This window comes from Rhea pennata, chromosome 2 (assembly GCF_028389875.1).
Source record: "Rhea pennata isolate bPtePen1 chromosome 2, bPtePen1.pri, whole genome shotgun sequence".
Taxonomy (NCBI): domain Eukaryota; kingdom Metazoa; phylum Chordata; class Aves; order Rheiformes; family Rheidae; genus Rhea; species Rhea pennata.
The window spans coordinates 129309884-129598241 of NC_084664.1; the positions used below are offsets into that span (position 1 = coordinate 129309884).

The window sequence follows — 288358 nt, forward strand, 5'->3', positions numbered from 1 at the left end:
TTGTATCCTGGTGAGTCTAAGCTTCAACAGAATTATTCTGTACAGAAAAGAAAGAGAAATAAGGTTAATGAAACTGCATCTGACACTATGGCTAAGTAAAACACATCTCTGACTGGAGTGCTGAACAGTATTTGGGATATTCATGAGCTATTCTGTAGATGCTATGGCTCACATTAGCATGTATAATACTGAATCATCCTGTCAAAGAACCCTTTTTCCGCTCAACAGTATAACAAGGCATTGATTGTGATTGTTGGATTATAGAGTCTATCTATTGAGATTTGTGCAAGAGGTTAAAATGACACAAAAGGCCATATTCTGAAATAGCATCCAGAAATGCAGTGTTTCATAAAACTGTTGTTCCAGAAATATAAGTAAAGACTGCATTTCGTAACTGACTTTCAGCATGCTTTGGTATTTTGTAGTATATTGCTATTTTGATTTCATAGTATTGAACTTTTCAGTTCCACCTAAGAGATACTTGTCTAAAAATAATTCACAGAAAATATATTGATTTCCTCCTGGATAAAGTCTCATTTTGTCACTCGAAGTCAGATTGAGAGATATGCTGAAATCAATGTGATTATTTGAGAGGTAAGCAACTACTTTTCAGCTAAAGATGAGACAAAGTTAATGAATATTTTTATTTGTCTGCTATACATGGTGTGGACTGTTGAAGTGCACTTTGTATTAATAAACAAGGAAGGGCTGGTTGGAGATACGAAGGCTGGGGGCAGCCTAGGCTTCAGTGACCATGAGATGGCGGAGCTCAGGATTCTGTGAGGAGGAAGCGAGGCAAAAAGTATGATCTTGGATTGCAGGCTGACCATGAGCCAGCAATGTACCCTTGGGGCTAAGAAGGCCGGTGGTATCCTGGGTTGCATTCAGGAAGAGCATTGCCAGCAGGTCAAGGGAGGTGATCCTCGCCTTTTACTCAGCCCTGGTGAGGCCACATCTAGAGTATTGTGTCCAGTTCTGGGCTCCCCAGGACAAGAGAGATGAGGCGCTACAGGAGTGAGTCCAGTGGAGGGCTACTAAGATGATTAAGGGACTGGAGCATCTCTCATATGAGGAAAGGCTGCAAGACCTGGGCCTGTTCAGCCTGGAGAAGAGAAGACTGAGGGGGGATCTTATCAGTGCGTATGAGTATCTGAAGGGAGGGCTTAGAGTGGATGGGGCCAGACTTTTTTTTCAGTGGTGCCCAGCAATAGGACGAGAAGCAATGGGCACAAACTAAAACACAAGACATTCCATCTGAACATGAGGAAAAACTTTACTGTGTGAGTAATAGAGTACTGGAACAGGTTGCCCAGAGAGGTTGTGGAGTATTCTTCCTTGGAGATATTCAAAACCTGCCTGGACGCAATTCTCAACAATGTGCTGTAGGTGACCCTGCTGAGCAGAGAGGTTGGACTAGATGATCCCCAGAGGTCCCTTCCAACCTCAACCATTCCGTGATTCTGTGACTTCAGCACTAACACATCTTGATTATTGGCACTATTGGATATTGAATCTTTCCCTTGCATTGTGTAATACAGCTCTACAACTGATACAACAGGATTTAGTAACTATCTCTTGGCCTATATTGAACCTCTCATCCCCTGTTACACTGTTATCAACCATTTTTACTGTGGAAAAGTTTAACATTTATTATAGTCGCTTGAAACCTTTATTCTAGAGTTAGTTCAATAATAATATATACACAGGCTGTGATATGGTACACAGGTGAGGTTCATGCTCTGGTCTTAGCATTGTACTGCCATGTGCATCAGCACATGCAGTCATTCTGAGCATGACACAAGAATAATCTCATACATTTTCTTCAAGGTCAGCTCCAAGGTCACAACCTTGCAAACGCTGCAGTGAGGCCATCACACCGAGAGCCACTGTGACTGTCAAGCCCAGCTGCAGATTTATAGGAGAAGGACATGCTGAAAGGGCTTTTACTCCCATTAGTGCCAACCGACATGCCACACATCTTTCTCCATGTGTAGTGTGTGAGCAGATAAGTGATTACGTGGCCCTGCTGCCAGAACAGGGCGTACATCTGAATGAATAGAAGAGGTTGCTCCCTCCAGCTAGCCACTAGCGCATGTTCTTCTCTTCCCAGATGGTGTCTGGGGCTTCCAGACCAAGACTGTGGTAGAGGTGCTCCACTGCGCAATTGAAAAGGAGCAGCACTGCCTATTTCTGGTCACAGATAAGAATTTTCTGTTTCTTTGGAAATATCAACACTTACAAAGAAAATTTGTGTTCTGAATGAAATATAGGGGCATTCTGGCAAGAGCCAAATAGTGAATGCTTGATCCCTAGATGTGTGGGCAGAGGAGGCCGTCACCTACTGAGCAGGAGAATTGCTAGCTGGTGTTACTGAATGTCTGAATTCCACACAAGTCAATGGATTGGCCCAGAGACATGCAAACGTACAAGGAAGGGTAAAAAAGAAAGCTAATAATTATAAGTGTGGTAGATAGGATGTGGGGAGAGGTGGAGAGATAGTCTTGTGACTTTAAAGAGGCCAATATGTCCCCAAGAGAGCCTCAAAAACTCAAGAAGTGGATCTGAGAACAGCTGAACTTATGCTCATTTCTGCAAATAGCATATCTGATGCCAAGGAAATTTCTGAAATAAGTTATGAGCACATTAACAATTTTCTTTCCCTTAGTGTGCATCTTGAAGGTTGTATTATGATACAATTTGGAGGTGGATATGTCTGCTGAAAGAAAGTAGAATTTTCTAAACCATTGGTCACAGACACAAAAATGACCTAAAATGAAAATGGAATGATGTTGCAATGCAATATATAAGAAATCAACTTAAAAGCGATATAAAATCTTATTTTGAGGAAATTCTAATAGGTATTTGTTTTAATTAGACAAAAACTGGCTAAGGAAATGATTTGCATTTAGCACTGTGGAATGCAGTGAATTAATTTATACATGACACATTAATATTTCTGTTCAAACCAGCATAGACTATTCTTAATTTGCTCTGCTAATCAAAATATACAAGTGTAATAAATTTGGAGATGGAAGGAAATTACCAAGTTCCAGAAGGCTGTTTCACAGCGTGTTTTACCAAACAGAAATTTGGGCAGAGCATTTAGAGAATCTGAAATACCAGTTCTCTTTATTAACAATAAAGCTAAGTGTATTACTTCATTAACTTTAGATTCAGCAAGTAAGATGAGTAGGACAAAGTTATGGCTGGATAAATGTAACATATGGAAAGAAGAGAAAAACAACTCTAATTAAAAAGAATATAGACCCCAAGACACTACAGTTATTAAAAGCGTGGGTCCATAAAAGTATTTAGGTGCCTACCTCACATGAAACCAGGAGGAGATAGATACCTTTTAGAGACACCTCTGATACTTTTGTGGCTCTATGACTTAGTGATGAATATGCTTAATATACCTTTTGCTGATTTTAGCATTTCATTTTACAAATGCATTTGAACAGATGGGGGGGAAATTCTCTTGATAAGAAACGTATCTATGCAGAAGAGAAGTATCTGAGAAACAGATAAGATTGTGCAATATATGCATCACTTAGAAGATTCTACTCTAATTAAAAGAATTAATCCTAGACAAGTTTATGTAAGAAGGAAAGAAATCATGGAAGCTCAGTGTGTTTTTGTGCAAGGATAATTTTATTAGACTTTAATGCCTCTGTCCAGATTGGATATGTCGCTTTTAGAATACAAAATAAGGTTAAAAAGTGCTGTGCAGCTGCCTCACCACTTTGTTCTGAGTAAGTTACAAGTATGGTTCCCACCAGACTTCAAAAGACCAATGCTAAGTGGTTTAAAGGTACAAAAGTCTGGAACTGTTTAAATACTCCCAAACTGTTAAAATAAAATGTTTAAATCTACTTTTATATAATCTACAAGTATTCCACTAAATAAACAGATGCCCTCAGAGTGATGGAGAACATACAGAAAACAAGTTTCCCTTGAAGGGAAGGCTTTTGCAGAAAGCTGGCATTTGTGTTAAAATTGCTGTTTAATTCAGACTGCAGCATTCTGACAAGCCTCACAACACAGTATAAGCAACTGCTTATTGAACAGGGAAAATGTCAAAAAGCAGCATGATTTATTTGCCAGAAATATGGGAAAAGCATTCAAGATAACAACAGACTTGACCTAAGGCCCTTTATATTTAATGAGATAATTTTATAGGTCCTAAGCAATTACACCTTCAGGAAATGGTGGGGAGGAACAAGTCGCTTTATCATCCTCTCCTGGTTAAGCTGTTGCGTTGGTGTTGTTTTGCTTATTGTTTTCTCTCTCATCTCCAGATGGTGCTGGTAGTAGCCAAACGCTGATATTCTCATTTGCTTTTTGGCTTGAGCAAAATGGGCAGTTATACAGCCCCATAACCTCCTGTTACTCACGACAGCACTGGCAATGGTGTTAGACTTATCGGTGCTCTGTACAAGCAGTAGGCAAAACACTGCATCCATGTACTACAGCAATCAAGATGGACCAGCTGAAGTAGTCTCACCTAGCTATGCTCCAAAGAATAACTTGAGGGCACAACTTTATGCTATGGGCAAGAGCGCTTTGGGAAGGGGAAGGATTCTAGGTTTTCCTCTGTGTGGTGAGAGTTTGTTAAAAGGAGAAGGCAAGCTCAGGACATTGCTAAGGGATGTGGGGCTCTTCCTTTGAGTAGGTGCCCATATACAGCAGAGACATGCAGAAGTGTTTTTTTGTTGTGTTTTGTTGCTGGTGCTGGTGGTATTTTTTCTCCTCAACAACAGAGGCTGGAGCTTTTCTCTGAGGCAATGGGAACTAGTGGAGCTGAAGCAAATAGGAAGGTGCCAGCGAGAAAATCCAAAGAACTGCCAAATCTAGGGGTCTGGTTAGGATGATCCTCCATGTTGTTATCTGGGCTATCACTGGTGCTACACTCAAAAAAAAGGATATGTCTGGATGATGTACAGTGGCTGGCATTTTCTAAGCGTCAAGGGATTTTGGATCTAATATCTTTCAAACTCTCAGCAGCAGGCCTGATTCCCCCAGCTGCCTTTGAAAATCCCAGCCACTGTAGATGTATATTATTTTTGGAAAAGGATATAAATGTCCTGCCTACACTATAAATGTTAGTTTTGAAAACAATACAATGAAACCTTTGAGATGGTCCAATCCTGTCAGCTGCAGTGGTTGGATTCCAATTTGAGGCCTCCTGCAATGTTTTGTGTTGATGTAACACTAAGTGTCGAGCTATGCAAATGCATATGGAGAAGAAATGCCTGTAGTCTCACTTTTTCCTGTGTACATACAGTACTAAACAGTTCTCTTGCATAAATACTTGGGCTGTAAGTTCTTGGTCTAAAAGTCTTCCCTATGTTTCCTTTGTGAGATGTGGTAGACCAGATGGGTTTATCCCATGAAGCACCACATGAGCCCTGCTGCTATAAATTATCATTCTGATATATATCACTTGAGTTATTTTTATTTTTGTAAGTAGTATTCTACAAGACAGATTTCTATTGCATTATCTCTGAGCCTAGAGTCAGGGTAGGATTGAACCTCCAATTTTAGCAATATTTTATTTTACAAACTTAAGGCTAAGTTTGGTAATTTTTATTACACTAAAAATGTGATCAAGAGAATGAGTAACTTTTTTTTGCCTCTTTTTCCCTTAAATATTTATATCTAGATTCATCAAAGGCAGCAAATTCTTAAAAGCCTATACAACAGTCTATTCTACTCTGTTCCAAGAATATGTCAAGTGGTTACATACTGAACAGGGCTGCATGCAATAGAGCAGACTTAGCTGAGACAACTGGAGAAAATGTTATCGCTAGGTCTGTGGGCAAACAACATAAGGAGACAGAAAACACTTGTGGCAGTCAGCGTGATTAAATCACAACTTACTGGTCACGATCACGTCATGTCATGTCCAAAAATATCAGTGCAATTAGTGAAGACAAAACTAATAAAGGGTGCAAGTGCAACATCTCTAAGGGGGAGAAAATATCAGACTTATCCCCTCATTCTTTATCTGCAGGCTAAGAGAGAAAGACGTTTTGTTAAAGGAAATGATATCATGAGATATTTCAAGGCAACATTCACTGTACAGCATAGAAATTCAACAGTAGAAATTAATCAAAATGTCAAGTAGATAGGGTTAAAAAGTCTCACTTTCTCAAAAGATTCCTCATGATTTCTGTTCTTCTTAACCAACAGAAATGGTCCTCATATAACAGTCTCTAGCAGCTGTGGCAAATTTCAGCACTTCAATCACTGTGGGTGATACCAGTTTAATCTCCCTAACATAGAAGCTTAGTGTATGTCTGTAAAATGAAACAGTATAGGGCCCGGAGCAGAGAAGCCAGAGCTGGCAGTATGTGGGCCACGAATGCGCAGGGTGCCAGTCAGTGCCATGCGACGTATCACCTTAGGTCTAGATGAAGTCTCACTGTGCGGCATCAGCTCTGCCAACCGACGCAGCATTTGGAGCCAGACTGATAAAATCCATGTTGTTTTGGGCTGCAGTGCATGCATGTAGTCGCTCAGGCCCTCAGGCTCCTGTTAGTCTAGGGATTTGTGCAAGGACTCCGTTTTCTTGTGTAGGTACGCTGGGTTATATGTAGCCTGGTAAATTAAAGAGGACCTAGCCTCGAGTGATGCTGTTTTGCTTGCATCCACAGTGCTTAGTATTTGGCTCCTCTAGAACAGATTTGTCCTGGAGACATCTCACTGAAACAGTCCCAATCAGAGCAGGCTGACAATTAAGTAATGTGGACACCTTGGATTCTAGCATCTAAACTCACTTCTATGCCCTTTTTTTGCTTCACAGCATAGTCCTGCCCATAAAGTACAAAGTAATTCAATTATTTTATCCCAGTCTGCATAAGCTGCTACTTTATTCTAGTTTAGTGTCCTAGTGTTGTTTATATAGTGATGTGTATGCTATTGTTGCTTGAAAGCAATAAATAAAAATGGACACATTCCTCACTGCACTGCATATATTATTTAAAATATTTATATGTGTTCCCAGGTAGTGAATATTATTTTTACATTTTCTAGAATGTAAACAGATGCAAAGTATATCTACTTATGAACCTTACCAATTGTCAGATGAAATACATACATACATACATACATATATATATATATATATATATATATAGGTTATAAAGTGAAAATTTGGAGAATCTGAATAAGTTATCAGGCAATGCTTTAAAATGTCCCCATTAGTAGTGATAAGACTTTAAATTCTTTCTACTACCATACAATGAAATGAGCTGTACTGGAGTAAATGTAATAGACTCCAGAGATACATTAGGCATTGTACACTCTTACAAAACAAGGAGATGGTTTCCTTAGCAATGAAAATGATGCCAGAAAAGTACCCTTTCTCTTTTCTTGGTTTCTTTTTAGTAAATTCTCATGTTTACTGGCTTGCATGCAGAATCAGATATCTAATGTCCACCTTCACCTGACATGAACAGGTGCAAAATGGACAAACTATTCATACTGATTGAACTGTAATAAATTCTGCTAGTTCAACCTCTCATTAAGCTTGCAGATATTAATGATTTTAATGTTAGTGTAGGCTTCCTGCTTGATGCTAGGGGAAAATATTTGTATTAAATAATTAGCATGACATTTGAAATGATGAACGTGCATTTATCCTATAGACTTGATTTCAATTCTTATACCATCAGGTCATATGAATGCACTTCAAGCTTAAATGAAATTTCAAATTTTTTATTTGGGGGAATTGGTAAGAAATAATTAATTCTCTCTGCCTTCTCTAATAGCCATTAAGACATCAATATCTTTCAGGTACTTACTCATTTCTCCTCTTTATCCATGTCAAATTTCTAAATACCTAATTCTCATAGGATGTAATTCTCATTTACATTGATTCCCAAACACTGTTCTGGCAACAGGAAAGAACTTTAAAACGTATGCAGTTTATTCTGCAGATGTGAGGAAAACTGACTTGCTTATTCCTGAACACAAATGATGTATGTTCTTTGTATACATAATGTATCAGTCTATACTATAGATATTTTTAAAAAATAAAAGGAGATTTAATGTTAGACAGATAGGAAGTTAAACATTTTGCATTGCTCTTCTGGAGCAAAATAAACAAAAACAATGCTCTCCCTTCATGTCTCTGAGCTAAGACTTGTTTTGATTCAGTTATGAACCTCCGAGAACTGTGTTGCAGGATGTACAATACATTTTTCAATGTATTTTAATTTTTTAATAATCATAAAACATTTTCAGAAAGGTATAGTGGGCAGAGCACATACCCATATTGAATTGAAATTATATTCAAAATTGCATAGGTACTATTCTGAAAGAATTTGTACTTTTGGGGGTAACTGGACAAGGGTCTAAAGAAGACATAGCTGATAGCAGATCCTGCACAGAGCAGAGGGAAAATCACACTGAATTGTAATTCTGCAGGTAGTCTGCAACCCTGGTGGTCAAGAAGGCCGTTTTTGCTTCCACCCTGAATGAATGCAAGGGTAGTCTGACTGATGTATTAAAAACACTTAATGGGGGAGACTTAAGAGTATGACTTACTTAAAAGTACATGTCACGCTGCCCAGCGCTTTAACACCTGCCATAAATGCACACCACAGTATGAACCAAAAGTCACCACAATTCAATAAACCTGCCAATCTCTGCTTCCAGTTTTTCTGAAATGTTTACCATGGCTGAAAATATATTGAATCTTTAAGAGCTTTACATTATTATGTTCTCATTCTTCCTATAACATGGCTGCATGTGGTTGAAAGACAGTTCTTTAATGACTCCTTGGGCAATGGATTGGATGGCAAACACGTAAAGCACATTGGCCCCTGAGTTAATTCCTGAGATGCTTCTTAGGAAACAGTTCTGCTTTTGTGATACGCAGTATAGATGAGGTTGATTTGAAAAGAGCTTTCCCATGAAAATCTGAGCCCCCAAAATCCTAAGGGAAAAGATAGATGACTCTTCGCTCCCAAATATTATCACTATCAATTTCCTCTTTTCCTGTGTGCTCTGTCTTCCAAATCAGCTTGGAGCAGGCTCCCAAGTTTGATAAATTCACATGAAGTCATCAGTCTCAAAAGAGCGGGATACTAGACCCTAGGCTGGTGGTGTTATTGTGTGGCATTTGAAAGGGTGAAGCTGAAAACAGCTGAGACATGTTTCGGGGGCAGTAAATATCAAAGATTATGGAAAGACTACTCCTCTGCCACAGAGGTCTTTGTCAGGTCTTTGCAGAGAGCAAAGAAGTGGAGGACAGGGAACAACATGTTAAGGTGCTATTTAGACTTCTCTGGTGCCTAAGCAAGCATAACACTGCTGAATCTCACACCTGATTTGTGATCTTGCACAAAGCTTGCTTTTGTCTATCTCAAACTATTCCCAGTGTCACGGAAAAAAAGCTTAAAGGTAGTATTAGGCATTACCGGCAGTGAAAAACAGTACTTAGATTGAGTAAGTGGTATTTCCAGTTTTTCAGATGAAAGTATAAATATCACAACTGGTAGCACTTCTAGCATCAGTTGCTAGAAGTACTGTGATAAATTGAGTTGTTGCTGCTTCTTTTTTTGCATTAGATAAATTGAATTCCCTACAGCTTACTATATGCTGAATATTCAGGACCAGACTTCAAAAGCCATGTTTCTGTCTGAGCAGCATAGGCATTTAAAATCTCCTGACTAATCCATAGAGTAAATTCACCTTTATGTCCTTGGCCACAATTTCTCTGCCTCCTTATAGGGCAGCTGTGCAATTGCACATGCTGTCTTTCACCCTAAAAGTCAACGCATGTCAGGTAGTATATCATTACAATACACTTTTGCATCCTCGGATGTGAGAAGGCCTGTGGATATATATTATTCAAAAAAGAAAATGCTCTTTCAAGAACGTGGGTTTAGATGCTGTTTGTCTAGCCCTTATGGAAAGCAGAGGGAACTTGCATCATAACCTCAACCTAAAGAGAGCAATCCCAGTGATGTTGTGTGATGCATTGCATTTAGCAGGCAATGCAGACAGCAGAACTAATGCAAACCTCTGAGTAGCAGAAACTCACAGAGCATTTGTGTCACATGGTTCCTGCATATCCTCTTACCAATGTCTGCAATATTTTTTCCATTGTGTAAATATTTGGGTTTTGCATAAACTCTTTCACTACTTTGGCAATGTTTAAATCCATTGAAAATGGATACTGCTGCAGTGAAGGCAACAGGAATGCATTTTGATATCATGTGAGGAAGTTCAGTTTCAGGGCATAGTAGTCTTTTGCTGAGCATGATCTGTAATACTGTCTGCGGAGTTATTCCTGCCTAACAAAAGGGCTCCACTAGGATGTGATGCTATTACAAGCTCTTTTTTAGCTTTACTGTGATCTTACAGGGACACTTTTTTATATTCTCTTTGACTTCCCTAGGAACTAATTTTTCTTTGCAGAGTTTGTGCTAGTCTTTGGATGGCAGGGCTTTCATTAAAAATCTGGCTAGGAGCTATTCTGGAGAAAGATATTACATCCCTTCAAAATGAGATTTTTAAAAAGTCTAGAGAATATGTTTTTCTCCCTCTTTTTTAAAAAACACTCATCCTGGCAATTAATTAATATGATCTGGGAGCACACTGAAGGCTTTTATCTGTAGTCATCCTATTCCAGACTGAGATAAGTGTTTTAATGTAGGAAGCAGGATGAGGCACCAAGAAACTTCATTTGGGACAGATAAAGCAGTGCAGGTCAGAGAAGATAACACATGGGGTAAAAGCAATTTTGGGGAAGGATGCCGCTACTGGAAACAATGAAGGAGCTCCCTTGAGAGCAGCTTTCACAAGGAAGCAAATTTCCAAGCAGAGTGCTGAGCAAGATGAAAGCAATCTTTAGGTCCAGGATATGGGTCAGACCTATGCATCACTGTAGGCACGAAACATTTATCTCTTAGTACAGAACAGCTAGCTGTCAGTGTGTGAAATGGGTACTTCATGTACAGCTAGGCATCCTGAAAGTGCCTGCGATTATTTCTTTCCACATGCAGGAACATCATTTTGACAATAGGACCTAGAAATTGAACCGTAAAATCTATTTGTTGAAATGTAGAAATAAGCCTTTCCCAAATTATATAAACTTCAAATGGGCATGAAGGAGAGCTGATTTTCCACATGACTGAATATCCAGTCTCAAGGAACTAAAGAGGATGAGGTGAGGTGTTTGCTGGTTAGCAGAATCCTGCCAGAAGCCACTAAATCACCAACACTGCAGTGAACCTTGTGGTTCATATGGCCTGGTTGCATAGGAATCAGACTTTTTTTGGTAAACCTCATGGCAACAACAGTGTATCAAGTAAACTTTTACATGTAACATAATTTCCCTGTCGAAAGAGTGAAAAAATTCTCTAACGGAGGTTCGCATTGAGATGAAACACGCCAACAAAGCAGATAAGTAGATGCTTTCATTAAAGTCCCAAGGCTACAGAAGGATTTTCTTTCTACCTGCAGTCAAATACATAGCAGGATTGTTTGTGCAAGTACCAAAGTGTGAGCTAAAGGTTGCTTTCACCCCAAAGCAGCCACAAGTAAAACTAACTCAGCCCCGTTCACCCTGCACTGAGGTTCCTTAAGAATTTATTATACAGCTAAATTAAAGTTGTCTGGACCTATTCTGTGGCAGTGGTGCCAGCTGGAACTGAATATCCCATGCCACACTCCCTTACCTTACCTGGTAAAAGGGGGCGGCTACCTGCAAGCTACCCAGGGAATGGTCCCAGTCTCCCAAACTGGGCTGGGAACTATGAGAGAAAGTGCGAATCAGCCAATGCCAAAAACATGCCAGAGACCATTTTAACATTTAAGAGCAGAGAGGATTTGAGCTCCTGTGTCTGGGAACATTCCTTAGTGCTATTTAATTTACTAGGAGAGAGGTTTATGCATGAGTATATTTTTTATGATCAATGAATGTCTGCTTTTAAGAGACCCTAGGGTTGCACATAACGTTTACAGTGAAATCTGGAACATCTTTTTTGTTCCAGTGTGCCTGTTTAAATTGTTTACTATTTTCTCCGATGCCTAGATCTTAGGCTAACGTTTTTTGGAAGTCCAAAAGTAGGGGCCTTTGTTAGAAAAGGAACAATTTATTAATATCACATTAATGCCATGCTTTTTTTTTTTTTTTTTTTTTTTCTTTTTTCTTTCTTTTTTTTTTTTTTTTTGGAGAGCTTATAATGCTGATTATTAAATGGATGGACATAAACACTGGGATAGTGCTTCCTTTTTCCTAATAAAGCTAGTTTAAGGAGAAGTAAAAATTCAGATGGTTATGTTTATTTTCCCACACTACCTTGGCTCACATTACTAATAAAATAGTTTGGAAGAAGATTTGCTTTAGATAAGAAGCAAGAATAAGTACAATTGAGAACTGACTTAACTTTTCCAACTAACAGATATAGGAAAACAGGTAAAACACTGAGAAAAGCTAAAGGTGAGCTGTTGTGAATCTTCAAAAAAAAGGCACTTTTTCCATTAAATTCACAGCCTTTCTACAGGAATATACATATGTTAAGTAGTCTCAGGAAGTCTGCTCTATTATTCCTTGCTAGCAGCAAAGTCATGCTATGAATTTCAAGTGAAAACATAATTAAAATGGACTATGAAACTACATGGTTCATACGGGGCTGTGATACATATATCAGACTTTACCTGCGCATGCCCAGAAAATGCCAAGTGAACCTAACTATTAAAAAAAAGATAGAAATGAAAACAATTTTTTTTATATACATGTATGTACCTAGGAGTTATTTTAAATAGATCACCTACTTGCATATATGAATATATTTTTATTGTAATTTTCTCTACAGAAAATTGAATAATTAAGCTTACTTGCTTGTTCTTGGTTGGGTGAAGATACAGTTCACTCATTCTCCATCAGTTTCAACCCCCATAGACAGAAAAAAAAACCAAAAACAAAAACAAAAAAATAAAACAGAAAAAGAACACTGCTTACCTTTAAGTCACTGCTGGGGGCAATGTAGCATTCTGATTCAGATTGAAGCTATCTTTGCTGTTATTCAAGATGTGAAAGGGAGAAGAAAAATATTTCTGTCTGCAGTAGAAACTTGAATGTGTTGATGATTATATCCTGACCTCACTCAAGTCCATGGCAAAATGACCATTAACTTCACTAGGGTCAATACCAAGTAGGAGCTAATTTGGAAAACATTGCAAGAACTTCCGCTGAAATGATTAAATCTGGTTTGATTCACCCTCACTGGTACCCACCATCTTATCTTGTGGAAGAACTTGATAGAGAAGATCACAACAGTTAATTAAAATAAACATACCTGCATAGCTAGAAGAACCCTATCATTCATCATTCTGAATAGCTGCTGCTTCTGGTAGACTAGATTTGTAATTGCAGTGATCAGAAGCCTAAATAACATGAGGTGATTATCCCTGAAAAAAAAAAAGTGTTTTGGGAATCTATATTAAAGTCACACCTATATGGATGGATTCAGACATGCTCAAATGCTCTGCATTGGACATATAGAGTCTAATTCCAGTCTGGTAACCAAATAATCAATTTAGCATAGTGCATATATACACCCTGTTCGTTTTAGTCTGGGAACGCACAAGAAGAGTGGTCCTCTGAGGTCTGTGACACACCTCTAAGGCACGCAGCAAGGACTGTAAGGAAAGAAAGTCTTCTATCTGATGGCTTAGATTCCCCGAGTGCTCCTTCACTTAGAAGTCTGCAAGGTGGAAAACCACCAAGCTGGAGTTTCTGAGCAGTGGGTTTGAACTCCCTGTTCATCTCACATTTCTGTGGGTTTGGCATGGTGTAACTGGGAGCAGGGAAGGAATCTCCAGGACCAGTTTGCATTCTGGTTGTGCTAAATGCCATCAGCTGGAACTCCCTCAGAGATGCACTTCACTCACATACTCTGCAGCGGCCCTTCCAGTCCACAGAAATCAGTCTAGGTAATGTAATGGAGGAATATTTAGAAACCCATTTCACAGTGGGGAATCTCTAGGGAGAAACGGAGAATGGTTGGTGATAGCCATATGTAATAAAATGATAGTTCTGGCCAGAGAGGGTTAATACGCTAGGTTCAAATCCTTAAGTAGAATTAGTCTCGTTGGTAAATTTTGAGCATGTGTGTAATTGTTGGCAGGATCAAAGCCTAAGTTAGGAAAAAAGGCATGATTTCAGTGATTTCACTGTGGCTGCATATAGTGTAACGACAAAAATAATTTAGACCAGGGAAGTTAAGGGTTTTTATTGACTAGATAGATCATGCTGTACTGTTCCCATGTGATCCTATAAGTACACCATCAGCCAGCTAACCCAGACAGCAGCAAATGTAACTTGGAATGGATTTAATGAGGTATATTTAAAGTACATTCACAACCGGGTCCAACTCCCAGGATTTTTTTTCCAGAGGCTTCTGACAAAGCCAGTGACCAGCTGTGAAAGTTAATTATATGTTATGCTGTAATTGGCTGATGCTGGCTGAGAATCTTTAACCCATGGTGTATTTTTGTCCCTTGGCAGTAACACAGAAGGAGTGAAGGTTGAATTTCATTTCCCTTTGGTTTGATATATCACTAGAATGGCAACGTGTTCGAACATGTTTTGTGTTGCAATGAGTTGCATTTGTGCTCCCCTACATTTTGCCAATTTGCTTCTATGAAGAGAAAAATGGATTCTCATCGATTCATTTTCATACACATTGTGCTTGCCTAGTTTGCCAGTGCAGTAAATGCTGAACAAAATATTTTGTACATTTGTTTTCTTTTTTCCTGAAAGTCTGTCATTAGGACTTGTTTTTCCCATCAAGTACATCACCTACCTTTTTTTTTTTTTTTTTTTTTTTTTTTTGCATTTTTTATTTGACTTTTAATTCCAGGTAACTTGTCTTTGCACATCTACTTACGCCTTTATTAATACCAGTGTGATACCAATTAGCACTGGTCTGCTCCAGTTAAGTGACTGGCATATTTGCATTCTAAACCATCGTAATTGGGATTTATTGGTTCAGCTATTTGAAAACAGAATGGACATTTTGAGTAGTCTTCTCCCACAGCAATTCTTACAATAAAATGATTTATTACAATGAGATGATTCTATAATCGTCTTTTCCCTGGCCCTGTGTGTAGTCCATTTCCTGGAAATCACCCAATGCCATCAAAATCAGAGGAACAGTTACCTCTTTTCAGGAAGGTTACACTGAGTATACGTTTAGGCATACCTTATCTTAGTGGTGGATTATGAGTTTTTTTTCTTCCTTCTTCCAAGGAATGGCACGTCTTCCTACAATAGATTGGAACAAATGGATTAGGTGGAATGGTCATGTTGTAGGTATTAATTTCCTTCTGTAATGTGCATATGTGCTTCAGAGGCATCTATTTTTTCATTCCACAAATGGATATTTCATCATCAAATAGCAGAGAGACACAGATAGTTTTCCTTTTCCCCCTCCTGATACTTCTGGAAATAAATCAAATTTTGCTGAATGAAAATTAAATGTTTACAAGCTCCTAATTGCAATAGCATGATATGAAAGTTACAAGCTAGTTGATTTGAATGACAGTAAGTGAGGAATTCTAAGATATTTCACTGCAAGTGTCTCCTTTTTAAATTAAATTTAACCGGCCTCCTATTGATTTAGATTAGTAAGGTTTCAGCTGAGGTTCTTTACAAACAGTGTGCTAGAAATGATCAAAGGCGGAATAAAGTCAGCCAAAAACCCCACAGTCACCTGATTTAAGCCTTAGAAACACCTCAGGCCTTTTTTGATTACATTTTGAACCTAAGCTATGTGGTCATCAGTTCAACCTAAAGTGGATCCTGTTAGACTGATTGGGGATTTGTCTGTCTGACTCTGGCTCTGTCCGTCCTCTTGGCCTGTACAAGCCAATTTTAGTAGATTTCTACTGAGCTGGGCTAAATCCTGTGAGCTGTGTTCAGGCTGTGTTAAGGGGTTCTACGCAGAGGGTGTTGTTCCGTGATCTAATTTGGTTTTCAAAACCCACCATTTAATTAAGCTGGTGCAGTTTTAGGAATGAAAAATAAAAATCAGTCAAACAAACAAATACATAAATAAATAAGAACAAGGCAGGGAACACCAAGAGCTGTATCTGGAGCTGAGCTGAGATTACAGGGTGAGGAGCTTAAAGCCAAACTGGCCTATGCAGGATGGAAAAAGGTACCTTGGGCAGGGACTGGCGATACTGAGGATGCCTTGGCTGGGCCACCCCTGCGGTCCAACTCCTGCAGATAGCTCTACCCAAATACAAGGTATAAACTCTCTGTGGTCTAACCCGAGGGTGGTGCCTCCTGGGGGCTCAGAGGAAGCATTGGGCATGGAGAGCAAGGGCAGCAAAGTCCGTGGGGTTGTGTGTTTTCCACATAGCAGTGCGAGCACAGCACCATGGGATGGGAACTGGCTGCGTTCTCATGCGCGCATGAAGCAGAGGTTTGTGCTCCAGCACCGGGGGAATATTTACAACAGCAGTGCAAGTTGTATCTTTGGTGGGACAAATCGAAAGCTGTGGCTTTCCTTGAGCACAGGAGATACGAAGTATGCAAACGTGCTGGACTGACTGCAACATTTTTTTGCACTCTCTAACTTCTCCCTCGAGTGCCTTTTGCTGCCAGTGTCGCAGACCAAAGTATTCCCTGAAGCAGGGTTCTCCTGCTTGCCCTGAGCGCCGCCTCGGTGAGCGAATGTCCTGTGGCCGCTAAGGGAGTGCTCTGTGCCTAGGCTGGGAACACAACTCATCCTCAACTGCAAATGAGGTTAGTAAAAACAGGGGCTCATAAGGATAATAAATTACTCATCAGACAGTTACCCTGCTAGTCTGGTCCCAATAAAACCCTGGCAATTCTCATCCACTGTGATGCTGATACTTTTACATAGGAAGCTGATGTAATGTTAATGCTGTTTCTGGGGAAATTATCCTCCCACCATAATTCAAATGCAACACTTCACCATGGATACCTTTCAGTGTTTCAGTATGAGAAATATTATTGGACTATGTATTCCCTGTGACAAATTTTACTGTTTTACCTATTTACAGACCTTCATTCTTTTCACAGCACATCCACATCTGCATCCTGACTTGTATACTACATAACGTATTTGCACCTTGTCTGTTTCTTTTTTTTCTTTTTCTTTTTTTTTTCTTTTTTTTTTTTTTTTTTTTTTGCTTTCCTTGTTCTCAAGAGTTTCAGTTCATAATTTCCTAGATTCCCTTCTCCTTGTTCATGCCTGACCCTTTTTGCCATCAACTCCTGGTAGAACACCAGCATGTTCATAGCAAAGGGCTCGCTCAGTCTGTTCTGCCTCCTTCACACCTGCTTGGGAAGTGCAAATTCTTCCTGAGTGTTAGTGAAGACTGGTTCAAAGTGACATTATCTCCCCCGGGCAGAGATCAACCACCCTACAGAACTCCCAGTTCTTGATGTCCCCCAGAAGCTTTGACCGATAGAGGATGTGCTCAGATTCTCCTAGATCCAGCAAGGTGTTGCAAAATCAAGCCTGCACTGGCTATAAACGTAGCCTAGATCTGAGTTTAACCTGTAGGTTTGATTGCCTCAGTTTCTTAATTACAAAGTAGAAATGCAACACTTAGCTTTCAGCTAAGCTGGGGTAAATTTGTTCAAAATAGTGAGCTGACATTAAATGTTAAGTAATTTGCATAGTTATAGAAGCTTTTTGAGGCAACTTTATCAACAGCTCTGACCTAAGTGAAAAAAGGAAAATAAAGAAGCATATTTATTGTTTCTGTTACTTAAAGCCTGTGAAATATAATAATAGATACCATCAAGAACTTACAGAATTGTTTAATATAGTACAGCTGTCACTATAGTTAGAACCCATAGGATAAACTGCAAAGTGGTCTTAAAAATTAAAACAGCAGGGAAAGTAAAAATTTGTCGAATTATTTCCTAATAAATTCTTCCAAGAAGAACCCTACAAAGACTTTTCTCAGTAAGTAACTAATCTGTACAAAGTCATTGTACATTCAATGTCCTCAGTCCTGTATAAATATTATTTATGAGCAAATTATACAGTATATACCATTAAAAAATGCATTTCCATCCATATATTTTCTATTACACCTTACTACAAAATTTCAAGTTCCAGAGTCAAAAGTTAAATGCAATAAAATGAATGTATTGTTAAATATTCCAAAGCAAATTCAGTTACAGCTTCAGAGCTGCTTTCTTATAAATTCTATAAATGGAATGATTTTTATTTTAGTTCTCATTTTCATGTATAAAAGAGAAAAGAAAGAGTCACCATAACAACTGTTCTACCACTAAGAAAAGCAGTGTTTTCTTAAAGCAATACATCTATCAGACATGCTAAATATATATTTAGGGTTTATTGTCAAAGATTGATGAAAATTATATCACTGTTGCCACAATAAAAGCAAACGAAGAAGCAGGCCAATGTCTTTTGAGCTGTCTCAATCACCGTAGGCCCACATTTCTTTCTTTTTTTCCCTTTCCTTACCTTATTCATGGTTGTTCTTAGCCAGGTAAATTCAACAATGTTTCTACACAGCATCATGTAACTGAATGATTCTATTTTTCCTGATGTCACATTTTAAAAAAAAACTAACATGGAGCTGACAAATTTTAGCAGAAGGCAAGAATAGTTTTTGGTTTGTTTTTTTGTTTGTTTGTTTGTTTTTTCACGTGGAGCTGGAGTTCTTAGGCTATTTACCTAAGCGGAGGAACTGTGAGCTGTCCTACTCACGCTGGGCATTTCAGGTAAGCAAATGGCCTTACAGGACGTCAAGGCCTGGAAAACAGCCAGTGCTTCCATTCACCATTACCCCACCTTCACCTGTTCCTGCTGGGTCCCGTGAAGGTGGGAGCTGCCACGTAAGTCTGAGCAATTGCTCCACTCACGTCAGCCTGCATTTAGCTCTCGAGTGGGAGCAGAGCTGTACGTCGTCCTAACGGCTCATCAGTGAGAGCTTCTCATGTTGGGGTCCAAGCAAGCAGCTCATGAGCAATGCTGCTGCCTTTTTCTCTTTTATAAGAAAAGCAACATTTGTTATAAATAAGAAAGCAATCGTATCACAGTTGGATTATTCCCTAGTTTATTCTTAAATTTAACTTTAGCTGGATGGAATAATTGCAACACATCAATGTTGGTAAACCAAGCTAATTTCCATATACTGACTCACTCCTTGTAGCCAAAGAGCTGTCTTAATCCCTTGTGATATTTTCAGTCACAAGATTATGCACATAATAACAATAGACCTTTTTATCCCTCAAGTCTTCCATTTACCCTCCAGAGGCGGATAATATCTCATAGCTTGTCGATGTGACAAGGAAAATGCTCTAATCAAATGCTCCTGTGGGCCATTATGGTGCATAATAACAGGGGCTTTTGATGGCTTTATCAGATGTGCAACCGAACGTTCACTTTCAAAAGAGGAACAAATTATTTCACTTTAATGCAAAGCTTTGGGATATATGGTAGGAAGGCTAGAAACTAACAGACAAGATGGAGTGAAAAAACTACTGTGTCTCTAGTGACACATAATAACATGTTTTATAATATATGCTCTTTAAATTGAAATACTCTCATCACCAGTTACTAGGATTTCAGCATGATTTCCAGGGCCTGAACTGGGAACTTGTTGTACACATATAGCTGCAAATTCTTACGTCACTTGAAGTTTAAAAGCTGCCCAAAGCTGCACCGCTTCAGGATGTGATTTTGTCAGGATTTGCAAGGAAAAAGCAAAAACCAGGATGAGGAAGTCAGTGTGCCAACTAACTCGAAGAAAAGCCTGAGAGACCACACAGAGAAGCTGGGTCTGTTTTTGAGAGGTGGTATAGAAGAAATAGCTCTGTAGGGTGTTAGGCAGATTGTCCAGCTATCTGTCTCCAGGTCTAAAGGTGAGTCCCCACAGTCACTGAAAAATCTGCCACAGACGTGAGTATGTGCAAACTTATCCTCATCATTTACACATGCACAATTTTACATGCTGTAATTTTACTCACAGATTAAATGAGGTGTAGAGTATGCTGTGCATACCTCCAGATACGTGGAAGAGCACAAGCAATCTCACGGAGCAGTGAAATTTTGTCAGGTTGAAGCATGAGCTAATGAATGAATGAATGACAGGCTGCTACACCTTGGGAAGAGACTGTCCTTAATACAGTAAAATATTTCTTAAATGTGGATATCTTTTCAGTCTCTCTACCATTCTTCTGACGGTTTCTCACTTTATGTTTTTCTGTACAAGGAAGCAGTACAACAGATCTTTAACCCTGCACTATAATATATTTTAGGAATATCAGTACACTCTGTTTCTTAGTACCTGTTCCTTTTCTTCTGGAAGAGCTTGTCTATGTATATGCAACAGATGATGTTTTGCCTTCCTGCATAGAAAGAGTAGTTTTTGCTACACGTAACACTCCCAAGTGTTGATTTTTAAAAAATCCACACATAAAAATACTATACACAAGCACTGTTTCTGGTTCAATAGTACATGGTTTGCTTATGAGAAACTGGAGACAAGCCTTTGCCATAGAGATGCTAGGTATAGGCTTTCTCATCACTAGAGGGTTTACTAGCCAAATTGCCAGAGCCATAAAGCAAGAGTGCCTGTGAAGAAGCTAAAGACCAAAACCAGGCGTGCATTACTAAGTCTTCTGCTGGCCTGAGAGTTCAGCTGTAAGAACAGGAAGACCAGGGCTTCACGACACGTCCCAGGAGACCCAGCTGGTGCTGCAGAAGAGGTGCACCTGCTTTGAACTCTTAAAGGCAAGGTGCAAATGGCACTTCACTGATACGTCACAAGCATAACATGCAGATGGTTTTAATAAATACCTTGAAAGCAGCTTAGAGATGTTTTATGAAATTAATTTCACGGCATTTTCATAAATAATTTCCACACATTATATAGCATCTTCACATTCTGTATGCCATCTGAGCAGATAGGAGGATCCTGGGGCTGAGCCAACCAGCTGGTGCAGCTGTGGGGACAATGATAAGGTTGGTGTCATGGAAAATATGCCAGGCACTACATTTAGTTAGCACTCCCAGCAGGTGGATTAATTCACAATTAGGCAACCAGCTCTAAATAATTTACTCACCTTTACCTCTAACCTGTGATACATCCATGATAACCTAGGAAAACAGTGATGGCTTCACAAAGTACAAAAGCAAATCTTGAAAAGCAAATCTTGAACTGCTTAATCAAATAGGGAAGGTGTTAATCATTCCAGTTGCAAGAGGCTGTATTGATGCTGTAATGAAAATCATAATAATAAGTCATTGTAGCCAAGAGGACAAGCTAGTCAGAAAGTACTCTCGGTCACATTTTGACCAATCATAAATTGGTTATGATTAACTCTAGAAGCATTGCTTTGTCTTTTCGAAAATAGATGAGTGGATTTAGGAATTTGTCCAGCAGAAAGGCAGCCAAGGGCTTTGCTGCTGCCAGCAAATCCTCCACAAGTTTCTCCACATTGCTCTTACACTTGACCTCACCTCTGAACTGCAACAAGGTCTGTTGCACACGCTTGCTCTCTTGCTTACTCTTTTTTATTTTCCTTGCCAAACGCTCTCTAAGTCAGTTAGAATTTGTTTATTTGTTTCTGGACAAGTGTCAGCTGGGGTGACACTATAGCCACCATACTGATTTCAGTTGTAATGTGAAGCAAGGATGTGCCTTGCCTCCAAATCCAGCAGGTGAGAGTGTGCTTGCTGAGGCAGGCTGCGGCAAGCAAGACCTGCTCTACACACCAAACCCTGGGCACGCAACTTGGGGCTCTCGTAGGAGTAAAATCCCCTAGCTGAGACAAAAAACTAACAAAGAAGCTTAAATAAAGCTTCAAAGAAGCCAAAAGTACTCCTCACAGGGAACTCACTAACTACCTTTTTATGTAATATTTTTTTCTGTTTAAGTATAAGCAACTAAAAATACAACTGAACTAGCAGAAAAAAATATCCTGACTTCTTTAATCATAATTTGGCAGGACATGAAGAAAAATCCTCCTTTTGGCTCACTCTCAGATTTTTCTCTCTTAAACACAAGCAGAATTTCTAAATCTTTTACCAGCTTTAAACATAGTCAGTGCTTCTTTGGAAATATCCCTTCTCCAAGAAGATAGCATCTTCAATTCTTGTTGCTTAGATCTCTTGCCACCCCTGATACCCATCTTTACATTTTTCCTGTTTCATTTATTTAGCTCTGACACAACTAAATATGTTTCAACAAGCTTTTTTTCCATGCCCATTAATTACTCTAACATAAAATGCTAATTCCAGAACCTAGTATTTCCTATGCTGTGTACTGAACAAGAAGCGTAAGTTATTCACAGTTCATCTCTGATAATGTCACCTTTGCTATGGGAATAAAAGCTCTGAAGAGTCATGATAGTTGCTCCCTCATCTTTTATCAACTGCAATTGGACTGCTTCAATTCTATCAATAATATTTTCCCCAAAGTACTGCTTTTGATACACAGTCTCATTTTGTGCTTCTATCTGTACATCACAGGTCATCTTTGTGCTCATAATAATGCGGTCTCTGGGACATTTTCATTATGAATTTTTAACATCTTTCTAAGATGGGGGCTATGACAAAATGATTGTTTTAAGAATTTCTCTGCTGTAGAAAAATCTAAAGTCATAGCTTTGGTAGAGGCAAACTTGTATAAGACTGAAAAGAAAAATGGTGTTACCAATGTTTGCTTTTGCAGAGTTTGTCAGCATTCATGTTTCCCAGGGAAACGTTGCTGTTTTAAGTGCCACAATTCATACTTTTCTGAAATCTCTGTGATAAAAAAGACAACTGATGCTTAAGGAATACCTATTAACCAACCTAAAGGAGATATTTTTGTCCTGAAATAAACCATGCAACCAGTAAAGCTTTATGGTTTTCAGTCATAAATTTATTTTTCACCTTCTTCTTGAGGGACTGCAAATATAGCCTTATTAGCAAGAGGAGCAGCCTTTTCTTGGTGTAACAGATAAAGAATTTAATCATTTCCCTTGAGGCTTTTTCAAACATTTCTTATTGTTGTGTTGACAATAAAATGCCAAAAAAAGTCCTCAGAGCACTGATTTTTTCTTTATTTGTTTGATTTGCTAAGCAAAGACAATAGAAATAACTAGTTTTTAAACTTAAGCATCAACCAAAGCAAATAAATTACTCCTATATTCACAGTGAACAGAGTATTTTTTCCAGAGAGGTCAACACAGAAGAGGAAAAGGGGAACAGGCTTGAAAGCAAAAGGGCCTACTCGCCTTGCTCTTTCTCTTTCTCTCCTGATGGAAGAGGACCGTTTCAAGTGTCTCTACCGCATCATTTGTTTGCTATTGAGAAATACTCTCCCGTCTCACAGCTAAAACAGGCATCATTGGTGAGTTTGGATCTTGCCTCAGCATTGCCTCCTAATCTTGCTATCCATTACTCACTCCATTTCTATTCTGTCTCATCAATAAATATGGATAAAAAGTTTATAAAATATTTCTGGGTTAAAGACATACAGGTCATGTATTTTGATTCCCAGGAGATGCGCATGAGTTACCCCACTGACTTGCCAAGCTTTACACTGAATAGTTTCCAGGACCCAAATGACCAGTTATCTTCTTCCCAGTCTTCTTCCTTTTCTCCCTTCCCTTTTGCCTCCTCTGGTACTTGAAAGGAAGGTTAATTTTGCCAGCTTTTCAGAAGTGTGAATATTTTATACCTACCTATTTTAAATTTTTGCAACTAGGAGCCAAAGTTCACAAATATTGAGCCCTATTTTCAGTCCAAGTTGACTTTCCTGTTCAAAGTATGTGTTTCACATGGTTCTGCCTGAGGTCATTTGGGATGAAGAACTTCGTGTGGAGGCAGTACTGTTTTTAAAGGCTCAAAGGCCCCTTTGGAAGCACAGCTATCTTCAATGGTCACAAAAGAGAGCAGCATTCACCCAGCCTCGGGACTCAAGTTCAGATCCAAACCATGGCTTTTGACCGAACCAGAACACAGAGTCAGAACATAGCCAGGTTCAAGAAAAAAAATGGCTTCAGATCTAGACTTGAACATCATACTCAGAGCCTGTTTGAACACGTGCTTTAGGCTCTCTAAATCTTTGCATATAAGCAAGCAAGGTATAGACAAGCAGCTGCAGGCTGCTGACTGGCGTGCTGGGTCATGTGCTGGCAGCAGGACGGCATTGCCAGGTTGCAGCCGTGAACTCTGCTGCCTGCCAAGAGCTCTTTGCGCATGGAGTCCAGCTAATGCTTGCACACACACAAATACAAGGATACCACTTTGGGCTTGGAAGTCCTTGAGATTGCTGGAGGCAATGCTGAGGGAGTGCAGTAGGAAGTATTAGTGTGTTTGCCTTGTTTTTACATCCTCCCAAGCCAAATGCTACTGGCCACAGTGTGAAATAGGACACCGGGCTACATGGAGTTTTGGTCTCCCTCAATCTGGCCAGTCTTAGGCACTTAAATGCAAAACCACCATTTAAAGTATAAATGCCTTGCAAAAAAGCACTAATGGTATAGTGAAGGAAGTATTCCAGGGCCAACTCTGCAAGCTCTACAATATTATTTTTCACTACTTCTATGGGGATTTGGGGAAATCTGAGTTCTCAGAGTTGTGTCTCTGCCAGCCCATCTGTCTGGCCTCTTTCCCATGAGAAGGGGGAATATGGTGCACTCCAGTTACCATAACTGCACAGAAGCCTGGTGGGAGCCCTGGCCAACTAATGTAAGTTAGAAAGGCTTGGCAGACTAGGCTCTGTCCTGCCTCTGGCCCCCAGAGTGATCACACGGAGTGTGAGGAATACTGCTCCCAAGAAAATGGCAGAATCCGTTTTCACACACTCCAGTTTTCCCAAGAAACTACAGAAATGATTTCCTTGGTGTAATGAATTGTTACTCAAAAGGGCTTGTGCAGGTGGACAAACACTTCTGTTGCTTACAGTACGCTTGAACTTTTGCAAGTGGCGGTAACTGCTCTTTCTTTCTCATTTTAGAAGGATAAGATACTATTTAGCAGACAGTAGGACCTGAAACAGCAGACTGGACGGTATGTTCTTCACCGCTTCCCTTCATCCGGTCACACGTGCTGGAGGAAGGGAAGACAGAGCTCTTCTGTATCTGAGCAACTCTGCTCATAGCCCACTACACAAGCCATTCACAAAATAAGGTCTTAGCATATATCCTGGGCAGGATCACTACATCCATCCGTCCAATTGTAAATAACTGCTTAAGGCAGAAGGAGATTTTCCAAAAAAGCAAGCATTGCTTAACAGTCGTTACATGGTTGCTATCTGCACTGTGAACATGATATAAGCTGTGAGTCCAAAGCAGAACATTTTTTCTTTTTCTAAATAATAATAAAAAATCATTTTTGGTAATAGGTAATGTAACACTTATAGATTCAGGAATATTCCAGCACAGGGGCATCAATCTTTATTTCTGGTGAAGCTTGAAATGGGAATGGAAAAAGCAGTTTAGCAGTCTTAATATATCCTATTCTTTTTTGTTGTTTTGTCAATCTGATCCAAATCAATGTAAGTTTTTCTGCTAACTTCAGTGAATGCTCAATAGTTCTTCACTGGCAGCATCAGTGTCCGTTTTTGCAAAGCTAGAACCTATTTACCTGCAGCAGAAGATTTTAATGAGAGTTGGACGGACACCTCAACATCCAGATCTGAAGGGGACTTCCCTAAAGCCTGACTTCAGCTGTCGCTTTGCCGCCAGAAAGCCAGTTCCCCCCTCCTGGCTTGGTGTCTCACTCTGCTGAACTGGGATGGCGATGCCTCCTTCCCCAAACAGCTCCAGATCTGCAGATGGATAGTGTTATGAAAGAGGATGCTGCCGCATCGCTACTATGCAAATTGCTATATATCATAGCTAGCACTACCGCTACTTTGAAATCTAGGGAATTGCTTCTCTAAACGAAGAATGAAACATTGCTTGTAGCTGAGCGAAGGGAGAAACAGCGTTTCAGAAGATTCATCCTTAGCAAGCTCCTTTCTGAGATTACAACTGAAGAAAACCCAGTAGCAATTTGTAAACAGGCATTAATCAAAATAGCAGATTTTTGGGGGAGGGTAATTAGCTACTCTGCCAGCTTCCAGTCTGCCTGCAGTGGTGATTGGCTGGTAGAAAATTTTTTGTGGCAGACATACGAATGTACATACCCGTACACAGCTCCTGACCAGATTATAAATTAGCTTCCCCATGGAAGCTTGCATACATAAAGGCCTCTTTTAGAAAGAGAAATGCTCTGTACAAAACCACTTAGCATGATGTGTGATTTCCATGGATGGCAATGGGAAGTTTCCATTTCTTTCTAAGGAGCTAGAGTTCTACCCTCAGTTTTACTCACATATATACTCTCTCCCCAAACCTGGTCTTCAGGGGGTTTTGAACATCTGTCAGCTTTGAGTGGCAGAAGGAGACATGCTCAAAGAACATATTTTTAACAGATTCTACTAAAACCTGAATAAAGCTGACAACAGATAAACTTGGATATTCACAGCTGGAACTAGGTCTAGCTCTAATTTTTAGGTCCATCTGCTAATAATAAGGGTAAAATTAATGAGATTCGCCTTTCCTCATACATCAAGTTACTTGTAAATACCTTTACCAGACTAGGACCTCAGTTTATTTCACGATAAAGAATAACCTTATCCGTAACCACAACACACGAATCCATTTGTTGCAGTTGATTTGCAGTCTGGAATGAAAGAACTATAGGACCATAAAGAAGCAAAAAGAGAATAAATATACAAATATTTACTTTCTGTAGAACATATTCACAAATGCCAATATTTCTGAAAAGCAAGTATTAATTCTGAATGCCCAGTTTAACGTCTATGGAAGAGATCAGATTTCTAGAGATCAGTTTTCTAATGCTGAGCACTATCAGACTTCTTGGGAATTCTTAAATTGGCATCTGAGAAGTGAGGAATTCAAGACTGCTAGCCATTCAGCAGAAATGCTGGCCAATATTCATATATATGATCTAGGTCCTAATTCCCAAAGCTCCAGCTGGCTTTATTTTTAGAACTGTTTCAATTTCAGTTCACATTTTCCTCTCCTAACTTCTTGCTCTCCTGCTCTGCTGTTTTTTACTATTAAAGGATAGATTAACAGAGATGAAAGTGTTCTTTCATTTCCCAGGCAAGCAAACGCAGTGCCTTCAATCACTTCTGCATGTGTGTCTCTTGCTTTTTCTACGATTATTTGAATGCTGATATGAGCAATGCAAATAGCTGGAAGAGGAGGTACCTAAAAACGCACTCTGTGTCTCTAATGATTTTGTAAGATTACAAGGATGACGCATAATTGTGTGGAGGTAGATCCTATTGCAGAATGATGATAATTTGCAAAATGCTATTATTCCCCAACCATACTGCTGATGTTTTAAAGAGTTTACAAGTAAATGACTCAAATTCTCCACATGAATATACAGGCTTTGTTCCTTCTTCCTCTCTTGTAGTCAGCAGTAGATATCTGTATATGCATCAGATGGTAGAGTTAAGCTCTAAGGGCTCAGTCCTTCAAAATAAAGCTATTCAAGGGCATTAAATCTTTGCAAGATTGAAACCTGACTTGAAAACAGAATGAATAATGGAGTCTGTGTTAGCCAGTAATTTCCACTGGACAGATTTGAAATCAATCAAACCAGAGGAAATAATCTGTGTTAGCATTTTATACAAACTATTAGGTGTCTGAGCTTTCAACCAATAGAATAGAGGAAGAGTCAAATTAAGTGGAAATTCTATTAAATTCTTTAAAATTTTTGTTTAGCTTAAATATATATGTAATTTGTATGTTATATTTACAATAGAAAATAAAATAATGTAAAAACATAGAGTTATTTCCCAGTGAAAAGCAAGTGTTTCATCATGAGCCATGACTGATTCAGTAGCTCTAAAGCTTGTTAATACAGGGATTTAAGTGAGTGTGCTTATTGCTACAGATACAGTAAACTGCTTTTCTGAAACAATACGTATATCTCCTATGAAAGCAATAATCCTGAGCAGAAGAGCTGATCTCTGGAGTCAGACTGGAATCACTAGGAGAGGAACAGTTGCTCCAGAATTGGAGATGAGTGTTTGCGGCACGACGTCACTCTGTGACAGATGCCCAGTTAGCTCTGCCAGACCTGTTCAGGTACCAGCCGTGCACTGCCAATTTGGCAGGACATTGTACCAAATGTTAAGAAGTAGCACCAGTTTCTGGTGCTACTCATTTTTGAACTCTCCTTTCCCAGCTCCTTGAATATCCTTCACTTTCTGTACAGTGGCACAACTTAAACAGAGGGACAGAGCATGCCTTGTTTTTTCTCTATCATCTGACCTCTCCTACAGCATCAAGATTGGGGCATTCACAGGGAACTGGTGAGTGTGTGCTTGGCCATCTCAGCCTGGGAAGGACCTAAAATCCCAGTTTCCTACTAACACCAACCGTAAGGCTGTTACGTGCAAGTACAAATTGCTATTACTATCCCTTCTGACATATTTTCAAGATGTTCTGTTTTCCTGTTTTCCATAGAATGGTTGTTAGTGCCACATCTGGAAATGAGTGGCATTTCAGATCGGTGGCTTAGTATTACTGAGACAACATCCAGATGCAAGATCAGTATCTTTTATTAGATCAATTCAGAGAAATGAAAAAAAAAGATATATTTGAAAATAATAAAGTTAGGAACCTTTCTGCTCATTCTAAATAGCATTTGCGTCAATCTGAGACCCCAGTACAGGTTGTAAGCATGCTAACACTGTAGGCTTTGGCACTATTCCTGGGTGCATAACGTAAAAAGTACCTGCTTTTTATCTTAAAGGTAAGTATGTTTATATGTCTACAAAAATATCTTTATGCACCTACAAAGTACAGGTAGGTACATAAACTTGTCCACATGAAACAGAAAATCTTAAAATCAGAGTGGAAAAATCACAGGAACAATGGCCTATAAACATCCTATGTGAGAACAGATAAAACTATATTTTGTTAGGCAGTAATAAAGGAGGAATAAAACTCTGGGGTTTTGCTACTTCTAGCTACAACACTCTGCTGATAACAAGCCACATCTGCTGATAGCACTGCTGGGAGCATCCCCCTCCTTTCACCTCTTGCTCCTCTCCACCCTTCCATATGGGCATCTGTAATTAGTTGTGGCCTTCAGCAATGTCCACTGTCCCACAGGCCTCCTGTCTTCCTAGGGCTCTCAATAACGATGCCCACTTATGGGCCTTAGATTGAGTAATGAAAGAAATTTGTCCTATCCATAAAATAAGTAACTCACATTTATTAGGCACAGAGAAGAAAAAAGAGAGATCAGAGAAAAATAAAAGGAAAATACTCAACAGTGAAAGAAAAGCCGGCATCCAGCATCTCACTGAAAAGGTTGCAGATGTTGAGTGAATAATATCCCCATAGCACCATGACACTTCGCATCCAGTAAGCAACAGTCTGGGTGTAGTGCCTCACCTCGCATTGCACAAGCCGGGCTGTTCGTTTCCAAGGAGTGAGTAACCAGAGCAGCTCCCACGTGTGTGCACACACCCACACAGGCACACTTTAAAGGCAGGAGCATCCCTTCCCCGTAACTGCCTCGTAGGTGCTTCTTTTTGCTCTGGGTCATGGGGCAATCTTGGCTGCTGTTGCTCCTCTCCAATGGCTTTATGGCCCTGGAGACTTAAAGGACATGGCTCTCTGCTGCACAGAGGCCTGTTGGTAATACAGCTACTTAGTAAAGGATAAGACACTTCCAAAACGAGGAGAAATGAAGGGAAGAGATGAAACAGGAAAAGCCCGCCCAACTGTGTACATGAAGCCACTGCCTCTTGCTGCGCTGGGACACATCCATGCAAATTGTGTGACCTGAGCTCTGGGGGCTCCAACAGGGGCTGGTGGAGCTACTCTGCTTCCACAAACCATCCCCTCAGCCACACGTGGGGAAGGACCTACTGCAGCCAGCGCTTTCTCACCAGTAATTGCCACAGCTGCAGGAGCCAGAGAGGTGGGAAGCTGAGCCACTCTGGGACCTGTGCAGCCTCTGCAGAGCCTACCTGGGATGTCTTCCTGGGACAAGGGATAGCTAAGGGGTTAGTGAACCTTGTTCTCATCGTACAGGGAAGATAAACGCACCTGGCTTCGGAGAACACATCAGTTTTCAGAGTTTCCAGAATTAGAAATCTATGATGTTTAGTGCAAAAAGCCTTTCTGATGCCAAACACTAATGGAAAAATCACATAAACCTCTTTGGTATTTAATGATTAATAATCTTCATATTCCCATTTTAATTGGACAAGAGTCCCTTTGTAGTTGTGGCAGATAGGCTGAGACCTCCATGGGAGCACTGGGCTCTCGTGCAGCAGCAGATGCCTGGGCACGCACCGGGAGGCACGCTCGGGGCCACCCGTGCACTTCTCGTGCCAAACGAGCCGTGTTGGGATGTGCTCCCAAGACTGACCCCACAGTTTTGAACCAAATCAGCCTCATGTAAAGTAATGTGGTGGCAGTAACAGGAAAATGGAACTATATGTTTTCTGAGGACTCACTCCATCTCCTAAGAGAGATGACAGTTTGAAATCACTGTTAAGACCTGTGGCTGGTAAATGTCTAAATGTTAGTGCAGAGCATTATCGTGCCTGTATTTATGAGCAGAACGGTGCTTGTAGAAGTGTCAACAGTTCCAGCTTCTTGTACATGAAACAAGCTGTTTCAAACAGTACTGGAGAGGTTTGCAGCTTTTTTTCAATCAAAAAGGAAAAAAAAAGAGACTGCATATTAGAAGGGCATTAGCAGAGCTTTCCCACTCAAGACTGACTGAACAGCTCTGAGAATATAAAGGACAACACAAGGCAAACATCTGTTCAAATAGAGGGAGTTGGAGAACTGCCTTTTGTTGTATTGAAGTAATATTCCACCTTTAAAAATTAACCGTTCTGTTTCTCCCCACACTTCATACCCTATTCAGTTCTCTTTAAGATAATGTTTACTGGAAAGTTTTGCTTGTATCACTTCTTTTCAAAGCAAGTTAATTATGGTTGCATGTAGCTTAATCACAGTTTCTTCAGTCTTTTATTGGCAATACTGACCTGGGACAAGTAAAAAGCTATCATTCAAAGGAACAACGTACTTTCTGAAGACAGGTGGACGTAGGAAACACTGCAAGCTAGGGCTCAGGCAATCCCCAACCTGCTCCGGTAAGGGATGACAATTTTAACAATAGAGCTGTCGGACCCCACTGGAGATGATGGGACCTCCCCACGGCAGGAGCTGGCGCACGCCGCAGGTGATGATGGTCTGGAAATGTTCCAGTGCCAGCTGCGTTGCTTCACATTATTTGTAACCTCTGTAATTGCAGCTTTTCAAAACCATTTTTGTTTGGAATCAGGGAAAGCCAGTACAGGAGGACAAAAATCCTACTGCCATTCGTCTGGCAGAGGGAGAAATCAGCATATCAAAGCCTGACCAGTAGTGCCCTGTTTTCTGTGGCTTAGACTCCCATATTCCAGCAGAGCCCGAAACCCTAATGTCATCATCGCTACATCTTTCCCGCTTTCATCCTAGCCCAGTTAACATTCCTGCTTACAAATGAATAGGGCAGCAAGCATCTGCTTAATTCTTGCGAAGGGAATTCCTTCCTAAATACCAAAACGGTTGAAAAGCTCCTGCTGCTCACTAGGGTCACGTGGGCAGCAAGCAGGCAGACTTCTGTGTGCTTGAGGGTTAAAGCAGGTGGGAGATAGAGAAACAAGCCGTCTTGGGGTGCTTCCGAATGGGCTGCATGTGTATTTTCTATTGCATGCGCTCCTAAGTACGCTGGAACTAGAAGACTGTGCATAGAATAAACCCAATTAACGGCAAGATGTCCCGACCGCCGCTCCAGTGCCTGCTCCTTCCCCAGTGAGGTGGCTCCTCATGTCACACCCAGTAACAACATGAACCGAACACCTGGGGAGAAAAGACCTTCTTCTTCCTTGTTCTGCACCGAGTAGAGCTGACTTGTGCTTGCTACACAAACAACACTTCTAAACCATTCCTCTTCCTTACTTGGAGACTCGTGGGAAATTTTAGTCCTTGAATTTTTTTCTTTAAATCATATTGGAATGTAGATTTAGAAATTGGTGAGAAGGGGTTACTCTGTCCCCCAAAATTACAAAAATTGCCTGCCCATTAGGCAAGGTGATGGATTACTGAGGCAGTAATGTAGGTAGTTGGATTCCTGGTGGAATAGATAATCTAGCCATGAATCACCTTTTCTCCACTGCAATATATTCAAAGAAAGTACTTTTCTATCTGACATCTGCCATTTCTGAAACCACTAGAGGAAAAAAAAATAGAGAAAAAGAAGTCACATGAGAAGAGAAGGAAGTTTTAAGAGCTTTCCTTGGATTTTTAGTTGCCAGGGCAATGATTTTACTTGGTAATCAATATATTTGGCATATTACTATTGCTTTGTGATTACTTCTACAGACAACATTGAAAGATGTTGGGGGAAAATGCTGGAAGTGAAGAAAATTACAAGCTTTTTAAAAAAATGCTTCAAATATGATAAAAGGAAATAACTTATCCCCCAAATAATTTAAGGCAGTACCAGACTTTTTTGTAAGTACTGGGGTAATTTTCTGTAATAGGTTTACAGGATTTGATAAGATCCTTTGGACAATATGAGTTCCAGTAAAACAGCTGCCAAACTAAACAAAAACTAGAATTTAGTTATTTCCATGTTAAATTAGATGCATTGGGCCAGTTATTTTGAGGTAATGAGTGAAGCACTACCTTTAAGTGAGCAACTCCTAAGTTAAAAAGAACATACCAAATTCACTGCTCAGGCTATTTTAGCAAAATATCTGAGCAATGCTACATATTTCAATTTATTTTTAATAAGCCACTGCAAATAGTAGCAGTTCATACACAAATTTTTAGGTGATTTAAAAATACGCCCATATATTACCCATGTTAAGTTTTCTCTCCAAGTCTTCCAGAGTGTTTTTGTAAATATAGATAAGCATTATTCATTTTATTCTAATGACAGATATATACTGGCAAAAAGAGGTAACAGTATTTGCTTAAACCTTTCACAGCAAAGGAGGACAAGACTTATTGCCACTCATGTGACTTATTCTTCTGGTGACATTTTCATTGTTCATAAGGGTCTGCAGAAACAAGAAAACGTCTGAGGTTGCGTGGAACAGAAGTTTATGACTCAATCCCTCTTTCTCACTCCCTCTTGCCCCATTTCTTTTATTTCCTGCGCTGCTGCGTGACAGGGATGACATCAGATGCCCATGATAAAGTTGGCCTAAGTTGAGGAGGTTACATTACCCAAAGCCCAGCATTTCCAAAGGGAAATAGCAAGTGAGCTTTAATATGCTTGTCATTTTTTCAGAAATTTTTCCTATCTTCATGTTCTGAACAATTTTTGTACCTATGAGACATCAAAATGTTAGATGAACTATTTATTCAGTGCAGACTATTTTTTCTCACAGTCTTTTTCAAACACAGAATTTTCAAAAACTTCACAGCACAAGATAAAATTAGAAACTGCTTTAAAGAACTAGCTGCAAAGATGGCAAGATTGCAACAGAAAAGACATAAAGAGATATGTCAGAATAGAAAAGAAGGAAGTTTTTATTAAAATGAATATTTGTATGGATAGACATTCACCATAGCTATAAGGCATGGAGAAAAAGGGAAAATATGAAAATACTATTAGTAAATGGTCTGGGCTTTTAATTTTATCTCTGCGTTTATCCAGTTCATAAGACTTTATTCCATTTCTGGATGATTTTGTACAGATTTTTTGGTGTCTAGAGATACCCTCTGTGAAAAGTTTTCTGTATAATCAGCTCTTATTGTATTGATCTAAATTTTCTCTCCCTGAAAAAAAAATCACAGGCCTCAGCTGTGAACTGTGTGCTGCTGAAAGGTGATGGAGGCTGTGGCCTCTCTCGTTGATCATGCTCATGGTAATCAGTGATGCGGCGAAGGCTGTTTCCCTCCTGGCAAGGTAAATCTGAGATCCCTATGTCAGATATTTGCATCACCCATGACAGTTGTCTTCTGCATCTTTCATTCTCTGCAAGTAATGTATTACTCCTGCTGTTGTTCTGTTACTGTAGTTGATATCTACTGTTGATGCCATACCTGTGGGATCAGGTACCATCTGCCTGAGGTGAAATAATCTGTGGAGCTCAAGAGTGTTATGACGGCGTCTTTTGCCAGTGTTAGAGAAAGGGAAACTTTGCATTTGTAGATCTAACTGCAAAAGCTTTCCACCACTACTCAGCAAAAGAAAAGGCGGCAAGTTAATAGTGAAAACACACAGGACCCGGCTTGCTTAGTGCTCCCAAGGTCTACACTGCAGCACCTGGGGCCTCCTGCACCCAGTGATCACCCAGATGTGAAGCGATGGGTGACACTGAAGCCAGGACACGGTCTACTGCAAAATCCACTCAGGACTGTAGTCAGATTAACTGGCAGTTAATGTGTGATGTCCCCTTTGCCATGAGAACCAGAGTGCTGGCAGTATCAAACTAGTCATTTTAGGGCTGGCTTGGGAACTTCCAAGTAAGAAGGATGACCGGAGAGTTCACAGATTCTTGCAGGATTAACTTTCAAGCCTTTACCAAGACATTGACTGGGTTTTATTTGTTCTTCTTTAATGCTGCAGTTCCTAATGTGAGAATCTCATTTTGCATAAAAATGGAAAAGGCAAACCCATCTTCGTTCTTGCAAATACCAAAAAAAAAAAGAAAAAAGAAGAAAAAAAAAAAGCCCATAACTACTATATAGAGGATGGGGTGCATTTCTTCCACCCCATCCTCTATATAGTAGTTATAGGCTTTTTTTCCCGACTGTATGATCAAACTTCTGACTTGGAAGCCTAGATTCATATTTTTTTTAACCTGTTCAGTTGACCACACGGTATTAAAGTCCATTCCATCAGCAGGAAGTAGCTGGCAAACTGATGATACCATTTTCTTTCTGGTTCAAACCCTCTTGGCCACTCTTATAGAAAGAAAGGGAATGTGCGCAGGGTACATCTCTCCCTAGGAGATTCTCCTGATGTCTAATTTCTCTTCTGTACTACATACTTGCCTATACTACATATTAATTATTTAAAGCACATATTAAAATAGAGTTAGTTTTGAGAATATATACTAGTAAATTAACGTAATAAAGACTTACAGGGATGTTATAATTATGCCATAAAGAAACATGACAATTCCTGTGAACTGAGATGGAACATAAAAGAAATGAAATTAGATTAGAAATAGGAGAAAAGTCTCCATATAACCTTTATAGGGCTCTCTACTGAGATTGTGAGAATTAAAAAAAAAAAAAAAAAGGCAAGAAACCCCCATCAGTTTAAGCTAAAATATCTTCTTCATAATCAAACAGTCATTGCTTCATGTTCCTGTATTATTGAACTACAGTATATTTCAACCAGGCTAGCTGGTAGTGGGCTGAACTTAATGAGAGTAGGTGATTGCAAAGGCAGGGCCAGCTGTGTCTTGGCTTACTGCACTCTTCAGACCCAGGTTGCAACACACTGCAAGCGGCAGTGAGGTTATAAACATGGCTTTTGTTTGGACATAACTTTTACAGCCTTCTTCACAGTGTGCTCGCTTTCTCTCTTCTCCTGGAAGAAATTTCATTGTTCACACTTGACAGCACTGTGTTGTCTGCACATGTTTCTTAATTGGTTTCCATTTCAACGACACCCATAAGAGACTTACAAAATGAAAAATAAAGTGAAATTTGATTAAATGTTATGGAAAGAAGTTAAATATGAAACTGAAAGATTTCATGAGAAAAGCAGGGAAAATAACTAAGTCACAGTGGGATGTAAGGTGGCAAGATTATTACAGCACACTTTCATTTCCATATTGCACTTAAATTCAGTGATATTATGATACACTGACTGTTCAGCTGAGATAATAACAATATCAAACTCAGTCAGACTCCATGGGTTCCAACCTTTTCAAAGGCATCTTGTAACGGTGAAATAATCTAGTCTATCCACACAACTGTGAAGCAACCTGGACATACACAGCAAGGTGCATCAATGTCACTGCACACTTGTAGGGATTGCTGTTAACTTGGAATAACAGTGTGCATGGGATGCTAGCATCGTGCAGAAGAACTACATGCAGGATAATTTAAAAAGTAGGCAACTAAGTCAAAATAAATTGTTTCTGTGTGTGTGTGTGTGTGTGTGTGTGTGTGTGCGCGCACGCGCGCGCATATGTGCTTATGTACACACACACGTATGCCTGAAGTAAGGGACAGCGGGTCTGTCTGGGTGAGGAGGAACAGGCCAAAGTCAGCCAGCTTGTGACATCGTGTTCGGGTATCAGATAGCTCTTCGTTCAGGTTCAACTGTGTTCAGGAACCAGCACAGTTCTAGTCACAGTTCAGTGTCCCGAGTGATTTTATGTTAATTCCCCTCTTGTTTATTGATTGCTATCTATTCTCTGCAATATTTCTACTTCTGGTAAGTTTATATCCACCATTTTTTACTCCTTGCTGCATCACTACTAATTTTCAAGATCAGTTCCTTCACCAAACCAGCTCTCCAGTTCTCTCCCTGTTCTTTGAGAATGCTGTTCCTCTGCTTGTGCTCTGTTACTGCACATGTATGCATTTGAGCGTGATTTTACTCACTCTTCAATTATTTTTTAATTTCAGAATGAGGGGCTTAGTAGACTCTCTGTCTTATGTGATACACTGCATTATACTTATATTATTTTTTATTATATTATATAATGTGGTAGTTTGCAGTAGAAAGGGACCGATCTTGATTATCCTTCCTATACTGAATTTCTATGTTGGTATGACTTCCCAGATCAACTGAAATGTGACATGGGGTTATGGCTTTTACTTATTTGTTCACTATTTATGCTGAGGGTGCTATGTATTTTGTTACAGGACTTCTCTGGGATGCTGCAGCCAAGTCAGGCGGACCTCTCAGCAGGGAGAGATAGCTTCTTTCTCACCACTGCAGGAGAGCTTGAGAAGTCTGAGTTGGGTTGATCAGGGACAGGCACTGCAGCAGGGAGCCTGCAACAGCAGTGGAGGCTCCTAAGAAGAGCAGAGAGAGCAGAGGTGCAGGCAGGCCTCAAAGATGAAGGGAAGGAAGACGTTCTCCCTGGGAGAGACCCTGTGCAAAGTTTATTGCAATTAGGAAGCCACTAAAAATCTTTGGTTGGAGAGTAAGACTGAAGAAAAGAACCTACCCTGAAGAACAGGGGGTTATGGAGTGGGGAAGAAAAGATTTGTTTAGAAGTCTTTTTGTTTTAATCTGTTTCAGATGCAGCTGGCTTGGGTTTCCTCTGCTGCAGCAGCAACTCTGCTCAAGCTTGTCTTTTAATGAAACAGACCTGCCAGGAGACAGTTTTCATGTGCTCATCATAAGGAAAAGGTGCAAGTAGATCTACCTCAGATTTTTGCATTGTGTAGTCTCATGTAACACTAATTTCAGTAGTCCTCCCCCCCCCCATTTTCATATCTAATTCAAAGCCTTTCCACTATGCTCTGTTTGAACACAGCAGATGAGCTCCAGCCAAGCTTTCACCACAAACAGCCCGTTGTTCCAGAAACCAGCATCAGTCCTGGCACTGTTTTTTTCCTTTCTTGGTGGTTTGTGCATGCAGCTAAGTTCTTAAACCACCCTCAGCTGCCTGCTGAGGATCCTTAAATAGAGAGAAATGCAGAGCAAGAATGCAGTCTCCCTTGAGTTATATTATTTATTCTGATGTAGATGGAGTCTAGGATTCTCTAGATGTCCAGTATTTCTAGCGCAGAAGTGGCATATCATTCTAGGGATATCATCCATGCAGTTTAGTATATTTTGTTTATTTGGTGATTAGTAAAGTTCCTTTTGTTTAGCCCACAGGTAGTTCTCAGCTCAATATACTCCAGCTAACTGCTAATTTTTCTTCCTTTATCTTGGAGTTTGAGGGCTCCAAACCTATTTCTTTACTATAACTCTTGTAGTTCAAGTTTTCATTTGTGCCTTCTTGCTCCTACCTGAGATGAGCTTCAATGTGGTTAGCAAAATTCATGCTATTCCTTCCTGATTTTCAGTTACAAATAGAAAGACTACAGATTCTCAGCAGCCAGTTCTCTTGGATATTTTAGCAATCATTATCTATAATGATAGCTACATTTTATTATAGTTCCTCTCCCACCTTGTTGTCACAGACAAAAGTCAGTGCTGTTTCAGGAATTCTGATTTCTGTTTTTTCCTACTCTTTCCTTGATTTGATTTTTTGATCCATCCATCCGTCCAGACTTTCCTTCTGATTGTATTTATAGCCATTGTCTTTCATAAGCTGCTGGCTGGTCCTCAGAGCTCTGATGAAAGCTATGTTTTGGGCTACAACTGTTCTTTTTTGTACGTCTTCAAATGTGAGGTTATTAGAGCCATCAATCAAAATATATATTAAAAAGAAAAAGTATGGTGCTAGATATAGTGTAGTTGTTTGCCGCCTTCTACTCTCGCCTCAGCCAATTCTATGCACCTTTTAATCTCTGCTTTGTGTAATCTTCCTTCTGCTCATTTGGCACATTATAGTGATACACTAATGAGCTTGCAGCTCAAACAGTGTCACATATATTGCTAATACAAATGCTAAATACGTATGTTTGCATGTGAAATAAGTTTGAAAATGTGCTGGTTATGGTGAAGAGAATTAGGAATGTGCAGATGAGCATGCCGTCCCTGGGCTCTCTCTTTGCTAGGTGACCCCGGCTCTATCGTACTGAGATAGCCCATTATCCCAGCTCACAATGCTGATACCATCAAAGTTATTTCATGCATATGTACCATTGGATATTTTTTCCCTAAGGGCATATCCTTGCCTTCTTACTTTCAGAGTTCACTGTTGCTCAGATAATGTGATTTTTATTTACAGAATGAATTTTAGCAAATGCTTATACAGCACTGGAATCTCGTTGCTTTTTATGTACTTCCTATATGTTGTTTTATAGGCTGCCAAGACGCTGGCTTTGGAATGCGGCTAATGCATGTTCATAGGACACATTACACTTGAGATCACCCAGACTTTTCTCATCAATGCCACTACGCATTTTCAAGACATGCCAACATATAATTCATTCTCCATCATAGCTGAAAAGTAGAAGGGCTTTGAATCTCTGACTAAATTTACAAATTAGGACAGCAGATTTCTTTTTATTTCCCACCTCTCTTCCCATTCTCCTGCAGCCATTTCACCTGGTCTTTCTGGCCCACAAGCTACTCTTCAGTCATAGGCTTGTAATATCAAAAGAGTAAAAGTCCTCTCTCTTCCAGCCCTTCTAACTTAAATATTGTGGCTATCTATCATTGGCTAGGTGCTTCTTTTCCCTCAAGCTCTTAGATTATTTAAGCCTTTTTTCCCATCACTTTCCATTTTTCCACATAATTCTCACCTCTTGAGTCTGTTAGGATGCTAAATTCGCCTTCTCTTTTCTTGCTGCATATCATCTTGCCTGAGACAGTATCTCAACTTCCTCTGCCAAAAATCCATTTTCTTCTCATCTTGACAAATGTACTCTTTCAAGCTCTGAGCCCTCATTTGCTTCAAAGTCCAGCTGCTCCAGTCAGAGCTGGAAATGAGAGAGATGCGCCTTCTGCCTCTAGCATTACCGTCTGTCTCCTGTCAACAGAGCAAAAACACCTCTGTTGCACGTGAACTTCATGCTCTTCCCTGAGCTGCCCTGCCCTGCTCTAGCCTTCTGATGTCATCTTCTTCTCTTGTAAAATCTATTTTCACACTCTCTAGCCACCCGTATTATAGCTATTTCCTTTCCTTCTGTCTTCAGGATAAACAGAAAATCTTCAGTGCTTGCTTCACCATTTTGCACTCTAGCTCCTATACGGCTCAGAGAATTCTCATTGCAAAGACCAGGCTAGGTTTGGCCACAGCATGGGAGAGACCTCAGAGCAGAGACTGCTGCAGGGGACATTAATGCTTCAGTGCTGAGGAATCTGGCAGTGCCGACCCATCTCTCTGCTTGGATACTTGTCAGATAAACCTCACTCTGCACTTCAGTAGCCCTGGTGAGCACAACTATTTCACTGGGTCCCTCCCTTTATGTCATGGTCTTGCTACACCTAAAAATGTTCCTTTGAAGACTTCACCATCACAGGGACTGAGGTCATGTCTTCTCGGTCTGCTCTCCAGCCTGGCATCCTGTGTGACTCCATCCACAACTCATGCTGACAACCTCTGCCAAACAACTGACCCTTCCTCACCTCAAGGACGAGGCATGCTTTCTTCAGTGGTTCGGTGGAAATAAGACTTCAGTGATGCCAGCTTTTGGTTATCACTTTAATGGAAGGGCTCATGTGGCAGGCCCATGCTGGTGGGCAAGGAGAAAGAACCAAGAGAGCATGTCAGATCTATTTTAACCTAATTTTGTGCATACTCACTGCAATAATGAGATGGCAGATACAGACATTCCAACCATTATAGGATATGAAAATTGTATTTCCATATTTTCCCGGTTGAAATATCATTCCAATTCTGTGCGTTTTTTACCCTGGAATGGTCTGGATGAGAATCATTTTTATAATCTACTTTCAATTGCTACAATTGCACAACCATAAAACCCTACTAAGATTTAAAAAAAAAGCTGAAAAGTATTATAGAACCTCAGAAATGAACTCCTAAATTGCTGTGTTGCGTTCATTACCTAGCTCAGTAGGCTTTCAATGGTTTATTATCATTTTAAATTCAATAAAGAGTGCATCCCTCAAAGCACAGAAAATTTTCATATCTTTTTTTTGTTTATATAGTTAATATAAAATCATTTTATAATGAATATGTTTTCAGTTATCAGAATTTTTCTATTTTTAAAGTAGTTTTCTGGGAAAACAAGTGATGGTAAACTGAAAATCTGTACTCTTTGGCCATTTAGTTTTGTGCGATTATTATTTTTTTCTCTAGTAAGACAACGACGTGCAAAATACTACAATCATAAGCACATTTAATTTAAGCATCAATAACACCAATTCTGTATATACTAATTTTGAATAGTTATTGCAAAGATGGTGTTTGGTTTGCTGTGTTTTTAAAATTGTCCTTCCACAATTAAATCTTTTTATTTAAATGGAATATTTCATTGGATCTGAAATGAAAATATATTTTACTGAGGAATAAAGAAAGAGTTCATTCTGAGTCTTATTCAAATATTTGTTTTTTTTTTTCCCTTACCACATTCAGTTTTGTACTGCAAGATCAATCCATTACAGGTTTACTGACAAAAAACATGCCACTATTGTTAGAGAAAACTTGGGGAAAATAGTAGCTACATTCTCATTTCAAAGATACAAATTAAATTCAGTATGATTCAGTGAGCCCAATGTACACATGATATATATTTATAGGTATTTGGCACATATATAAACCCAATGCCAAGTGTAATCTCTGTGATGATCCTACTGATTACAGAGCAGAACAGCTTACAGTCTGTTAATTGCACTGAAATTTTTCCTACATAAGTTTCTGAATCAAACTGATTTGATGCAGACTGAAGTCACTGTTTCATGAGAGGTATTACTAGGTCTGTGGAGAATGAGTTTGTCTGGTTGTCAGTGGAGGATGCACATGCCTAGATGAGGAGGCTTCACATTTTGGGCAAGTTCAGATTGACTGTACAGACAGAGCCATCTCCTCTCCCACTGGTAGGACCTGGTAGCTTACCGCCATGGCCTGTTCTGACTTGGGAGAAAGGGCACAATGGATGGAGAACTTTTCTATCAAAGTAGGCAACTAAAACAAATATAAAACAAAATTCAGCAGATAATAGTCTGTGAATACATCCAAAAGTTGTGTGGGCTAATAGATGAAAATATCCTTTAAGAAAAGAAATAGCAAGGACAAATGTCAAAAAATATACTTGTTCTGCTTTTATAAGGAATAGAAATAATTTCTTAACAGTTGCTGCAGTGAGGCTGGCAGGTTCTCTCTGCTCAGGGCCATCTCCACGGTTTAGTGGGGAGCTTCTGATCCTTAAAAATTCACCACAGAGTCTGTGATGATTATGTAGGACACATCTACTGTGTGTCAAGAGTGACTGCCTCAGTGGATCTGAAACCTCATCACAACTGTTTGGTGTTAGAATAATAATAACAAATAGCATTGAACTTCGAAGAAATGTATGTTATGAATTTGCAGTAATGTAGTGTAAGCGCTCACAGGGAGAGTATAACGCCTTCTTGGAGGTAGTCCTCCATGGGGAAATGCAAAATAATAGATAAGAAACTTTGTTCACTCAATCAGCACAAACATGAATCTGCAAAAAAATCACAGTTCTTGCTAGCTGTGAGTAGCTTTGAAAGCCTACAGGACCATCAGATGTCTCGCCAATATATTAAGAAACTTACCACTAAAAATATAAATATATCACCTCTTTTGTACCTGAAAGTTTGCTTTCCTTGTTTGCAAAAAGAAAGAATGATGTTATGTAGGACATAGGAGGAGGAGAAGCTAAAAATGGCTTTAAAACAAGAATAAAAAGCAATTCAGAAAATTGTAGAAAGCTGAAAGTTGCACCGTTCCCTTTAGAGAGGAGAACTGAAGAGTATAAGAGGAGAATATACACAGTGAAGGGTGATTACCTGAGAATAGTTGACTTTGCAATATTACTTGTTACAGGCTCCCTACCATACCATGCTAATGCTCTGATAATACTAGCCATTACAGTTTCACATTTAACACAGTTAATGGTGGAAGAACATCATCCTGGTCTCTTTTTATCCCTGGTGATCCTTGGTGAAGGAGATAATTCTTAAACAGGATTTTCTCATTACAACAAGTTGGACAGAAGTGAGAAGAGCACAGATTGCCTTGGTTAATATTACATCCTAGACATCATCTTGAGGTCCAGGAGGAGGAAAATAAGGTGACATCTTGATCATAGCTTCACTGCATAGTTCACATTTTGCTAAGGAGTTTCCCACAGTTTTTCACGGGCTTGTATTTCTCACTAAGGTTAGCAAATGTAGGAAAGACTCTGGAGGTTCTGGTTGCCTACAGGCCTCACCAGATTTGGTCCTCATCATGCAAATCCTAATGCTTTGTCCAAATGAGCTTTACAGTGTCACAAATAGTTTAGCATAAAGAAAGTATATGAAGTGCAAACACCTTATCATGTTGTGACAGACACGTTAGCCTGCTAGGAGTTTCTTCGCTGCACCTAGCAGTTTGGTCCACCCACCTTGGCAGTGCTGCTGGAGACAACCTGTCCCAGGGCACACAACAAGGTAAGGAGCAGGAGGAGAGAAGTCTCCACCCCACCATGTCTGGAAGTGCCTCCTCCAGTCGTAAGAAGCAAGGCTAATCCTTTAAAAAATGGTTTGGTGTATTCCTGTTTTAGAAAGATTTTCAGCTTTCAGGCCTCAAGACTGGAGGCAACCTGTTTGGTGGTCCCTTCTATCTAAGGGAAGGCTGGAGGTGAGACTCAGAGGCTCTTAGGTATTTTCTGCATGGGGAGGGTATTTATTTGTTTCGTTGTGGAAAAAGGATTTAAGTTGAAGAGAATGCAACTGGTAACTCCAGGTGTTACATGTTTGCTGTGTTAGCTGCACAAAACGAAAGTGATAATCTAAACCTCTTCTTTAGAGAAGGATTTATTTTCTTAAGCTGAAATGCCTACTCTCTTCCTGGCTTGCTGCATATGTCTTGGCCCTACTCCAGAACTTCAGCTTCCTCTTATAATGCAATTATCAGAGAGGAAATCAAGTTATCAGTAATCGGTAGTAAAGAAAATCCGATCCAGATACCTGAGAAGAGTTTTGCCCTGTTTCTACTTTACTCCTTATAACTCCATCAGACTATTCTTTACCATATACAGCTTCATTCCCTGCAGCTGAGTAGTGTTACATTTTGAAGATCTACATCACAAAACCAGTAAGGAAGTAGAAAGTTTTAGGATGTTTGTATGTCAGATAAGGCAAATAACACGTTTTTCTTTCAAATCAAAACCTTCAAATGGGAATGGTTGGCTCAACCCTAGCATTCCATATATTCTTGTTCAGATCTTAATAGCTAAAGTGAAAAGTAAAAAATAAAGAAAAACAGACAATTGGCCATACGCTGCCATGATTTTATCCCAGTGGCCTCTTGGAAGGAGGCTCAATATTTCAGCTCACATAGGGGATAGCTGTGCTCTGTTATACTCTTTAGCATAGGTATATCTAGTTTTCTTGTACACCTCCAATTTTTTTCTGCAAAGCAAAACTTTTTCAAAGGAGAGGTCACAGCTACTTCTGAAGCAATAATAGAATATTTTAAGATGATAGAGCTCAAATGACCTGTGGAAAGCGATAAAGTTTCCATGGACCAGGTAAATAACTGGATAAAGAAGATATAATAATTAGAAGAATCTTGTGGTTACAAACACAAGATGCTAGCAGCTAAGGTGTGTGTTTGTTTACATGTACTGTTAAATGAAGAACATCTGTTTACTGGGTATGGAAAGTCTTAGACTATCCACAGAGATGGAGCCTCTGCTTGTTCATAGATTGACATTAAAAAAAGAGAAGAGGGAAAGTGAGAAGAAGAGTGGGTGCTGAGAAGAAAGATGAGAAAGAGAGGTATAGTATATGGAAAAGAAGATTTGGCCATTTTAAATTTAGATTTGCATCTAGATGGAAGAAATGTGTAGCTGATAGCTAACATTATACCTTTATTCATATTTAACCTGGTAAAAAGAGAAGTTCAGTGGGTCATCCAAATCCTGAAGTTGGCAAGGTGGTCTATCGATGTGATAGCCAAGGGTTTTGTAGAACTATCAAAAGAGGAGCAGCACATGCAGCCAATATTAACAGGCTTAAAAGAGACCTTCTGAATGAAGAGCACGTGTGCGTGCGTGTGTGTGTGTGTTGGGATTCGGAAGTGTAATATCCCTTCTGTAGGAGATAATTGAAGTACAACCTCCTAGAAATAGCCAGATTTACAAGGTGACTTGCAAGGGGAGAGAGCAGTCAGCTACCCTGTGATATTCCTGCTTTCATAATTACTGTTAAAGAAGGTCTATCTTACCTCTGTGCAGGACTTGCGTATTTATGCAGATGGTGTGTGCAGAATCCTGAGGCAGTAAGTGGCGCAACAAGCACTTTTCTGACACTCAGATGATCTCTTTCCCTTCTTGAAGTATCGCTAAATCTACTTGCTTCCTATGTTTATTCACCCGCCACTTTTCCTCATCACAGAGGTTGTACCTCAGTGTGTCCACAAATTAAATTTAAAGGCTTCTCTTAAGCGTTAATGAGATGAGCTGCTTTTCCCACTATGAACACTTGGAGTTTCTATGTAAGAACCTTGAACAGCCTCAACACTTCTGCTAAGCTGCACAGCATTATTGATTTCTCTAGTTTCTGCTGTGAGGAGCTCTTGGTAAAAAGCAGCAATTCAGCTAGCGTGCTTTGTGGAGCTGTTTTACATGCTCAAACTGTGCTGCTGTTACTGCTGAGCAGTAAAAAAAAAAAAAAACAAAAGAAAGCCTTTTAATTTATTTGAAGTAATGTGCAGGCAGCAGCAAGGTTTCCGGTAACGTTGTAAAGATAATTGCAAATACCCTTAATGGCTGGCCTGATTCTGGATGATAACTCTATGTGCTTTTTGCAGCAGGAAAAGGAGAGAGATGGTGCTCAGGCCAACTTTGCTTTTAGCAGAACACTCTTTAAACTGAAGTTGAGCACAATCCTGCCCCGTGATGGGTATGGCAGATACAAAGTTCAGAAGTGGAGATGCCTGGAAATGCCAAACTGCCTGCTGAAAAAAATCGAACCATTTATCTTCCCCAAACAGCAGGAGGGTCTTGTGCTGGTGGTCCTAAAGCTCATGCTCTTTGCTACCTGCCTAGCTATTATTGTGATTTACTGAAGCTGATAAAAATTCTTAATGTCACCTCGCAGGAAACCTGGACATGTCAAACAGTTTCCATCCCAGGCTAGGAAAAACCTCAGCCTCCTCTGAAGTTTTCACAGAGAGGAAATTCAAAAAGTGTATGGTTAAGGAAAAAAATTCAAACGAAAACAAAAATCCCTAAGAGGTTCTGTTGTGGGAGGTGAAATGGGGATTGTTTGTATTGTTTACATTTTTCCTAAAGATAAATCCACTCGTCCTGCCTGATCCTGCTTATCATAGAGCAGAAAGCCAACACACTTTCAGATCCCCAAAGAACTATACAATCATGGAGATGTTGGTTAAAAGAGACCTTTGGAGGTCTCTAGCTCAACCTCCCTGTAAAAAGTAGGATTGACACCAACATTTAATGAGGTCATTCATGGCTTTGTCTGGCAAATATTGAAAAGTTCTATAGATGGAGATTCTTCGACCTCTCTGGACAATCTGCTTTGCAGATACATTATCATCCTGGTAAAGAAGTCTTCCTAAAGTCCATCCTTGACCTCCCAAGTCACAGTTTGTGGCCACTGCCCCTTGTCATATTTTCTGCCACTACCAAGAGAAATTTGACTTCATCATCTTTGTAAACTGCCTTCTCAGTTGTTGTAGGCTACTGCTAGATTGCTTCTTAGTCTCCCCTTCACCAGACTACACAAGCCCAAACTTTCCTTTCAAGACATGTCTTCTAGGCCTCCTAGGACTCTCCTGATAGCCTCCTATTCATCTCCAGTTTCTGACTGGATCATCTCCAGTTTCTCCACCCACATGAAACAAAGTTGGAAAGCCTGAGAGCCTCATCAATGGAGAAAGGCCAGGGCTGTTGAGTGTCTCCTCGATACGAAGCTAAAGCTCTCAGGGCACTTGGGCTCCCCACCACATGCCTAGGAGATTGCACCTTGAGATTGCAGGGCACCCCACACCTCTAGTCTCCAGAGGCCTTTCTGGGATTTAAGAATCTGTAGCAGGTAGGCACAAGTGCTGGTAGGCAAGCAGGTAAATGCACACAGAGGGCAACCTGAATGCATTGAAACAAAATTATTTTTTTCATAAAGTCTTTCTGTTTTGACAGCTTGACATTTTTCTGTCCCCGTAAAACATTTCAAATCATATGGGTTACTTCAGGTGAAGACTGCTGGCTGGAGAAAGGACTGCTTTGAAGCACTTAACCCATGAATGCACTCTGCATTTCTCAATAGCAAGGCTCTACAAAGCAGAAATGGAGAAAAGGAGAGAACAGACTGACCTGAATTTAAAGAGTCTGACAGCAAGCCCAGTTGCAGAAAGACTCCCATGCAGAGAGCCCACAGTGGGATATCTGAAGCAAGGAGACCTGGGACCCTGAGAAGGGAACATGGACATTCACTGTTTGCAGAAATCTCTCAGGTATTGCCAGACCCTTTATGTTGGTGAGACCTTGAACTGCCCAAAGTTATGAAAAACATTTTCAATTGTATTTAACAATGGCAAGTAATGTCAAGAAAACTCTCTCAAACTTCTGAATCCTAAGAAACCTGTTGTGGGGAAACAACAGAACTGCTCTCTTTCAGGACTGGTACTCTCCCTGGGTTTATGCTTTCAGTACCTTGGCAGAGGTACAGAAGAAGCTCTTTACCATAGCAATGGATTGTTTTTCATTTCTTTCAAAATTAAGCCCAAACATACTTTCCCTCATCAGATAAACAGATTTTGAAATTCCACTTTTTTTCCTCCCCTTAAGTAAAAAGATTTGCAACTGCTGAGAAAAACCACATACTCCAGCTGTTCGTTTTTGCATTAGCCCTCCTACAGCATCCCAAGATAGTAGATAAAAAGCTGCTGTTTTGAATTCTCTTTTCCAAGTCCCGTATCCAAATTGCAATATGAAGTGACTATCTACATTGGCAATTTCAGCAATCTCGTGACTGAAACTGATTCTTCTTAGTTAGACATGCAAAGATGCAATATGTTTTCTTCATCTAAGAGTATACAGAGGTGGTATTCAGAAGCAGATGATGGGAATTTGGAAGATTTCCAATTTAAACGGGATTTTCTATACCGGGTCAAATAGGTTTCCTATCCCACCCCTCCTCCGTTTAGTCAGGACTGCTGCATTTGGTAATGACTATGATTCATGTGTCTGAGAGAAATGACAAAACCCACCTGTAACTGATGCTCCATGCCAACAACACAATATTGTAGGTGGAAAGAAGGCAATTTTCTTCTGACCTTGAAAAAGAACAGCTTAAACAATGAGGTTGTCATTATGCAGGCCAACAGATGCTGTTGTTGGATTTCAAAAATCCATGCCTTCTCATGGGAAAAAAAGAAGACAATACTGTATGGAAGGGTCTAGTGCTCTCAAGAAACATCAAACAGTAGTGTTATTGATAATCAACCAGATTTTGCTTAAATAAGTGTATGGGCACTTACATCTTGTAGAAGCTTATGTTAAAAAATGCAGATCTTTTTCAAAGTTGCTTGAACTTCATGGATGCCTCCGTACGTCTGTGATTAGAAATTTTCCTAGTTTTTGGCAAGCTGCCTGTGGGACGTAACAACAGACATCTCAGAGTACAATGAGTCCTTTCCTTACTGTATTCCACCATGGAGTTACTCTAAAAATCCTTGCAGAATTATCCTATAGTTATGTGAAAAGAAAAAGCTTTGCACACATTTTCAAAAGAAGCCTCATGTAACTTGCTCTTATCACAGTATTAATGAAAGCAAGCAGATTATGAAATCTGTCTGAATCTTGCAGAGGCTACATGGTGAATGGGAGAATATCTGTGTTTTAGATAAGTGTGTTCATTCAGTCCCTTAGCCATTCCACTTTTCTTTTAATAGGTGGCAGCATTCCAGTTAATGGTGGAAATACCAGACAAAGCTTTTGGATTAGAAGTTAGGTGGCTTTACCAAGTGTTCTGGTTTATTCTCATTGTCCTGAAAATGACTTAATTCTTCCTAGTCAATCCTGAAAGCATATGAGCAAGTTCATCAGACATAAACAAAACATTTATATTTTATCAATATAAATTTTCATTCCTCACCCAAATGAACGGCTGCTAATGGAGAGCGGCATCAGCAGCCACTCTAAGAAGGATTGCTTACAGAAACACATATCTTAAGCCAAATATTTGTCCACTTCCAAAAGATTTCATCAGTCACATTGTTGTAACCCAGTGTCAGTGTAATTTTCAACAGCCCCTCTTGAAGGGCTAATCAGCACAATTTACCTGTGCACACATCATATGCAGTGACATATCAGTAGATTATTGACATAAAAAGGTACCACAGCTACCATTACAACCCAGCCTATCTACAAGGAAGATATGCTTTAACACACAAGCAAGACAAAGACTTTCAGACAATTGTATAGCTCTTCTGGTTCCCTTGCTTACTAGTTTTGCTTAGAAAGGGATTGCTTTTCCTTGCAAGTGGCTTAGTAGCCCAGCCATACCTCACCATATTATTTCAGGCAGAATGAAAACTGCTTGCTTTAGTCTATAGTGAGGGATTCCTGACTGTATGTACCAGCGTTTTGCCTGTTAATCCATGACCCTTGTTGCACAGGGCTGTCAGGTGAACTCAGCACAAGTATAGTTTAACCTTGGAAATTTCTTACTGGCAAATATTGGTAGGTCTGTGTGGCACTAATCCTGACTAGTTTACATTGTTAGATACTCTGATTTTTCTTCCCCCCCCCCCCCCCCAAAGCACTCTTTCTAGGTACTTTTTATACCCATTCTCATCTGCCTGAAATTAGTCTGCTGTCTTTTCTAGGCAAGGCATAATCAGGTCTTAGACTCATCTAAATCATATTTGCCATGACCATGATCTCTGGCTATTAAATGGTAAAATAGTTTATGTGGGTATAATGCACTCTTGCCATATATGTGTTACAGGTCTTGCTCACCGTTTTATGCACTGCAGTTACTGTTGCGTGTGGAAGACTCAAAGCTGGTCTCAGAGTCATCCAGTTTCCCCAAGGTCTGGTGTCTGATTTTCTCGTGTCTGTAGTGGGATTTCACACCCACAACAGAGCTAGCTGGGCTGGGCAGAGTCCAGCTGTGGCTACTCCTCCCACATCTGGTGTCTTTTTGCAAAAGTTTCTATCATCCAGCTATCTTGGGTGAGGTCTCAGTCCTGTGACCACCCCCACTCTAGCTGTACTGCCTTCTACGATCACTTTCTTTCAAAGTGCTGGGAGCCAGCTATGCCAGTAGACCACGATAACCTGCCCTTCTGCCTCACTCAGCAGCCCGCTCTCCCTAGCCTCCAAAATTGTCGAGGGAGAAAACTTGGCTCTTCCAGAGGACATTTCAAAGCAACAGCCTAAATAAAGCCCATAACACCCAAACACTTGGGAAGGAGAACAAGAACAAGGAAGTGCAATGGGGTTTTGGTAACCAGTTGCCCAGAAATCAGGGAGCCACAGGCTGTGAGTGCTCAGAGCCACAGCTATTGTGTGCCCATCGATTTATCCTCAGCATGTGCTGGCAAACCGATGGCTGTTTCAGGGCAGTCACGATGCAACGAGGGGCAAAATTAATCACAGAGGTTGTTTGCAGAGATCAGTCCAGTAACCTATGTTCCCATGTAATCCAAATGCTGAGAAGAAACACATGGGTTTGAGGCAAGCAGAGCTTCACTTGTCCACCTTCCTTCACATCTAGTAACACATTTTCTTGCCTCTGCTCCCACTTTGGGGGAGCGCTGGGTAAGGAAGTGGGCAGAGCCCACACAGCTGTGGAAAAAAATAACCATTTGTCTTGGACTGAGTGCTGGTCTCCAAGGGTTCTGCAGACCACAGACATTAGAGCCATACATAGAAAGAGAGAAAACTGTCAATTTTAAAGATTTCTAGCTTTAGTGAGAGGAAGGGTACTTTCAGCTTCAACCAACTTTCCCTGAGAAATTAGTTCACAGACATGTATATACTTATTGTTTCCTCTCTTGATTGGCCCATGAAACAGAGTAAATACCAGACAGATATATAAGTAGATAGATATTTTGTCTGGCAGGCTTTCATTGTACAAGCCATATATTGGGCTAAGGCAGCCACTATTAAATTTCAACTTCAAAAATTCAGTTGTTTCCCTGGTATAAGAATTAACCTATTTAAATCCTATCTTCTTTCAAGAAGGTTCATGGCTCTGCCATGGTGCTTCTGCCATGAGCGATTTAGCCCAGATAAACTGGCCTTGCATTACAGCAATTACCTACGTTTGATGCCCACGCTCAAGGTTGTTCTCTCTGAATTTAAGTAGGAGCCTGTCTTAAGTGGCTTTGATGACGGTCCATAGCCACTTGGATATTGTTTGTCTCAGACTCAGATGCTTCTATGTCTGCCTATCTCAAATAGGGAGCCAAAAAACATTTTCAGAAGGAAGGACCCATCTTCCCTGAGCTTGTCTGGGACTCCTAAGAGAGCCATCATGCTGCTGCTGTTGCATTTCAGCTACCGTATTGGGAAAGCTGCAGTGACATAAATACAGTTGGAGTGTTTTGCAGTGTGTTTCTTTATCTTCTAGCCCTTTTCCTACCCAGGAGATCTCAAAAGTTTGGTTAGGGCCAGCTTAGGAGTGAAAAGTGAGTGTGGGACGTGGAGGAGGACAGAGCCAGTTGGCATTGCTGGGCAGCAGAGCTCCTGAGTGGGGAGCCGGGCAGAGCACGAGGGTCTGGCATCCCCCATCCACCCATCACAGCGGGTTTTGGACTCTTTCCAAGAAGAGGCAGGAAAGTTTTTGTAAGAGAAAGCAATGAAAATATTTAGAAATTTTACTTCAATTGGATGTTCTTTCTTTTTCTTTGTGTCCTGTGCTTTTCTTAATGGAGTCTGTTGCCTAAACATTTTGTGCTTTTGTCTTCTGTTCTATTCTGCTCTTACTTGGAGGGAGCAATTTTGCTCAAGAGATTTATAGCAATAGAAAACAAAAGACAAAAGTCTCATTGATGATTTTAGACAACAAAGGAAAAACTGAACAAGAAGGTAATTAAAGTAAAATCCTGAAAGCTCTTCATTCTACAAGGTAAAACAGTGTCTCTAAATCCCAGTTTAATTTTTCTTGTCATGTTGACTATCCAGCTCCAGTGAATAGACAAAATGTTCTAGTGTATCTCCCTTTATGTTTTTCCCTTTATATCTCCCCTATATTTTTTATTCTTTTTCCTGCACTTATATTAAAAAAGGTTGAGAATTTGGAAGCAGTTTCATGTACAAAGGAAGCATATTTGCTATGCAGTCCAATATCTATTAGGTTTAAACCTATTTGAAAGAATGAATCGCAGTCTATTGTAATTAAATATAAAACAGTAATTAACTGAGTATTATTAACAAAGCCAACTTAGAGCAGTTTGTAAGATTCATATTTCCTTTTACAGAAATTTCCTTGCATAAGAAAAGACTGTCTTCTAACCTTTAGTCAAAGGCTCCAAGCCAGTCAAAAAATGTAATTTTCTGTTTCAGATGTGAGAATTGTATTCCTTTATGCAATGTAATAATATATTATTTGAAGTGTAGAATTGTTGTATGAGTATCTTATGCAAGAACTCTACCAGTAAAAAAGCATATTCCCCTCATTGCAGATATTTTTCTATTCATCAGTGCCAGCAATAAGATGCATATGAAAGGTATCATCTATATACTCAAGGTAACTTGAGTATATAGAACATCACTTGATAACCTGGATCTGAAAAAACACACCAGGACCATCTAAAGCATTCTGTCTTACAGTGAAATTTCCAGCCAGGAGAAAATAATTGCTTTTATTAAATGTTGACCAGCTTTTCTTTCCTAAGAGTTAATTAATTATCTCCCATAAGGCCTCTGAAGGGCAGTTGGTGAAACTCTCCTTAAAGGCTTTTTCAGATTGCAGAAGAACATCCTCCAGGGCAGTTATGGTAGCAGATGATTGCCAAGGCAAAGACAGGTCCTTGGCTGCATGCTCTTATGCACTGGCTGTTGCCTTCTGTGAATAGCCCCCTGCTGTATGGAACATGTTTATTAATATATCATTGAGTTACAGGATTTGCCTGCCAAGATCCAGCACCCAGGAGTCTACCCCAGGTACTATGCCTCACTCCTATTGCACTCACACTAAGTGCAGCCAATTTTCCAGTGCCTCCAAGCAAATACAATAATCTCTGAAATCTGAGTAACTGCTGGGCTTTAGAAAGCAAAAATTTCTGAAGGAAAAGTGTTTTCTTCTAGTTCCACGGAAATAGAAAATGGGCAACTGCTCCACTGTACAATGAGAACTCGCAGCAGCATCTGAACGCCAGGATTTCACTATCAGTGCAAATATTTTATGCACCTTGTGTCAGGCCAGAGAACTGTTGAAGTAGAGACTGGCATTAGGACACCATGAAAACATCTGTAGACAGCTTAGCCTCCACCTCACACTGAGGACAGTGTCAGCAGTATTTCTCGAAGTCATACCCAGAATTATGCCATCAGCTCCTAAGAAGGATTGTCACAGGCTTTGCTCCCTGCACTAGTGCTGCTGCCTGCTAGTTCTGCTGAGGGGCTCAGGAAGGAGGAGTAAAGGAGTTCAACCATTCCTTCAGCCGGGTTTCTCCAAACGTCTCGAGAGCAAGTGTCAGGGAAAGGTAGAGAGATTCAGTTTTATGTCTTTAGCTCCCTCTCCTCCTAAATGTTTGTTTCCACTGGTTTTGTGCAAACCAAACCACAGTGTCCATCTGGTTAATCCCCATAACTTCTCTGTGCACATGTAACCTGACCAGCCATCTTTCCCAGCACTCTGCTGCCTTCTTTTTGTTTGCTTAACCCATGCAAGGTTTGCAGGATGCGTCTAGATCCCTCAGGGAAATAGCAAAATTCCAGCAAAGCATCTGCCATTCCCCAAAGATCAAAGTTTAGTTATCATTAGAATGTAAATGTCACAATATTATGAAACGGGTGCATCTGGACAGGGCACATCTTCCACTTTGACAGTGTTTCTATGTGATGTGACATTTGGGTAACATTTGAGGGAGGGCTTTTTTCTTTCTTTCTTTCTTTTCCTTCTTCTTTTTTTTTTTTTTTTTTTTTTTTTTTGTGGAAATGATCTTTCTCAGCTTTTCTGACCTACTATAAATGCTCTAATCCCACCTCCTAAAATATCTTTTAAAATAAACTAATTCACAAAGGCTTTTTCTTTTTTAAACTGGGTTCAGCATCTTCCTTGTTATTTTATTTAATCTTTTTCTCAAGGCAAGAAGAAAGGGTTTATTTTGAGTTGATGAATATCACTCAATGTGATGAAGCATGGCTCATAAGCTGTTTATATATATTCTCAAATTCCTAAGAGTTTGCCTGCTGGAGAGCATGGGAAGAGAGGATCCACATGAGAAAAATAAGAATATAAATTTGATAAAACATTTATTCATTTGAATAATAAAATGATGTATTTTAAATTTGTTCCTGTGAATCCTGTATAGCTGCAAAAATGATGGTCTAGTAAAATTCCTCAGCTTGTTCAAGGACACAAACAGCTGGTGATCCTGAAACAGTTTAATTTTTTGGGCTCTGCTTCTGAAATCAGCCGTAAGTTGTACCAGAAGGTAATTTTTTTCCAGAAGCTCCTCTATGAACAAATTGCATGGTGCATACAGATGTTGATACAAAACTGATAGAAAAATGTAGAGACCAACAACTGACTGAACTACCATCAAGCAAATTTACCAAAGCTACAACACCTAGCAAGCATTCTTCATGCCAGAATTTTTCTCGAAGTTTCAAGCCCATGAGGGTAACGTAGTTCAGCTGAGATGTTTCAGGGGCCATCAGAAGGTAATTTTCTCTAATGGTATTTTTTGAACACCATTGTAATTTAGTGGGAATTCTTTTCCAGAAGTAACTTTAATACATTATTTTTTGATGACTTGCTTTTTAGTTCTTTTTATTTTTATTTTTTATATATATACGTAAACTGTAGAGCATAAATGGGAAAGTTTCTAAGTTTCTTTGAAACTTTCTTGTAGTTTTTCATTTGTCTGCTTGCCTTTGTTGGTATAATTCACTGAGTGTCTCAAAAATGCTGCTAACAAGAAAGCCTCTGAAGTCCAAATCCAGTGTGTTTGTAAATTTCTGCCACTTCGAGGCTGATGTGGGTCTCGCTCGTGGGAAATAAGCATGGCCAATATAAAAATTCTCAAGGAAAAAGCTCAACAAAACATAAAAGTCCAAGGGAATATGACAAATGAAAATAGCCAAACAACAAAAAAAGGATTTTCTGAAAAATATTAAAGAGAATAGAGAAGAGAGCAGGGAGAAGGAACAAAAATAATCTATAGGCTCCCTCATTTTGAGACTATTTGAGGCAGGAAAGCAAATTGCTTTTGTCAGGTGCTTAAATCCTGACCTGCAGATGTGGTACACGTTATCAGCTCATGTTTGTTCTTTTCTACTCCAGTAAGTCAATTAAACTAATAGGATTGAGATTTCCAAGGATGTATTGCATTAACCACTGGCTGTGGGAATCATGTAGTAACGATATGAGGCAAAACTGGGTTATGGTACTATTACTTAAAACCGATAAGCTAGAAACAGTCATCCATACGTCAAACCAGTATAATAAATGATTAATTGAACTGGGCAGTTTGGACTGAGGTAAGCATTTATTCAGCTCAAGAGGATTGCAAAGGAAAATGTTAATACTTTTGGAGTTAAATTCTTTAAGCAAACCTTGTGTTCATGTGATGCTGTTTGTTATCAACCAATAAGATGGCTATATACCAAGTATGCATTTTATGACAATAGAAAAAAAGAAAGAAAAAAATACAAGAAAAAGCCTACACCAACAACTTTCACAAAATATTTCCAAATTCTTGAAAATCTCCTTTCCAAGAATGTGGGATCATGCTCAAACACCATTTGAGCATCTCAAACACCATAAAAAAAAAAAGAATTCATGTTCATCATTTTAAGCTGATTTGCTTCTCCAGCCGTTATATGTAAATACAAAGGCAAAGTTGGGGAAGATAAATGCAAGAAATAGCCTTAGGTGTTGGGAATTTCTAGATCATTGTCTCTCATTGTAAACATTAGAAAAAGTCTGTATTTTGAATTGTAACTCTTTGCATATCAACATTTGTGAGAGTGCTGAGCCCTGACAGGTAGCTTCCTTGGGGTACCTCTGCATGGTCCTCTCAGGAGAGAACTCCCAAAGAGCAATAGTGTTTTAAATATTACTGTCTAGAGGGTCTTGCAATATACTGGAGTTAGGAAAACAAAGCATCTGAAAGCTGATAGAAATTGGCAGACCACAGGTAATCACCTGCTAAGAAAGGACTGTAAAACTGAAAGAGGTGCTTGCAGGACAGTTTGTTGTGTCTGGGACTGCATGTGTAGTGATCGCGGTGTTGCTATAGACATGTTGGCCCAGGGATATAAATGAGACCATGTCTATAGAGACTGGTAATAACAGCTTTTACTAGGTCAACATCAGTATCTTAGCATCTTGTCAGATATCGTGTATTGTAAAGTTTGTTCTTTCTCCGGTCGTGTCACCTGATTTAATAAAATTTACCTTCTTCCCGCATTCATTATCCTGCATCAACATAGGATGTAGTCATGCTTTTTTTTTTCCTCCTAATTTGTCATTCAGAGATGTAAGCACAGAGTTCCTCAGAGTTTAAGCTTAGGATGTAACCTAAGAAGAGTTGCCACTGTGCCTCTTTGGGACATATTATTCCCAGTAGACATGCTGTAGATGAGCAGGAAGACATGACTGTGGTCCACCAAACGCGCAGCCTAAGGACACGTGAGAGGGGGAAGAAGCCAGGGCAGGGACACAGGCTGCGGAGCATGGTGTACAAACCAACACCAGCGACAAAAAACACTGCCCTGACCCTAAGATCTGTGTGAATTTAAAATTGACAGAGAAATGCCACCTTTGCTGAGATTAATAGCAGAACTGCTGCTGACTTCAGAAGGGCCAGAATTTCCCCTGGGATGGGTAGAAAGCATATAACTAAATTGAAATTGGCAACACTATGTTTTGGAGACCCTACATTACTTAATCTGTTGGGAACCTTAAAAATAGGCACCATATTACTGCATAATGCAAGCTCCATACAGCAAGAGCAACAGAAGCCGTCTTGCAGTGACCCTGAGCTAGATTTCAAGGAATTCATACATGCATACATTCAATCTTGTTTTACTATTGAGTAGGAGTGTTAATACAATTAAAGAGAAATTTATTACAAAAAGTTACAGGATTTATTACAGATTTTTTTCTATGAAAAAAGCAATCTGTCCAGACTATATATTTTTGCACATATTGTCTTGAAGATTTTAAGAAATACTTGTAATTAGAGGAGGTTTTTTGTGTACACATTATACTACAGCCAAAATTATACCTTGTAACAACTCTGATAATAACTGGAAAAGAAACAAAGATTCAAGCAAGTGCTGTTTTTAGTTGTCTTGTTTTTTTTTGTTTCTTGCTATTTTTTAAAATTTATTTTTCAGAGTCTACTCCTATTTCCATTTTTTATACTATGCAGATAAACACTATTTAATTACACTCTAATACCATTGTTGCTGTGTAGCAGACAACTTGAGTTGTCTAGTTTTAGCCTCTGTTATCATAAATAAATTCTGTATTAGTAACACTACGCAGTGGATAAGGAGAGGTAGGAATATTGTCAATTATTGCAATGCTGCAGTATGGTTCATGTTGAAAACCTAAGTGATAAAAAGGTTAATTAGCTGTGATTTATATTCATCTATACAATCATAAAATCACCAGAGTTTAGAACAATTTAATTTGTTTTTAATAGGTTCTGCCTGAAAGACTAGCAATTACAGTTATAGACCAATTATTGAATGGAAGGGTAGTTAATTTAAAAACAAAGCAGCCACAGAATATCGCATTAGGAAATACACCACGTCAAAACAAAGGTGAATTTGTATTTTTATGACAGTGAAACCTCAGTAGCACCCAAGACAGGTGAAATTTCAAGGCTCTACCAACTCTTAACTCACATTCACATTTTTCAGATTTCCAGAACCGTTTCTGTTTTGGCTTAGCAGTTGCAAGTGCAGTCCCAAAGCTGACTTGTTGATTTACCTGATAACGTTGACAACGTTAATAATACTTCTGTGCTGTGTGGGAGTGAGAAAGTACTCTTTCCTCTATCAAAACAGTAAAAAGACTTCTTTTTCTTCTTTTTATCTTTTCTTTTGTCAACTTCTTTAGATGAAATTAACTGTATGTTATGGAAAAATTAAGATTTGGTTTCATAAATACATCCTGAGAAGATACAGAAGTCAGCACATTTTAAGTCTACACATAACTGCCAAAAAGCTCTGGAGCACAAGTTTGCAGGAAGATTTCCTTGGCAAAGCCAACAGCTTCTTACAGATATACTAAATAAACGGGCAAAGGCAAAACGTTTAATTTCATTTGTTCAAGTGAATTCCCTCTGCATTTTATGCAAATAGAGACGGGCAGGAAAAATGTGACATGCAGAGTTCAGAATAGCAGAATATAGAATAGCAGAAATGCAGAGGTCAGAGATGAGAAGAGCCCCCACCAACACTGGCTGGATATTCGTACATGGGTAGCAGAGGATTTTGTCTCCATTATGCTGAGAACATTTTTCTTACCATATTCCTACGGAACCTCAGAGGAAGTTTGAATGTGTTGGCATAAACCTGCTCCAAACATGCTTGTACTGACATTTCTGCTTATGGTGATGCCTTGTGAAGGTTTCTACAGCAAGCGGTTACTAGAGAGGACCTAACCTCTCCTGAAACGCCGTACACGAGGAGTCGTGACATTAGGGCTGGGTTTCTGAAGGAACTTGAGAGCAAAGGGAGCTGTAATGAGAACGTGGCAATTGCACTGGATGAATGGAGACTGACGAACACTGTAGCTTTCTTTCTTTGAAAGATCCCTGAGAACGACAGTGAGGGTTACAGATGTGACAGTCCCCAGAACTGTACCACTAGGGTCCCCTGAAAGAATTTAACATGGACTTATAAAATAACTTATTTAAAAAAGAAACTTGTAAAAGGTTGACGGTAATAAATGGTCAATCTTATGAGCAGCATTTGCTTAAAAACTTCAAACAGCTTTTTCTTTCTTCTTTTTCTTTTTTTTTGACTAAAAGAATTAACAAAATCTGAAGCTGGATCAAAGTGATTTTAGTTTTTCAAGAGATGGTAAGGAGCATGAAGAATGCCCCAGGCTCTAAGGAAACAAGTGTGCAGGCAGAACGATGTCTGGTGAGGTTCACTTTTGCAAATCCAAGGTAATATACATTTGAGGAAGGCCTTGAATAACATGCACCTGTAATTAGACTGTAAATCAGATGCAGATATTCAGGAAAAAACAGTTCCTAGTAAGGACTGGAAAGAGTGGAAATATCTGCTCATCACACAGCCTTGGACAAAGCAAGGAGAAAGGTTGGCTGAGCTCAGACACCATAGCCTGGCTGCGGCTGACCTGGTATAACGGTGCCTCTAACCCCTTTCTAGCCCCATTCTGTCACCAGGATCTAGGTTAGCCCAAACACTTTCAATAAAGTGTTGCTGTCTTTTTGGTGGTGGTTTCTTTTTGTTTTGTTTTGTTTTTGTTTTGACCTGGATCATTTTGACTGAAGTGGGTCAGGGTGAGATCACTTACGGTTGTGTGCTGAAATATCTGGTGACAACTCTGCCCTATAAGGGATAGGAAGAGGCACAAAGCTGTGCTGGGGGAGCTAACCTCCACCATGGCCTGTAAAGCTTGGCCATCTCCTGAGTGCATGCAAAGGCTGCACAAAATAATAATAATAAAAAAATTGTGCTGCATGCATCTATGGCATAGGCATGGATAACTGAGGCTTATTGTTCTGCTAGGAGACTCTGGAGCAGGTAAGATAAAAAACCTGCTCATCTGAAATCTGTTTAGTTTGCCCAGGAAAAGATTAAGGATAGACACTATACAGAGAGAAGAACTTCAGTAATGGGCTTTTCAGCCCTCTGTGGCAGTAGCTCAGGGCTGCTATTTGAAGCTGGACAAATTCAGACTGGAAGGGAGATTATAATTTTTCTAAGCAGGAGTTATAAACCAGTCAAATGATTTAGTAGATGTTCCATCATTGCGTTTGTTTAAGTCAAAATAGGTTTTCTCAATTGAAATATAGTCTGCAAGTCAAAGAGGAATTAATTCATTCCAGGTTATTATTGGTGTTATGGAGAAAGTCAGACAAAACGGTTGCTGTGATCTCATCTGGCCTAAAAATAAATGAATTTATTAAAAAAAATAAAACAATGTAACAAAAGTCACTCAGGAGTAATGAATTTGTGGAAATCATGTTTCACCATGGCATACCACTAACGTAAGTCCATATTTGCAACAATAGTGCTGAATTTATTAAAAGCACCATATAAGGAAGCAAATTACTTTTTAAAGAAAGCAATTATTATAACTCTTGGATGAAATCATGGCCCCAGTGACAGAGATGGCAGAAGTTCCCTTTCCGTAATGGGTCAGAACTTTCCCTGCTTTATCTTCCTTTGAGAACTGCGAGCGTTTCTCAGTCTGCAGTATTTTACAGAGGATGCCTGGGATTTTCATTCTGCAAATTGTAGTGTATGTCTTTTGGAAATGAAAAGTATGTCTTTTAGAATGGCTTTGCTCTGATGATGTCTTGAAGTCAATGATGAAATAAATGGTGATCGCTACTGATAATTTTTGGCTTCAGAGAGTTGCAGTTACATCAGTATTGTAGAGTCAGCAACAAAGATTTTATATATATATATATATATATGTATGTATGTATGTATGTATGTATATGTATCTCCATATCCTATGGTATAAGTATATAAATGTATAAATAATATATTAAATATATATATATATATATATATATATATATATATGTAGCATACAGCTGAGAAGAAGTCAAAATCAAAACAGAGGACATGCAAAGAATCACTGCTAACAGCCCACAAATTTAACAACTGATTGAAAGAAAAATGATGAGTTTTTAATACAGGAAAAATACACTAAGCCAAAGAGAGGATTAAGTTTACAAAGGAATGGAATGGTGACAGCCTTCTTTATAGCAAGGTAGTATCTTTACTGTATAAAAGTGCTCAAGATTTCTATTTTTAATCAAAAAAAAATTAGGATCTCAGCAACACAAAACCATGTTGCTGCATTTTGGCATACTGATGAATCACTAAATCAGGGCACTTAGTGGATTACCAAAGACGCTTTGCACAGGGTCCAAGTTATCCAGAAAGGTCTCCTCATCAAACCCTGACCAGGCCTGACTCTGCCGAGCTGACAAGCAGCATTACGACACATTCGTGTTTCAAGGTGGGACTTTGACAGAGGAGTCAATCAAATTCCACCCCTCTGAGGTTTCTTAGGGTGTCCACACAGGCCAGATGCTTGGCAGTCCAAAAACTAATCTACATAAAGAAAAAACAGAAGTTTCCTTTTATGTAGAGTGGTTTACATGTACTAAAAATGCACATTTTTTACAATATTGTGTATGAAAATAGATACATTTTCTGTAATGTGAGTATTCATAGCAAGCCAAAGAGATGGCAAATTGTTATACTTCCTACTTATTTTCCAGAGCCTTCATTCTTATTTTTCACTACAAAATCTAGATTTTGTAGATTCTTCTTGCAAAGAGTTGAAGAAAAGAGGAGTTGTAACTAATGTGAATGCCTGCTTGCGTTTACGGATTAGCCTGAAACAACAGCTGGCAGCTGTGCCAGCAAAAGCAATCCTGTCACAGAAAAGTTCTTCTCCAGTAGCCTGAGATCTCAAAAATCAGTTTATAAAGACGTTTGAAAGGTCCCAGGAAGTGGAAAACCCAGTGTTTGCAGCTGGGAGGACGCAGGCTGGCTGCCATGGAGCTGTGGCCTGGAGACCCAGGATGGAGGGGGCCCCAGAAGCCTGGTCACTGGCGCCCTCCAGCATGCCCGTGCTCTGGCAGTGCTGGGAGGTGCAGAGAGCTGTGGTCAACGCGGCTCCTGGCTGTCCATTGGCAGCTCTCGTACGCAGCTGAAGAGCAGAGCATGAGAGCACAACATTTTCCACCAAGGCAGCCCGACCACACAACATTTTGCTTTTGATGAACATGAATTTGGTGGTCTCCAATCTGTCCATTTTTGGCACGAGACACTTCCTTTGTGGCAGATGCCAACAGACACATCAGTGACTACCGACTGCTTCACCGTCCATCACAGACTGGGAGAAAGCAGACAAAACAGCATATCGTGAAGAAACACCTTCATATTCCTAATGTATGCTCTCATGAGCGATGTTAAGTGATGTGTTGTGGTGCAAGAGTTGTCGAGAAGGAATTAAATCTGTACTGCTAAACATCCATGCACCGTAAGAGCGCGCAGCAGCGCTGCAAGAGATGGCTGCACGCAGCTGCAATCACTTGTGGTTTCTGAAGGAGACTCATCTTTGGGAAGCGGGACAAAGAGAGCTTTGTAAAGCAGCCGTTGGAAAGCAGCAACATGGACAAATACCTATTTATCTTAAAAACGGCGCTACTCTGCTCATGAGCAGCGAAGTCTTTGTGGTGCGGTGTGATAGCGGAGGCTGGACCCCAGCGCAGGGGGGGCCCTTCAGCTCCGCGTTCCTTAGAAACTGCAAATCACTGGAAGCACAGATTGACTGCTTCTTCATGACTCACTTGTCAGTCAAATTCTCTGCTAAAAATAATGCAGAAATGTTTCAAGTGAATTATTCTATTCGGAGTTCCTCTAACTTGAAAGCAGCTTTTCTTTCCCTATCTGGCACAAAGTTTTCTCAGAGCCAATTTTATTTTGTACTTTTGAAAAATAAACAGGGCTCGAAATTACTTATTTCTCATGGGAGAACGATCTGTTGGGAATACATTACACATTCTGTTTACTAATCAGAATCTTCTGATAATTTTTACTGTGCATTGCAAATGCAGGCAGCCCATGTAACATCTGCAGTGTTCTGATAGACTGGAATTGCTCCAAAAGAGCTTTTCAAAAATCTATTTCTAAAATTTCTCATGTATTTACTATTTCTCGATCCTGGTCACTATTGCATATTTAGCCGATGGACTAACTGCATGCATATCAATAGTTTAATGGAGTTACTTATGCCATAGTGTTAGCATATAATTAACATTCTTTCAAGTTACGTAGAGGAAGTTTCCTAAAAAAAATAAATGCTTCAACTTGAAGAAACTTGGACTAAAAATTTCAGGGAAGAGAGATAAATGACCTCAGCTTCAGTTAATAAAAGCAATAAGAATACTCAAATATTAATGATACACTTATGAAACACCAGCTTAAGTTAATAAAAGCAACGGGAATACTCAAATGTTAATGACACGCTTATGAAACCATTTCATATGCCTTGGCAGAAATAAAGTGGAGACCCAGAGTGTAGTCAGAAAAATTTCAAGGATGAGACAATCTGACAAGCAGCGCCAGCTATAATATCTAGTTTCACTATTCAGCATGAGACTGATAAGGTCCAGGAGAAAGGATGTCTGACCCCTGAGCACCTGACATGAAAAGACATGGGCCTGGACAAGCAATAGCAATAGCGAAGCAGAGGGGAGATGTGGAGCAAGAAGCATTACTCCATGGAAACGTACCTTCTGCAGCACAGTGGGAAGGGATGCAGGAGGACACGGCTGAACAGCAGGGCTCTTGAATGTGCCACATAGACATGCATCCACCAAAATGCTGTAGAAATTCTGCTTATTTTGCAGCAACAACTATGTTGGAGGTGCAGGACTGAAAAAATGGCGTTTTGTTTTCACCAAAAGCTCTAGGAGAGCCTGGGATTAGCATGGCTTTCAAAGGAGCTAATAATTCCAAAATGTTTAAAGGACGTAGCTCCCGCCTCCACTATTGCACATCAGTGCCTCCCCCAGTGGGGGTGGCTTTTGAAGGGAACTAACTCAGGATGATTTCCAAGGCTCCTGGACCATTTGTGTCACTCTCACCTCCACTCTGTCCTACTGCAAAGACCTGCAGTATGCAATACAAAGACCTGCAGTACACTTATCTTGCCCTTCCCAGTTTAGGAAAATGAGAGGAACATTACAAATGAGTCTGCAGAAACATATCTTGAGCGTAGCAAATAAAAACTAAACAGCTGCCATTAGGGGCCATGTCTAGTCAGATCTTTTGGGAGCGCCGAACAAGGAAAATGTTCAACATCACTGCTCTGAAACACTTGTTCATTTAAATGCAGGGAGTAGCTCTGCCCCTGCAGACTGTTCCTCAGGAAGACCTCATGATCAGACTGCCGTGGCTAATGTTATTTTCAGATCACATTTCTACTTCCCTTTCTGTTCTATTGCAGACCACATGCTAAAGCAGCAATTTCTTCCCTTACTGTGCTCCCTGCACCACACAGGACATGGGCAGGATATGCTAACGCCAAGGTCACCATCAAGGTCTAAAGATTCCTGTTCTGTCTCCTGCTTCCTTGTTTTAATGGTTTTATAGACGTCAAACCTATCACTTATTTCTGGAGCTGAATATCTTACTCGCAGCTATTCAGAAAGGCATACGTGCAAAAATGTAAAAATCAGCATTGCTTAGGAAAAGCTTCGGTATGCTTTTTTTAAAAAAAAAAATCGGTCTTTTCTGAAAAGGTTCACCTTTTCCATAGGCCAGCTAACATCCTTATATTAGGTATGTGCCCCAGTGGCACAGTCAAAAAATAGTAGATGGTTTTAATATCTGTCAGGTATTAGCCAGAGCTGTTCCTTTGACTTAAAATTATTAGAAAAGCAAACCAGGCAAACCTCTGCCGCCTTCCCTCCCTACCTTGCATGCAAATGGATTAACTTTCCTGCATGTAAAAGCATGGCTAAAAATGGCAGGGCTGATGCAGCTACAGGACTTTATTATTCTTTAAGTTACACAGGCTGCCTCCTTCAATCAGCCAGCCAGACTGCTGGCTTTTGCCCAGTATCACCTGAATCTGAGTGCTCCATCATGATTTAAACCATGACTTTTTTTATTCCTTGAAACACGTGGGCAGGAACCCTCTTTCCTTATGCTTTCAACATATTCCACAGTTTCATGGCTTATACATCTGTTTACTCTGAAGACCAGTGAAAACCCTTCAAGTCCCTGAATATCAGCTCTTTAAAGTCCTGGAGTGGTGATTAGCCTGTTAGAGAAATCTCTAACTCCATCTCACAACTGCCTTTGTGTATTAAATCATACTTACGATAAAACTGAGCCACATATGCCAGTCTGACGTGTTTGTTACCAGCAACAGTCGTCCTGAATTGTGGTGGCATCAACTGCAGCATTTCTTGCAGCGAGGCTCCCCCTCTTCCCTTCATGCAGAGCAATGCCAGGGTGCGAGCTGGTGCAACGTGGAGGGTGGCAGAGCCCCATCCCTCACTGCCGAAGTGCGAGACCAAGGCTGAACTTCTGACCTGCGAATCCCATCCAGAGCCTGGACAGAAGAGAAGAGCCTGGCCCCAGTAGTGGATTTATCAGGAAACAGCACTGAAGCACTGCAAGGTACAAGGACCCGCGTCTGCCCCAAACATTTCAAAAATGATCCCTTGAGTAAGTAAACCCCAGTAGATTTTTGATTTCACAGCTGATTGCTTTGCAGCTTTCTCTGGTGCTTAAGCACGGTTAGTGGTAGAGTGACCTAGACTACTCAGTGTCAAAATAATGCAAATGGAAGTGCTTGTGGATTGGCCTCAGGTAAGAGCAAACAGTTTTGTCTGAAGATAGAACCAGCCTGATATTGCTCCTATAATACCTCATTGGTATTTAGAAATGAGCAACAGGGGCATCCCTGAGGCTTAATACAAATATTCATGATGGCTCATTAGTTTGCAATTTCTCCATACGGTAGGCGTTAACAGTCCAGTGAAAAATCAGAGAACAGATTACAACCTGTGCTGCATGCAGCATCTGTGTCACGTAAAGGAGAGACGCTTGCTCTGTGCTAGCGAGCGAGGTCTCAACCTGCTTTCCATACTAATTCTAATACCATGCTAAGTTGCACTTCACCAAACCTCTTCTCTGCCTCATCTCGCAGATCTGCAGCCTGTAGGGAATTTATTTTTCATTAAGATAGTTCAGTGCAGAACATTGTAAAGTTCTTCTGGCGGTAAATACAGCAGAAACAATTGAAAAAATAAAGTAACTCTGGGATACATACCCATTATTCATCTTTTGTGCCTCTTAGATGTGAAAAGGGAGACATACCTGGAGAGTGGCTTGCACAAGTTTTACATCCCTTTTTTAATCAGCAGGTTTAGATTTTTTCGTCTTTCCATTAGCATTTACAGAGCTTACTTTGTTTTTCCTTTGTTTTCCTCCCAGGTTGTGCAGTCACAGCTAGTCAGTGGCAGTTTTATTTGGAAGGACAGCCTGCTGTTATGGGTTAATATGTTTTTTGTCAGACTGAAACATGAAGCTTTGATCACGGCCTTGTTTTCCTGATAACCCACTTGACAACTGACTTCTCTGAATTAGAGGGTGCTACAACACTACTGAATCAAATGACACTTTTCTGCTTGTTTCTTTGTGGGGGTTTTTTATTCTTCTATATATTTATTTATTTTAACTTGCTTCTCCTGCTCTGCAGTTCTCAGAAAATGCGTGAGGCCCTCGCTTGGCTCCAGCTTTTGTAGGGGGGAAAAAGTGCATCTCGCTCACGGCACTGCAGTTCCTAGGAGATGGTCTTCATCTAGAGGTCATTCATTATGTGCAGCACTTAGTATGCACAGGCCATGCTAAGAGAGAGCTAAGGACCAATTAATGGGAACACTCAGAAACAGCACACTCATTTGCAGCTCAGGAAGTATGCATTACTTACGTCTTCTCACCTTGGTAACATTTTGCTCTTTTCTTCCCCCTCTCCAAAATCTTGAAAAAAAATGCATTTGTTGTTTTGGACATTTAAATAAATAAAAATACTATTCCTAAAACCAAAAAAGTGCTTAGAGCTTTAAAAGAACAGTTTGGGATTATTTTGCAGAGACAATATTTCTAGCCCCAGAAAAGGATTAATTAATGGGTCTTCTCCCTCTCTGTATTTCAAATAGAATGTATCAGGGGAAATTAGCACTTCAACTTGAGCAAGATAAGTCATCTTTGGCCTTTATACCTCTGAGAATAGGGTACATCTTACCAGCCATGTGCATTGGTACAACCAGTTCCAGACACATGGCTGGAGCCAGACTCTTCAGTGAGTTAGGAGGATATTCATGGAGACTAGCTTTACGTTGTTCCCACAGTACTTCTTGCTTGTTGGAGAGAACAAGCACCTCTAGAAAACTAGCCAGAGCATCTACCCTCCTGAAATTAGTCTGACATCTGTAACTAAACTATGAACTTGCAAATAAAATCCTCCAGATAAACCTGTAATGTCCCCAGTGAGGAATTCTGGAGTTCCTCTGCATTGCGCAAAACCTCGCAATAATTTCTGAAGATATTTTATTAAAAAGAAAGGACGTTTCTGAAGTTTGCTTAGGATAATACATTTCCATAGCCAGAATCCTTACCTTCTCCTTGTATAACCCAGCTGCGATGGTCTGGGTGCCATGCATTTAGCTGTTTTCCAGTATGAGCAGCAGCTGGTAGGAGGCTATCTGGCAGCCCAATAGTCTTCATTGGAGGTTTGGACTGTGTCACTGCAGAGGAATAGAGTACGGGAACAAATTTTCGGCCTGAAGAGCAGGAGCTTTCAATGGTGAGTTTCAGCTCTCCTCTACTTAGACCCAGTTTGTTTTTTCTTTCTGTACCACAAGACAAGACAGCCACCTTGTAGCTTCCTCCTTGTGTTTAGATCAGGACCCTGTCCACTAGCACTCTTTCAACTATGTCTCAGGGGTCTGAAATGGCATTTTTAGGTGACTGATTTTATTGGACATCATTTTGATAAGATCTATGCACTTTTGAAGATGCCAGGCTATCATGTGACATACCTCCAAGTCAAGACATACTTTCAAGGTCAAAGAAACACTGGCTTTTACTCTCCAAACCAAGTCAGACCCCTGGCTCTGCCAGCAAGGAGCGTTGTGGCCCAGGCAAATACTGCTGCAAACAGCAGATGCTCTAGCAATGCTGTTATCCATCTATCTGAAAGCAAAGCAAGGGGGATTTCTAAACGCCTGTACAAGATTTCACAGTTCTTATGGGCCCTACCTATGGTGCCTGGAAGGGATTCCTCCATGCTGCTCAAGGAGATAGAAAAATAGGTGAGAAAATGGTAGAAAACTATCACACAAGATTTACAACAGGAAAACCTTCCAAACAAACAAACAAAAAACCCACCTCAAAATGGGGTGGAATATTAAGTTCTGAAACTATGTGGAATCCTGCTCTCTCCTCCTTACATTCAGTGGTAAAATTCCCATTGACTTCAATGGACCAGACTTTTGATATCATTTCTTTCATGGTTTTCATGGACTTAATACCTAGCAATGTTTTAGTGTTTCTTCACTCTACCATGGGGAAAACCTGTAAGGTTATATTAACTTTACTTGCTCTGTCTCTGTGCACAGCATTTGGGAAAAAACAACCCTGAAATTTTGTTAGGAAATAACAATATTAAAAAAATTAATTTTACAGTTTGACTTCTTGCCTGCTTTCTACCTCCTGAATTCCATACTAGAGCAAATATTTATACAAAGCTCCCATTTTACTCAGTTCATAGTACTGTGTTTGAAAAGCATCATTTGCTGAACACACTAGAAACAAAGTCATGGGAAATTCAAAGCATGAGGACAGCTCTTTGTTCAGAGTCCTTTAACAAAAGAAAATTTAGCAGATGGACTCAAATCCATAAGCTCACAGAAAGGGCTTTCAGGGGGATGAGTTAGCTTTGTGCTAGATACTTGTAAGCCGATATGCTCCAAGATATGCAAAAAATAGATAAAGAAAAGCAAGCCTTTGTCAAGACCTAATACTATAATTTTCACGCAGCCAGACACATTAACTAAACTTGTGCTTCCAAGTCTCATTTGCAGGTCAAAATTAAAGAAGATGACAAGGTTAATTTTCTTGTCCCCCCCAAAAAAATCTATTTAAATGAAAGAACAAACCCAACTTCCTCCAAAAATTATTTAGTAAAATAAAGTTCATATTCAGCTAAGTACCCTTTTATCCTACTACTTAAGCCACTCCAAATCATTGTCAATATATTTTTGAACTTGCTGTGCTGAGAGTAGCAAAGCTTTTACAGTTCGTAATGGCAAGGATGACTTCATAAAAAAATAATATATTTGAAAAGCAGGCTATTTATTGAAATACCTTTTAAAAACTTAATTTCTGAAAAAGCAAAGGAGTTCCCCCACCTTCTCATCTCTTTGGAATGCACTTGCATACAGTTTATAATCACATTTTGACTATTGTTTTTAACATTTTTTTCTTCAGCTTCTCTTTTAAGGTATGTATTTACTGAAACACTGGTGTGCTTAAACTTGCACCTTCTGTTTGCATACGTTGATTCAACCCGTGTCTCAGAGTGACACCACAATCACCTTTCTTGGTACTCACGGTTGAGGTGGTGGACCCTGAGGTCCAGGACCTTGCAGGACACTCCATGCTGGGGATCCTAGTTTGCTTTTTTCTTAACAGTGCTAGAAGTCCCCTGCAATAGTTGTGTGAGGGAAGAATTCATCTCTCTCCTGGATTTTCCACTGCCCGCTGTCTTGTTTTACACTGATCTTTTTGGAGTGCGCTCTTCAGACTGCCATCTAGGATGTGAGCATGCAGCTTAAATGATCTAGACACTAGAGGTTTAAGACATAGGTACTTTTTCACTGAATGGCAGAAGGCAGCACAATAGCTACCGCTTGGACAGTGGGTCTAAACTGTTCTTTTCACCAGTGATTGTGCCACCTTTGCACACTGTTGTCTTCAAGACAAGTGTCATCTCTATATTTTGTATGGAGCTAAAGAAGTAGCGAAAGTAGGCATCAAAGATGACAGAGACAGAACTAGGAGCAATTTTGGGCCAAGAGGTTGGTATTTCAAAACACATCTGGCATCCTGTTCTTCCCGAGTGTTTTAAACAGCTAGTATGCTTTTGTTCCTCAAGAATATTTTTTTATTGTTCTTGCCTGCAGATAGCATGGTACATGGAGGGGGAGGAAATTTTTCCATCTATTTAGGACACAGCAGCTCAACTGCATCCACAAAGCTACTATCTTGGAAACAGACTGACATGAATTTGGGGGTTGTAAAAGACAGAAGTTGTGGGAAGGTTGCCATGGGATTAATGTAACTGAGGGATGAGGCTGCTTGAGAGAAGAGGGTAAATGGAGAGATGACATTAATCATCAGATATCAGAAGATGAAAAATCTTCAGACAAGACAAGGAAGGAATGAGCAGAAAGGAAGAACAGAAGCTGGAAAAATACAGAAAAGGCAAGATAATCAAGAAGGTGGAGAGGCTTACAGTGCCAAAGCAGAAACAATGATAGCACAATACCAGCACTCTCTTGTCATAAGATCATTAAGAAAAGTACTTTAAATTTAGCAAATGACATTTAAAAGATTGCAGTTTTTATTATATAAATGATTTTCTCTTGAAAAGGGGGGAAAAAATCCACCTTTAATTATTACTGGGTTCTGATGGGCAGGCACAACCAAATTCTCAAGTGAGCAAATATAAACAAGAACACTCGAACGATACAGTGTAGGTGCCATTCCACTTTAGCACGCTCTGCCCCCCAAAACGGACAACATGAGCATTTTTGCAAAATAGTACTTACTGGCTGTAACAAATGCTAGGATAAAGCGATTGATCCCCCCTTGGACTGCTGGGGAGAAAAATACAAGGTGCTCATGGGTTAACACTACTGATTGCAATTTGCTTATCCGGAGCATCACATACCTAAAAAATGCCGTCATCAGGAGATAAGCCCTTAGCCTAAACTGACAATTCTAGTGGCCTTTCCCATCAAGCTATAGGTGATACATCTCAAAGGACAGATTATTGGAGTCTTTCTGCTGATGGTAAAGATCACCAGATAAACTCAGAATACCAGTGAGCATCAAAGACTCGGTAACAAGGATTTTAATACAGAGTTATATCACAGTTCAGGACAAGACACCCTAACCAGTTTATTCTCTGTACAATGCAAAGGGACTGTACAATACATCTGCATTTATATTTACTGCCAAAATAGGCAACAGACCCTTACTGTTCATAGGAACAAAGATCCAGATGCTCTAACACCCTAAAGATAATGTGCTGGGCTAGTGGTGTAGGACCATTAACCACACAAAGTTTTATAGCCTTGGATATCTGCCTGGCATCTCTCAAATTATCAGTTTGACTGCTCTGCCTGACAAAAGTTTCTCAGTAACGAGTGTGTTCTGAATATAACCTACTGAGCATTATCATCCTATAATCAATAGGAATCAGGAACACTCTTTCCAGGTTTAGATACTTGATCCTCTCTTCTCCTCCTGCAGACAGAAATTATTCAGCTCTACTGCAGAGCTCCATTAACTACTTTGTTTCTCATTGAACGACTTGAATCAAATGCATACAGCCTCCACAGATGGATAAATGCTGTAAAAAGAGGTAAGTCAGCAATACTGATTGGCTCTGTTGTCTGAACATGTCTTTTGATTGTTGAACTTTTGCCAAAAGCATCATCGCTCTGCATCTACCCTTCAAGGTCACTCCGATAGTGCACATGCTTTGCAGCACTCTCCCTTGCAGAAAGGGAATTCATAAATTAATTTTTGAAGTATTAACTTCAAAACTCAAATTTATTGCAAGTAAATTTGTAGTGCAGATTCTCTATCTCTAATATTTCATGGCATTATTACTAAATGTTAAGTAATTACAAGGAAAGTTCTATTTTGTTGCCTACCTTTTCCACACAGAGGCTTTTTCTTGCACAAATCCATGCGTAGGTTTCAAAGCGTACTTTGTTACAGTATTTTTCTCCCTTTCCCTCCCCACAAATCAAACTAAAGAACCACCATAAAGCTGTCCTTATGTCTGTGTGCATGCGTGTAAGAAAATTGCCATAACCGTGGGTGCTTGCTGTGCATTTTGCACCTGAGCAACTGCCTGCTGAAGTCAACAGGAACACGACTGAAATGGGTTTCAGTCAACGCATCCGAGTCCATTATAGTTGTCTGCAAATTCAACACTGTGAACTTGGGAGTGTCCAAAGACACTGACGAAATAACAGGCACAGCAGAAATACCCGGATTGCTGCTGCAAAGGCAAAATAGTTATTCTCATTTGAAAAGATAATCAGATCAGGCAACAATGATGTGTTGTCTATACAAACATATTGGTAACTGAAAGGCATATTAAATCCTATCTGCGTAAGTGCTAATAAAGGGTCAGATGAAGGCCCTGTTACTGCTTGTCCAAAGCTTTGTGGACATTTTTGCAACATATCACCTTTTCTGTAATTTCTTTTCCATTACTACAAGCTCATCAGCGTTGCAAGTACAGTCAACTCTGAAAGTCTGGGTCCTGCACAATCTTATTTGCACACACACTGTAACAAGCAGGGAGAGTGCAGTAAGATCCTTGTTGTGCTGCATCAAAGGTGTTTCTTAAGGGCTTTACTGAGGAAGTGCTCTTACCAACAGCTCACAAGCCCAATCCCTCATGGCACTAAAAAGTTTGATCTCTTGGAGACTATGGCTTCAGAACAAGCCCTGTGAAGCACATTTAGACCACCAGTACATGCTCTATCTATTTGCTGGTTACAAAAGGCTTCTTTATTAATGTTTTTGGCTGATAACAGTTAGAGATAGCACATTTATCATCATTCTTAAAACACTTGAGAGAAAATAGGAGTGCATTTTTATTTTGGTTTTAAGTTCTTTATTTCATTGCTGTACAGTTGCATTACACTTGGCTTTAATCCCTTAAAGCATTACTTTCATTGGCAAAATAGTCACTGAGCTGAGTAGAACTCACTATTGGAAAAATATGCTTGAAAAACCAGCATTATGTCAATGCCAACTGAAATCCATGGAGCTTAAAATATGTCACAAATGTGCCTGTAGTTGAAATATGTATCTCCTCATTTTTTGATCAAACTCGATGTTGTAGCCTTAAATCACAAAGCCACCTGTAGAAGGCAAAAAATATTCTCCTGAAAATGAAGATGTGGTGTTTTTTTCCCCCATACAGAGTAATTTTAAAACAAATAAAAGTTGATATAGGATAATTCCATAGTCAAAAATGAACGCATGGCTTTACATGACTACTAGCCTTGCCTGCCTCAGTTGTGGCTATCAGTAGAAAGCTGGGCTACAGGCACCTTAAGATAAAACCCGGCTTTGTAAAACATCTTTAATATTCAAATATATAAATAAGCACTACTGAAGAATGATTCAGAAGACTGCAGTGATTCATTATGAACAGATGCTATAAATGGGAATAGTAACATTGCTAGGTAAGGAAGAAGCAAGCTATTTTAGGAGTCCTGAAAATCTCTTCTAGTTCTTCAGACAGATCATGCTGCTATCGTTGCTTTTTAAAAATTATGTTCTGAAAAGCACTTTTCAGAAGAAACCTTTTACTGGAACTGTTATTTAACCAAGGCTTTCTACAGTACTAAAACACCCTGCAAGTGAGTTCCCGATATAGTTTAAGAATGGAAGGAGTAAAAAATGAGCAAAAACCCCACCATACCTGCACCAAGAGCTATTTATTAGCATAACACTCTTCCTTTTAAAGATTTCATAACAACTGAAGTATATACAAAGTCTTACAGCATTTACACAATAAAAAAAGTTTCCTATTAGCTGATGAAGTATAAGGTAGTGCTGCAATTTACTTTGAAGCGTGTTTACAATAATAATGAAGCAGACCACAGTACTTTCAACTTCTCTGCTACCACACCACAACTGCCAGTTGAAATGACAGTTAATTAAACCACTGGAAAGACAAAGATTGTCAAAAGATTTGTAACAGTTTGACCTGCAGCACTAACCATGGTAAGGAGAGGAGAGAGGGGAGAAAAAAAAGAAAGAAACAAGCTACATACTGTCATGTTTCTACACTTTCCTAGAGCTGTAACAAACTTTCACAGCCTTAGATATAACATATACAAGACAACATAATCACAATTTATAGGTCAGCTACTGAGTGTATTTACTTCTGTATAGGAGGCATTATATTGATATGGCTGTGTGTTTCCATTTTTGTTCATGAACTGTTCAAACAGGTCTACAAAAAATTAGAAGACAGCATGGAGTTGGTAGTCATGTGTTTTGACTGATAAAGGCATTCAATATCAGCTATAGGAGCTAATCATTCCTGTCAAAAGTTTAAGACCAGGAATCTTTGAATAAAAAAGTCCCCCACCCAAGACATTTTCATCTGTTGACTTTGACCTTCTTTAAACCTTTCCAACAGGGTAATATAAAGCCACTAAAATGCTTACCCCATACCAAATACAAGGCTCACTTAGTTTATGAGATGTCAAGCAGATTCACTAGACTACTGCTGCAAAACTGAGGGAGCTTACCTAGAAAATGAAAACTCTTACTGAACAGCCCCGTGCTACATGTAGGGACGTATATATTTTAACAAAAATGCAGCATTCTTTACCTTTCAGAAACAGTTTTACATGTGCCAGTAATCCACTTTCTGCAAAAGATCAGGCTGCTCTGCCGAGTGTTTTATGTCCAAATCTCTTATTTTGGCCAATGTTACTTTTATTTGCCCAAAGGGATTCTGATTCAACTTAGAAACTAGTAACAGCCGTTGACAATATCTGTATTAAGACAAAAAGTGACATAGAAAATCCACAAGGAACTACATAAATATCAAAGAAGTCATATAACCTTTCCATGTAAACACTTTTGATTATGCTGAAGCCCTAATTAGATTCTTGTCTTAAACTTTTGGCAGATAATGTGTACGCTTAGCCAGGCTTTGTAGTTAGTTATTGTTCAAGTGGAAGCCAGGTCAGTTCACATGTTGACAGGCATGCAACTTGAAAACATTGCACAACAAGCAACACAAAGAGATTTGAGAAGTGTACAAGACTTCAAGTAGACTTCACAACCCTTCACAACTGAATATTCACAGACAAAGATACAGTCCTTGCTTTTCCTCCTGTGGACTTCCTCTCACACGTGGGACACTTTCTGTGATTCTCTAGCTTGCTTGATGCTATACAACCACTTGATGATTCTGGCATTCCTCTCAATTGCAGAAATGCCGTATGGCACACGGTCATTGGCACTGTCATCATTTCTAAGGTCACTGTTGCTGTCCTGAGACTGTTCACAGTCTGAGCTAATCATGCTTGCGCTGCGAAAGTTGAGGGATATAATATCAGAATTAGCCCTTGCAAAATTTTCCATCCCAAGGTTTTCAAGCTCTTCAGGATCCAGTCCACAGTAGTTAAAGAATCGTTCAACATCTGCATCGACACGAAAGTATCTGTCGCTTAAGTCAGATTTCGATCGCTGTAGAGACGGTCTTCTACTAACTCCACATCCAGATTCGACCGTCTCAATCTCTGGGGATTTCAGGGTGGCAATGGCAGCGATTTTGGGTTTTGGAGGCAGAGGTGGGGCTGAACTACTGCAGGGTATTGCTTTTAAGGGCTTTGCATTAGTTACTTTCCTAATGTCTGAGGAGCTGTGAGAGACATGCAAGAAAGTCTCTGTCGACTGGTCTAGGAGCCTTCTGCTCACGTTGGAGCTGCTCTCCTGCGGGCTGCTGCGGCCCTGCGTGGGATAAACCTTCAACGATTCGGCGAACGAGTGTCGGTTCAATTCCGTCGAATCGGCTCTGTGGGGCGGCCAATTTCGCGAACTGTGTTTATGACCCGAGCCCGAGCTGGAGCCTTCGGAGCTGTTAATGATGTTTTTCAAAATCTCTAGTTTCAGGTTTTCTCTCTGGACACCGCTCTCAGTCTTTGCGTTGTTGTTGAACACTTTCAAGGTGGGGCTCCCCAGCGCCCGCTTGGCTGCGGGACACACCGGCGGCTTCGCCAGCACCGCCGGTTTCACAGGCTCCTGCTTGGCGTTGATGACCTCTTGGCTCTTGACATATTTTGCCTTATCAGCTTCTAGTCTCTCCACTGCACTTAGTCTTTTCGGATTAGGCTCTGCCTGCCTGCGAAAATAGTCGGGTCCTTTGTTCAGGATGCGAAGAGGGACGGCAGACGTGAAAGTGACGGCGGGACTGACGGGCTTCACCATGCTACCTGTCGGTAGTGTTTCTGTAGGCATGTTTGGTGGTCTTTCCCCCGCAGCCGTTTTGGATTCTTCTCTGGGATCTTCTAAATGCACGGTGTAGAAACATGTACATTAAGCACAATGAATAGCAGATGAATCCTGGAATCTGAGTGTCAGCAGCAGCGTCTCATCTCACAGCTCATTAAATAACACTGCGCTTCTCTTTTAAAGGCAGCCTTTGTGCAAAAAGGCCACCAGACACAAGTCCGTATTAGTCTGCTCCGCTGACTCCTTTCTTCTCGCTGAAAGATGTGGGAGTCTTGTCGTTTTCTTTGTGTTCCACTATAGGCAGCGATCTGAAACGCAAAATAACCAACCACATGTTAGCGTGAGCGTCTGACATCAGAGCTATAGCAACAGCCAAGTCCCGGCCCTCTCCCGGCGCCGGCCGGGTTACAGCTGCGGGCAGCGCAGAGGAGACGTGCCCGCAGACCTCTGCCGCCGGCACCAGCGCTCCTCTCTCCCGGTGCACCCTTACGCATTTTAAAAGAAATACGTTGCTTGTTATTTACAATCCAATTTTGGATTTAACAAAATTACACTAAAAAAAGAAAAAGAAAATCATCGAGATGCAGCTGTATGTTTCTGGAGGCGGATGGGGAAAGGGAAGCAAAACACATCAGTTCAGAGGATTAGAGCCATCTATTTCTTGAAGATCAGTGAAAGAGCATTTTCAAACTGCTGTCCAGGGCTTTGATTAGCTGATTTTTGTACATATTTTATCTCTAAACCCATAACACTTTATTCCTTTTGGGCAATATGCCCTGTAAATCTAAGAACATAAGTGCATTTTCCTTTTTTATTAAGTGTTCCAGAAAATGAGCTGGTCTAAAAAGTAAAGATCAATCGGAGACATGAAGCACTTCAAGTGCAATGCGCACACTTCATGATTAGTCTAATATAAATCCACAATTGAAACGTCTCACTGAAACCACACATTCCAGTTTAAAGTCTGTTTGAAATATTAGTCACTAAAGCGGTAGTGCTCCAGCAGTAAAGAAAGAATCAAATTGATCACCAGAATTTGGAAAATGCTTAGCAGGAAGAAAAAAAGTTTTGTTTTTTGAAGAGACACTTTGGGAGCACATAAAACATGCTGATTAGGCTAAAAAAAATCATATTTGCATTTGCATATAATTGTTCAAGTTTTCCACCAAGCACTAAATCTGAGTGAAGTTTACCTTTTGCTACATTACCTTAAGATGCTCTCACTTAACATTATTCATAGCATTAGATTTTGGACTGTTGTGACAATCTTATGAGTGTTTTAACATTTTTTTTTCCACATGAGGCACTGAAGGGCACTTATCAAGGAATCTACTTTTCAAGCTGTGATTTTAGCTAATGGAGCTCATTTACTTTATTACTGCCCCATTAATCTATGCTGCCCTTTTTAATATCCCATTTCTGCTATCACTGAATTCTTCAGGGAGAGAAAGAAGAGAAGCTTCTACTTTTTCACTCATCCTAAGGAAAGCAGAGCAGCATCCCTCCCAATGATGCTCCGCTTTAGCATACCTTTTAGTGCTGTATGTGCTCATCCATCTATATCCACCTTACTAATACAGGGTATGCCAATTACCTTCAAAAACCAAAAATCCAAATAAAGGTACACTTAACCCATACAAGAAAACAGCTTCAATTCCCAGAAACGCATGATATATACACCGAATATTCCCTCCAAATCATTCATGGTCAAAACAAGCAAATAAAATATATAAAAGCTATAATGAGATTATAGGGAAAAGCTGAGCTTTCTCCTACAGGCTTACGGCAACAAGTATTCTTCAAATACAAACTAACATATTTAGGTGAGTGATAAACCAGACGTGCATTCAGTGTAATTGAAAGGGTAGTGAAATGTTAATTAAGCTTCCCTCTTTCAATGTTGCTTTATAAATCCTACTGCTAACTCCTCAGTAGTTTGACTTCCTGAATTTTAACTAAGTCTTTCTGGAAAAAAAAAATAAATAAAGCTCTCTTTCCCCATTAGAATCAATATATTTATTGACACTACTATTTCAAAGTTAGAGTATCAAATTTCCAAATGTACAGAGGACAGTTCCAAAATGCACCTGCCCATGCACATTTCCATTCTGCACACACAAATCTAATCTCTCCACATCACCAGGTCAGAGCTTAACTGCTACAGTGCTTATAAAAATACCTGACTGCTGTGTATATTTGGTATTTATGTGCATAAATCAAATATACAAGTACAATGGCTGTGTCAAGACTGGGGAAAAAAAGCAAACAACAAAAAATAATTTTCTGTACCAAAACACCACTTTCACCCAAATGTGTTAATGCCACTTAAATAAGCTACAACTTTCTGTTTCCTTCTTAGCCATTGTCACTAAAGGTCACCACGGTACTGCCTCAGAAGACTGCCTGCCAACTCCATTCTCCTCTTGGGGGAGCTCAGCAAAGGACTGCGGATAGAAACTGTGGGAACCAAAGCATCAGCCTCAACACTGCTTTTGGAAGCCTTTACCCACCACTTAACTTCCTTGCTCAGGAAAGCCCTCATCAATGCCAGGCAGCATTGCTTAGAAGGCGAACCAGTCATGTTGGCTTCAATGTCATGCTTAAGAAAAAAGAAAAGGAGAAACCCATGGCACATACACATTCATCTCAGAGAACAAGAATGCTTGCTTGTAAGCATGTGTGGGGATAAGCTAAGAGCACTGACTCTGAAGTCAACGGAAATATGCATTCATTGTCAATGAAAGGAATATTCTCATGCCTTAAGCTTTGCATGAGACTTAAGGCAGAGAAAAAATCCAAGGTCTGATGAGAAGTCAGGGCAGGAACACTCAGCCAGGCTAGTACAGCGAGCTCGCAGAGTGACTACCAGGGGCTTCCACAGCAAGATGTGCAGGCTCGGTCCTGCGGGGCTGCTGATTAAAGTTAAGGTCCATCCAGCTACAGAAAAGAGTAAGAGAGAGCTCTGTCCGCTGTTTAAATTGTCCTATTTCACTGAGGTCCTATATTCACATATCACAAGAAAGTTTATTCAATATTCACTCTCAGAGAGCTAGAAATTATTAAGTAGATACCACTAGGTAAGAAAGTGAGATGAAAAAGAGAATGCATGTAATATGTTAATGAAACAACTTCTGCTGCCATTGCCAGCGATGACTGTAGCCTAATTCTGCTCTTGCTAGTGCGAGAAGTTAACACAACCGCTGTCAGCTTCTCTATTGCCCACAGGCACCTGAAACACAGCACTGAAGCTATGAACGCCTTGTTCCTCATTAATTTCATTGCTAATGCAAAAGGCTAAGCAGCAGCAGCACTGCAGTGTGGTCTCAGGAAGACAAACTCTGTCATTTAGTATCCAGCTGTGAAAAATCTTCATTGCAGCACTAGGGGTAGAAATGGCTTTCTTTTGGTTTGAATTCCAAAATAAACTCAAGGCTTACTTACCTTTAGTTTACACTCTGGACAGCTCTAGTACCTGTTTTGCACTACAGAAATTCAGAGGCAAATAGAATACAGAAATGCAGCAATTTTCCCCACCTACTCCAAGAAATGTATAAAATATACTGGGGGCCTAAAAACATTCCTTATACTCTGATAATTTCCGTTACATCCAAATGCCTATTCCATAGGTATAATTCTTCCATGGACTTGGCTGCATTTTACTGGATTCATTGGGGATTTTCATTATTGATCTTCCTTACAATAATCACTAGACTTAGAAGATCTATTATTTAAAATAAAACAAAACTAAAAACACAGATTCAAATACAGTTCATTTTAATACTATACATCTATTAATGAACTTTCCTAAAATTCACACTAACTGTGCTCTTCAGCATCCAAGGATTGTTACAGAGCTGCTAAGTAGAATACAAAAATATAAAAAGGGGTAGAAAGTTTCTGCTTTATTAAAGCTGTATTTTCAGCCAGACACATTGATTCAGGATTCCTCCGTGATAGCAGCGCAGATCCAAAGCACTTACTCATTATAGGCATCATACTCCAATAATTGTCAGGTCAGCAACATGTTTGTCAGATATTCACATTAAATAACAGACTCACTATCTGCATGACTTAGGGGAACACAATACGGCCTCCAGCAGCAGCAGTTATATAACAAATTGCAAATAAATTCCATATAAAATATTCTTTTCTTGATTTAAAGGTGGCAGATCAGAAAGAAATAAACAATGCCAAGACTTTGGAATTATAGTTCCCGTATATTCTAAATTTCAAAAATCTGCAAATTTAAGCTAAATTTATGAACTGGTCAGACTAGCAAGTATTTCTAGAATTATTATTAATACAGTATTATTGTACAATACTTGTGTTTTTTTTTTCTCCTATATAAAATCGCTTTCTGAACACAAATTGAATGATGCTGATAGTACCGAATGCATTTCCTTCCCTGTTTGCCTTGTGGGTCCTGCACCTTGGCAAAGTTTCAACCAGTGTTTCCTAAAAGTATACTCACAAGAGCACTATATTTCAGTAATATTAAAAGTTACAGTACGGCAACAAAAAACAACAGTGAAAGTCTTGCTCAAATGAAATAAGTGGAATTTTTGCTCTTGACTTCAGTGGGGACAGGTTCACCCAGCTGATGACTAAGCTGAAGCTGATGCTCTTAATTCATTCCTCTGAAACAGTGGATCAAAGATTTGTACAGGAGATGGGATGAAACACAGTGGATAAATATAATGAAGGCTGACAGCCTTTACTCTGCTCTCCTTGCTATTTTAAAAGCCTGTGTCAATTTTATTTTCCAGATGGTAAAATGTAACTACCACAACCTCAAGATGCACCATAAATTTCACATAAATTCAAGCACAAGTAATCACCAAATGATCTCAATGGGACTCAAAAAAAAAAAAAAGAAAAAGAAAAATCACAAAGTGAAATTGGCATAAGAACATAATATACAGACAAAAAATATCAGGATCTATGAATGACTGGCGTCATTATGAAGAAGCTTTGTTAATTGTTTCAATAAATCCTATAAATGAGGACTTCATGGAGAATGACTTCAACAGGTCTATGATTAAAGTACATTAATGTGCATGATTAAAACTCATATATGCCCCTCTGGGGATAATTATCAGTTTAGCTCTGACACACAGCTTATTCTACCAAGTTTAAAAATACAGGCTAAGCCTAAATAAACCAGAGTTAAATTGACATAAGATAATCCACATATAGACTGGTAACAGTATTATATTTTTGAAACCAATTTTAGATAAACATGTGCATAGGTGTAGACAAGGCCTCACTTAATACTAGCTGTCAAGATAAAGCAGGAGGAGATGGAATAATCTTTGCGATCTACCATGACTCAAAATACTAATCAAAGTGCTGATTTTCAGCTGTGCTAACCTTACAGAACATACCAGTGAACAATAAATGAACAGCAATATTTCTTCATGGGGAAGCTTAGGTCTTCAAAAGGTCATCAAATGTGTGACACACAGTGACCTAAAACCAGGAGCAGCAGAACTAAGTGTAACTGGGAAGTTTCCATCAAACAGGAAGGTAGTAACTCTGGCACAAGCTGCACCACTTTGCATTGCTGATGTATTATAATGAAGAGCTTAAATGCAACTGGTTTTAGCTTTGTAAAGGTTTGTGAAGACGAACTGTACGATGGCCTGATATCACATATATGCTAGCCTTGTTTTACTCTTATATTGCCCTCAAAGACAGCTGTTAATCTTGCATGCTAAGTATTGTTGCAAAATTTAGTAAACTGGTAAGCCTGCACAAGAAAAACTTCTTGCAAGATAAAATTTTCCATTACCAAAACACTGGCCACCATTTAATGCTTTCTGTTTTCCTGTGCAGTTAAATCTGAGATTTTCAAAACAGTGACAACCTATCTATAAATGCTAAAATATATGGAAATAGCTGCTGAAAAAAAATCACGTACATAGAAATGTCTCAAAAGCAGCAAAGCAACTTAGCAGATATACTTACATTTTGCATCTCTAATGTATGCATGCTTACTTTTTATCAGGAGCTGCACAGAGACATCTCTTCAAAAGGAAAATCTTCAGAAAGTATTCTGTGTCTTTTTAGTTATTAAATCCTCCACCATTAACTTTTCTACCCAACAGCCATAAACTACTTACAGTAACACTTGCTTCTGGGTAAATACCATCCTACAGATGGCTCTCCAACACGAAAATTGTGATTTCTTTAAAAGGGCTTAGAGAGCTGCACTCAAGAAAAAAAGAAAAAAAAAAAGGAAAAAAGAAACAGGAAAGGGCCTAAACTAAGGCCTACTATGAAACTTGTCACATTTGTAGCTCTAGCTTTTTGTGACTACTACTTCTATCTCAGTGTATATTTTATCAGAATGAGTACCTGAACACTCTGCAGACCTTTGGGAAACATCCTTACCACTTGCACGTCTGCCAGTGCTCGTGTTCCTATGCCTAGGCTACTTCTACTCTTTTAATCCTGTTATTTCTCCATACCCATCGCACTTCAAGTTTATATCCTCCTCTCTACAACAGTATCAGAGTCCTGAGTTTATCCCATGATCTCCCAGGCTGATAAAACCTCCCCAGGATCCTCTCTGTGCTTGCAGAAATCAATGCAGACCCCCTCTTCACCGAGTGTTCAGCCCCTGTGGTCCATAACACATCGGAGTTCCTCAGATGTTCAGCTGCCTTCTGCCAGGTTTTCAGAGGTTTCATCTGTCTTTTCTCAAAAAAGCAGACCAAATTCTTAACTTTCTGCTCCTTTATCACTTTCTTGTTAAAGAATTTCCCTAATCCATCAACCAGTTTTTGCAAGGAGCAGTAACTCCTGCTCAGTTCTGGTTAAAGGAATGGTGGGATCTAGACTACTCATCTTCTTTCTTCTCCTCCTTCAATAGAAGGAGACAGCAACTTGGGTCTCCTTGCCTCTGGCAGCTGTCCTTTAAAGTCATGCTTGGATTCTGCATCCCTGAAAACTATTCATTTCTCTGGCAGTAGCATTTTCAATGTGTAACAAAAATAATTAATTGGCTAGCTTTGTGTCATCCTTGCATACCAGAAGAAAACAGAGGGAGGTAGAAAAACAAAACATTTTCAATTATGAAACTGAACAAGTATTTTACAGGGAACACTATTCATTTTAATTCATATCTAAAATCTGTGATAATTCCTTACAAGTCCATTTTAAGTGAACCATATTTAAAGATTTTCTCAAATCTTTGAGTGTTCCGTATGTAATAGCTTCAGTAGAAACCGTGTGTTAGCGAAGCAGGAAATCAGAATCTTTTATCTGCAAAAATGCAGAGAAACATCCTTGTTTTCCTACTTCTACTTGGATAAGCCATTTCAGTAGTGGGATTTACATACTCCACACATCAGTTACCAGCGCAACCACCTGCTGAAGTCTGATATTCTGCCCAGCACAGAACAACAGAAGCAGAAGTGCCACCAGTAATTAGGCAGCTGGGAAACAGCTCTGTAACTTCTGAAACATCCGTTGCCAAAAATCTGATCATCATTAACTCAGCTACATTTTCATTGCAACATTTTTTAAATTGCCAATTCTGAACTGCTTAACAGTCTGAGGTAAACTAAACATAGTCCTAAATTAAATCCTAAATCCATTAAACATCTGAAAAGCTGTATGAATGTTAAAGAACACAGCGCACTTATCACCAGCTCACCTAAGAGATCAGATTAATTCTTAATTTATATAATGGAGTTAGCGCTAAAATAGTGATCAGAGTTTAATAGTCAATATAGGAAATGGAAGAATGTCTTCCTACGCACATAGATGTGGAAGCACTCAAAAAAAATCAAGAAAACAGTTTTATATAAAGTGAAAAATATAATTTTCAAAATGAAAGATACTTAATACGTTATTTTAAACACACAGTGTGTCTACCAACACGTCCCTTGAAACTAATGACTTGAAGACCCATAATCAGGGAACATGAGTATGTAGGAGAGAAGTGATGCCCAGAGGAACAGGACCCTTGGACATACTGCATACGTCTGCTGCTCAGTATTGGTGCAGACCTATCATTTCTACTAATGGGCATACACACAGCTCTCTGAGCCTAATTCCCAAGAAAGCTCGAGAGGAACTAGAAATTTCCTTGCCCATCCAGCTCATTCAACAGTGCCTTATCCTGTAGGTATCTTCTCAGCACATTGCAGACCCCCAAAATGCAGTTAGGGATGACAAGGAGGTCACAAGATATAACAGCTTTTCCTCTGCTTGCTTTGGAGCACAGACTAGAAGCAGCCCTCCATGGCAAATGCTCCAAGCACTAGGCTAAAACATAACTGGAGACACCAGCACTCCTGTTCAAAGGGTTCCACTTTTTTAAAAAAATATTTGCAAGCTTTCTTTAAATTAAGGGAAGAATGAAAAAAGCCCACATAGGATACTTGGCTAGGAAACTGGTGCTGCTCCAATGTGTTTTAAAGAAATTTCTAGGAAGTACAACAGTTTCAGCTGAGAAGATGTAGGAAGATCGACTTAACACCCAGTAGCCTGCTAACTTGGGTTCTCCCTTAAAAGGTGGGAAATATGCCTCAGTTCAGCAGACCGGGGGTTTGATCCAGTCTCTCACCTGTCAGAGAAGTGCAGTAATTTCTGACCTCATGATCAGAAATGAGCAGCTGCTGCCATTGCTAGCTGTTCCAGTTTTGTGGGAAAGAAAAGATTTGCCAGACTCTCAAAAAGGCAACCCCTTCGAAATCTCAATTTGCTGTGTTTATAGTATATTTCAATAAATATACTTTGAGAAAGTTTTTAGAAAACTGTTAACAATGAGGGATACCTTAAAGGAACATAATCTCACAGTTATAAACAGATTTAAGAAATAACAATAAATCTGCAATGAAAATATCTGCACCTAGACATTCCCTGCAGTTACTAATCCTGTAGAACTCCAGAAATGTTCAAGTGAACTAAGACCCCAAAATAAATAAATATAGCCCAGAAAAGAAAAACAAACTCAATTTATATTATGAAAAGCACAAAATAAAGTATATCAGATTTAATGTTTCCTCTCCTTTCACTATTAAGAGATTTAATTAGAAAGAGGAACTTTTAAAAATATCTATTTTTAAATTTGCCAAAGCTTAATAGCCTTTTCAAAGTTTCTTACTCTTTCTGAAAAATACATTTAGAAGAAATAGTTCACAAATACATGTCCTATTTCTTATAATACTTATACTTACTAGAGTAAGACTTTTAATAGGTAGTTCAGTAGGCACAGTTAAAAACTAGGCATGTTAAAATCAACAGTAATCCAAAAATAGTAATGTTAACCCAGAGCGCAAAGTGGGTCTGACTCTGACAATTGAAGACTTTCGCAAAGAACTGCATGTCACTCTTCTGACTAGCTGTGGGGTGCTGCTTGTCAAACCTCTGTGTACTAAAGATCTTTTTTGTAACATGAGATATTACCGCAGTAACACCAGGCCTGGCTACTCAAAAATAACTTCCATACTTTAATTTTTCAAGGCTATTTCTAACCATCTAAACTTTAAATACATGAAATAGTCTACATTCATGTTTTCTTAAACAAACGTATTACAAAAGTTTTGACTCCCTAAGCACAGATGAAGACTAATGATCTTTAATTGTTTTTTTTTTTTTTTTTTTTTTTTTTTTTTTTTTTTTTTTTTTTTTTTTTTAACACAAATGATTTGCAGGTTGCACTGCAACATTCAGAGCAACTCAGTGAATAGTATCTTTTATTTCTGAATGGCACGGATATGTTTTTCATAGATAGGATGACACTGTCCCATATCACATGATAGCTCATTCTCCTTTTCTCCAGCATCAAGTCTAAGGAGTAAGTTAAGAAAAAAAATAAAAGGAGTGCATATCATTATGTTTTGAAGACATGTATGTCTCGAAGTAGATGGTTAAAGATACCAGTTGTGGCTCTGGAACACAATGCCATTGCAGTTTAACTCTCTAGTGTTACTACAATATGTTGCAATCAATATGATGTGCCTGTATAATCCAAGACAAATAACATTTTATACATGCATGGCATAATCACACATTTGTGTGTGCAGCCTCTCAGACGACACTGGGAGCCTTCACTCTTTTCAAGCTATTAGAATGTTTCAAGCCTATTTTCTACTTAACTGCTATACTAGAAATATGTGCCCACAGACTACAAGTTAAAACTACAGATCTTCACAAACTGAAAGAGATATGCAGTTAGCTGCTAGTTAAAGAGTATCACAGAATGGTTGAAGTTGGAAGGGACCTCTGGAGATCATCTAGTCCAACCCCCCTGCTCAAGCACCTAGAGCATGTTAGAGTTGCATCCAGGCAGGCCTTGAATATCTCCAGAGAAGGAGACTCCACAACCTCTCTGGGCAACCTGGTCCAGTGCTCCATCACTCTCACAGTGAAGAAATTCCCCCTCACGGTCAGGCAGAACTTCCTGTGTTTCAGTTTATGTCCATTGCCTCTTGTCCTGTCGCACGGGACAACTGAAAAGAGTTTGTCCCCGTCCCCTTGACACCCTCCCTTCAGGTACTTGTACACATTGATAAGATCCCCCCTCAGTCTTCTCTTCCCCAGGCTGAAGAGGCCCCTCTTCCTCACAGGGCAGGTGCTCCAGCCCTTGGATCATCTTTGTAGCCCTACGCTGGACTCTCTCCAGTAGCTCCTTGTTTCTCTTGTCCCAGGGAGCCCACAACCGGACACAGGACTCGAGATGAGGCCTCCCCAGTGCTGAGCAGAGGGGCAGGATCACCTCCCTCCACCTGCTGGCAACACTCTTCCTAATGCACCCCAGGACACCATTGGCTTTCTTGGCCACAAGGGCACATTCCTGGCTCATGGTCAACTTGTCATCTACCAGCACTCCCAGGGGCGTTCTCTGCAGAGCTGTTCTCCAGAAGGTCAGCCCCCAGCCTGTACTGGTGCATGGAGTTACTTTTCCCTAGGTCCAGGACCCTGCACTTGCCCTTGTGGAACCTCAGGAGGTTCCTCTCCGCCCAACTCTCCAGCCTGTCCAGGTCTCTCTGAATGGCAGCACAGCCCTCGGATGTTATCAGCCACTCCTCCCAGCTTGGTAGCATCAGCAAACTTGCTGAGGAGGCACTCTGTCCCCTCATCCAGGTCATTGATGAAGAAGAACAGGATGGGACCCAGTACTGAGCCCTGGGCAATGCCACTAGCCACAGACCTCCAACTGGACTCCGTGCCACGGATGACAACCCTCTGAGTTCTGCCTTTCAGACAGTTCTCAATCCACCTTACTGTCCACTCGTCTAACCCATGCTTCCTGAGTTCATCTAGGAGGATGTTATGGGGGACAGTGTCAAAAGCCTTCACGAGGTCAAGGTACACAACGTGCACTGCTCTCCCCTCATCTACCCAGCCAGTCATTCCATCAGAGAAGGCTATCAGGTTCGTTAAGCAGGATTTCCCCTTGGTGAATCCATGCTGACTACTCTTGATCACCTTCTTTTCCTCCATATGTCTGGAGATGACATCCAGAATATCCAAACCTTTTTCTAAAACCCAATTTGACATTCAATATAATGACTGTTCACTAAAATGATGCATTTAAAAAGCTGCATTTAAAAACTCAGAATGTCTAGACTTGTAGTAAATGGTTTGCCATATATCTGTGGACCCCAGTGAAGTTATGATTATGCTGGAAATTCTTCTTATCCACAACTTTTCAGAAGCCTCTAAAAACCTCACTATCTTAAAACAAGTAAAAGCTGTATTGAGTCAGAACCATGGCACCAGTGTATTTAATCAAGTGAAGAGGGAGACAGTGAAGCCAGAGTTGAGGTATTCCAGCTTCAAGGAAAAAAAAAAAAAAAAAAAAAAAAAAAAAAAAAAAAAAAAAGGAGGCAAAACAATCCACCCCTAAAACTCAGGAATTAGAAGTGTGGAGATAGGCACAAGAAGAATGAAAAATGGTGAGATATGTGGAGGATTAGGAGAAATGCAGTCACAAGGAAAAGAGCAGAGAGGGAAAGGTGTTGAAAACAAAGGAGGGAACACCAAAGAGTGGGCCTGGAAGCAGAAAATGCATACAAGAATAGAGAAGTATGAGGGAAAAAAAATTGAAGAGACTATTCAAATACTCCTCCTCATCGCCTCTCTCTCCACTCTCATGTCATGCCATGAGGAACAGAGCTGGTGTGAGGGTGCAGTGGAGAAACACATTACCCCTGAAGCTCCTCCCAAAGCACAGCTCAGTATATTTTCAAGAAGGAAAAACAAGAAGGGGAGGAATCCCGTCAACCAGAAACACCTGCCAGTCAAACAAACAGAGGTTTACTGTAGATTCTACAATAAATCCAGCTGTTATTTTTGACATTGCTTCATCTCATGTTCGTTTGCTATTTGCTGCAGTGCTGATACAAGTAATAGGCTTCCCCTTGGATAGTCCTGAACCTACGAATACTCTTGGATCCAGTCCTCAGAAGTGCTTTAGACTGTGTAACTTGCTTAGTTATTTATCTGTTTATAAGCCTATCATATGACCTCACCATTGCCTATGTTTTCATCCTCCTCTCATACCTGTGATACAGATCTGTTTAATAGCTCCCCTCTCCTGCTAACAAAAGCCCCAAACAGGGAATTAAACAAGAGATTGAATGTGATAACCCAATGTTATAAAGGAAATTTTTCCAAATCCAGAAGTCGGATACAGGTCCCCTGCGCTTGAAGCTACTGCTACTGCCCATTAAATTGTTCCTTCTTCAGAGATGACTATCAATGACCTTTCTAAATAGGTTGGTGTAGAGAAATCAAACTCAAAACTCCCAAGATCAAGCCCCTTAGCCAGACAAATCCCAGGACACAGCGAACAAGGCTCTTAGCTACAAACGAGGCCATTTGGTTACAGCCTTCTCACTTGCCAGCACTGCCTGCCTGAAGGTAACCTCCAGCCCCAGCTCGAGCCCATCGCCTCGTCCTCTCCAGGGGACAGAGCCTCTTTGGGGACAGAGATGCCCCTCACCCACTTGAGCCAAATAATCACTGATCTCCACTTGTTTCTAGATGTTCTCCAAAAGCTAACAATTAAGGCGTGCTGGCTGTGTCAACGCAGCCAAGACCGAATGCTGTTTTCATCTCAAATCAGAAATTCTATCTTTTCTGTTTGTAAAGCAAGCAAGACACTGTCCCCCAAATTACAGATCTCTTGAAGCATTTGTATGAACACCAAACGTTGAATTAGTTTTCTGAGAAGACAGAAATAAATCCCATACAACATGACATCACGAGGGTGAAAATATGAAACATGACTGAAATTAGCATAGTTTAATTTGTGACCACAAAAAATTATAGCAGATTAATTACAAGGCTTTGAATGTTACTGATGTCAATCATTGGCACAGCTTAGACAGCTTTGCTGTCTTTCATTTTATACTACAACATATTTGGAATTAAGGTCTGAATTTCCTCAGCTTACAACATTTGGTTCTGAGACAATTTCAACATTCTAAGAATTGATTTTTACCCTTAAATTAGCCAAGTATACTCTCAAACTTAACATTTTCTTCTTGAAATAAAACAGCAGTGATAATTGCTAATTTAAGACCTCACACAATATAAATTTACATTCTGTAGCCAAATATGGAGACTGGAAACAGATGAACAAAAAATGCTTTCTACTGAATGGAATTTAAACTAATAAACAGTGCAGTGTGTTGCTGATTTGATACATGGAACATCAGATATTGATTACTATTTTTTTTTCTTTGACACAAATATTTAAAGTCCTGTAATTTAAAACTGACATATATTGTGTAAAGTGAATTTTGCAAACTCCATTCAACTATTCAGGGACACTCAAACACTATTACCATTTTAAAATTTATTAGTGTACCATCACTGTTAAAAAATGCCACACTCATAACTACTGTCTTCTCCTTTTGTCTCCTTGGGTTTCAGGGTTTCAGTTGTTTTTCTTTATATTTACTGAGAATAAAGCTACTTGACCACATTCTTTCAATTTTTCCTGATATTAGATTTTTCCTCTTTTGTTTAGGAGCTTTAATGATGGATAAAAGATTTTAAACACTTTAATGCTTGCCACCTGCTCAGACCTTGAAATCAACTTCAGAGAGTGCTGTGGACAGACTCAGAAATGTTGAAACTTTCTTCCATTTTGGAGACAAGTAATAACAAGATAAACTAGAAAAACCCCTGGAGGCTTATGGCTAGAAGTCCCTTCTTGGGTTGAAACTCTTCATTCTAAAATTCTCACAGTTTACTGAATTGAAAGACTGCAACTAGACAAAATACAGACTGGAAATAAAGGAAAAACCTCCACCTGAAATACCGGACTATTTCAAGAGAGGATTCTGCCATGCTGGCACATACATCACTATGATTGAGGTCAGTAAAAGAAAACCTCAATCTTAAACACAAGGAACAAATATTCACAGCCAATCAGTCTGTGATCAAATAAATTAAATCACTCTTTCTGGACCTTTACTATTATCACGACATACCTCCCAAGACAGCAGAAGAAGAAAAGGAAAAGTCCTTCTGCAATTACCCTTGTTATTACCAACCCCAGGATAAAGAAACATATGTTAATTGAAAATCATACCTGTAAAAACACAGTGCTAAACTCTTGTCCAGGCTCTGAATGACAGATTATAACGCCATAACGCCTCAAGGGATCTGTTTGAAAGAAAAGATGAAAAAAAAAAGGTTAAAAAAAAAAAGTAGGAATATGGCAAGCATATACACTTCAGTGCTGCTGAACAATTCTGTAATGTTAGAGGACTTGGAAACCAAGCACCAAGGAGAGCCCACACTGCTCCAGGGAAGGACAAAAACGTGGGGTGGCCAGGAAAGCAACCAACAATATTTCAAATGAAAGAGAAAAACAAGGAAAGCAACACATCTGTCCATTGGAAAAGCTACGAGCTGTGTCACAAAACTAATTAAAAAGCCATTTGGGAAGCCTCGAAGCAAAAACTCGCATATGCCACCGTATGCAAGGTATGCAACCGAGTTGGCACCTTGCGGTGGGAGAATGCATAAACGCAAATAGGGCTCAACTTTGAAATGAAATTTCTAAGTCATTCATGAAGAACACTAGAAAACTGTGCATTTCAGGCTGTTATTATAGATAAATGCTATCAACTGCTTTTGACAACTTCCAGGTGAAGAACAAAAACATACTAAAAGAAAAAAATCACCCTAAAAAAACCTACTTCCATGAAACAGATTTATGAAGGCTAGGAATCAGTGTCAACTACCTCATCAGGATTCATCAAAGGAATAATATTAACATTTAGATGTTAATGTTACTGCAGCTCAGATGCCAGTCAATTTTGACATTAAAAATGTCGCTGGTAATGGTTCGTTTTTAAATGACCTCCCAGATATGGGGTTAAGTTCAAAAAGTAAATAGCCTACTAAACAACTTTGTTAAAAAGCTTCTAAGTTCTTACATGGTATAAGAAATTAGTTATTTACTTTCTAGCATCTATTTGCACAGATTATTCATGGAAGAACTACAGTAATGAACCAGGGACACAAAATTAATAAAATATATGAATTTCTATTGCTGCACAAGACTTAACTGCCTCTTCTCTTTTTCTTAATTAAGCACTTATTTAAAATACCAAGTGTTGCTGTGGTTTAAAAAAGTATTTACAAAATCCTACCATTCTAGTTAACCGATAAACATTTCACCTCACATTCTCTCCTTTTCCTCTCCAAAATTATTAGGCAAGATCTTAGATTTATATCAGTTTAAAGCCCACACAGAGAAAAATCCAAACCTTTGTAATGTCTCACCTGATAAAAATTTGTGTAAATATCTTCACAATACATAGGACAGACAGAAATCCCTCATGAATATTTAAAAGTTATGGGATAATTGTTCTGTAAATTAAGTTGCTATACACACAATAGTTAAGGAAGATAAATTAGTATATTCAAGATGTCCTTTGTATATAGGCATTTAATGATACATTAAAAATAATAATTGATACTTTCTTCAGGTTGCATTGTTACTGAGTACATAACGTTTTACATACATATTTCAATTTTCATTTCTGTCATGCACTTTTTTCCACTTTTGATTTTCAGCTGCATATGAGAAACTTTACAGCTTTGGAAGAATGAGCTAGACTGCACGCTCATATGTCAACCATTTATCATATAAACAAGATTTTCCTAAAAATATACCAGCAAATTTGCCCAGTACTTACTGGACAGAGAAGACCAGGCACTAGTAGCCAGTACCCCAGCCAATGCCCCTCAAACAACCGCCCCAAATCCCTGCCGACCCTCTCTTCCTGATCCTTCCCTCACTGTTCCTTCAAGATTAGATCTGAAAACTATATTCCTCCCCTCAGCAATTCCACTCCCAAATTTATGTGAAGGAATACAACACTGCAAACTGTGTTTAATTGTAAAATATTTTAAAGTAAGAGTGGATAGGTTGGGGCTTGTTTAAAACAAAGTTTTCTTTGTTTTTCCCTACTATGACTGATGAGCATCTCTGCCAGTGTAGTCTATATCTGTCTCATCTCATGATCTACTTTTATGTTTGAGCAGTATGTGTTTGTTTTTTTCTCTCCTCCTGCTAAATCCCTCTCAGCTTCATTCTGCTCCTTTCCAAGGCATTATCTCATCCTCAGTCAAATATCTCTAATGACCCCATAAACTATTTTTTTTTTAATCAGGCATTTAACAGTCCGAGGATTTTATCTAATAGTCAAAGACTGCAATATAAATAAATAAATAAAATGTGAGACAGCATCCAGCTGAGAGGTCAGTCCTATTCCATTGACTTGAAAGATTTGAGACTTCTGCTGTGGTCTATCCTGGCTTGAACTTGAGGTTTATGTTCTGTTTCAGTCCCCTTGTAAGACAGTAAACATATCCATAAGCTCACAAGAATTGTTAAAGAAAAATGATCCTGCCTCATTTCACCATCTGCTCTTCCTTTCTATTCGGATTCTTTGTGGTTGCTAGGATGAAACGTGCCTGCTGCTGTTTCTCAGTCCAGCTGCCCAGCTGCTGCTCCTCACCAGGAACCCCCACCAGTTACACGTTCGCACCCCGTGGATGGGCACACCTTCTACCACAAAGGCATGTTCACAGTTACTCAGCAGTCTGGGGCATCAGCAATGCAAGGACCTGCCTAAGAGCACCAACAGGCAGATCAGGAAAAAACACGCAGGTGTTTGGTGAATGAGGTCTGTCATCTCCTCTTGCTATGGCTTAAGAAATTACCATCCTCAAGCTTAGCACTCTGCCCTGCAACTGGAACAAAGCTGGCAGAGAAAAGACACCAGACGTCACTAAGAAGTCCAGCATCCACTGAGAAAGGTGGACTTATTTTTACATGCAGAACTGCACTGCAACAGGAAAGGAAGCCAAAAAATCCATTCTTCTAATATCATTGTGAGGCTTGTGGCCACCCAGCAGAAGGGCAGAAAAGTCAGGCTGGCACAGAAAGATTCGTCAATGCAGTATTTTTAAGAAGAGCTCCTTAACACAGACATAGTGCAAGGCCATGCACCAAAAAGCTTCCTTCCTATCACATCAAGGTATTTACACTTTTATTTTCTATTGATATGAATAAATACATTCATATACAAACACACACACACCTATCTATATGGTTTACTCTAATACTAGTAATTCAAATGACTTGGGAACTATTCATAGGATAGCAGCTATATCCAAAATAAAACCCTTCAAAATTCTGGCAAGACTAGAAACTTTTCTATCATTTCCTCAAAATGTAACACTTATGTTATATAATTATTTCAAATAGCAACAGGGAAAACACATTTATGATGTGACTGTCAGTGTGAGCTATACAGCAGAAGATGTCCTTTTTTAATGAACAGCAGTGTATACCATTTCAAAAATGTATAGCCTGTTGCATCTAAGTGCTGCAGTGAGACTATTATAACAAAAAATTCAAGTATTAATACTGGAGCAGTTCTTGCACAGTAGATTGTCATAATTTTTGGTTCTACAATAAACATACTCTAATTCAAGGGTTTCTTGAGAGGACATGCATTAAACTGAAATTACTAGGAAGGAACACATCCCATGGGCTTCATTAAACTTAGACCTGGACCTACGATAGCAATGAACAAGATAGATATATAAGCACAATTCAAACAGTTAATGTTCTGTGAAGCTTTTAAGCATATTACTGGTTTCAATCATTGATAATAGAAAACAAAAGACCAACAACTCTATTTAGCAGCTGTAAAAGGAATGTACAAGGACAGACTGTTAATGGATAAAGCTGATGAGTGCATATAGAGTCAGATCATCAAGAAATACAGACAAAAAGGACAACATTGAACTAAGAGTTTTATACAAAACATGTTCCTAATAACTTATACATGCACATTAGTTTCATTATAAATATTCAGCCTGCCTTCACGTAAGCAATTGCACAGTGTTGCAAAGAAGGCCCTCTGTGCTACTCCCAGTCAGGAGGCACATTTCTCAAAACAAACCTAAGTGTTATACAAGTTCACAAGATCAACACAACAGTGCAATGTTCTCCAGTGCTTCAGACAGGACTAACGGCGATGCACTACCCTGCGCAGCATCTTTGAGAGCCCTGATACGCTCAACAGCGTGCTCACTGTGCCTGGAGACTGTGCCTGGTGCAGCTCGGATAGGAAAAAAAAGAGCCTAGGAAATCCATGGGCAGACACAATTAGACTTTGTAAGGGCAGAAACAAACACCACCTTAGTCTACGACAGAATCTGAAACAAATCCACCTGCCCAAGGCAGAACTATACTTTCACCTCACTGTTTCAAGAGGATGAACTGTTTTGGTAACAAATCTCCTTCAACACTTTCAGCCCAATGTACCGCCCCCCTTCAGCATTACATTTCAGGTGAACTTCTTAACCAGTTCAAGACCTTTAACATAGTAGAGAGGGACCAGGTACAGTACTGTAAACATTTTAAACCTATGAAAAAAGCATAGCTGCATGAAAAGCAAGAGAGAGAACAGAATACAACCCAAATCTCTGTAGGAAATGTGAACCAGTGTTCAGAACATCTGTCAGCACAAATAAAGGTATAAAATCCTCCATTCTCAATTACTTTTTTTTTTTGAGTAAAAGAAGTGTCATATAAATATTTCTTAAGTTCCAATTACTCATACAGATATCATTCTAGTGGCTTTAGAAAATCTCATCCCTTCTGCATGCACTATGCCAGATCATTGTCACAAAGTTTTGGCTCCTCTGCCTATCCATCTGTATCGCCCAGGGCCAATTCAGAGCAACCCAGAAGGCCCTTAAATAATGTATGCTTGTCTTCTCCACGAGATGGAAGGTAGGTAATAAAGAAACAAGCTGTATTTATTCCACACTTTCTTGGGAAGTTGTAGTAAAATAGGCAGCCAGCCTTAGCTTGAAAAGGAGTTCATGTATTTGTGACCAAATCACTACCAAACAACTGGTCTTCAAGATGGTTGTAGAACTTATTACTGCTGGTAACTAACATAATTAGGTTTTTCAGTTCTTTTTTGGACTTCTTTGTGGACTTAGAGGTCCTTGATTTCACTTTTCTTGCATGTATATGATTCAGATAAAAATACAGCTAGGTATATCACCACACACTGAAAACACTGATTGCATAGTATATACCACATGCTGTGAGGAGTCATGACTTATGTTTATTTCTGATTTCAATCATTTCTTAAATTTTTCTCTTTATGTAAATTAACAAGGTGAGTGATAGCAGATCTGTGTTACCTCTACAGGAACGACTTTTGCTGGTCTCTACAACATTTTCTTTTACAAACAGAAAGTGGTCATAGAGTATTTCTCTTAAAAACTGATAAAATGTGATATAGTGCCAAAGACATGGTAGTTGACATCTGTGCAAAAAAATGATGGATCATTTGGATCTTATCGATGGGCTCACGAGACATATTTTAACTTTTGCCTTAGCATGAATCATTAAAGCAACTGTCCTCACCTTTCCAATTCCCTTCTTAAAAAAAAAAAAAAAATGGGATAGGTCAAATCTAAACAGCAAGAGAAAAGCTGATGTCAGACTTCTAAAAGTCACAAAAATCCATGAAGCTAAGCCATGTACACAAAGCAATTTACCTCCTGAGCTTCACCTTGAAGTCTGAACAACCGATGTAAAGGCAGAAATTATATTAAACCTAGGCAGAGAGCAATGAAGCCAAAATAAGGAACTGTGGACTACAGTAAGACGTAAGACTGTAAAAAAAAAAAAAAAAAAAAAAAAAAAAAAAAAAAAAAAACATTAATTTCAACATTTTTCAGATCAGTCATTCACAAGAGTTTGAATTACATCAGTTCCCAATTCACATTTTCTACGCCTTTGTTCTCCCACAGACTCATTCAAATTTCTCTTTAAGAAAAAAAAATTCTTTTGCAACTGCTATAAAAACACTGAATAAGGGCCAGGCAGCTGGCCTACTGCAATTGCTCATTATACTAATTTTAACAGTTTCTCTCACCTGCTGGTAAAAATCAAGGTCAAGTGAAATATGTTAATAACTCCTATAAGGAGATCTTAGGATCTTAAAATTCAATTTGTAGCTAAATAAATTCTAAGCATTTTTAATATTACCAGCTAAAGGATATGCAAACTGTTGAGGAAGAAGTGATACTCCCTTTCAAGAAGACTAATTAAATAATAAAAAAAACTTTGTAAAATCAGGCTGTGATCTTTAGGGTTAGGGCAAAGTAACACTGAAATATAAAAGCAACAGAAAAAAAATTTCCATCTCTTTTTGGCAAGCATCCTATTTCTTTTGGCGAGTCAGCCATATTTCTTAGGGTATCTTATCCTTTTGAGGTCAAAGATGTACACTTTTCACTAGTGGGGCCAGAAAACACTGTTCTATTCCACCAATGGCTTCTTTAGTTGGTTGCTTCTCAGTTAAGCATCCTTACACTGGAAAAGTACTATGTTGAAAGGAAAAACCACTGAAGAGCTCAGATCACTGATACTACATATTCCAAATTTCAAAAACTCAAGAGGAAGAAACCGCCAATGTGTCTGACACACAAGTCAGATCCCGGAGATTTCACACACACACACACACACACACGGCAACAGGCAAAGTTGAATAGTGCTTCATCCAGAATCAGGGACACAGGTCAATGACAGGCTGATGAGCCCAAAATCTGTGGCGTTACCTTCCTAGATAAGGAAAAGGCGATCAGGCTATTTTGGAATGGTAATTCTCTCCATTACAGATTCCTTCAACTGAACACTGTCGCGTATGCCAGTAAAACACTAAAGTTCTCTCCCTCAGGAGAGAAAATAGTTCTTGTTAGTGACACTGTAATACTGTGCATTTGATTGTGTCACTGCATACTAAAATATTTGTATGCACTCTACGTATTCATTTCCTTTAGCATGTTTTTTTTTTCATTTCTTGCCAAACTTAGCTTTTCCTTGGATATCCACAACCCAAGAATTGCCAAGACTTAGCTTAGACAGAGATTGGAATCTTAAAGAGTAATTAAAATAAGTAAAAGGACTCTTTCCCATTGCAGGAGAAAACTGAGGTGAAAGAAAAACAGAATGAAACTATTATACAGCGGGTTTTAAGTATTTTCTTAGGCAACATCATATTAAAGGCATCACAGTGCTTGCAGTCTGTCTTCTTTATGAAATGTGAACATATATATATATATATATATATATATATGTATGTATGTATGTATGTAAATAAACTTTCTCTAGCCATTCTTTTTGTTTCTTCCTGGTTTAAGTCTTGGCCCTAAACAGTATGACCTTAGAAACATTGCAACAGGAAAAGTGAAAACAACACAGGCAACTTCACGTGAACTAGCTGGATGCTAACAAATCTTGGTCAGGACACCAAGTGCCAACATGGGCACGCACAAAGGAGCACTGCGTGCCTGTGCTGCAAGCTGGCCCAAGTCACAAGCTGGCCTCCACATACGTGAGTAGGGAGGAAACTCAAAGCTGCAGACCATTCTTCAGTGAGCAACGTGGAGTGCATTTAGCAGGTGGTTAGAAAGTGCTCTGCAGAAGTTGCACAATATGTAACAGCTTACTTGCAACATAAGTTTTCCTTAATTGAAAACAAAAATTGGAAATTGTGCTTTAAACGCTTCCCAATCATCTCTATCTAAACATTCATCTCACTGTTCTTTGCAAAAATTACTGTAACATGGGAAAATAGAGATCCAAGGCAGTTATTGAGCTACAAAAATGAAATGGAAAATTCTTATGAGAATGAACATCACATCATCAGGGACCTCGCGCATGAATCATGGCTAAACTTTGCTCACCTTCATCCTGCCAACAGAAGGTGACTTAAAAAACAAACAGGTCTGATAGCTTGTATGATATTTTTACATCTGGATGTGCCACTTTATCTCACTCAAAAATCGTACTTGGTGTTTCCACGATGGAATCCCCTATTACTTCACTTGTTTAACTGTAATAATCAACATTAAATATCAGGTAGCCTCTCATCCTGAGACTGACACTGAACACTTGATCCAGCGTATTTAGCTGGACTCAGTATTACTTAATCTAGTACAAAAGAAAAACATTTTTTGAAACAAGTAGCTGCTATATTGGTTGCTGTTGAAGCATATGTCATGTGTATTACCTTGCTCAACAGTTACTACTCCATAAAATAGATAAAAGAATAGTTTTTATAAATGGGTATGTAAAGCAATACAGTTAATTCCTCCTAATCCTTGGTCCATAACCCTAGGCAGCAGAACATACACATCTGCTAGGTAATACTTCTTGGTGAGGAGATGGAAATGAAAATAGGACTCTGCATTACATATGTGCACTAGTTCCAGAAGGAGCTTCTTCCTTCCTCTCTACAAAACCCTTTGATTTTTTTATGCAGCTATCTAATTAAATTTCAGTGGGCCTTTCAAGTTTTCTGATGTCTAGCTGTTTTATGTTTAGTCCAAAATCAAAAGAGTGCACACACTCATAGACGCTCCTCTTATTAAAAGAAACCAAAACAAAAATGGTTTGTCATATGTAAAGATAACCCCTGCTCCACTTCAATCATTTCCTCAATGCAACCACAGAAAAAAGATCATGCATGTAATTCCTACCTGCACCATAAACTCTACCTTTCTAATATTTTATTCATTCACTTTGCAAAGGGGTGCACATCACGTCAAGTTCCAAAAGGAGCATCAACTGTGAGCAACATTTCTTTAACAATTGATCAACACTGTGTTTTTATTACTGTATGTTAGAGAGGGAGAGGTAGATTAGCTTCTTCAGTCAGCAAGAAATAAAAACATGCAATCATATTATCAATCTATTTGATTTTAAATCTGTGGTCAGTGGTTCCTTCATGAGTCCATGTGTTATTCCAGAGGAATTTTCAAAAAATACCTATGAAATGCAAATATATCATCCGAAGTTGTAAGTTCTTTATATAAGAATCCATTCATATATCAGACAACTTTTAATGGTCTGCACTTCAAAAAAAAGTTGAAACTTACTGCTCCACATTATGCATTCTGAAAATAGTAACTCTGTTAGAATATATATGTACAGTAACTGCATGTGGATTTTCAACTGGAAGTTAATGGAAGATATATTAAAAAAAAAAACCTCAAATTTATCCAGTCTTACCTCTCTAGTGGCTAACCTGGATGTTTATAACATGCCTGATCATATGTTTTAAGACCTCTACAACACGTATGTTCTTTCAGGCTAGCACTAATAACATGTGATTCACTGAGATTCAGAAATTCTATCCTGGAAATTATTCCTTTTTCCCTTCCTCATTAAGAAAATTTTGGACATTTTGCCATCTACGCTACGTTCAGTACTGCTGAGAAAGAGAAGGGCCTTTGCAGAGGTTAAAAGCAGATTCTGGGCACCGAGCCAGTCTCCAACTGTGCTTTGCCCTGCTAAACTGTGTTTAGATTCCCTGAAAGAGTATACAGTATCTGAATAAAGGCTTTTGAAATACCAGAGGCAATCTAACCTGAAAAAAAAACATGGAAGCTGCAGTAGATACGGTGTTTAAGCACCATTTTTCCACTTCAGTCATTAACAGAATATAATTTACATTTGAATCTTGGCTCTTTAGCAGCATCTACCTGTCTTTGTTGGATGTTTGTGTTTGACTGACACAGAATTTTTAATTTTATACTATCCAAAATGTTCTAAGTTCTTCAAAGAAAAAAAAGTTGGGATCAAGACTTACTGAATAGTGACAAATTTAAGAATGGATGTAAAGAGAGAATGAAAAAAACTAGGAGATAATGACCAGCTTTTCCTTTTCTCTAGTTATATACAGTATTTGGAGTCACAGCCTCGTGTGCACAATTGTCTGAAATGAGTTTCTGGGTCTTCTCGTATTGCCTCTGTGAAAAATCTCAGTTTCTCTGGAGATATGGCAGAAAAAGGTAGAGAAAAGTGCAAGCTGAAGAACAGTTGAGGGTGAAAACGGAATCAAACACTAGAATATTTCTTGGATGCAACACAGTAAGGAGGGAGTGATGTCTCTTGGACACATTACTGAGAACCATACCAGCTGCCCAGCATAGGGCATTGACACACCAGAGCAAGTTTGGAGGTTAGAGCACACAACATATGAGGAGATGCTGAGAGAACCAGGTTTATTCAGTCCTAAAAAGAAAGGGCAAAAGGAGGAGCTAATTGCTATCTACTGCTACCCAACAGAAAGGAGCAAGGGCTTTTCTCAGAGGTGCACCAGGAGGATCAGAAGAGACAATGGCCACTACCTGGGACATGGGAAATTCTGACTCTGTATACAAAGCAAAAATCTTTTTACCCTGAGAGAGGTCAAACACTGGAACAGAAGCCCAGAGAGGCTTGGAGATGCTCAGACCTTGCCTCCACAGGGCCCTGAGCAACCTGATCCAACTGGATCTGCTTTGAGCCACAGAACGGACTATGTCCCCTAGGGTGGCCCCTTCCAGCTGACGTGATCCTCCAATTCTCATCTTGCTACTTCAGTTTCGTGGGCTAACAGTACCTTTGCCACAACAGCAAATCTTCCAAAACACGGAAAACACAATAATACATATTATACCATACACGTCAAAACCCATCACCACAGATACCCATTTCATGCTATCATTCCTTTTTTCCTCCATTCTTGAAAAACTAAGAAATCTGCTTCTGGGTATGCGCTGTACTCTGTGCCCTCTATACTTCTGCCTTTTGTTTCTCTCAATAATTTAGCCGTCTACAGCACACAAAATAGGATGGAAACCAACAGAAAAAGAGGCAAAAGGGGCGACCTACCTAGAATAAAAGCTTTCATTTTTTTTGTCGTGGGCACCTATAATTTATTCAGGAAGGCAGTTAGTTAACAGGCAGTGCTGTGCGGGATCTCCATGCAGGTAGCATTTAGGAATCAGTTGAGGGAATGGCCGAGAAAGGAAGCTGCTGCCGACTGGCATTCAACTTTTGGCAGAGGCTAAACAGAAGGTTTATGAGCAGCACTGCGCTGCACAAGCCTTGCTGGCTGCAACAGCATTCAAAATGCTGCAAGAGTCCCAAGAGCCACTGTGTGGCAATACTGACACCCAGGGCTGGGACAAAACTGAGTGGAAGGTACAAGAAATCCTGTTATTTAGCAGCCATCTACAGTTAAGGGAGATTTCTGATGCCACCAAGCATATACTAGGCAGTGAAATTACAGAGGATCTTGTGCATTATTCTGATCTCAGTGTTTGTATTCAGTAATCTCCTCTTTGAATTACCACCACGATCTTTTTATTTAAGTATTATAGAAAATAAGAGAATGAAGCAAACTTTGCATTTGTGACATCAATATGCTTATTAATGAATGTCTTTATGCAGTGGATGTTGTCCACACCGAATACAAGCAGAGATATTACAAGCATGTTTTAAAGGTCAGTGAGACTTCCCAACAGGATCTCTGTGCTGCAAACACTATCTTTTCTTCCTTAGTTTATTTTACCATCAAGTTATCTATGCTGTTATTATCCAATGGGAGTAGCAGAGCAGTGTATTAAGTTGTTCCTGAATTCAACAATAAGAAACACTTGATGCCCAAGGAACTGTTTTACCCTAATTCCTATGAAAGAAATAATTATAATTGTCTCATATCACCGCACTTTCATTTCCAGGTGCCAAACATTACTACAAAGCCTTCTGGTAAGGAATTTATTATGTATGTATGTACTACAATTTACTTGAGCGATGCTAAGAATTAATAATGTGCACATTATATTTATTGTTTTTCTACTGATAACTTATATGTATTTATCGTTTTACCTAGGCTCTGAAAGCAACACACCTGCTCTCTACTAGACTCCATAGCCGTGTTACTTTTGTCCTATAATTCTCTCAACAAATTTTAACTGTAAAAATGAAGCATCACCTACATAAAGTGCTTCACTTCTGAGCTACTGTTTTTACAAGTCACAATGACAGTACAGCATTCTCAATAGATGAATTGTAAACTGCCAAACCTGAGTACTGAGCCCCCTTTTAGGAAACTGCAATTGCAAGGGGGAGGCAAAAGCAGCGGGCACCCTCCGGGCTGCCTGGGCTGGGGGCCGCAGGTACGCGGTGCCGATGCACGGCTCACCTGTCAGACGGAAGCAGCGCACGGCGGGATTGCCCCAGGCCCAGGCTGGGTCGTTACAACGGCGGCGCGCTCACTTTGCGAGCCTGCTCGCCCCTCTTGCAAAAACGGAGTTCACTTCCGGCAACCGGGAACAAAGAGCGGGAGCCGAGCCGAAGGACGAGCCGAAGGACGCTCCGCTCGCCGTGCAGCGGGGCAGCTGCTGCCCCCGCGCCTGACAACGGCAAATCTCTTAGTCACTTCGCAGTTCTGGGAACAGAATACGGTCTTGTAAAATTATAATACCATTTTAACGCTACCATTATTAGCATTGTCTTCAGACAATGAAATGTTCCGATTGTACTCACTGAACACGCACTGAGTCACCGCACATTAGTTTAAATAGCACAACTGTGTGAACACATGTTCTTTAATTAAATCCACACGCAGAAGAAAATCTCAAAGGGAGAACTCACTTTTTACACCATGCAAAAGCAATCCTCATTGCTGCCCTTCTGCAGCCTGAACAAATTGAGGCAAAGGGCTTAACCGCACTACTAGTTTCCTGCCCAGTAGCAGCCAGCTACAAAAAGCCACCCCTAACACGCTGTCTTTAAAAGTGTTTAGGCCTGAACTCAAAAGGTTTGATTTGGTGACCTCCGCAACAAAAGCGGAAACGGTAACTGGAAGCTTGTACTCATCAGCAACATGCTGACAGAGAACTTTCGGGTTCCCTTCCTCCTCCTTCAGCACTGAGCAGCATCTAAACAAACAAAAAACCAAAACAAAACCAAAAACCACGTACACCCTCACATGATTTCCCACCATCTCTAACAAGCTGCCTCAGTTAGTGTCTCATGTTCAGATTAGGAGATATCCAGGAGACCTCAAGTTGGAGCACAGAGAGGGATCTTCTGCCCAGACCCTCGTTCTCAGGTGCGTGAGAACTGTGCGCTGCCAGTTCACCATATATTGGTGATACCAATGCACATTACAAAAAAAAGCAAACTGCTCTGTGTTCAAACTTACCCAAGCTTATGCCCCTAGCTAAATCTACAGCCAGGAACAGAAATAAGACAAAGCGCAAAATAAATAAAACTACAGAAGGCAAAAAGGGGTTAAAACAAATGTCCAACTTTTCACACTAAGGCTGTGAGACTACTCTAAGCAATATTAGGATCTTCCTCACAGAAAGACTGCCCAACTTGCCTGAAAGCACATTTACTTTACACTTCCTAAAGACTCCTACATCTAATATCTAACATGCAATCAAATATACTCATTATAAAAGCATTTTACTCTTATGGACACTCCCAATATAGGACATTTGAACAAACTGCCCTGCCTGCTGGAGAACGACTTCAGTACAACATGGATTCAAAGCATGTAAACTAAGGCTGGTGAGTTTTGGTGGTATGAATATGATAAGTCAAAATTAGGAAGCTAGCCTTTTTATGCCCCACACTTACAATTTAGCAAGAAGCAAAGCTTCCTCTAAAAGGGGCTCTGGTAACTTGCCTGGCCTCCTAGAGAGGCTTCTCTTCCTCTCCAAGGACTATTATATACAAAGTCTAGGGGAAAAAATACCATACAGTCAGAGGTTTTGAAGTTAAACAGTGTGAGGACTTCCATACCCCCTTAGTACTACCCGTTTCCTAACACTGCTAAAACGCATGCACATGCAACAGTTCTTCTCTATTGTAGCTTTGACTATAGTAAAAGTAATACTACTAAGAAGTCTTGTTTTTAAACACAGAGTATATCTGAAAAGGATTGATTTTCACAGGCAAAACCCTCTTTCCCTGAAACAACAAGAAATGGGATATTCTTCCCACGTGACAAAAGCTGTAGAACAAGGTTTCTTGAATATCAAGAACATAGACAATACCTGAAAATGTAAAGAATCGTTTCTCTTTCCATCTGAATCCTCATGCCCTGCTGCAGTTGCTGCCACAGAACCAGGAGGCAAAGAGCCAGGGTGCTTTAAGCTGCGCTGAAGGCAACTTAGGAGCTGGATACCAAGAGCTGGCAGCTAGACCCCTCGTCAGGGCCCAAAGTGACAGAAAACACTACTGTCAAAAGGTGCTTTTATCCTATTTTAATTCTCCCCTTTTCTCCTGGCACTTAACTGGTGCACCTGTACAATCCAAACCTGGTCGTCCGCTGTGGCCCACCTAAGCACGGCATGACGCACAGTTTCGTGTTTTAAAAAAAATTGAATTGAAAAACTGAATTAATAGAAATGCTGGAAATAGCCAGGAAACCACAACGAATTAAAAGAGGATAGTTGCCAACCTCCACCTCTGAGAAAACTGGTTAACCAGTTAACCAGTTAACTGCTGGTTAACTAAGGAAGTTAATCCTGCCCCAAGCCCACAGAAACATGGGAACGAGCCCTGTGGAGGGGAACTTGAAGGTCTTCGCTTCAGGTTTGGCCCTATCTTTATGTTTATCATTCTCAAACTTATTTCCACCCCGAAGAAGGCCATTCAAAACAGTTTGCAAGTCGCAAAATAAGCAGGCTGTCACCTTTGCACAAGGCATTGTAGCCATTTCAACGTAGACCAGTAATTTCCGTCTCAGTTGTCTAACAACGAGCAAATCTAGTATAAATTATGAAGGGAATTAGTGCGGGAATTTAGGATCCTTTTAATATAGTAATCCCGAGCCAAACTTTTAATCAGTCTCACATTCCTGAATACAAGGAGGAATTTCTTCACTGAGAGTGTGACGGAGCACTGGACCAGGTTGCCCCGAGAGGTTGTGGAGTCTCCTTCTCTGGAGATCTTCAAGGCCTGCCTGGATGCAACCCTGTCTAACACGCTCTAGCTGACCCTGCTGAGCAGGGAGGTTGGACTAGGTGATCTCCAGAGGTCCCTTCCAACCTCAAACATTCTGTGATTTTGTGATCATTACCACAAACTGAACGGAACAAGTTTTCAGAGAAGGATAGTTTTAACCATCTTATTCCTTCAAATTAAACAAATACTGACCAAAGGCTAAGTTTTAGTATTATTCACAGCTACTTAGGTATAAATCAAGACTAACCAGACTACATAACTATTTTGTTTTTCATTTTGTTACCAAGCAGATGAATACATATCCATGAAACCACGCAACAACTTACTGTAAAGAAGCAAAGTTTTGCATCAGACAACACAGTCTCTCCTCTCCTGCTTAATCTGTACCTTTTTAAATAAGAAAAGGCCCCTAGTGCAGAGAGGAAGTCTTCCAAAAAAGCTACCTTTCAGTGGTGATAAAGTTTATCCTGTACGGCTTACAGGCAAGCTTGTACTCTATAAGAAAAAGTTATCAGACGTAATATATTTCACGTTAAACATTTAGGCCTTTTTCCAGTGCCAAAATTGGTATTTTTAATTTTACTTTACAGAGGTTCTGCTTTTTCCGCTCCTAATTTAGATGTCAAGGTAAGCTTTTTAAGTGTTATTCAAAAATAAAAAGAAAAACAAATAAAACAAAAATCAAAAGAATAATCACATTTTGGTGAAAATAATGTCTGAGAAGACAAAATGCCTACAGCATAAAAATATAGAGCACCAAATTTTTTAGTTCACAAATTCAATCCTAGAGCAATTTTTAATAGCCTACAAAATTGTAAAGCCTTGTAAAGTCAAGTTTACAATAGAAGTTGAAGCAGCCCCTCACTGTACCAAAGTGCCACTATAACGCAAACTTTAAAAGCATCAAACTTTAGTGAATTACGAAACCCAGTAGTTCCCTATTTTTCACACGTAACCACTTCCATAGAGAGCAGTTCTCTCTACTATATGACATACTTCTGATGCTGTAGACGGTTCTTTTTCAACCGTTTTTGTCAACTTACAAATGACAAACTGCGTACTAAACCACTAATCTTGTGAAACTTTCTTAAAAGCAAAAATATAATTGCGCATTTTCGTTTAATGTATGGATAAAATAAAAAGGGACAAGACAAAATGAGAATGAATATATACAAAAAAATCAAAATTTGAAGTTTCGTATTTTGAAATGTATAGGAGAGAAGACAAACCTAATAGTAAGAAGAAATTCAGACAGCAGCAACAGGCAACTTAAATGAACAACTGTTTAGTCTTTCTATTAGAGGGGCCTTTAAGTAGATCTGTTCCTTTTCTTCTCAGTAGATTTAAAGAAATCTGGATTTTGAAGAAATCCACTTCAGTAAGTGTGTGCATCACCTAAATACATATGCATTTTCATACTATTTTTACTGAAGTGTAACAAATAATAAAAAAGTGTAACAAATAATAAAAAAAAGCTTAATAAATCTATATGTGCTGCATTTTCCTAGTAAAGGGCCAAATTTCATAGGTATAGCAGATCCACCTTTTTAATATGACACCATGCACCAGCACTGAAGAGTCAGTATGTCCTAGACAGTTAGTGAAAACTTCTGCAAAAATCCTCGATTTTTTTTTTACAGTATCTTACTAATTCTTGTAAAACAGCATTTTTTTCCTCCCACTTGGATTTGTTCTTCTTCTTTCATTCACCATCAGTGACTTAAAAATTTAGAAAGGAACTACAGGAAATACAGACTTTGTTATACTCTGTGTGTGTGTATATATAATATATATAGATATATTTATAGATATATATTTTTATATATTTATATATATATAGATATATATAAATGCGTATATAGTATTTGTTTATGTATGTTAGCCTGAATATCAAAAAAATTGCTGCTTTCCTTCTCAGCATACCTTCTGATACTGGTAAAAGCAGAAGGAAAATCTTAACTGAAATGTCATCATTTACGACGTGCAATATTTTAGAGACTAAAATGCAACTTACCTCAGGGCAGAAGGAGAAGAGAGTAAATGAAAAATGTCAACATATGCCAAAAATACTGGCAAAGATGAAAGAGCAAAACGAGGTCATTAAAGAATGCAGTTATTTAGTTCCCGGATTAAGTTAACAAAAAGTAAAAATAATAGAGGATCAACATCCCCCGGTTACTAGGATTTGGAGAGAACGGAATAAAACATTTCTGAACCAACTCCTGATTTCTCAAACTACAGGATATCAAATATAACTATGAAATTTTGTGAAAGTTTTCACTTTTCCCACGGTGAAACAAGTCTCCCTTCCCCTGGCAATTTTTCCTTTCAAGATGTGTTCTGGATTGGCTCCCACGGAAGGGAGAGGCCTGGCAACACTAGGTGCATTGGGAAATATTGCCTGGCAGATTGACCAGAGATGTTAGTATGTTTTTGCCACCCCTAATATCAAAAAGAAAAAAAAATAATCCAATATAAGTTCTTGGAAGTCCTTACAAGGATGCTGCTGGTTTTGTCTGAACTGCTTGAACACTGAAAAATTTCTGATAATCAAGAAGGGGGGACTACACCAAATCCTCACTTATGTTGTGCTCAAAACCCATACCAAAACACCTAAAACTATTTGCACTGGCTAGACGGACCTTGCAAAAAAAAAAAAAAAACCCCAAAAAAAAACAAAAAAACCCACCAACCTGGGTCATCCCAGCATTCGCCCCTTGTTCAAGAGAGAATTCTGAGATCCCTTTTATGAGGCACTGACACTGAAAGGGCCAAAAAAATAAATAAATAAATAAATAAAAAAAAAAAAAAAAAAGGAAAAAGTATGCTGTGGCTGGGAAGTAAAATAAAACAAAAATCATCCTGCACTTCAACAATAAAAGTCAAATAACAGTTAACTTCTATAACCTGCATCTCACTTTTCCTTAAGAAAACCTCTCTGGCTTTTCTGTTCTATGTTTTTCTGTTAGTAGGCATCACGATTGGTATTTGTGGGGGCTGTTGCCAAGTGCTCCTAAAACTTGCACCCCTACACCTCGGACGTGTTTGCCCGTGCTCATGCACGCGTAAGAAACAGCAGCGAACAGAGGCAGCCGTGACACGGAGGGTGCACGCAGCACAGCCAGCCACGGGCCAAAGCAATTTATGCAAACCGAGAAGATATTTTCCAACGTCGGTGTGGACAGCGCCAGAATGTGCAATTAAAAAGCTCTTTCCATAAATAAATATTAAAAAAAATATTTAGAAATATCTTGCCTCCAGGCAGCTTCCAGTTTCTCCTCCCACCCAAAAAAGCTACTGTGCTGCTTTGGTAACCTGTTACTATTGCCCACATGCACAAATACAGCGATTTCAGGCTTCTGTAGAAGTGAACCAAGTGAACCGCTGAAACAGACTCCAGTGTATTTTCAAAATGCAGGTGATTGCGTTTTGTTCAAGCTAGTCAAGTATAACTTATTTTTTCTGCATTTATTTTGCTTGCTTTTGGTATTCCCTCCAGTTTGTTGTGGATTTCTAATTTACAAATTTTAGCAGATTAAAATGGCAGAAGTCTGCATCTCTCATATTTGTAATTGCAGAATAGAAATAGTCTGGAGCTCACAGGTGCTGGATAAATCATGAAATATGGAACGTTTCTAATTTAGGTCACTAGTTTAAGCACAATCCCAGCGAACAGCAACTGATTCTTTAATTACTTTTTTTATTTTAACATTTTGCTACCTTTCTAGTGACCTGTATACGAAAGAAAGATCAAAGTTCCAATGCAGTCTAAACGAGTACGCTCACCGCCGCCGGCGGCTCCGCGCCGCCTCCCCAGCGCCCCAGCTCCAGCCTACGCGCGTTTCTGCAAACGAGCGGGCCCAGTCGTATTGAAAAGGAAATAATTATTTGAAGAAGTAACCACGTGCTGCAACAACACAAGAAACACAGTCAGGCCCCGTGCCACTCGTCAGACATGGGCAGCTGCCTAACGCAACGTAAATGACCTGCAGCACGTTAAGCAGTGGCACTGCACCGAAACATTCAGTGGCCTTGATATTATTTCCAGTGACTAACTCCTTGCTTGCTGCAGGATGTTGCACGCGACTGGCTTACAAGAAAAACAATTTGAATGGGTCACGGTATGACAAAACGCTTCGTTTTAAGGAGTTCTACGTAAACCCAGAGATGAGCAGATATTTCACCCAGAGGATGATTTTCAATAATAATAATAACGCATCAGAAGACATCCAACTGGGAAAAAAGTTCAATTTAGATAAATCAAAAGATAAAGTTAAGAGTGAAGAAAGATTACATGAAAAGATGGAGAAATTACATATAGAAGAAAGCATCCTGTCTATATCACGGCAACAGAAACTATATCTGTCATAGCATGTAGAACTTCTTATTTGATTAATGCTAAGTTTTTAGAGAACAAGTAAAGTTCATTCATGGGATAGAAGTACTTTCTCTAATAAGAGTTTTTTTTTTTTTTTTTTTTTTTTTTTTTTTTTTTTTTTTTGGTAAAAGCAGTGACATGAACAATTTTATTACAGTTTCCACATACATAAAAGGCAAAGCAGCTAGGAACCACAGGTGCTAGGAAAAGGACTTGATCTTTTGTCCAGTCCATTACCCTGCCAACTGAAGACTATTCTCTGCAATCCTTTAGCTAACGACTTGTTAGATCACGCATTAGAGACCACAAGTGCTAGAGTATTTTCCCAATTTCTGTAGATCATTACCAAGCTTACGCACCTACATGATATGAACTGAATAATTTTTAGTTGTGTTTCTCTCTTTTAATCCCATTACTTCTTGTTACATCACCTCTGCTAACGTCTTTTGTACTTCAATTTTATTTTGCCCCCAATATTACTTCTTTTACGTATGTTCTTCTTTGCTGAAATCCCTCTGGTATTTTCCACCTCTTAAGTGATAAGATATCTGCAACTGACTGCATTTTCCAGATGCCAACACAAGAGAAATACAGAGCTTATTCCAAACACAGCTGGTATCAATAGCATCTTGCAGCCAGTCTCCAAGAGCTTGGCATCAGACCTTGAGAGCAACTATTGCCTCTCTGGAGCATGCTCTGCTGTGGATCTTTACACATCCCATCATTTTTTTTTTGGGGGGGGTCAATCCTTCCTCTTCCCCTCCTCCCCATTATATCATATTTCAAACTCTTCCTAGCATCACTCCTAAATTTTTTCCAATACTTCCCTTTTTAAAGCCACTCTGTTGCAATGGTTTTTTGGGGGGATTATCTTTTAAGTTTAAGTAAACTAGTTTTGCATTTCATGTTTCTGACCTCTTTAGATTCTTTTGAATTTTAAAGATTTGTCCACACTTGTACTTTCATCTCTTCCTAGGTTGATTTTGGCTAGTAAAATAACTGCTAGTTCCAAAATAACAGGACATGGAATGTGCCAGGGAAGAGAGCAAAGAAACAATTTGCATTGCAGACTTGACTTTGAAAATAAAAGTTTCCAATGATTTTTCCACAATAAACAATCACACAAGACAAAGGTGATGTAGATGCTATATGGTGTATTAATTTCAATTTCAATTAATTTCAATCCTGACAACAGCTCTGTTTTCTATCTGCTAGACTGGGATAAAATACGTGACTTGGGTCACTGACATCAATGGTAAAACTTAAGGGACTGAAGTCATCTGCCTGGCCTCACCAGGCATAACTAGTATTACTACCTAGGTGAATAAAAGCATGGGACATTGAGAACAAAAGTTCTGAATGAAAAGCCCTGCAAGACCTCTCCCCCAATGAGGAATGCTGTCGAGTAGATAAGATACTGCAATAACTTATTCCTACTTGTTGAGGAAAGCAGACACAAATATACCCTGGTGTAGAGAGGATGGACACATTTTGCAGAACATACTACAAAAAAAAAAAAAACAAAAAAACAAAAAAAAAAAAAAAAAAAAAAAAAAAAAAAAAAAACATTTTTAAAGGCAGCCTGTACCATTACGCTAGAAATCCAACCACTCTGTGCAGCACTAACATACAAAGCAACACCGCAAGGCCTAGGTTTGACAACGCCTTGAGGGCACCCGGTGAGAGCACTGCACCTCTGCGGCAAGGTCGAGCCCCAACATCAAAGCACCGACACCGAGTTCTCGCTGCCGACTGCGGCACGAGCTGAGGCTTGTTACTCAGCACCTCGCTTAAATGCTTGAGGTAACACAGGACAAATAAGCCAGAGCACATGCACTGTGTTTGGGGCTGGATCTGGGCGAGTAAGGTGCAAGAGACCTTTTTTTGCATTTTTACACTGTCTGCGCATGCCATGTGCAACCTCCTAGTGCAGCACACGTGGGTTAACTGCTGTTGCTATTACGAGATTAAAGTTTTGCACTTGAGCAACAGTTTTTGATACAACTTGACTCTCCCAAGCACTTGCATGGTAACATAACGAAGCGGTTTGGCTGTAGAACAACAATTTAAATTGCTAAACAACCAGCGTTGGCATACTGGAATAAAAAGGAGGGATTTCTGAAAGGGAGAGTGGGAGGGAGGGGGCTGTTTGCTCATAGTCAGCTGTGATGCTCAATATATGCCACACAGCCTTTAAGGGGAAAAATGAACCACCTCTCTAAGCTCAGAGGTAGAGGATTAAGCACAGTAATTTTCTCTCCCAGGTGAGCAGAAGCAGAGGATCGGAAACAGCTGCCCGCACCTGGCATTCACAACCTGCCCACCTACTGCCGTAGTCAGAAGGTCTGCAGCGGGCAGTGAAAGGATGTTTTATTCTGGGGTGTAGAAAGAAAAAAAAAAAAGAAAAAAAAAAACATCCTCCCATATTTGGTACCACAGTACAGCAACAGCTAGCTACTTCTGGCTGAGGAAGGCTTTTACTTTTTATTATGCCTTAGTGTACCCAATTAACTGGCAGCAGGGCAAATATTACACTCAAAAAAAAAAAAAAAAAAGCAAAAGTAACATAAAGAAGTTGAAAATATCAGTGAGACTAAGGTACCTGTTTGCAGCACCTCTTTAATGCTATTTTAAGCTGGAAAAACTTTGGGATATTAATCAGTTACTCAAAGGCGGCACCTTCTTCTAAAAAAATGCAATTAATAGTCAACTGTCAGGGGAAAGGTGGTGATGGGAAAATCAGAAAGAAAACTTTAAAGAGGGTGCTGAAGTAAGACAGTTTCTCCAACTGAACCACAGCTGTCAGAATACATTTTAATTGGGTTAAAAAAAATCAGAGACTTACAATACTTGAATGCTAGATAATGCTAAAATGTCAGCGCTGCTATTACTGAGTTATCAAGAGCTAATTGCTAAATAAAGCAATTCAGACTTTACATATTTATTTACTTTTGCGGGTGGAAGGGAGCAGTGGGTGGCAGGAGTGATTGCTTGAAACATAGCTGGAATAACTCAGTAGCATGCGCTTATAAACGTGCTCCTCTGCTCCACGGCATCCAGCTTGGATCACACATTGCAAAGGAAGGGGGAGGACAGCAAACCTGGAAAATATCATAGTTACAGTGGCAGCTGATAAGGTTTTCCCCCTCTGCCATTAGACATGGTCTGCGTTTCACATGCACTGCTCCTCTCGCTGCCCTTCCCACCACATCAGAGGCAACGCTGGGCTCCTACCGGCTCCGTCCCCAGCGGTGTTGCCCTCCTTCCTACGTCCGTCATTGAATATCCCCCAGGACATGGCCAAGGGCGCTCGCCCAACCTGACCCTGGGATCCAGTCTGGAGCCCACCCCAACTCTGCGCTGCCTTCCTCTGCTACTGTCTCAGTGATTTCCTAAAATTAGCCCATTTTGTCTCAAAAGCAAGTTGCAGCTGGGAAGCACTGAACTTGCGAGAGAAGAAGCAGTTACAAAGATAGGCCACGGGAGTAAGCTACTGTCCTAGGGGCAGGCACCTTCCCAGAGCAGGAATACCCTTCTGCATGCCCTGCCCGTGGCAGCAACGCCGGCTCAAGGTGACTTTTCTCCCGTGCCAGCAGCTCATGCCCACCTCCGCAGCTCTCCTCCGGTTGTGCTGATGCGACTGCTCCTAAGGGCACTGCAAAAGCAGAACAGTGAGCTGATCCATGTTAAAAATAACTCCCTCCCTTCACTCCCCCCAAAAAGGGAAGAAGGGAGACAAGGAAATTCTTATAATCTGAATTTTGGGTGCATCTCACTGTGTAAGACTTGGATGCTTTCCTGTAGGCTTGTTCAATTCTTAAAAAAAAAACCAAACAAACAAAACAAACAAACAAAAAAAACCCTTTACGTCAACTGTTTTACTTCACCACCTCCAACGTGCCCCCTTCATGGCACTGGCATTTTGTAATAAAGAATAACGGCCCAACAGCAACTGTTACAGGAGAGCTAGAAATCCTGCCAGGAATATATAGCGTGTTGTCCTGGCCTGTTCCTCCCCCACCTCGCCCTCTAAACCGAGGGGAAACATCCCACATAGGCACATTTATTGCAAGTTTAGGCTAGAAGTTGCAGCAATGTTCAAACATAAGCCGTAGTTGTTGTTTTAGAGTCAACACTCATTAAGGCTAGGAAGGCGGTTTAAACATCTCGGGGCTTTAGGCAGTGCACAGACACGAGATGACACGATTGCTTCAGCTGTGTTCTGCACATAGTCTTAAGGTTAATCCTCACAACCAGAAGTGCTGAAAAATTATACATTTTTTTCATTATTATTTTTATTAAATAAAAGCTTAAGAGTCTAACACACAAGCATTTGTCAAGGGGCTGATTCTATGGCTGCAGAGAGCACTTCATGCTCTGGAAAACACAATTCCAGTTTTGACCAAAGCGGTATTGACAAAGTTGTGATCTAATCCTAGCTGTTCATTTCCAGATCTGTCAATTTAGTAGCACTTACAGAAAATGAGATTAAAATAAATAAAACCTACCATCACCACCAAAAAGGCCTTAAGAAGCCATCACAAAACAAGAAGCATGTTAAGTTGCTATAAAGCAGATTTGGGTAAATATACTTTCTCAAAGGAAGTTATTGTTCAGCCAACTTCATTTCACTGTATTTCTTGAGATTCCAATTTTCTTGTCACTTCTTTCCTGGCAAATATCTTCTTTAGCAAGACTGCAGAATCAATTCAACTCACGTCTAAAAGCTCTGAGTGCTTATTCCCCATGCTAAGCCTGGCTTAACTTAATATAAACGCATTAAAGAAGTGACAAATCCAGTTCAGTGCACATATGTTGATATGCAGCAGAAAAGCATGTGGCTGTTTGTTAAAAAAACAACAAACAAACAAAAACAAACAACTGCAGTGTGACATTTTCTACTGTGAATGAAACAAATAATGCCAACAAACATGTGAGATCTAGCAAAAAGGACACAACTTACCAGGGTGCTATGCATCCATTGCTGGTCCTACACAACCACAATTCTCACAAACTTCATTCAACAAGTAATAAGGACTCACTGCAGCCTTAGAGGACATTAGAAGATAGGTTCAAGTAGCTTAGCCTATGAATCACTCTGCTGTATGGGAAATTACCCGAAGCAAGGAGTACTACAGGTGATTTCTTATAGTAAAATGCGAACCACTTCACAGAAACAGAGCTTTGTAGCCCAAGTGAATTTTCATATCTCGGCCTCTTTATGGCCTCTCTACTGTAAATTTTAATTAATAAATCAACAAAAAGACATGTACCATTAGATACTAGTTATATGGCATTACAATGCGACACTGAGGTTATTAGCATTTTTTTTAAATATGCAGAAAGCAAAGGGCAGCAAAACTCTCAGTATAGCCGCAGCTGGTATAAACCAGCTGGAAAGAACCTTTGACCATATGCAGATAAGATCATGCAGAACTTGTTAACAATCCAGGCATTGACACAGTATGACATACAGCAGCTGAAAACCAAAATGCATTATATTTCACAGAAAAACTAAAACTGGTCTCTGAGTATACACATTTCGTGCTTCAAATATAAAGACTGCATCTGTAACAATGATAACAACGTCCGGGCTACGCACTTATGCCTACAACAGCTTTGACACAATACAGGAAATTGGAAAAAAATAGGTATCTACATCATGCATCTACAGCGGTCATCATAAACAATTAACAGTTAAACATTAAATCTTTTCATGTTTTTGTACACTAGTGTAATGTTAGTGTTCTTAAAACTAGCCTAAAGGGTTTCTAAATTAGTAAGTCTATGTTACCATGGTAACATAATGTACAACCCCCCCAAAAAAAGTTTTTAAGTTTAGAAGGTTTGGGGGGAGGGGACAGGATCCTGTACAAACAGAAAAAAATCACCATCTCCAACAAGGAGAGAAAGGATCTTGTAAGGCCTTGTTAATGGTTTCTGTAGTTTCAGTTTCTAGATACATTAAGTTTTAAGACCCTATCTCTTATTTTTGGTCACAAGCTAAAGACAGTCTTTCCCTACTACAAAACTGCTGGTTAAACACCCAGTTTAAGAAATGGTGACACCTCACACTCAGAGCTTCTTGCACAGCCCGATCCTCCCCACCAGGCTGTCTCAGATGCCATTTGACGTGCGCCAGGGTATGAGATGCCCTAAAAGTCAACCTGCCACCCTTGGTCAGACATGACGCAAACCGAGAACATACAAGTTAAAAAACATTCTTGCGTGAAGTTCAATGTTCAACAGACAGCGTCTTCATGGCCATCACGTTCATGCAGGCTGAGACCTGTCCTATATTCATACAAATTAGATAAAAATATGAGCTTTTTATGTATCTTTAAAAAAATCCTCACCCTGACAGTAGTGACCGCTCTGTGCGGCCAGCTCTCATGGACCAGCTGTGCCATGTAGTCTTCCCACAACAGGCATTAGAAGAGCCCATGAGGCCAAGCAGCTCTCTCCATCCCACCAATTTTTCACAACGGACTTTGTTCAACATGTATCAAGTATTTGCCAGTTAAAATCCTGAGGATTTACAGTCAGGTATTTTATTTTAAAAGATACCATCTCCTGCCACATAAAAAGTATTTGTCATAAGCCTGCTGTAACAGTCTCCTTGGGGTATTCCTGTGGTCTTACAGTTCATAAAAATCTTTTGAAAGATACTGAGATTATAAATATGAAGTTTTTCCAACTCCTGCTGCATTGAAGCAGCAGAAATAAAATCACTGGTTTATGGTTGTATCAATAAAAGATAGATGCATTGGTTAAAATTGCACATTGTTTATATTATAAAAAAATCTGTGACCACAAAAAAATTAATATTGATCTATCTTAATACCAACTTATCTTAGCAGTTTCACTATTCTTTATTTATAGCCAATAGCTCTAATATTGCGTGTCAATGAGTTCAATGGTTTATGAAATTACAGATTTTTTTAATTATGGAAATTAATAAGAATTTTTATCCATTTTAATTCATGGAAGAATATATCAAATGTTCAACTTCTCAAATTTTGACCTGGCTAATTAATTTTTATTCTCTTAGATGATACTAGGATTTACGGTCCAGAGGCATTGCCAAAGCATTTTTAGATTAATTTGCTGAAATAACTGGCTATAACATATACTCCTTTCAGAAAGCTCGGACAACAAGTAGAAAGTGTTCAAAGACACTATACAAATCCCTCCAAAGACACTTACATGAGCAAAAGGTGACTTGCTGCCTTCCTTTGAGACACAAAATGGCAATAAGCAAGGTAAGTATCCTGGAATTTCTATCCCTCTCCATCCCTAGTCTTTTTCTTAAAGGTGATTTTTAGAAGGTAAAATAAAATAAATTAAAAAAAAGAGCATCCACATTCTTTATGTGGATCACATTTATGTGAATCACATAAAGTAAGATAGACCTGCACACACGTATATTTTTCCAGTTGGATAATCGTCTGAACAGGAGGGTGACATCTCCTTTATATTTTCATTACAAGGTATAAGTGACTTCCTGCTGTATTGTGTTTGTCACTGCTGGTAATGTAAATGGACTGGTAAATGGACTTCTATCAGTGTGTTTGAGCTGGGGCTGGGGGGAGAAGAACACATCGTATTCTTTCAAAAATTACATACGTCCAAATGGGACCGAATTAAAATTGCACATAGAGCTTAAAGCTAGCACCAATTACGTTCAAACTGCTTACCTTTGTAATTATACTAAAAGAACCATTTAAAGTTGAGTCTATAATAAAACTGAATACCACTGAACACTGAGGAAGAAAGTTAAGACCGACCTACAAGCTCATCTGCTCAACAGAGAGTAGAAAAGCCCCACATCTGAGAGTGCTCAAAATGCCATAAGAAAACCAGAAGTTCGTGGGCCTGAACATGCATTATCCTATTACAAAATATGCGCTATGAAAAATATTTTAAATTCTCTGAATTACTAACTCTGATCTGATCTCAGCAATTTATATGATTTATATGATTTATCTATCATTTACCACTTACATTTAAAATAATCATTTGCATAATAATACTCAATTATTTTATGTGACAAGGGGGTACATTTCTAGCTAAATGTCATCTTGAGGTCTCAAACTGTCCTTTTCCTGGCTGTTTTGAAGGCCAGATCCTTACGTTAAGATTATGCCATTTACAGTAACGGGTAAAAATAATTCCCTCACTCTCCCCAGCAGTCCTAGCAGCTGCATCTTAATTGGAGAGAAAACCTGGTCAGGAGGAGAATCAACAGTTGTTAATGCAGACTAGTGGCTCTGGATCATAAAAATTCTGCGCAGAAGCATTTCTGTCAAACAACAAAACGTGAGTTGTAAAATTAAGGTGCTTGGAAATATATCAAAGACTAAAACTAAATGCCAACAAGGACATCATATTTTAATGATGAAAATGCGTGAAACACCAGCCGGTTTTAGGCTGCAATAATTTGAACGCAGCCCTAATATAAGTCATAATTTGTGGGAAATAATAACTTGAGATTCCATGACAGTAGAATTTATATCTTAATAGCTGGCATGCCAATTGCTAAAGTGATTTACACTTCTTGCTGGTTTTACGCTACATCAGTTGCTGGGCTGGCACAAAAATGAAAGTTATTTCCATCCAGAGCCCGCACTGAGAGCATACCACTGCCCAACAACAAATGAAACTGGTCAGCTGTAGAAACGTTCTCACTTTAAGTCCCTTTCCTGCGCGTTTGACTGCTTCTCTTTGGAAAAGTGAAAGTTTTACTGTAGAATTTCATTATTTGTCAGAGGAACGTTCAGAATATAGCGTCTTCTCATGTCCAAGATAACATTTCTGCATGTGAAAAAACGAACCGCTGCAACAGTGTAAAAGAGCTCCGAATTTACAATAGTAGTGAGCTGCGAGAAAGTTCGGATGCTTCTCCATCACCTTGGACACGACATTTGGCAGGAGAGCTGCCACGTGGCACTTGGCTGAAATATTGTTCCACGATGCCACAACCTTCATAACTCTTCCTTTCCCCTCCCTGCTAAGTAAAAGAGTACATAATATCATTCGAAGTATCATTGCTTAGCAACTACTACATGAGCCCAGGAGATTTCAGTCAATGAAATGGTACATAAACCTCTAAAAATTTAGATGGTGACACAAGAAGTATCATCACTCAGTTAAACATCTCAGCACTGGGATGTTGGATGACATCCAACCCCTTTCCCCTCCCTGACATCAGCATTCACCTCCTCACCTTCCAAAATCCACTGCAGTCATCTCTTCCTCTACAGAGGAGTAAAGTGAAGAGCCTATGCACTGGTAATGAGATTATTTTTAATTGCAAAGAGGTCAGCTGCACCTTCCCCTCAGCTATCATACACCTACAAAGCAGAACAGCTTTGAAAAGCAACTGAGATTTAAAGGTTGGCCCAGAACGGAATATGTTCGTGCATCATCTTCATATCCAGCAATTCCAAGTTTTCAAAATCTCATACATACACATATACCCAAACAACCTTCATGGGGAACAAAGATTCTTCTACTGCTCTTCCAGAAACGGCCTCTATGCCCAGAATTTAAACTTATTCCAAAAGATGATACAAGGAAGGTGCATTTGAACAGTCTTTTCTGTTTTGCAGACACTTCAGTCCACAGAAGAGTAGAGACAAAAAAAGAGAAGAAAAAAGCAAAACCACACAGCTGTACTGCAACAAGTTTTAAATTATCAATGTAATATATTATGCTAAGGAAAAGTAAAACTTCATGCTGGAAATTAGAAGGTTTCTAATCACTATGGCAATTAGGTTTAGAAACGGCTTTCCAAGGAGACCAACAAAGCTAAGACATTGCAACTTCTTTTGAAATAGAGCTCAATGAGCTTCTGAAGGTAGGATTCCCTGGACCCAGCACAGTCATTCCACTCAAGCTACTCAGACTGTAGAGGGAAAGAGGTCCTTCTCTAGATCCTCATGAGAAAGTGGACAGCTCGAGCTGGTCCAAGAGCCCACACCTGGGATGGGCCCATTCCTCTCCACTGACTATGAAGGCCATTAGGGTCACTAGCTCAAATTAGTGAAATAAAACCAATCCCATCCAGTGGGACATATAGCTCCTGACGGTGGTATCCTTCCCCATTCCTGTTTCTCCTTTAATGGAAACTGCAGCAAGGCAGAATAGAAACATCTAGAATATGAATTTCACCCTGACCCTTGCATTAGCATTTTCCTATGCATTTTCTGTAATAATTGTTAGGCATACTTTTCTCACACACGTCCTTTACAATGAAAAAAACAAAAATGCTGCACAGATAAGTCCAGAAGAAACGTACGTCACAGTATTTCTAAGAAACAAAACACAGATTTGCATTTGAATTTTTCAAGCGTATCATATTTCTTGTGGCAACTATGACCTATAAATAGAATTCCTTAATTTATGAATAGTCTGTTTCTTCCTCCTTAAATTAGGAGAGGGTACTTTCTGAAAATAGGTTTTCAACTTCAAGTAACGTCTATTGAATTTATTCAGATGACAGTGCTTTGGTACCAAACAGATCACTATGACAGTGGTCCAGAACCATTTCACTCAGGACATCTACGGGATCTGTTAAAAACTGAGTACTTTTCCCTCATAGTTCTCAATGTGCTGAAAATAGATAATATTCTTTAAAAAATGTACTCTCTGAAAGTTTCTAAATATCTCATGGCACTTAAAATTCTGATGTTTTCTGAATAAATACAGTAATATTCTTAAGATTTACTAGCAATGCATTCTCAAGTGTTTTTACGATGTAAACACTGAAATAAGCTTTTTTTTCTTTTTTTAAAAAAAAAGTTTTGTGACTGCTCAGTAGCATCTACAACTGCCTTCACTGCGAACATAGCACAGTTGAATAATACAGCAAACAGAACTAGTCTTAGACTTTCAGGCACCCACTTAAACAACCACTATCACAAAACTGACTTTCCAGAACGGTATTAAACAAAGGTCACTTAATTAATCCCTGGAACCATGGTGCAGGTTAGACCAACATCATTCCTGTTTCATACATGAAGAAAAGTACATGGTCAGTGGAACAAAATGGTAATCATTATTCTAATTTCTGGCTCCTGAAGCAAGTCAGGTTTCCCTCTATTAAGAGGCAACATAAGCAGCGGCAATGCTTCAAGTCTTCCAAAATAATGTGGCTACCTAAGCTCCAATAGTCACTGTACACGCACAAATTATGTTATGAAACACCAGAAAATATATGCCAAGATTTTTCAGAACCTTTAACACAATAGCAACATTGAAAAGTTCTATTTTATTTCCTCATTCTTTTATTCGTTAAGCTGCTCCTTATCCTCTTTTAACTTTACTTCCTCTATAGGAAAATTTTCTAATCAAAGATAAATTTCCACAGCATACAAATCCAGCAGCCTGTAAGTACTACTGGATTAAGACTTGTCCTCCATGATCATGAAGCCACTTCAGCAAATTTCAGTTGTGTTACAGGCTTTTGCATGACATCTGCACAGAAAAGTCTTCCCAGAAGATGTGTCTCAAGATACACTGTTCCAAATACAAATCTAGGTCTTTTGTTGTCACGTAATTGAAAAATTACTAATATTCATTTTGTAATCAAGTTCAGTGATACAAGGTAAATTAAAAGACCATGACACAGTGGAACATATTGAATTGATTTAACAGTATTAGCTTGTCTCAAGTAGAATGAATGCAAGACAAAACGAAAGTTAACTATTTGAAAGCATAATGACAAGGTGACCTATGGCATTATGAGGACAGGAAAATCAAAGTTGTGATAATAAACTAGAGATGCTAGATACTGATAGGATATCCTATCAAGAGTTCTAGGATGGGATACAACATGTAAGTAGTAACCAATGAAAAGATGCAAAGAGAGATGGTATGATCAAAGCCACAGGCTTAAGAAATGATCTTTCAAGCATCAATTTTGAATGTTGCAAGTGGGACAAGATTGCTTTCATCCAAGCTAGAAAAATGCAATACTTGACTAGTCAAGTGAGCTCCATGGATGGGAAATTTCACAATGTGAAAAGATAGGGAAGGATGCATCTTAACATGATATGCTATAAGAATCTTCAAGACACAGACATAATCTGGTTACAAGGACCTTGAGATAAATAAAGTAGGGATAGAGTACACTGGTCGGTTTTTATTCCACTAATACTGTCTTCAATAACTCCTGTTAAGCCTCTTCCTTTTTTAATATATTCATTTTTCATTACTATTTTAAAAGTGTAATCGGTTTAAGGCAGAAAGAGAAATATATTTCCTGATTCAAGTGGGTTATAGAATTTTTACCTTAGGGAAAAATTGTGAAGCTGGTATAACAGCTACTTGGCCTGAAAAGATTATAAAGACTCCTTAAGAAATAAGGCTCTCTGTAGGCTAACGTAATAGCAACTGCACTGGCTATATGAGAAGGTGACCTTTATTGATAAGAATTATTAGGACACTTCAGCAGTTTAAAAGACCCTGAAAATAAATAAAAGATTCCAGCTGTTCAGAGGAAAATATAGAAGAGATTTCTTACAGTTATCCCTGTTTTTATACCTAAAACATATACAGACAGGAATCAGATCTGTACAGAAATAGGCTGTCATCTAGCCTTATGAGAGGCAACTTGACCGTTCATAACTTATGCTGATTATGAAAGCAAGTGAGAATAAGCACAAACCACTTCAACTGACAGCTCATGTGAAATACAGATTTAAGGATATCTATGGACTTTACAGTTGTGCTAAAATCATAGTAGATAAAACAGAAACAGAATTACACCTAGCATCACTTTGTTTTTTGAAAGGGGAAAAAAATTCAATTTTTTGAGGCTATATCAGTTCTTCATTGCTAACTGGGCCATCTGATTTCTCCCATAAGAAAAAAAGTGCTAGAAATAACCACATCAGCCTGCTTCTCAGCATTAGCAAGTCATTTTTTTTTTAACGCGATAAATATAACCTCATTTTGAATACAAAATACAAACTGGGCCCCCATAAGGATCACTGCAACTAGATTTATGTCCTCAGGAAACTTATGAAACTCCCCCAACTTTTCTGTAATAGAGTAAGGCTGCTGATAAAAAAAACAACAAAAAAAAAAAAAGTGCTCTGGTCAGTATTTCTGTCTGAAAGAAACTAAGCATAAAGCCTGTATTAGGACTTCTGGTGCTTTCGCTATGCTCTCAAGAAGTCACTTGTCTAGTCAAGCGCCTTTCCCAAAAGCATTTAGTGTAGACCTGCCTTTGTGCAACTTGTGATTATCATTTTCACAATACCGTACTTGGTGTTACAGGAGTCTCTAAAAGATAGATTTCAGGAAGAAAACATCCTAAAAACCAGCAAATGCTTCCTTGGGGAACACTATATAAACACCTTGAGAAGCTCAACACGAACCCTTTCTGCTACTTTTGTCTCTCTTCTGGAAAGAGAGGAGTTTGGAAATACAGAATTGCATGAGAAAGCAGCTGTCACTCTGGTGACAGCCTAGCACTTTGCTGCGTCGACATCAAGTCCATCTCTGATTTGGACAGCTTGATTTAAGAGTAAGTCCCACTTCTACTATGGAATTTCTTATCATGTGTTTTCAACATTTCTGGAAAAATCATAAACAGGAAATGCAAGTTTTATACTTTAAAATACAGAACAGTACTTTTTCTTGTTGCTACAGGTAGCCAGATGGCCCTCCAAACTGACATTCATAGCAGCTTTGAGTATTACAGACTTTGGGAAAGGAAACAGTTTGGGAACACAAAGAGATGAGTTTAAAACAGAGACACTGTCCATGTTCTTTCGACCATGTGCAGGACAAAATGCAACTTCTTTACTAGCACAGATTAGGGGTATTTTCAAGAGACAACTGAGCGAACCAGAGAACATAACCTAAATAAATATAAGAGGCCTACAGTACTAAAGTGAAAAAAAAAATGTACTGTGCCATGAGGATTAGAAGATTTATTTGAATAATTTTGAAAATTTATTAGAAAAATGAAGTTCAAGACTTTCTAGTGACTGTGAATGAAGCTGCTGTGTTAAGCATGGAGCTAGGCTAGCCCTTACAGCAACTGGTTTCTTTTATCTACAAAAAACTTCAATGTTTTCTCAAGTGTCTTTAGTGCAAGAAACACCTTGTCTGAGTATTCCCAAGATGGGATGGCAGAACCTGTAAACAGATAGGAAAGAATAGATCCCGCAGTTTATTTGAACACAGCATCAGAACAGAAAATTGTGAATTGTCATGTAGTCAAACAGTAAATATCCAAATGGTCGAAGGAACGTGGACAGTGTCTCTGGAATATCAAATGTAAACCTCCACTCTGCATGCTTTTTCACTTATCTTGGCCAAGATGTAGAACAAGACAACCTTTTCAAGCCCAAACACAAAAGAATAATGACAAAATAAACACAGGAAAAAAATAGTTTGAACGGGGACTGACAAGGAGATAGAAGTCATGTTAGTGTTATACAGCAAGAGTCCTGGTTTTGAAGTGATAGGATGTAGAGCATTGCAAGTATCACCTTTTTCCCCACAATATATCTATTTCAGGCTACAGACAAAGAACACTCTTAGACAGCTTCCTCCAATATTGACCCTGAGGGTCACCTGGTGCTTCATTTCTGGATGTAAAGAGACTTAATGTAATTTCAAGTGTCAGGCTCACTCAGCTATCTAGCTTTCAGCAGCAATAAGTTTATACAACTACTATGCACCGTAGAAATAGGTCTAAATACCATTATAAAGTGCTAATTAATCTTCAAAATGTATTTGTATAAATACAAAGTTAGAGTGCTCTCAACTCCAGAGAGTTTTTCTATGCTTACTGCTTACTTTGGAGCTACGGTTTTGAGGTGGGGAATCTGGCTGAGCGTGCTCCTCTTCTGACCCAGAGCCTCTTTGCATCAGGCAGATTTCCTCCTGCACACTGTGTGTCCACTGAAACTGAACATGGTCCATAACAAGGACATAATTCTGTATACAAGTGCCAAACAAAGTATCTAAGAAATAAAACCTCTGTCAAGCATTTTTTGCATAGCATTCACGACTACACAGACTTAGCATATTATCTGTATTAATTCCAAGAACAAATTCATGATAAACCAATAGCATTTTTCTTCGAGTAGAGGTACCTGTTCTTCTCACTCAATTCTTTACTAGGTAACCTGCAGCCTTGCATCTGTTCTTAGAAATTTTAGAGAAATTTCAGAAGGGAAAATACAACAATGACAGTATAAAGCAAAGAAAACAGGTGTGGCCTGTGTGAAGTGGGACTCTTTCAGTGTTTGACCTCCTCCACAGGAAAAGAAAAAAAAGTCATCTTATATTCAAGAGAATTTCCTGTATTTCAATTGTACCCCTGTCTCCTGTACTTTCACTGGATGCTACTCAGAAGAGTCTGGCTTCATATTCTTTACTCTCCTCCATCAGGTATTTACAAACACGAAGTTTGTGATCCTCACTTTTTGACAGAAGTAGAAAAAACCCTTCTGTATAGGATCCTAATGCTTTCAGTTGTAGGTCTCAGAAAGGTCAGAAGTAGGAGTAGCTATAACTGAAAATGTACATATTTCTTGGAAGTGAGGGAAGCATCAATTCAGGTTTGGAAAGCTGCATAAGAACAATTCAGCAACAGATGGATTAAGTATTTGTAGATGGGTAAGAATGGATTTAAGAGTTTGCAGCAGATATGCTTTTGATGCAAATTTAGCTTTCAGAATCATTGCTTTGTAGTATAAGAAATACTCCTAGAAAATTTTGACTCTAGATAGCCAAAAATCACTATAGATAATAAAGCAATTCAGTTCTCCTATATATGCCTTGGCAAAAATTAGCCATGCTACAGACATGGATCTCAAATGCTGCCTACTTTTGCCTGGAATATGGCATGCCCTGCTTGGTTGTTGCTGTAAGAGGACTTAATGAAGGAACCCTGCGAAACCTTCTCGTAGCACAGAGTTAGAGCTCGCAGCCTCAAGCAGGATCCTTTAGGCAACCAGTACAGCAAATTTTGCCAAGCAGTCGGCAAAAAGAAAAAAAAAAAAAAAAAAAAAAGATTAACAACACTAAGTCTGTAAGCACCCACACGGTTCAGAGGCCTGTAGGGAGCAGTGAAGCTGTCAAGATTCAGGTCAGTATCCTGCCACTGCTGCCAGAGACACCCACAGAGAGCAGTAGTGAAAGCAGCTACATAGGTCAAGATTTTACAGAATCACTGCTGATCTGGGGTACCCACATGGGGATGTTATTAAAAGCAGCCCTGTTTTCAGAAAGCAGTCAGAAAGGCTCATTAATCACTTTGGAAAGCCCTGATCTAGAGATGACAAGAGGGTGGCAGGAAGATGAACAGAGACGCTTGTTTCCAGTAAAGAGGTAACAGAGTGAGAGAAGAAAAGCAGATGTCAGAATCAAAGGTCCAGGGTAGGGTTTATATTTGCAGAATGAGCTTCTCAAGCAGGAACCAAGGACATTGTGCTCCAAAAAAAATAAAGCGTCTTTGGTAAGAGAACTTGAATTCTTCACCTGCACGCCACTCTTGGCACCTGTAACTAGGAGGTATTTTGTGATATTCCCCCTTCGCTCTCCCCCAGGGGAGAGGTGGCTGTGAGATGTGGAAGGGCATATGGCTGAATGGCAGATATAAGCTGAAAGGTAGGGAGAGACTGACTGGAGAATGTGAATAAGAAGAGATGAGAGATTTGAATGGAAAAATGGAGCAGACAAACTAAGAAAGGAGGTGGCAGCAAGGCAAGAAGAAAAGAACTGTGGAAAAAAGAAAAACAAGACAAAATATTGAAGGGCAACAATACAGCCTATTTCAAGGTCCTGCTCTGTTACATCCACCACAATACCTGCCTTCCACATAAAACTAATAGTAGGCACAGGGCCTCTCCTGGCTTCACCCCGTCCCTGAGGCTTCTTTCCCAGTCAGCAGGTAGGGGCCAAAATTACAGGCTCTGCACTCCATGACACACTAATGCAAAATAAGGGGTGGTGGTGGGGAGACAGATGGCACTAGGGTTGCAGTAATGGAAGCCCACAGTAATGGAAGAGGAGAGCGTATCATTTATCAAGTCCCTCATACATTTTTTGATTAGACTGCTGTTGTAATGTCACAGTAGAAACAAAACTGCACACTCATTTCCAGATCACTGCAGTGCCCAAAATACTCGATGCCTATTATGATACTGAAACATTATGAGGAAATTGTCCTTGCACTGGGAAGACCGTAGTATGAGTGCTTATAAAGGCAAGGATGTGCATACCCTTCTGCCCATCATTTGTAGCAATGGCTTCTGCTCCTAAGGCACAGGCTGTTGAGCCTGCTCTGCAAGTCCACAGCCCGTGGGCACGCAAAACATGCCTCATCTTTATTGGCTTTATTTTTCCCCTTCCACTCTAGCCTTTTTCTACTTAGATTATGCAGGGAGGAAATGCTTTTGGACAAAGACTGTATCATACTACATGTTTCCATTATAGGCCAACATGCCAGACCATATTAATACTTCTCCTTCTAAACCATTATTAGGAAAAACAGCTCTCAGATCTTATAACTGATTATAGCTGTGGACCCTAAACATACGCAGGAGCCAAGTATTTCCAAGCTCCTGATAATGTAGGTACTAGTGCAAATCTGGATACTTAAACTTCTCTCCAGTTAAACGACACTAATTACCCTTACAAGTTGTATACCACATTGCATAACTTTGCTACAGAATGTACTTCAACAGACTTGCTAATCAAGAAGCAGAGTAGTCGAGTCTTTGGGCTAGTCTACTAATTTCTGAAATGATAAGCTACTTTAAAGCAACAAGAAAAATTTAATACACTGCTCTGCTGTTAGTTGGAATTTTGCAGTGTACATACTCATACTTGGAAGGTATGAACGAACGCAACAAAGCCATCCTACAAAACCCAGTTATACAACCAATGAAATACATGGCCATATAATCATTGCCAGTATAAATAACATTCTTTCAATTAATAAACCAATATAACTCAGACTTATGAGACACAGCTGCACAATGGGGCATAAAACAGAATAATATCTGTTATGCAATGAAATGACAATTAATGTTTATGTTCATGTTCATTAAATTATTCATTTAAAAAGTGAAGATCTGGGTTGAAAACTTCATCTGCTTCGGAGAAAGACTCTGCAAAGAGTATTTGTGCCTACAGATGGCCGAAGCAGGTGTATGAAAAACAACGAGAAAGTGAGACAGGAATCTTGTTGCCAGGATTATCCTGAGACAATAGTATCCAGGATTACTATTTGCCAGTTATATTCTACATTAAATATACCAAGACACATTTAATACCTCTTACAATATACCTAAGAACAACTAAAGTTGTTTACTACAGGAAATTAACTGCAAAATAAATAAATAAAACAAAGTTCACCACACTAGAAGTATACGACTGAGGGAAAATAATGCATTTGTAAGAACCAGAGAAAGAGGCATTGCTGCTTTTATTCTCCTGCTCAATAAAACACGATCTGCCTCTATATATTGTAAATGTTTGACATGCAGATGCCTAGAGCAATGCATATTTCATCCTCTGTTTAAGTTTGACTTCATATAGTTAATCTGCAAAATAAATTGTGGCAGATGAGCGAGACCCGCGGCAAGGGAAGTGCAGACATTCCCCACTGAGGCCCTGCTCGTGTCTCCGAGCTGCTGAGATTGCAGTGCGCGTTCTTCGCACGAGATCGCCTTGGCCAGCTCGCCGGGGCCACGCAGGAGACTGGAGCTATTTCCACAGCGGCCTCCTACGCTTTCCAGCCAAACGCTATGGGGAATAGACCCACGGTGCACACAGGCAGCATGAAGCAAACCCACCTCCTTGTGAAGCGTGTTCCTAAGGCCCACGCTTACTCAGCCAGCCACGCACACAGAAAATGGCAATGCTTCTGATTTTAATTATTCCTGCTACAGTGGTGCTGAGCAATCGTAATCACAATATGACCCCTCTTTCTTAACCTACATCTTGCAGTGCCTAAGCACAGAATGTCCTTCAAGTGCTCATCCGCCTCCCAACTCCAAAGTCAGGAGAACGAAGAGATCTTCCCCAACAAAGCACAGAAAACAAGTTATTGATTTCCCATGAACTTTCAAAGTGTTATAATAAACACTCAATAAGGTATCTATAAATGTCTCTATTTATATAGACTGATATTACATCAGGAAAGTAATAATTGCAATTGACTCCAAAAACAGGAAAAGTGTGCTTTAGGACACTTTTTTTTAATTATTATTTTGTTTCATTCAAACCTAGAAACACATATAAAATATATAAAAATAAAATTTGCATATATATACACACATGTATATATACATTATATACATATACACACACATATATACACACACACACATACATAATCTCACTTACTGCTACTTGACCTTATAAATCATATGGGCTTATAAGTGCAAATCCCCAAAATAAACATTTTGGTAATACTTTAAATCCCTGTAACTGTTTTTCTGGAGCATCTCTTTCATTGCTAACAGACTACAAAAAATGCATTAACCTTAGGCATAATCTTTCCCCTTTAGATTTGGTAAGGTTTTATGTAATGCAAAATTCATTTACACATGTAACAGTAAAAAGACATAATACTTTAATAAACCAGAGCTAGCACAACACTGTTTATTAGTGGTACTCAGATTACTGCATATATCCATCTTCAGCTAGCAGCCAAAGCCTGCAATTCTGAAAACACTACTCCTCAAAGGATATTTATAATGCCATTGGATTATGATATTACTGGTATGACATTGAAAATGCTAAGAAAACATTCATTTCTACACACACACATTTTTCTGTTAGATGGCATAAATATATATAGCTGCCTAAGAATCACTTATATATATGAAGCACTGTAACAGTTGAGACATTGATATTTTTAACTACTTTTGTGTTCTTACCATGCATACTTATATGTACATGCACACACTGCATTCGTGGTTGGAAAGCTTCCCTTTCACATAAGGAGGGATTTTGAAGTTTAACTATATGACAACATATTAGAAATAACAACAACATACTGAGGCAAAAACACCACAAATGTGTAACATATATCTCCTTACAAAGAGGAGATCAAAACTTTTAAGTCAAGAAATCCACTGGCAAAATCTGAATGCAAGATCTCGTTGACAGTCTGAAGAGCACTAGATTTCCTGTGGCAAACAGCTGGTTAAAAAATGTATATAGTGACAAACAGAACATTTTCAGAGAGCAATCTATGTGAACTGTTGCTTCAATTTGTTTTCTCTCCTTACCCGAAAGGAAAATGAGGTCACGATGAAAAGTGAAGCAATAACAAAGTAGCTTATTCCTTGCTATTAAGTCATTGTAAATTTAAATTATGCCATCACTAGTGCTAGTTTTGTGACTGTCATGTTTTTCCCTGATGCTCACATAGATCATTACAGATCTTTTCGGCGGTAAGGAGGTCCCTACCTAAAGAGCTAGTGGTGCAGTATTTCAGTTCTAATGGTTGATGGTATTAACTGTATTCAGCACTAAAAATATGCTAACTTTTACAGCATTTTTCCAGCTATGCCTTATTTTACATAGAAGCAATGACAGCTCAATGCATGAAACAGTAAATGAAAGACAAGATATATCAGTCTCTTTTCTCTTGAACACACAGTCTGGATATGGTGAATATCTCATTCAGCTGGGAATTTTACTATATTTCTTTAACATCACCATTATTTACTCCTTCGCAGGATCCTGTCACAAAGGTCAGAAAGTTGTAGATAAATTATTTCAGAGAAGTCTGTCTTCAAAAAGGCACAGGGCAAAAATTAACTTAAAAACTCTTATTTTTTTTTTTTTTTTTGGCAATTTGAAGCAAGGAAGAGTATGCAATACCCTGAGAACAACAAGCCTTCACATCTCGAGTCCTTCCTCTGTTCAAGCTTAACTATTGCTACGCAAAAATGTAATTTTCCAAGTCTGCATTAAGGGAAATAACTTTGGAAATAAAATCCAGGCGCATATAGACAGTAAGGTAACTATTTTAGTTAGCAGCAAAAATTCAAGAAAACTGGTACATAGCATGGAATACTTAGCTGTGAGTTAGATCTCTTAAATATTTTTTCCTTTTGAATACACTATCACAAATAAAGTGTGCATAACTATAGCACCCACAGCCATTTAAAGTTATCAGCTATATAAATCCCCAGTGTCAAGGGTTTCCATACAGAAGGCAATATAGCTTCACATCAAGTAGCTTAAAAGTGAAGAATTTAATTTTATTTTATACAGTAGGAAACATCTTCATGAATAGGTGCTGAGGGAAGGGTGAAAACTGATACCAAAATAGCTATAATCCCTAGCACCTTTCTGATACTGGCTGAGACAATCTACTCTTACCTCAGACGCATGGTGGCAGCCAGCCAGCCAGATGACTGGTGACTTAATATACAAGTTTATGTGGGCTCTGGAGTCCGACTCAGACAAGGACATTAACTTTGAAGTCTCAGTCAGCCTCAATATTCAAACGTCATCACACAAAGCATGACTCCATTAAGAGATTTGTTTATACTTCATGCTTGTTGCCTTCTATTTTGAGCAGCCTTCACTGTAGAGGGTGCTCATTAAAAATGTGGTTTTATTAGGAAAAGTTGTGAACAACTGATGGGTAGGTCAAGTATAAAAAGAATTTAGATGCGTATGTTGTGATGATAAATACCGTAACAGTCTCAGACTTGCAGATGAAGAGACTGGCATACGCATCTTGTTTTACTCTGTTGCTGAAGCCAATTCTGACAATAAACAAGGCTGAGGGCCAAAATTTGGCCTTTGAGAACACCACCAATATACGTATTTATATATGTATGTGCAAGTAAAGAATATACTGCAGTCTACTAGCCCAGGTGGCTTTGGTTTCATTTTAAAAGCTACTTAATACAAAATTCAGTGGATGAAACAAAGAATCCACCCAAACATGAAGGCTACAGCATCTTTGTTGAAAGAACAATAGCATATTACTCCTCGTTCCTCATTTGCAAAAGAGCCATCAAGATGCTTATTGCTCTGATCAAATTAAAGAATACTTCGCAGAATTATTCTTTAAACTAATCACTATTTAGAAGTTAATCTTAATCTACCAACAGTCATACACGCTCTAATTCAATTGTTCTGCAGAAAGCATAACAATAAAAGAAATATTTCCATTAGCATTACAAAAGGCAATCAGTAAAATTGCTCACATGCACAGACTCAAGGTTTCAAAATGAAAACAATATTCCGGTATAAACATACTCTGTTTTTCTACCAAATCCACTCTGTAATGATGTGTTTTATAATCTGGTGGTTATCCCACCGGAGTACACACAATACTAATGAAAGCAAGATCAAATTAAACAGATGACACGATTAACAGTATTCATTTCATGCATGACTGTGTTTTACTGGAGAGATAAAGACCTGAAAGTAATTACTGCAGAGTAAAACTCCTTCACTGACCTCTCCGCTCGCGGCTAGCGGTCCTTAAGCACTGATGTTTTATAACAAAGACCTGCGCGTCTCATCCGTGGGCTCTCTTTTACGCTACGAGCTGAGCACCTCCACCGTTGCGTGCACACAGTACCTCTGTATCTATGTCTGTAATGCAGTATAAAGATTACTGGGGAAACCTATCAAACCGGCAGGCAGCAACGGCGCCCGCCAATAAGAGCCAGGCACATGCAGGCTCCAGCACATGCTCTCTGAGGCTCCCACACTGCCGCCGCCGCTGAGTGGGCTGCTAATCTAATTATAGCTGTTCGCTAGCACGGCGCCGCCGAAGCACAGCGCACGAGCAGATTGCATTCGAATATATCGAGCCAAAGAATGGAAATTTGGGGGGGTTTCTTAATCTGAGTGCAGAAAGAGAACTTTCCACCTGCAGTGCATCATTTGAAAAATACGGTCGTCTCCACCCCTGAAAAAAAGATGCATTTAGGAGCACACTTTCAGAACTTCACCACTTGTAGCTTGCTAGATCTGTTAGCCTGAGACACTAACAAAGCAGTTTACTCTTCATTAGGAATTCATGTTTCAAATATACACGTTATCCGCACAATATAGACTGTGCATCTCTGATTTAGGTGCAATATTTTACAATTTAGACCTCACATCAATGAAGTACCTAAATGCATGCTTTCAACGCACAGCAACCTGACAAAAGTCAACAGGAGCACCTCTGTCCTTTAAGTTTACATGTGGGTAGACACTCAGATGACTGAGTCTTCCTTGCACACTGGTACATAATATTCAACTAAGTTTTCCTGAGGCTATGGTGGAAGGCTAAGGAAATTTGTACCATCATGCAAAACAACTAAATTCATTTGGAAAATATTTGTCATGAACAGATACTTCTTAAAATGAGGAAGTAAACCTTAAAACCTAAAACCTTAAAATCTAGAGCTTGTTAACAAAGTTATGTATATCCAATTGTGTCACATGTTCTACTATGTTGCAAGTAGAACACATCCACAAGCAATATGCACAAGACGCTGAACCCCACAGCAATACAGTGAGTTCCTACATGCCCATGCCAGCGCTTTTCCCAATTCTTTACTTATCAACAGCACCATACAATACTAGGCACAGTCAAGTTTGTGGTATGAAAGGTTTATAAATATTTTTATGTATCATACTTCAGTAGCAAAAATTGTTTGCTACTACAGAAATGCTGCTAATGCAACAAGACTTTCATATGGTAACAGTGTAAAAACCTTATTTATTGTTAATATGCAAATAGCTATGTCAAAGCTTTCCACCAGTGAAAATTGTTTATAGTCAACTCTGCTAGTAATAGACCACTTTCTATAAGGAAAAAAAAAAAAACAAGTTATCATTGGCTGCAAATAAAAATGAAGTGTAGAAAGAGTAGCATTCTGCCCCTTGTTCCACCTTTTAGTCAACATTAAGTTTTCCATTCTAATAAAATAATAGTTAGCATCCTTAGTTTAAGTCTTCCTTTTCAGATTACTTAATCTAAGGATGTAATCCTTATACTTGTCGTTATAAGCAATTTTGTTAAAGTACTGTAAAATATACCAAGTTTCTCAACAGTACTCCTTGCTTTTAAGTCAGATAACAATGTACATCATGAACTAATAGAGGGGAATATATAAAGGTTATAAAAAAAAAATGCATTTAAAGAGTTCGGGAGCTGCTGCCACAGTGAAACTGTTTGGTGCTCAACTGTTTAACAACCAGTTCCACAATGATTTCTCTAACAACATGTTGCTAAAGGTAACAGGGGAACAAGGCCAACAGCCTCGATTCCCAGTCCTCTGGATCCAACTCTTGGAAATGCTCAGATTTTGTTAAGAAAAGAAATAGCCCAAAACAAAAAGAAAGGACAAATTGTTGTTTTATCTAATCCAGGTGGAAATCCTCACAGATCACCAAGCCACCAACAACAGGTGACAAAAAGACCAAGAATCCTTAAGACGTGGGGGAGAATCTACACATCTCCTCCTCTGTCCAGCAGCTCCCAGAGCCCCACTGCCCCCCTCCCACACATGCCCAGCACAGCCCCTCCACAACTGGGCTCCTGCCACTCATCTGCTGGCTCAGATAGCAACTACAGCTGAAGTCCCTGGCAAGGGCTGGCCTGGCCATCAGGCTCTGAACACGCCACTCCTGCAGGTTATTTTAATACTTGCTTAAACAAAAAACAAAAAGAAAAGGCCAACACCATGGTGGCAGTTGCATTTGGTGGATGCTGCTACTTTTGAAATCATATGGTGGTTCAGGTCCTAAACAAGAACATATCTCCATCCACAACTGCAAAGCTGGTATTTCAAGAGACACCTGCTCTTCTAGCTACTATGATGAATGTCTGGGAAAGGCAGGTGTAGCAAACAGCACCTTAGAGGGACTTTGACATTTACAGCCCACTGTGGCACATTATACAGGGCTGAAACTCCAGCCCAGAGCAGAGATCCGTGCCAGCTGCCTCTGTTGCTAGCAACTGCAACACAACAAGCACTTGGATCATGCAGAGGAGCTGTGACAGGACACCGTCACGGACACTTCTGTCAGCAACAGAAGCAGAGAGGTTTCCCAAGGACACAGTCACAAGAGACTTCTCAACCCCAGCAAATCTCTGCTGGAAATGACCAAGTTTCAAAAAGTATTTAACTTGGCAAATTAGGTAGACTTTCATGGAAAGCAAAAGCATATCCTTCGCACAAAGGATCCATCTCTGCTAAATTCTGAGGTCCTGCATATCCACATGGGAGTAGTAAAGTACTCCAAGGAAAGGGCTCTGTTTTTAGAAATTACAGGTTAAATTCTCCCTAGCCACATTCTTGATAAAATGTTTTGATAAAGTTCTCCAAAACCATATGGCCTGAGGCAGGTGCCCATCACAGGTTTTCCTCTGCCCCCCTGCTATGGATATGGTGAATTTATATACAAGTGATATCATAATCTTATACTGAAAATTGTGTAGCTAGCATTTAATAAGTTTTATACCTCATTTAGGCATGTCTAAGCAAAGTAATAGTCAGATCAATATTTTGGAAACAAGTAATTTTTACTATGTTGAAATAGCTTTTGTAAGTACTTATATAGCCAGTAGTTTCAAAACAAGAATATTTAAAATATTGTGTGCTTTACAAATAAATAGATTACACTGAGTAACACTTAACTTTTGACTTAATAGATACAAAATATTACTTGGAAACAGCTACAACAGTTACTTTATCAGATTTTGCATAATATAGTAAACATATGGAATGAAAATGAGTTGAGTAAAAGGGTTGGTGAATCAACATGTTGCATTTCTAAAAGCAGTAGTATGTACGTTTCCAAGCTGTAGTCTGAGAGGTTGAACTGAACCAATTACCCTAATGAATATTTTACTTGGTTTGATGCATCATTAAGCACTTGGAAGAAAGTGAGCTAAACCATTGCATAGGTATGTACTCTTAACTACAAACAGAAAAAAAAAAAATCTAAGAAAATGATGTGCTGCACTTTTCACATTTACACAGATCAAAAAAAAATGAGAACACAGTTTTCTTTTAATAATTTTTGTACATTTCAACATCTCTCACAACATCCTCTCCTGGAGACGTTAGTTTGTTTCTTGTGAAAGATTATCTTTGACTCTATAATAGTTACTTGTGTTCTTCCCCTTTCTATCAAGTCTACAGATGGCGGGGGGAGGGAAGAGGACTCATCATCATTCATGGACAGAGAGACAACAGAAAACACGAGCCTAATGTGTGCCATTTAAACTTTTCTTAGGAAGCTGCAAATGCCAGGCTTGACCCAGCTGACCAAAACTAATACACTCAATCTGTCACTACTACCTCCAAGAACCACATGAGGAGCAGTTAAGCTGTCAGTAGTCTTTTTCATTCTACCACTGATAGACACTTCCAGTAAACACAGTAAAGAAAGATCCAGAGTGAAGTCTGGAGAAGGTTAACTACTTTGAGCACTTACACTTTGCCAGGACAATCAGATACAGGAGAACACAGGTATTTGGATTATTCTGTTAGTATCTATAAGAACACAAAAAAAGCCAAATTCAAATGACAGGTCATTCTAAAGACTTCAAGTCATCATCCTGAAACATGCTTCCTTCACACACACTACTCCAATACACCTATATCCTGATATAAACTTTCCATTATTCCATTACAGCGAGGAAAAAAAAATGAACGTTATGTTTTCTTGTGCTCTGTATTTCAGCAGTCACCTCAAATTATGTAAACGTCCTCCATGCCCTCTTGTCTTTCCACCCCACTTACTTTTCTCTCTTCTGCCCTTCCACACTGTTGTATCCATTAACTCTTCTTTCTTTGATCCAGCAACTATCAAAAGGGAAGGCGCCCACCCGCACAGCTAAAGCTTTAGCAGATGAGAACCCAGGAGTGTCTCCCAGTCACCACATCATACCACAACTTCTGGCTGCCCAATAAGTCAGCCAGAAGTCTGAGCCACAGAGAGGGATCATGCTACTTGTCAGTAACACTGTGAGCATAAAAAATAGCCCTAAATAGGGGATCTAGCCCCTGGACCACATATAGTGAACATTTATGTAAATCAGTGATCCACTGAGACAAACTGATTGGTTTCCTAATGTCTATCTCTCACTTCACTGTTTAGAAAGGGCAGTTTCCATAATAGGTTAAAAAAAAACTGCCAGTAAAAATAATAATAATAATAATAATAATAATTGATCTAAGATGCTGAGGTCATAATATAAGAAATAACCACAGCAAATCTCAACAGCTTACAAGGTACGGAAAGTTAAAACTGTTTTGGAAGAGGTCACAAAAGGGACTCTACTTCACAAGTGGAGATTAATTTTTGCACTTGACGTGGAAGAAAACAGGGATCCAGAATGTCACTTGAGCTAGAGAGCTGACAAACAAGTAGTGACACATCTCAGATCTTTAATGGAACAGCAGAAAAAAAAAAAAACTTAGAATACAATAATCATACTCTTAGTACCGCCATGCTATCAATCTTCATTACTACCACTGGCATGTTTTTCTCCTTTCTTTTCTTCTTTTTACCTTTTTCCACTATGACTGCATTACTGTAACCCGTGACATACAGTCAGATGTTGAGCATACATACCCAAGATACACATAAACTGGCATGGGAAAATTTTAAATACTAAATTTCCAATAGAGGACAAATGTAATTTTTCAAAAATGCTATGGTGCAAACAACAGCATAATGGGTAAAGAATGAAGTCTAGCATTCCTCCCTTTGAAGCAAAAAAATGTCAGAGTTGCTCACTTCTGTGATTATGAATGTTATTTCAAATTCTGAGTATATAAAGTACAGCGTTGTAGCTTTCTTTGATCTCGCGTGATGACAATGAAGACCTATTAAGCCATTTAAAACTTATTGTTTTTCATCCTTCAAAGATTGTTTTCCCCTCTCTTACATCTCTTTATGTGAGAGTGTATTTATGTTGAACCACAACACAACTAGAAAGGAAGTCAAGATGTGACTGTCAGTACATGAAGTGGTTCTTCAGACAGACTTACACTCAAAAACCGCTTCACCACCATCAAGCTCAGTGTGAACTCAGAGCTGTAAACCTTTGAGACCGTCCTCACTGGTAAAGTGCTGGGTAATTCAAAGTTTCAAAGCAACCCTTAGATCTTACACAGAAGAATTTTAGATCTTGCACAGAAGCTGTAGACAGTCAACACAACATATCCCAGGAGAATACCAGCTCTGTATGCAATGGCTTTGGTTAACATTTCAAGGCTAGAAAGTCCAAAGACAGTCTACTAATCTTAAAGCTTTTTTCCAAACTAGAAGTAATTTTTTATTTTAATCCTGGAAAGAATCTTAAAAGAATACAATTTCTAGACATTAAGATCAGTAACTGTGGCTCACTATACGAAAACAGTCTTACAAGAAACTAGAACTATTTTGCTGGAACACATGAAGAGCCTCTCCAGAAAGAGAGGCTTTATTTAATGGAGATGGAGCAAGTTAAAAGCCCTTCTCTGAAAAACCCCTCAGGACTCTTATTCAGCATAATATCCCAGAACAGCAGCATCCTAGTGGTTGAAGCAGCACATAGACCTAGCGGTTGAAGTTTGCAGTACAGATAAGACACCAGGCCCTGCTTCCAGGATTCTTTCCATAATTTAGCTAATCCTCCTGTAAAATGAGCAAACAATTTGCATAACTAAAGCCATGCAAAATCAGTATAAATTAGGACAGATAAATTAGGCACCCTCAAGCCTAATGAATCACACTCCCTGTTGTCATTTTCTTTGCAGCCATTTGAATAGACACTTTCTGCATGGTGTCACAACTAAGACAAGAGTAAGAGGTAACCTCACCAACATTAAGTAGGGACTAGTGAGTGCTCTAAAACAGATGGAAAACATTCACCCGAAGAACTACGCCACATCCTGGAGGCAAATTATCTACTTACTGCTTTGCCTTACCAAACTTTCTTGGGTACAATAGCGTACATTTTCTTCATCTTCCCCTCCCAGAGCTGAGAGGAAAAAAAAAAAAAGTTGCCTAATTTCTCTGCAGTACATATCCATGTGGATAGCAACCTTGTACATCTTTTGGACTACCACTTGTATTACTACTACTGATATTGGTGACAATTCATGGGTTGCTCAAAGGATAGATAAATCCAAAATCAAAATGAACCTTCTATCCCTACATCCCAATTGCAAATCCTCAGTGCTTCCAGGATTTTTTTTTTTTTTTTTTTTAATAATGCACAGGCATCAGGATCTTCAGTTTTATGTTAAAATGGAAGCAACGTAATGTTTTCTCACTGGCACTGTAGGCTTAGCACTGTTGACTCCACATGTCATTTTAGTGAGTATTTTATTATTTTGGCATGAATTTACCTCAAAATAAGAGCAAGAATAAGTCAGATGGCTGCATATCTAAACCTAGTTGTCGCTTGAAAACTCAGTCATTTTGTAGGCATACACAGGCAGCCAAAAAAAAAAAAAGGGTTCTTTTTCTGATATCATACCCTGTAAAGGACTGCATATTTTGAGATCAGTTTCTCATTACCTCAAGTAGGGGACATCTCTGGGGTAAGTCTAGAAGTCCCAAACACACCGCAGGTAGAAGAATAAATCAGTAACACCATAATAGCAACACTGCCTTGTCCCTAAAATAATTAGGTGCAAAAATATGGGAAACAAAGGTCAAAAGGCAAGCACTTAAAATTAAGAAGAGTCAGAACTATAGCTTCTCCAATCATTCATGAATGTATCTCCAGCACATGCTATAATAATGTAGGCTTTAGCTAAATGAGTAAAGTAGTATCTCCTCCTTCCCTAAACTTGCCTTATTCAGTGTCTTAAAAAAATGCTTTATTTGCTGATTAGCTTTGAAGTCAATATTGATATTTTCAAAGCAAATTCCAGCACCTTGTAGTCAAAACATAAGCAGCATAGCCACAGTAAAAGCTCTGGTAGCAAAGGGAAACATTGGAAAGTTTCTAAGTTTCCCAAGTGTTTAACACAGATTTCGCAGTATATTATTCATGTTTGATAACAGAAACCCCATATTATGGTACTTAAATGCCATAATATCTATATTCACTTGATTCGCAACATACAATCCTACCAGATCCCCCCCCACACTAGCTTAAGTATTCATACTTGGAAGGACTGAAGGGAAGCAGTGTAAGTGAACAAGTGCACAGAAGTACCTCCTTTTCACACTGATCAGTTTAGCATTTCAGTTAGAGCATGCCTTCAAAATCTAGCCATTTATCTCCTTTAAAGTATTGAAGTTATTCTGAGTACATACAATTGCCTTGTTTATATAATTTTATTTCTGTTTCACTATAAACAAATACTTTTGAAATACTGATGTTGAGAAGAATTCAGAAAGCTTATTTTCTCTTCAGGTACTTTGAATATAATCTTCTTGTGGCAAGTTAGTACAGTACTTCTGGAAACAGTATCTTTTACTATTGCTTGCATCTTATACAGTGAAGCAAAAACCAACCAAATACCTGGGTTATTATTATTATTCTACTTTCTGTGCTAGGATAAAGAGATAACTACATTCAGATATCTCTTTACTCACTCAACACATGGGATTTAATTTACATATCCAAGATTGCATAAAGGAAGAGTCTTGAAATTATGTTTTACCTTTTACACTAGTCAGGTTTTTCATGCAGGGCTTCTGCATGCACATTTCTCCAGCTCCAAAACTAACAAGAGAGGAGCTGCAGTAAAGTCAGGGATTCCTCCAAGTCTTCCCTATATACTAGAGTATCTCATATCTCCCATCTCATGACATTCCTCTAGCCTTCCTGCAGTAGAAGACTGAGTTAACATTTGACAGAACTTACAGATAGCTTGCTCAAGTAAATAAAAAGAGGAAGTATGAAGCTCAGCCAACTGTGGATATGCTAGATGGGTTGGAGATTAAACAAAGAAAAAAAAAAGCATAAAATCTGTAGAAGCTGCTGGTGGTGACAGAGATGCATGCCTGCACTTGAGAAGTTCTCTCTGTCCAAACAAAAACACACACATGAAAGAACAAGACCAACAGAAAAATGAAAAAGAGCATGTGCCCAAAAGAATGGGGCAACAAAAGCCACACCTAAGTGTTAGGAGACAGAGAAGCTCAGAAATCAGAGTATGCCTTCTAAATGATAGTACCTCCTGGCTCATCTCAGCAGCTTTCAAAGCCTGCTGGGCTGCAGATTTCAAAGCATGTGAGAAGGAAAAAAAACAAAAGGAAACCCAAACTAAAGAAACTGCCATTGTTTTATGTGTTATTTGCATCTCAGTACTATAAGTCTCAGGCAAACTTACCTGTAACTGCTTTAAAAACAAAAGTATCCAGCCAACTTTCTTCCTATCAGGAACACATGCAGCAGCTCCTTTTTTTTTTTTTTTTTTTTTTAAAACAGATAAACAGATTTAATTTACATAGTCTTCAGTGCAGCCAGATGGAAAACAAGTATTGATTTCTTGTCTGAACCCTTGAAAGTCAGCAGTTCAATCCCCTAGCAAGTTAAGGCAGTGGACACCTCAACCCATGGTTAAGTATACAGTCTCTGGCACACAGTAGTTCCTCAGTGGAGGAAGAAAGTAGTTAAGGCTGGGATCTGGAACTCTCTCATTGACCTTATAAACTAAAAATGGGTTTCTAAATTAATCTGTTTCCATTTTCTCTGGGGGTTTCATTTGCATCACCTAATTTCTTAGAGTTCAGACAGCTTAACTCAAACTTCTCTGGGACCATAATCTCATGCCTCGACAACCATCAAGATTAATGCACTGTGGGAGTTGGCCAGCAGCAAGCAGCAGAAAGATGACTTTTCTTTTTTAAAGTCATATCCAAATGTAGCCCCCAAAGCAAGGTTAAGTTTCAAATTTAAAAAGAAAAAAAAAAGGCAAGTCATTTGTGCTTAACACACCTCTTCCCCTCAAACTACCTTCTGTAGAGAACCTGAAGGCAGAAATTCAGATCTGTATGGGAAGATGCAAAAGGCACAGAATCCTTTTACATAGTGCCTGCCTTCCAACAGCAAGTGCCTATAGCCACCTCCGAGATGAAGGCCAGCTCCAGATTAGGACTGTCATGGTGGGGGTCAAACAAGTACTCCAGAACATCCACTGTATGCCAGGGTAAACTGTTCTGGAAGAACAGCTCCACTCTGTAGCAGGCCGCTTGACAAAGCAGCTGCTCTGACCCCTGGACACCTGTATACATGTTCAAGCATTTTCCCAGCTTTTGGATTTTAAGGCTTTCTTCACCATCTTGGTTTGGAGAAAACTAGTAAAAGATGGGATCTTTTTTTAACCCAGCAAACACTCATGTCTTCCTTAAGCAGGGCAGAACTTCAGCACAGCTAGATCAAAAGCTATGACCACAAGGTGCTTCCTCTGAGGAACGTGGGGCATCTTACAGTTTGAAGGCCTTTTACAGTGCAGGCAGAGTGCTGAAAAATATTGTATTTATTTTTGTATTTGTTTTTTTTTTTTTTTTTTAGGTTTTTTTGTTTATTTTTCTTTCTACAGTTGATGACCTTCACCTGACAACCTCTCAGAGAAAACATTAGGCACTGAATGCAGGAACTCTAGCAGAGACCTAGCTAAAGCCCAGAAATACCTAGAAAAATTAAACACTGATTCACCACATTTACAAAGGCTATTGCTTATGTAATCTGAATAAAAGTCAGATTCCAGCTGAGTAGAGTTCCCTGTATTTGACTTCAAAACAGGGGCACTTTCTTATTTTGGAGAGAAAGTGACTATATACAGGTAATCATGTTTGTCTAACTGATGTCTAAAGCATAGGAGCCACTGAATGGTAGACCTCCTATTCTTACCTCAGGCATACAGTTATAGAACCATTTTTGAAGATAAGAGAGGATAAGAAGCAAATTGGGTCAGATTAGTGCAGTATCTTTCTTTGCAAATGATTTTCCTAGGTAATGGCATTACAGTAAGTCTAATCTCTGGACTCTAGCAAAACTTTAATGTGATGCCATATGGAAAGTTATCACTTCAGGTGGAGGAGTGGAGAGGGAGTGGCAAAAACAACAAATAAGGCTGAAGTCACTACAAAGAAAGGACAAGAAATTGTTTCAAAAGGAAGAATTCCTGTATCAAGGATATTAAAAGCTGGTACCAATATTACTTCATATTTTTATAAAAGGCCTTGCTGCAGGTTAAAAGTGTATACTGATGATGAGATGCATCATCATCAGAGAAGGACTGAAGCCTCTCACTGAAATAAATCAATAATCTCATGAATTAGAGAGACATAAATGTAGCAGCACAGAGTGCAAGGCCGGGCACTTTCACAACAGAATCAAAAACCCTGTAAAAATGGCAGTCATTAGCTGGAAAGAAAAGATGTATAAAGACCTATGTGCATGAGTCAGTCACAAATGATGGAGGCACTGCTATGATGCTATCGCTGATACAGGCCCTGGGCAAAGGCTATCCTAGGAAAAGAGCACAATATAACTGATCAACTCATAGTAAGCTGGAGATACAGACTTTTATCTTCCTAAGAATTATATGAAAAGCAGAACACTTAAACCAGCAACAGAAAAGATAGAAATGCACCAAAAATTCAAAAGCACATTTTCTACTGGTCCACAAGCATCAGCAGACAATGAAGATCACAGCCTGCTCCTTTCAGATGAATGCACTCAACGAAAGCCATATTGTAAATGTGTTACATTCACCACCATTTCTGCTTTGAATCAGAGAAATGACTCAAACAAAGTGGTTGTTTCTCCCACTCTACATTTTGAGGAAAGTTTTCCCTAGCTCATTAAAAAAAAAAAAAAAAAAAAAAAAAAAAAAAAAAAAGAGCCTGGTCACATACTTAACAAATGATAGGAGCTGCATTACCAGCAGTGTAACCAGTAAGATGAGCACACATTGAAGAACATATCCACCAATACTCTTTCGTATAGGAGTACATTCTTATCTTCACATCATGAACCAACTGCAGCACAAAGTGTAAGAAAAATTAGTGCCAGTAGAGGGAGGCAGCTCCTCTCCAGGCAACATTATCTTAACATTCCTCGCTGCACAGTAGGAAGCCAACGAGTTTGTTTTTGTGGAAGTGAACTCACCCCTCAGCCATTGTGCAAATGTGGCTTTAAATCAAGCTGTAATTAGATTTTGCTGTATTTAACAAAACCCCTCTTGTTGCTCCTCTTTTCCAGCTCTAGACAGGAAATAAAAGCACTCACAAAAGAAAAGAGAAAGAAAGTTTGTCTCTTCCTCGAGCATGTTCTGGCACACACGCAAAGCACACACAAAATACAAAGCAATAAACTTACACAGGACAACGTTCACACTACATAAGAACACAGAAAGGTCTGTCAGCTGGTCCATGTTAAATGTAACCCTGTATTTATCAATATACTGTTTCATCACATTAATGCTATTAAAAATACTAAGAGTCCAACACTTGGAGCCTTGCTCTTCCTCATAAATTTAATTTACTTGGCAGGAAACTTAAGTGGAAATCTTCTGCTCAAACCTTAAGCAAGCTAAGGCTGCCACGTATTCATTCTAGGACAGATCTTTTCTTTCCTTCTTATTTTAACTATTTTGGTCATTATACTTCCTTTTTTTTAAAAAAAGGATAGCTTTATTCTCATCTTTGTACAGACAGGTACTCCTAAAATTTAATTATTAGAGTTTTCTTCAAATCCACTTTACTGCAACACATGTCATACAGGGTGGCTTCATTTTGTTGGCTGAATTTTTAAGTGAACTTATCCTAAACTACATCCTACCACTTTGGTTTACACTGCTACATGAGCAACTGCATAGTAAGTGAAGCTGAGTCCCCTCAGAGCAAAGTTTCAATAGTTCCAGAGCTGACAAAACACTTTACAATGGTGGATTCAATAGCAAACCCCCGAAAGAAAGGCAAAGTGACATGCCCAAGGCCACATAACAAAAGTTAGTAGTTGATCTCAGAACAAAAAGTTTCTCCCCTTAATCCAGACCTTAAGTACCAAAGAACACTTCTTCCCAGTGAGTCAAAACCTATTGATAACTATCTGGTCCTATAAAAGTTTCAGAATACTTAAAGGAAAGACAACTAACTGCTAATTACTTGCATACAATCATTGCCTAGGACACATTTATTCGTTAATTTACCAAAGGTACCAATTTTTACTTTAAGAAAGTTTGAAAGTGTGCCTTTTAACAGAAAAAATTCAAACATACATGCCCTAATAGATACTTCTCTACTAATTTTCAGTTATGCTGCAAGTTTTAAGAAAATAACCAAGCTCTGAAACCAGAAAGTCACTTTTTGCATTTTATTGTCTTCCTGAAAAAAGTTTTGGGGGAGGAAGTTGTTTGTAGTGTATCAATTAATTTTCCTTTCTTAAAGGAAAGAGCCTTAGAGAAAGCAATTAAAATGCTTAAAGGTTATGAAAATATGACAAGAGCCTGACAAAAAATTAGATTTTTTTGTCAGATAGAAGGAACAAGGAAAAAGGCTACATTTAGTTACTAAAGCTGTGGATTTAAGTGTCCAGAAGTTTTTATAAGCAAATTTTAAGCCAACATGCAATTTAATTATGGATATCTCTGCCACAGGAAGTCAGTAAGACCAGTATTTCAACAAGATACATATTTAAATAAGTATATTAATCAAGGCAAACAATATCAGAACAGATATTAAACTGATTGATTTGCAGTTTAATCTCTAAATGGGCAAAATCACTACTGAGAGTGGATTATCCCACACCTGTGGGAGGATTCTTACATTTGCTTTTGAAATATCTAATAGCAGCTCTTCTATGGGGAAGGATAACAAAGTTTGGTTCAGTACCACTCCAAAAATGACAGTACAGAAATTCATGCTATATGCACAGAATTTCTGCTTCCGAAACTCTAAACCAGCCAACCAAAAGATCACAAGTATTTAGCATTCTAATCCTTAGCATACCAATATTAATACAAAGTACCATTTTGAAATGAAATATTCCATGTACAAGAACAACCATTTGCCATAACCAGATTAGAGGTACACTTATTCTTCCAGTAGTCTTCTTTCACCCTTAGAAAATGAGAGCTTTTTCATTTCCAAATAAAATGTTTTTTCACCTGAAAATTGGTACAGTAGAACAATGATCCACAACTGCATTTAACATTAATATTAGTATCTAACAAAGCCAAGAATTCAGAAAAAGTAAGAAGGGAGCAGAGGGGAATAAACCTAATACAGCACACAGCCAGTGGCACGGAACGATAGCTAGAAAGGGAAGACTCGATACCAGCTCCTAAAGTGGAAGCATACAATGGGATTAGCCTTATCTTATTTAAGTTTCTTAACAGCAGGTCTGCAACCTCCAGACAGTGTTCTGTTTCCAAAAGGATTCAAATTTCAAGTAAGAGTTGTCCTTAAAATAAACTAGCAATAGCTATGCTTGGCAAAGCTAGAACCATAAGGACAACATGAATGGCCCAAAGAGTTTATTCAGATTTGACTTGAGAGGAAAAGCTAAATTTCAAGCTAGATTAAAAATAAAATATGACATACTCAAAGCATCTTAGAGACTACCATTTTTAGGTCATTCCTTGTATTTTTACATCAACTTATGAATTGTAAAGCAAGTGTAAGGTGTCTTCCACGAAGGCATTCCAATTCAGATTATCCTCTACAAAATAACCAGCACCCTTCTCATCCCTCACATACTGTTTTGCTAGTCTGACAACGCTATTTGTATTTTATTTCTGAAAAGTGTTTTAAATCCCTTAAAGTACCAGTATCCCAAAGTGTAGCTATCTTGTATTCCATGAACATTTTGGGGGTGGGGGGGTGGAAATACAGGCAAAAGTAATTCTTACAGCATTTGCACTAACAGCTCCATTTCAGTGTTTACATGGAAATACAGTGCTACTACTGTAACCATGCAAAGCAATACCCTGTGGTAAATTAAAGCTACACTTCAACTAAAGTTTACACTTGTTAAGGCTCAGTGGCGGTCTATGTTGAGGTATAAGCTTAAGGGGAAAAAAAAGCAGAAGAAAAACTAAATGCCAGACCTTGCATGCTAACAAGACTTACAAATCTATTTGACTAAACATCAAAATATGTCAGCTTGCTTGTTGAAGCAGCTGTTTCAGTTGCAGAAAGAGACAGCGTAGAAATAGTTGAATATTGGAAGACTCTTACAAAAAAAATATTTTGTAGCTCTTTTCCTCTAAAGATTCATATGCTGTCTCTTGTAACACACTTCCTTTAAAGAGCATTGGTGGGGTAATATCTCAAATAACTTGAAATTCTATAACACACGACAATATTTGCAAAATAGCAGCCACAAACAAATTTGACTGTACAAACATCAATAATCCAGACTGGTCACTGATTTAGTGATGTTAATGCAAAGGCATTTTGCTCATCTTCAGAAAGCACATCAGAAAATAATATAAGTTGTTTGAAATCTGTGTTTTGTCTTAGCAGCTACTGGTTATATGCTGTCACTGTGGTTATATTAAATATAAACACGCTGCATGCTGCCAAACAATACCACTGGTATCACCTATGAAAAATTCTGGCAAAAACATAAGCTCAGTATAAAAACATAATGTTTATTCTACAAGCAAAAACTGAGTAGTTCAAAAGCCTATGAACTTCTGTAAAACAATGTTTTGGGAGAAATTACACTGAAATTCAGGCCTGTAAAATTGATGCTTTCACTGTTTTCTGCTAAATAATCAACTTTTGTTACAACTTGTGAATTTGGATTCAAGTAATTCTATATCAAGTCTTACTCCAGTAGCTTTCTCATGCAAAATAATGTAATTATCAGCAACACTGCTCTCCCATCTTACTGGTATTCAGTTTTACTTTTCCATCCTCTCAAAAAAAAAAAAAAAAAAAAAAAAAATCTCAAAACAAGGAACAACCCCACCCAAGACTCTAACTATGACCCCCTGCTTCCTCTTTACCATCTCACCCTGAGTCAGCCCCGTGATAAGGGACTTGAGCCTATCTGTCATTTTGGTCTGCTCTAGTGAAGGTCTACACAAACTACTTGATTCATTTCCTACATCTTCTCACATCTTTTACTCACTGTAAGTTAAGTAGATGACAGAAAAAATGGTCTGATCCAGGCATATTCACTACTTGAGAAATGAAGATAGAAGTAGTCTTGAAAAGATGGAAATGTACTCTGTAGCTTGCCAGAAACAAGTAAAGTCAAGAGATTTCTTATGGTAAGAGTTAGTACAAGTGGCATGTAGACCAACAACTAGGGACCCTCATAGGAAGCAGAGAAATCACTGGGGTGGGGAGGAAGAGCAAGCAGTGTCAGGGATCTGTCTGAAGGGGATATTTATAGAAGATTTTTCACCAGGAGGAAGTTGCTTAAGCGGGACAGAAATCCCATTAAGGAGGAAAATAAGAAGGAAAAAACCCCATCAGCCACCTTTTGGAGTCCACTGTTGAAATAAGTCAAAGCAGTGGGGACAGAGGTGAATTGGAAAAGAAACAAAGATACAAAAGTGGGTGTACTATGAAAACCTGCAGTTAGGTTCACCTCTTCAGGAAAAAGCAGTTCCATTGCAAGAACTTTTTTGGGCTGAGCCAAAATTACACTGTTGCATTTTTACCTTCTTTAAGCAGGAGGAAAGAAAGGGGGAGAGCTGAATGAAAGCCTGGGAGAGTTTGTTTTCAGAGAGAGGGGGAAAAATCCACCACTGAAACACACCCACCCATTGGTTGGTATCACTACCACAGAGACAGCACTTTAACTCAGGAAATATAGAAAATATTGGACAATCTGCAGGGGGAAAAAAATCATCATATACAGATTGAACTTGCTATTCTGAAATTCTAATCAAGAATCAGTGCAAACAAAGCAGAGAAAAGCTATGAATAAAATCCAGCACCATAAAGTCTCAGACATACAGTGATGCCTGAATAAATCAAAATCATCAGTCTTGGTTTGTGGTACAGGAGTTTACATTTGAATGCAGCTTGATCTAAGTCAACTAGCCAGCTCCCATAACAGCACCTTCAAGCTGTATTGATTTCTACATAAGAAAAGGCACCATAAGTCTGCTTGAACAGCATTGCGTCATTCCTTTGGTTGCTTTTAAAAAAGTAAATTAAATGTTTTCCATTAGTATGGTAAAGAAGCTATACAATTTTTTTTTTCAAATATAGTCTCAAGTTACGGAACACTTTAGCTAACTCTGTGGCGAGAACTACATGCTTCATATTTGTAAAGCCAGCAATTCATGCTTATGTGAAACCAGATGTGTACGTTGCACAGTTCCCAGGATCTTTTTTTTTAAATGTTGTTGTTGTTGACCAAAAAAGAGACCTTGCAATTAAATCATGGAGTATACTGAAGCAAAAACAACACTCTTGGGGAGGGGAAGGGAAGAGAAGCAAAAGGGATGGCAAAGGAAGTGTGAGCAGAAAGCTTCCAGAAAACAAAGAAACAAAAATCAGCAATGTGTAAGTAGTGCTATTGTACCAAGAAACTCACAGTTATGAGAAGTGTAATATTATTTCAGGTAACAAGAACTCCTTGATCAATTATTCATATAATTTACAACAATTACAGCTGCATCAATGAAAAAATCTAGGGCAAATAAAAAAAATCTTCACAGCTATAAAGTGCTGTTGATTTTCATCAGAACAATTGGCTGTCTCACATCATATGTTCCTGGTTAGCAACACACCCCTCCAAGAAAAAGAAAAAGGAGACAGAAGGACACAGAACAAACTGATTTGTTGGAAGTGGAAATAGCATTCAGGACTATTTCCGTCTCATACACTACGCATCACTGAGTCTCTCAAAATTTTGTACTCGAGTCATATACCTTCCTTTAGGTATATCCATGTAGCCATATAGGATTAGGCAGATACCTTCTGTGAAGTCTTCACTAACACATAGCTTTTCTTCTCAATACTCTTTAAAAAGTGAAATTTTATATTTTAGTGCAATGGTATTTCAACACATTGATTCCCATAACCCTAAAGTAAAACAGTAAATATAAGGAGAAAAACATCTGTTGGGAACTAGTTCAGCTTGAAATTGCTGTATAATCACCAGTTTTTCTGCTCCTGCTAAGATTCCCATACAATATCCTTAATTATTCAAGAAGGATCTTGCTCCTGGACTGAAGAAACTTAACCAAAATTCAATTCAAAGTAGTAACAAGCAAAGAGAAGGAAAATGGTGCAAGAAAGGGATAAAGGGATCTAACCATTCTTGGTGGTCTTACTCCTGGGCACGTACAACAGACCATGAGGGAAGGCTACTGGTTGAAATGCTGACTGTGTTAGAGGAACACTCCTGCCGATTTTAATTTTACCATAATGATGCTAGGGAAATGAACTTCAGTCTAGTTTGGAGCCCTTTTGCACTACTTTAACTGTAGTGCAATAAGAAAGATCAACAAAGAATTAACAGGAAAAATCCATAATCCTTCTTAAATGAATCAAGGAATATTTAAGGAACCTTCCTGCAATGAAGTTAAAACCTTGCAACAGCTATTTAAAAATCAAACAAAAAAGTTAGCAGACCTTTAGAAAGGCCCATGTTTAATCTTGAAGAAATTGGTGGAAAACAAACTCTACACAAATTAAATTAATCTTTTTCAGTATGAAGAAAAGATTCTGCACCTATATCATCAGTACATTCAAAATCCTGGTTATACAGTAAAATTGTAGTATTGTCACATCTCCCAAAATGCCTGTGCCTGTAGCACTGATAGGCCCAAAGTTCAACATCTCAGGATCCCATTTCTTTTTCATCCTTCAGCATTCATCCTCAAAAAGCAAGGAGGAGTTCTGGATCACCAGATTAAGAAATAACTACAGCACTAGTGAATAGATATTCACCATACACAAGCCTCCTTCCTCTCCTGTCACTGGAGACATTGTACAGCACTTCCATACTTTTCTGGCCCCTAGAAAGGGGTTCTGAATGTGGCAATTAAAACAGGATATATTTACAAAAAACAACAACACACTGTAGAGTTCAGAAGCAGCCTGTTCCCTTGTCAACAAGGAACTGCAAATTTATCTTTCTGCTATTTTTATAAGGATTACTACTGACTGTAGCCTACAACATACCATTTTCATAAGGATTACTACTGACTGTAGCCTACAACATACCATTTTCTTTCCCCTAGCTTTTGCTGTGACAACATTTTTCCTAGGTAGCAAGCAACAATCCTCTCAAGAAGGAAAAAGCCCAGAGATACCTTTGTGTGTTTATTTAGTAAGAAATAATAATAAAAAAATCCCTCATCTGCAAGCTGTGTCAGGCATTTCGACTCACTTGAAAAACTAATCTCTTACCTGAATGCAAGATTTCCAAGTGCTGGTTAAGGTTGCCTGATCTATCGGGAGGCCTTTACCTTCAGCAGAGGTTTTCAAATGGAGAGTCACTCTTGGAGGCAGCTCTCTCACCCCAAAGCTCTCAAAGGCTCTTTGCAGCAGCGCCTGGAGACACGGCAACAGGGAAGGCACTGAGCTCCATCCTTGTGTGTCATCAAAACCACAGCTGAGATGCTCTCTTTTTTAGGTTGGATCTGCCAGCTTAAATAACGGGAAGACAGGTTTCAGAAATCAGAAGCATACGTCCTCGTTTGGAGACCGAAAGGCTGCAAGGAGAAGCTTAGCAATACAAGCTGAGTGCTCAGTCTGTTTCAAATTTCTCCATCATTTACACTACCACCCCTAATGGCAAAAACTCCAAGCCCTGAAATTTAACAGGCTACACCTAGAGGTACAGGTTTCTCTCCTGCTCTGAAAGGACAGAGACATGGGTTCTGGGAACATTTCAGAGTGAAGACCAGAAGGAGTAAGACACCGAGACTCAGCTACTTTTTACACGCAAAACAGCCATAAAAATTTTATTAGGTTAAAAGATGTGACCTAAATATGTACTTAGGTTTACACTCTTTTTCCTCAACATGCCACCTGCGGTAAGACCTGCTCTAATTACAGTACACAAAAAGGAAAAGTTTTCAAATACCTGAGTTTTCTGGGTTTGACAGTGTATGCTCACTCAAGCACCTTTACTGGCACAAGCAGACAGCACAGCAGTTTCTTTTAAGCAAACAGTTCAGAGCATCTTCAAATGATTTTAATCACTGTTATTCACTCTAAGAACAGAGCTGCAATCAGGCTGCTGACTGTATGACAAAACACGAATTCCTACACTAAAAATCTCAAAAATATTTGCAGAAACTGTTTAAGCACAAATTCAAGAAAACAGTTACCTCACAGGGTCAACACACAAAAAGCAGCAACATCCATCAGATATTTCTGACATAATGACAGTTATTTCTCCTTCTCTCTGTGTACCCCCCCCCCCCCACGCACAATACTGGGGGGAATCTGCCTGAGTTTGGGTCTGGATGCTACTACATATAGGACGGATGGTTCGCTGGCTTTGAAGATGTGCTGCACAGGTGAATGGATTTTTGCACACATTTTCTTGGAGATTTTCTTGATTTGAAATAGCAGCACAACAGAAACAAGCAACAACAGGAATTCAGAGACAGATGGATGCCATCTCATAAGCAATTACAAATTAGAAGAAATAACAAGAAAAACATGAAGACATAAGCATATGCAGAAAGACATAGCTTTATAGCTACTCAGCTATTATGGGAGTACTGTAGTAGAATTCTGCTGTTTGGTATAAAAGCAAAAATTAAAATTATTTTAGGATTATAAACAAGTGAGAAAAAAATAGAAGTTTGCCAACCTTGTTTATTACAAAGCCCACCAATAAATATCCAAATAGAAATGCAATCTTGTATTTTACTATTAAATATTATTTTGGTATTTCAAGTCACTGTACTTCAGGCAGAATTCTAAACTGAAACTCCTGTCTGAAAACTAAAGCAACTTTGCAGGGAAAATGATGGCAGCAACTCCATTTAAGATCCTAGTAAATTCATATTGACGAGTCAAGAAAAGAGCATGTTCTTTGAATATAGCTAGCATGTTCCGGTCATGTATCCTGGCCTACAGCTTAAGCAAGCTCAAGTACTTCTGAGTTGAGTATCAAGTATTACAGATATCAATGGCTTATTGCAGCACAGAAGACTCCTCCAAAATCCCTAGAGGCACACATCTCCGCATGCACTAACTGTTTAAAAAGAAAAAGTGACAAAGTATTGCAGAAAAGATGTTTGCCTTCTCACATAGGAAAGTATTCAGCTTCACAAATCAATTCCTCCCCTTCTGCCCTGCTGAAACCAGAGTTCTTTGTTTTCTACATTTCTGTAACTGAAGGTTGCCATTTCAGAATCTGCAAGGAATAATGGTTACAGACCCCAAATTTACATCTGGTGCTGTGGTAATTCAACCGCTGAATAAATATACTCATATTTTTAAAAGACTATGGTATGAATACATGTGTGTGTAAATAAGTTAAGTCATTTGCAGTTAATAGTCATCTCTGAGAATTGTACTTCAGAAATATTATGAAATTTCTTTTGTATTTATAGACTACATCTGAGTTTCAGACTTTCATCTTTAAAAATCTGGAGCCTTTCAGGACACACAGTCACCTGCTTCACTGCCTGATACCAACAGGTCTTTGGATGTTCTTTCTGAAAAGTTCTCTCTCTTCAGAATGAATAACCCCATTTGCTATGTTTTTCCCTTCCTTCAAACTTTCTAAGTAAGAAATCAGAGTTTTAGTACTTACAAAAATACATGTCTCAAGGAAGATAAGCTAAACTTAATTCAGAAGGATCAGTGAATGAATCAATGGACTCTTTATTCTAACAATCCCAAAGGTTCCTAGCTAAACTTTCAAACCTCACTTGAGTTTACCCTGAGGTTTCCATAATCCAAAGGTAAGTCTCCAAAAATGTAGTATTTCTTGACAAAGAAATAAGCCGATATAGAAACTCAGCAGTAGATGATTAAACACTGGATAACCTGAAGCTTTGATAAGGCACTACCTTAATCACTGTCACGTGGAAGAAACTGAAGTCAAGAAGCTGCACCTAGACAGCTGGAACGATGAAACTACGCAAATGAATAGGATATGCTTTCTATGTGAAAAGAAAAGAGATACGAATGCTTTCTGTAGCTCAACAGAAAATGGATCCTTAGAGAGAATACAATCTAAGGCAGTAGACAGAGTATAGGGGACCTGAGCACATAGCTAGAAACAAAGAACTATTTGCCAATGGATATTTATATCTCTAAAGCTTTCAGGCAAAAACAAACCCAAGTATAAGTTAGGTGTAATCAATTTAGAGAATATGACTTTCAGAAAACATTAGTGGAGGGAGTTAGGAAGGGACCACATCCACTAATTATGGTGTTTCTGCCCATGCACACAGACAAGCTTTTGCAAACAAACAAAAAACCAGAATGGTAGCCTGCTCACCTATTCTCTTTTAAACCAGTGAAAAGAAGTTAAACTACAAAAAAACAACACACACACAGAAGTCAGGTTTCCCACAATTAATGATAGCGTGTTCATGCTCCACATAGCATTATGAAGTCTTTAACTTTACACTACCTATGTTATCAAATCTAGACACACACATCTTCAACGTATCAGGTTTTACTGCTGAATCAGGAGCCTTAACATTTGTATTTTCTGACTTTACACACATGGGATAAAAAGCACATCAACTAAGACCAAGGATGATAAGTTTCATCTCAAAGATGAAACAGAGCAGAAAAATTTTAGAGTTCTTCCTCAGTGGACTTCTTATAAGAAGTTCATAGTGTTACATGTGAAATAGGCACGTATTTCAAGAACTTTCTAACAAAGGTCTAGCGCTCTCCTGCAATGAATCATCAACAGTCATTAAGCATCAAAGACAAAAAAAAAAAAAAAAAAAAAAGGCAAAAAAGAACAAAGGAAAAAACAGGTTTGCTGGCCAGTGTTACCTAGTTCTGCAGGTTGTTTTTCTCCCTACAGTTAAGAACAAAGGAAAATAAGTATAGGTGCTCTGAGGGAAACAATTACTGTTCTTAGAGTGTCAGTAGACAGCCCAGTAAAGTAGAAGCCTTGGGTAGTAGTGCAAGCATATGGTAGGGCACATTACTCCCAGTGAAATGACAACACTTAATGCAGCAATGCGGATCTATCCAGCCAGCCCAGCAGGTCGATAATTTCCATCATGCAATTTTTGTCATGTGTCTGAGGAATGACAGCTGGATCCTGAGCAAGTTAAAAAACAACAATAACAACAACATACAGTCAGATACAAGTCTGGTAGAACAAATAGGTAGTTACCGGGGCTCTAACTTGTGATTACAAAGGGTACTCAAGAAACAAAATTGTATTCAGTTAAAACTTACCAACATTTAAGCACGAAAATCCTAACATTTGAGATGGAAGTATACATGCAATTTTCAAAGAGGATTGACACAGCTGTGGCAGTGAACCACTCCTACAAGTAACTGCTAGGAAAAAAATGAATGTATTATCATACTGAAAGGTCCTTATGCAGACACAGTTCAAGACGTACTCACTGACAACCGCAACTGCGAACTTACGGACGCAGCTTACATGCTAAAGTACAGTCTGCTGCTGCCTTCAGCCTGGGTGAATACACACCTCTAGGCAAACAGAGCTGAAAGGCGTCAGCCTGTACACTTGAGAAGGTTCCTGGATCCCGTGACCACGGCAAGCTGAGACTTCAAAGGACGCAGACAAAACACTGGCATATAATGAAATGCAAATACAATTGTCACCAAAAACCGGAAAACAAAACTCCTTAACACCAACGTAGCATTAAGAAGCAGGCATTCCCCTTAATAGGCGCCGGGGGCCTACTAGGGGTATTTTCCAGTTTTCGGTGACTGTTTCTGGTGACCCAGATGGGACAGAGGAAAGAATGAACAGAAAGAAGGAAAAGTCAAGATTAGCTGTCAAAATTACCTTCCTCTCCCTTCTTTCAGGTACCTTCGTTACAGCCCAATCCTGCAAGGCTTTCGCCGTGTCCTATGGACAGGCAACAACCCACCTCAGGATCCTTCCCTCTTTCTTTCAAGGACAAAGGAACGCCTTCACCTTGCTCCGAGCTCTAGGGTCCGGGGATCGGAGGTTCTCCCCAAGAATCCCCCGGCGCTAGCCGGAGCTGCTGCAATCCCGGGGATCCGTCGAGACTCAGAAGCAGTGTCCCTAGCTGATCTTTTAAAGTTTTCTTCAAGGCTTAGTTATTTATAATACAATGATTCAGGTGGCAAGAGGAGACATGCTTAAACAGCAGACTGGTATGCCAAATTATTCTACACAAATACCACTAGGAAATTCAATTAGGAAAAAAAAAAAAGGAAAGAAAATCAAGTGTCTTAAAATTTCCTTCTGAAAGGAAAAGAAGGATACCACACTGCATTATCACTATATTTCCGAGAACCATATAATATGAAACAAGAGCTGAAACTAAAGCTAATTAAGAGGCATTTTATAAGAGTTTCTGGTGACTTCTCTAGTAGTTAAAAAAGGGCAGTTAAGCTCCTGAAAAAGGGCATTAATTATGTTGCACAGATGCAGCATTGAAGTAATGAGGAATCATATGCTCAGGCATTCCAGTGTACACGCCAATGAAATTCATGACTTAAGAGTCCTGAAAATGGTTTGGGACTTGAACATAGCTAAGAACAGTAGACCCTGTTTGAGTCTCATTGGTATGTTTCCAGGATGATCAATAGTGTGCATCATCTTAGAGAGTGGTGCCTGAAATATAAAACTTGCTGAATAGTATCTTAGGTATAACACCTGAAGCAAAGCAAATCCTCAACCATCTTAAATTTTATGAAGGCAGAAGAAAGTGTTTTTTTTTTTTTTTTAATAGGAAGCTCCATAGTGCACGGCAAACAAAGCTTTGGGCAATGTTTTTTTTTGTTTGTGGTTTAGCATTATTCATAATCCCTAAGAAAGGGTAACTTCTTTGCAGCTCATGAGATGCAAGCAATTGGTTTGACTGTGGGACAGATATTAGAAGCAACCATATGCTGTCACTATCTTTGCCCATTATTTGGGTGATGAATGACAAAAACCCAAAAATATACATGAGTAATCATATGCAGCTGAAAAGCAGGTCATATACATTAGATGCTTTTCTTTTTTTTTTTTTTTTTTTTTTTTTTTTTTTTTTTTTTTACAATCAGGGTAGTGTAATGCCCAGAATAAAGCACCTTAATGGGTAAAGCTGTAAGCAAAGCTAAGGGCAAAAACGGTTTTAGACTCTGCAACGGTGACACCTCTCTCCAACTTCCAGAGCTGAAGATTTTAAGAACAATCGCTGGAATGCATGAAAGGTTTCAAGAGCTTTTCTAGTATTATCACAGAGATAGGCAAATATCACCTAGTGCCGCCAATGGATTTGGACTTGTAACTGTTCCTACTGCAAATCCACCACATTTGAGGAAGTAGGATTTTTTTTTTTTAACAAATTATCAAGTGAAATTGCTGTAGGCATCTCATTTTCCACACCCTGCTATATTCACAGAAGACAGACAGCTCAAGAGACAGGAGTCTAAAGCCTTCTACCAGGGGTTTGAAACACCCTGAGATGCAGACGTGTTAGCTCTGTCTTGCCTATGATAAAGGGGTAACAACCCACATTCAAAACAATCAGAGCAACACCCAGTACCATTAAATGATCAGATCAAAAATCAAGATAGCTTTCAGGTTTCCAGAACAGAGGTAAATGATGAGCTCATACTTGCTCAAGCAATTCAGCCAGGGATTGATACAAGGAAACTATAAGCCTGGTTCTCCAAAGTAACCAAAAGACTATGAAGCAGTAAAGTGCTTCTATCAAGACGATGGGAAGGCCAGGAAGCATGAAACTGCTAGCCTCTACATACATGAATATATGCAAGATCGCTTTCATAATGGCAAAAAACAAATTCAATAAACCAGCAACGCATCTTTCATGCAATGTTAAAGAAATCCTACACTGAATTACTGATGCCAAGATTGAAGGAGACACCACAGGTTTTCTATTCTGAACACTGCATCCTGAAGAATCTTTTTCAAACATGTCTTAGAAGTGAGACAAACTTACTTTTTCCCATTGTTTCAGTGGTGACTACCGGGTGGTGATGACTATTTAGAGTGTGGGCAACAGTTACTAAATAAGGAGCCATGTACATATTTGGGAGGAGTTTTAGATCATCTTTCTTTGCTTACTGTCCAGCATAAGAACAGGATTTACAATATAAACCTGAGAACTAAAGTACAAATAATTAATAACAGGAGACATGTGCAGACAGGACAGGAAGAAAACAGTTGCATACTTTAGAAGAAACAGTTGGCAAGAGGAAGGAATCAGCAGAAGGAAGCAGTCATTGATGTATCTGCTTATTTATTAAGCATGAGAGAAACACAGGTGGACATTATAGCCTGTTGAGGCAGATTTTCCTCTGGTTTGACAGATTTTCTAGCCCACATACCCCAAAGTAGGAAAAATTTAATGTTCATTTGAGGCTAGCCCCCGCTTATACCTTATTACACTGAAACTGTGTAATTCTCTTACAGTGTATCGCATCTATCGCGAGTGTAATCATGAAGACTAACCTTTTCATGGGTTTTCACCTATAATATAGCTTCTTAGATATTTTACAACTATGGCAGGGAAGAACACAAATAGGTTAACTCTCTTTTGGACTCAATGTCAGTCAACAGGAAAAAGAAACAAAAAAGTGGGCTCCAGAAGACCCGAAACATAGTTTTTTTTGTAACACTGGTTACAGAACCAGTGTTACAGACTTCAAAATACCACAGTCCGAATTGCTAGGAATAAGAAGATATGAAATGGTTTGACTTTGGGTTACCCCACAGTATCAAATTTGTAAATAGGACATAAATCACAAATACTTTAAAAGCTATTTTTCAAAGCACAATAGAGCAAGTGCCAACATATTTGTCAAAGCTTATAAAATACACCAGCACTGGAAGAAGCCAGTAACAAAGTCAATGTATTCAAAGAGGGTACCAACAAAAGCCAGATGCAGGTTATAGTAAAAACTCTTGTTCCTCCTACAGTAACAGGAGAGAATGGAAGTAGAGACATCTGCCTGGTAGCCACACACACATAAAAAAAAAAAAAAACCACTTGTTTCCGTTGATCAGACAGCTATCAACAAATTAGCATTAGGATAACCTACTGAAACTCATGTGTCCTCAGAGCCTAGTCATAGAATCACAGAACCAGTAAGGTTGGCAGGGATCTCTGGAGATCATCTAGTCCAACCTCCCTGCTCAAGCATGGTCACCTAAGGCATGTTAAGACAGGGTTGCATCCAGGCAGGCCTTGAAGATCTCCAGAGAAGGAGACTCCACAACCTCTCTGGGCAACCTGGTCCAGTGCTCTGTCACTCTCACAGGGAAGAAATTTCCCCTCACGGTCAGGCAGAACTTCCTGTGCTTCAATTTATGCCCATTGCTTCTTGTCCTGTCCATGGGACAACTGGAAAGAGTTCAGGTCCATCCTCTTGCCACCCTCCCTTCAGGAGTACTTACACACACTGATAAGATCCCCCCTCAGGCTTCTCTTCCCCAGGCTGAAGAGGCCCAGCTCTCGCAGCCGTTCCTCACAGGGCAGGTGCTCCAGCCCTCTGATCATCTTTGTAGCCCTACGCTGGACTCTCTGCAGTAGCTCCAGGTTTCTCTTGTTCATGGGAGCCCACAACCGGACACAGGACTCGAGATGAAGCCTCACCAGGGCTGAGCAGAGGGGCAGGATCACCTCCCTCCACCTGCTGGCAACACTCTTCCTAATGCACCCCAGGAGACCATTGGCTTTCTTGGACACAAGGGCACATTCCTGGCTCGTGGTCAACTTGTCATCCACCGGCACTCCTAGGTCCTTCTCTGCAGAGCTGCTCTCCAGAAGGTCAGCCCCCAGCTTGTACTGGTGTCTAGGGTTATTTCTCCCTAGGTGCAGGACCCTGCACTTGCCCTTGTGGAACCTCAGGAGGTTCCTCTCCACCCAGCTCTCCAGCCTGTCCAGACCTCTCTGAATGGCTGCACAACCCTCAGGTGTGTCAGCCACTCCTCCCAGCTTGGTAGCATCAGCAAACTTGCTGAGGAGGCACTCTGTCCCCTCATCCAGGTCATTGAGGAAGAAGTTGGACAGGAGGGGACCCAGTACTGAGCCCTGGCTGACACCACTAGCCACAGGCCTCCAACTGGACTCCAGGCCACTGATGATGACCCTCTGAGCTCCGCCTTTCAGCCAGTTCTCAATCCACCCGACTGTCCACTCATCTAACCCACACTTCCTGAGTTCATCTAGGAGGATGTTATTATGGGAGACCATGTCAAAAGCCTTGCTGAAGTCAAGGTACACAATGTCCATTGCTCTCCCCTCATCTACCCAGCCAGTCTCATCATAGAAGGCTATCAGATTGGTTAAGCAGGATTTCCCCTTGGTGAATCCATGCTGACTACTCCTGATCACCTTTTGCTCCATATGTCTGGAGATGACATCCAGAAGGAGCTGTAAGGTCCTAGTCTAGGACTAGGACCTCAGCAGCGAGGGTGGGAGACCCACTGAAATGCACCACGGCAGTTCAGGTGCCAACACCTATGGTTCATTGGCATAATAAAACCTAGAGTAGGGGAACATTTGGGGATAGTACATAACTAGGTAATACCTTCAGTCCTACTCTAGGACTCCATGTTACAGACCTAGACAGGGACTGAAGGACGCTCAGGTCAGTATCTCTTAGAGACGCTACAATGTTCTCCTAGAAATTGAGTTAAAGAATCATTTTTAAGAGTACCCAATATTGGGCTGTAGAAGACTTCAAGAAATTTAATACCTCCCTTCATTACTTCAAAATCTTCACAGGTAGGAACAATAAAGTGTTATCACAACTTATGAGGGGAAAAGTGATGAATATACTTATAGTGTTATACTATTATAATAGTATACTAATAATACATTTTTAATGAGGCAGTGGAATGAATCCTGGTACCCACCCCCAAGGTTTTCACTGATACTGGACATCTTATCAACGCTTTGCCTAAACTTCAAGAAACTGAGCCCATGTCTAGGCTGTGTCTCAGTCCTTAGGATTGAATTATCCTAATCCAATACACATTTACATTAGCAGGAATTAAATAAAATCTCTCAGCTTGGCAAAGTCTAACTTGAGAGGCATTTAATAAGGTGATGTTCTCATCACACATTTAGGAAGGGAAGGAAACTACTTCATATACTGATACAACTCTAGCTTAAAAACAGGTTATCAAAATCTGATTATTCATTAGAATTGGTTTAGCTAATACAAATTACTACTATCCAAAAACATCAATACAATGCTACGGTAGTTCCATATCCAACAGGAAATGGATCCAAGCAACTGTACTGCTCTAAGTAACAGGAAGTTGGCAAACACATGGAAGGGGCAAGCAGCCAAGCCAACTATTAATGCTAAGAGCAGTATAAATCAACAATTTGAATCAGATGATTCTACACTTCCTTTCTGAAGCACTTACAGCTTTTTATAAACATTTATCAACCTTATATTAAATCATTATAATATGCAAAGAGTTCAGCAACTATAACCACTTTCTTCCATTAGCTTGACCTTGATTTGGGTCACAGAATCCCAGAAGACACTATACTACTACACAATTTTGATAACTCAAACCTAAACATTTGACATATTTTCTAGGTTATTTATATCACACAGGACTTTCCTCTTCAGTCATATCATATCCCTATATACACTGCAAAAGGGCCACAGAGAGCCAATAGGGCTTTTCTATGAGCTGCCATCTACATGGTTTTCCTTTGATAACTCTTATCCACATTCAACAACACTGCATTTAGGAGAGGAAGGAAAGAGCATATAATATTAAAGGCTTTTAAAACAGGATAGATTTATTACTGAAGTAGACATGCTATATAAACAGCAGTTCATGAGACTTGCACACAGACACTTCACAGCAGACAGAAAGGATGAGTGCAGCACCTCACAGCTGCATATAACTAGTCCATTAGGCAAATGCTCCTTTCTACTCTGAAGCCCAGAGGCAACAGATAGCTCATTCTACACCATCATTCATTCTGCACACAATTAACTGGCAATAATAGTGGGGAGGGGTTGGTTTTTTTTTTATTTTATTTGTTTATTTTTTAAATAAGGACAGGCCGCTAAAGCCCACTATACTGACAATTGTTCTAGTTAACTTTTGGAATTTCACACGATTCTATGGTTACAAGAATGCTGATTATTTGGGATACAAAAAGATCTCCAAGTATACAGGTAACATTCTACATTATCAGAACATACATTTATTCACTGGAGGTATTTAAACACCTCAAGGATGGGAGTTATTTTAACTCTGACAAGCAGCATGTATTTGGAGACTGATGATTTTATGCTGAACATGTTTATTTTGATAATTCCGCTACACCAACAAAATGCCAATATGGTGTTCTCTCTGTGAAAATAGGTAACATTTGATGTATAAAGTATGCTGATGTTCCTGCAGAAAATTAGTTAAAGTTATCTATAAAAATAGGCACCCAAAAAAAAAGTATTAAACCCCTAAACATTAAATTTGAAAGCTCTGAGCTGGAAGCTCAAATACAAGGCAGCCTAACAAGGTGCCCACATACAACACAATACATAAGTGTCAGATTCACTAAAAGCAAAGAAAAGTTTTCAAAAAAGTAAACAAAGGATTCAGCATCTAAAGAGGTTCTACCTTGATCTTTTATTGGAAAGCTATTGCTTCTACTGCTACATTTTAATGCTGTAGAAGTGATGCATTTAATATGTTTATGAGTGAACAAAGAAGATAAGTCACAGAAAGCCTCCTCAAACCCTACTGAAAGGTTTCATGTGACTTATTCAAGATAGAACACACTTCAGTTTGCTTGCCATGAAATGCAGGGAGCGATTATTTCATCATATTTTAAACAAAAAAGTATACTAAAAGTCACCATTTGGTCACTAACTATAAAAATTACAACAGAGTCTATAGGATATGAACAGAATTGGACAGGATAATGCCAATTTTTTAGTACACTTCAGGTTTTGATAATCTCAAAGTTTGTTCATTCAAACAGTTGAACAGATGAACTTTTTAAAACCTAGGCAATTTAAGTGATTTTAAGCCCCTCAGAATCGTTTGGAACAAGCTTTCTTAGTATTGACAGTATGTTAGCACTTACACTGCAGAGTAATTTATGCAGGATGTTATAATTTAGTCCTGTGTGGGTGTCAACTGACTCGCTTCAAAGTTTGCTTCAGATCTACAACAGCAATTCAAAGAGAATAAGCAATTATATTAGTCACGTGGGCTAGTATGTCTAAGGCTTTTGCATCTCTCAGGAAAGTTAGGACCTGCAACTCTGCACATTGGAAGGCCTCCCTTGAAAGTGATAGTACATTGAATTATTGAGTCTTTTGTCAACACAAAACAAAGGGCAGATATGTACCATTGGCATCTCCTGTAATAGCAGATGGGCAGGCTCTCTGCCCTCCTCCCCACATACAAGATCTTGGGCAAGTTAAGGGAAAAAGGAAAAATGTAAATACAGGAGTCCTGAAGAATTTTTTTCTTCTTTTAATAGCTTAGAATGACCTTTCATCCCCAAAATTCACACTCCTTGAAGCAGTGTTAAATACGGGAAAACAAATCAATTCCCTAAAACCTTAAAGCCTGAAAGGACTTTTGCAGACACAACTTCAGCTTGCCAACACAAGACAACTGCCTACCTCATCAATTCTTTTGTCAAATACAGCAGCTGTAGTTTATAAACAGCATGCTTTAGAGGAGCCTCTTACTTTAATTTACAAAACTTGCAAATTGATGGAAAATTTGTTGTTAAAACTCCTTTTTAACTTGTTTCCTGATTAATTTAACTATCTTGGCTTTTAGTTCCAGGGTCACACACAAACATAAAAGAAAACACAAAGGCTTCATAACCACAGTTTTTCCTGACTTTTTTTTGGAGCTCTCATACAGTAGATTGCTGTAATTGAAAGAGCCAAGAAAAATATTTCCCTATTCTTTCAGTTTACATATTTGACAGAACTTTGTATGTAGTCACTAAAAATACTGGAAGAAGGACATGAGCCATTTTTGAAGGAATTTGATTTCAGATTTCTGGGTGCCCCTTGGTGTACTCATTTTCCTTGATTACTTTACATCCACAACACCCAAATAACAAGAGGGAGAAAGTGATTTCTCATACACTGAGAAAAGTTACATTTTTCCAGATTTTGTCATTCCTATATAGCAGGCTTCTTTACTGCCACCAATAAAAAAAAAATGCTGGGGTGCAAGGGTTAAGAAAGCAGTGGGAAAAAACCTTCACAAATTATTGTTGGTAACACCTTCTATGCAGAGAGGATAGATACAAAAGTACATGCCATGCAGAAGTGAACTCGCAGTCCAAGGACAGGAACTCAGACATGCGAGTAGAGGTCAGGAGGAAGAAAAGAAGGGGAAAAAAAAAAAAAAAAAAAAAAAGACAGCTATTTTTCTTTCACCTAATCTACAGCTCAGCAAGCCAGAGCAGCAGCGGCAAGGGTCTTTGAGAGGAATTCAGAGGCTTGTACTTTCACACGCGCCTGGGGAGGTCGTGCCAGGTCCAGGCAGCTGAGCTGCAGGCTGCACGGAGTGGGCTTAGGAGGGGAGCTGCAAGTAAATAAATAGGTCAGTAACTCGCAAATAGGAGAAGTGGAAAAGCTACGAGTCTAAGCAAGAGATTTAATGCTTTAATATCTCCTAATGATTTAAAATGAGAGGCCTAGATTGGCAAGATTTTTTTTTCCCCCAACATGAATGTTTTCACACACACACACACACACACACACACACATTCAGGTCTGTGCCCAGAGCCTGTTTAGCAACTTAATGAAATCTGTTTGGGGTAGGATTTGATTACCTGCCTGCAAGCCTTATGGCTGAGGCAAGAAAAAGCTTTTAATTTGTTTCCAGGCTAAGGTTTGATCCCCCTCACCCCAAACCAAGACCTATCAGCCAGGCCTGGCTCACACCGCCCACAAAAGTGGATTCACACACCTAGAACAACCTTCTTGCCCCCCAAAGTCCGCTTTCTGACAGCTTAGAGCAAAACCCTTACAAAACTGGGCACAAGTTAAGCTCATGGCAGCTGTAGGGCCCGAGGTGGGAAGCAGCTTGCCCTAAACAGGGCATGCAAAAAAAAAAAAAAAAATAAAATAAAATAATCGAGCCAGTGCCACAGTGAAAATTAAAATTAAAAAGTCCCACAAACACGTTAGATGGTGGGCTCCTCCCCCTACTGATGGCTCTGGGGTCAGGGAGCTTTCTAGCCAGGGAGGATAATTTTTGTTGAATAAAGCCTTAAGTTATTAATAAGAATGAAATCTCTTGACCTAGATTTTTTCCTCTAGCTTAAAAAAAAAGGAAAATCTATACACACACAACAGCCTTTTCCCTACAAATACTAACATATCTGCTTTACTCCAAAGCACTTCAAAACAGATATTTCACAGCGAAAACAAACTGCTTTTCTTGCTCCCTCCCTTACTCAGCTTTGTGTGAGAACATGAATACAGATGATATTTGATTAAAATAGAAACTTGAGCTCGGGGTTGAATGTATTTACTTTTCAAAAGCATTTTACAATTTGATTTTCCTCTTGCCTGCTGTGATAATTGATGAAAACTACACAGGGATTGAAATGAGCACAGGTGCATGTCAACATGGTTCAAAGGGATTTGATCCCAAATGAAAACAACAAAACCCAGAAAAGCTCGAGTATTTTTAGTAATGGATTTAACATAGCCTAACCAAATAAGGCTAGATTATAACTCAGATTTTACAATAAAGACTTCATGTCACTGAAATTTAAAACCTCATATTTAATAATGTATCAGAAACTTTTCGGAGCAATACCTGATTTAAGCTGGTATTAACAGTCCTCAATAAGTGAGGGAGTTGATCCAGAAAAAAAATACATATATAGTCACTAAAAGCAGTAAAATACACTAAAATACAAACAGGCATGTGTAACAACAGACACTTGGCACTAAACCAACACTATTTTTTAATTTTGTGAGAGGTAAAAGGAAAGCAAATGAGCTGGGAGTATTTTACTGCCAGTATACAAATCTGTGCAAAAACCTGTGTTTATTTTCTTTGCCAAATTTATACTGCTAGGGCTGGATCACAACTTCCTTGTACCCATGAGGTCAGGAACTGTGAAAAGAAACACGCGATACAGTTAATTTTTATGCCAGCTAACCATACCTAATGTTAAAAAAAAAAAAGAGTGAATTTTCCCCATTTTTCTGTCCCAGCCTCCTTCAACCTCAGCCTCCTAAATAGCATGTTGCTAATCCCAAATAAGTTGCACTACTTTGATAAACAGATTTAAAAGACAAATACATACAAATCGTACAGGATAAAGAACTTGTTCTGTGGTTGAGGCTTATTGCTGAGTTTCTGTAAGAACTAGAAGAAAAAGTATTCACTCATATAGAAAACAAATTTGTCTCAAAAGCATGCCAATGAAATACTCTCCACTTAGGTAGGTATTTTCATACAACATCTATTTTCTTGAAGTCTCAAACTACCTAGAGTGTTATTCGTGCAAAACAATCAACTTTTTTGAAGCAGAAGCCTGCATAACTTTTTTTGGGCCTTTGAATAATAACAGTAGGAGATTACAAGTAGCTGGGAGACAGAAAATTCCCATCTCTTCCTCCCACCACAAAGCAAGTCAGCTCACTGCTCTATCAATGTGGGACACAAGAACGAAAGGCATAGCTTTTAATAAAGCTTCTCTTTAAATAGTAAGAATGGGGAAGGCTGATGATCATTTTATAGAAATACATTAATGAAACTGCCAATACATGAAGTTTTCTAAACTATACTTGCTCCATACACTTTCATGTATATGTTATGACATATTTACATTTCCACAGTATCCATTACAGAGGACACCACTACAAGCCCAAGGTGGCACAATCCTTTAGTCAAAGATGTTTTGACCCTTCATCAACAAAATACAAAGCATTCTGCTTCACTAAATCCAGATTTTCACACAACTCCTCAGAGACTTCATTACGGCACCAATTCAAGTCTCAGAAGAGACTGGGAAACAAACTGAGAAATTACATCAGGACCTGTACAGTACATTCATATTACATAGTAATTCATATTACTAAGTATATAAGGTATTTTATCATGTTCATTATTATTTTAAAACATCAAACATTTGCTACTTCTAGGAAGAAGCTGTGCAAAATTTAACACACCACACCACATGCATGCAATGCACTTTTTCTTCTTTTTTTTCAAAGACATAATTTGCCTTTCCTAAACAATTACACTACGAAATTACTTTTCCTTTTGCTTAAACTAGATTATATGCTAGCTCTAGATGATTATGTCTTAGTTAAATCATCTAACCTAACTAAGTATCTAAATGTAAAACTTATAAGGATAAACAAAAAACTGTAAAAAAGGGAAGAACTTTTCTTCATTAAGTCTTTAAATCTATTGAACAGACTGGTAATCAAATTTAGTTTAATATCTTTGTCCTGGTCAGCACTGATTTTAGATGCTATTAATCTGAGCACAATCACATTTAAAAGTGTGTGGATTAGATAAAGTAAACAAAGAAAGATCATTAAAAAAAAAGTGATGAAAGGATCTTTGCAGATATAAAATTCTGAAGGTCAGTTCAAATTTCAAGACAGAAAAGAATATATTTTCTCTTATAAGATATCAGTCTGTACTGATGTATACATTTACTGTAAAGTTAAAAATAACAAAACAGACTAATAAGGCATTAGTTGAAAATAACTAAAAGCTTTGAGATCCCAAACCATCTAGGTATTTTAAAATAATCTCAGTCTGAAGTTATTATCATTTAGTTCTAATTAACGAACAGCCAATGTCTTCCACTCCATGAATTTGTATAGCACATGCTTAATTATATGTAAGGAGCCTGAAAAAAATAAGACAAATCTTGAAAGATTTCACCACTATCATTGACTTCAAAATACCATTTAAAACAATCTCATTCAAATCTAGTGCATAGTAGAATTTTTGTGAGAGCAATGATAAAAACATGACCTTTAACACATAGTTAGATAAACAGGAATAAGAATTGAAAATTAATCTGTAGCAGGAAACCCAGGATTAGGACTGAAACTCAATTCCAATCCTCCTGTCCAGTCAGCATGTGGTCTGCATGCTGCACCTGCAATACATAGGCAGGATTCAAAATACTTACAAAAAGATCAAGCTTTGCCTGAGAAAAGTTCTTTTTGGCTCAGAAGTAGAGCATCTGTCTTCCTGAAAAAGGAACAATAACCACCTACTTCAGCTTGTCAGCAATTTTGCCAGAGCAATACCTGCATTTAACACATGTATATTCAACCTGCCGTTCTTGGGAACTAACTTGAACGTGAGAGTGAAAAAAAAAAAAGGCTCAAGAAAAAAATCAAACACTGTTGTTGTGCAGATATTAATTCAAGCTGACACTGCCATACATATCACCATACAGTAAACTTTGCATTACATTTCCATAAATTTCTGGACTAATTCATGAAGTCTAAGCATGCAGTTAAGAACTTCACAAAACAGAGGAAGGGAGGAGAAATCCATCACAAACAACTGAATTCCCATAATAATAAAATAATCTTATAAAACAGTTATCATTCATATGATATAGTGAAATGACTAGGTAAAAGAAAAAAACGTTCATCTTTAAATACCATCTCCTTTGCCTTGGGCAATCTTTTCTTATACTTTTATGCTGCAATATAAAGTAATCACAGTAGGAACTGGCACACTAGGAAACTTCTAGCCTGACTCAGGATCTAAGGGATTACTTTCATCTCTAAATGGAAGCTCTTCTTATACCACCCAGGCAGTTAAGTGCGCATCAGAAATTCAGAAGTCCAAGCTCAAACTTTGAAAAGTCTCCATAGCTTGCTATCAAGATCAAAAGTCACTTGCTTCAGTTTGATGCCATTTCCTCAAAAAAGTTCAAATATCTTGGCATCAAGAATTATTTTGCTTACTCTTGGTGTTACTTCTCTTAACATGGAATCGAATTTAAATTTGGCAAGATTTATTTGCCAAACGAGATTCGATTCCTAGTCCATCTGTAGCCAACACAAAGACTAAAGCCACGATTTCACACTGAGAAGTGCAAAAGTTTGCAGGCTATTTTCTCACCCTTCCCCCTTGAACGCACAAGTCAAGCTAATTGCCATTGGGACTGTTTAGTATCACTTCACATTTTATCTGCAATGTATTTTTTCTCGCCTGAAGAGTCAGCTGCAGTCCACAACAGACATGATCACAGAGAGTGGGAGTACCTTCTTATCCATTTCCATATACCATACACATATTTGCTGGTTTCAAATGAAATTACGTCAGGACCTGTAAGATACCTTCATATTGCTAAATATTTAAGGTATTTTTCAGTGTTCATTACTTCAAAGCAAACATCTGCTATACTTCAGCTAGGAACAGGAGCTCCTAACTTGTCTGTGATAGTCTGAAACTGGCACTCACAACACTGATATTAAAAGGCATTTGGAGAAATAAAACAGCACTCCAGCTGTGTAGCTGAAGACTTTTGCATAATTGAGATATGCAAGTGAGTGAAAACAAGACTAACCCTGACTCCTCCACCACCCAGAGGAAGAGGAAAAAAAAAAAAAAAAAAAAATCACACTCTTTTTGGAATAACCAAGTCTTTAAAAGATCTGACTGCATTTGCAACCATTTTCCTACTTACAAGTTGCCTCCTTATGTATGAGCTCAATAGGAGGAGGAGCTCAGATAGCTGCTTTGTATGTGCTAATTTTTAAATATCATAATATGCTGTTACTGACAATCACATACTAATAGCTCATAGTTATTTAAAATTTCTTAATAATTATATAACTTACCCTTTTTAACTAGTTTACTGTATTAAAGGCTAAATAGTTTTATCCTTTATAAAACTGAGCCAAAAATAAAACAGAGCATCTTCACTGCAGTTCTGTTTTTCCTTTGGAAAAAAAAAAATAAAAAGCAAACTCACTACATTCTGTTAAGAGAAAAGTTAAAAGAACACTAAATTCATTCCTTCTCAAAGGCAGAAAAGATTTTATAAAGACTTTATTCCTGGCTAGAATATGAACATTTGGGAATCACTAATTTTGAATAAGGACTCACCCACTTAAAGTAGAAGCATTTTATTTTTAAAAGCAGTGAGAGATTTCAGGGAGAAAAAAGTGCATTTTGTACTTCCAAATTTTTGGCAATTCTCCAGATAAGGCAAAGTCTCAAAATAACCTCTTCCCCATATAACTGTTTTCTCATAGATGTTGCCAAGTTATCTTATACCACCAGTGAGAATTTCTACAAGTAACTACTTCCAGACAAAGCAACTCAAAGTACAGACACTGAGTGAAAATTAAAAGCATTTGATGTATTTTAGAAGACATCCGAGAGGGAGGCCTAGGGAGAGGTACTAGGGAATACATTTCACAGAGCATCCCACAGAGCTGTGCTTTGTCACCATTCTGTTCTGCACATGTAAAAAGCTAAAGGAGGGGAAAAAAAGAAAAAAAAAAAAAAAAAGGTATCTTTGGGCTCATATGCCACCTCTATGTGTACCATGGTAGATGATTTGGGGTTGATACCTGCCACTAGAGATGACATTCCTACTGCAGCTAAGAATGCTCAGAGGAGCACCACTTCTCCTTTGGATGCAAGTCACATCCTAGAACCATTTTCCCAGACTGCGTCCAAACCAGGTGCAGAAAAGTAAGTTCATCCAGGAAAAAAAAAAAAAAAAGAAAAAAGAAAAAAGAAAGAAAACAATATCAGATCAGTCCCTACAGAAATATTTAGGGTTTTTTAAACAAAAAAATATTATTTGTGTGCATGCACACATGTGGACACTGTTGAGTTAATGTCAAAAATATCAAGGGATGTGGAAGATGATTCAGTCTTTTGTCTCCAAGATAACTCAGGCTCATTTGGCAATATCAATGTAATGTTTCTTGGATGCTTATATATCCCATGGGAAGTGGTACAAGTCATAAACCCAAAGCATTCCCCTCTCAACTCCTTCCCCTATCCCAGGTAGGGGCACTTCCCTCAGAAGTATTTCCCTTGATGACCTCCCTGTGACTTGCAGATTTTTACTTTTTCCTCTATGACCTAAAACCTTGACTGCAACCTATAAAAACTCTGCATGACCTGGCTCCTGGTACATCAGCTGTAGTTCTCCTGTAGTGTCCTAAGCAGAACTAGAGGTAGGAGACAGCAAGGCTTCCTGGAAATAAAACCAAACCTGGGCTTAGTACCTCTTATTGACTTGACATGACAGTTCACGCAGTGTTATGCCCTATGCATTTTTCTCTTTTATATAAAAAAAATGCAGACAACTACTATCATTTTATTATTGCTATACCTCAATCAGAGGGTAAAGAGAGAAGCTGTGGGAGTTTAAGTCAGACAGCATGAATCTCTGCGTGGGATAAACCAGTCATCTGGTTTCTCCAGCAGGTTTCTGATTGTGCCATGAGGTGTACTTAACAGCTGAACACACATTCACCTGCAGAAGGTCTCTGCACTAGGCCTACAGTCCTTCTAGGCCAACCCATATGCCAGATACACCCCAGCCCCAGGGGTGAGACAGATGAGGCCAAGTGCTGCTTGGGCATATATTAGCTCCTGAGGAAAACCAGGACCTGCAGCACAGGAGGGAACTGCAGCACTTCTTGAAGCTGCCTCTTGTCAAGAGCATCAAGGAGCCCAACCACAAAGTGAACCCCACAATAATGGTATATGCAATGCACATTCCAAAGTGAACACTAAAGAATTATGCAAAGACTCTGCCCCAGAGCACTAGCTCATTTCCAGCTAGCTAAAAACGCATCTTAACAAGCTGCATTTACAGTCATGACTGCAAAACAGGCACCAGATCTCAGCTATTCTAACAAAGGCACTAATTTTACAGACATCAGTAAAATTATTGCATTGGGCACTAGCTAACCCCCCTTCTTTTTCTTTTTTAATTTGTATATTCTGAAAAGCACTTATATTCTATAGGTCAGTCCTAAACTGTTCATCTACATATATTAGAAAAGGAAAAATTACTACAGACATCAAAAGTGAAGCATAAGTGCCTAGTTTAAATACAAGTCCTATGGATTGTAAACAAAGAGAAGTTTTAACAGAAAAACAAATTGTTAAAACAAGTGAGAATAACTCAGTACAACACTAAGTGAAATCTCTTATTGAGAGGATTTTTCTTGTGACATTACATTTTAGTCAGAGCAGACAACAGAATAAACTAGATATCTTAATTTTACATCACTTTGCATTGATATGTATTTAGGCTGAAGACCAATTATGGAATTCAAGAGAATTCAGATTAGTTTTAAAACATGCTTTTAATTATCTGAATAAAATAGTACACAAGTTTCCATGAAGATGTCCCTTTTCAAGTCAGAAAGAAAACTGGTTAAAATAAAAGTTAGCAAGCAACCAAGAACAAATGTGTGTTCTATAATTTCTCGGCTGTCAAAGGATGTTCTCCTATACCTCAAGCTGCCAAAGGCTGTGAAGCTGTGATCACAGACATGATAATATCCAAAAAAGAAATAGGACGCTGGACAGCAACCTAGTGGGAAACTCCCTACTTTCTCAGAAGCCTTCAGAGGTACAGACCACAGCAACCAAAAGCAACCCAGCCATACCCTTCATATCCTTATCAACCTATGCTTCTTTCTTACCCTTGGAGAACACTCACCAGAGGTTCTAGTGAAGTCTGAAGGGCAGCAACCACAAAACTTTTTATATTCACATTTAAATTCTTATTAATCAGCACGCCAAACAGCTACGCGATCATGGATAACAATTACAAGAGTTGTGTGACTTGATAAAGAGAACTTAAACAAAGTATATCTCACTGTCAGAGACTGCAATCTTCACTGTAAGAAAAAAAAAGCGAGTTTGGCATTGACTTCACAAAAATTTGAGCCTAACAAAAATCCATACAACTCTCTATAATGCAAAACAACTTCAAATGAAGAAAAAAACCCATCCATATAACTATTCTACTGGAGAGCAAGAGAATATTTTTCCCCACTCCAATATATTCGTTATTAGAATAACACAGCCTAACCTTTTTATTGCATTTTTAGTACATTTAAAACAAAACACAGGACTATTTTATTGCTTCTTTCAATTCAGTATATTATGGTACAAATGACACTTTATTGAAGAGAAAGACTGCACTGGGATTGCTGGTACTTTTCAGTCTCTTCCAATGCTGGAAACAGATTTAATTTTCAAATATTAGACAGCTTTCACAGTTTACACCAAGTTGGATTAGAGTATTCCATAAAAATGAGTCATAGTGAAGGAGAACAGGTTTTGTTTCTCATTAGAAATTCAGCTTTAAATTAGTGAATGTTCTATGCATGGGAAAGAACTAGCAGAAGGACTGGAACCTCACAGCAGCTCACTTTGCATTAAACAGTATCTGTAGCACAACAATTATCATATAATAGCACCATTCCTTCAGATAAGGACTTCATGGTACCATCAAAGTGTTTGCTAAATAGCTCTGAAATGAAAATAGGGTATTCATACACTTCAGTACTGTGAACAATAATAGCAAGTATCAGATAATTGATTCAAAACAGACAGAATTCATGTGAATATGCACACTGTCTCCTGTCTTCCTGTTCAAATTATACTGCAATTCTTTAAGGCTTCAATGGTAGCAACAGTTGACATGCCACCATTCTGCAGCACTGCAGTTCTAACTGTGTGTACTCCTAAACCCCCAACAAAATTAACAGGTTAAGATACTACTGTGGCATTTTGGATGCCAACCTTAGACCTCTGTCCTCCACCATACCTCACCCCTAGTACATCTAGCAGGAAAGTTTGAGGAAAATGTTTCAGCCCCACAGTAAAATTGGGCAAAGGGCAGTGGGAGAGTGAATATGGGTTTACAGGCACGAGTAGCTCTTCCACTCTACAACCTCATTGATCCCCTTTGACCAAAACATATAACAATATTGCAATACTCTGTAGTAACACAAGCCTACTGTCATTAGTAGCATTATTGATCAGTATTGACCATAATGACAGCACAGGACACAAATATCCCTCTGTACTCTTCAGTTTAGCAGTGCAGTTCACCTAATGCAGTAAAATATGTACAAGGTTCAGCAGAAGGATCCTATTTCAAATTCGTATAGCACACATTTTAAGTCTTCTCAGCAACACTCGCCCAGAAATTTAGAAAGCAAGTTAATCAATTGCAACAGTACAAACATCATCACTTAATACCTTCATAGCAGTCCTCAGGTAATAGGGGGTGAAATGTTATCTTTTATTAAGCAAAACATAACTGAGAGACAGGGCCTCTTCATACACAACTTGCCTCTTGCATTTTTATGCCAAGTGATAAAAACGTCACTGCTGCTTAGCCAGCAAAGCATGAGTTAACTCAGTTTCTATCTCTCCAAAGCCTATAAATTCTCTGGTCTAGTCTTCATGACAAGCACTTAAAATGGGCAAAAATATGAAGCGAGTGTTCATATAATCATCTCTGCACATGCCTTTCTATGAGTGGATTCCTCAGGTAAGGATGCTACTTCAGAAGGTGCTATAGCCTCAGAATTCCCCTCCTGGGTACTAGAAAGGCTAGCAGATGTGCCTGTAAAAAAAAAAAAAATCAAGATATAAATAAGGCTGGGAAGCAACGTGCGTATTCACAAGTGCACTATGGACAAGCCAATCTTGACGACACAGCTGTTCCATGAGCGTACATTATAGCAATTACACAGCTTGTGAATACACAGAGTCCTACTGAATGCTGTAAATTTTCTTGTAGCATGTGCTTTGGGGACAGAACGAAGAGCGGCAACGGAGAGCACGAACAGGAGGAATTTTAAGCAAAGTCCAAGAACAGCCTGAGACCTGAAGAACTGCTGTGAGCATGACTTGATCCCTGTGAGGCCACTGATGTATGGCTGTATTTTGAATTCTTCATATAATGCACGAAGTGTCCTCTAGGACTGTCCTATACCATGGTTGCAGCTCAGCATCTAATTTCCTATTCCACAGGAAACAAGCCAGACACCTCCTGCCCTTAAGGTTGTGGGGAAGGAGGAGAAGCAAAGGGGGCTGTTTACTTTTTCAATCATGTCAGGCACCTACATGAACAGTTTTTCCTTCACCCTTGATCTGTCCAGGCCATGTAATAATACAGGTAACAACTCAAAGTCACTACTATATTTTGAACACAACTTTGCATTTTTGTCATATTTTGGAGGAAGTATGCTGCAATAATCTCATATCTGACCAACATTTCTTAAGTATATTTTCTGGATAAAACCTATGCAGGCAAATTAGCGGGATGATATTTCACATAGTTCATGGTCTTTATGGTTCTTTCCCTCACTTAATGTTTCCTGTCAGTTGCCAGCTTCCTAGATCAGCATAGGGTAATTCATATATCTGCCCACTGCAGCAGCTGTCTTTTGAAAATTATGGTGGTTGAATGCACAGCTGGAGCCACAGCATCAGAACAGATAAGATAGAGAATCAAGAGATTTTTAGGAACAAATGGTTCCAAAGAAAAGAAAGAAAAGCCAAAACAGAACATTCCATTTTCTCATCTTGCAGAGCTTTGGGGAAAAAAAAAAAAAAAAAAAAAAAAGTTCCCTTTTAAAGTTGCACTCACAATAGTGACAATCCAAAGAAGCTCCAAAGAAGGTAACACAGCAAGTTTTTACCCCAAGTGCTATTAATTTGGCATCTGCCAAGTGAAAAAAACATACGTCTATTTGTGTGTATTTCTGCAATTGCACTTTTTCATTCATTAAGATAAGAAATTGCTTTTTTATGCAATCTGGTACTACTCAGATAGTAAAACATTGCGATGCCTGTTAGCAGACTTGCTGTTTTTGGCTTTAAAAGTTTTGTCTCTTCCTGTGAGAGGAAAGCTCTTCCCAAAGGATTTAAGTGATTTCATAAAACAAATGTAAAAACAAAGACACTTTTGTTTAAAGACTAAAGGTTTTGTTTTGCTTTAAGGGGGATGGAGGAGGAAGGAAGAGAAGGACACTGATCATCTTCCAATTAAAGAGAAAAAAAAGTAGATCTCTTCTTTGAAAAGAAATTCTGATAGCACAAGCTTGCAACAGTAAATAGGCCAGTGATAAAGATGACTTTTTCCAAACACGAATTTTGTTCGTTAGTTGCAAGTAAGCAAATAAACACTTCAATCCATTATTGCAAAAAAATTCTCTGAATTTGAGTGTTTACATTGTACATTTATGTTCTCTATTTCATTGGTTAGGTTCTCCTTTAATTCAGTCAACCAAACAAAATAGAATTTCTTTAACTGAAATGTGGCTTTAAGTATACAAAGGATTTTAGGGATCCATTTCAATTATAACCTGTGAAGCTTAACCTAATATGCATCATTTCATCTACTGAAATATGGGAGTATAATACAGGGTGAGGAGACAAGGCTTATGTTGCAGCCTTGCAAGAAATCTAAGCGAGCAGATCTTCATGCCTCTAAGAATCTCCAAAGATTTATACTAATGCATTTTAGAGACTTCATGTATTAAGATCATATATTCAAAACACAGAATTGGGATTCCAGTTTCTTCCTACTAGATATTAATTATTCTTACTGGTTAGTAAATTCCTACATACTGTATCAAGTTTTATCACAGAGAGAAGTCTGAAGATCACTTGTGGTTGTCAACAGAAAGCAATTTCTGTTCAACAGCTGGAGGACATGTAATCCATAAATTTCTGTTCATATTACTTACCACTTAAGCTCATGAGATTATCACTCACCACAGTTACCATTCAACATCCAGGACTGACACACTGGGAGAACTCAACAGCAATATACTTCATCATTTTCACATTTCAGAAAGGTAAAACATAGGTAAGAGTTTTGCAATTAAATAAAACAAGCAAATTTGTCAGATTTTAACTACACATCTGTATGACTAATTTATAAATATTAATAATAATTTTGAACTTTTCTAACTAGTTTTGAAGCACTATGTGCACACATGCATAGTGACAAGATGTTCTTATCATGAGATAAGAAGTCTAAAACAACTGGAGGTGGACAGTAGGAATACTAGTCTGTCATAGAGGCCACATTTAAAGTAATGATAGCAAAACCTACATTCTCATCTGAAAGAGTTCTCTACTCAACCATTAGTTACAATGATTCTCCTACAATTACATTTCAGCTGCACATATATATGATAAAGCATTTAATTCCTAGTAGTCCACTGAACTCCCAGGTGGAAACATGCACAGGTAACTCCTTTAGAGAGGCAACAACATTCAAAGGCCATTACAAATCCAAACACCTGGGTCCACTCATGTATTTATGTAGTTATTTAAAATACTATTAATACTATGTTGAGGTACCAGACAAAAAGGAGAGAGGGGGAAAAAAAAAAAAAAAAAAAAAAAAAAAAAAAAAAAAAAGGAGATATTCCTATCAATGGTCCTTTCACAACAGGAGTCTTGAAGCTGCTATTTGAAACTATTGAAACTAAAACAACAAAAAAAAACCAAACAAAAAAAAACTGAAGGTTAAACCCACTGAACACTGGAAGGCTGCAAAACAACCTTCCTCTCCATAATTCTTCCTTCCCTTTGCTTTGTGTTTTAACTACCCCCAACACACACACACAAATTTACAGATGCTCATGCCTAAAAGGTTCTCCTGCAGTTTAGTGATAGATATTGCTTTGTTCCTTCCCTGCTGTAACCTTCTCTTCATTCAAATCATGTTTTTAATAGTGCAACCCCAACCAGTTAATAGATATCCCACAGTTACATCACAGTGATGAATAAAACATGAGCTTTCCAATTTAATTTGAATGCAAGTTAATGGGCATACTGAGTTCAAGTGTAATATAAGCGTTTCTCCTTCATTTCCCTATTCACCAGTTTGTTCATTCATAGTCTTTCTGTAATTTGTTTTCTCAATCGTATTCTTCCACTTCTGGACATTCTGGGCTTCAGCTCCTTCTCTTAAACCACTTTCTCCTTGCTCCAACCCCATTTCTCTACTTCCCGGTCTGCTTACCAGAACAAACACAGTTCCTTGACCTATTAACTACATGAATAAGGATACTCCTTTCCACTTGCTTCAGTTGCATACAATACTGGATGCTGTTATTTTCCCCAACCAATAAAGGCTTAAAACATTTCCTCCCATTTCTTAATGCAGGCTTTTCCAAGACCTCAAATTGTAACAGGAAATTATTAGAGTGATTTTGTTTTTAGAGAACATGACTACGCACCTAGAGATGTGCTCAGCTCTCATTTGCTAGAGATTGGCTGATTTTAGGTTGAATATCTCCTTTATAAATCTGAAATAACAGCTTATCCACCTTACCCATTAATATTTGAAACTTGAAAACTGTCAAATGAAAGAAGCTATACATATGCAAAACATACCCTTAGTCTCATCTTTCTTAATGATACACCCAACACTCATAAAAGAGTGATAGGAACAAACGAACGTCACAATAAGCAACTAGCCTAATAATACACGCTAAAACAATAAATTCAATGTTCCGAGGGATTGTTAAATTATTCTTTTGATGGCTTAACACAATCTCCTCACATTTACTTCCTCTGGGGGATGCAGATGCTTTTTTCTAAACCAATATGCACTTTAGCCAAACATTAAAATTCTTTCTAGCATAGTTTATCTAAAATTTGATAGTTTAGAAGTTTGCAGTTGCATTATTTCTAAGGAAGCTATGCATCCTCCTTAAGTCTTCTAAATTAAAAACAAATAGACATAAAGCAAAGTCAAGTCACATAACTTGCTTTGATGTACAAACACTCAAAACATCTTATTTTTAATGATTTCTCTAAAAACTCATCCAAAGTGACACACTTAAGAGTTCAGCTTGAAACTTCCAAAAAATTTAAACAGTGCACACAAAGTCCAGCTATAGGAGAGCTGAGTTCATAAACAGGCAGACCTTACCAGAGACAACTATACTGGCAGAGATCAAATTATGTCAACACAGCAACATCTTCAAGCCATATATACCTTCATTATGTTTTCAAGGAGGCACACAACTCCTGGCTGTGTGGCCAAAGATGCCTTCAGACTTGCTGGAGAAGGTACGTTATAAAACTCTGAACTGGCATACCTGACATGAGAACTTCAATTTCTTCTTGGTAGGTGAGTCATGATAGTCTTTCTGCTGCTCAGTGCCAGAGCTAAACCCTGGGGTGGGGACTACACTTGATGAATGAAACAGTAGATCTCTTCAGAAGGACTGCACTTCACCTACCACCCAATGCTCTGTCTCGACTGCCGTCCCAGGTGCCATCTTCCTCTTCATATTCTCAGCAGCATGTTCTTCTCAACCAGAAATACAACCAGTTCTCAGAGTACTTTGGAGAACAAAGAGCACAAAACCAGACAGAGGACAGATATGGGCACACACACTCAGTAAGAGAGCATAATCCTGTTATTTATGTGCTTAGGTCAGCCAACCTGACCTCCAGCCTGCACTTTATTTACGCATTTTCTGTCCCACATATATTAATTTGTGGTTATCCCTAATATTTTATGATTTATACTCAAGTCTACTCCATTATGGATTAAAAAAGCAGCAGCTACTAATGCCATGGACAGGAAGTCTTACTTGCTAAAAATTCCATTCACATCATGCAACTGGACAACACATACTCCAGACAGCAAGCATTTTGCTTCTCACATCTCCTTCACAGAAGCGTTTTCTATTTCTGTTGATTAGCAGTCAGGATAGAAGCAATAAAGTTATGGTAGCTTGAGCTACCCAAATTGCACATTTCCTTACTTTCACAGTCGCATATAAACGCAAGCTGGGACTTGAGAGAAGTACCGCTTGGAGTGCACTCAAAATCTGATAGTTAGGAAACTCATTCCTATTTCCAGTGTACATGTAATCTGGCATTCAAAGTCATCTAACTACCTCCTTTTTATCTAGTTTTTAATTCAATATTAGAGATAAGCCTTAAACTCATGACCCTTCCTCTTCTCTAGAAATTCACCCCAGGGAATAAGCAGCTGCTCTCTTCCCTCTCTGCTAAGCTACAAAAACCGTGACATTTTAGTCTCGTCTAAACCCAGACTGTTCACCCCCTATCATCCTTGGATGTTTCTGTATTCTTCCATGAGATTCAATCTTTTCCAAACACAAGTGATCAGAACTTAGTACAGTACTTCACATGAAGTCTCTCTAATGCCTTGCATATCAGGAGTAACTTGCCTGTCTCCACTGATGTTAACTCACTGAGGATCATCTTACTTTTATTTCACACTCATCATGAAATAGTCATTCCCCATTTGACTATGGCATTCAAGCATTTTTTCCCCCCTGACCGGTTTAGGGGATGAACTGCTAACTGATAGTAGAGGCATTCTTAATAAACACTCAGAGGATGACTTGGCTTTTAAAGCTGCTTTACTTCCTCTCACTCCTATTGCTTCAGGCATCAAGGACATCCAATTCTTCCTGTGCAAAAACCTAATTCTTCTCAATGCTGACAGTTTCCTAACTTTGTGTCATCCTTAGCATGGTCTTATCCAGATAATATTGGTCTAAAGCCAAAATTACAAAGGAAGACTAGGTCTCCAGCTGTACCTATCCAAAGTAGTAATTCCTTTATCAATACAGTCTAACAATAATTTCTCCTTTAAGCTGTTCTCCTAAGCTACTTTACTACTCTTCAGCAAATCCCCATATTTCCAATTGAGTCATTTTCTGTGTAGCACTGCACCATACACACATTTAACTGAAGTAGTCTACTCTGCTCCTTTTGTCTAGGAAATCTGGCCTTTTATCAATAATATGACTTAGACTTCTATGACCTAATTTTGGCAAATCCACACAGAACTTTATCCTGTCTTCCACTTATCTTTGTGCATTTAATTACTTCTTCCATTCCCAATTTGTTCGAGATCTACGAATACTATTAAGATCAGACTAAAAGGTATGAATGGATTTCATCTTCTTCCCTTTTTTAAACAAACAGACATATACTACTACTTTGGCTATATTGCAAATGCATCACTATATCCAACTTGGCAGACAACAACCAACCCTTTTTACCTGACTAATGTTCTGTGCCAACTCTTTCAGAGTCCTAAGACAGAAACTCTTTGCTTCTTCAATTTGACTACATTAAGTCTGAAAGCAGATGCAAAATGATTACTTTGGTAATTTCCATTTGTTACTCTATCTTTCACCCGCATTCAAATCCTGATGCCCATTGAAAATTAGTTATAACTGGTTAATTTTGGAGGCAATAAAGCCACACATCCTCAACACATCACAGCCAATTTCTTTTCTTCTTTCAATTTTTTCCTCCTGTTTCATCTCAAATTTGTGCTCTAAGTTTTGACACTCCACATTATCCCCGCAGTTTCTGCTTTCTGATGATCAATTCCCTCCTTCACTTCATTCTTCACAGGTTTTCTGCTAACTTGCTGTATCTTTTCCTTGCTGCATGGTTGGCATCTTCCCACTTCACAAATTTTTCTTCCAGCTTACAGTGGACTTCCACTTGGAAGTCATACCTTTCACTTAAGATATCCCAAACTCAAACAAAAAAATAAAACAAAAACCTAACTCCTATGGGTCTTCAGTCCAGTGGACTTCACAGACAAGTTTCTCTAATCCCTCAAAACCCAGCCTTCCGAAGTAAAGCTTCCTTGAAATAAAAGCCCTTTGTAGCAGACATTTCTGCTTATCCTTCAATTTAACTTAAAATGAATTAGCTTGTGGCTAATCAACACACATGCTTAAGGTCTTGTGGAATAGAATCCTAATCTAGCAATAGAAAGCTGGATCCAGTATCAGCTACTGAGAGACCGGAGACATTCCTTCATCAGAGTTCAAAGATATGCCGTCTAATTCCGTGCTGGCTGTAAATACAAGACTCGGTCACTAAGCATTCCATTACAATTAATGGCTAAAACTCTACTCCACGATATTTCAGTGTACTATTCTCCAATTTAATCATGCCACTGCTTGGAAACATACCTACAAAAGCAAATTTGTAGAAAGTCTTCCTGTTGTTTGCTAGCACAGTGACTCAAATACACTTTTGGAACTTTGAGCAACCAAAACACCTTTACATAGGCACGTATTCAAAGAATAACTGCATTTATTTTAAAAAATCGACTAGTTTTTGCCTCATTGAGTAAGTATTACCTTTCCAAAGCTTGAAAGCTCACATTCTTCTCCAACAAAAACAACCTCATATCCACTGCAAGACTATGGCCTTTCTAAGCATCTCCAGCAGCAACCTGGGATTAGATACTTTCAGCATGTCACAAGACTGCAAGGAAGGTAGGAAGTGCATCAATGGCTAGGTGCTAATTAGGACACAAAGTACCATCTTGGCAAGGTGACAGTGAATGATTTCTGCATGAACTTGCAATACACCATTTACACCTTAGCTTTAAGTTATGATACAATTTTCTTTATCCAGATGTACTGTGGGCATGAGGGCAAGGTAGGCCTTTACAACAGGCAGGCCTGTACAACAGTACATCAGATACTTATCTGACACATCTCAGCGGTAAGCTGCATTTAAAAAAAAAATTTACATATACACGTATCTGCATCTACATAGAGGAGCTGTGAGGAAGACATTGCAGCACCTGCCTGCTATCTCCTGCCTAAAAAGGTCAAAAATCCACAAAGAGGAAACAAATGGACAATACATGAAACATCAACAAAGGTACCATCACCATGTAAGATATGGCCCTTGCCAGGGAACACATCTCTGCCCTAGGTCCCCACTGGCAATCTCCACACTCATCTCCCTCGGCCATTGCCAGCAGTAGGCACATCTTCCCAGCGAGCACACTGGACAACACTGGTACCTTCTACTTTCATGACCAGTCTCACTAGCTCAAGTCAAGTAATTACAAAAATAGCACTTTATTCAGCCATTCTCCAAACAGAAGATAACAGTGCTGAAAATTTTGCAAGCTTCAGAAAAAGCTATTCACTGTATTAGTCAGACACAAATAAATAATATGGCACTTCTTTACTCTGAAAACATTTACAATTGTTTTATTTTGTGAGTTCTAGGCCAGTTTAGCACAGAATGAGAGATCAGCAACGTTGGAAGGGACCTCTGGAGATCATCTAGTCCAACCTCCCAAAGATTTCGTGGTGCTAGTTCCACCAGGGCTTGAACTCAGGACCTTCGGCATGTAAAGCAGATGTGATAACCACTACACTATTCATAACTTTTCTTAAAGCGTGTGGTATGGATTACATGAACTGTTTTACAGCTCCAAGCATTTTTTTTTTTAATAATTAAGATACAACATTAGACACAAGTCAAGTTGTATGCCCACCGGCTACCACACACCAAGAATAATGACTAGGCTTCATGGACAGAACCAAGAACAGGTTATTTGAGAAAACATTATTTTTATGGCATATAAGTATGAATGTGAATTAACTTATGTCAATTCTGTCCCAATATTATATCAAATCAATATAGGCATTTTATAGAAGAATGACGTTGAAGTGACCTTTGCAGAAAATCACCCAGAAGATTAGTGGCAGACTGAAGGACAGAACTAGGATTTAGAGCTAATTAGTGAGAAGTTCTATTAAGGTTACACATTTTCTGTCTACAAAGCACAATACTTTCATCATTTTAAGCACAAAGGAGATATTTCATTCAGTCTTAAATATCCAAATGTAGCTGCAGACTCTAAATAAAAGCAGTAGTAGGGATCAACATGCAAATTATCCATGAATTCAGATGCAAATAAGTTAATACTTACAATATATTTTTGCAATATTAACAACATATACAAGTAAGTTAATAGCACGGGAGACGTTAGTCCACCAATGCCAGCTCTTTGAAGTTTTAACTTCCTCCTCTGTCCTGTGAGCACCCATGAACACTAGGAAACAGGAATACATCTAGTACTGTACAAACTAAGCAATTCCACTGCTTTCCCTTCATTTGAGAGATTCATTGCAGCCCTGCCCAACCAAGGGAAGAGGGAGGGGAGAAAGAGTGAGGAGGGAGGAAAAAGAAAAAGGGAAAAAAAAACCAAAAAAGTAAATTACCTTTTGGATAAGCCTTCCTCCCCGTAAAGTTTTCTTTAGGTCAGGCTATCACTTTGAACCTAAAGCAGCTGGCAGCCCCGGCGCAGCCAGGCCCCGTTTCCCGCAGCGCAGTGACAGATGCGCGGCAGACCCCGAGCCCGGCCCAGCAGAAGCTGCCATGTGCTTTGCCCTGCATCGCGGAGCGACGGCATCGAGGGGAGGGAGTTCACGCTTCTCATGGGCTCAGGAAAATAACTCCGAGCAGCTAGATAGCTATTATATTATATTTCAGCCGCCTTCTCCTGGGCCATGTGTTTTCCCCCGACGCCGAGGCGAAGGCGGGCGGGGAGGGGGGGGTCAGCCCGGCCCGCCCGCCCGCCCCGCCGCGGAGCTGCCCTCACCTTGGCGGTCTCCTGCAGCAGGAGGCACCTCTCCCCAGCCCACCAGGGCCAGGAGCCGGCTCCGTTTCCATGCGCACGGCTACGCGGGCCCCGAGGCGCCCCGCGCGCCCCCGCCGCGGCGGCAGCGCCCGCGCCGCCCGCTCCCCGCCCGCGCCCGGCGCAGGTGGGCGCCCGCGGCCGCTCCCCGCGCCGCGCCGCGCCGCGCCGCCCCCGCGCTCCGGGCCCTTCGCGGGGCAGCGCCCGCGCCGCCGCTCCCCGCGGCTGCGGCGGGGATGCGGCGCCGCAGCGGGAGGCGGAATCGCTGCGGGACGGCGCTGCGCCCACCCGCGCCCGCCCCGCCGCCGCCGCCCTTACCGTCCTCGGCAGCCCGGCGCGGGAGCCGCTCGCGGGGCAGCGAGGCGAAGCCGCGGGGAAGAGCGGGGAGCCGGGGCCGAGAAAGCCGCCGCCGCCGCCGGAGGAGGAGGAGGAGGGCGGCGAGGAGGAGGCGGAGGCTCGGCGGCGGAGGGAGGAGACCCGGGGGCGGGGGCAGCCGTGTGGCTGGCAGCCGCCCGCCGCGCAGCCAGCGCTTCCTCCCGGCGCGGCGCGGCGCGGCGCGGCGATGCGCGCGGGGGCCGCGCCGCCCCCGCGGGGCTCGGCCGGCGGCGGGGCCGGGCTCGGCTCGGCTCGGCTCGGCTCGGCTCGGCGCGCCCCTCGCGTGTCTGCCGCGTGCTGAAGCGAGCGGCCTTTGTTCGAGAAACGCGGGCAGGGCCCGCGCGCGCCCCCGCGTCGATGGGGCTGCGCCGGCAACCGCGGGCCGGCTCGGCCGAAGTTAATCGGGATCCGCGATGAAGACCGCGTTCACCTGTGCCAAGCGCTAAAGTCAGCCTGCACGCACCGTCCACGGTGCCTGTTTATGCCCGAGGAGAGGACTGCTGACTGCTCTGTTAAATTAATTTTTTTATTGCAGAGGGTAGAAGAGAGCGTGAAGACTGGCTTCTTAGCATTCCGCACTTTGCAGCAGCCAGAACTATAAAGAATGAACTTCAGATCCACCTTTATCCTATGATCGGTGTTAGATCATGTATTTTCTTTCACACATTGCCACTCATTTGCCTGGGGAGTTACACATCCAGTTGCCTGCCGATTGCTTGAAATACCTTTTTTGCAAGCACATCTTTTCAGTATGCCATTGTCCTTTCTATAAACATCCTCCATCTCCCCCCCCCCCCGCCCCAATTTCAGCTCTTCAGGTACTCACGTCAACACTTGCTATACTTTCACACCAGAAATAATCATGGAAGAGGGAGGAATTTCCTGTGTTCACTGCTTGCTTAGTAAACTCTTGTACAAGGACTTCCCAAAAGGTAGTTAGACTTCAGCTATCTGTATAGAAGGGGAGCAAGCATGGTTCAACCTACAGGACCACCTACATGTGGCCATTTAAGAAGCTGGAGATGAAATGGAGCTGGACTGTCCCAGGGTTCTTAAGATCACGCATTACTGGGGAGCTCCTTAGCCCTGCAGGGAGTTTAGCAAAGTCCATAAATAGAGAATAACGTAGAGAAGCCTACCCAAGCCAGCAGGCAGTTTTAAACAGAGCCAGTCTGCTAGGATGTACACCATACATCCAAGGTATTGCCAAGACCTGCTCGCTGCATTATTCACTGGGGGCAGAAGCCAATCCAACAACCCCATACGCTTTGCTGAAGGGAGTCCAGGCCACACAGTGGGATGTACATTTATCGCGCATTCAGTACACAGGCATCCCTCCTCTTACGTCAACCTTTAGAGGAGGTGCTGTCATTTTGTTCTTCTTGAGACCGGAGGAATAGCCATACTTAGGTCATCTCCGTCTGTATGACAAATTAGATGGCCAAAAGAGTTCCCGGTCAAAACAGAGGCTTAATACTTTAATTCCAGTTCACCACGCAAGCGTTTTTAAAACCTAGATATGTGTACAGCCCTTCTGTTGTGACCTTGCTGCTGAAACAAAAGCTATCAAGTTGTTTTCTACTCTACTAACTGGTGACTTTTTCACTCTCATGCATCACATGATGGATAGTTTTATTAAATTATGCCACACTGTGCAGCTGCTGCCTCCGGGAAGAAGCATGGAATAATACAATTAATGCCTCACCTTTTAATTTTAATATAGCTATTAAAATGTGATTGTCAGTCTCACCATCACGATCAGTGACAACTTAGCCACTGTCTCAGACAGATGACCAGCTCATTAAAGCAGCAACTAGAGACCTTCCAGCTGCTCAGCAAAACAAAAGGTCTTAGCTGAAGATCGTGAACACCAGTGGATTTCATCATGTTCCAAATCCTTTTAATAAAAGCCAGTACCCTGGCCAGGGTACAGAGCAACATTTGGGGGCATACTAAATCATTATTCTTGTACAGAGGCCTTTGCATTTTGAAGTGCTGCATCCCAAATGGCTCTTGATTTACAAATAATATCTAAGGTGAGAATCTGATTCCATAAACATGCACATACCTGATTAATCTCACTTATTCTAATAAGACTACTCGATAGGGGTAAAACAAAGCCTGTGTAAAAGAAATTGGGCTGTCTGGAGCTAAACTAAGAACCATGGAGATGAACAGAAAATTACCCAGTTCCAATCTTATTCTTTTTACACTTAACAAAGAACAGGTAATTATATAAGGGATTAGTCTTGTAAAATCCCGAAAAATATTTTGTGGTTTTCAAAAGTTGATGGACTACAAAATTTTTAAAACCTAGATACTGATCATAAGTGCCATTTTTTTTGCAGAATTCCCCCGAGCAAAGCACATATCCTAAATCCATATTCTTGCAAGAAAGCCCAAGAATATAGTATTTGTAGTTCTAATCAGCAAGTTTAGTTAGAATCAGCTCACATTATTTAAAATGAAATTGCATTAATTCACACAGATCCAAGGTCATGTTCTAATGCAGCACAATGCACTGGTGAAGACAAGCTCAAATGATATGCCACTATTTCTCATACTGTTTGAATCTGCCATCAATAGTGAGTCTCCATCTCACATCTGCTTCTAAACCTAAAGCCTGCTTGCTTGCATTAAAAGAGAATTTCAGCTGTATTTCAACATTCAATATGCCATTTGCAAAGAAGTAAGTTCTGGATTTGTCCTACTGGAATAAACTTGTGCATGATGGTCAAAATGCATTTGAAAATTCAGATGAAGTTCATGCCTGAATTACGTGGCAGTTGTACTGAATTAACCACAGTAACTGAAGTACTAACTGTTGCAGCTTTCCATCCTGCCTGTCTGCTGGGATGGGGATGAATAGTAAGATGTATTTCCTCTTGAGTCCCTTCAGTCTACAGCCTAGGTGGTGTGAACTGGAATCAGCAGCAGCCGTGTTAATGCGCTAAGCTGTAACCTGCAGCACCCACGCTGACAACAAGCATTTTAGTATACTCTTCAGTTAAATCCACAAGCGAGAAGTAAATGTGATTTTCTGATAGGCAGTCTGTTCTGCCTACTCATCCCACCTCATCTATACCTGCCAAGGTAGGGGTGAGATGGCTGGAAGAAATAACTGCTTTAGCCCATGAATCTGCCTGTGACTATGCATCATCTGCTGCATGTACACTAAACAAATCTTTCTAACCAATATTTCACCAAAAAACATTGAGTTTTCCTTTCCAGCTCCAAAAATACCCAGCTGCTCTGACAAACAAGATGGTGCAGGAGTCTTGCTGTAGTCTTGCTGGAGGACCTGCATTTGAACACAGGACAGTATTTTTTCCCTTAATAAGCTCTGATTTCCGTAGGAAAGCTGTATACTCTGTGAGCAATGTGTTATTAGGGATTGCTATTGCTGCAAGTATTTGGGTGTTCTGGGAAAAAAGTGTTTTTCTAGTATGGTCTGAACTGTGAGGCTAATGGCAGAGGAGAGCTTGGAGAGTTACACTGGCTCTCAAGAGCTATCGTGTTGAAAGCAGAAACGAGCCAGTGACCCTCTTTTCTGCTCCCTGAAGTTCTCAGCTCTACATAAGAGGACTCCCAGTTGTCTTCTCTCCATCACTGCATTCTCCTCAGCAGCTTAAGCTTGGCTATATTTTAGATCCAGCACAGGGCATTAGTTCTGTTCTTCTGTACCACCACTTTGAGCCTTAGATATGAGGTTATAGCCATGTTGACTTTCCAGTGCCAGAAGCTGTGTAGCCCAGCCTACATGGGGGAGCTGAAAGGTCTGTGGACATGACTGCTTCATTTGAGTTGTTGCCTCAACCCACGCAAGCAGAGGAACGGAGGCATGTCTCTTCCTTTTCCTTGCACATACATACTTTGGGTACTTATACCCATTAAAGCTGAGCCAGACAGATATCAGTTCTTTAATTAGGCTTGTCCTTTTAAGTGCCCCAGGAAAATTATAATCGGAAATACTATGTGGTTGCCCAAGAACAAATGAGATATGATTTTAAACACTCTTTATTACAAATATTGCATAAGCAGTCTGACAATCAGATCTAACAGTTTGTTATCATAGTTGCAATCCCTTGGGCTTAGCAGCCACAAGATGAATAGCATGTCGTATCTGTTCTCAGCAAATAGCTGCTTGCCTTTGTAAACAAAACTGTCAAGTCTGATTCTCCATTCACATTTGAAAAATATATCCATTAATTATGTGTCCTACAGCATATTTAATATGCTACCAGTAGAATATTACCTTCTTAGCACTTTTATATGTCACTGAAGTCATAATATTGTCAAATAACAAGTACCTTGGAAACCATGGCTTGACTTCACTAATGTCTCATACAGACTCCTGGTGAAAAACATGCTTATTATCTAGTTGCAAACATTCAAAACTAGCATGTAAATGCACTCCAACATTGCTTTGATTACTCCATTATTCAAGAATCATGTGACACTATAGTAAGTGATAATATACTTATTTTAGATCTAAATCGGTTATAGACAGTAAAAACTTTTAGCTACATCTCTGAACATCCTAATTGCTTTTTACCTGTGTACCTGTTATTGCAAAACATCTTTACAATAACAAGTATTTTAATATACTCTTTCTCAGTTAAATCCATGAGTGAGAAGTAGATGTGATTTGCTGGTAGTCAGCCTGCTCTAAAGAGTAGAGTGCTATATTCTTATCCCAGTGCTAGCACTTACTGGCTGGCCTGGGGGAGTTCACTTTGATTTTTGCCTCAGTTTAACTGTACGTAATATAAAAATAATATTACTTATTTCACAGAGAAGGAGAGTAAATTAGTTAGTGTGCCCTGTGCTCTAAGAATATAGAGTGAAATATGAGCTTAATTTCAGACCCCCACCCTGTTTGGTATTTTCTTGTTCTTATCGTTTATTTAAACTGCATAATAAATGCAGAAGACAACATTGATAGTCACTGATATTTTTAAAAATAAAAATTCACTTTTTATGATTTTATATGGCAGAAGCTGTGTTTCTATCTCTAACAATGAAAATATAAAATATCTTAAAACACTGATATTTAAAATACAATAATTTTGTTGATTTTGCTTACAAAAATCCCATTTTTTTCATATGAAAACAGCTACCATACTAATCTTGACACTTTACATTAATAATTTGTAATAAAGTAATATCATTTCAACAGAGAATTTTAATTAGTTGCCAGTAACACAATATAGCCCTTTGTAATTACAAATTTTGTATGTGAGGAAAGCTGTCTTGTTCTCATTATAGGGACTAAAACCACATAGGATCACATGTCTCATTACTATATCAGAGGAATGTGGGAACACAGTAATGACTACATTAGGGAATGGCATATAATAACAAAATCAATAGCAGATACAAAATGTGATGACACTAAAATGTGAAGCAAAATTCACCCACAGAAAGGCCACCACCCTACTTTGGTCTTCACATCACACTACAACCTTCTTGTTGTTACACAGTCCTTGACCCCCAGGGTAGGTATTTCTTTTCTTCAGCTAACCAGGCAAGGCTGGAGGATGGTACCAGGCTGGATCAGGAAGGGAGAAAGGAGCAGTTCCTATAACACACAATAACCACTAAAGGAGGCATTTGTTGTATGTAGTGTGTTGCATTTATTGTCTGTCTAGCTCCTTTAATTACCAGGAGCTAGAAAATTCAAGAATAACAGATTTTGATCAATATTGTCAAGTCTGAATGAGTTCTGTTCAAGCCAGTTGGGTTATAGTGTAGATATCAAAGTGTGAATAGAATAGGAAGCTGCCGCTCCAAGCTGAAGGCATAAAATTCTGTTCAAGTTCTCAGTGTTACTACAGTCTACTACAAATCTACTTTTATTTCATATAGTGTGTGCAGAACCAGTAAAGAAACAGCATGGGAAAAAGAACAAAACAAAATGCCTAATGCTCTCAAGAATTAAAAATGATTTTGATTGATAAATGCTTAAACCAGACAATAGTGTTTGCTTTTCTGAAAAAAAAAAAACTTGCTGTAGCCCTTTCTAAAAGTGTGTTTACTATTTTTTCTCAAAAAAGGTTAGTTTTGCAATGATCTCATGGAGGGTGAAGGAAAAGGAAAGGATATAAGATGAGTGCAAAATGAGTTAAACATAGAAATGAATAATGTACTGTTTAAACAACAATGATGTAGCAAAATAAAGATAAATTGATCAAAATGTTTATTTCATGGTATCTAGTGTATTTGTACAATTTTTAAAGTATGAACACAGACCAGTTACACTGAAGTACTTGCAATCTAACACACTAACTTAACATGTGAAAATTTTGATCAAAGGCTAAGAGGTAAGACTAGGCACAGAAAACCTGGTGTTGTCTTTGCTATGCACTTCCCCCCCCCCCCCCCCTTTTTTCATTAAAGCACTCTGTTAGAAGGAACAGGTGCCACTTCCTCAGGCACTTCATCTGCAAGAACCCCTGCCCAGAATCAGCTCTTTCCCATTTTTTTTCCCCCAGTCTTTAAGAAGAAGGGTCCAGAAAGCTGATGACTTATGTTGCATGAGAGGTTTAACTTCCCTTTGGCATACAGCAATGCTCTCACCTCCTCTCTAAGACCCAACTGGTGCAGGATCCTAACAAGATGCAGGCTGAGTCCAATTCATGTTCCTCTACAGTAAGGCTATCAGAGAGAGGTTATTTAGAGCAGTTTTGCGGAAGATGGAACTAGCACACCTTTTTCTTTCTCACTTGCATTCTCCACCAGGAGCAGCTTGGCAGGCACCACAAATACGTCGTACCTCCCGGGTACTCACCCACAGTGTCACCCCACCGGAACTCGCGCCATGCTGCAGGCACCACTTCCACCCTAAGCCCAGGTCTCAGGAGTGCAATAAATACCCCATCAGCAGTGAGGCACATTAAAAAATATCAATGTATGCTATTGCACTGGAGTTGCTCAGAAGGTGTTTTGCCACCCTAAAGTTGCTGATAGTAGTTACATGGCTCCAACTTATATAGTGCATGTGGGTAGTGACTGTGTCCCTTTTTCCACTGGCTAATCTGAGAGCTTCTTTGACAGCTCAAACATGAAAAGATTTTGTTATTTTTTGAAATGTGGTGGTAGAGGTTTTATACTTTGGGCCAGAGTGTCAGCTTTTTGTGGATACGTACATTGGAAGTGACAAGCAATGAATAGCTGACATCAAGCATAAGTAACATTTGTATTCTGACATTGGTATGTTATTCTTAAAAAATCCATTCTATAAATACAGTCCACATTTGTTAGCTTGGAAGAAGAGAAAGGCAATGAAGGGCAGAAAAGCAGAAGAGAGAAATGAATATCCAAAAAGGTAGAAAAATAGAGAGCTAATATAGAGAGAAAATTAGGAAGAGGGATTAAAAGATAACATAAATATAAAAATTGTTTTAAACTGATACAAAATTACAAGTAAGCAGGAGAGAAATTGAGCATGAAAGCACAAAATAACAGATCAGGAAAAAATAATACGAAAAAGGTGTTTGCAAAGCTATTTTGAACTACTGTATGCAATCAATAAGAACTCCAGCTTCCTAAAAACTTACAACCTGCTTTTGCAAAACAAGTATGTGGTGAAGTCCCATTGATTGTGAAACACTCCATTTTGCATGTTAAAAAGAGTATCTGGAGTATCTGTGAAGGTACTTCAAATATCCAGCATGAGTGAGTGGGGCAATGGGTATTTGCGGTTTAGAAGCAATTTGGATGGTGATGAAGACATGCTGTAAGACAAATGTTATGTTTAAGCACCATAGGAATAATACAGTTACTTCAGCAATAGGAGAATTATACTAGAGAGGAGATTTGAATGTATCTGTGGGGCTCTTTAGGTGACTCCAGTAAAGCTGATGACTTTGTTTTCACTTGGACTTTCTACTTTTCTTGGTTGATTATCTGTAGATATAGAAAAGGTGATGAGAGAAACAAGCAGAAGTAAATGTAATCTAGCAGGGAGAAAATATATACCTTCAGTGAAGTATTATTAGAAAGGAAATATTTTACATTACATTACCAGAAGGCGGAGATGTGAGGGACTTCTAAGACAGGCCAATGGCTGAAACAGAAGATCAGCTCCAACGTGGTGATCTGACTGCCACCCTCAGACAGTAGTTAAAGATAAAAGACTTGTCAGATAAAACTTCACATCAGTTGTCAGCAAGCACACTTTTTCAAAAGGTACTTAGTGAACATCAAAGTAAAAGTAAAGGTAAAAGTATCTGAGTCAGCACATTTAATATCATAAATTGTGGAAGAGCCACATTGTCCAGCTATGAGAAAAAAATGCAAGATTTTCATACTGTGTTGCAGAAGTGGAGCCTACTTTCCATATTTGAATGCTCTATGACTTTCTCAGCTACACTGGAAAAAGCCATACATTATTTTTTTAGAAATGGTCTTCTTTTAAAGTACCTGACTTGGTACCTTGAGCTAGTGCCCACCCACAGCTCCAGTTCCAGGGAGCTGCAGATGGTAAACTGCTTTGAAAAAACACATGCTAGCATTTACAAAGCAATAAACAGAAACATTGCCTTTGAAGAAATGTTTTCTGTGCTTCTGTTCCTAGCATTGAATAAATATTTATTATTTCCTCACTTCACAAGGCTTCTGCAAAAATAATATGATAAAATTCTTAAATCTCAGGGAGATCATGTATGGAAGGCACTATATATAGGTAGCTACTTAGTATTATTATTATTTTGTAATAGATTATTCAAAGGAGTAATATGTTGCTTATTTGATGGTTATCCGAAGCGATGTAAATATTTATTTTACATTAAATGGAAATCAGTTGTATATATTTTATAGAAATGGCAATTTCTTATAGAACTATCTGAAAAAGTGTGTGCAAAATAAATATAAAAAGACGATTTTGTGAGGAAAGGAATGCTATGCAAAGGTATAGTGTAGAGTTATGGTGATGTTACAGAAACTGACTGTATAACTTACAAGAAAGTCTTTTCCATTGAAAAAAAATCATTTGTATTTATTCTGTCTTTTCCAGAGTTCCTGGAATTATTCCTAAACTAAATCCCAGATTTCTGAGTAGGAGATGTTTTATTAAAGTTTCCGTATACTGGGATATATTCTACTTTACTCCTGCACCCATTTTCCATTAACAGTGAGGCAATTTTATACATTAGTTTAAATGAAACAATGGGAGCTATTGATGCATGTGAGGAAAGACGGTGTTCTCACGTTTGACACCTCATTACAAAAGCCCTGATACACTTCACAGCTACAGCAAAAACACTTTGCAATGTTTGATGGCATATTGTCACTGACCAGGGAGCAGTCAGTGGCTCCGACTTTCCGCAGTGTGCATTGCAGATAGGAAGCACAGCCTCCGTTCAGAATGACGCCCCTCTTCAAGGATGCCCCAAACAATTCATATTTAGCATGTGCTCATGGCAATGGACCTCAACTAGTGCATTTCTTCGAATTTCAACCAAGTGTGTGTAATATTCATAATCTATTAAAAATCCAGATGGAACATCGTTAGGACTTTGGAGGTTGTTGGTCTGTTTGGTGCTAATGCTGCAGATTTTAATTTAAGTATGTGTTGAAGAGGTACATTCAACTTCAAATAGGTCTGTGGTGCACTAAGGAAAGTTTTTTCAGTGAGAGGCAAAATAGTTAAGAAGGTTGCATACAGCTGATTCTAAGCAGAAAAATAAACAAATATTTTTGCCTATTAAACTTTCTGAATTGTATTTGCTATATGCCTTAGTATACAATGCTATATCTCAGTATCTTTGTATAGTTTTACAAAACTGTTATTAATATGTTTTATTCATAAAAGAAAGTGACAGAACTGTGTTGCTAATCCTCCTGTTTCAGTAATAAATCATCACTTGTTTCTTATATTATTATATGAGTTTTCAATAATGCAGGAGCAAACTTAGGCTAGTTAGCAAACTAGCCTTAGGTAATCAAAATATCCTCTTAAAAGATCTGTTTTTAGCCAAAGAGACCACAAATCTTTCCAACATGCCTAACACTTTAGTAACTTCCCTGGAAATTATCAGTCATGTGTGACCGGTGCAAAGTTGTTCCACGTGAACTCTGTGCATTGCTGGGTAAGGCCACCATACTAGTGAAAAAGACAGACAAAATGAAGGTTGCTGGGAACAACAAGTTCTGCCTTTTTTCTTTCATAAAATTTGAGGTTGATTTGTACCAACAACTACTTTGTTTCTCTGAAACAAATTTAAATATATCAGCCAAGAGATGTTGCTACAACTGCCAAGTGTATTTCATTTACATTTGCTGGCACTTTAGTAATTCCCTTTCTTGACATTCCAGTATTACTTTATTTGTGGTTGTCTTGATATCCTACTAAAACAAAATAAAATAGTTTTGAGGAGATAGGGGTCTGAGTTAAAAAGTGCAGTTCCAGATCTCATTATAAATCAGATGCAGGTCTTAGTTACAATCACTCTCTTCCTAGGCAGAAAACAGAGAAAAAGCTGTAAACACTTTTTGAAAAAAACATTATTGACCAAAAAGAAACTTTTCGTGTCTGTAACATTATTATAAGGCTAAATAGATTTCTTTTAAAGAAAGAGATTCCCTTTTCTGATATTTTAAGCTATTGGCATATTTCTTATTTGGTATGAATTTATATCTCTTTGGATTAATACTAATGGTAGCCATATATTTTAAGTATCGCAGTGTACTCGAACAGCCCAGAGCAAATGTGCTGTAAGCAGCACTGTGTTGCCAGCCAGCCAGAGTGCTGGCCTGAGGGGAATATACAAAACTATTAAAGAATAATAGAGCTTTCATTCTATTTACCCTTTGTTCCATGTCCTCAGCACCTTTGTTCTGGAGATGCTGCATTTTAGTTTCTTTAGCCAAAGCACAGGCAGACACCCAAGAATGAAAAGTTTTACAAGTGTCAAACTTATTTCTGCTTTCTGATGCTAAGCGGCAATCTAGTCCTCCTGGAATTATTTGCCGCTTACCTGCCATCCTGGGGGTGCAATTTGTCCTGCAGCGGTGGCACAAATTAAGGAGAAGAATAAAAATGCTGAAATCAGTCACTGATTTTGGCACTGTAGCTAGCACCTCTTCATCTGTTCCATTGCACCTTTTAGGCTGTTCCATTTTTTGAGTACATTCATTGCAAGAAAAGAGTCTTAATATTGATTAAAAGAAGCTCAGACTTTTTTCAATTCTTTCTTTTTCTGTTATTGTATTGTAAATATAGAGTGTATTAAACTTGCAATACCCTTTTGCTAATAATATATAATGTTCAAACACATTTAGTCCAAAGTTAGAATAACTGATCTCTGAAATACTGTTCCACATTATGCCAAAAAATGCTACTGTTCATAAGAAATCACAAGAATAAACAATTATCCTCCTAAGCCTCATGTGACTTTATGTGAAAACAGCTATTCCCTCATCCTTCTTGCCAGATGGTAATCTTGACATTTTGAAGGATTTCTTTTTTAAAACCTTCAAGGTATTTTGCACCATTGGCTGTTTAAGAAGGTTTGCTGACTTTAAATAATACATATTTCTAATATTGAGTCTTTGGCATTACATACACTACTAACAAGGAGAGTGATGGGAAACTGTCCTCATCTGCATTAAAGTGGATAATTAAAAAGCTGATTAATGCAAAACTATTTGAAATACAATGTATTTAATAAAAAGTAAGTATCATTTAATTTTTACACAAGTTATTACTATTTTTTTTGGGGGGGGGAGGTGGTTCTGCCCAATAAATCTGTCTCAGTGGGCTACAGAGTATATTTTACTACACACAGAGTTAATGCAGGGCAGCTTTGAGGTATCATCCATAACATAACATGAGTTTTTATTTTCTTGAAGAAAAGACTAGAAACACAACCTCTAGGAACACTTAGTCAGCTATAAACCCCCTCTGCCTTCAGGGGAGTCATGTTCGGTAATTAACAGGATTCTTACAGAGTAGGAACAGATGAACTCCTTAAAGTTATGTTAGTACTTTTTTGTGACTCCGCTACCTTCAGAAAATAGTGTGGAAATAACATAGGGGACTTCCCACTTTGCCCCAGGAGCCGAGGACATCCGCTTCCCTAACGCTGCCGCTGCCGGCGCTGGCTGACTTGTGCCCTCCGGAACGGGCTCGGAGAGGTCCACTGCAGCCCTTGGTGCAGCCTTGTCACTGCAGCATCCCCAAATGAACCCAAATAATGAAAGGCCAAAGAAAATGGTTCTCAGTCTCCATTCATTGGGGCAGGGAAAATACCTATGGTTACAACATGAGAAAGTACCAAAACAATCCCATTTCCCTCCTGAAAAATCACAAGTGGGATAAAAGTTGCTGCAAATATGATATTATTTTGACTACTGCAGTGAATGCATACTGAATTCCTGAAATCAGGCATGATTTCTCTATCTTTTATTTATGAAATTGTAAGTAATGATCTATATCACAACAGTTAATACACTCATCTTTTACTGTCTTTCAAAGACCGAAAAAATATTTTTTCAGCAACAGGTGTTTGAGCCTAAGTCTCGCTGACTTTATTAGTCAATGAGTCTTGTAAGTGCTTAAGCTACTTTTGAAAATGAGACTGCATGATAGATTTACTACTTGGAGAAAAAGAATTGGGTATTAGGAGGTACCAGTCTAAGTAAAGAAACAACTTTTGAAAATTTTACCATGAAACAAGAGATAAATATTTATGAGATTAATGCACTTCTCAGAATACATCATAATTCTCCCAGGAAATTATAAGGAATATGAATTTCATAATGTTGAATACAACAGAAGCTGCAATTATTATGGAGCTAAACAAATTCCTCATGTATGTGCTTATTTCCAACATTATGCACGGTATATCTGGTTCATAAATAAACATCCATGATGTATGTATATACAACGAGCCATGTCCACAGCTAGATTGAAAGAGAAAAATGGAATATGCTAATAATGCAGAAAAATAGTCACTAACAGGTTTTATTCTCATTTATAGAGAGAATGTATAGCATATTGATTATCACTAAAAATTCACTATTAAGTAATGTGAAAAATCAGCAAATCATAGAATCAAAAATAATCAAATCAAAAGGAAACCACCCTTGCGTGCTTCATTGGAAGTTCCTGTTTAAACAGACTATCTCTGGGAGCTAACAAATATACTTTCTTATCTGAATCATTAATCTGATACTTGTTTTAGAAGTATTTGGGGGGAAATAACTCCACAGTAATAAAGCTGTTGCTAGGAGGCCTGGAGAAATCTAAACCAATTTGGCTTGGAGACACAGATATTCAGTATCTTAGCGCTTTCTTTCCAGTGCGCCCCTCACGCTTTACACCGAGAGCAGCAAATCAGTGAGTCGAGAATAAATCTACGCTGTGATAGTTTGCGGAGCCTAATGAGGGCCTGAAGCAAAGAAACGCATCTTTTGCCGCGTACCTGCGGCGGCGCTGCGACACGTCCCGTTACAGACGCGCTGAGCGTGGTTCAGGATGTGCAGCAAACGCCGTGTTGTATCCGAACACGCACCCTTCTCCTGCAGAGGATGTTCCCGTTTGGAGGAAGGTTTAAAATGTTGCGTCCTGCAGAGCATTTCCAGACTCTCCAGCTGTTAACGGTGGCCTCAGATGGCACGTGTCCCTTTCCTGTCCTCGATGCTCCCTCCTTGCTGCCCATCGCAGTGCTGCACCCAGCGTGGTGGCTCTCGGCCGGCTGCTGCGGCATGTGTTGTCCCCTTCACATGCGTCTCTGGTACCTGCGTTTCCTAAATCTCGTTTCTTCCATTCCCTTTTCTCCGTTCCTGGCCTCATTCTAGGGAGAGAGAAAAGCGGGACTTTGATCGCATCCCCATGTTAGAAATGTGCTTTCTTTGCTCTTGGCTTTGATCACTCGGTTACTGAGGTTTCTTAGGAGCAGCCTCTCCCCTGGGCTTGGGCGGTCCCTGCTCCTCACCAGGTTCATCCTCACGGCCTTCTTTACCACCACTGGGCTTCTCACCCCCAAATCCCCAATCCCTTCTTTTTTTCTTTTTTTTTTTCTTTTTTTTCCCCTCGAAGCATGTTCTCTCTACATTTATTTCTCCATTCCCATCTCAGAACCAAGGGGGATCTGAAGTGGAGCTTCTCCTGTTTCTTCCTAAAGCATCTTCCCTCCCCCATATCTCCACCACCATTTTCCTCCCCAGCATTCTTTGATCTTTTTCACTCTTTTCTGCTCCTCTCATTGGGACTTCCACTAAATCTTTTTGCTTATTCTGGAACATTTAAAATAACAACTCTTTTTTTTTTGTGGCTATGTGATAAAAAGAAATCTAATATTGATCCTTTCATAACTGGTAATAACTGCTTCCTATTACTCTTCGTAACTGATCTGTCCTCTTTCTTTAACCAATGAACATCACTTAAAATAAACTTTAATTGAAACTCAAGTTCAGTCACCAAAATATCCATATATCTTCCTCATAAAGTTCAAGCTTCCTTATACTCATTTTTAGGAGTCTTCACAGATTTTACGAGACAGTATCTCATCTCTAGTTTCTCTCTACTCCACTCATTTCTGTCTAGGCGTTGCTAAAATTTCACTTTGTCTCTTTCTTTTTCCCAAAAATCTTCCCTTTCCCTGTATTTTTCTTCTCTTTCTTTTGGCTTTCTCTTTTCTTCTTGATCCTCTAAAAACATGAACACATATATTAGACTCAACTACTAAGAACAGAAACAAATCACAAAAACGGTCGAAATTTATATATATTTGATTTCTGTCTATTATTTACAGTGCAACAGGAAGGGGAGAAAATTATTCACTGAAGTTCGAAACAAGGAGTAAGAAAATACATAGCTGTTTTTCTCCTGTTGTAGCAAGGTGCTACGAAGGCCTGCTGTGAATGGTGCCACCTGTGCCAGCTTCACCGCAGTAGAGCTCTCTCAGGGAGACTTCCATTTCTCTGCTGCAACAATAATAATCTTAGAGACTTTATCCAGCTAAGTACTTAAGCACATGCTTTTGTGCAGACATGTGAGTGGCCTTGCTGAAGGTACCCAAATTACACATTTCATATGCTTAAGCACATAGATAATTACTCTACTGAATTTGTGCTTTAAGCTAGCTTTGTGATTTATAGCATTCACTTTGCATTCAGAATATAAAAGAAATAATCGAAAGAAACATATCTTTTGCAAGAAAAGTGAATTTAGTAGGACTTTTCAATTTCTTAAATATTTTTAGCTGAGACATTAACTTTCTTTTCCAGACTAAGGCATTAATCTGCTGACTTTTATGGAAGCTCTCTGATGAAATAGAGAATGTAAAAAAACGATTACCAATGATAGATCTTTATACTAACATCTGAATATGAAAATGATTGCAATTTCTTCTTTACCTCATCCAAAGAACACATAATATAATGACATATTTTAAAATGTGTTTCTATTAATGAGTACAGACTTCCTCAGGAATAGAGATAAAAATATAAGTAAATGTAAAAATGTATGCCATAAAAAAAGTATTTATCAGAGAAAAAAGACCCTATGTTCTTTCTCAGGTACTTCTCCAAATATTATACCGTTAATAACAGTGTAAATACTGCAGTCTAATCGCTTTGTGTCTAGATCAAAACCAAAAAAGGCCAACTGTATACAGCAAAGGAGAGAAAAAAGACATAACATTTATATGGTGCTAAAAATGAATATATCCTTAAAATAGCAAGCAGAGTAGGCAGAGAATTTGGATAACTGAGTAGAATTTATATACACATAATAAATTTTAAGCTTACAAAGAAGGGAAACTTTTCTTTATAGATAAAAGCAATGCCTTACAATTACGGATTTCCAATACCAATGAATAAAGCTTCACATTTTTGATGTAATGTAAAATACTTACCATTTCCTTAGAGAAGGGAAGTTTCATGACTTGACTTAACTGTTCAAGAAACTCACAGAGGAGCCGTGAATACACCTTAAACAGCTTGGCTCAGCATCTTGAATTTTAAACAGATTTTTTCTCCCAGAAATTCTCCTTTTTGGACATCTGTCTCTCTCAAATGCCTACTTTTACGTATCTTCACTTTTCCTTCCATATATCATTTTCTAGAAACTACTGCATTAAAATCCATGAAGTTCTAACTGTTTCAAAATATATATCCTACCAAGACAATAGCTTTCAAGGTCGCTTTCAGTTCTCAGAATCTTTTCTACTGATCAGTATTAAAAATAGCTTCCCTTGAGATGTTTGGCTGAGCACCTTTTAGACTATTCCTAGCAGTTGCTGAGGAATTAATGTATTTCACAGAAGAACACGTGGATAAATGTAGATCTTTTTCATCCAGGTAATCTGTAACTGCATTCGAATATGATGTGACAAATCTGGGAGTGAATGAGGGGATTTTCTCCTGCAGTGGGCTGAGGAGGAAGAGCACAAAAGGTTTGGCTCCGCAGGAGCTGAGTGTGCTGGCCAGGCTCCAGCACAGCCTGGGGCGGCTGAGACTGTCCCTTGGACCTGGGGGATGAAGTTCAGCCTCTTCATCTATCAGACCATCTAAAGATGGCATTTAGCAGTGAGCTTTGGATTTAATTCTCAACTGTACTACTCCATACCTGCTGCCAGCTCAGGAGCAGCTTGGCACTAGTGGGGCTTTAATATTAAGGAAAAGCATCTACATCTCTCTCTCACACATGCATGGAGACGTGCCAGCGTGTGCCTTTTGCCCCGTGCAGGAGGAAATGCCGCAGGCCTGCCCTGGGAGATCAGCTCCCTGGTAGCATCACAGCTGCCTGGAGCAGCTCTTCTCCCAGATCGGTTTCAGATGATTTTTTCTCTTCCTGAGGTAATGGAAGCCTGACTATATACTGCTTAAAATTTCTGAATTTTAATTGTGCAAACAGACATTTCCATGATGCCATCTTATTGATGCTTTGGGGAGGCTGAAGTTTCTAAATATAAGCAGTGTAGGAGGCCAAAGATCTCCTCTATTATTTCCATTATATATATATAAAAAAGCCTCACAATTATCTTTCAAATGCAAGGGTTAAAATCTGTGGGCCTCATTTTCTGAAACAGCAGCCCCAGTTCCACCCTGTTGTATGCAAGGGACACTCACACTTGCATATCTCACATAACTGAGGCCTAAGTCATTCCGTCCCACATGCAAACCCGGGTTTGCAGCAGCCGGTACACAATGTCTTCTGTAGCTCTTCCTTTTACTGGAATTTTCTTGCATAGCCCATGGATTTCTTGTTAAATTATAGTCTTCCAAAATCCCCTTCCAAAATCCCCGGTTTCAGGTGTCCTTCCTGTTGTCAGGGCTGCTGTCATTCCTCTTGTATTTCTAAGAGTTTTGAGAGGCTTAATTCCTTTAGGCAAGGATAGCAGCCTCAGCCTGGTTCCCATGGCTACCACCTCCTCAATCACTCCTCCATACAGAGCTTCCAGTTGTGCTCATCCCCCCCCCCCACCTCCAAAAATCCTTCCTTATCTTGGACACTGTAAGCTGAATTTCAGCTTCCTCCTCATATTCATATTGGCAGGGAGAGACCCTAAAGAGAACCCTTGAAGAGAAATACAGGAGTGTGGAGACCCGCTTTGGCTGTACCCTGCAAGGCCACTACTCATGAGCGCCTCGCACCGTCCCGTTCGCAAACCTGTCAGGCTCTCTCTTAAAACAATTCTTGATGATCTTTTTTTCTTCTCGTTTTCTCAAGCAATTCTGGGTTTGTTTTCTGTGATTGGTTACACAGTTGGTAGTCTCAAGTAAGTAAACAGAACATTTTGAACCAAAACGAGTGTTTTGTTTCTTGCTTACACATTGAAGGACAAGATATCCCGAAATCATAACATTTTGTTTTCATTCAAGGTGACTTTAACAATAGGGAATACGGCTGTGAGCACCAGTCACGGAATAAAGTGAGAAAATTCATTTGTATTCCTCTTCTTTGGGCAAGCCAAAGTCCACTTCCCTGACTGAGCAAGAGTTTCATGCTTTTCTCCAGTAAGTCTTTATGTACTCTGTACAGAACTTGACTTTGTTGGATTTAATGCTTGCTCTTCACATACCACATCATCTTTGCTACTGGGTTTATTAGAGCACTCCTATGGAGCGCCTTTAGAGCAGGAGAAAACCAAGCCCTGAATGAGTGTCCCAACCCAGTAGCTGGTAAATGCAGATTACTTCAGCTCTCATTTCTAAATCTAGCCCTGCACTATTATTTCCACTAGACATGTTTACCATAGCTTAATTGACATAAATTTACGACTTAAGATGAGCAAATGTGCCTTCCTTTATTTGGATAAACTGGTTGTTGAGTCCTAATCTTCTGGTGGGTGACCAAAGCATGATGTAAAATTTCAGAGGAGTTCTTATTAGTATGTCACATAGTGATAATGTCTGATTGCCCCAGAGATCTCATTTGCATAGAGTTTAACGTGGAGAAAGTCAGGCGTTATTCCCCAGGTGACAGGGAGCCTCATGCTGCTGTATCAATGTATATTTCTCCTGAATGGCACAAGATTGCAAGAAACAAGAGGAAATTTTCTGGTGGCATAATACCAGTGTCAGCTGATTGAAAGAAGAGGAGGATTTTTTTTTCGTAAATGCTGTTCTTTTGAAAGTAAAAATAGTAGCACTATACGTAACATTCTGGCTTTTCTCGGAACTGATGCAAAATTTTAGTTAAACTGAGGAAAAGCAGCCAGATTTAGAGCACTAAAAATTGATTAGCTGATAGAGAAGATATTTAAAGTTCATGTTAATGGCAGAGCTTTTTAAATATATGTGTCTTTCAGGATATATATCAGGTAATTTTTCAATCTTGTATAGGATTCCTATGTGATTTTCCAGCTTGCTCTTCGCTAGGACCCTGGACCGGAGCATTCCTCCTGTGGTGACACAGCCTTCCCCAGCTCTGTGGTAGCTTTGCTACACCAAGTGTCTGCTGTCATGGTAGTTTAGCTCACTGGTGCCTGTGAAGGATTGCTGCCCTAATGACAATAATATTAAGGCTATCTTGTGTCTGTATTTCTCCGTTTATGCCTCCTTTGCTCTCTGGTAGAGCTGTATGGTGGAATTTGAGGAATGTGTACATTTGCCTGGGATTTACGGATAACAAAGAACCAAGCTGGAATAGTTTCTTCATCACATGCTTCATGCTATGTGCAGATCAACTTTTTGGCATGTGTGCTGTCAGTGATGTTTCTGGAAAGCCTCAAGACTCCTGCATATGTACTGCACAAGTGGTCTCACTATGCGCAGTAAATATGACACAATTGGGGTTTCTGTGGACCATCTGTGCAGCACACACAATGAATCTGACACTTTCTGTCATCATTTAACATAATATGCGTGCACTACTCAGCACAGGCTTAAATAATGGCCAGTCAAAGCAACTAAAACAAATACAATCAACCCACAATCATCCACACTCCTTCCACATTGGGCTTCTCTTCAAGAATCTCTTCTTCCCAAAGCTGAGAATTAAGGTGGGTTTCATTTGACCAAAGCATAAATTTATCTGACCAGAAATATGCACTTCTGGGCAGTTCATCCCCTCTTCAGCAACACATTAAAAACGGGTTAGATAAACTGTCCCCTGGGAGTATCCCTATTTCTCACTCTTGCTATAGAGAGAGCCAAAAACGACAACCACAGGGATGGATGTCTACATGATAATTTTAATTGGGTGAGAAACTTTGTATTGGAAGGGTCCTTCAAAAAGCTTTCAGCTAAATCTAGGTCCTTCTGAAATGCTTCATGCCTTTCCCAGACTTCAGTCTCCACTCCCCAGACCAACACTGCCTAATGGTTCCTGCCAACCTTTGCTATCAACATAGCGAAATGGTTGACAGGGCATTTGCATTCCTGGGCAAAGTGAAAGGAAAACAAATGTTTTGAGAGATAATGGAACTGGTGTGAGCTCTTGAAACAGGGAAGCTAAAGATTGTACTTTCTAATGCTCCAACACCTTCTGCTTTCGTTTTTTAACTTATAGGTGGAGCATAAGCGATAGTGATGCTACTAGGTCCCCCAAATTAAAACGATTTTGTCTTCTTTGTGCTAATTTGGCCTAATATCAAAATCACAGATCTGGACTTTGGCTTGAACATTAAAATTCTTCCAGTGACTCTTACAACAGCATTTAAACAGGATGAATTGGAAGTGAAATATTTCCCTCATAAGCCAAGCATGCATTAATATACAACTAAAAACTTAATTGCTCTCCTGAAATGAACATTTACACATTTCAAATCATTAACATCCCCTTTGATACTGACTGCAGCAAATATTTTAAATATGACAGTTTTTCACAGAGTTTTCATTGCTATAACATGTAACTCAAAGGGAAATCGTCTATAATTTTTTGCAGATTAATGAACTCCCTTTTATTCCAATTTATTCAAGAAGGTAACCGCAGTTAGTGAGTTTGAAAAAGCTCTAATTCTGGCTCATGCACATGTATACATATATAAGGTAGAAATAAGAGAATCTAAAATTAAATTACATAGCAGGCATTTCAAAATCTTCTAGATGCCACAAGCTAAATTTTGTTACTGATGAAGATGAGACCTACTCCCTGCTATATTTGTGAAACTACACTGAGGCTTTTTATGTTGCAAGTGTGAAAATGAAATTTCAATTTGGACTACTATGTGCGATCTAATCTCTACTCAACGCAACAGGAAATTTTCTGGTAGAAGAATTACCAGGAAATAAAATCAGCAGAACTAGTCACTATGTTTTTTTCAAGCATATTTTGCTATCAGATGGATGTTAAACATAGTCTATTCAGTCTGGTAACGGCTTACCTCCGCTTTAATTGTCCCCTCAGGAGTCATTGTTCTATCTTACGGTCTCTTAATAAAAATAATATAACAATAAAGTAATGAATATGTATTATAAAATGTTTATTTATAAAGTACTCTCTCCTCAGTAAGCTGTTCCGACATACTCCCCTCTCTGAAGACCTCATGAATTACTAATTAATAAGACCTTATTTTTAGAATTCCCGCTGCACTGATAATTTTCCCACATCTCCTCGTGAACTTAGCCATGATGAAAGTGTGCCCTGGACTTAACTGGGCAGGGACAGACAAGCCCAGGAAGCTGCCACACTCCAAAGGGAGAAATCTCTCCTCCTATGCAGCCGGGGTCAACGACAAGTGGTGTCAAGGCTGTTCCCCGCGGCGGCCGGCCGAGCTGTTCGTCTGCGCGTGGAGAGTGGGGAGACCGTGCGAGGGAGGCAGCAGCTCTCTGTGCTCTTCAGTGGCTCCAGATGCTCCAGGAGGGATTTTGCCTCGTTCAGCAGCTTGTCTCTTCCTCTGGGATGAACAATCCTTGCTCATTTGTTAAATCCTATTCAGCCTGTGAAAAATGGGTCACTCTGGCTGGTGTGGCCACTTTCCTGGTGCGAAGCACACGGGTGGAAGCTGCTCCTAAGGGCTCCTTTGTTTCTCTGGTAGTTTTCTAGTCCTGACCTACTCCCCTGTGCAACGTTGAGAATATTCATAAATATTCAGAAACCATTTATCAGGCCTGAAGTTTCAGTCTTCTGTGAGCAATTGAGCTCTATCATTGAGTTTAAGATGTTAACTTTGGGGAACACATTTCCCCCCTGATCTAACCCTTTTTCTTAATAAACTTGGCATGTTTTAGACTCATCAGTATTATCCTACTGCTTCATGATGCTTTTTGCATCTAATCTGTCATGTGTTAATTCAAGACCAGCATCCTACCTTGGTGCTTTGCCACAGAAGAGACACAAAAGCGCTGAGCCTCTCCTGTGCTTAGCTTACAAATACCAGAATGTTTATTGGACACCTTAGGTATAGTATCCTCTTCCCTCTCCATCTGATCCACGATGTGTGCACATTTACACCTTGAATAAGCTCCTGATCTTCAGTGTGAGTTCAGGAGTAGTGAAATTGTTCACAGGATTTGAAAATGGCGCTTAACACTTTCAGAAATGAGCTCACACAGCTTGCCATCACCTCTATACAGCCAGAGCATTGCTGTACATGCATTCACACATTTTTTTTTAGTTTTCCTCTGTCCACTATGTCTCCTTTCAGCTGGTTACTGGATTATTGGTTTATTTATTCCATGAAAATCTTAGTATGTTTCAAAAGTTAAAATTTCTATGTGAACATTTGTTTCGCTCAGATATTCCTTGACTCCAAAAATACAGGAGATGAACTTGATTGAGGTAGTGGTGGGGAAGGAATCTCTCTCTCCCTCATTCTCAAAATGGAGATGATTCTTGCGTTTAATTAGAAATGTAAGTGTTATAAAAATATTTCTTGAAGAAGTTATTTTGACTTCTACCTTTTTGCTCTGGTGGTGCCTTCCAATATATACAATTGTATTATATACACTCAAAGAAATATATGGGATGTAAACTCACAAAGCAGTGACTAAACAGCCAAGCTGCGATTGCCTGGTCACGACATACACATCCTTCTTGATTCACTGACCCAGTTACAGGAAGGAGAGATGCTGATGTTTGACCCTGTTTCATAGAAGAGAGAGGGGACTGCTGACAGATGTTGACCTTACAGGCCTGCTGCTTTGGAATGCTTCCCTCTCGTTTGGCCAAAACAGCTTTGATTAGTTCATTTTCAGAATGTGCCTCGGTGCCCATTTGTTTTGTCTGGTTCTTGACCAAATATAATAGTGAAAAAAAAAAAAAAGAATGTATTCAGTTTTCTATTAAATAATTGACAGAGGATTGGTGTTTGGGCACTTTTAACACATTATGTCAGAAGAAGAAAAATAAGCTCATCACTTTCTATCAAAATATATTATGTTTCTTATATTAAACAACATTATTTTTAATATATTCTGCATTTTTAATCACCTTTGAAACTGAGGCTCCCTTTGTTATTCCATGATAGGAACAATTTATGTTTATTTTGGTAGTAGTAATGAATGAAAATGGTGTGTAAATTCTATTGCCAGACCAGACAGATTAACAACTGTAAAACCCTTCTGCTCTCTACTTGGTGAATGATTTATTGACGTGACATTCAAATGTGTTTTGCTTCAGCATTAATGACAGGAGTTCCAGAACTTCTGCCACTGAGGGGATAAATGGATCTTTATATATACAGCCTTGAAAAAATTGGGAACTTTGCCATTCTTTTTCCTTCACTTTACTGAAAAGCACATCCCTTAGCATTTACAGGAAGTAGTAACTTCTTTTTTTCTTTCTGTAATTATAATACATCACCATTTTGTTTACGAATGGTTAATCACTATTTAACCTAGTGTTATTGGGAGGGCATAGAACAGTGTGCAGGAAAAGCACGCTGAAAACAGCTGTTACAGGACTGATTTTTGACCTTGAAAAAGGTGACTGGAATAAACCAGCCTAATCAAATGCAATACTAGGAAAACTGCTATGGACATGAAACACGTTGGCAGCATACTTCCTTTTCTCTCTGATTTAAGCATATCTATACCAGGTTATAAAAAGGAAAGAAAGAGATTCCCAAGGATGCATTGTTTCTGTACTGAGATAAATACACTAACAATGAAGTCTATAGCAGTTGCAAAAATATTTATGCAAATGAAAAATAACAGATTTAATCATGATGATATAAAAGTTGGAGCTCTGATATTTGCAAAAGTATATTCAAGATGTGACAAACAGTGAGTTTCACTCTTACTCAAATAGTACAGAGGAATTAGATTTTTTTTTTTTTTATCAAAAGCTTGTGAAAAAAGACTAAGTTTAATGAATTTCTGATTCTGGATTTGTTTTTGTAAAACTATTTTGAATTCATCAAAATGGATTCTTTCTCAAACCAAAAATCAAACTGTTCGTGTTGCAATGGCTTTTTTAGGCATATTAGCTTAAACTGTAGGGAAGAAAAAAGAATCATACAGTGTCCAAAGAAAAACAAAACACTTCGTATTGAAACAATTCAATAAATCCCATCCAATTATGGGCTTATTATTTATGGTGACCAAGTTGAGGGAACTTTCAGTATTGACAGTATGACCTGGTTTGGGATTGAAAATTAATTTTTAAAAACTCAACATTTTCCCGGAACAGGAAAGCCATTCTCTATTTTTCTGTCTTAGTAAAATGGAACAAATATTGTAATAAACTCAATCTGTTAGCACGGATCATTCAATATTTTGAAAAGATTCTGTGTTCAGATGGCCCCAATAGATTCATACCCTTTGCTAGTATTGCCAGACAGTATTACACTAATTAAGTGTTTCACAATTCAATCACTGCAGGACTATTGATGCATGCTGAAAAGACCCAGGTGTCCGATTGCAAAGGCAGGAGGAAGGAGTGAGAATCAGCATTGGCCGCCCCAAATTTGCTCCTTACAGCGGGAGGCCATGCCAGCCTCGTTAACTCACTGTTTTAAGGTGCCTAAACTGAGCAGTTGTTATTCAGAGGAAAATTGAGACTGCTCTGCCAAAGAAAGCAAGAATAAGCTCAGTATGGTTCAGTCACTTGCTCTGATCTGAAGCGCAGTAGAAAATACTACCCAGACCAGTAATAGTTTCTGTATCTCCAACAAAGAAGATACATTACAAATCCAAACAGTCCAGTAGTTAGAATTAATATTGTGACAATATTTTTTAAATGTGTCTGGAATCTATCACAACCCTAGTATGAAAAATTGGCTTAAAACTCCTGAGAGAGCCAGCTTTCCTTCCTCTAGTGAACCTGCAGCTATCGTCCGTAACCCTTCTCCCAGCATACTCATGCCTCTGCAAAAAGGGCAGGATGAAAGCAGCAATTGCGCTTGCACATAAAGTTAAAAGTAACAAAAAGTTAATTGAATGCTGATGTATCCCAAAAATGTTTAACGAGGGCTCATTCATCAGTTGAGTGAAATCTACTGGAGAATTTTTTGTTAGTTTTAACCATTTTTTTTCCTCCTTCATAACAGCAGCACAGCCCTAGCTTTATCAGTAACTTTTCTAGAGAGAACTACCTGTTGCTTGGGTAACGTTGATCAGAATTGTATCTGGTGTATTTCTGACTGTGCATCGGTTCCTCAGGCGATTAGCTTTCAATGTAAAACTATCTGCAGCGAATCCCACGAGTTTCATTCCATGTGAAAGATTAAATGTAGTTTTCCCAAGTTTCTGTAGGTCTCCCAAGTCTTGCAGGAAACACTCCTACAGTTTGATAGTACAGAATGCATTTTAAGCATAAGGTCAGCAGACTTAAGGTATAAGAGAAATACGAGCTGTTTTATACTGGAACAGAACCACAGGCCTTACAAAATACTGATAAAATTTCAGCATGGTGAGAAAAATGCTGATGTATTTTTTTATTGCTATGAAACACCTGAAAAATACTGAAATACCATCAGAGTAGAGATTAAAATAAAGTTTCTAGTGCACCGCTCCCTAGCATTTTATCAAATCAGCAGGATATGGACAATATGCAGAATTACTGATGTCAATCTCATACTCAAACCATCCAAGAGATCGTCTGTGAGACTCTGTAAGAGTGACAGATTTGTTTTGCTAATTTGTCAGTATCCATGGGGTAGACCAGAGCCATAATGATGTTTCAAGGTGGCATATTTTGGGATACTTTACCTTGCCAGCTGCCTATATTTCTCATCACCAGCTCCATTCCTCCTGTCTTGCTCTGAGGTGAGTTTGAAATATTTTGTGACTCCACATGGTCCTCACTAAAGCTTCACAGCCTTTCTAACCTCCTACAACTTGTTTGCAGGGAAAAAAGAAGGTGGAAAGCAGTTGCAGAGGTGGTAGCTAAGATTAGAATATGAAATATCAGCTAGTTTAGATGTATACTATTCAGTATATGTACACATTAACGACTTGGAAAGAGGAGTGATCCCTGGGAAAAAGATGAGTCAAAGTGACTTAGGGGAACCAAAAGGCTGAGGAAGAATTCAGGCCTATATTATTTAGATGAATAATGGCAAGTGAATTTCAGTGTTAATCAATGTAAAGTCATGCCTATTGAAGAGAAAGTTAATTTTATCGACGCAGCAAAGTGGTCATGTTCCTACCACGGCTCCATTAAGGTCTCTGCTGAATGCAGTCAAAGCAAGAAAAGATATGACACAGAGATAAGAATGGGGTGATAAACAGGTGTTATAATGCTTTAACCAAGTGTGCAGCCCCATCGATAATATAATGAACAGCACCAGAAAAACAACAGGCAGTGTGGAACTCACTACGGCAGACAAATACTTAAATCAAGAATTTGACAATATTTTAAGGTGGTTATGAAGAATGGTAACAGTTTTGCTAAACATCTGGAAAATCTCCTGCACAAGCTAATCTCTACTGGACATAATAATGAGAAATATTCTCCTGTACTAAGGTAGTAGTTTGGAATAGTGGACTGTGTTTTTAGTATAACAGTTCCTATATACCTACATTGATTGAAAATTAAATAAGAAAGAATGGGAAGAGCATCACTAATGTAGTTGCTCATAACTCTCCCCCCAAAACTCCCACTTTATAATTTTTTAAGACCTCTTTTGAATTTTAATGCAAAGATATTTTGCACATGCTTTCTTTGTGTCTGTTCAGCCATAAATCAAAAAAGAATCTTTCTGTCAAAAGATCAGCATGAGACCAACCTCTGAATGCTAACCTCAGAAATGTAGTTCTGTGCTGGTACAGAATTAAACTCTTCTATGGCTCTGTTCTGAATAAGTTAACTCTCACCCTTTTCCTAGCACTAACAAAAAAAAAAATTATTGCTATTTACTATTGTTATTCAATATTTATAAAACATGTGGTTAGTTAGTGCCCTGCCTTGAGAAGATTTTTCAGATTGCATCTGCACGATGAAAACAAAAAAGGTAGAAACACATTGTAGTTAATAATCCATAAAGATCTGTTTGAAAAAGGACTTTTAAGATGTGATTTGAACATAATGATAGAGAGCACCTGATGTGTGGAAAGTCCTAGATTCAAGAAAAAATATGATAAAAATAATGATAGCACATTGGGGAGTTCTGACATATTTGCTCTCTGTATGTATTTCAGAAGCTAAATTATCTATCCAATTCTACTCCCACTGGAAACAAAAGCCAAACATTACCTATTTCCAGTGAATCTTCCATTCCAGGGTCCAATGGAACCATACCATAGACAGATTCAGTGCAAGATTTGGAAAGTGTTCATTATCACCAAGTTATCTACTGTCTGAAACCAAACGAGTCTGAACCCCTGTTCCAGGCTCTGGAAAAGGCCTGTGCTTGACCAAGTGCCCTGTGATGGGGAATTGCTGCTGATTGAAAGTATCAGCTTCTTAATTTTAAAAGACCAGAGTGAGCCCAGCTTGGTTTTTGAAAGTAGCATGTTGATGCTGAAGGTCCTGGGTTCAAGCTCCAGTGGAACCAGCAGCAGGAAATCTTTGGGAGGTTGGACTAGATGATCTCCAGGGGTCCCTTCCAACCTTACTGATTCTGTGATTCTGTGATATCTATTCTGAGTATCTAATTCTAGTATCTAACATCTAATATCGAATATCTAAGAGCAGGTTTTGACCTGTGAACCCAGAGCTAATATTGATCAGTCTTTGCATCTCAGAACTAGGTCAAATAGAGGGAGAGTTAAAGGACCAACCATCCATCTCTCCTAGCATTTCCTATGAACTAGAATAGGTATCTGCCCAGGCAGTGTGTTGTCTGCACTCAGTGCTCCTTTTGCACTGTGAAATGAGCTGTTGTGTCTGACCGTGGGCAGCAGAATCCTCTCTGGGAGGTAGGGGTCACCTGACACTGCAACACTGCCTCGGAGGCACATCTGCATTTCATCCTCAAACTGAAGTGAGGAGAACCTGTGGAGAGCCTGACACATCCTCTGACTCTCAAGAATCCTCTTAATAAACAATAACAGAAGTGGAAGAAAAAGTCAACAAAACATCGTTTGCATTTTTCTACCAAACTGGGATATGAAGACTGTGTAGTCCATAAACAGACTGACAGACCAGAAGAAAATATTAAGATAATTTGATGCAACTTTCAGGATAATGTATGTCAGAAAAAACTCAGTGATTTTTGCATAAACATCAAAATTTCTGTTCTGGGCACATGAGAAGAGATTCAGCTTTAATGTATTCACCACATTTAGTGGCAAACTGATACAGTGACTGATTATCCATCCTTGCTGCTAGGAATGTGCTATTTCTGATTTGATTTTGTTTAGCTTCTGCTCCTATTTCATCAACCTTTTCTTCCTTTCTTCCTTCTTTGCAAAATTAAAGGACGAGCCACAGTCAGTAATCTTCTTCCTGTGCTGACTGCATTGCTTAGCCAAATTAAGGTTGAGCACCTTGAATGTCGGTACCTAAGTGAGACTTTCCAGAGCACAGATTATTCTTATTACTCTTTCTGAAGCCCTTTCTATTTTCCATTTTCTCATGTGACACCCCCGTCAGACTCTGGGTTCCGGTGATGGTCTTTATTGTATTACATAGGGAGTAATACCTCCCTCTCTGCTTTAGCTGGCTATTGATCAGAAGACCTCACTTGTCAGGATGTACAATTTTTCTTTAGTCTATGATGGTCTACCATGTAGCCTGTTAGCCAAATCCAGTGAGCAAGATGCTCCCATCTAGTTTCTGTCTTCTTCGTGGGAGCATTGATGCAGCTTCGCTCCCTCTGCCTGTGCAGCCCACGTGGGAGAGCTGGGCTGGCCCAGCTACTGGAGGGTGTCCCACACACACTGTGCCTGTTGTTACCCGTGCTCCCTAAGAGCAGTGGAAACAGCAGTGGTCAGCAATGGTGTGCCACTCCTCCTTCTCTTCTCTGGGCTGCAGCTTTCCCAGCCCACATGTCTCTGCTTTTCACTCCTTGTGAAGTGGAGTCAACCTCTCATGCAACAGAACAACCTCCTGTCCCCCAGTCCCTCCGTATACCCATGGATCCCCTGGCCTAGCAGCTACTGAGGTTGGTAGAGTGGTCGGTGGAGCACTTCTTAAAGAGAAGGAAGAGCTGGAAATTAATTCTGGGAAGCTGGAGGACAGAAGCTGCTCCCATTGAATGGGGGTTGGAGATGGCTTCCTGCTGGCACAGGGTAAGGAAATTTATTGCCTGGGGGTTCTGGGAGCTGACTGCAATTGTGCCATGGGTTCTGCTGCCTCTGAAAGTCTAGGGAAGGAGACCAGGACATGAGGACAGGTTCTGCCTATGTGAACTGTGAGGATGAGTCATACCTGGTGCTGGATCCTTGTAGTGCCTTTAGCTGGCTCAGGCCACAGGACTTTCCTTAGGGATCAGAACGCACCCAGAATGCAAAGGGAGCTTCCTAGTCAGCACCATTTTGTACCATTTTGACCATTATATCCTATGTTATCTCTTACTTGCCTATATCTTTTCTCTCTCTCATTTCTGTAGTCCCTTCCTTTTCAAATACGTCCATGTAAAACACAATTTTCATACTTCTAGATGATGTAACTAAGCTGGTGCAACTAACTTCTTAGATGTGCAAGCTGTATGTACTGTACAGCTGCTGGAGAATGCCAGCTTTCTAACAGACAAATAACTATCTTTGAACTCTGACTACTCCAAAAATTGTGAATTTCAGTGTTGTAAAATTTCTGTCTGATGGGTACTGACAAGGTAGTGTGAACTCCTCATGTTTTTAAAAGAAAAAGGGAAACGCCATAATGTTTTAAGTAAATATGTGTCTATTATGAAATGCTCTCTATTGGAACTGGGACATCTTTAAAGAATATAGTTCGTTCTCTTCCTGCACATTACCTTTTTCTTTTTTAATGAGATTATTCAAAATTGTTAAACAGCTGTTTTCTCCACATATATTTCAGCCCACTGCTTAGCTAAAAGAGATTTAAAAGAATGAGACGTGAGCTGTCACTTAACCTCAAGTGTGGGGATAATGGGTTATCTAAATCACCTCCTATTAGTTCAGTGCCAGAATTGGATGAATCACATTTTTATAAGCAGAAGGAAATATATCCAAGAGATTCAAGATAACCTCTGAGATCATTAGAACTAAGCACCTAGTTGCAGTAGTAATTTCACTCTATGTTATCTGCATCTTTAGACTTGGAATTATCATAGAGTTTGGCTCTATGTACCTAAGCCAATTTTGAAAAAGTAAATTAGGCTCCTAATTTTGAAATCTGAATGACATCAGAGTGAATTAGGCTCTCAAATCTGGCTTGGTTCTGTTCAGTATTTATGTTGTGACTGCAAGCCAGTCCAAGGCATCCATGCCTCTGCAAGAAGTTGTTACTTCTTATTTTACACTGAAGAAGTTTCCTAAATATGCGATATATTCAGCAATGAAATATATTAATGTATTTATATGTTGTTATGCCTAACATAGACATTCTTAATTAATAAGTTACAATTTCTTATTAAGTCCCTACTCACTAAGTGGAGTGCGACTCAATTAAAAGGAAATTGTCAGGCAAAGCTCTAGTGAGTACTTTAGAAAGACTGTAATGGCAGCACTGCAATTAATGAAGTGTTAGAGATAATCCATTGCCATCTGTCTTTATTTTGCTAAGCCACTCAACTAGAGACCATATTTGAGGGGAGAAAAAAAAAATCCAGAGCTCAAAGAATACTGCAAATCAGTATTCGTGACCATTTGTTCCAGCTCTGAACAGCTGTTCAGTGTGATCGTGCTCATACCTCCTTCTATTCTCTATTCATGATCATTCTCACAAACAAGGTTTTACCAAGGAGCGGTTATTCTTCATGCAAATACCTATTTGCAAAGAAAACCTATTAAAAATGCTTTTGTCTCCCAGCCAGGGACCCGAGTCAGACCATACGACTTCACAAGTCGGTCGCCTGCTGCTAACAGTGACCTGAGGTGAGACTTTTACAAAAGTTTGCAGTGCAGAAATCCCCCGGACTGACTATATCTTAACCTTGAGTGAAAGAGAGAATAAATGAAGACAACAGGAAGACTGGCAGGCCCACGGCTCACTAAATCTGCTGGGCAGCTGCAGCGTTTCCCCAGCGCCGAGCGGGGCTGCAGCCCAGGGCCTTGTAACAGCCACTGGGAAGGTGGGAAGCTCTTTTCTTTGTCTTCTTTTTACCAGTGAAATGCAAAGACAACAGTGGTCTTTTCAAATACACATATGTGTATGTGTATTTATATGTAAATATGTGATGGCAGTGCTGCACAGGGAGATACGGATGGAGTTCTCCTGGGTCTGGGCTTCTCAGCAGTCTTAAGGGAAATTTTTCTCTGGTTCTGCTTTCTTCCCTTCACAGAGAGGAATCACCTACCTTCTGTACATCGGGTAGAGCTACAAATCAAATATCATAAGTGTGTTGGCATGACTGTTAAGTAATTCAAGCCCTTTTTTTAAAAGATCCCTTAGACTTCATCTGGGAGACTGATCTACCAGAGCCTATTAATCAGAACAGAAAATATATGTTAATATTTAATAAGTTCACAGCTCTCCTGAGACAATGGTTTTTATGACAATGGAGCCAAGAACTATGGTAAAAACAGCAAATGGTCAGTGAACATCTAAAAAGCAACATGAAAAACACTGACCTTTATGAGTATTTACTCCATGCAGTAAAATTGTCTAAATGTAACACTGACAGTTTTATTACCTACTGGATTGTAATAAACCAAAATTCAATATTTTTGTTTCACTAGACCTTTTATTTTGGAGCATCTTGAAAGATGATGTTCTTCGTGTCCAGAAACATAAAGTACAGTGATTCAAGGTACACCATGCAGTTTGCCAAATAGATTTTGACAATGGTGCTTCATCAATATTTTACTGAGAATGAAAAATGAACGTCTCCATTTTATTTATTCTCTCAGGAGCTTAGCAGCCTCTTGCTATGCTCCAACAGAAAACTCAGTGCTTCTGAAATGATAAAGCCTTTCATGCAACCTTTTAAGAAGGCTTCAATGCCACATGTCCATTATTTTTCATTTATTGTTTAACAGAAGCCTTTCTGCAAACTCATATCTGGCATATTTTTGAGTAGTAATCATAGCAAAGCACCACCTTGGCTGCATAGGTATTCATTCCTGCAGAGATTTGCATTTTGATTTTACTTGTATGAATGTAATGACTTTTGACAGTTCAGCCTGTCAGTAAAAATGAAAGCTACTTTTAAAGAATAGGTCTGCTTCTGCACTCCCCAGCTAAACACATTACAAAAACCTAACATTTTCATCACAGAAAGGAAACTTTGGAATTTTTGTCCACATTTCTTAACTTTATCATTATTATAATATTATAACATTATATCAAAATATTATTGTAATATTTTGAAAGGTGAAATGATTCAATGTGCTGAACAAACTCCAAAGAATTAAGTCCTTCTTTCACTTGTTGATATCCAAATGTTCCCACCTTTACTGTTCATAAGCTTTTCTCCATGACTGGTCTCCTGCAGTAGGAATCTGTGCGTGTGGCAAGGGACAGATACATTGCCTGTTAAGGCTATGTTGAATTGCAATGTAAGCATGCTGAATCACTGCCTAGAGGCTCCTATCTCTTTCCGCTGACAAGCTGGGGGAGAGAAGACATCTCATTTTGGTCCTTGGGATTGCAGGTGCCAAAAGAAAGGGTGTGGATACATCACTGGTGCTATGAAATGTGCCATTCATCAAAACCTGGCAAACCTGCCTGCCTGCAGAGGCAAGACCATAGCAGTGAAGTCCTCCTTCCTCATCTTCACGGGCCGCTTGCAGAAGGTGCAGAAGGAGATAATTAATCACTCTTCCTCAGGCGCCTCTCAGTCCTTGACTATCAAGTGATCCATGTCACTGCTGTGGCTGCTAGCTGAGGCTGGTCATGATATTCGGGTTCTGTGAGAGCAGGAAAGAGTTGCACTGAAGCTGTTCCATCCTTTCTGAAGACCAGAAAATATCCCTTGGCTGGCCTCCATCACATTTCTGTGAGTGATGTGAATTATAGGGATACTTTCATTGATTTGTGCAACAAAAGATGCTGACATGCTCTAAATCTCAGGAGGACTGAACAAAATCGTGGATCAGTACTGGTCAATCATTGCTCAGTACTGGTCAAAGCAGTTTTTGGTGCATCGTTCCAGAATGTTTCATGAACTCTGCCAGCATCTTCTTTTTGTGCAATATTTCTCTTTAAACATTTCTCAGAGTCAGCATGTTAGTCTCTCCAGGATAGGAAAGAATCCTTATTTGCAAAGTGTAAGTGCTGTAAAAGCTGCAAGCACACAGAAAAAAACATCTTGGAAGAAGGAGATTTCTCAGAAGTGACTGATAATCAGAGAGGTAAACTGACAGGCAGGGAGAGAGTCAATGTGGAAGTCAGGCTATGACATCAATCTTTTAGAGGAAAGGGAATAGCTGGTTACCCAAAATGAAAGAGAATGTTGGATGTTCAGCAAGTTAAAAATCAAGTTTATAGTGAACATGAGTATCAGGAGTAACTACTCTTTGAGGACACTGCAAGTAAATCAGAGCATCTGTTTGTCTAGCCTTCATGTTTCAGTAGTGTTGTGGTTTATGTTACTGGTTTGAAGAGGTGAGCGATTCACTGTATCAGAACGTATCTTGTCTCCTTAAATGATTTTTAGGATTGTGTTTACTTGTTTACTTCAATGCTCTGATGTGGATGTGTCTCTGTGTACCCAGTGGAAACTGGCTACTGTGCATTTTGATTTTACAAGATGCAGAGCACTGCACATCCCTGTATCTGAGGGCACAGTTAAGCCCTTAGAACAGCTGAATTGTGTCTTTGTACAACAGGGGATTTGATAATTGGACAGACGAAGCATGAAGGAATGAAGCTAGAGAGCTGGTGGCAGAAATTCCTGTCTGAATCCAACAAATCACATCATAAGAATTAGTTTTTTTAAAAAATATCGTTATGCCAAGGCTGTAATGGAGATAAAGAAAATTTTATTCACTGCTATAGTATCACCCAAGTGTCATTCCTATGGCAGCTTACTTTACTGCTTGTACAAGGGCACAGGACAGCAGCTGAAGGAGTCTTTGTGGGGTCTGCATTTACTCTTACTTTATTTTATTTATACCTGCTGTATTTTTCCTGCTGAGCAAGAACCTATGGCCACTCAGTGTCTGCATGACATATACCAGAGATATGTCAAAAACATATCCTGTTATGTTTGGGGTGCAGTTAGAGATAATAATTGGTTGGCTTATATTTTTAATGAGCAATGATTTCCTGTGTCTTTGCCAGATATGCAGAAAAAAAACAGCTGTAACATTCATGTCAATGTTGTATCTAGATTTCTTAGTCAGTCATGCATGGGAAAAGATTGGGGAAGTATTTTGAAACCATGCCAGCAAATGGATATTAAGTTATTACTTTAATTGATTACATCAGCAAATGCACAGAAGTATCACTTACCAGACAAGTTTCTCTTGGTTAGTCTCTGATAGTGGATTTCAGTTCACATAAACAGAATTTCTAGAGCTTCCTAAGGAAAGAAATATTAGGAACAGACATTCCATTTATCATCCTTAGGCCAGTGGGGACACTGAATATTTTAACTAAGTTTTGACAAATTGAGTGCAAGTCAGTGATTGAGGAATGAAGTTCTGGAAACCATTGGCGATACATTTGCAAAAACAAGTAGGAAATTCAATAGGTTAGGAGCCAGATGGAAGGAGTACGCCAGCGTCACATGGAGAGAAAGTTACACTAGAGACAAGGAATAAAATGTAGCTGTAATTACAGAAAGAAATCTTGGCTGCACAGAAGGATGTTTTGCCATTGATTTTAGGGAGAGTAGGATTTCATCCAGAGTATGTAGGAGTGAACAACGCTAACAGTATGTTCGGACTGTATCTCTAAGACAGATGCAGGTATAAGCTGAAGGATAGATGCCCCAAAGTGAGCAGTAATAACTTTGGAATAAGAATAGTTTCTCTGAACAATGATCTTTGTACATGTTTTGGTAAAGGTATTTTTATGCTCCATAGTTCAATTTGTCAAAAGATACTTCCAAGAGATTTTTTTTTTTCATTTTTGGTGGCTTCAAGCTGGTTTACATGAAAGAAAGGAAGAATCTAATACTTGGATAAGTATCTGCTTGCTGTAGAAGATTTTGACATTTGTCTTATGCATGAATGTAGTTGCACCAAGTGCCAATCCCTAGCAAAGAAGTTTCACATCCACATAAAAATTGACAATATTACATATGTTGACGCTAACTTTGTACAGTGCTGTAATATATCACTGATTCTGAAGAAGGACATCTATACTGCTCTTTCCTTCCAAACATGTCAGCAAATCCTGAGCATACTCTTCTGTTCGTTAAGTGTTCCAACGGCACATTGCTAAAAAAGCCATCACTAGTTACTGGCCTGAGATCTTAACACAATACAAAGTGCTTTTTCACAATACCTGTTTCAAAAACTGTAGGAAACATTCTCATTTTACTCATTGTGCAGATTTATTTTGCAGAATACAAAGCTGTGAAAGGAACTATGTAGACATGGAACATATTCTGCCAGTGGCAAAACTAATGTTATGAAGCTCTCTGTCATATGAACATAACCTTGTCTTTAAAACCCAGAAAGTGCTAAGGGCACATTCCACTCACTCTGGATAAACTTGGCATCCCAACACTTCATAGAGGTGAAACAACAATAATTTTTTGATTCCAGTTCTCCAAGGACTGTGTTTGCCCAGGGTGGTACCTCGCGAAGAGGAAGTATCTTAGCCTGGCTTCATGTAGTGCTGCTGTGTCCCCAGCTAGTGCTGTGGGCAGGCACCATTCACATACACTGCTTTTCATGAGAAAAGGCCTGTACCTATGATATAGATACACTTCATTCTGAAATAACAACTACCAGCATACATTTTACAGTTAAAAGGAACAAGAAAGGTAGTGTTTTGAGGAACAAGTTAACCCACTGAGGAGACTTAGAAGAAATTACACCTGTAGAGAAGAGTCCTTTTGTACTTGCCTATTCTGGGTAGAAAAAATAGGCAAGAGCTCTGCACTAACATGGCCAGACAGTTCCCAGTATCGAAGTTAGTGCCATTCAGTTTACAAAAAGGCCAAGAAAGCAACCAGAACAGCTGGTGGCAATCACAGGTCTCAGCTGCTATCTCCATTAACTAAGTGAGGTGACAGCAGGAGACCTCTGAGGCAGAAGGTCCGGGCCTTTGCCTCTGCCTGCAGTTCCTGTAAGTCTAGTGAAGCTGATGTCAGCTCCTGTATAGATTCAAGATTTGAGAACTTCCTTCGTCTAAGTGCATTATTAGAAACAGAGGAAATCTATCATCTCTTGAAATACTTTTTGCGAGTTTGTGAATTTTTTAACTTTCCCATTTCCATTCCAATCCTGAAAAGTCAAGAAGAGGGGGAAAAAAAGGTGTATTTTACTTGGTATTAGTGGGTTTTGAATCCAAAAATGCAAGGAGCACTGAAAATGAATCCTTGATGAAAGAACAGCTCTGACTCTGCCAGAACCTCAGCCAAGATTCAGTGCAGCTGTGGCTCGGCGAGGGAGAGGGGTCAGGAAGTCTCTGTGTTATCCATATCAGTCTAGCTGTTCAAAATGTCAATTCTCTTCACTGCTGTGCGATTAAACACTGAAGAAAAAAAGGAAATCAACTTGCCCTCTGGAATGCAAGAAGAGGATAGCTGCTGCCCAGCCTCACATTTTTGAACTGCAGCTCTGCTGATATCAGCAGTAGATTGCTGAATCATCTTCTCATTTGCTGTTGCCTCAGCTCTCTAAAAGCAAAAACAAAAACACTCAGTAAAACAAGTAAAAACAAGTAAAATACATCTGAACATTAAAGGAACTTTTGTACTAGGAACTGAAGGCCCTCTAAAAGACACAATAAAATTAGAGTAATGTAATGTTCGTATTACAGGGAACAGTGACAACTTTAACCATGGATTGGCAGAGGTGTGGTCTCATACATCAGAGCGAAACTTATTCGTACAGGAAAGCCCGGAAAGGAGGAGTCTGTAGGTTTTGACTTCTACCCAAATTTTCAGGTTATATGTGGTTCTGTTAAAGTCATTGGCAGTGTTACTGCTGAGCACAGTGGAGTCACATGTTAATTCTGAATATGGCCATGCCACACAGAGCTTTGGAGGAGTCTGAATGTAATTTGGATAAAATTTAAATGCATTGTCCATAGTTGGTGAAATCTCTGACTTAGAAGTCCCTGCTACTCTCCACTGACAACACTCCAGGTCTGGAACTGGCAAAGTGGTTGAAATAAGCTTCTTCTCCACCCTCTGCGTGCAATGAACACAAACAGCTTCTGCTGCTCTGAAATGAGAGTTTCTGTTGTTTTGGTACACATACTGCAACCAAAGATAGAAATGGAAGTTCCAGAATAACACAAAAAGAATAGCAGACAAACACAGACGCACACAAATACTTGTGGGCTTTCTGTTATGGTGCCAGACCTCAGCAGCAGGATATTGTCAGTCAGTTTTTCAGGCTTTCTGAGGCCAATTCTGACCTCATTTACATGAGGCTTCTAGTAGAATTATTTGTTTAACTTGAAGGGCTATTGTCTCTGTTTATCAAAGGAGGATACCACATTTAGGCCTGAAAAATCTACATAAACTTAAGTAGGCAAATTAATTTTTGGACACTTTTCTGCATTCACTGAAAAATTAGGGTTTTAGTCTTACCTATCTCAACACAACAGTAAAGACCTACCTCCCTTCACAAATGACTAATATCCTTGGTTATCATGAGTGGATTTCAACTTCCATTTCCACAAATACATCATATTATTCTCTTTTTTCCCCCTATTTTTTCAATAAGTAGCAACATATAATAAATATTACTGACGACGTTTACTGAAGTTTACAAAAGGGTACAGGATCAGTCTATGTCATGGTTTTAAGGCAAATTCCCCCTTAGAAGTAGTGAAATAAGCATGAAATTGAATAATGAAGTATAATTTTTAGAGTTGCTATTCAATTATCACAATTAAAGAGATTCATTTTCATATTACCACTTCAAGGAATAAGGGCTTCCTTCTAATATAAAAATCAATTAAGAAAACACATCCTTCTGGTTGATGTTTTTGGGGGGAGGGTGAGCTATTTTAAATAAAATAGCTATATTTCAGAATTATAGAACCAGTCATCTTCTCCCAGGCTGTCCTTTTGTGATACTGCTGGGCTGTCGGGAGGATTGCACGTAACTAACCGTAGCCCAGTTCTCCTAGCTTCAGCAGGACATAAGGTTCTCCAAAAGGAGACGGGGAGCAAACGTGGCGGGATGAGCCATGGGTGGCAGCAGCAGGACAGGGCCCCCGGAAAGCTGTATAGCTTGTGTAGTTGTAAATCCCACAGTGCTGAGTCTGTCATAGGGCAGGTAGATAAGAGGAGCTGAGCTGACTGAACTGCTTGCTGCTGCTGCTGCTCTTGCTACCATACGGAAAACCTTCATTTCCCCTCTTGTCCTCCCCTACCTCCTGCTGCCCCCCAGCCCCTGCGCTCCTGCCCTCTCTGTCGGGTTGGCTTAGGCACCAGGGTAATACAGTACAACTCACTAAGCCAGCAAAAACCCACTCAATTTTTTTTCTACGTTAAGTTTTCTGCTGGTTTGGTGAGTTGAATCACCTCACCAGGAGGTCAGAGCGAGGTGTGAGTGGGGAGGAGGAGGAGAGAGGAAGGCTGCCTCAGTCAATAGCACCAGACTCATTTTTGATTACTTTTGACTTGACTCATACAAAACTAAGAAAAATTTGAAGAAAACTGACACTCTCAAGATCTAGTTATCCACCACATTTATGTGTAGATAAGGAACGATTTACACACACGCATTTTCCAATCAGTTCGTACGTGCTTCAATGCTGACACTCACATTTCTGCATCTTGGTTTTACTAGCCTTCAACACGAGATAGAGATAACAGGATTCCCAGTCCCTGTCAGATATGTGGTTTTCTGTGTGGGTGCTCTGTTCTGTGGGATCCATTCACCACAGCAACTGGTCAACTTCCTTGGGAGTCAATCCGTAAAACCTCTGTGGCAGCCTAAAACAAAGAAGGATTGATTAAAAATAGACACAGCAGTTGCTTATTTGCTCTTGTGGTCTGAATAACGGTAACGGGTTATTTAAACAAGCCAAGTCTTTGTGCTAACAAGATTTCTATGACATTTCAGAAGGGGAACATCGAAAGGTCCAGTAAAGTTTCTTGCCCCTTAGTGTAAAATTTCACTAACTTCCTCCAGGCAAAAGCAATCTGCTGACTAGCAGAATCTGTACTGTGCTACACAGACTCTTTTACTATGAATGAGGTTGAGCTTCCCTCCACATTTAACAAAGGGAATTGTAGGAGGAATTGCTTGCAGGATATATATAAGTGTGCTTCTATATAACACTATATGTACACGCATATACATATCTCAGGATATATGTATATAGATGTGCACATATTTATATTTTATATATACCTATATAAACATATATATACACATACATATGCATATAAACTAGACATTGGCTAGAACTGGCCAAAGCTGTAAGGGAATAAGTAAGCATGTACGCTTCTGCTGCTAGAATCTGTACTTAGGTCGAATATCTTGACAACAGGAAAAACATTGCTTTGTCAGCCTTCATCTGCAAGAGACAAATGCATTCTACTTAATGCCATCTGCCCCATTACTGTGACTGAGGCACATAGGATGGGTCACCCCAGGATGTTTTATCAGGGCTATCATATATAAGATAAGTGAAGTTGTTCAGCATTTGATATGTGGAACAATTGGAGATAGTGCAGAGAAGTCCAACAGGAACAATGAGAGATCTAGAAAACATGACCTGTGAGCAAAGATTAAAAGAATTGGACTTTATCCTAGGAAAGAAAAGATTAAGAGAAGGACAGAATAATAGCCTTCAAGTAACGGTGAAAAGAGAAAAGAAATAAACTGTGTCTGTTCCCTGGGCAAGAGGGAATAAAACGAGATTGTATCAAGGAAGATTTAGACTGGAGAATATGAAATGTTTCTGCTAAGAGCAAGTACCTAAGTTACCCAGGGAAGGGATGGGACTGCCAGCAACGAGCTTTTCAAGAATAAACACAAATTCTCAGGAATGGCCAGGGTTTGTCCTGTAGTGCAGACAAGTGGAACTGTTAAGGCCTGTGCTGGGTTTATTTTCTGACTTAATGATAGTTTTCAAGTTTGTTTGTCTGTTTCACTGCTTATTGACTGGAAAATTGATTGCCATGTATCAGGGACTTTTAGGGTGCACTAGGGAAGGAGGAAGATATCTGAAGCTGATACATCTAGTACACAGGTCTGATGCATCCAGGCAAGAAGAAAATGGTTTAGGAGTGGATCTTTTCAGTTTATTCTTTATGATGATTAGAGAGACTGAAGTTTCTATTGTGTGCATACAATAGAGGCAAATGGTCCATTGTTTCCTGAAACACACAGAAATGAGTAAAAATAAATGTTCTGCATTAGGCTTGAGCTTGTCAAATCCAGGAAACTGAGAGTTAAACTTTCCACTCTTTCCCACAACTGAAAGTCGCTGTGCTTGGTACTTGATGCATAGCTTGAATTTTTGCATACTTTAAGTAATTTGGAGGTTTTAGGAAGACTTGCTATGAATATTGCATAAGAGTAACATTCTGTCCTATTAAGAAGGAATATTAGGGACTTTATCAGGGACAGAAGGTGAAGTTTGTATCACATCAAAGGGGCATGCAAAAAAAAATATACAAATGGATGTAAAATCAGCTTAAGCATAATGAAATATGGTATTTTTTTTATCTCCAATTCAGCCTTCTTCCTGCTGACCCCCATTTCCAAAAGACCAGACTATGTTGCAAAACCAGAAAACCAAGTACTGCAAAATACTTCTTGGACCATCTTGGATGTGTTAACCCAAAGACTGCTGATGACTTCAGTAGATTTGAATCTTAGGAATGATTGATTGCAGTGCATAGGAATAATGTAACCAACAACATAATTTATTTTCCTACTTTTGGATTAGATAGAGGTACCACAGAGCAGAGTATGCATCATTGAATAACGATGCATATATTTTATTATAGCATTTTACCTTTTCAACTTTTCTATCATATTTTGGACAACCTGAATAATGTAGAGTGAGGAGAAGGTTTAAACTCACAAAATGGCAACTCCCATGAACTATTTCCGCCAGAATGCCCACAGATTTCTCATGAGGTTGGACTGCTACCCCTGAAGACTTCCACTTAGAATTCTTGCAGGGGAAAAAAACATTAGAAATAAAATCAAGAAAATAAGAATCTGAACATCGTAAAAAGGGAACAATAGAGAACACAAGTTTTCAAGAGCAGGGCAGGCAAAAGTGAACATTAGATGTGCTCTACATGCATTCAGCAGGTCCTGCAGACTGTGAGTGATATTGACTTGGTATATGACCCAGATCTTATGAAGTGTTAGGCACCACTGGGATGCAGCAAGAGTGGGACTTCTCCATGATGGGGACGAGCTGGGAGCCAAGGGTGACCCCAGTGTAGGCAGTGCCCTCACTGACCAGAACACAGTCCTGAGCATCTGATCAAAGTTAGCAGAGCCAGGTGCTGGTAACAGGCCCATCAACAGTCCCAAACACAGCAGTGGGTTAATCAGAGTTGGGGTCCATCCAAGGACCAGTTAGGAGCAGAAGGAGATGGGGCTAGAGACTGGAAGGACTAGAGAAGGACTGGAAACAAAGCTACAAAATAGGTCCAATGTCCATCCAGGTGTTGGGGCCAGAGGCAAGATGAAGCCTGAGCTTAAATGGGGCTTTTGAGATCATTAAGCCTATGTCAGGGTCCTGACAGACATGTAAATACTGTTAAGGATATAGGCTACATGTTGATTACATGGTAGCATGAAATGGTGACCAAAATTTGGAGAACTTTATTTAGCATTCTTCTTCACTAACAAAGGAATTGATAGCCCAGTATTGAGAAAGCTTAACAAAATTAACTTGTAATTGCGTGGCCCAGTTCTGACCAGAGACAATGGCAGAAAAAGGGGAATATTAAAAAACTAAAGGTAATGAATGCTGAGCTGCAGCTGGACTGAACATTCTGACACTGTTTTCTTAGCATTTTGCATTTGTTTTGAAGCAAGTTGGGCTCCTATGAACATTTTTAAAAAATGAATGTCAAGCCGAGATGAACATTATTAATCAATATGCAGTATCCCTTAATTTGACAGAACAAAATTAGACTTGGATTGGCTACTTAACACTAAGGATCAAGCTAAAATAGAGTGTTGCTTGTTTCCTAATCACAGAGTTCAAAATGTAGAACATGATCTTGCACAGAACCAAGAGTGAGCTATGCACCACCTAAATTCCCTTTCAGAAGTCCTCTCTTGGGGTTTATAGTGCCAGCTCACCCTTGCAGAAAGCAATCTTATCCCTTTCAAAATTCAGATATCAGTTAAAAATCACAAAATGGTTCATGAACCGTCCTACAGTCACAAAAATCACAAAAGATCCCCAGACAATGAATAAGTTGGTAGAAAAGCAGTGACCTGGATATTGGGAAAATGGAAACTGAGCTAGATTTGTAGCAAATCCTCTGCTATAAATATTTACCTAATTCATTCATTTTTCGCAGAGGAAGTTGAATGCTGCGTATGCTGTGACTGCTGTGATTGAGTAATGGAATTTTTACAACAGCACAACACCAGTACAGGTGGTGTGGCCACTGCTAGGAATCCCAGCAGTCTGCTGTGGACTTAACTGAGGACTATGGTTCAGAAGCTGGACATTTGAAAGATTTCTATACGTTATAGCACAGACTGGTTTAAATCTACCATCTCAAGTAAACTGTGTGTGTATTATAAAATTAGTTAGGGTAACTTATGTTGTCCTCTTTCCATGGAGAAAGCTTAGCAGGCTGTAGCTCCTGACCCTTCATCTCCTCAGGTCTCTGGAATTTTAGCAGAAACCCTCTACTGTCACATTGCAGAGCTTAGCTGTGGTCATCACAGCTTTGAGGACTGAGGCTGTAGAGGAGCTACAAGGGAACTAATGGCATCAGAGATTTATTTTTCCTGGAATTCTCCAAAGGGAGAGAACCCCTCAGGGTCTCACCTGGCACTCTCCCTCCAGGTCTAATCTTTCTTCTACACAGGTCAGGAGCAAGGATTACAGAGTCCAGGTGTGGTATGGGAGTGATGTTGCAGCAGTAGCAGAGCCCCTCTGGTCTAAAGGAAAGATTTGTAGCAGTGAGAGTCTCTTTCCATATGCAAAGTAGGATGTTGCCATTCTGCCATTTTCCATATGGGACATAGTTCTGACTCAGCTAAAAGTATATGTTACATATTTCATCTGAATTGTCCCTTAATAAAATCACAAAGAAAAATAACTCTCTGAAGAACAAGCATAAACTATCAGCCGCTGTTTTCTGTGACAGTAAGACACTACTCTGTGACATATACTTCCCTGTCTATAGTAGACTGTGAACATAGAAGGAGAAGGCATTTGGAGTGGGTTCAGAACGATGTCTTACTAAAAAAGATGCCTGAGAAATTACTCTTGTTTATTTACATTGAAGGAGAAGGAAACAACACTTCTACTTAAGGAGGCAAGAAATCTGTTTCGCACCAGTGGCAAAAGCTGTCACCTTCCCCGAGTAGCTGAGATCACCTAGAAATGCTGCAGGACAACAGCCTGTTCACACCTCTTGGGCTGGAGCTCCATGTTGGTGGCAGAGTGCTCACTGGAAATTTGAGCTGCTCCCACAGTCTGTTTTCATGCTGCCTTTCATCACTGCTTAGTCCTTGACTTCTCTGCAGGCTCCGTGGGCATCTCAGCATGTGCTCACCTGGCACTAAGCAATCGTGTGTGCAAACGGGGTGCTGACTTACAGGGAGGCTGGGTGGTTGCAAGCTGGCTCCTGGACTCTGTAGCCACCTACGTATGTGGCTCTGTCAGGCAAGGGTGTGACTGACGCAACTTCACCAGCATAAACCCCTTGTATGGGTTCAGTTTTGCTGGCAAAACACTGCTGTTGCCAGGACAGCTTAAGTAGCCTGGGGGCAAATAAACTGTTCTGCCAGTGTAAATTGGCTTGAAATTCAGACTGCTTTGACAATGTGCCCCAACCGCATAGATGGCAAACTTTCACGTACAGGCTTAGGCCTGAGGGTTTATTCTCCTGCACAACATGATGTAAAGCAGAAATAAATGCATAGGAAGATGAGGTTTACTCTACATCTCCCAGGTTCCCAGTACAAGAGAATACCATAGTCTACCTGGCTGTAGAGATGTATAGTTGACTAGTATAGCTTACTTCTCTACAAAGTAAGTCAATGGACTAGTAGAGATATGTCACATTAAGATAATTGTATAGGCACAAGGACTCATGCCACTGTGAAATATATATAGTGAAATAAAATTCAAATACGGCAGAACAGATAAATAAATCAAAAATTATTTATGTCTTCTGTATTAACTCTTACAGACCCCACTCCATGCCCAAGGTGCTTTCTAGTTGCTTGGCTCCTAGCTTCCTAGCCCATTGATCCCACTCCCTAGCTGGAAGTGACGAGTTAAGTATTTTGAGTATTGCTCACTGAGGTTCACGTCTGTCTGTTCTGATAGCAGCTGAGAAAGCACCAGGAAGCTGCCATTCTGGGTGGGCAGAAGGGAAAGGGAGAAGTGATGAAGATTTCCATGTCACTGTCTGTTCTCTTCTTTCTTCCCTAACCTCAAACGCAGCACACCTTATGGCTAGAGGTGACAGTCTTCTGTTGCACATGGTCTTATTTCAGGATATGCTGGGTTTGAGGTCACTTCCTCCCTTTACTCCTGTTACCTCTTTGAAATGTCTCTGATTACCCCACCCATTGCTTCTATCACCATTTTGTATTCTGGGGAAGAATTCTGGGTCCTAAAAAATCTTGGTGCAAATGTTATTATTTTATAATGACAGTAAATGATGCATCTCAGTGAATAAAGTACTGATGGAAACTCCAACTCAAGGCTTAGAACTGAAGCCCTCTTGGATGTCCTGGAGGAAGTCTCTGGTCTCAGTTTTTCTCCTGTTGTGATGAGGTTGTAAACTTAGTAGTCTTTTACAGTATATTTGCCCAGGCTCTACCACTGGATCTCTTTTTCTCTTCAGGGAAGTATCTAAATACAACCATAATGAAATAAGAAATAATTTTATAAAGCCAGAGGACACCACAGCAATTATCAGGTTTGGTGTCTTGCCATATACAGTAATAAAAAAACCTAGAAATACTTGAAGGAGGTGAAAAAGTTAAATTTAATTGGTCCCTACTCGTATTTCTCTCTTTGAATTGTCTGATATGTCTCTTTGAATGGTCTGGTTTGTCATATACTTTGGTAGAATGTTTCAGGGAGTATGAAGGCAAAATACTGACGTACTTTTATCACGCTTTAAACTTCACTGCAAAATTTGACCATGGGCAGGTACTTGTGGTTACAGCTGGAATATTTCATAGAGTAGATATGTTGTCATAAATTTATTCCATAACATTTGTAAGTTGGGTGACTTGAAAATTTGGAAATATTAATGTGCATACTTGCTGTGAATCCCTCTCTCCAGAACTTGAAGGCAAGATAAGAGTAATTAAGAACATAAGTTGATAGACCACTTTGAATTTAATTTTATTATTGCTCATTAAAGAAGCTAGTCATTTCCATTTAAGTCTTAAATAGAACACAAGACAAACAAAATAATTTTGGCACTTAATAAAAATATTTTTTAAGTATTGATTTTTGACCTTGTTTTTATTGCTATATTCATAGTCCTTTATGTGTCTTATACTATCTTACTGACTTTTAAATCAACAAATAATTGGAAAGCCATGAAGTTCTCAGTGGCAATGACTGTCAGACATCCATTTAGACACATGGTTGCTGGACAACAAGACATTACATTACATTCCTTCCTTAAAATATTTGTCCTATTTTTTACGTATTCCTGAAAGTACATATTCCAGTAAGTATGCCAATATTCAGTCAATGTACTGGAAGGAAATTTGCTAACTGACATTTTTGGATATCTGTGGTACTTCTTAAAATGAAAAAGAATCAGAATAACCAAAGAGCTCTCATGCACTGTGCTTAGATGGGCTGCAGCAGCTTGACTGTTGTTTTCGTATCAAGATTTCCATGCAAGTAAAATCAAATGGCAACCATGTGGAGTTCGGCAAGGATCCTCCAGGCTCTGTTTAAAGTTTCTTGGGCACACTCCCAAAGTCCTTGAGAAACCCCCAATCCTAACAGTCCGTCAGCTTGGTATGGTGCTTTTTCCGTGCATATCTTGTGATAGCTTTTATTTGGCTGGCCTTTAAGGAAACATTGTTCCACTTACCTAACAAAAAGAACAATAAAAAGAAAACAAGCACAGAGGAAGCCAAGAAAACCCAGAGAGTGAAGGCCATTTAGGGACAGATTCTGAACTTGTTCAAAAGATTGGAACTAAAAGAAAAAGAAAGGTAGAACTTTGTCAGGAGACAATGCATTTGCAAGGATTAAGTAGCTGACTGTACATCTGGTTACCAGTTTAAAAGGAAAAAAAAAAAAAAAAAAAAGAGAGAAAGAGAGAGAAAAAGAACAAAATACAATATCTGTTCCAGTAATAATTCCCCCAGGATTTTCTCTTTTCAAAGCTGTTTCTTCTAAAGGATTGTTTTTCTGCTTTTGGCCTTCTACTCTCCTTCAGCCACTAACTGAACTAGTGAGAACAAGATAAACAGAGCATAAAGGCTGAATGGATTACGGAGACTGTTCAAGTATCCCGCAGATGACTGAATGGGATAAAGTTCCAGTGTCGAAACTATATACAATCATGCTCTTAAAGACTGTATCATAATGTAAGGCATAAGGAAGCAGATTAAAGCAGTAGCTTATTACTGGCATTTTCTATTTTGAGGGAGCTCAACTTCATAACTTTGATGCCAAAAGTCTATTTGATTTAAATAATAATATGTAAATAAACATCATATGAGAGGGAGAATGGGTGAGTAAAAGCATTTGCATACAAAAGTATACACATCATCAAAGTATACTCATCATAGTTTTAAATAAGCTATGAGCAAAATTCTCCTCTCAGATTCAAATCCAGATTAATGTTACTAGCTTTGACGAAATTACTGTGGATTCACCAAAATGAATAGAGAAGGGAAAAATTTTCTAAAAAAATAGCTTCTTATGTAAATTTCCTCTAAATTGGTGATTTTTAATTAAGATCTTGTGCGAATGAGTAAATTCTGAGACATTTCTACCAAAAGGCTTTAGAAGACACATTGCTTATTTGCTTGCAATCCAATAATACAGTATGAAACCTGCAGACAACGAGAAAAAAAAAGGTTTACAGCACTATTGAATGGCTTTGGGCAATTGTCTGACTGATGACTGCTTCCCTGGTTCTTCTCCGAAGAATAATTTTTGCCGTAGCCTTCAGGGGCTGCTGCTGCCAGCCTGGGTGTCACGCTACACTTGAAGGACTGCTTTCTTTCTCCGTGTCAAAGGTATCTTCATGCTCTCCCCCTCCTTGGAAAGGTCTCAGATAGAACTCAACTCGCTCCGAGTGCTGCGAGCACAGCTTGGGCCTTTCCCTACTGCTGCAAGGAGGTCTACTTCAGCATATGGCAATGATTTGGACCCTGCAGACGTTCCCAGGTCTGGAGGAACACACAGGCAGCTCTCTCTCGCCTGGTGCAGGGTAGCTGTTGCTGGGGTGATGGCTACCTGGTGGATGGACAGCAGATAGCAGCCTTGGCAGCGGCACCACAGACCCACGCCAAGGAAAGGGAGCTGCAGAAAAAGCAGGCGAGAGGAGAAGGGCAGCCGAAACCTGCTCTCCTGCAGCCTCTCCCCTCTGGTTTCGAAGGTGTTGCATCGCAACCCGGACTCAAACGCTGAATATCTATTGGTGTGAGCATGTGGCTCTGTCACTAGGGCAAGGCTTGCACAGTTTGTTCCTGAAAACACAAACCTTAGTACAATTTACAAGGAACACGAGATTACTAAATGAACTCTCAATGTGCTTACTTAATTAATTTCATGAACATGAAATAAAAGACTATGTTTAGAAAACAGTTGTTAGGAAGAGGGTTGTGGGTGTGGGGGTAAATGGTATAATTAATTCCAGATGAAGCGTTCCTAGTGAAAACTTAAGTATTTGTGAATTAATCTTCAGTTTTCCCATGTAGCTTCAGCTAGGAACAGATTAGGGGAGGGAGAAACTAGATTTACAGCCATTAAGTTTTGCTAATTTTACCATTTGCTGATCTTATTCTCTAATAATGGGTGGGCATATATTCCTGGGTGTAGAAGACCTTGCTCAATTCTATTTTCAGGTTTAAAGGAAGCAAGGTCATATATTTATATGATTTATCCATTAAAGAATTCTCTAATTTTGCTTAAAAGGCATTAAACCATTAGGACCTGCCCCCCCCCCCACACACACAGACACACTGATCTTTTTTATAAAGAAATCTTGAGCTGACTAGAGAACTTCTTCAGGATAAAACAACCAACCTTTAACTTCTTACTGCAAGCAACCAAGATAGAGGTCATCCCAAGAACTTGCACTGTTTCCTGTTTATGCATTCAATTTTTACTAAAAATTGAAGGCTGGCTGTTTGAACCTGAGGAAAAGCTAATTGATTCCTAAGCTCTGGCTCTACAATTTATTGGTTTGCTGTAAGAAATGCCCCTTCTAAGAAAGAGATTCAAAAAAAAAAAAAAAAAAAAAAAAAAAATCAATTCTGTTGTGCTTGGATTTATGTTACCAATTAACTGAACACAAAGTTCTAAAATCACAGGATGTGATAGCAAGTTTCCTCTCTGATAACTCTTTGTCTCCTTTCTGCTGGCAATGGAGACCAACGTTTTTTCTTTTCTTTCTCACTCTTGTTCTTATTTGCTCTTGTTTCCTCTAATTTTTATTTCTGGTTCATCGCTTCAACCCTCTTATTTGAGGGGCTATGCTCTTCCTATTTTCCCTGCTCAGAAAGCATCCTCATGCTTGTTGAGAATACCAGTGTCAACAGCAAACAGGTTGCAGCAGCCTGATAGTCAGTGTCAGGAGAGCAGAATGAAGACTTTATGATTGCAAGGATGCTGCCTGTGAAAATTTTTGGCCAACTTCACTGTGTCAAGCATGGGAACAACAAAGAAAGAGAGGCCAGCTATTTTCCAGGGGCCATGCAAAGTTGAGTTCACACTTGAGTGAGTACATCATAGTTCCTTTAATGGTACAAAGTTTGGGGATTACATAATCTCCAACTATTTTTTCCTCCCTGGTTCATATCTCTCATAGATTCCTTTCCAAATGATGTTTTAGAGCCTTTTCTAGTTTTCTACCCATATAGTGAGTGGGAAACATGACAACAAACAGATTTATTGGCTTTACTTTTATTGTGTTTACTTAAATGACACAACTCCAGATAATCCAGTCCTATGGGATATGGCTTTAGAGGGGATATGTCTCTGTTGGGAAATTACTGATTTTATTTTCTGTTCTTCCTGTAAAAGTGAGGACTATTTCCATAAGCTATGAAGCACAAACTATGCCCCAAATTATAGAATATAATAGAAGAATGTCTTGAGGATAATGTCTTCTACTGTACACCAGGCACAATGAGACACTCTTTTAGAATTGTCTTTAAGCATTACCTTCTTCTAAGTGTTAAAGGGTATGGAATATCTACAGAAATATAGGCCCATTCGTATGAAAAGCCTCAAAGGAAGCTAGATAGCAGGGACTCCACAACTCCCTGTGGCTCTCTTTTCCTACATTTGTGGATGGTCCATGGATGGAAAAAAATAGTTGAAACTGTCATCTCTTGCACATCCATAACCTCTGTAGGTCTCCAAAGCCAAAACGTGCTCCCTGCTTTCTCCTCAAACCCTATAATTGACTCACCAGGTTCCAGCTGTTCTAGGTAGATCTCTGCATGTGTACCAAGACCTCAACGGGAGCAGGGAAAGGAAATAAAGTGCCATGTGCCACTTCCTGTTAGGAGGCAGGAGAAGGATTGGTGCATAGTTACGTCTCCAAGAGAGGGAATGGAAGTTAAAATCACAGCCAGCAAAACCAAAGAAGAGATGTGTATTGAACAGCTCCTTATTTGACCAGACTCCAGCATGAAACCTGGGTGCAACCTGAGATGGATTATACTGTGTGTGGAATAAACACCATTGAAAATGATTGTTTCCACAGGGAAAATGACATCAAACATTTTTTCTTTTTAAATGAGTAGACAAGAAAGTACTTTCAAAGATAGATTGAACTCTACAAGATTAAGGAGCTTTAATGCAATTACATTATTTCTTCAGTGCCTGCTGTTATTTTGCAACTTACTTGCTCCTATTTGACAGAGAAAGCCTAAGAGATACATAATTCAGTGGGAGTTCCCTGTGGTGTTCTAGATGCACACTCAACTAAAGACTGTGGCAATGAAAGAGGCTGTAGGCTTTAAGAGAACTTAAGAGATTCATATAAGTTGACAGCGATATGAGTAACCCAGATTTGATTTGGCCTGAGTATAAATTCAACCTCTCTGAAGATAAGAGATCTAGATTTATTTAGATAATAATCACCAAAAAATTACAGTTAATGTCCATGCTCCTAGTTCTTTCTTGACAAAATTTAATGAAATCTAATAATAATAAATACCAAGAAAATGCTAAGTAGATCAGAGAGATCATATAAAAAAATGAAGTATGTGCAGAAATCATGGTGAAACAATGAAGAAAACATATGATAGTATGTTGTCAGAAATTTTAATTATTTGATGTCAATATTTTATTAGGCATATAGATGAAGTGAATTATAGCCCCACAGCTCATTGGAAGTGAATGATGGCTGAAAAGGTTCGGTGAATGGCTGGGTGCTAGGAAAAATATGAGGCTTATTTTCCATTGAAATCAATGGCATCTTTTCCACTCTTATCTTTAAAAGGAATTAGGGTTGTCTGGTAAAGAAGACTGTGGTCTATGGAGCCTTTTTTTTTTGCAGAAACTGGAGAGTATATGGCAGGTAAGGATAACAATGTTTGTAGAAGGCAGATGGCCACAGATGTTCATTTTTTCAATCTGGAAAATTAGATTCTATCTTGTTACTAATTTCTATTACTATTGCTTTTACAGTGAAAAATTTGGAGTGGAAACATCAAATCTGGACACTTAAAATCGTGTAATATATCTTGAAAACAGAGTTTCAGTTGTTGCGCAGCTCTGGTCCCTCCTCTGCCTTGTGGACCTGATGCCGCGTATGTCTCTTCCACCACTCCTCCTGCTCTCAAAGGTGCCATTTGGATAGGCAATATCTTCACCGCATTAGCTTAGTCTTGCAAACCCTCATGATAAAAATCCTTAAGAGGAGACGGAAACTGCAGAGATAAGGGTAAATGGTGGGATTTTCCTGCATGAAGATCAATCCCTTTAAAAGTCTGTAAAAGAGCTACACAGGCCACACACACTGTAAACTAGCTGAGGGAAGTCATAGTCTGGTCCTTTTCTGCATCTCCTCTGGGGAAGCACTATCCAGTCTATAAACAATATCCAGTCTATAAACAATCCTGAATTTTTTTCCTCTTCTTTTTGGAGCCTTGATTTATTGAACAAAAAAGCACTTCAAAGATTTTCTCAGTCTCCATGGGCTATATTCCTGTGGCAGTAATAAAATAAATATTCCATACCCAGTATGGGGTAGGGGTCATGATAAAGGTGGGGATACACTTTTTACAGAAAAAGGTAAGATGCAGACACTTCACCCTGAGCCACTAACCCCACTCTGTGAGTGCTAGGATCCCTGTGCCAGCATGCTAGAATATTCGAGAAAATTACATTTGCTCAATACTGTATAATCACAGGAAGAAGTAAAAGTGAATTAGGATGATAAATATGAGATTTCCAAGTTCTTTAAAAGTCAGATTCTTTCAGTGCAGCTGTCTGCTGGATTTTGTCCTTATTTGAATTGGAAGCAGCAGAAGCTGTGATTCCCCGCACTGCGGGGTTGCAGTTGAGGGATGCTGTGGAATGAAACCGTATGGCCAAGAACAGACTGTACTAGGTGAAGGACTGAGGATGTTGACCATTCTCAGAAATGAAAAAACTGTGACTGGGTCCTAGTCTGGTGATGTATTACATGGCTTAGGTAACGCATTGAAAGTATGCTTCGAAAAGAAACCTACAGGCCCTCAGTCTGGGAAGACTGAAAATTAATATAATAGAAAGAAAAATCTTTAGTTTAGTATTAGAGATAAATGACAAAAAGGAACAGTGTCAAACTGTTGATATTTTGGGCAGTATTTTGCCCTTAAGTTACCGTTTTGAGGTCTTCCCTTCTGCCTCTCCAAGAGTACCAACTGGCCCATTAGAAAGTGCACCATTTGGGATTTTTATTTCACATACACCTCTTTTCCACTTGATCATAAAAGGAGTATAATGGCACAAAAGAGAGAAGGGCAGCCTCTCAGCACCTGGAAACTAATAGGCAAGGGAGGGGTGACAACAAGGAAAACTGAGGCAGAGATATATAATACCAGGCAGTGTACAGCCTAAAGGTTCAATTTAGCCCTTTATGTCTTGAACAGAAGCTGTTTTGAATTATATGAATTAAAAAGACATAAATAATCCAAAACAGATGCTAAAAAAATTAAAAAGCTCTAATTTAATAATGAACATATAACAGATTGTATTGTCAGACTGATTAAATAAAATGTTGTTCACTTGCATTTTCCTTGCCTGTTTTCCACCTGAATGACCACCATATTTATCACAAAAACACTGATAGCAGAAGTTGGTCTCTCATTTTATATATCGACTTGGAATTCAGGAGACTTCAAATCATTTTCTGGCCCTGTCCTAGATTTCCGTAATCAGTGTGTGCCTGAGTTCTCTGAAGGATACATAGAAATGATAGTACCGATAGCACTGTCTTCGTCTGTCGTGTCTTTAAAGCACAGTGTTTGGGACTGTACAGTATCACACAGACGTTATTCTTTCCAATAAAAATAAGAAGAGTCAGTAATTTTTTCATGGCTGTAATGTCAATGAGGAAAATCTCTAAGGTGCTATTATACCTGAAGATAAATTATGATCATAATAAAAAAGTGGGGTACAAATTTTCCCCCAAACTGCATCTTTGATTTACTTAGGCTATATTTCAGCAGATTGCAATATAGGGACCTTTCAGTTCAGAACGACTGTTTGCTGCAAATCCTTTAAGCCCCCAGCGTGACATTTGCCCTGCAGGCATAGACTGTGGACATCAGAGACTGTGCAGGCCCTGTAATGGTATTTGTGAGAATAATAGAATAGCCATCAGACAGTAATTTTCCTCACTCCAGGGTCCAAAGTTGAGAAAAGGTTAGTCCTACAGGCCTAATGGGGACTGCACAGTGCACTAGAATTCACACCGCCGCATGGTCGTTATAACTCCTTGAGTTGATAATCTCTGCTGCTGTTGATAGCCATCTCAGTTTCTGAGGAGATATTATAAAGTGAGGCTCAAAGCTTGTTGCCAAAGAAGTTATTTATTTTTGCAGAGATAGTGTGCAGCTTTATCTGTTTTTCTGTTGCAAGTGCTAAATTAAACATGATAAAGGCAGACTCTTGAACCCTCAGGCATCTATGAAAAAATGCAAATTTCTCTGCTGCTTAGCTACAGTACCACTAAGGTCTTTGTTGGGAGCGCTTTACTCTGTAGAGAATACAGAATATTTGATCCTCTTTTCATTGATGTCAACAGGGCTTTAACTTCACAGACAGCAGAGACTGGCCTGTAATAACCTTGTTTGATCAAGTTTTTCCTAGCAAATTGGAGGGCAGCGTGATGGGAATGCTCTGCCCCTGGAATAAGCCTAGACATTCAGGGATGTGCTAAGGCACCCTCCCTATGCCCAGTGCAGTTGTTGTTACGGACTGAGGCTGATCAATGAGATGCAAAACAAACCAGCTTTACCTCTCAGAGCAGCAGACTGTTACTACTCAAGTGCCTTATAATCAGTGCTACTTGCATCTTTGCTCCATCCAGCTGGTTTGTACAAGGTTTTTTCCTATTCTCAGTAGAGAACAGATGGTAACAGGAGTGAGCTGGGCAATGGGGTCACAGCTACTAGATGGAGAAGTACTAAAGCAGTTTCCTTCTTTGCTATCAAATCTGGATCTAGATGTTCAGATCACGTTCCTCATTGTGGTCTAGTTGCCCAACCGAACCTGGAGCCCATGGGTTTTGTTTTTATCCAAAGACTGTTCAAAATCTCTATTCATGTTTAAGTTATTTGTCTTTCTTACAGAACTCTCTGAATCCTGGACATCTTTTCTAATAACTCGTGCATTGAATTGCTTTGAATTGGAGCATTTTGTTTCACTTTGGGTTTAGAAATTACCTTTGGGCACTATTCCAAGCAAAATCTTCAAAAATAATGGAACAGAATGTTTTGAGTTTTGAAAGCAATTTGGCTATCAGTATTTGCTGAGCTGACAGTAACCAAAACACAAAAAATATAGCGCCAGTGAGACAAGGTTTTTGCTTGTTTGGAATGACTGTGGTTTGTACATTAGCTTTGGGCACCTCTATTTCTTGAAGGTTTTGACCTTAAATTTATCTATTTAGTAGCACCAGTGAAATTAAAAATTGACGAATTTTGTTTGAGGGATTTCTTTTTTCCTCCAGTTTCTTGCTCGTTTTAGAACACTAATGTTTTGTTTAGGTTATTTAGAAGATCATCATTATCATAAGGCAATAAATGTCTTTCGCAAACCCAGATCCTCCGTGTTTCTGAGTTGCTGAGTTGTGACAGATGTTTATGCAAAGCAAATACTGAGAACATAAAGAAGAGATATTACAAACAAGAACTTATTTGTACCACAGAGTGTGTCATTTTTATTTTAATCTAACATACCAGAGAAGATACAGACATACTAAAGTAGAACGTGCTCAGTCATCTAAAGTGACCAACACTTGTGTTATTAATTCCTGCTTAGCTCCAATGATTTTCCATTGGAAACTTTTCTTTTTTTTCAGTGTACATTGGTTGTCTGTGATCCTATAAGCTTTCCAATAATAATATTGATTAAAGGGTCTTTTTATTTCTTAATGCCTTGATAAAAATACATTTTATGTGAACATTTCTCTGGATTATTCTTGTTGCAGAAAGCGATAAACCATACTTTGCTTTTTGCTTCACGTTTGTAAATCTCTGTTTAAAAATGCATATAAATACACTTGGCAAATATACTTGGAAACACTTACTCGGAATTTCTTCTCCACATTTAATAGTTATTTTCTAGGTGTGTGTATCCAGGATGAGTAGCATTTCTATATCACAAGAAACTGAATAAAACTTGTCTGCAAGAAAGGCAAGAAACTTTACGCAAACCTGACATGTGAGCATTTACCATGCATGCTCTTAAGGCAGGGAGGGTGTCTTCAGAGCTGTCTGGATGAGGTCGAGCACAATGAGGTTTTAATTTGACTGTCATCTTTGGGTATTGCTGTAATATTAGAAATGGGCGCTTGTTCCTGTATTGACGAAAAGTGTCAATTTCTTTAACTCCTGCCAAATCTGGCAGAGTTAGCTTGAGCAAGAGATTTTATCCTACTGCTCTCTGTCAGCAGGATGGATATATCCATCAATTGCAGTTGTGTGACTGTATTAAAAGCAATAAGATTTCACAGGTATCACTGATTAAATCAGGGTCTGGATTATTCAGTGTTTGTGATGTTAATGTTCTTTCTCATTGATGTTTTGCAGCTTGATGGCAAGAAGTCCTCTATTTTGCCACACAGGACAGGATCCTTTTTACCCTCACCACAAAAAACTCCTGCAAATTTGTCATTGACACAGTGAGAAGAAAGCATAAATATAGAAAACAAGTGCAAGCGCTTTCTGAGGTTGGAAGGGATCTGCAGTCTTCCTTGCCTTTGTGAGCTCAGTGGTGTTCCACAGCTATTCAGGCCGTTCGGCAATCGCACTTCCCTGAACATCATTGCTCCGAGAAACGTTCAGCGCCACCGAGGCTGCTCTGGTACACGATAAGCAGCGGCGTACAATAACCACTCTTTGTTCCGAGTCGTCTTTGGGATCTCTGCTGAGACTGCCAACAAGCCTGCCAATGACTGTGAGTCTTTTCTATTGTGTGGGCCATCTGTCCCCTGAAACTTGGATTGCAATCACCTAACTCATTTCAAACGGGCCACAGAGCAGCATGCACTGCTAGAAGCCTTCTGACAGCCACAGTGATGAGGTAGAAGCAGAGCTATTCAGACAACAGGTACACGGAGAGCAGATTTTGGATGTTCAGGATTATGTCCCCCGTAGTATGGATCTCCCCAGGTGCTTGCTCCCCAGGCTTTTCTCAGCAATGTGAACAAGCCACTGCCAGCTGGTACCATTTGAATGATTAAAGTTAGAAATTTGGAAAGCAGGTAAAAAAAGACAAGTAAAGCCTTTGACTCTTTGACTTTGACTTTGAGTTTTATGTTTGGGATTGGCAATATTTGCAGCTTTTTATTCCTCTATTGAAAACAATAAGGTCTTCAAAAAAAATTGGACACTCAAAGATCTGAAACTAGAAAGATTTTCAAGAAAGCACGTGAGGATTGCCCCTCCCCCCAGTCCCTTAGCTTTTATTGATTTCAATGCTTCTGAGATTGTCCTTTAGTCATAGGTTTTGTTTACATGCCTAATTACTTCTAGGTCTCAGCAATGGTTACCCTTAGCCTTCTTACTTTTTAATGCAATCATTAGAGCTCATAGGAACAAAAAGGAGAAGCTGGAAGCTCCCCTAATCTCCCATTATTAGGGATACAGCATGGTACAGAAACATAGCATTTTCTGACCTATTCATCCTATCTTGTCTACCAACTCCAAAAGGCTTGAAGTCACTCCTTCCTTTCTACCTCAGTATGGTTTTTAAGATGACACTCAGCATGGCCACTTTTTCTTAAAAGCAGTGGGAAGGGTAAGGTGAAGGATGAAAATGATGCCAACAGAGCTGCCAAGGAAAATGATCTAGCAAAGAGATTCTCTCCTCTCTATTCTCTTTGCAACTTCTGTTACCACTAATTGTGGAGAAAAATGTGGAGCTAGGAGAAAACAATCTGCTTCTAGATCAATAAGTGAATGTTCTGTGTTTTCCTTGGAAGATATTCTTTCTTCTATCCAGTCATTGCAGACTGACTCTGACACATTCAAGTTAAAGTGAGATTAGTTTCTAACACTAGCTACTAACAATGAACAACAGATGGTAGAGTCATCCTGGCTATATTTGGATAAAATTTTTAAATCACAAAACAGGTGAAACTACTGAGCTCTTCACACAGAGTACAGATTTAAGGTCATGTATTAACATGAAGTAGGATCTAGAAATACATAGAATTACCTGGAATTTTTCCTTAGCAACATAAAATATTTCTGAGTTACAGTGTTACAGCAAATTCTCCACCATCCACAGTAGCAAAAAGCTATTGTACCAAAGCCCAAGACATAGAATTAATTGTTGTAAAATATGAAATTAAAGACCCTCTATGTGCTGAGTTTCAGTCTAAAGCTTTGCTAACACAGTCAGTAATTACTAATGGCATTGACTGCCTACTACCTCCAAGAACTTCATGTGCAGCAAAACTCCAGGGAGGAAAAAATAAATAAATAAAGAGAGAAAGAAAGAAAGAAGAGACAGATGAAACAAACATTGAGGCATTCAGTCTTTCAAATTTGCAGGCAGTCAGGATCTGCTGTTGTGTATGTGGCAACAACAACAGTTTGGGAATCTCCTGGCTGTTGAATTTTATTTCATTGCTTGAGTTTGAATAAATAACTCAGAAAAGTTTTTTTTTTTTTTTTTTTTTTTTTTTTTTTTTTTTGCTGTTTCCTCTTATTGAGTCCAAACTTATAGGAGGGTTAGTGTGGCAATTCTGAAGAATTATTTAATGAAATTGTCTCTTTTAGATTGCAAATAAACTTCTGTCTTCACTGGTGCAGTTGTCAAGACCCAGTGAACACAGTTAAGACTCCACAGGCAGGATTTAAATCTCTCTGGGGGATATGAATGTTTGGCATCTACTTCAGCCAAGATTATCCGTTTCTGGCTCTTCCAAAGGGGCATTAGAGCTGCAAAGTCATGCATCTACTCTGATTCACTCTTTGAAACACCCTGTCTCTCCACCGTATGGGAAGGTAGATACTAGAGAATAACCTCTTGGCTTCAAGTTAGCTGCCTAACTAATTAGAAGGCAGTCTGATAGTTCCCTTCTCCTTCTCTTACACAATTTCATTAATTATTCTATTCCTGTGTAATAACTGTCTCATGTTATAGTTACTTTTTCAATTAGGTGACAGAGATGACCTTGTCAAACCTCACTTTGCTGCCCAAAGATAGATTTCCTTTAATTTCATTGGAAAGATGACAATTTACACTTATTGGAGGAGCTAGGCTATCTTTGCACGATGCAATGATATCCATGGAAGGCAGTGGAATAATTTACCTAATAAGTCATTGCTAAGTACATTGTCTTTTTTCTAAACAATATAAAAGAACAAGAAAATGATATAGAAGCTTTTTTTTGTTTTTAATCAGCATTTAAAAGGTAGTTATTTTGGAGTATTTACAGAACAATGGTCTTGTAAATTAGGGGGTTTTTTTAAGTATTTTTCTTCATCTGATCCTGTTTCAAAGGCTTCTTACCTTTACTGCATTTCAGAAGTTTGGTTTATGGAAATGACAATTGAAGAATTTGGTAGAACAGACCTGGGCTGTAAAAAGTCATCAATCTGGAAGTTAAATAGTAAATTAAGGAAGGAGAGATGCTTCTGCAATCTGAAAGAACACTAATATTTAAAAACAAGCAGAAAAAAGCAGTCAGAGAGCTAATTACAGTTAGAATGTTGTAAGACTTATGTCAGTATTAAAATTCACTATGGGGTGGACTGATATTTAAAATTAATCTCAGGGAGGATAAGATGTCTCATAATTGTCTTGTATGATGGAGTATTCTCTCAGTTTGGACAGATTCCACACATTGTTGAAACCCTAGAAATTTGAGTAATAAAAGATGCACAATGTTTAATTGCAGCTGGCGGTTAAACAAAACATTGCAACGCTGTCATGTTTAAATTGATTTGATTTTAAATGATTACATGGTAAAAAAGATTTCCTGCTGTTTAGCTGCAGATATTCTGCAAAATAAAGAAAAACAATGACTCCCATGACTATGAAGCATAGATTCCTATTTTTTGCTTCTATTTACAGCACAGACCATAGGAGGGAAATTATGCAAAAATAGCAGCTCATCAGTTTTCAAGCCGGGGGTTTCAATCACTAGTGCAGTGTGACAGCAGACATTTTCCTCTGTCAAAAAATAACAAAGTAACTCAAAAGAAGGAAAATGGGACCTGCAAACAAATTGGTGATTCAGGAAAAAGAGACAGCAGTAGGAGTCAGTGATCAGGAAGCCTGTCTGAGACACTGCTGCGTTTGATGCGTGCATACAAAACAGGAATGCCTGATCGCTGCCATGTTCTTGGTTTTGATTTGTTGAACAACTGGACATTCAGGGAGCACAAATACACCTATCTCTAATGTTCTGCATCCATCCAGTTCCTGTCATTGGTGGAGGGTTAGAGTACATATATGCCTGCATGCTTAGCAATGTCTGTGACTGCATTTGCTATTAAAGGTGAAATAGACTTTTAGAGACTTTAGAGCACTTCTAAATATCAGGATGCCAAGAGGGAAAGGCACCTTCTGATCTATACTGACAGGCTGGGATTGCATCTGTGTGACAGTAGGACTGTTGGGGAATAATACTCTACAATTCATCTTGTATCTCGAAGTCATCCTAAAGAGATTCTTGAAATATTTTCACTAAATTCTTTTATCTCATCAATAATGTTTGCAATCTCTCCAGTTACTTTCCTATCTATGAAAAATAAATGGCTCACTGTGGATATAATTAGTTAATCAGGGTCTGAGAAATACATTTGTGCTCTAAAGAGCTTTTGCTTCAGTGTTTCTTTTGGATACCATACTGTATGCATCTGAAATGGTTATACACAGGTAGAAAATCCTTACTCTTAAGCCAATTAGGAGGCAATTAATTGTCACTGGGTGAAGTAAACTCATGCTACAGACAGCCATAAGAAAAGGGGGAAATCTCTTCCCAATTATTAGCTTATTTTTAGTAAATGATAGCACTCTAATGCCTCCTCACTGAAGATAATTAACATTCTGACTAAGTTTTCCCCAAGCAACTTGCAGCCAAAATAGCCCCTGAAATGTAATTTTCAGCAAAACAATTGGTAAACCTGAATGCATCTTTGTGAGTGACTGGATTTCTGTCCAGGTAAATACTAGCACTTCTTGAATTCGATAGCTGCCATCTGATCGATTTGCATTTCAATGTGTTTTCACAGCATAACACCTCGTCAACAAAACCAAATATCTCATCAGCTTCATCTTTTTTCGATCATGGGAATGTAAAAAAGGTAAGAAAGAGTTTCTTTTCCTTGCCAGTGGACAAAATATCCATTGCCAAATTTCTGGAAAGAGCTGTTTATCCTCAAAGATCTGAAGGTACAGAAAGTATCTTCTTTCTTCTGGCCCCAACGCAATGGCTATGCCCACTGTAGTGCAAAGAACAAAAACTGCTTCTTGCTTTACACAGAGAGAAAATACAGTTTTCCCTCTACTCTTTCATCATTCTTTGCTTGTGGGGGTTAGCTGCTGGGCCTTACCAGGTGACGGGAAAGCATATGGTATCATTCAAAAGGATGCATGTTTCCCAGTGGGGAATTAGAGACCATAACTGGAAATACGTTCAACTTAGTTTACAATCAGCAGCAAGGGAAATGACAGTTAATAAGTTGTTTAAATGTTTGACACTCCACAGTGGGCACTCCACAGCTAGAGGAAAAAAAATGTCATCAAGAGAGAGGTGATAGTTTTCTCCTTATTTTTTTGAGATTTGGGTATAGATGAGTAAGTATGCACATTGCCTTACCTCCGGTGTCTTTTATATCTGGCATAGGACAACATTCAAAAGACTTTTTTTTTGTAGTTTCACTATCTGACATTCCAGCTGTTCTTTAAAAAAATTTGCAGAGGAAGGAGGTAAACATCAGCTCTTTCCCATGTCTGTGACCAAATTAGAATTGTTCCCTAACAGTTTACAAATACTGCGGGTTGGCCTAGTTCTTGCAGAGCTCACTGTGTGAATGTGTTGGTTTAGTTTACCTGGAAATGTGAAGAGAGAAAAAAACAAGCAGAAAGGGAAGAATGGGCTGAGATAAGCCACCTCTCAGCAAACACTTAACAGTTGTTAGAAGACAATGCCAGGACAGGAAAATGCCTGGGGATCCAAAGATCAAAAAAAAAAAAAAAAAAAAAAAAAAAAAAAAAATCTGGCAGGCTTAAAAAGGAAGACGCTCTCAAAACAAATATTCTTTGGTTTTAAGAAAGATTTTCAGTTACTGAATACCCCTTGCCTCTGACTTCCAAAGGAAGAACTGCCAGGGCAAACATGGTCCCATGTACTGTGTAAACACAACCGATAAACAGGACACCAAAGCAGAAAAGAGGAGAGAAACTGTGGAATTTCATCTTGGCTTCAGCTGTAAGCACCAGGTCAGAGACAAGGAGGCTAATAAGAAATCTGAGAAGGCAGAACAGGGCAAAAATGGCAATGTCTGTAAAAATCTGGACTTGATGGTAAACCTGTTATTCACCACCCTTCAAAGACAGGCTCAGCCTTCTGCTGCAGTTTGTAATGTGCAACAGCATGACTTTTTGCTTCATGAATTAAAGTTTGAAAGACCAGTATTTATAGAGAAGTAGTAAATTTATTTTAATCTTCTAAAAAAATCTACTTTCCATTTAGCGTCTTCATTCTCTTGCCAGATATAATTTATTCACTTGTTTTGATTCCAGTGCACTGCAACAAATTGAAAATGCCAGCCAGCTAAGACACAAATAATATTAATCCAAAAGCCTTTCTTTCACAAAAGCAGCATGCCCGCAAAGAGGAATCACTACAACCTCTCACAATCTCCCTTCTCTCTGGTGTCTGCATAAACAGATGAGATTTACAGTGGGTAGCAGATGAGATTGCAGTGGGCAGCTGTAAGAGCTTGCAATAATCTGAGACCCCCTCTTTTGCTGCACATCTTCTCCTCACACTTGATCTCGAAGTGAAGTCCTAGCGCTGCATTAGTGACATCCCATTCATTTCCATGGAAACCAAGTGGCAGTTCCCAGGCACAGGCTTATCGCTTCGCTGCTACAGAGAGAGAAGGAGCTGATTTCCGAGAAAGAAAACTCTCACTGAAAACAGAAGCAATACACATGGTTTCGGGTAGAAATAGACCCATTGTCATATTTCTTACAGTCTCTTACAGAGAATTTCCCTTTAAGTTCCAGCCGTCATGCCTGAAATGAGATGCATGGCTGCACTCGAGTCTCTGTAATCAGTGATGTATAAATCATAGCAATCCGTACCCGCTCTAAGAGATGTTATTTCAAGACCATTTCTACCTTACTTCCTCTTACCTCTCCATTTTTATTTCTTTCCTTTGCCTCTCTAAAACTTTCACAAGGAATCCAAGTCACAAAGTAAGTATCCTTCCATCTTCCATTTACCACCCTCCATCCATCTTAACTCTCAAAATCCTTTCTGGAATTATTAATTCTTCATCTCTTTACTGATATATGCCTTAGCCTTGCATTTTCTCTCTCCTATCCTAATTTACCAACAAACACTGGAAAAAATAGCTAGAGGTCTGTCATGTCATAGAATCTGTATGTGCAGTTTGGCCCAAATCCTTTAGTCTCAGGGATTATCGCCAGCACTTTTCTTGGATTTTTGCTTTCTCCGTTGTTGGCTGAATTGCTGCAAATTAGGGTTGCCTTCAGGCTGTTCTGATTTTGCAAGCTAGTTCTTGCAGCTATTTGGAAACATGAAGGTGACTACAGCATTGGAGCACTCAAAGTGTTCACCCATTTCTTTTCATCTAGAAGTCCCTGAACACTGAATGGGGCACAAATATGAATTTATTTCCTCACAAAGGACCTGCTCCATTGCTGATTCTGTGCAAATGTTTCAAAATGTCCCTCAACCAAATGTCCTGGTGCAGGCAACATTCACGCTCTCCCTCTGATAAGTCCTTCTGCTCATTCCTTCAGTTCATGCTGCTGATGAGAACAGGAGAAGTTCAGTAGAGCAGGACCTAATAGTTTTTAAAACGAGGCCCTAAGTGACCTACCTTCATGGGCAGGACTGATATTTTCTCTGAGGACTGGCAGATAATGAGAAGCAGAGGACAAGAAGGTATTGAATGAATGAGGCTTTGATCCAAGGAAACCTGCCCAGTAGGGAGGTGCTGGGGGAATATACAGAATCAAACAAGTGGCTATGCTCTGGCTGAAGTCAAGGGAAGGGGGATGTTTATAAACCAGGATAAGCTGCATAGCACTTGCTGTCCGTAGGAGCAGGACACAAGCCTGCATCTGAGACATTCACCAGCATGTAAAGCCAAGATGAAATTCTCTGACATAGAGAATACAAAATAAATGCAAGGCAAGAATGATGCCTTGCAATTGCGCTACCTATCTTTGAGAGGACAACTGGAAAATTGACATGGCAGATTACTCAAGTGGACAGAGGTAAAAAGAAGAAAAGGTGCAAAAGAGCGAAGAAAGTCACAAGCAGTGAATGGTACATACTTCTGCCTTTGTTTCTTCCACCAATATATATTTTAATGCACACAAAATATCAGGGATTTGATTCAAATAGTGTCACTGGAAGGCAGCATGCATTAAAATATTACCATCTATATTTTTTTTTGGAAAACAACCTTACTCAGAAGATGAAGAAATGTATACCAAAGATTATTATTATGTTTACAAAAAAAGTATTATCGTCAAAATAGACACAGAGGTCTTTCGGATGATATAATTATTCATCAGTTTTCTCTTGAGATGTTTTCTGTTTGAAAGAGTAGCTTTTGGTCACAAAAATTGGTCCCAGGGAAGGCAAGGCTGCTTGTCTGGATAATATTTGTGCTGTACATTTGTAGTTACCTATTGGAAATGCTTATTTTTTTTATCAGCTCAGTAATTCATGGCATATCATGAATGGTTCATTTTCATTTTGCTGGACATTGTGGAGGCAGTTCATGATAGCATTTTTTTTTTGTTAGAAGTTTCCACCCAGAGACTTTTAATGGACTAAACAGTACGTTGGGCTTTGGTTCACAGCAGAGCCCTGGTTTGATGCTGCATGGCCCTGTCATTTCCTAATTGCCTATGTTTTGCCTTCCAAAATCCAGGTGCCAATCTGGTAGCATGCAGTATAGCTCTGCTTCACCCACAGGCCCAGGGTGTTTTGGAAAGACACCCATTTGCATGAGGGAGTTGTGAGCAGTCTGCTCTCTTCTTTACACAGATGCAGGACCCAGGCAGGGTGTAGTTCAGCATACTGCAGAATGCCCCTGGGGAAACCCATAGGTTTCCCAGCGTGCTTAAAAGCTGTGTATTAAAGACAACCAGTGTCTCCGTGTCACACTGGGCTGCTCTGTGAGCATGTCCCAGCTGGGATGGGCTTTGCATTTTCTAAAGCAGCTACTGCAAAATCTTGAAGTAGTTGCATGAGTGTGGTACAGCTTATACTACACGTAACACCACATAGCATACAAGTCACACCACTGTTCAGATAACCAGTGAATGTAGCTTGTCATAAGTGACTAGCTATATTAAGACATTTCTGGGAAAAAACCCAGAGCTGTTAATGCTGTTAAACCATCACTGTTACATTACTGAATTCTCATGGGACAAATGATAACAGTGATGTTGCATTATGCATTGACAGTAACATGAATTTGAAAATAAATAATTGTCCAGACTAATTCCTCTACTTAATATCAGTCTTTAGTGGCTTCAGAGTGAAGTACAGACCTAACTGCAGGTGTAAATGCAAATTAACACTTAACCCACCTGTATGAAGGATTTAGGCATTATTATTCTCTATTCAAAACCAGGAGAAATCAAGCAAAGAGGTCAAGGCCAATGTTTAAAAACTATGTTAATTCAGCTTAGGTACTCATGTTAATAAACGTTAAATTGTTATATTCTTTACTAAAGAACCTAGGACACTTTTCCAGATATGTGTTCCTTTGCTACACAGAATGTCTCGACTATATGTCAGATATGGAAGGTTATCTGCTGTCACCCTAAGCATGCTTATGTGAACAGGTCTGATTGGGGGTCTTGGGCTGAGTGATCTTCTGTGATACCCTTAGGCCAGATTTTTTATTTGGGTCCCTACAGTTAAACCACTTAAATGAAAGTGTCTAAATAAATGACCTGTTTTAGGAAAGTGTTAAATGTTTGCAATTCTCACTGAGTTCAACTCAGAACCACCTGAACAATCCAACAGCGCCCTTATACTCCTGCTATTTGGTCGTGATGTTTCAGTTGAGGAACATTAGGACACAAAGAACACATGATATAGGTGGCTGAAACTACACAAATGAGTTAAATATGTGAGCATTTTATTTTTGCAGGAATTTCAATAGGCCATGTCACCAGGTACAACAGTGTGCTGCTTGTAGAAGGAAGCCTTGCTGAAACAGTGATCGCTAGATAAATAGGAAAATCTACTTTCTGCAAGCTACAGCAGTTTTATTCTCAAATAACATTGTCAATTCTAACTGTGGGAAATAAATGCAGCCAGCAAAACTTGGGGCCAAGACTTCTCCCCTTATGGGAAGCATTACATTTAATAGACTATTTTTCCTTCCACATAAACACCTACTGTACCAATAACAAAGATTCTTATGTGGCAGGAATTAAGCAGTTCTGGCTGCAGTCTCTGCCACTCTGTTGCTGTGGAGTTAATCCTAGCACAGGAGAAAAGATTGCTTTTTGCTCTATCCCCTGGACAACCACACTGTACAAACAAACTGCTACCTCATTCCCATTGATGGGAAGTGGTCCCTACCAGTGATGCCACAAGGGCTCAGCTGAGCCTGCGCCAAAAGAACAAATGGTGTCAGCACATTTCTTAAGAATCTGGATGACAACATCACAACAATGCATCACCCTTGATACAGAAACACAAAAACTTCATTATAATTGTCTGACAAAAATGTGCACAGAGGCGGATATGGTTTCTGGGTCATGATGGGCACAATACACTATGCATAGTGTACACACTATTCATAGCACAGACTGTTTTTCCCATTGTTGTCCACTGCCAATGGTTTTCATTCCCTCTGACTTAAGTATTTGTCTTCCTCCTTTTTGATTCTTTCTCTTCTGATCTCTTTTCCTCTTCTGCATGTTATCTCCAGCTTCACTCGCTCTTCAGTCCTTTTCATCCTCATCTCCCTTTCCTTCCACTTGGATAAATCCTCTTTTCACATCAGCAACATCTTCCTGCTTCCTTTCATATTTAGTGTGACACTTATCCCAGTCCTTTCCTTTTTTGCCATCTTTGATTTGTTTCTCAAAACCTGTGTCCTTCTTTTCATGAAGGATCCAAATACCTTCAAGAAAAAAATATATAGCATGATCTTTCTTTTCTCCTCAGCTCATCTTCCATTTCCTCTTATAGCTCTTCCTCTTTCGTGCCCCCCATCTCAAGTTTCTCAACTGTTCTTTTCTGCTTGCACTGCCATAGTTCAGACTCATGCCATCTCCCAGTTTCCTTACTCTTATTTCTTTTTTCTCATGGTATTTTCAATTTTCTATTGCTTCTTTCCTCCTAGCAGAAAGCTTATTGTCTTTGCCTATTAAAAGCACTCTTTACTTCCTCTTGCTTCTTCAGCTACTGCTGTATCTTCTTCCTCCCTTTCATCTTTAAGATTGCTAAATAAACTCAGATCACTCTTTCCAGTCCCATCCTAAACTCTCCAAGCTGGTTTCTTCCCCTTTCATTCATCTGTAGCCACACTTGAAGAGGTCTTTAATAACATCTTCCAATCCAAATTTTGGAGAAAGGGACTCCATATTTAATGTGTCATACCTCAGTATGTCAGTCAGATTTGTCAGAAGCAACCCTAGTCTTTTTCTCGAAGTCATACTTCCTCCCACCACCTCTGACTCGGATGTCCCCCCCCCCTGTTTCCCCAGCTTCTCTTCAGCAGATCCTCTGGAAGCATATCCTCCTCTTCCCTTAGCTCCCAGTGGGTCTGACCTTGCTTCCATTTTCTTTCATCTTTAGATCTTACCTCTGGTTAATCTCATTGACAGAGCACAAATTCAATTATCCTCTCAGTGCAGATGACCTACAAATCTTTCTCTGCCCAAGACCTCTCCTTTAAAATCTTAGCTAAGTATCATTGTAGCACCTAATTCCCACTAACTGCAGTTCTGTTAATCCTATCTGTGTGTTCTGTTCTGCATCAAATGTTAACTTTTTATTTGTTCCCTGAAGGCTCATCATCAAGTATTTCTCCCCCATTTAATTTCTACTTCCAGATGGTTCCTGGTATCACTCTCTACCACTCTTTTATTATTACCATTTAATTTTACTGGGAGTTAAAAATCTAAGTATATTTAGAGCTAGATTTAAACTTTGCACACACTCATAAGTTCACTTCCCTTCTGAGCTGCCAGCTTTCTGGCTTTTCATTATAAATATGATCTATTTATTATATGTGCTAAATGTACACTCCATCATACAGGATATTGTCTCTTACCCAACTGTGCAGCAAAAATACTTACCGTTATATCTCTTTTTCCTTATTCAGTTCAATGTCATCTTAAGCAAATGCCTACCTTATCATCCACCTGGAGCTGGCTCCGTCAGACTGTCATTTTCCTAGATCAGACCCCTTCTTTCATCAAGCCTTGCTTTGCAGTCTTCCTTGTCTCCCTATTCAGTAGTATCTTCTTTTCTCTAGTATCATCTTACCTGTTTATTTTTCCTTCTGATCAGCTGTGTGTGTTGGCCCTTGCATCATCTACTTGTTCCATTTCGAAGTAAACATTTCCATGCTGTCTGTCAGGCAGCCTTTTGCACTCAGCAAAGACAACCTATGCAATATGCAATATGAAATTCTTCCTCCTCTTCTAAAAGCTGTCTTAAAACTTTCCTTTGTCAGGTAACTTTGGAGAAAAATGTACAACAGTGCTGGTATGTTAGGGCTGCTGGCATGCTGACATGCTTTATTGTTTCCCTTTTTGTCAACCTGTTTATTGTGTCCTGACCTATATTTAGACTGAGAATTCTTTGGACCAGGGACCATCTGCCTATCTTAGTATGGTGACTATTAGGTGTTACAAAAATCATAAGCAGCCACTGCTAGCATGTGTGGGAACAGTAATTTTAGCACGTTTTCCTGAAATAAACTGTCAATTTCTACTAATATTTTTCTTTTTATGTGGGGAAAGAAAGGAACAGGGTTTATAGCAAGTTTATTTGTAGTCTATGGTAAAGGAAAAAAATGTCTAAGTGATTTCACTGTTGTTCTCAGCAGGTTCCCCAAGGCAACAGTCCTTGATGTGCAAGCACTGTTGATTAGAGGCTGGGAGTGCATCCCACTACTCTGCTTCGTGACACCCTCAAAGGTGAGGAAGGCAGGTCTCTGCTTATTTACTGTACAAGTAGAGGTGATAATTTAATCCCCAAATCCAGTGACTTTCACTTGTAGAATAATAAATAGCTGGAGAAAGAAATGCTGTTTGTAGAAATGAAAAAGCTAGATATTAGCAACAACGTGGGTGTTTTTCCACAAGGGCAGCCAAGTGTAAAAGAGTCACCCAGAAATCTTTAGCCTCAGTGCTTTTCGTCACACTTCGTTGGTGGTCTCCTGACATTCATTTATTGAGCTCTAGTCCAATAACTAGAATGATATATGATATTTTTTTGAATGATATGTTATATTTTTTCAAGTGTATGTACTGCTATGATCTGGCGGTGCGCACAGCAGATTTCACGAAGTGTAAGCTGCAGAGCAGAGTTGATGGACCTGGATCTATATTACATTTTCAGAGATCAAAAGCCATGATTCCCGTGATTCATTTCAGAGTATATATTTTTTCATTTAAACTTATTGAGAAAAATATATGTATTTAGTCTATTCACTAGAATTTCAAATATTTTTTTCTACAAGATGACCAGTATAGTAGTTACTCTTCTGCTCCCTCCTGTAAAAAGCCTCCAAACATGTCCCAAAGCAGTACTATGCCAAGCAAACAGCTGCAGCAGATATTTCTCTGTACTGGTGATGATTCAACACTTATAGGGTAAGACAGCAGAGCTGTGGTGCCACTCCGACTCTTACTTTTGAGGGTCTCCTGTAACAGTGAGAAATGTTCAGATTTCTCAAATGAAAAAAAAAGAAAAAGGGAGAAAGAGAAAGAGAGAGAGAAAGGCTATACATGTACCATACGTCAGATTAAATCTACAGAGTGAGACTCCTTTAGCTGTGTCACATTCGGGCAGAGTTATTGGTAACTCTGCCAGAGCAGCGTTCCAGCTCAGTGCACACACACAGTCAGATAATTGGTCTGCAGAGGTAAGAACTACAATAGTAATTCGATATTTCATTGTATTAGTCATTCAAATCATGTTTCTCTGTCCATATTTGATATTACTTACCATCATAATATATATAAAAATAACTCTGTTTTGTAAATTTGATAGCAACTGGAATATTTTTAATTAGCTTAAAGAATTCTTGTTCATCTTGGTGTTTCTCTTTGACAGTTTTGGTATTAAATGCTTTTAGGTTGGGATGCAATTCACTTGAGTTCTTGCTAAGAAAGATAATAAAGTTAAGTAGCAGCTGGTCGTTAGAAGCTTATGTATTTCCTATTCAGTACACACGTGTATCTTAATCCTAAATAAATTATATTAATCACAATTTAATTATGTGGCTGCCTTATTAAATTAGAATTAGGGTCTAAAGCTGGTGGTAAAAGTAGTCTGAGTTTCACCATCTGCAAATCTGGCTTTGTATGCCCTACTGGGCATTTTAAAATATTTAAATTTTAAAAGTAATAATCACCTACGGATATTAAAACACCTCTGACGGTTGGCACTTTTCCACTATTTGCAGCTAACCAGAGGGGACCTTTTACTTATGTTTGTAATTTAGTCATCATCTAGTATTAAATTATGTAAAAAATATTTTCTTTGCAGAGTCAAAACTAATAGAGTCCACTTCTGATATGGAAAGGTGCCGAAAACTCTCATCTTGCCTTAAAAGCCTGGGACTTGCAAAAATTTAGCAGTTCATAGAAACCATCTCTTGACAACAGCCAAATGCTTAAGGCTAAACTGGCAGAAGTGTGTGCATGTTCACCGTGTGCTGAAGGTCAGATCCTGCCATCAGACAAAGTTTCTATTTATTTAACTGAAATCTTCCCCATGCAAAATCTGTAGCCCTAGAACATGTCCATAAATGCATATACCGACACGCACCTCCATCGATCCTGAGGCATTTGCTTGTGAGAAGCAAGGATATTTTGCTGTCTTGGGGTATCTAAGATATCCTAGTGGGAGTGGCAGATACAATACAGGACTGCTGGGAGACTTGTGTCTTCCTGGAGTGAGAACCAGAAATTATACCGTAAACCTTGGGAAATCTCAGATGGCAGCAAAAAAACATTTTGGACAGTTCAATCCTATTCGCATTTTCCAGCATGTGTACAAACATGCAGTGGGAGTGTGTAAAAATATATAAAAAAGGTAGACCTTAGCCACCCTCCTTGAAAGCTGCACTTTGAAAACTGCAGGAATTGTCCCGCCAACTATTCATGTGCTCTGCTGTCAATTTTGTGCAGTGTTGCACAACTGCATCTAGAATTTATTCTAATTTCAGCCTGGAAAGTGAGTTGAAATTCTGAAAAACTAAACTGTATATGAAATGTTCCATAGAAATTCAGTAATTCCTGGTATCAAATGAGTTATCTGACCTCACAGGTCAGAAAATTGTTCTTTTTCTCTTTAATGTACGTCATTATTTTTATTACCACTTCCTGCTGAGTTCCACATTTCTTTCTGAAGGACTAACTGAACCTTGCATTGGCTTTAAATCATCCTTATCTATAACAAGGGGATACAGTTACTTTTCTTTATGGAAGGAAAATGGAAGCATTTCTTATTTCTATAGACTGCACTTATGAAGGGAGAAACTAAACATAAATAGAGAGGGAAGTGGTACAGTTGTCATTACTCTTTTTCCAAGAATTACCCTCAGGATCTCCCTAAGGACAGTCACAGCAACTTTAAGACCATCTAGTGACTGGAATGAGGGGGGAGAATATTAGTCTGAAGTAGCAGAAAACCTGAAACTAGGTACTTGGGAATATCTTAATATAAAACAAAGTGCTTGAGAGCAAAGCATTAAGTTATATGACTGGGGAACTACCAACCCGCAGCCTTAGGAGCCCTGAGTAAATGGAGGCTGTAGGAGGGCTGCAGCATCATTCAACAAACCCTTGGCAGACATGCAATACGCAGGGAGCGCTCCAGCTGCACACGACTGTTTTTATTCGTATGGCTTTGGCAGTGCAGTTTTAGCAGATTGCCTCCTGCATTCCTGAGTTTGGTTGATATTATTTTGATGGGTTTTTTTTTAAAGGAATCTTGTTTGCTGCTTCCAAGTTCCAGATGATCTGTGTTCAGTGAATGTCAAATCTCTCTTATTTTCACTTCAGATTTTTTCCCTGTGATCATATAGCTGCACATGTCTGCTCACACTCATTTGTGCCCTTAAGTTTTGAACTAAGGGCATTATAATATTTTTAAAGCTGTTTACAGGGATTCAATTTGAGATAGGTCATTCTGTAGTATAAATTTCCTAGTATTGTTTACTTGGCTACTTTGCTTATCGTGTTACAGTACCTATCCAATGGGTATATCAAAGGTGAAAATGCAATCGCATAGATTTTACTGACTGATGAAAGATGTAGGAAAATCAGTTGATGGGAAAGTATATGATTTACATGAAGAATATGACACACTCAGAAAAGGCACTTGCTACAGTATATATTTTAAAACTAAATTTGAAATCATTTGCATGGTTGTTAAACTGAGATACTGCTGATACTCTTGATATCTTCTGCCTATTTATGTGATACAGAGTACCTCCATGAGTTTTCATCTTTCACCCTGCAGTCTTCAGTTTGATGGACAATGATGGCAGGTATTTTGCAGAATGTGAGAGAGGAGATGGGTTATACGTAGCAAAGATATTCTCTGGATCCTTCTGGGCTAAATGACTATTACAAAATTGCTGAGGTTGAAAATTTCAGTTCTTTTCAATTCGACATCCCTATGTGTTTTTATTGAATTTGAGGGGCATAAATTCCAAATGGATATGAGGAAAAACTTTTTTCCCAAGAGGACAGCCCTGTGTTGGAAGAGGTTCCCAGGGAGGTTGTATCATATGCATCCTTGGAGAGACCCAAATGGTTAAAGCCCTGAGTGGCCTGGTCTGAACTCACAACTGACACTGCTTGAGCTGGAGTGTGGACTAGACACTTCCTAGGTCTTTCCCAACCCGATTTATCCTATGATTCTCTGAGTCTATAAATTGTTTCTTTGAGGTAATATATTAGAAGCAAGGCCTTTGGAAGATTTTACATCAGGAAGCAGTAGGGACTTGCTGCAAATGTACAGATGGAAACCTGTTAGCTGGAGCCAAGGAGCCGCTGGCACCCAGTTACAGATAGGAGAAGTCTCTGTGTGGAGCAGGTACCTCTTCCCCCTTTCCATGGTGGTATTTGCTCACCATTTGAATTGCAAAGGGCATTCCCTGTATGCAAGGGAGAAAATGTCCACAATCAGTAATGTAAAGATTATGTTCAAGAAAGAAGTACCTGTTCTTTATGTAAGTGTTCAAACACAACAAAGGCAAGGAAGAAAACTGTAGAGAAAAATTTTTCTTTGGTGGCATTTTTAAAGTGTGTTATATAAAAATAATATTGTTTTATAACAGCTATGACCCATGCCAAGAGGATGAACGCAATTAGAAGTACAGTGACAAATTCTATTCTTACATGTGAATGGATGCCCATGAATCTTTCCCCCAGCTTCTGTCATCTCATGGGATAGAAACACTTATTTGACCTTTCAATCTACTTGTCCAAGGGCCAAATCTGTTCTGTAAGAGGTCCAAAACTTCCCCCAGGAGACTGATGCAAGGAGCTGCCACTATTTTTCTCTTACATTCCGTAATCTTTCTTTCCTTCCTTCTGTCAATCATCTTCTGACTTTTTATTAATGTTATTATTATTACTTAATTCACTGTTGTGCTTTTTACTGGTTTGATTTAAAGACATTGTGCTGCAGCCTATATAGCCATTGAAAATACATGAACCATGAAGAAGGAGATATTTGTATTCTTTATGAAAATGTAGAGAGTTATTATGGAACCTAGTTGGAAAAGCTTCTGTAGTGCACCCATCAATACAGTTTTAATATCCAGTAACACAAATGGTTAAGAGTTGGCTTTGTCAGTGAATGAAAACTATATGAACCAAAACTTCTTTGGTGTGCAGTGGGCATATGTCCTGCGCATTATGATCATCTTATTTCCCTCTGATCCTGTGAACTGAATATATATTTTACATGAGTGTTTTATGTTACTTCCTTTTCTGGAGGAATTTCTACAAACCTGAATACTAAGGATCATTCCTTTCCTTTTCCTATAGTTTAAATCCATCATCAGCTGAAGTGTATGTGCTGTCCTTTGCAGTCACAGAGAAAAGAGGATTTTCTTTTCCCCAGGTCAGTTTTTGGACGGGCTTGCTGGACAGTGCTGTATTCTCTGTCTGCTGCCTAAAGTTACCTCTTAGTAGTGGAGGTTTCTCAAAGTTCCTTCTTCTTTCAAGTCATCAGAAGTCCCAATTCTATGAACTGACAAAGACAGGATTTGCAGACAGTACAACTAACTTATGGACCTAGAGGTGAGTCTCTAGTATGCTTTACAGAGAATAGGTACATATGAAGAAATGAATACCTACAGAAATAAATCTATGAATATACAAATTGCTTGAAGTGTTTAAACTTATACAGTGCCCTCTTTCTGCTAACTGAGATGGAGGTCTGAAAACTGCTGGTTGTTAGAATGAAGTTCTGCTAATCCGAGGATTTCTAATTGTAGAGTAGAAGTTCTACTTTAAGCTGAATTTATTCAGGTCACTGACAGAGAGTCATTGTTCTGCTTCCAAAAATATATTGCTTTTCAACCTGTTAGAAGCAGGTTATGCAAAAAACTTCGCTTCCCTGAGACTGCTGCATACTTACCGTACATAACCTAGCTGAGGAAGCTGCCATATGGGAAGAAATCATTGGAAAACTGGGCATAGAGATCTGGCTTCATAAAATAACTGCGAGGAATTACTTTAGGGACAAAATATCTTGTAAATAAAGGATCAGAATTAATGATGCAAATAGCAAATCTTTTGGCAGTTGCTAGCTCTTGCCTAGAGAATTTGCTTTACCAAATCAGAGTTGAGCAAGCGCAAAGTCTTTACATAGCAGTTGACTTTTAATTAAGACATAGAATTCTGTGGTTATTAAAATACCCATATATTTTTATGCTCCATCTGTATTCAATACGAAGCTCACTTTAAAGTAATAAGATTGTGACTGTTTACTACACTTAGACTGCTAAATTCATTTCAGATTCAAGCAGAAATGAAATAATTTATCTCTAGTATTTTTTGTACCCACATAACAATAAATAACAAAGAAAAATATAATATTAAACCTATTTATCATATTTATTTAATAATAGTTAATAATAAATAGGATAATAGGATAATTTATTTAATAAATGCTATTTATTTAAGCTTGACACTATTCTTTCATCCTTTCCATCATTTTCATAACATTTTATAACAGGATCAATCCACTACAATTAGAACAATACATTCTTTTCCCGTAAGCATAGTTTTCTTGAAAAATAGCATTTATTTTTATGAAGTTGCTATCTGGTTTTAACTCTGATCTGAGAAATCTCTACTTTCTTAAGTATTGGATGTGGGAGTTTAGGATATGTTAATGTATTTGAAATATCCTGACCTTTAACATGCTCTTCCTTGGTTCTGAGCATTTATTTCAATGGGAATGTCTACCAAAGTCCAGGAACTTTCTTATGTGCATTAGATCAAAATCTGTTGTATAAAATAAAGATCATCTGGTAATAAACATCCCCTGCAGTAATATCCATGATGAAACCCTGGCTTCAATGAAGTTCATGCATAGTATAGATAAAACCAAACTTCCAGAGATCCCAGTGAAGTCAGGATTTCACTCTAGTATGATCTTTTGTCAATGTATCAAATTTTCAAACAGCATTTTTTCTAAATCTACTTCTGTATCTGGGATTGCTATAGCTTCCCATAGAAGTTTATTCATGGTCTTCTACAGGGCATTCCTGAGGCCTAATGGACTTTTTTTCTCTCTCTCTTTTGCCTTTTGAGTGGCCCCAAATACACATGAGTGAACGTGTGGCTACCAGAAAGAATGCCCTGGACAGCAAATCAGAGAACAGAAATACCTGTATCTACTTGAAAACTACTTGAGAAATGCATTGTTCTCAGTACAGAGTGGGAAAAAAGGGACTTTTAATTTTTTGATTAGTAAAGCCAGCAAGTTGAGTAAAAAGAGTATTTTCTAATTAGGAATTCTTCAGAGATATGGTATTTTAGTATGTCTTTTGTTAATATGGAATCTTGGATAACACTGAACCCTTAAAGGATTTCTATAGTTCAGAAGTCAAGTTTGTCACTGTTAACATCTATCCTGTGGGTCAAACCATCCCATTGTAGCTACAGCCATTTGAAACTTTTTGAACAAGAATCTAGACTCAGACCAAAATCAAATTTCAGCTCATGTTTTCATACTTACCTAAGACTTCAGCCAGGTTCCCCACAGTTTACAGAATTTTTGGTTAACTTGGACAAAGTTTTGAGCAAACCTGGGGTTAATTATGACTTCATATCGAAACCATGATAAACACTGTGGTTTTGTAGAATTTTGATTCAAAACCAGGCAAGTCTTGTGGGTTTTGGCTGAGCATCACTGAGTTTCAGTTGTGTATTAACCCAAAACTGAAAACAAAATTGCCTCCAGTAACATTTTTAAAAATAAAGGTCACTGAAATCCCATACAACTGAGTTTAATACACTTCTGTTTGCAGCCTGGCAAGCTGTCTTGTGATTTTTCGTGAACACCTGGTGACAGTGTGCCTTGTGCCAGCAACATGAACTGACAGTACGTTACAAGGGCTTTTCCCTTGCGTCTTGAATGATACAAAGAATCACTTCACATTTTGGGATTGCCCTGTTAACCTTTGTCCCTGTGACACACTGCTGCAATATGTATATAATCTCTTTCTTTATGACATATGTACTTTCTGAAAGGTGGATTAGATTTCTTGGTTTTTGAGATAAAACTTTCCCTCCTCTGTGGCAACTGTTAATATTATGGTGAAACTCTGGAAAAAAATAAAGAAGAAAAAGAAAAAGAAAAAGAAAAAAGAAAAAAGAAAAAGAAAAAGAAAAAGAAAAAGAAAAAGAAAAAGAAAAAGAAAAAGAAAAAGAAAAAGAAAAAGAAAAAGAAAAAGAAAAAGAAAAAGAAAAAGAAAAAGAAAAAGAAAAAGAAAAAGAAAAAAAAAAGCAGCAAAAATCTCAGTGTTCATAGAGCAGTTTCTAATATCTTGTTTCACGACAACTGTCTCTGGAAGAATTTGCTTCAATAAACCTCCCAGCTGGAGTCCTAATCAAGTCCATCTTTTAGAAACAGACTGACTGACAAACTAACAAATAGCAAATGTTGGTGTCAGTGAGATTGGTGGTAGCCAAAGAAATTATCCTGTGGAAATGGAAACCTGAGACATTACTTGTGTATAGCAATTGTCTAAGGGAATTTAGAAATATAGCAGTCACAGAGAAACTGTCTCTGGAGCATAAGTTCTACTAGAAAAAAATCCCGTTTGTGATAGTATGCCTGAATTACATAAAGTTTGTATCTCTATATCTATTTTGTACCTCAAGGCTCATTTGATAGGCATTCACATATCTATAAATAGGCTGTTTAATGCTTGTCTTGCTTAAGAGCCTTCACAATGCTGAATGTTTTGAAGTTTTACTTAGCAGTTTCATAGCTACAGTACCAACATCTACTTAAAAATCTGATTTTTTTATACCCAGTGTTATTGCTGATATGTTCTCATATTGTTCTTGCATAATGTTAGGGGTCAAAGGGCTTTACTTTGCTCTTCTCTTTTGCATATTTAAAAAGCATCAGTAGAGTTTTCTAACAAGAAAAAATAACTGACAAAGGATAGGAAGGTATTATTCTCATCTCTGAGGCTATGGCTTCATTGCAAATTTTTCACTCAATGCAGCTCTGAAACATCTCAGTGTATTCAAATGTAGTGTAGTGCAAAATTATTAGTTCTAAAATAATCATAGCTATGTAAGAACGGTGCCCTGATAGGGCTAACACACCTTGGATTTTCTACAGGGGCATCCCATGCTCCCAGGCTGCTCCCATTCTCACTGGTTGTGCCTACCCAGTGTTACATTTCACCGCCTTCTCATTCAAGCACGATTACAAACATTGAAGACCTCTAGGGACTTTTCATAACCAGTGTCACATCATTTGTACTGCTCATACAAAGTGGATTCTAAAGACTGCAGCAGAAAGCAGGGCCCATTGACTGTAGCAGTATCTTTACTAACTTAAGATGTGCAAGTGTTAATACTGGTTTCAACTGGTACCCAAGTGAATCACTGGGCCACTGATAATTGTAGGAATATGAAAAGTATTGACATAGGTTTGACAAAAGTCATCAATGGATGACTTCTAACTACATCTTTTGTATCTTAATCTTGAACTGAAAAATACATACATAAAATATGCAAAATGGCAGCTAAAGCACCAAAATACGTCTCCTTCTCAAAAGAAGAAGATTCATTTTAAAAGGTTTCCAAGTATAGTTTTTTCCAGGAAGTGCAGGCATAATTGTCTTCCACCATTTGATCTTACTGTAAAGTCTCTTTCTGTTTCACTCATGGCTTCATTAGCAATCATACAACACCAGCATATTAGAAATGTATTTCTGGCTGCCTGCATTAGAACTGGAACCCATTTTCCCTGCTTGGCACTCACATGACTGAGCATCGACTGGCATCAGGAGTTTGGCTGGGATTGCACATTGCTAGGTGGCTGTTCACCTTAAATGAAAAATTGCCAAGAAGGAGAAAAGATAAACAAACTGGCAAGAAAATAAGCAGGCTGGAAAAACCATTAGCAAAGACTTCATCCAGTTGAATAAAAACTAAAGAGTGTTGATATCTAATTGGAGGAGCTCTGCAAGGGCTTGTGTGTGTTGGAGTGAACAATTAATTTATTTATAAAAGGATATGTAACATGTAAAGAACTGGAATCATCAACTGACTTTTCACATCGTAAGACATACCAACATGTTATTTGCCAACTTTTTTGTTTGCACGAGTATCTTAACATTCCTACTTATTCCATAAGTAATGGTTTTGATGAAGAGTTTCATAAATAATAAAAATTAAAAAAAATGAAGGAATTAAAAAGTTGCTTCTCAGGCACTCTATTTTTATAAGAGAGGTTATCTGAGGTTAAAATTGTTCTATAAGAATACCTAATAATATCTAATACCTAAAAAGATAGCTTTGATTCAAGTCCACTCTCAAGGAGACATACTGAAGGAGAGAAACAAAAATCACAGGCACACAGACCAGCCCTAAATCCATCCTCCGATTCCAGAGGCCACGCTCACCTGTACTCATTCCCCTGGTCCTCGCTGAGCATCCACAGTTATTGCATTAGGGATTCTGGAGGCTGCATCCTTGTCTAGTCCCTTTGATAATTAGGGGGGAGGCTGTTTATGTCACATTGTCCCTGGATTTGTCTAGCCCCTTCAGCACCTGCTGAAGATTGTCTCTGTCCTACACTCTCACAGGGACAAGAAAATAAAGTTTTATTTTAGAATGATCTGCACCTCTTCTGAGAAAAACAAATACAATTGCCAAATAGTTGTCCAAAACTAAAAGGCCCCCAGTCGTTTCTACTCACTTAACAGTGAAAGAAAGAGAATGAATTATTAACTGGAAATAAAAGCTCCCAAGTTAGGGGTCAGTCCCTTTTAATGCATTTGCATACTGCTCAGTATAAAGCTCAGTCCCCCCTCAATATAAACATTCTGGCAGTTTTCTTGGTCTGTATCTGAAGCTTGTCAAATAAATTCCCCTGAGGACTGAAGGACCAATCAAAACTATTTTTGCCTTTCCTTTTTATTTTTTTCCTTGACCTTGCCTTTTTAACATACATAGAGCAGTAATGAATTGTTGCTCACACATTGATCCAAAAGGTATGCTTAAATGTACAAATTCACTGTACATTGCCCTCTCAGGAAAAAATAAGCAGACAAAAAACACTTAGTGCAGCCATTCTCAGAGCTTTTTCATTTGACCCTCCTTCTTTCTGGAGAGTTTGTTCTGCTTGAGTGCTCCCCTTCCAGCAAATACATGTATATTCCACGTCTTTCTCTGTTCCAGATCCTTTCTGAAAAACTCTCTTCTAGTCCCATTAGAAAAATCCCTTTGCAACACATGTGCCAGCAAAGTCAGTTTTGAGTCCATCAAACCTAATTCTGCTATTTCCTGCATCTCAGTTTATTTTCTCACTGCCAGTAACACCATCACCTCTGAACTCCAAGTGCTACCTAGGCCTTCTGTAACTACTGTCAATCCTCAAAACTGTTTTTCACAAAATATGCATGGGAGAGGTCTCTTCTTTCATCCCATCTCCTCAGAGATGGATTCCTGACTTGCTTTGGTTCCTTCTGGAAGGAAAATGCAGTACTGTTTTCCCCCCTGCCCATACTCCATGTGGTTCACCATTTCACACAGTAAAGGACTGAAAAAGGCTTCAGCTCACATGTAGTCAGCCACTGCCTCACATATCCAACAGGTTCCAGCTCAAGGAACAGCTTTTAATCCTCCTCCCGTCACCATTTGTCTTGCTCAAATAAATATTATCCCCCTTATAAGGCTCCCAGGTAGGATAGAACTAGGGGAAAAGGTAAGCAGAGAGAATTGGAGAAGAAATAAAAAGGGCAGATGGACTTGTTCTGACATGTCACATCCCTCAACTGTGGGAAATATATTTTGTGCTCCATCAGGAGTTTTATTTCACCAGTCAGAAAAACAGCTGGCTCAAAATATTATTAGAATAAGAATCTTCCTATCAACCAAGATGATGGCCCAGCTCTAGGATGCAATAAAGAAGAACAAACCCTTAAGGAATAAATACAATCAAAGGATTGAAACTCCTTCAACAGAAAAACTTTTTAAAAATGCTCATATCAAATTCACGTTTTATGAAGACAGAACTCTGAGGCATAGGGGGTGACATAAAAACCCTGGTTTTGGTGAGAAGATTTTTCCAGTTTTGTATTATATTAGATTATGAGCAATTTTATTCTTTATTTGGTACATTGATGTGATGTCTTTATATTATCATAAAAGCAACCTTGACTGAGCACAAAGAGCCAATTACTTGAGAGCTTTTAAGCCACCCTTAGCAGGGGCGGAAGGCAAGAGACTGGTCCGTGCTCTGCTGAGAGTCTCCTGCCGTGATGTTTTGTGCTCTTTTGTGGCTGACAAGGCAGAGAAGCCAGGAGTTGAGGTGGAATGATGTAAGCTCCAAGAAATTTCAGGTACAGGAGAAAGAGACCACTATGGGTTAAAGTCTGGTTCCTGTTCCAGATTCCCTTCTTCCTTCATGTCGTACTTTCTTTACATGGTTTTGTGTTTTCCAGCTGCAGCAGGACAAGTCACAAGCTAGAGGAGCAATCACAGATTTGAGCTATGGTGCACTGACAATTGCTGATGAATTCATTTACATGAAAGCAATCAAGTTATGAAAGGAGAAGGTTGATTTTGCTCTCTATAATTGTTCCAATGTGTTACATTTCCATTTCTCATACAATTTTCCTGGTTGACTCCCTGCCTGCCCCCCAGTTACAAGCAGTTATCTGAAAGAAACCGATGGATGATGTAAAGGGAAGATTAATGTGGCAAAGACGCATTTCCCCCCCACAAATTCCCCTCTGTTTTAAAGGTTAAACATCAATTTCTGTCCTAAGGTCAGCAAAGAAGGACCTAAGAATTAATGAAATACCCCTACTTGTGCCTTCCATCCTATGACATCAAGTGTAATATCAATCCTTTCATTAGAATGGCCGTGCTTTCAGAAGTCATTTCCAGAACACCAGAAAGCTGGGGCAAGGTAAAGTCTGTCAGAGATAGCCTATGGGGCTAGGCAGTAGTCAGGAGCAGATTATGAGGGAAAGGCGTGGAAAGAGGACAAGTGTCCATGAGAACAGTCCCTGTATCCTCTCATGTCTTCCAGCAGGCTCCATTTCAGAGACTTTCGAGGTGGAAGATGTGTCTGAATCCCACTGTGCAAAAAGCCCTTATGTGTGCAAGGATAAGAGTGAACAAAGGCTGTTTTTTACTGTAGGTTTATCAAAAAACATCACTGGGGCTTTTCTGTGAAGGACAATCCACAGGCAGATTAGCTTTATCATAACACTTTATCTTCTAAGGCGTTAAGCTTGGCTACTGCCACAACACCATCAGCAAGATTTAAGCCATTTGGCCTTTTATAGTAAATCTGATATGCTTCTCAGAGAGAATTTTCTGTACATAAAAAAAGGTTGTTCCAGGTCTGACCAAACCAGTCACTGGGGGAAGCAAGTGAGTGCAGAGAGCACACGTTACATGCCAAGAAAACTAGCTCCTCATTTGATGATCTGCTGCTCAGGTACTTGTTGGGGTGCTGTCTTTGTACTCAAGAGGCCTCTGTATGCTCTCTATGTCACCTTTTTCTCCAGGCTGAAGAGAGAGATTGGACTGTATGCAAAAACAGTTTCTAAACCTTTGAATGTCTGTTTCTCACTTCTATGAATCCTTTCTAATCCTTTTACTTTCTGTTTTGAAAAGAGATGCGAGGAGGGGACAGAGCAACATCCAAAATGAGGATGTACCATGCAATTAAACAACATGCTGATGTTTTCTAATTATTCTCTGTTCCTTACAATGCCTGGCATTCTGTTTGGTTTTGTTTGCTTTAGTTGCTAGTGCTTTTTATAGAATTATCTATTATTAACCCCAAATCTTTTATGCATGAAAACAGTCAGGTCAGAGCCTATTGTTGCGTAGGTGGTGTTGGGATTTCTCCTTCCATGTGTATACTGCTGAAATGTTTGTTTATTCAGGCAGCACATACTTCCATTTCTGAGGTGAGGTAGTCATTTCTTTTGGGGGCGAGTTTTGACATAGGAAATAACTAGAATGAAAGAAAGCACAGTCAGTCTGATGTGAATGAGTGGAACTGGAGGCATTTAGCACTGTACTCACTCAGTTCTTTCTGTACCTGTCTCAGAAAATTAGCCTTCTGGATCAAATTCTGATGCATAAACCCTATTCTGGGGCTCCAGCCAACATATCTCTTTTGCCAGGACCAGAAGGGCATTGTCTGTAGCTTGCCTGCAAAATAAAATACCATAGATTAAGGCAATATGTTATTTTATTTGCTAAAATCAGTGCAAATATAAGATAAGATTTTTGTAAGACATCATTAGAAATATCTCAGAAGACGAACTGCCTCCTGTGGCCAAGAGCATTATCACATATTCAGCACAGCATTTCTGACTCTGCAAGAAAACCCTAAGTTAGGGTTACAGCCACTCCTATTTGAAGGTTATGCATCAACATTTCAGCATTAGGTAGAAGCACAAATGCTGTTAAATGATCAGAATATGATCCATTTGTTTGTGTTCATCTAGCCTATTATAGCCCAAGATTTTGACTTTAGTAGTGATGAGTACTGGTTATTTTGGAAAAGATTTCAGGAAAAAGGGCATCCATGGTGCAGCCACTCTTTGATATTCAGCTATTTAGGAGATTGCTGGGTTGCATCCATTCTGTTTTTAATAGTAATCAATAGACTTGTTTTCTAGGAATTTGTTATCTTACGTAGTAGCAATATTTCCCATGATTTAAATTAATCATTATGATAGTGTGTCTTTTAGTTTCAACCCAAACTTGATCCTACCATGTGGTACTCTCTAATTTTTGTATGGAACTGTTCACAGTGTCACACTACCCATGACAACTAGAAATCAGGTGATCTGAGCTGCAAGAGTAATCAAGATATGGGAGTATCAGGGTGGTATCCTGTGACCAGGACAGGGAATTGAGAAAAAATATGTCTCAGACGCAAAAGAACTAAATATGCTACTGAATTATCAAATAAAATAAAACTATATATTTAATGGCTAAGAGAAGTTGTGCAAAATCTAATTGTTGTTAAGAGGGATAATTCAAAACACACCATTAAAAATAAAGATTTGAAGACAGGAATCAGAAGCTAGACTATGTTGTGCTTTGCATATATTGAAATAGCTTGACTGTCTTAAAAGATTTTCTCTTCTCAGTCTCTTTCTTTCTCTCTCTCCTTTTTTTTTTTTTTTTTTTTTTTTTTTTTTGGTCTAAAAGGCTATTTGGCCTAGTTCAAATAGGAATTAAACCGAATATAACAACCAAGAGAAATGCCAAGTGAAAGCATGATGATGACCAAACACTTTTCACTTACCCACAATTTAAGAAGCTTAAGGAAGAACTGAGAAATGCTCTGATCCATATATGAGAAAGCTTCCAGATAAACAAAATAGGTAGAGAGCAGAGAATTGGGCCAAGTGAAAAACATGTGCATCTGCCGTTCATCACAAACGCATGTGTTCCGGGTGGATTTGATACATAGTTATGTGTTTATCTCATATGTTTTACCTCATAAACCTTCAAACAGAGAGACTTCCTAACATACCGAATAATTTGATATTGGTATAAGCATCTTTTATTATCAAGACCTCACTGTAAATCATCCTATGGTGTGCACTGAGAAATGAATGGTGTTGAAGGTGAGATCTCTGAAACATTAAATTGATATTGTATCTAAAATATTGCACACTCATCATCATTAAGTGATCTATTAAGGTTTGAAGGGTTCAGCCAAACAACCTTGGTTAACCATCATACATTATCATCCATTCACTCATCTTAGGGCCAAAAAATAAGGATGAGTCTCTTGCTAGAGATCTTTAAGATGCAGGCACTCTGCAGACACTGTACAAAATAAAATATTCACTGAAATTCAACAGACAGCTTGTCCTCTCATGAAAAAACCTGAAGATCACTAATGCAACATGTGGAATAGCTTTGTTTTTTTGTCTAAAGTGAAGGACAGTCGGAAGAAATGGAGACAGATAGCCATCAGCCACTCACTTTCCACACAAAAGGAAGTTTATGGTCTCCTAGTCCATTACCATACCATGAACCTTCAGCTTGGCTGGATACATGTTCCCATGGGCAGGGATGCAGCTCTACTAATTTACCACCACATCCCTTCCAGCACTCATCTTCTCCCCAGTTAGCGGGGGGAACTTATATACTATATCTAGACTGGCAATCCTGACATCTAAAAGGATTTTGAGGAGGGGAACATCCTAATTTCAATTCATTTCCATGCAAGGGAGTCAAAACTTAACATGTATTGATGTATTGAGTTGGAATGGAAGTGCTTATTATTATAGATAGACAATTAATTGTTTGCATGAAAATATGTCAAGGAATAATGCCATGATTAATAGGCAAATATTTGGCAAAAAATTGAAGGAATGCTGCAGGCATGATAAAGAGTGAGACACAACTCATGATAGGAGTTGGGTGGAAGGACAGGAGGGTGAGAAGGCAGGCGGGCGAGAGGCAGAGAGGAAGGAAGGAAGGTAAAGTAAGGAAGGAATTTTTCAATCTTCTGTGAGGAAAAATTTGACCAAATGGAGGAAAACAAAACAAAACAAGTTGACTCTGTGTTGGGGCTACACAGTTGCTAAAATACGAGGCCATTCTTGTACATTCATGTACAATTGCATCATAGCAGAAGATTGAGCAGAAATAGCTAAAGCTAACAAAAGCACAAACTGATTTATATCTTGGAGTTCAAAGTGAGGCAGTAAAGCTAGTTTTTGGCAAATATTTTTGATATTCAGTAAGGACAAAGATAGTGGTTGTAGAGGACAAATTGGTCATGTTCTATGTTCCAGCAAATAGACACTGGACTGCTAGCCCAACTCTTTGTCATATACTAAAAAAACAATAGCAATGAAGCATATAATAAAGACTTTATGTAGGATATCTAACACTAGTAAGCAATACTTGACATAGCATCAAGGAACATTGCCCATTTCAGAAAAACATGACCAGCAGCCTTAACAAAAAATACCAAACCAACAAATAAACAGGCTATGCAATGTGTTGATGAAGCCAAGGTGCAGAATATTTAAATATCTCTTGGAGACAGATGGCAAACTGAGGTTGGAAGAGACCTCTGGAGGTCATCTAGTCCGACTTCTGATCAAAGCAAAGCCAAATTTGAACATAGATCAGGTTGCTCAAGGCCATGTCCAGTCAAGTTTTGAATATTTCCAAGAACAGAGATTCCACAGCCTCTGTGGTCTCCTGTTCCAGTGTTTGACCGCTCTCGCTGTGAAGTACCAACAGTCAGGAAAAAAGAGAAGACATTGAGACTGGTTTCAAAACCTTCTGTTTGGGGGGAAATTGAGAAGAACTAGGGTCTGAAGGATCCTGGCAGAAGAGGACATAGTCTTTTACTATTTAGCAGTTTCCTTCCGTTTCACAGATGGTATTCCATTCTTCAGAAATGATTTTGGATATGGATTAATAGGTGCGTTGTTCTTGAACTAACTGAAACAAATTATTTTTCTCCATTGCATTTGCATCTTGAGCTTTTTTCTTCCCAGTAAAAATTGCATGCCCACATAAACCAAGGCATAACACCAGTGAGATACCTTGTCATCGTCCTCCAGTGCTGGCACACCTGGAAAATGGATTACTATACAAAGAAAAAATCTAACTAAAAGACGGAGCCAAATTCAATAACAGATTCCACGGGAAGCTGAACTACATGAAAACACTTGGTTGGCTTCATCTAATAATTGACAAAAAATTGTCCATTTTGGCATGACTAAAGTCATGAGAAAGCCAGACCATGCATGGGAAAGAAAATTGTGTGGTTATAGAAAAAGACCTCCTCAGTCAGAAAACAGTTCTGGACTGTGGACTGGCTGATTCAAAGTGACAGATCTGAGCAAATCTAGTAGAGTACAGTCTTAATTTGTATAAAGGGGAAAGCAAAAAGAAAAGACACAAAACCTATTGCACTGGTAATTTTTGTGAAATACGAGGATGGGAAAGTCTCCATTGTACGTGATTCACAGAGGGAACAAACGTGTTAATCCGCCACTGAAGCTGCTCAGTTCTCTAGCAGAAGCCAGAGCTGCCCAGTTCTCCAGCCCTATCACTACATAGTTCCACCCCTGGGGACTCACAAAAATGACAAAAATCAAAATAGCATGCATCATACAAGAGCTCCTTCACTGCTTCTGGGACAGGGTACAGGATCACAAAACACTTGACCCAGCCCTACCTACGTGTCACATCGCACAGCTGATCCCCCACAGTTTTGTGCTTCTCTTTCCCTCGCCCTTCCTTGCTATTGTACAGCTCCTCTATTTGTCTAATGTAAAGCAAAACAACACTCGGTGTTCACATGAGGTACTCGGTCCGTACTGTAATAGGAATGATAATATGTTGGATATCAGCTTGGCCAAATGAACAAAGCACTAAGCAGATATTTTTGTTTCAGTGAAAAATACGAATTATTCTTGTGTTTTTAAATCATACATCTATCTCCCTCTGTTTTCTCTTTTTTTCAGTTAAACTACCATACTGGTGGTTATTGCATTGCCAATAAAGTCTGGTTCTGCCTGATAACATCAAGCTATGTAAAACAATGTAGTATTGTCTACAGTCCCTGCTATTATCGCAAGTTAACAGCTACTGTAAACAAAAGGGCTCTTCGTAAAGAAGATGAACGAAAGATATATTTTGAATTAAGCACAAGGCAAACACTTAGAATAAGAGAATAAATCTTCTCCAGCTGGCAAACATTGCAGGAATAGTTCATTCTCTCAAAAAGATTGTGTTGGGTTTGCACTGCCAATAGTATACACAGAGTCATTGTTTCAGTCTCAGCAAGAGAATTATTTATACACTCTGAATGAGCACTCCTTTCTCTAGAGCTTTTCTATAACTTCACAGAAATCATCCATCAAAAAAAATACCAAAAATGTTTTTTTCCCCTAATGTTCGGGATTCAGTTTCTCGGGCTGGGGGGCACTGAGACCTAGTTTTTAATAGGTCGTAAGGGCAGAAGGGGGTCATTAGGTCACACAGTCAGATCTCTTGTGTATCAGAAGCCTAAAATTTCTTCCAGCTACTCCTGTATGGAGCTCAGTGGTGGATATTTGGCATAAGTGTATGGCTGGAAGGTTTACAATCTTAAATCTACCACTTCTCTCTGTAGCTGGCTCCAGCAGAAATCAGCCTCACTATTAAACATTTGTGTAGTACTTCTATTTGATTTTCTTTGGCTTTGATTTCCATGCTTAGGTTCCCTTTGTGCCTTTCTCTGATCCCTTAAAAAGCCCTTCAATAACTGTTATTTCTTTACCATCCAAGAACTCTGAACCATTTGAGTACTCTGTGTGTTTAGTTCATTGGTAGTTTCAACTAAAGGCAAGAGGAAAGGCAAAGAGAGAGGATTTTGCCTGAAATCCAGCTAAATTGTGTTTGATTGTTTTTTACAAACAAAAGTTGTTTCAGTTTGAATGAAATGTTCTTTCTGAAAATTTTGCTGGAAGTTGTTTCGATTTAGAAAATTGAAATGTTTCAACTTTTGCAAAATGCTTGCATTCAGAAAACCCTGCCTGCAAACCCAGAGGGAAGTTCAGTGAGATACAAATTCATGTAACTCCTTTGCATTAATCAATCTATTTTTTTACACTGGCAAATTTCCAGACTACATAAATTTATCTTAGCCAGCACTTATATATGAGCACATTGGTGTCTGCTATTATGATAACCTCCCCAAACCGTATCTGCCACAAAACATGTGCCTTTATTCTTGAACTCACTGTTTTGATATAAAACATAACATAATCATTGTTAGGGCAGATCTTAATGGCCCTTAATATTGCACCAGAACTAGAAACCCTTTCAGTGAACCAAGAAGGGCTTCGTGGGGACATTATTCCATATTTCTCAAACGTGGATTTTTACATGTCATCTAACAGGTCTATAAACCAAAAAGCTGTGCAGCAGATCTTACAAATAAAATATACATATTTATTTGAATGTGTAACAGTGTCTGGCTTCGAGTCTTCTCTGTATAGTCCTCTTACACTGTCTATTATGGATACAACAATACCCAGGTGCAAAAGGGTGAGATGAAATTGGATTGTCATTTAACTTCAAAAACAAACTCCCCGTGATTTGCAGGCCAGAAGACTGATAAATAAATATTTATGTTCCAGAAGATCTCAATTTCCCATGCTTCTGATGTGATTTTCTTACATGTTGCATAAACTGCTGTAAGTGTCGAACTTAGGCTTTCTAGTCTCACTTTCATTAAGGAGGATAAATCTGAATTTTATTATGGAAATAATGTAGGGCAAAAGCGCCACTAAAATATTATTATGGTATCCACGCCATTTTAATAGAAATATAAAGAGCAACTGCTGTAATTTCTACACTCATTATGCAAATTATAATATTTTCAGCTCTGCTGATTTGATCATGTGCCTATTGGTGTTACATGCAGCATGCCTTTATTTATGAGGAGGATGATGGTGATATACTCCTAGTGAAGCTTTTATTTTAGCTAGGACCATCACATTGCATTAGAAATCAGTACAGCCTTATTCCTTCTGCAATGCCAGAAATTTCACTACTGAACTTAATTGGCATTGAACAAAAGTAGTGCAATCACTATTCAGTAGGGATTCTTGTAAGCTATACACGTATTTGCTTTAGGATCAGTGAAAAAGTATGAAAGCTGCCAAGAGTTTTCTGACTGGCAAGTCTTTGGGTGCTTTTGAAGCTCCCCCCACTTCTTGTAATTCAAAAATAAATAAATAAATAAAATAAAAGGTTGTTTTAAAAAGTTTAAAGATTTGTAGGCTTTCTGAAACTTCCTGATAACTTTTAAAGGGAATGTTTTCATACCAGGAAAAAAAAATTACATAGATAGCTTTCCAGGTAACTTTTCTCAGCCAAGTTAAAATCTTCACTGTATCAGCCTCAGCTTTGCTGTTCTCTGTTTTACAAGTGCCTGAGTTCCCACATGACTCATCAGAGCTAGCCCCTGTAGACTTACCAGGCAGTATCTCTCAGGGAAATTTGCTTCCCCACCTCATGGTGGCTTTAAGCAATGCTTAATGGCCTATTGCTTCACCATATCAGGGCATATTTTCAAAGATGAAGAAAAAGCTTAACAAAGATGCTACACTGCATGCCTTAATTATGTTCTTTTGCATATCATCTGGTATCTGTATGGAAATCAAAGAGCTGGAGCAGAAAATATTGCAGCAAGAAGTGAAGTATATATGTCAATGCAAATAAGCAGACAAACTCAAAATGAAAGAAAAGGATTATTGCAGGCCTCTTGCTAATGCTATGTGATGTATCTACACAGTTTATGAGCTCAATCTGATTAATAATACAAACAGATAGCAGTGAAATAGCCTTAGTACAGGCACAGAATTCCCCAAACTCAGATGTACATTTTGGTGGGTTATGTGTAACATTAGATATTTGGTTTTTTAACAGAGTGAAGCACCTGAAGACATTTTCTCTTTTACCAGTCCTTGAATTATTAAATGTTTCACTTACAGTCTCAGGAACTGGATGCAGAATTCACCAAGCGTGGAAAATACCAAGGTCTCAAGGCCACAAAGGAGAATTTGAGAAAATGAAACAGCTGAATTGAAAGATTTCAGAAGCAGGAAGGGGAACAACAGCAAGTCAACTTCCCTGCTCACCCTCCAAAAACCATCTTATTGAAGGAGCTATAGTAGCTCAGGTTTTCTGAATTCTTGACTGCAGCAACACAATATAGCACTAGGAGATGCCTCTTCCACTGGGGATTGGCAAGGTGAGCAGCTGAGCTAACATCTCTTCCACTTCTTACTTTGCTTGCAACAGGAGTCTAGCATGGTAAATTAAAGCACTAAAGTCCCATTGAAACAGAACCACTATGAAAAAACAGAGGAAATATACCTCAAGAATAGCTCTGTGTTCAAAAAGCAAATTTTCTCACTCAGATTGCTCCACTTTTCCGTGTAAATGTTTTGCTTTTTATATAGGCTTTTATATAAAATTCTTTTATGTCATAGGTAGACTTGAAGCTATTGAGGGCAAACTCATATCTCACTGTCCAGGAAAAAAAAAAAAAAAAAAAAAAAGTACAGGGAAACATAAGAACAATTCAGTTATGACTAAATATTTTCTTCTCTTCTGGTTTTCTCATCTGCTCCCCCAATAATGACTTGTCCCTAATAGTCAAGCTTTGCTCCAGAGTGAGATACATTGTGCAGCACCATAGTGCATGAAGGAATTTGAATTAGTGCCCGAGTGTGGATGAGCATCTGACCCACAAGCAAGTCATTCAACTCTAACCTCCCTTCCTTGCAAGATGTTAGTTCTTCTAGGCAAATCATTTTAACATTCCAGAAGTAATTTCTCTAACTAAAAGTTAATTTTCCTGCTACTCTACTCATTTTATACTACTTTACATGGTCCATTACAGCATGCTAAGTATAATCACAAAGCTAGCAAAGTCATCACTAGAGGCTATATTATGCACAGAGCAGCAGAGGTAGAGTAATAGGGCACAGCAAGGAACTATCCAATGACCACATCTGCCTTGCCACACTATTTCCAGTGGAATTGGGACAATTCTCTCAGGATCACACTGCAAATGTATGTACCTAGCAAATATTATAAGATGCAATTCTTTTTTTTAATTATTTTTTGTTAACCGGTAACCATTGTTTCACTGTACATAATTGCATTCATTGAAACAACTTAGCTGATAGAGAAATTGATAATCTACCAGAAGAGAGATTCTTTGAAAAAGGCAGAGAAAATCAATAGGAATGTCTCTGGTGTATTGATTAGCAGATGAGTATTCATATTACCAGAGACATAAAGTAATTTAAGCAAAGGAGAAAGAATAGAAATGGATTGATATAATTAGTTAAGCTGAACAGCATTGAATAAGAAACAAAATGAATTTCATACTCTTTAAAGTGAATAGCTATCCAGGCTGTAGTTTTGAAGCAAAAATGAAAGGGAATGAAAAAACCTGTAAGTCAGCCCATTTAAAACTACTTAGCAGTTTCCTTTTTCCTTCTCACTATCCGTGCGTGGGTTGTATCTGTGTGTACATGACTGCAGAGTCTCGCAAAGGGAATGCCAAACATACTGCAGATGGCAACCACATCATGAGAGTCCTTGTGGGTGAGAGGTGCCGAGTGCTGCTCCTGGAGCCAGCGTCAGGCTCTCCTCTCCTCAGGCATGAGACTATATTACCGTACCAAACTGCTGGATCAGGTCATGGTCAATGCTTTGTACAGTGGGGTGAATCAGAGCTCCTTGCCCACCCAACACGCGTAGCTCATCTCTGTTTGCTCAGTGGCCTGGGGCCTCCACCTGCCTCTGCCTCGCTTGAGCCAGAGCGGGAGGATGTCACCCAAAAAGAGCAGCCGCTCCCAGTGCAATGGGATGCATGCGGGGAATGGAAGGAGTATCTTGAGGCCATGGGCACAGGGTATATGTTGGTAGTGGCAGCAGCCACTGAGCAAGCCATGGGGGATGTGCCTTAGAAGATGTGATGCAGCAGGGTGCAGAATCACTCACCGGTGCCAGGACATGGGGAAGTGGCCTTGGGGCATTCTCATGTTACTCAGATTCAAACCACCATCAGAGAGCTCCAACACATGGAGACTGTGTGACTGTTCTTGCTAGACTGGAAAGGACTGTCAGGGAACCAAGAGACTTAATGCAAAATTAGTCACATGTTTAAAAGTGAGTCCTCAAGCATTCCTTAGCGAGCTGCGAATGGACACTGAGCGCTGAGCATGTCGACTTAAAAACAGGAGCTCTACAAACAAATGAGGGCTTGATTGTTCCAGTCAGATTTGTCCTTCTCAGTATTAGCCTGAGAAAGCAGTACTTACTGCCAAGGAAAGAGTGCAGCTTTCCCAGCACTTTGCCCTGTAAGGTTGAGGGAAGGGTGATAAGACAGAAGGAGAATCAGTAAAGGAGCTGTATGAAAGCAGGAAGATTTCCTCTGAGATACCTACAGCCTCAGCTGTGATCCCATGAGCAGAAGCCAGGAAGACAAGCCACCAGAGATGAAGCTGGAGAGGGGGCTGAGAAGTGTTTTGCAAGTACTTGTTTCCCTGGCTCTGACCTGAATGGAGTTTGCACTGCAGGCTTTGGATGCTACATTTCCTGATGTGAGAAATTTCACTTCCTTGATAAGAGAATCCATGAACTTCCATTTTAAAAGGAATAAAACTCTGAAATCACCTCTCCAGGGGTTTCCCTGTAGAAGTATGACAAGCTGATAAACAGAGATCTGATGAAATGTAGTCCACATCTGTAGTCATTTTATAGCTGACCAAAAGTGCAGCCTGGAGTTTGTATTTGCTAGAGCTAAGATAATAACAGGCCTGAGAACTCCCGTGGTTGTTTGCTTTGATTTGCAGAATGTTTGTTACACCATATTATAATCAAAAATTGGGTATATCCGCTGGTAAAAATCTCATGAGTTACAAAAACAAGGTTTCTGCCAATGTTGGTTTATATTTTTTTAAAAAAAGAAAAAAATATCAGATTTTTTTTTAAGGAAGTGAGTTTCTTTTTGGCTAAAATACCTATGGTTTGTGCTGAAACTCAGTTGGGAAAAGATTTTTTAGATCATGAAATAAGATATGCTTATCACAATATAACCTATATTTCAGATCACCAGACTGTGTAATTTTATGTAGGTATTTAACAGGACAACTGTTTTTAAATGGTGATGTTTCACCTTTCCCAACCAAATATGATTAAAATCTGTCACAAATAATCTGAGAGTCTGAAGTAATGTTTAGTGGATGACATCCCACATCTGCAGAGCTGGTACTACGGCATACTGCTATGATCTGCTCACAGATGAATCATCTCATTTAGATGTGGCTACATAACACTAACCAGACACAATATCGACATTTTTAATTTAATGGATATGATTGCAAGTATGTTTGTGCACATTATCCTCTAGTGGTTAAATAATTTGATGCCAGATTGAAAGAGCTAGCAACAGAAGCTTACAGGTGAAAGGAAAAAATGGGAGGGAATAAAATGAAATATGTGGGACGGAAAATTGAAAAATGAAGATAATGTAAAAATCTGCTGAGCATCTGAGATGCTTATACTCAGGGGCATGGGACACAAGCAGGAAAACATAGGCCAAAGTTAAAACTAAGCATTATTTGGCACCTGAGATTTGGTGGAACAAGTGACAGTACTAGCAAAGGAAGGACCATTTTCAGGACAGGCATAGGATGTCTTAAATAGCTTATAAAGAATGTACATGCTATCTCTAGAAGTCAGGAAAAAAGCAAGAGGTGAATTTCTTGAATGAGATAAAGAGGAAAAGGAAAGAGCTGGTTCCATAGCGTAGGCTGATCCAACAGAACAGTTAGGAACACCAAATAATTGCAGCAGCTGGGGGAGGCAGGCTCTAAAACTGGGCAATAGGAGACTTAATTACCTGTCCATCTGTTCAGAAAGCAACACCAATCCATGTGGCAATGTATTCACCCCAAATTGTTTTAAAGAGGGGAGGAAGTTATTACCAGTGCAGCTATTTTAAATTCAGTTCTGACTGTGGAGGAGAACTGGCTGGAAACCTGATAGCGAAATGTAGCTAGAAGTGGCCAAAAAAGGATTTAATTATTATGAGAAAGAAAGGCATGAAAACAACAGAACAAGGAGCTAGGAGTCCAACAGAGCAGTCACAGCATCTGAACTGCTTAGGCTGGCCGTACTTGGTCTATGTGATTAAAAGGAATACAACAAATAAATAATAAATAAAAAGAGATGAAGGTACACTGCTACACTAAATGATGAGAATACACTGTCCCCAAGGGAAAGAAATGACAAAATAATAAATGACAAAAAAGTGTGAGAACAAAGATATACAATGAAGAATGTAAAGAAAATAACAGATGAACTAAAAATCAGACAATCTCAGGCTTTTTGCAAGATGTAATCCACAAGAAGTAAAGAGATACTAAGAAAGGGTTCAGTGTCTTCAGTAAGTATAAAAGGAAGACAAAGGAAGATCTCTATTTCTTAACGAAAAAGTATGAAAGCCAGATGATACTATGAAAGATGAGGTATTTGGAGCTTGCTTGCTTTCAGGCTGCAGAAAAGAGATTAGTTTGCAACAGATCCTGAAACAATGTAAATAGGTAACTGGGACTACACAGAGCAGTGCAGGGTAAAGAGCAGAATAAAGAATATTTAGAGGATTCAGTTGTATTCAAGTCAGCAGTGGTTGATGAAATCCATGCCAGAGTACTTAAGGAAACAAGCAATGTCATCTCCAGAGACAGGAATGATCTATGAGATACCACATAGACCACAGAGAGCAGTGGAGGCGTCAGAGGACCGAGGAAGGGTAAACATAGTACCAGTCTTCAAAAAAAAGAAGAGGAAGAAAATACAAACTACAGGTCAGTCAGCCCATTTCTGATACTCAATATGAGATGTTACAAAGAAACAATTGGTGAATGAACTCCTGAAGAGTAACAAAGTGATGAAAACAGCCAACATGGATTTGACAGGAATCAGCTGGTGTCACATCAGTTTCCTTTGACTGGGTAACTGCCTTGATGGATAAAGGAATAACAGCAGGTAGGATGTACCACAACCTCAGTATTTTCAACTCTACCTCACACATCATTGTAATAAGCAACATGCTCTAGACAAAATTTCCATAAGGCACAACTCTCAAGAGAAAGTTATCAATTTATGAAGTTATTTGCTTCATCCTGTCACGCATATCACACTGAGAGGTACAGGGGCTCTCTTTCGCTAACAGTTGCTTTGCATTTTCTTTTAAGAAGACGCTCATCCACCAGAGAATACACATCTAAACTTCCCAAACAAAAGCAAGCTCAGGAGCATTGCAAGGATCAAAATTCCATTCACTCTTGATAAATATGAAGTGAAGTGGTTTAAACTGTCAGATGAAATTTGATGAAGATAGATGCAACATACAATGTTTTGTGAGGAGAAATGAAATGCACAAATAAAAAATGAGGAATAACTAACTAGAAACAACCTTACAGAAGGAAAAGATCTGTGGGTCTGAGGGAATCTCAGACTACATCCCAGGATGCAGAGGAGTTCTTGCCATCCTAAGATCTCACAAACACATTTTTATCTTCTAGCATATATGTAGGAAGGAGATTAAATTGTGAACCAAGGTAATATTCCTGAGAAGGAATAAGTCCCTGTGCTGCAAGGACATGGAAAAGTAGAGCAGAGCTTTATTCTAGAGACTTCCTAGGGATCTCTAGAAACACATCATGGCTGCAAGTAGCAGCTTCTTCAGCCACTATTCATTCAACTCAGTAAGTGCAGATTGTCTCTTCCATGTCAGATCAAGAAGATAAACCTCTATATTGAAAACATTTTCTAAAATGGCTAAGGAGCTTACACTATCAGTTTCAGCTGAGAAGCAGTTTAGATACTGCAGCACAGATAATCATAGAATCACAGAAGCACAGAATGGGTAAGGTTGGAAGGGACCTCTAGAGGTCATCTAGTCCAACCTCCATGCTCAGCAGGGTCACCTACAGCATGGTAGACAGGATTGCATCCAGGTGGGCCTTGAAGATCTCCAGAGAAGGAGACTCCACAGCCTCTCTGGGCAACCTGTTCCAGGGCTGTGTCACTCTCACAGGGAAGAAATTCCCCCTCACGGTCAGGTGGAACTTCCTGTGCTTCAGTTTCTGCCCATTGCCTCTTGTCCTGTCACACGGGGCAACTGAAAAGAGCTTGTCCCCATCCCCTTGACACCCTCCCTTCAGGTACTTGTACACATTGATGAGATCCCCCCTCAGTCTTCTCTTCCCCAGGCTGAAGAGGCCCAGCTCTCGCAGCCGTTCCTCATAGGGCAGGTGCTCCAACCCTCTGATCATCCTTGTAGCCCTATACTGGACTCTCTCCAGTAGCTCCAGATACTGTCTTACAGCTGAGAATGATAATGTACTGAATCCATGTGCACAGACTCAATGTGCAATAGCAGGTCGCCAGAGGACACACTGGAAATGTGCTATGTTAGTTAGTACCCAGGCTGAGGCATAGTTTAGGATGAAGACTTCAGTTGCCTGAGTACACAATCCCTGAGACTCAATGCCAGGGCACTTGCAAGAAAAGACAGAGATTTATGCAGGACTTGGAGAGCAACTGCTCTTCTCTGGTCTCTACTAAGAAAATCTTATAGATGACCTGTAGGGTCCTCTCCAGGTTTAGGCACCACTGCTCAGGAAGATTGCAGACAAATCAGAGAACATACAGAGGAGAGAAATAGGAATGAAAAGATGATTGGAGGGATGCAGTTTTGAAGAAAAGGGAGTATGGGTTCAGGAGGTGTTCAGGAAAGTAGTTATGCCTTTTTTTAATATGTAAAATATTTTTAAAAAGACAATGACCATCAGGTGTGTCCTCTGGAAATAGGCTATGAAAAAGTAGGTAAAGGAAAGGACTGAATTTTGCAGCAGTGTTTACTGAAGATGATATTTTAAGGTCAGCAAGACAGTAGGACAGTTGTCTCAGGACAACTCTCTGAAAAGAAAATGATGCAGAGGGCCTTGCCCTTGTTCATAAACTTCCCTTCTTTTGCCATGGCTGAGATCAGTACTAACATATAATACTGAATGAAGGGCTCTAGATGTTTGACTGCCCCCTCAGCCCATGTTTCAGTCAGGTTAGGGTGCAAAGGGAGGAGGAGGAGGAGGGCTGCAGTATGCAATGTATTCAGATTTGTTGATGGAAAGGGAAGAAGAGAGCGTGATTTGGTGACAAGGCAGTCATCAGTGACACAAAATGACTGCTTTTATCTTTCTCAGATGATCACAGAATCTCCATCCTTTAGCCTTTCCCCTTCCCTTCATGTTTCTCTAACTCTTGCATTCTTCCCTAATTCATCTCCTTCACCTTATTTGTCTCTCACTATTTTTCCCACTCCCTTTTCTCTCTTTCTTCTCTTACCACCTTTTTCTTTCTGGCTGGTCTGACAGAGACTCCACTGTGCCAACTCCTAGTTTGTCTGTCTAGTTGTGGTAGGTTTTCTCTCCTGCAGCTCTGCTCTACAGCTGAGCTCTGCACACAGCTTCTCTGCAGAGCTCTCCTGCCAAGAAAAACATGGACTTCTCTGAAACTGTTCAGCACTAAGAAAGACCAGAAAAAAATCAAGAAGCAGCGTGATATAGAAAGGGAGAATCAGGGGAAAATGTTCCTTAATGTGGAATATGTCTGATTGAAGCAGGAAACTTGGCAAACCTGACCAAAAAAAAGCAGGATCGGACTGCCCAACATCTGCTCAGAATTACCTAAAGGGCAGCAGTCAAGAGGTACTAACATCCAACACACACCGTCTATTGGTTTCCAGTAAGAAACTAGCCCAAATTTTCTGAAGGGCACCCTTGGTGTCATATCTTTACATGAAGGCAAGCAACAAGTCACTAATTTGATCACAAGCCTGCAGGTCTGACTGTATTGATGTGACTATTTTAGGAATTTCAGCCTGAAGGAGGAATTTAAAGGAAAAAAGAAAAAAATCATTTGAAGAGCGGAGTGGCAGCTACCTGTGCTTGGGCAAAAGGGAAAATGAGGAATAGGTATTATTAACAATGAAAGAAAACTGATACGCCATCACAAAACAGTTCAAATGGTCAGATAAAAATGATAATTATGTGGTCTTTTAGAATGAGCTATCATGTAGTTTTGATCATTACCAACCACTTTCTGTCACAGCAGATAATTTCTACCTCTGAGACATGCCTAGAATACTTTGTGGCAAACATTTCTGCCATCTAGGCTTCAATTCCAGTCTTCAAGAACTCTGTTTTCAAAAATAGCATATCATTTCACAAAGTGCTTGGACAGAAAAACATCGACTGATTAGGTGGCTAAGTTGTGGAACTGGTGTCCATGAACCAACTGAAATATTTGACATAGCCGAATAGGAAAAAGCTCATGAAGAATCTCATACCGTTTTGTTAGTGTGGCTGTTCTGTGCCAGACAAGGCTTCCTTTGCAGCCCCAGAAGTCATGATCCATAGGAGGAGAAGTAGGAAACAGTTTCACATTATGCCTTAAAATGCATAATCCTAGTTGATCTCTGCATGCTGACTGTGGAGAGTTTACTTGTTCTCCCACATTTACAGATGCATAAACAGCTATCAGATAACAGAAGTAAACTGAGGTCATTAAGAGAATGTCTTGGATGTGGGAATTTAAAAGAACACTTACTGAAAATATTTTCAGATATTTTTCTTTAGATCAATATTTCTACTATAGGAAAGAAAAAAAGAGGTAAGGGAAAAGTGAAACACCCTTTAACTCCGCATCTTGCACTCAGTACTGATTGAGGTAAATGATAGGACCTCCTAAGAACAATTTCCTAGTCTATTTTTCATAGCTTTTGTACAGCATCCAGCTCAGGTTATTTAGGCTGATCATGTCAGTTTGTATATCTGTCCTTAGAACTAATCCAAAGTAATGTTGCAATAATGGTTTTAAGGATATACCTTTTCTTCCATAGAAATCTTTCAGGTTTTAAATTATACAGTGGCCCAGTGGCCCTTTAGAGATCTTCCATTCCCTGACTGGTAAGATTTGAGTCCCTGAGGTCCAAAATGATCCGTGCTGTAGTATGTATCATGGCTTCATCACAGAGCAATTTTTTCAGGAGTAGGAGGCACAGTAGGATTATACAAGTCGGTAGTGCTATCAATAGGAAGTGATGACTCACACAGCTAGTGCTTTCAAAGTGGCAATATCCTATACAGTGAAAACATGTTTTGAGGGTGATAAGTGACCCCATTACTGGGACAAGGTGAAGAAGGGTTAGTGGAGAGGAAGAGGGAGAAGAAAATAAGTCTTTACACATACCATCCAATATTTCTCATATCTGCAGAAAAAAATCATTTGTATTGTGAGTTTTACCATTAAATTACATAGAGTTTTTCATTATTGGAGTGATTTTAAATGGAGATGTTCATCCTTACAAAACAAAGCAAGCTCGTGTCAATCTACCCAGAGCTCAGTGACAGTAGTCTGATCATATCTGCATAGACTGATACAAGACCTGTGACATGTTCAGAGAGTTTTGTGATGAAAGAACAACCTACCTCAAATGAACAGTGGATAATATTTAGAACAATAGGTGAAAGGTGCTTGTGGAAGTAAAATAAATTAAAAAAAGAATTCTCACTACCAAAAACGAATCCTAAAGAGGAATGACTTTATTTGGTCAGACAAAAACTAATCTATTCTGCCATTCAAAGAGTTTGGAGGCTATTTATATGGAGTTCTAGACAGAGGCATTTGATAAGTTTAAGAATTCATACAGCACCCGGCCGAAAGTGCATGAGGCAATGGAAATTCAAGTTGTTCTCAGCTTTCTGGAGAATAGATTGGATGTTAAGTAGAGCAAAGCAAAGCAGAATTCTGCTATATGTCTAGACTTGGATAGTAAATGACTTTTTTGAAGGGGCATTGATTAGAAAAATGACTGCTTGCCCTTGATTCACCGCCAACTTCAGACTGGCTCTGTGTTGTTGATGAATAATATTGATGCAAGTGGAATGAATAAGCTTCTGGGATAACGTCAGATCTACACTGTCACTGAGAACTTTTTGAAAGGAAAAAGGAAATGTAGATAGCCTACTTGCCTAAAGAAAAGGCAAAAGAGTATAAACAATGTAAGCTAATTTGATACATAATAAATAGCCTAGTGGGCTCTAAAGCTAACAGTATCCTATGGATCTTTGTTAACACTGACATTTATTTCTAAAAAAAGTGTAAGTTTTGATTAAAGATTCTTGGGCTTTCGGGCTCTTTACTAGATTTTTGTCCTTTACAGCTCCTCTGATGTTAAGCAGCATGTGCACTCCATGGGAGAAGATGTTCCCCTCTATGGCACCCAGTTCTCCATTGCTGGGTCATTCTCTTCATTCTATGATTAGAGATACATAGATAGTTTGATGCTCTCTCTGAGAACTCCAGACCGTTACAAACGTGGCTGATGTTGGACAATGGATTCAAATGTTCCCAAATGTCCCTTGGAAGGCCAAGCACATACTCACCAAACAAGAGCAAGTATATCTAGTCTACGTAAGAAGCTAGCAATGTAAAGACTTCTTGCAAAGCCGGACTTTCATCTAGCCCTTGGTAAAACCTGCTCCTCAACCTGTGGCTTTAATCCTAGTGAAACAGTTAACTGATACAAGAGAACTGTGATTCTTGAACTGCAGCCATCACATACTGCAACCACCAACAGCATCTATGTACAGAGATCTACGCACAGCTTTCTGCTAGGTATAGATAAGAGTAACAGACCTTTCTGTAGAATAGGCTTTCACCAAATTGCTTGAAAGATATTATGGAAAGGTCAGTAAACAGCTGCAGTGCTTATGCCAGGACCACAGCTCAGAGCAGCCTTCTTGACCTATTTATGAAGGACAATAAAACAGTAGGAGCTGAAGTAGTAGAAATCCAGGGAAACAGCAAATATGTATGTTTAAGAAAGATGGTCAGAGAGTGAAAGTGAGGTAAGAGGTGTTGATAAGAGGAGATAGATATCAGGCCCCAACTTCCATTCAAGACATCCAAAGGGCAGGCTGGCACTGTAAGAGGAGGTTATTCTTCCCTTTTCCTGATTATCTCCAAGTACCTGTTCCCGTCATCAGTCCCGTGTCAATGCCTTTGTGGCACGAATGAGTCAGAAAACTAGTCCAATTAAAATCCAACTACTTTCCTGTTTTCAAGTTAATTTTCAGCCAGAGTAGTTTACTGAACCTGTTCATTGAACATTGGGATGAGTAGTAGAGGTGGCAAAAACACACAGCTAAGGTAAGGTGAAGCAGCCTGCACTTCCATTGACTCAGGTTTGTTGTAAAATCGCAGCATCAGCTGCAAATTCTTGAAGAGCTGAAAGCCATTTTTTTCAGAGAGCAGCAGAGGGCAATGCTGGCGGTGGTGATGGTGAAACAAATGGACATCTGGGTCCCAAATAATATTGCTGCAGATTGGACAGAAATAACAATTAAGCAAATACTCTTGGTATTAACATAAATAAATTAAGGTATCAGAAGCAACTAAAAAGAAAGTAATTTGAATATCTAGCAGCTGACTTCAGTCATAAGAAGGATACAAATCCATGAGAGACTTTAATTCCACAACTTGACAGAACTGGTCTGGATTCTCAACTTAATATACGAAGTTGATAGACTCCAAAACTAACTTCCTGGGAGATCAGCTGTGCAGGATTTAGAGCAGTTTTCAACTGGATCTTCAGGAAACAACTGTTTCCTTAAAATACCAGCTAAACAGGGCAGCAACTGTGGCCTGAATACCAGGAGTTTCTGCAGTAATGGCTGCATATGTAAGAGTATCAGTGGGGTGAAAACAATTGATGTTTTGCTCAGATTTCTTAACATAATCACAAAGTATTAGACCAAAACAGATACAAGATTTGGTAAATCACCCACACATGGGCCATTTCCTAAATAAGAGAAAACTCTGTAGATTATGTGGATTGATTATTTAGCAGAGCAATACTTTTTTTTTTTTTTTTTCTTTAAAATAACAAAGTATAGGCACATATTTGCAGAAAGCTATTGATCCTTTAACAAAGTAATGAAACACAGAAAATAGGAAACAGAACATGCCTGTTTTGATGTCCCTCTACAGTCTCTTCTTAAAGCAACATAGCTAAACTAGTGGGATGATTTCCTAGCCTGTGGTGCAGCTACCTTTCTTTTTTGACAAGAAAGCTAACATCCTTGACAAAGAGCACATTTTTATCTTTGACTTTGGCCAAATTGGACCAAAAAGGGTGTCCTCAGCAAAAATTTACATGCTGTCTCTCTTCTGATCCCCCAAAATACGTTAGCTCTGCACTATAGGCCCACTCTGTGTGAGAATCTATACTAGTAATATATTCTGTTAAGCAGAAAGTACAGCAAGAAGAGAATTTGAAAGAGAAAAGGGAAAAAAATGAAGCATGTGTCCTACATACTGCTCCTATAATAGTCTCTATTCAGAGGAACCTATAACTGAGGGCATTCATTGAAAAATATTTAGCTGAGACATTAATATCACTGATATCAGGAGTTACAACGTTTAACCAATCAGTTTAATATGAATACCTATGAGACACTGGGACAAGAGTGCTCAGTCATGTAGCAGCAAAATAGCATCTTCTGTATTTAGTGTATATGCAAAAGCTAGTGGACAAATTTATTGGAAACTCATAACTACATCAGAGATGGATACTGAAAAACTGGAGAGTGTTTGGAGAAGTATCCTTAGAGGAATGACTGAAAGACTGAGAAGAATAGCCAATATGAAAAGTTTTGAGGAGTGCAAAGCTTATCAAAGAGAAGATAAAAGAATGTGATTAATCACACCTCCATTCTTACATGGGATGGAGAATTCCTAATAAAGGCATTGCACAGAAAAAGATAGAAAATAATTCTCAATTTTATTTTCTTTAAAAAAGTGGTAATGTGCTTAACTACTGGATAAGTCCCTCAGAGTCAGGACTGAGTTGGTTTCTTAGAGGGAGATGAAGTGGGTATTCTTCTGACCAAGCATTTAGGCATAGATCCAATGACAGAAACAGGCGCTTCAGAAGTGCGGTGAGTCAGACTTGTGCTAGGCACCTACTTTCAGAAGACAGAGATCGTGCTCTAGCAGTGCCTGCTCCCCAACACTAGATCATCTTAGAAGTGATGGATACCAGGCTGCATGTCCATGATGGCTACCATGCTGTAGGTTATGCTTCTTCTCCAGAAAATAATTAATAGGACATAAACCTGCAGAGCTGCCCTTTTCAATTCTGGTCTTACATCTTGTGAACACTGAGAACCCAAAAGAAAGGTCCTAAAGGAGCCAGTACGAACAATTACATGCTGTCCATTTATTTCCTGCATATATACCCCTATAGGGAGAAATAATTATCAAAGCAGGCTTAAGACTATTCTAAATCCAAACACCATGAGAAACAGTATTAGTAAGCATTTTTCTACTTCAGGGGGGACCACAAATCATGTGAACGGATTTTCATTAGAGAAAATTTTGCTGTCATGACTGGAATGATTCCCAATCAATAAGCTATTCTGAGCTAGTGTTTTGGGCTTTAGTCTGTTGCTTTAGTTTTTGCACTCTTCTCCTTCCTAAATACTGTGCAATGAGCATCTTAAAACAAATGTTTTTTCCACTCAGGAAAGAACATCCTCAGAGACACAAACTCTTTATTTAAAACACATTACATTTTGAGGGTTGATCTGACTGATCATGGAGCTGAAATACTACTTCATGGACGAGGTTTGGATCTAAATACCACTGTTTAATACTTTTTCCTTCTGAGAAGAGAGAAAGGAAAATCTTTGAAAATTCTTCAACTCGCCTTGGGTGGGCAGTTTATTTTAGCTTGTGCTTTTCAAAATCAGTTGTATGACTTGGACGTGATCTTTGATTTTGCAGTTGGATTTTACTT

At 39.1% G+C, this 288358-nt stretch overlaps 1 protein-coding gene and 1 long non-coding RNA gene across 4 annotated transcripts; both read right to left on the reverse strand.

Annotated features, from left to right (window-relative positions):
• Positions 1–73502: 73502 nt before the first annotated feature.
• On the reverse strand, positions 73503–184691 carry FAM110B (family with sequence similarity 110 member B). 3 transcript variants are annotated; one of them, XM_062570348.1, is made up of 4 exons: positions 184602–184691; positions 151072–151311; positions 90618–90691; positions 73503–76365 (listed from the first exon to the last, which is right to left on the reverse strand). In XM_062570348.1, the coding sequence occupies exon 4, from the start codon at positions 76061–76063 to the stop codon at positions 74951–74953; it is 1113 nt and encodes a 370-aa protein (XP_062426332.1). In that variant the 5' UTR covers positions 76064–76365; positions 90618–90691; positions 151072–151311; positions 184602–184691; the 3' UTR covers positions 73503–74950. The 3 variants fall into 3 exon arrangements, with proteins under 3 accessions (XP_062426332.1, XP_062426333.1, XP_062426331.1); XM_062570349.1 differs by lacking the exon at positions 151072–151311; XM_062570347.1 differs by lacking the exons at positions 151072–151311; positions 184602–184691 and adding an exon at positions 132238–132358.
• Positions 184692–250049: 65358 nt separating this feature from the next.
• Positions 250050–252691, reverse strand: LOC134136404 (uncharacterized). The gene is made up of 2 exons (XR_009957496.1): positions 252437–252691; positions 250050–251066 (listed from the first exon to the last, which is right to left on the reverse strand). It is a non-coding gene; the product is annotated as an uncharacterized LOC134136404 (long non-coding RNA).
• Between the last annotated feature and the right edge of the window lie 35667 nt (positions 252692–288358).

Excerpts from the sequence above, each read along its gene's own strand:
- FAM110B (XM_062570349.1), bottom strand. The coding sequence starts at position 76,063 with ATGCCTACAGAAACACTACCGACAGGTAGCATGGTGAAGCCCGTCAGT.